The sequence below is a fragment of the Uloborus diversus genome, chromosome 8 (assembly GCF_026930045.1).
Source record: "Uloborus diversus isolate 005 chromosome 8, Udiv.v.3.1, whole genome shotgun sequence".
Lineage (NCBI taxonomy): Eukaryota > Metazoa > Arthropoda > Arachnida > Araneae > Uloboridae > Uloborus > Uloborus diversus.
The window spans coordinates 80,389,074-80,636,796 of NC_072738.1; the positions used below are offsets into that span (position 1 = coordinate 80,389,074).

Below are 247,723 nucleotides of genomic sequence, written 5' to 3' on the forward strand. Positions count from 1 at the left end.
GATAATTAAATGGGTGAATTCTGTCTAAATGACAGTAAAAAACTGCATTCACACCACTCTAGGCTCAAATTTTCAAAAGACTGTAAATAGCACAGAAAGTTGAGCATTTGCAGGAAAAATAGCATCAAGTAAAAACGGAAAAACATGAGGCATGTTATCGCGGTTCTGTCAACGATATTCTTTGGTTCTGCCGTGTCCACTGGCACGTTGCTCGCGGTTGAATCAGACGGGCGGTACATCCAATGTCTTAATGGGCAGAGACAATGATTGTCTTGCATATCTTGTGGGACAACCTTTTGCGTGGTGCTTCGAATACGGAAACCGTTGTGCTGCCTTTGACGGTTTTGTATACCTCAAGACATTAAAGCATGCTATAGTATTTTTCACATACATTTTATTCTGGGAAAAAAAATCTTGGAGTGTTTTCTTAGAAAGAGTCGTGAATAAATTCAATGACTTTTATGAGTTACAAATATATGCAAAATATGTCACCGTTACAATATTTTCAGATATGAAAATCATCCTCAATGGCCCAAAAGCTAAACAGATAATCCACTGTACAGAAAATAAGGAATTCGGTCATTGTTATTAATAGCCGTTAACATTTTGTTTTACGGATAATTGGCGGTGTTTTTACTTTCAAGGATTCACGTGTTAGGTAGACTCGTTTTATAATTTTTTGTAAGTGTTCAGGAATGTAAGCACATTCCGTAGAAAGCGTTCACTTAGTGTAAATAACTTCACAAAATGTGTCTGTTTGCCCTCTCCGTGGCGATTTAGTAGCATTCCATGGAGTAATATTAGATAAGTGTAAATTTCATAAAAAGACGTACGTCAACAACATTTTATTTCCTATATTTATGTCAAATCTCTATTTTCGTAAGTAAAAATGATAGTTAGATATTAATATTGGTGTCTTGCAACGATTCAAAATTTGTCTGGATTAAAATTTTATTTCAAATTTTTAAAACCTCACACTTGCCGTAAATGTTGTGCATGATAACTCAAACTGATGCAGGTAGTAAGATCACTTATTTACGTTTGCTGCTCTTAAGTATTCCTTTGAGAATATCGATATTTTAATTTAAAGAGAAACAGTCGTCATGAGGGGTAGGAATGGTTCCACTGAATAGTTGTTGCCATAGATATAGTTACAGTTATTATCTTAAGTTACATAAAGCATTAAAAATGGAGTACGTGGACGCGAACTTATGAAACGAACTATATAAAATCCGTCAATTGAACTGCCTTATACAAAAAGAAATAGGCGTGCACATTTTGGTCACTATCCGCGTCGTTTTTATTTTTTTTAAATTTTTTTATTTTATTTTTAATTTTATTTTTTATTTTTTTTTTAAAATTATTTGCAGGCCAAGAAATTAAAAGAAAGAAAAAAACCGTCTTGTTTCTACTTACAATTGTATAATAGACAATTCTTTTGTTTATGTTTTACAAAAGCTTGTTGCACATTCTGTTCCCCATATCCGCAGCTTCAAAACGAAGGAAATGTATTTCCACGTTTAGAAACGTAATCCAAGTACTGAAAAGTTAAATTATTCAAAATTTTCTAATTCTTAAATTTAACTCAAATCTTGCTCCTAAATACAATTCTTAGTCCCCCTTCCTGCAGCAAAATGAAATACATTTTTGAATGCACCCATTCTTAAGCATACAACATAAAGTTATCTACATGGGAAATAGGTAATTTTCACATGCATTTAAATTACTTAATCGCCTGCCCTTCTGACTTATTGATCGTGATAACGAACTTAAGTCTCACAGGAAATTTTAATTTCTTGAAGTTAAAAGAATAATGTATCGCAATAAGTGGTTACACGTGGATACAAATATTTTCACCTTATCCCTCCACTGTGAACAGAGTTGCTTCTCTAACACGGATACGTATCCATTTTTATCTTACAGCATTTTTTCAATGACGGTTGAATTACTTAGTGGTAGTTACAAACAGTAATATTTTTCGATTGTTTACAATAAAAGTTATCGAACTGAGAGTCTGGTAACTGGAAATGGAGCTTTGCTCAACTAATTTCACGATGAAGACTAAAACGAAAAAACTTTATAATTTGGAGTAATATTTCATCATGCCCATTTCAGTAGCAATCTCTTCGTGTCAAAAGTTACCTCATACCCGCTAACTGGTTTAAAATTATTGCTAGTCAGCGAAGATGCTCCTTCAGGTGTACTATTGCTTCGAGCGTTAAAGTAATATAAAATTTTAAACGATTAAGAAATTTGTTTACGTAAAAAATGGAGACATTTTATGCATTTTAAAAGTTTAAATGTAAATTAATATTTCTTTACATTTTTCAAACTTTAAACTTTTACCCTTCTAAAACTATGAATTCCGACATATTAAATTTTCGTGTGATTTCGAGTCTAAAAGTGCACAATCTTTTACTCTACCACACATTAGCAATTCTAGTATGATAGTTTATGTACATGTAATGAACCCCATGACTATCCCCCTACCCCTTGAAAGATAAATTCAATCTACGCTACTATGCACAAAAATAATAATTTTGCAATTCATTAGCCATATTAGTATTTTTACCCCTGGTGTCTGATAACCTGGAGCGATTTCTGTGAAACTTAGGTGAACTGAATTTGGTAAATCATGGAGTAGTATAAATCACATATACATATTGATTTGTTTAAGGATAATACAATACTAAATTATATTTCCGATGCAATGATGTTTTAATATAAATTTAGTATTCTAATTGTAAAACTGTTGAAGATTGTACTTCGATAATGCCTATCTCATTTTGTTATTTTCTGTGCTGTTTATGTATAGAAAATACAGATCAAAATTTCGTTTACTGTTACGGTATTATTACTTGAAAACTTTTTAGCGAAATGCGCAAGCAAATTGAAGAAGAAACACCGATGGTGATTTCAATGCATCCCTGTGTCTTTGCAGGGTGCAATTTAAGAACTTCTGAAAGACAGCATTTCATTTTCGTTAGGCTTTTTTGACAGGCATGCTATACGTTTGTCGCTAACGGACATTAACAGCCATTGTTGAGGATACTTTTTGTGTTGATTGCATTTAAAATATCTCCTGGTGGTTATATGTTGTTAACCATTTTCATTTGCTTTGAACCAAGGTTCACAAATACCGATATAGTTGAACCGAATTACTTAAAGATTCGACGTAAATCAAGCAATAGTATAAAGAAAATTTACAAATTGCAAATTGGTTTGATACGGATCATAGAATATTAAATAAAATTTCTGTTGCAAGGATGAAATAGATGTGGTTTTAATAAAAGTAGTCTAATGTTGAAACAATCGAAGATTGTACGTCAATATTATAAGCAATACTATTATCTTACTCATGTTTGTATTTTCTTGCTATTAACGGGATAAACACTGATCAAAAATTACACGAAGCCTTTCTGTTGTGGATTTTATAATTAAACAATATTTAAAAATTATATTTAAAAGGTAGCATTCAAATCAAGTAGCACCATGGGTAGCATCAATAGACCCCTGGGGCCTCGTAGGTCGCAGTAGAGCTCCTTGAAAAGGACAGGCTGACTTATCCGACATTTTGGTTCCAAGACAAAATTGGATTCAACCTCGTTTCTAGTATTTATAAATACGTTATAATATTCGCTGGTTGCTATGTCGTAAAGCAATCGATGATAAGTTGAGTAAAATGTCACTTAAGGTAAATCTAGAAAGATTACTTAGTTCACAAACACAAGAAAAACGTATCAAGAAATGTTTACTGTAATAAACTTCATCTTTTCACCTTATTTGTTTTTCAATTTGTATAAATTAAATCGTCTTCAGCTACAGAATAAAACAATCAAACATCAATCAGGCAACACATCTAAAGCTTTGACACCACTTTTCTGAAATGAGACTTTTGCACAAATACTATTTTTTTCGCCCTACAATTTTGGAACCAAAATGTCGGATAAGTCAGCTCCCCTTATATAGGAGCCTTAGGTCTCAGTATAGGAAACAATGTACAGCATCATTTATTATATCTACGGCTTTCTCGCCAAACATGCTTCAACGCTAATAGTTAAACGACATTGACGGCCATCGTTTAGGATACGTTTTGTGTTGATTGCACTTAAAATAGTTCCTGGTGGTTATATGTTGATAACCGTTTTCATTTGCTTTGAACCAAGGTACACAAATTTAACGATTAAAGTCAATCTTTGAAGAAACTTCATCTATGGCAGTTTTTTACGGGCTTTTCATTTAGACTAAATTCATAACTATACAAAAATTAGTTCGTGCAGAAAAGAGCAATTTTATGACTCAAAATTTGAAATAAGACCTCTTTGGGTGTTTTTAAAATTCCAAAAACCCGCCTATATGAATTTCTGAGCAACAATTTACCTTTGAGCCAAATTTGGAAGAAATCCGACGAAAACTGTGGATTTGTATAAGGGACATACACACATACCCACACACCCACAAACATACATCCATTTTTATATATATAGATATAGAAGAAAGTAAAAATAGAAAGTAAAAGTACTTAAAAACCATCTCAATCCCTGCTTCTTCTAACCATACGGTTATTTGTCACTATAAAAACACATGGATAGCGTAACCGACACTATTATAACAAGTCGCCTAATCAACCTCATTTTTTGTTGTACCGGCTAATACAAAGTGTTAAACCGCATGATTTTAAATGGAATTTCAATTTAAACACGAAGTAAAAATAAAATAAGGCTGGTTTACTTCACATCCAGTTCAACCCAAATTTTTCTATCTGTATACTTTTAGAAAATATTGTTGATTAAAAAAAAAGAAAACAAAAATTAGGGGTACGTCGAATGTTTTTCAAAGGAAAAATATTTATGTTGGAAAAATTGAAGTGAACAGACGTGGACTGTTTCTTGTCTTCTGTAAAATTTTAAAAATGGATTTTTCTGGTTTTGATCCTAAAAGCTTCATTTTGCTGTTCACATTCACTTGTTGTGAAAATTTCTCAAATAATAAAACGATTTAGTAAGAAAGTAAAATGTTTGTTTGTAACTGATAGTTTTTTTAAAGAACATTAGTGTTGTAGCAAGACCTTTCTTTCTTTCTTTTTTTTTAAAAGTATTTTAGTTTTGATTAGAGAAACAGTTCTTATTAGCAGTACGGTATGGGGACTGGAAAACATCATTTGAGGCAGTGAGAAGCAAAGGAATGTAAGTGGACTTTACAAAGTTTCGAGTAATACGCTTTTAAAGATCAGATCCTAGGTAGGTTTTCATTGAAAAGATTTTCTAAATCATGCAGTATAGCAGTACCTACCAAGGCTACTAGTACTATCTCTCGCCCCAAAACATAGGAGTGGACCATCCATTTTTACTGGTTATCTCCAAATTTTTAATTTTGCTACTTGCATCCCTTTGGTTCTCACTGCTTCATTTGGGTATATAGCATTGACAGGAGATAAGATGAGTGGCAAAAGGCAGATATATAAAAGTTATGAGAGCTGATATTTTAAAGCTCTCTCCAAGGTAGGAATGTTCGGCAATAGTTACAGATATTATCAATTGAAGAAAAAAACTTCTTAAGGCGCGTATGATTAAAATGCGTAAGTTTCCTCTCGTTTAATTTGAAAAAAAAAAGTGGCTTTTGAATTTTAATATCAACTCAGAGTCATGTATCTAGCCTCTGAAAGAGCTCGCACAGAGTTTTTCGCCCAAACTATCTTCCTTATCAGCTCTTAAAAACTCAATTTGGTAAAAGAAGATAAGGTCGAAGTTCGTTGTTTTAAAATCTAAAGTAAGATAACATATACACAACAAAGATAAATACATTGTTGTTATTTTTGATTTGATCAAGCTTCATGTTACTTAATCTTGTTTATGCATTTTTTAAAAATACACCAATGCCAAGAAATTATACTCGTTGAAGAAAGAAGAAAAACTTGCAGTCACACATACATACTCGCACGTACCCAAGTACAGAGAGAGAGATATATAGAGAAAAAGAAGAACCAGAATCTTAAAAACAAAACCATTTAGTACGAAAATATTTCATTAGTTTGTTACTGATTGTTTTTGTTTCTGTTTAATTGATCAGAGAAGCCAAATAGCGCAGAAGCCGTCCGAGAGAGCCCTAGCATTGATTGAGTTTTTTGGCGAATAGAGCAGTCAGGGCCGGATTTGGAAGCGTGGAGGCCTCGGGGCAACGAAGGAGTCGAGGCCCCTAATCAGGATTCGAAAACATCATCATATTTTCGAAAATATCCAATACTTTGATATATATCCGAATATTTTTATATATACGTAGATATCCAATATTTTCGATCAGCACTTTAATAGGAAATACATCCTGAAGTTACTGCTATTTATTTTTTTGTGTAGGACATTTTGTAAAAATTTTATTGTGGGGGCCCCTTCGTTGTGGTGGCCCCGAGGCAGTAGTCCCACCTGCCCTCCCCTAAATCCGGCCCTGAGAGCAGTTGATAGTCTGTGGGATCTAGGTCTACTTTTCAGAATTTAGCCAGTACAGAAGACAATTAATAATATGATTTTTGAGATAGTTCACTATCAGGACAGTGAGGAGAAGTATTGTAACTTCCTTGGACCATCGTGGATAGTTTGGTTTCCTTAAGGTGTCTTGTGTGCCTTAAAGAAATCAAGTATATGGCTATGGTTGTTGAAATTACGCGGTTGCAATTCAGTTCTGGGATAGAATACTTCTCAGCTGGTTGGGGGTGAGTTTATGTATGGGGTGCTTCTATATAGGTTCTTCAGTTGGCTTACCAACTGAAGCCAACTTAATATGGTACACAAATGTGTGATTAGAAACAGATATGCCCTTGGTATCAATATATTTTTTTTTAATTTTGGCATTTACACCACTTTGCTTCTATGTGGTTCAATTAACTAATAAATGTGGTACTCAAATGTGTGAATTCACCACTAATGTTCTTGTCGTCTCCAAATTTTAAATTTTTGGCACTTACACCTCTTTGCAATTAAATAATAAATGTGGTATCCAAATGTGTGAATCCACCACTGATATATTCTTGTTACCTCGAAAATTTTACATTTTGGCACTTACACCCCTTTGCTTCCACGTGCTTCAATCAATTAATAAATGTGGTACCCAAATGTGTGAATCCACCACTGATGTTCTTGTTACCTTGAAGTTCTAATTTTGGCACTACCCATTTGGTAATTCTTTGGTCATGACTATGGTTCACATTTAGCAAACCGTTGACATCCTGTGTTTCGGAATTCGTCTTTTTTTTTTCTCTCTTTTTGCATGTGGGAAAGACATTCTATCGAGTCCTCTTGCACCCATTTATTCGATGTGGCCCTTGGGCAAGACATTCATTCACTTCTCCTTTTCTTCTTCGGGATATTTCCACGAGTGGTCCCTCCGACTCGTTTCGTCCCGCGCAAGCGCAAGTCGATGTAGGCCAAACGAAAAAGAAAAGAAAGAAGCGATGCAAGAAGAAACCGAACTTGATTTGTACTTATTAAAACACACGCAAAGCAGATTCCCGTCAGGTAGCTAACGGTACCATCTCTCTTGTGGTGCGTGCACGCGGATGATTTTGGTCGCTCTCTAATCTAGTCGTTGCTCTCTCTCTCTTTCTGTGCTGGCGCAGGTGGACTTGCCTCATTTGGACTACTTGACTCGAAGATTGACCTGAAGGAGGTAAGGAGAAAACATCCTGACCGTTTGATTTTTGACTAAAATTGTGCAGAGTTGCCTGTTCTTGATTTTATACTCAGGTCTCATCCTTTCGTTTACAGTTTACAGTATGAACTTGGTACTAGTGCAGCCCGAATTAACTTTGGGTGGAAAGAGGGAGGGGGGGGGGATTGGACATAACAGTCCTGTCATGAAAACGAACTATTGTATTTGGATTGGTAATATGTTAAAACTAAGAGTTCCCCGGGGGGGGGGGAGATTCCCCCAAACCCTCCAGGATGCTCCATTGAACTCGGTAAAGAGAAAGTGTTCTGAAAAACGGATCGCTTGATCAGTGACGTAGATAGAAAAAAATTCAGAGGAGGATATAGTTTGAATTTCAGGGGGAGGGGAATATGGTTAGTTTTCTATGGCCAAAAAAAAAAAAAAAAAAAAATCTACTTCCCGAGGGGATACATCCTTCATGAAGCTAAAATTATATGCATGAATGCAAGGGCCTGAAATTGCATCTTCGGTCTTCAATTTTGAAAATTTTCGTATGCCCCCCCACCCTCCATGAAAAATTTCTCGTTACCCCACTGGATTTAAATGTCTAGCAGTGTTCTTCATCTTAGCGAAAGAGCGGAAATAGGGTATCAATTAGCGATGGATGATTAATTTGCATCTCAAAAGACTGCTGCTGAATGAATGATTTTCTAAGTTACCATCTATAAAATCAACGAAAACAATACTGATTTGGTAAAGTTGAAATCAAACCCATGTTACAATAATAATAATAATAATAATAATAATAATAATAATAATAATAATAATACTTCGATGCAATCGAATTTCCACGAGTGAAAAGGACTAAGTTGAGCTTGGTATAAAATACTTGTAGTTTTATGAAAAAATATTTATTTGCTTATTTTTTTTAGGAAAAGGGGAATATGGTGGGATATTGGTTCTGTTGTACAGATTTAATGACTGCTTCTGAAAGAAATGTTTATTTTTTAATTTGCTTTTCATGTAACACCTTTTACTATATTAAAAGCATTGGGTCATGGTGGCTTGATCGGTATGGCGCCGGACTCGTAACTGAAGGGGGCCGGGTTTGATGCTATTCGGTCGACAATACTCCGTGCTCGTTAATGATGGCTAGTGCAAGCTTCATCTGTCGTGGTCACTAAGTCCTCCAAGTTCCCTTTCCAAATCAATGCGTCTGAGGGTGATGGTTCAGGGTTTGCTCGGTTCCAGGTCTGGATCAACGAAACAGAGCTGTCTTCAGGGGCCCATCCAGCCAGTTAAATTACGTACAGTGGTAAGTACGGACAGGGGAGTGTACAGGGTGGGGGGGGGGGAGAAGGAGAGAAGGGACACCTGTTAACCCGGCCCTGAGCCTGAAGGGGGCCAGAAATTTTTGAATGAAGGGCGGAACTTATGTAGGGACGTAAGGGTAAACAATCCGGAGGGGGAGGGGGCGTAAAAGTCATTTGTGATGGGCCCCGAAATTTCTGTGCACGCCCTTGGGTACGGAGCAATCTGGACCATAAACGGCTGGTGCACCAAATAAAAAAGGGGGGAAGTTTCAAGAGAAGTGTTTTGGTTAGGGGGCGTGGCCCTTGAAGCTGATTTTTTTTTTTGTAAAATTGAGCTACATTACTGGCTTTTAATATTACTGATTTAATAACTTATTAAAATGTGGAATATGGATATGACATCAAAAATAAGGACGGATGGCCACCGCAGACTTTCTCCTTCCATTCGAAAGTTCTATTCTTATGAAATTAGATAAGAAAAGTTCATTTATTTGAGATTTTTAGTTTCTACTTTCGTAAAATAAATCAATCCACCCTATAAAAATCATTTTTCAATCAATCATTAATTTTTAACGCTGAAAAGTGAGGGAGCAAGGCCTCTTTACGTTTGAAAATGAGGGGGCAGTTGCCCCCCTTGCCCGTCCGTACGAGCCGCCTTTGACCTGAACTGTAGTGTAGGGTAATAAAAGCGCCTAAATTTCTCTCTGCATATTTACCGTTCTTGTTACACTCTTGATTTAGAGAATATAAATTGCATTACGAGTTGAATCGTATACTTTATCAAGATTATCGGGCCTATTCAAAGCTGTTTTGATAGTAAGTAATCTAATTTTTGGCTTTTTGCCGCGTAATTCCGTTGAGAATTCACAACAGTAAGGAGTATTAATGTGAAGTTATTAAGTTATTTTGAGCACACCTAAAAATTTCAATGTGCTTTAATATAATTTTCAAGGGAAAAAAGTATGTTTAAAGTATTACTTTTTACGGTTGTTGAAATTATTAATCAATATAAAATTGAATTTTAATAGGAATATTCTCAGAAGTTGCCAAATTTCGTAAAAATCTTTTTTTCAACCACACATTTTCCCAAAATTATTCATATTCTAAAGTAATTTGCCACTTCTTTTATTTTTGCCTTTTATAGCAATAATCATGACAACAACAACAAAAACAACAATAATAATAATAATAATAATAATAATAATAATTACAACAGCAGGTACATCCACCACTACCAACAATTGTATTATTATTGTTGTTGTTGTTATTATTATTATTGTTATTATTGTTATTCACTTTTAAATTACAACAGGTTTAAACATAACAAAATTGACAAATTATGTAAAAATACCTTACTTGATTTTTGAAAGAAGTTGAAAAATCGGAAAGGTGGCACCATTTCTCCGGAAAAAACTTGTTCTCTTAAATATTTATCAAGAGTGAAAGTCACGATGCTACTTGAGATATTTTTTATACTTTTGTTTCTAGCCTAGATTATTGAGAAAGGAAAATCTCCTCTCTGCTGACGAAATTTCCATACTGCTTCCCATTTCATTTAGCTTCCGGCCCGATAAATGGAGATTTTTCTCTCGGGCAACCGAATATTCAGTCTTGAAGTGGAATGTTGATTTTTTTTTAATATTACTATTTTCTTTCGGATATTTCTTCATTTACTTTGCTTTCGGAGATTTTGAAGAACAAATGTGTGAAACGTTGAATAAATTTGCACGATTTGTCCGTTCACTAGTTCGATGAGAGCGGCAGTTTCGTCATGTTGAGTAGTAAAAAAATTGGGTGCGTTACAACAAAAATGCAAGTATTTGAGGCTTAATGCTAGTCTTAGTGGTAAAATATGGAGCAAAAATTTAGATGATTAGAATTTCCTCTGAAACTAAGCCTTTGTTTAAGCAATAAATAAATACCTTTGTGCCGAGGAATAACAGGAAATATCCAACGTTATTTAGCACAGGAAATATCCAACACTGTAAAAAATTCCGAAACGTTACTGAGTATTTCCGTGTAATGTTTCAGGGTCTCAATAGTTTTTATCCATTTCCTGAAAAAATCAGATATTATAGTCAAAAAATTTCCTGAATTTCTACAAGTTGTACGAATGCAGACTTTTCACTGCTGTGAAAAATATTTTTAGCTCCCAGTTTAAAAATTAACTTTGCGTTTTTATAAAGTGAATCGGCTTCAGGTTACTTACGGCCCGTCCATGCTGATTCAGCTCCCAGAGGAAGCGAAAAAGTATGGACTACACTGCTTTGAAAGAGGTGCAGGCTACTAAAGTTCTCGATACCTGCTTGCAATTCTTACTTAGATGTGGTCATGTTTGCAATACAGTTTATGGAACTTTCTTAAGAAATCAGGAAGGGATCAAGCTATTACATTATTTCTACTAAAGTTAACTCTAAAGTTTCAGTGACACGATTGGCTTCAAACGGGAAGATTTCTGAATTTTTGAGGAGGTTTCCGAGGTAATTTCAGGAAGGTTACTGAATATTAGCGGAAAACGTTCCTGGTTTTTGCAAGATATGTTAATAGTAGAAATTGGGCACATCAGCTGCCCATTATTTTCTAGGAACGTTTCTGAATCGTTTTTACAGTGTAGCATAAATAAATAGATTTTTACTGGGTGTCTTTACATCTAGAAACTCACACCTTTGAATTGAAAGAGGGTTCCTTGAAACCCAAAATACGTGTATTCTGTAATTTGTTTATTTGTGCTAAACAACGTTGGATACTTCCTGTTAAGACTTTGTTCGTTTTTTTTCTTTAAATTTTTTTTCCAACATAAGGGTGAGAGAGGGGGATAGAGAGAGAAATTACCACAAAATTCTTGATGATTACTTTAAATAATGAGGGTCGCCTATGAAATATTTTTGTAAATTTCGAAAATGGAAAAAAAAAAAACCATTTCGAAACATTTTATTCTTATTCAACTTTACAGAAAAATATTTCTAGATTTTTTTTTTTGAAACTATTGAGGTTTTTAATTCCGAGTTCTATTTTTTAAGAATTGCTTAGTTTCCAAAAACAAATAGATTAGTTTATTGTTACTTTAAAAGAGTATACAAATGTTTCTGTTAGTTGAAAACATTCTACACAAGCTTCTAAAACTAGAAACGATGTTCGGAAAAGATTCAAGTTACTGAAAAAGAGATTGAGAAAAATATTGAGGAAATCAAAGAGAGAGATAGAGAGAGTGAGATGAAAAGCAATAATGAAAAATTTATCTCCTATTTTCTATTTTTGAAACGTGGCTTATGCTTCATCGAAAGACATAAGTATTTTGAAAAGAAAACAATATCTATATTTAGTAACAATGTGGTTATGTATTGGGCAGTGATGATGTCAGAAAGGGTTAAAAAAATATTTCATTCCGTGTGGTTATCTATAAAAAAGATTTTGTTTGCATTTCTTTAACAGAAGAGAAGATAATAATTAGGACGAGGAAAATTACTTTTAACGGTTGGTTGATTTCGGTTTCAATGCATTTTTAACTGAGAGACTTTTTAGCTATTAAAGTGTATCGATTTTGAGTCTACATTTCATAAATTAGCGATACGACATAGTATACGACTTTACGGAGCTGTAATAATTCTTATATTGCTATTTAAGGCAATTAATTTTAAGTACATGAGTTGTTGGACGACAACTTCCGAAATAAATAGCAAAAAAGACAAACTTAAAAAAAATATGTAATTCAGTTATGTTGAAAATTTAAGTCAAAGTTCGTGAATGATGACACTTGGAATAGTTTCGGAAAAATATGGAAATAAATCTGAAAACGCATTTTTTTCTTTAATTTTTAGAAGTTTGTTCCACTTTTCACTGCAAACCATTTTTCTTATGTTATTATTATTTTTAGAACATTAGTTATTTATCTTTTCTTAGTGGATAATTTTTGAGGAAATATTTACGGGTTTTTATCTTTCTTTTCTAGAAATACTTCTATTTACGCATTTCTTTGAAGAGTTGAGAAGTCAAGTCGTAGTTTAAACCAATAAAGAGGAATATTATGTACAGTTCATTATAGTTACTAATTAAAATGTAACTTCAATAATTAAAATTCAAAAATAAATAAATGTATATGTAAATAAATATAAATAAATAAATAAAACAGATAAAAATAAAATGTCCAAAAATTAAAATTAATACGCTAAGAGTCTTTTAAATTTTAAAATTGAGTTTTCAAGCATAATCATAATTTTTGAAACAAAATCGTATTTTTAAACTCTGGAGACTGACTGACCCATTGGCTAAAAATAAAAGTAATTAAGGCGGTGAGTACAAAGATAATAGCTTCAGCTCAACAGTACTTTGATAAAAATTTTACAAAAATTTAAGTTAACTAATAAATTATTCGATCAAACCATGACTATTTAGAAGTTTTTACACAAAATGCAAGGGGCTAGTTAAAATTGAATAATTTTCTGATAAACAGTTTTAAAATACATTCTCATATTCTGCTAGAAACTTTTGTGCATAGCTCGACTAATTTAAATCATTGTTTAAATAATGACTGAAAAATGCGCCTTTTAAAATTTAAAAGAAAGTGTTGAGTTTTTTTTGCATTCTTGATTTTTTTTTCGTTTTTTTTTTTATTTTTTATTATCAGTTAACGTTAAGAATCACAAGTAGTTTTTTTTTTTCTCCCCACCTTCTTACTATTAATACAAAACCTAAGTCACATTTGCAATTCAATCAACTTCGGAAATTTGAAAAGTTTAGATACTTTTTAAAAGAAGTGAAGGTTTATTTTCTCCCGAAATTCAGTAATATTTTTTGAATTATAAATTCAGATCAGAAATATGTTTCTATTGCTGATAAATTAAATTTAGATAATTGATTTCTCTGCAGTGAAAAAAATTGTCTCCCCTGAAATTACTCGAACGTATCAAGGGAAAGAAAAAAACTCTGTTTTGTGAAACACTATGTACCTCTTTAATGCATTCGTCATTGAATGCACTATTCCAGAGAACCCTAAAAGACTTGTAAATGACATAACATTCTACAATGCTATATTGAAGTTTGTTCCGTCTTTTTCTTACCTTTTTCTCTTTTTAAAATAGAATTATTTTTCCCCAATAAAGAAATTTCAAGCAGTTCTTCAATTATAATTTCTGTTGATCAAAAGATGCAATGCAGAATTTAGGGCAGGAGTTCAACGAAAAGTTGATGGAACCCTTAATTTTAAGTTATATCGCCAGTGGCTATATATAATTCATTCGGCGTCAAATTTACGCTTCCTTTTTCGATTGCAATCTGATATTCCAAAAGTATGTTTGTTTTCACGCTGTTAGACAAATTAACATCAATTGTAACGTTTTCACAGTGTTAGGCAAAACATTAATTGCAAGTCATTTTACAATCAATTTATTATCTTTTAGGCACATTTTAATCTATGTCTACACTGTAAAAACGATTCAGAAACGTTCTTGGAAAATAATAGGCTGCTGATGTGCCCAATTTCAGTCAGTAACATATCTCGCAAAAGCCAGGAATGTTTTCCGCTAGAATTCAGTAATCTTCCTGAAAAATTCAGATATATGCCCCTTAAAGCCAATATAGTGTCTCTAGAACTTCAGAGTAATCATACGTAGAGATGATATAACAGCTCCATAAGATGTATTACAATCTCGGCCAAAGCTTAGCCAGAACTGCTTGACTGCAAAGCTACGTAGTCCAAAGATTTAGTCGTTTCCTTGGGAAGCTTAATCAGTCAGGACGAGCTGTAATTGCATTAAAGTCAATACACCTTATAAATACTCTCAGTTAATTTTTTTTAACTGGGAGTTAAAAATATTTTTTACAACAGAGATAAGTCTGCATTTGTGCAACGTGTAGCAATTCAGGAAACTTTCTGACGATGATACTTGATATTTCCAAGAAGTGGATAAAAACAATTGAAATCCTTAAACGTTACACGGAAATACTCAGTAACGTTTCGGAATTTTTTTGCAGTGTAGTATTCAGTGAATATTTCGTGCGACTTGGCGTGTGTTGTTGACACTTATACCTAAATACATTTTTATTACTTCATTTTATGAAAGTAAGAAAGTTTTACAATAGCGAAACATTTCGATTTTCAGATTTTAATCCAAAACACACTTTTAGCCCCTAAAAATATAACAAAAAATACAAAAGAAGCACCTCGAATTAAACCAAACATCAGACTTTCAGGACTCGGATTCTGGGACTCTGCTGTGGAGTGTACAAAAGGACTTCTCACACAGATCCTCCCATATCTCACAAGAAAAGATTCTGACCCGTTATAAACAAACCCTCCCCTGTGGAGGGGAAAATCCTGGTTGGACAGGACCCGATTATTACAGCTTGGGTCTCGGGGCAGACATTAAACGGGGTCCTTTATAACTTGTATAATTTTTTGACAATCGGAAAGAATGGAAGAACAACAAAATTAAATTACGAAATTATTATGCAAATATCTGGACAGATATAGGGTAGACCGACCAGTCAATGAACAGTTAAGCATAATTTCATTTTTTAAAAATCCTAGTAATTTTAAATTCTGTACTATACAGATCGTGATAGTTAAAACATCTTAATTTATCTATGTAAATATCTCTAAAAAATCGCGGGAACATAAATGGTACCGCTTCCGACTTTTTTAGGTGTTTGAAGAAAAAATGGCACAACGACCCAGTGAATGAACACGTCGAACCAGCAAATGAACACAAATTGGTCCAGTGAATGAACATGATAAATTTTGATTCAAAAAGAAACTAAGTTTCTTTGAGATCTATCTATCTATCTATATAACTATCTATATCTATTTATATATCTATTTATATATCTATCTATATCTATCTATCTATCTATATGACTATCTATATCTATTTATCTATCTATTTATGTAACTATCTATATCTATCTATCTATTTATCTATATAACTATCTATATCTATTTATCTATCTATATATATCTATCTTTTTATATCTCTATCCATCTATCAATATACCTTTATATCTATTTTTCTATCTATCTATCTACTAATCTACCTATCTTTCCACTTATCTATCTATCTATATATCTATCTATCTACTCATCTGTCTATCTCCATGTCCATTTATATACCTTATCTATCTATCTATCAATTTATCTACTTATCTATCTATCTATATATCTATCTACTTATCTATCCATCTATATATCAATCTATCTATCTATGTATCAATCTACTTATCTATTTTTCTATCTATCTACTTATTTATTTATTTATCTATCTATCTATATATGTATGTACTTATCTATCTATCCACTTATCTATCTATATATCTATATACTTATCTATCTACTTATCTGTCCAATTATCTACTTATCTATATATATATACATATCTACTTATCTATTTATCTACTTATCTATCTATCTATCTATGTATGTATGTATCTATATATCTATCTATCTACTTATCTATCTATTTATCCGATCGATTTGCCTACTTATATATCTACTTTATCTATCTATCTATCTATCTACCTAACTATCTACCTATTCATCTGTCTGTACATCTAAATATCTACCAATCTATTATCCTAATCAATCTATTTATCTATCTATCTACCTGCTTTTTTACCTGTCAATCTATCTAACTATCTCCTTATCAATATATCTACCTATCTATATCTATCCACCTATCTATATCTATCGGTCTACCTGTCTATAGTATATATCTACTATCCATCTCTATATAAGCCTCTCTACCTAGCTATCTATCTCTATCTACCTATCTATTTATCTATCAATAAATCCATCTATCTATCTACCTACCTATAGATTTATCTACCTATGTATCTATTTACCTCTTATTTTTTATATATCTATCTCTATAGCTTCCTCTATCTATTTAGCTATCTATATACAAACATACATACATATCTACCTATCTATTCTCTCTCTTTGTATATATATTTCTATTTCTCTATCTCTGTATCTACCTGTCTATCTGTCAAGAGAGATAAAGATATAGAAAGATAGATGTAGGTAGGTAGGTTAATATACAGATAGAGATATAGATAGATAAAAGATAAAACTCAGTAAAAAATGCATTGTTTGCAAAGACAAAAATAAAGAAATTATAAAATATATAAATAAATAAGCATATAAAACTATCTGCATTACAAAAAAGTACGAAAAAGAAAATATCTCAAAGAAACTTCAAATTTCTTTTTAAATCAAAAGAAGTTTTGCCATTGTTTATTCACTGGGTTTTCGCAATTTTTCGTACCCAGTGATTGAACACCCCTCTACCTGAAAATCTACGCATTCTGCATTGACTGAAACAATTTAAATCCATAGCCTAAATATGTATACTTAATTTTTTTTTTCGTAGAGTTAAAAAATAAAATTTATTGATAAAAATAATACATATCAAAACAATTGCTAGCATGAAACCAGCCTTATTATTTTGAAAGAGAGAAAGAACGATTCACGGCAGTAAAAATTTCAAATTTTTTCCTGGAAAAAAATACGTATCCAAAGTAACCAATCAGGTGTCAGATTGCTTAGAATATCAATAAAGAACGCGTTTGTAGTGAATTTGTTCAGAAAAATATTTTGGAAGCTTATTTTTTATTTTTTTTTTTTTTTAAATGACGCGCTGTTCATTCACTGGGTGGTGTTCACTCACTGGTCGGTCTACCCTATTCTAATACTTTAAAAAGTTTTAAAACAACACAGCATTTACCAAATCGCCGGAAAATAAATATTTTTTCTCGTTTATTTTTTCTATTCAAACATTTTTTTCCCCAGAAATGTTGACTAAAAAGAGTAATCTTGTGCGACCATAATATTTTTCTGTTTTCGTCTCCCTATATCCTTAATCAGTGAAGCAAAGTTATAAAGTTTTCGATTAGAAAATGTTTATAAAAATTTGGGGCTCCCATCTGACAAGGGGCCCTATGCATTTGCACCGCTTGAACTTGCAGTAAGCAGGCACTGGGGGTATAGGTATGGCTGGGAACAAAATAAATAAATAAATAAACAAAATCAAGAATAGAAACTGCAGGTGGTGTACTCTTTTTCCTTTATAAGGCCAACAGTAAGCATTGTATCAGTCTTATATCGAAATACTTAATGATGCTTCTTCCCTTTCGAAAACTTCCAGTACTTTTTAATTGCTTTCTGACTTAGTACAGGAAAAGAAGTTCCGTAATAGAATCACACTATAAGTAAACAAAAATTTTACATCTATAAGACATGATTCAACGTGTAATATGTCGAAAGTTGTAATAGTTATAACAGCAGCTGGAGTTATAAAGCAGTTTTTTTCCTAAACCGTCGTCTTGTTTTTGATGCTCATACTCAAGTAATTATTCCATGTAGTGCAGGAAAAATTAATTATAAAAGCATTGCTAAATCTCTTCTTACACATAATTCTATAAAAATGTTTTTAATGTCTCGTTAGCGTGCTTCTTCAGTAGCTGCTACATTGTTGCGCAACTCTAGCGCAGAACAATGCAGGTTCCCACATCATTGAAACATCCATTACCTCGGCTTCAACTCGCTCGTCCCTGAATACCCTCCAAAAATGGCGCAATTTCCTTGACATCATAAATAAGAAGGCAACGAATATAAGTACCAAGGGAAGCTCTATTCCATCCTGTTAAAAATGCATCATGGAATGAGTGACGATTTCAGGGCGTATCATGGCAATCCTTCTGGTGGTGGAACGCCTGGTCGAGTTTTGATTAGAATGGGTGGACAGCGAAGCGGAACTAACCGCCAATCGCTTCTTTTTATTGCATAAATCTTTGTTTTTATTGCGTGAAAAAAAAGCTAGAATAAATTCTTTTATTTGGACTACATAATCGTAGACCTCCATCTTGAATGGAATCGAATGGTTAAGGTTGCAATCACCCGTCATATGTGTCAACAAACGTGCGTGAATATGTTTTGATTCTACTCTTTTTTTCTTCAAATCTTGGAGGCCAATACGCTTTGTTGAATAGTTGTTTTTGCTTCCTTGAGGCTAGTAACTTCTAAATTACAATATTTAACTCTTGACAATTCTTATTTAAGAATGGCCTGTGAGTTGTACGATCTTTGAAGATGCTTACTCTGAGTCAAGACTTGCAAAGTACGTGTTTGGTAACGCTAGGGTTTAATTTCTATTGAAAAAACGGTGAAGCTCTGTAATCCGCAGAATACGGAAGTAGCCTAAATTCTGTCTAGTATGTAGATATTGACATAAAATTGATAAGTGCAATGCCTAAGTTCTCGTGAGTTTCCAACTTCCACACTGTAAAAACAATTCAGAAACGTTCCTGGAAAATAATGGGCAGCTGATGTGCTCAATTTCTGCCAGTAAAATATCTTGCAAAATCCAGGAACGTTTTCCGCTAAAATTCAGTAACCTTCGTGATATTATCCTGGAAGTCTTCTGAAAAATTCAGAAATCTTCCCGTTAAAAGCCAGTTGTGTCTCTGGAAAATTAGAGTGAACTTAAAGGTATAATATAATAGCTTGGCATCTTCCTGATTTATCAAGGAAGTTCCAAGAGTATTATTGCAAATATGGCCGAAGCTAAACGAGAATTGCAAGAAATTAATGAGTATTATTACTCGCTTGCAATTCTTGCAAAGCAACGTAGTTCATACTTATTCGCTCCCTATGGGAGTTTAATTAGCATGGACAGACCGTAATTTAATTGAAGTCGATACACTTTATAAATACACTCAGTCAATCTTTAAACTGGGAGGTAAAAATATTTTTCACAACAGTGAAATGTCTGCATTCGTGCAACTTGTATCCATTCAGGAAACTTTTTGACAATGATACTTGATTTTTCCAGGAAGTGGATAAAAACCATTAAAATCCCGAAACGTAGCACGGAAATATCCAGTAACGTCTCGGAATTTTTTTACAGTGCATGCAACTACACTAAAAAATTTCTGAAACGTTACTGATCATTTCCGTGGAGCGTTTTGGGATTTCACAGGTTTTCCACATCCTGTGAAAATCAAGTATATTGTCAAAAAGTTTCCCGAATTGCTACAAGTTGCACGAATGCAGACTTCTCACTGTTGTGAAAAGCATTTTTAACTTCCAGTTTTAATTTAGGGTATTTAGTATCGCAATGGCGATAATTAATAAGTTTATCGGCTTCAGTTCGATTACGACCCGTCCAAACCGACTGAGCTCCCAATGAGAAAGAATAATAAGTCTTTAGAATCCGTAACTTGGCGAAAATTGCAGGCGAGTGTTACTTACTCGAAATTCTGTTTAGCTTTGGTTATATATGCAAGAATGGTTTTGGAAATTTCTTGGTAAATCCGGAAGGTGACTAACTATTACATTAAACCTGCCAAAGTTTTCTCTGAAGGTTCCAGAGAAACGATTGACTTTATCCGGGGAGATTTCTAAATTCTTCAGAAAGATTCCAGGATAATTTCATTAATGTTACTGAACTTTAGCGAAAACATTCCGTTTTTTTTTGCAAGATATGTTTTTTGCAGAAATTGGTCACATTAGCTGCTCATTATTTTCCAGGAACGTTTCTGAATAGTTTTGGCAGTGACCTAGGCGATTTTAGTTTCAAGCGTAGTTCTTGTCTGTTACCGAATTTGGTTGGTCAAAATTTATTACATCACTTTTTGTTTTATTATTATCATCTAATTCTACAACTATTCACTAGTCAGATTACGTTACGTTTCAATTTCTTTAGATCAAAGGAAGATATTTCTGCTCAGTTGAAACGAAATTTTGAATCTTTAAAAAAGAATGGGAAACAATGTATTGCAACACACTTTTGTTTCTAAAATGCTTTTCCTCATGGGTATGGTAGTCATTTTGATCTTTATTTTTTTACATCAAGAAAAATGTAATTTGTGTACCATGTGTACTAAATGAACAATTGGAGAAACTTTGAATTGCGAAAATTCATAATAATCTAGAGCATTACTTTTAAGAAAATTCTTGAAAAATTATAAACTATCACAAATTACTTTCAATTATAAAATTCCGTGAAGCAGATTCCAAAAGAAATAGTATTCTAGAATACTTACACTCGCATATTTTTTATTTATTTTTTGCTGCAAAGAAGTTTATTCTGCAAATATTTTCTTCGATTGATGCATTACTAGCAAGCCAGTTACCCCTCAACCTCCTGAAAAAAAGCAGCTCAAAAAATAAATGATTAATAAATAAAAAGAAATAACTAAATGATGTACATAAACAACGAAAATGTCAATTATATTAGTGTCTCAAATGGATTTCACGTGATTAATTTTTTCCGTTTATACAGCAATCATCCAGAAACGTGACAATATGTAACATTATTCTGCAAAATGCGCCATTCACTTTCCCTCCAATTTTTCAATTTGTTGCCAAACAAGTTGTCAATATATCTTAAGTTCAATAGAGGTGTCTAACGCCTTAGCACGTCCTCTATTAAAAAAATGCCTTTCAAAAGTATTTTAACTAAAGGAAAATACACGAATAAGTAAACAATAGGCCGTTTTCATCTTCGATGGTAAACACAGTTTTTTCATTGTACTTCTTAAGCCCTGATGGTCATTTAGGCTTCCATGTGTCTTTAAACGCGCCCACGCTATCAATAAATCGCTCTCTCTTCAGTATTTGTCCGGGGGCGCGTGGCAACAGTGATGCGCATTAATCCGCATTGTCCATGTGAAGTGATGCGTTCTGGGGATTGGTTGGAAAGAATACGAGGTTTCCATTCCTTTTATTTTCATCTTCCCGCAGCGTCAAAGGTTATTGTTTTCAGAACGGTTTCAAGTGATGAGCTAAGAGTTATGGCCTGCGACATTGTTTCCATGAAGGGTGTCTTGAAAGAAAGTTCCAGATCACTAATCGAAACAATCCATCGCACTCCACTTTCTTACTTTTGTTTCAAGCCAGAACATCCAGTCATTTTGCGTCGTCATGCCTTGTATCAATGGAAATGATGCAACAACTTTATTCTGCTCTTTTCAGAAGACACATTAAACTGTGTTTTATTATTGCGAATACTATTGTTTGAAAGTGAAAGAATTCATTTTTATTTTTGACTAGAAAATCGCCCATCAAGGTATGACGGGTGAAAATTGCTTCTACATTTGAACGAAGCCATTGCCTGTTTGTTGATATTTTGATAGTTGAAATTTTAACCCCAACTCTAGTGGATTAACCCTAAACTCTAGTATATAGCGTTCATTGTTGACCACTTTTCGTTTCTTCACTCTTATAAAATGACAGTCTTACCAGTAAAACAGTTACCGGATCCAGTTCAGCCCTTTTGAAAAAAAAGCATTTCTTTGCATGTTAAATAAATTACCAAAAAATATTATCAAATTATCATGCCGTGGCACGAGTTTCGTTGTTGATGACGTCAGCGTTACTCGATTATTCGCTAATATATATATGAGGATGCATTTTTCTCCCGTACTTTGTACGAGCCTCTACTAGATGATAGCTTTAGGTACAACGATGATTATTACGAAGGCTCATTTAAGGTAACCTTAGATTAACTTTGCATAAGGTGGCAACTTATTTTTTCCCACATTTTTTTGTGGGACATTTACCAACTCTAGACTTTTGCGCATGTGCATGCTAAAAGAAAAAGGGGAAACGAGATTTTTTTTATACGACAGACAAACAGAAACGAACACTTAAAAGAGAAGAATTTATGAAACTTTTGGTGATTAAGCATTGTGTTTTACTGGTTGATTTGGATTGAGTAATTTAGTAATAGTAGGAAATTCTCGCAACTGTTTATGATACACTGTCTCCCCCCAAAAAGAAATTTGAATCGAAAGTATTTGGAATCAGAAATGTCCATAAAGAAATTCGTCCTGAATTAAGATTTAAGAATCAAGTTTTCTGACAATAAACATTAATGTTGGATGAATTTTCTGCCAGAAGGGTTTGTTGTGGGTAATTTCGTTTCTGGTAAATTTTAGCTATAAATAATCTGGCGTATGACTCTGTGTCAACTAGAAATGATGTATTTGTTATACGGTCATGAATGAACAGGTGACGTCATTTCTTTTAAAGAAGAGGTCTCCCGCTTTTTAACGAACAGATTTGCTTTAGTACATTTGGCGCCGATTTTAGATAGAATAAAGTAAGTTCTTGGCAGAGTTTCATGTAGTTTGCTTTTAAAATCCATTTTACTTTAAGAACTGCGATTTGAAACTGTGCTTTATCATTAGTAGATAAATTAGTCATAAGTAAAAATGTTCTTTCTATAGGTACATTAGGTACGGGCAAACATATAACGTAACAAATAATCATGCATGATTTAATTAACTGGCATGAAAAAAAAAATGCTTAAACTGATCCACCCAATGCCTTTTGCTTGAATTAGAACCCCTTGATAAGGACATGCCATGCTATCCGACATTTGCTTACAAAACAGTTATGGATCCAACCTCGTTTCTAAGTATTAATAAATACGTTATAATATTCGCTGGTTGAAATGTTGTAAAACACTTGATGATAAGTTCAGTAAAATGTCACTTAAGGTAAATCTAGAAAAATAATTTAGTTTACAAATTCAACAAAAATGTACCGAGAAATGTTTATTGTAATGAACCTCATTTTCACAGTTGTTTTTAATTTATATTAATAAAATCTTCATTTACAGAATAAAATAATCAAATATCAATCAGGCAACACATGTAAAGCTTGGACACCAGGTTTCTGCAACGAGGCTTTTGTACAAAAACTAATTTTGCTCCCCGACAACTTCGGAACCAAAATGTCGGATGAGTGCCCTTATATAGTGGGCTTAATTTCAGCAACTTATACAGTGGCCTTAATTTCAGCAAGTGCGGTGACAACGAGGCAGGATACCTCAAAACCTAGGTATCATGTTAGAGGCTTCATTAAATGTCAAATGAACTAAAAAAGTCAAAAATACATTAAATCTTAGTTTCCAAACGTAAATGAGTCTAACGTTCAAAGTCCTAGTTCCTTAAGTAAGACTTACGTGATTTTTTTTTATCCCTTCAACTATAATACTGCTGTAAAATGCTTGAAATAAGACTTGGGACCGACTGTAAAGAAAACGTTTAACGAAGCGACATTGCTTCCAAAAGTCAAGAACGATGTGGTTCGCAATGCTTAACGAAGCAAGACTTGTAATAAAATGTAGTCGCTAAAGAAATTTCCCACGTGCGGATATGTTAACATGCTCATTCAAATTGCGTGTTTTCTAAGAATAAACAACTCGAATACTTAGCATTTCAGCAGTTTTACAAGCTAGTCTGTACAAAATTAGTAAATGTCCTTGAACATGTTGTGAAAGAAGCTTTGTTTAGTGTGTAGTCATTTAGGGTTGAACTTTGGCCCGCGATATTTTTTATTTATTTCGATTAATGAATTTTCTATATATTAGGCAGACTTTCTATAAAGTTCAAACTATTATAAATACCAAGTGCTTCTGTGCTATTTTGTAAAAAAACAAATCCCGCCATGTGTTTTTCAAATTTTCAAGTCCCTCAGATATCTTGCTATTGACAAAGCCATACGTAAAAGCATAGTTCCGTTTTCATAGATTTCCGAATAGAATATTTTCTTTCAGTACATTCAGCCATTTTGGGTTACTTTGAACCATGTGGCATAACTTTATACCTCTTCATATTTTTAGTACATTTTGTTTCAAAAGAAACTATAGAAAGCCCAATGCTGTTCTATGCAGTGTAGGAAACTACAGAAATCTTGTAATGCCATGCAGGGGTGCCCATCTCCCCCAAGTCCAATGCGCAAATCCCCCCCCCCCTATTTATCTTAACCCTCTTTCCCTTTTATATTTTTAGCTTTTTTTTGTTTTATTTATTTTTTGCATTATATTATTAATTGATTAATTTGTTAATTTATTTTCAATTATATTATTATCATTATTATTATTATTATTATATATATTTGGATTTTTTCTGTAGTGTACAATACTTTTAATAAATAGATAAATAAATAAATAAAATATTATTATTATTATTATATTAGAAAAGTTCTGTGCTACGCCAATGGCGTACACACACACACACACACACACACACACACACACATACAAATTAAATAAATAAATGAAATAAAATACAAACAGAATAAAATAAAATTGAAAATTTTCATTTAATATAAACCAATAAATACAAATAAGTTAAAAAACTACCCCCCCCCCTCAAAAAAAAAACAGTTTTTTTTCTGATGGCGCAATTTGCACTATAATCCCCCCTGGGGAGCCCCTGATGCCGCGGGAGAAAATTTTTTAAAAATGCTTAATAAACATTCAAAGAATTTTATTTTTTAGGTTTGAAGATTTTGCTTTGATTGAAATAATTCACATCACACTTTTGACATGGCTCAAAAATACCCTCAGTGGCAGGATAATTTTCAGCAAGGAAAATAATTCATTTAAGACTTTAAAACCGTTATTAATTTTAGATAACCGTCCGATATTTTAGGTGTTTCTCGTCAATTTAATGATACCTAACATATGCAACAACATTTTTAAAATGCTAGTCAGGCAGTTAAAAATAGAGAAATTCTGGATCAAAGTTTCTCCAAATGACTGTATGACCTTTTATTGGGATAAATTTATTCTTGTAATAAAGGAATTTTTTCCCCAATAGTAGAAATTGTGGATCTAAGTTGCTCTGAATGATTGGATGGTCTTTTGTTGCTAAAGTTTTACTTTTTAAACGAATAACTTTTGCTCCACAATAAGTAAAATTGTGGATCAAAGTTACTCAGAATGATTGCATGCTATTTTATTGAGATAATTTATTTTTGTAGTAAGTAACTTTTCTCCACAATAAGCGAAATTGCGATCAGAGTGTCTCCGAATGGCTATATGATCTTTTATTGGGATAATTTTATCTTTGTAACTATTAACATTTCCCCATAATAAGAGATATTGTGGATCGACGTTTGTCTGAATGACTGTATGGTCTTTTGTCGAGATAGCTTTATTTTTGAAACGAATAACTTTGCTCCACAATAAGAGAAATTGTGGATCAAAGTTACTCTGAATGGTTGTATAATCTTTTATTGAGATAATTTTATTTTTGTGTGGAATATTTTTGCTCCATAATAAGAGAAATTTTAGTTCAGTTTCTCCAAATGACTGTATGATATTTTATTGAGATAATTTTATTTTTGTGATAAATAAATTTTCTCCACAGTAATACAAATTGTGGATCGAAGATAATCTGAATGATTGCATAATCTTTTATTGAGATATCTTTATTTTCGAAACGAATAACTTTGCTTGCACTATGAAAAAATATGAATCAAAGTTACTCCGAATGATTGCATAATCTTTCATTGAGAAATTGAGATAATTTTATTTTTGTGTGATGTATAATTTAGATCCGCAATAAGATTGTGAATCAAAGTTACTCTAAAGAATTGTGTGGTCTTTTGCGGAGATAATTTTGTTTTTGTATAAAATCTGGTCTGTTTGTTCCGTAAAAGTAGAAATATATCGACGAGGGATTTTTTTTTCTGAGAGACATTGAAGTTTGCGTAAATCTTTACTTTAAGTACTGTCTAACTACGGATTGTATGGAAAGGCAAACATCCGTTTTTCAGGCGGAAATGGACGCATCTATTAGTTTTCAGGTATGTCAGCGGGTTTGCAGATGTATGTTAGCCTCTAAATTTAGCCGAGTCTCATTCAAATGAGTTTAACGCGCATCAAATTCTTACTTTTCCCCGTCATTCAGATAGACTCGTCTTGAAGTTGAAGTTGAATAAGAATCTGTATGACTCTAAAATAGTGAGAGGGCTGCGTGGATGACAGCTTTGCCTCTGCTAGTTATTAAAGAGCGATTATTGACTCTAGGAGTTCAACACATCACAAAAGAGACTTTAGACTACTTCTTTGCAAAAATAGGGGTAGTAAAAAGGAGTGCTATCGATTCTCAGTGAATAGTGACTGGAGAAAATTAGTCGTGAATTTTCAAGTGCTTATTTTCTTTACTAATAATAAAGCTGAAACTATCTCTGTCTGTCAGGATCTCTCTCTGTCCGTCAGGATCTCTCTCTGTCCGGATCTCTGTGACGCGCACAGTGCCTAGACCGTTTGGCCAATTTTCATGAAATTTTCCTCAAAGTTAAGTTTGTTGCATGGGGCGACAAAGCGATTTTTCAAAAATTCGATGTGGTTCTTTTTCCATTCCAATTTTAAGAGCAAAAATATCATGAGATGGACGAGTAAATTACGAAATCATCATAACGTGGAACCGTAACATGGGCACAAGCCAATTGGCGAGAAAATTCACCATACATTATTTGTAAATATATAGGCGAACCAAAAGAGCTTTTAATTTTCTATTACGGGCAAAGCCGTGAGGGTACCACTAATAATAAATAAAAGACAATATCAGACTTTTGTATTGAGAAATGTCTAACCGCACGTTTGCCAATTCCATACAATCCGTGATTGGACAGTATCAATCTCGAAGTTTGGAGTCGCTTAAAAAAATTATTTGCTAGTGTTAAAATCTCACTTTGACCCCACCCCCCACCCAATTTTGGTTATTTCATTCTCAATCGCAAGCAATCCGGGACCTCTTTCACTACATTTTAATCGTTTAATCTCTCAAACAATCTTAAATGGAGAAGCTCCCAAACCTTTTCACGGCTGGCTTGTTTTTCTCAAGATAAAAACCACGTGCGTGCTCCACTCTTGAGGACATTTAACTACAACTATTGTCAAGGCCAATCTGTTTTGTCGAGATTCACTGCTGCCGTGCTCTAGTTTTCCTTCATAAAATTAAATCTAACGTCGGAAAACACGTAAATGATCCATCCGCTATTGTCTGAGAAAACAAACTTCACGACGGGCATTGAAGTGAAGTAAATGGATTTCGGTCTTCGCGTTTAGTCTGTTCTGAAGTTTCTCAATTCTTTTTAAATTGGAAAGCTTCAGTTCATTTTCGGCCATTCCTAAACGTTATGGGAGAGTTGGGAGGAATGGGATAGCTGCATTTATGCCGAAATAAAACGGGAAAATTTTTGTCTGCTTGCTAAATGCTGACAGCCTGGGTACTGCAGTTTCGTCCTTGCAATGGATTTATTGGCCTGGAATTAGTCAGTATACCGAGCTGAAGGTAGATGTTCATTAAGACTGAGATTACCAACTAACTGCTAGTTGAAATTAATCTAACACACCGACGAGAATATACTTTTGAACCTTTTTTTTATTTAGTGGTCTTTCTACGCGATGCTGAGAGGTATTGTTTTTATACTTTCATTTGTTTTTAAGTTGAAAAAAAAAATATTTTAAAGCCAAATAAGCTGAGGGGAAACGAAGTTCATACCGTATTACCCCGCATTAGCCGGCATGCCGGAAAAAAGCGATGTTGACCAGCATAACAGGAAATTCGAATTATCCGGCATGCCGGATAATTCGAATTTTATTTTGCAACAAAACAAAGTAAGTGTCCCCACTCAGTTCCAATCAGAAAACAATCCACATAAAGGGAAAAAAAATAATCAATCCCGAAAGTAACCATCTTCCAAAAAAAAAAAAAAAATGTATTGCATATAATATGTGCTTGTTATTCATGGTAGATCATTATTAATGGATTTAACTACATGCCAATTAAGTAATCAATTTAGAATCAATCATTGTTACTGCGATTTGTTCATAATTATTTTAAACAAATTATTTTGTGTTTCTTTTAGAGAGGAAACTCAAATTTTTATTTACTGAATAGCTGTGGTAAATTCTTTAGTACTTGTCTAGGGGCGGTAACTTACTGCTTAAATGTTTGCTTTATTTTAATTTAATTTTTATAAAATTAGTCGTTATTAAATAATATTTTTCTTGTTAAAATAACGAATGACATTGTTAGTACAAACTAAACTCTCTATTAATACTAATAAGATATGTATAGAACTTATATTCATTTTTAAGCTGAACATATATTTTTATAGTATGTGTCTTTTCCTAACCTCGATTTTTCCAGCATGCCGGAAAGGACCAGGCAAGTGTAATTGCAAATCTTGTGACTCCCGAGATTTGCGGCATGCCGGCTAATGCGCGGTAATACGGTTTGAATTGTAGTGCTATTAATGCAGTAAATCTGATGCATGTATAACAAATAAAAACAAATTAATAATAAAAATATTTTGCTAAAAACTTTAATACTATCATAGACTTGGGTATCCGTTTGCTCGCGATCGAACCGGTTTCTCATGTATATGTGTCACGTCAAATATATTTTAAATCAAGAATTAGATATTGTCTACAAGAAAATTCTTTACATGTAATGCAAGTGACTATTTCAGAAAATTAAGTATCAGTTACCAAACAAACAATAAATTGTTGACAAAAAATTGACTAGATAATTAAATTTTCAATTTTGTTTTACGACTGCCAAAAATGTATCGTTGAGATTATGTATTATACTCAGAAAAGCATTTGTGCAAAGAACGACGCCGTTGCACTTCATGTTGGTTCGTTGATACAAACAAAAAGGCCAATAGAGTCAAAAGCAAAATAATAATAATAATAATAATAATAAGCAGTTCCATCAGCTATGAAAAATACAAAAAATGTATGTAATAATTGTTTCGTACGTAATATAATTATTTTACGTAATAGCGCTTCACATTTGAACTGCAACGGGAAAGAAATGGCGCATAAAGCATTCATCTTCCCGTTTTCTCATACTCTGTGACCTTGGAACAGACTAACCTCTTAATTATTCAATAACCTAGTTTCTTGCAAACAATTTAAAAGTCTGCGGGGTAGGGAACTCTATTTAACTATCAAGAGATTCATTATTTCAGGCAATCCTTAGCTTAAAGCTTACACGGCATTTATAATTGGATAACAAGCAAACAGAACACAATGAAAGCGAATCAAAAACATACATTCACCTTTCTTTAAGAAGATTTTTTTGTGTATCAGTACCTTGTTTCGTTTCCGATATGAATGGGTTTTTCATTAAAAGCATATGTAATGAAATAAACTGCCACATGGGAGAAGTTTACTCAAATAATTAAGTGGTTGCGTTGCGAGATGAGTTCAAATTCTAAGATATCCGATTGTTTTTGTTCAAACTACTGCGAAAACAATGCGACCTGTTAATTTATGCTGCACTTAAAAAAATTCCGAAACGTCTCTTGCTATTTCCGTGGAACGTTTCGTGATTACCCAGGTTTTCATCTATTTCCCCGTAAAATCAAGTGTCTTTGCAAAAACGTTTCCCGAATTGCTACGCGTAGCACGAATGCAGACTTTTCACTCTTGTGAAAAATGTTTTCAACTACCAGTTTAAAAGATTGTCTAAGCATGTTTATAAATCGTATCGGCATTCGCTTGAGTATGACCTGCGTAGATTGACTAGGACCCCACTGAGAGCGAATCAGTGATTGAATGGCTGCAGCATTGCACAGCGGGGCATTGAAGGCATGGGATATGCTTGGATCATGCTTGCAATTTTCTCTTAGAAACCATTTCGAATTTAGAAACTGGATTATTTTTGTGCATTTCTATCACTTGTTCTCTTAACTTAACAAGCCACCACCTCCTGTATAGAAAGCCCTATCACTGGTTTCGTCACGTGACCGAAAAAGGCCGAGGGAGAGTAGATTTCCCGATGAAAATCGCTTTATTTTATGTCGCGTAAAATACTAAAGCTATTATTTTGAGAACATTAGTTCACCAAAAATATTAACATAGATCAAAGGATAAATCAAAAGTTTATTTTCTTAGTTAACGCTCTTTCGCTCTTTAAATTGAGCAAATACATACGAAAGAACGTAAGGAATAACAAGATTACAGTAACCAAAAATTTCAATACATTGCATCTGATATCCGCATAATTTTAAAGAATCTTATTAAATTTTAAAAATAATGTCTTAGTTATCAATATTATAACGAATTAAACGAACGAAGTAAACGAAATAAACATAAATGAAAAATTTAAATTTTAAATATCATGGATTCATACTTAAAATGAAACAACGTACTTTAAAATTTCCCATCCGCTATCGTAGAAGTACGTAACGCAATGGCAATCACAATAAAGTATTCTAAAAAAATGTATAATTGAATATGAAATGCGATCTGCATAAAAATGAAAAGATACATGGGAACTAATGTAAACCACGCGTCGCTATCTACAACACAAAGTAGTCAAATGAATATGATGCGAAAAAGGAAGCAATATATTATAAAAATGTCAGTTGTTATTGAAATATTTTCTTTTTGTTTATTTTCCTTGGCGACATCTTTCCCAATCAACTAAAACAAGTTTTTAGCTTTTTCTTACACATTTTCATGAATTTAGTAACTGCATCCTATTAAAATTATTGAAATGACGACAAAAAATTTAGTGATCAGAATTTCTTTTATGCAAAATGTAAAAAATATCTAAAATGTTCTGTAAATATTTCTTTATTAGCAAATATTTAATTTACGAGAAAGGACGAGCCATTGATGGCTTGAAAAAGAAAACAAAATTCTTACCTGTTCTTATGTTGTAAATTATATCCATGATCATACTTGTGCAAATGCTTAAAATTCTTCAAAATACTGTCTTCCTGCCTCAATACCGACACTTGCAAAGACATGCTTGCCAGGCCTTTAAGACACCCTGAAACTCCTCGACGGAAATGTCTTTCAGGAACGTTGTATTATGGTTTTGGAAGTTTTCCACGTTATCCCAATGTTGGCCTTTCAGCACTCTTTTGAAACGGGGAAACAAAAAAGTCTCATGAAGCCAAGTCGGGACTGTAAGGAGATTGGGGGGGATCCCCCGGGTGTTGCTCCGGGCCAGAAAGTTGGTAAGGATGAAGGCCGTGTGCAAAAAGAGAATTCCCAAAGGAAAACATTACACTGTAAAAACGATTTAGAAACGTTCCTGGAAAATAATGGGCAGCTGATGTGCCCAATTTCTTCCAGTACCATATCTTACCAAAACCAGTAACGTTTTCCGCTAAAATTCAGTAATCATCCTGAAATTATCCTGGAAACTTCCTGAAATATTTAGAAATATTCCCGTTTGAAGTCAATCGTGTCTCTAGAACTTGAGTGAGCTTAGATAGGTTTGACATAATAGCTTGACATCTTCCTGCGTTTCCAGGAAAGCTCTAAAAGCAGTATTGCAAACATGGCAAAAGCTAAGACAAAATTGCAAGTAAGTATCAAGAATTTTACTCACCTGATATTCTTGCAAAGCTACAACAGTCCATGGACTTATTCGCATCCTTTGGATGCCTTAGCAGTCTGAACAGGTCGGAAGCAACCGAAGGCCGATACACTTTATGAATACACTCCGTTAATCTTTAAACTGGGAGTTAAAAATATTTTTCACAACAGCAACAAGTCCGTGCAACTTGTAGCAATTCAGGAAACGTTTTGTCAATGATACTTGATTTTTCCAGGAAGTGGATAAAAACCATTGAAATCCCGAAACATAGCACGGAAATATTCAGAAACGTTTCGGAATTTTTTTACAGTGTAGGATACCGTGGAGAACATTCAAAACCATGTTACAACGTTCCTGTGAGGTATTCTGTGTGCCTTTGAGGCTTGGCAAACACACCTCCGCAAGTGTATTAATGCAGGAGGGCTGTAGTTTGAAGAGTTTTAAACCTTTGTTCAAGTACGATCAATAAATCTATTTTTCCCAGAAAATGCGCATTACTTTCATAATGAATCCGGTATTTAGCAAACCATTATTGTGTTATCAATAATGCAGTTAATTGTAATTAATGTGACTTGATTTTAAACATGAATACTTAATGAAGAAATAATTACCTAATACATATCTAATTTACTTTCACATTTGAATGTCTCCAAAATTACCAGCAGTTAAAAAACCAGAATCATTTAGTGTTCAAGAAGTTTACTGGCGTGCTTGGTTAGGGAAGAGAAGATTGATACAAATGCACAAATAATTCGGTTCCTAAGGTAGAAATGGTAGCCTCTGGGGGCCAGGAAGTGAAGTGTTTGCTGACGAAAAAATAAAATTCAAGAAAAGCTTTCTTTATCTAAACAAGGTCTCGGTTAAGAGAATTTCGGATTATCGAAGTTCTATTTTATTTTAAATTGGTAAACCTTTTTCAAGTGCAGCGGGTCAATCGAACTCAGACAAATGAAACTGAACCACTCGCATCCCCCCCCCCAAATTTTTTTTTCAATGCCGGTTAAACTGCAAGCTTAATTCATATATTATTAAATCACATTCAATTAATCATTCCAGAAATCCCTGTACTTACCGCAAAAGCGGTTAACCAGATTGTGGGAAAACCAAATCTTTTTACTGATAGAGCTGAATACATGACCTAGATAAATATTAACAGATTTCTATGATTATGTCATGCCCCAATACTTGATCAGCAAGTATTTCTTCTTCAATTGCGGTAACCTCTCCAACTCCTGTGAACTCCAGCATTTGTTGTAACTCATACTGCTTCAAGACTTCATTCTACTGATCCTTCAATGCGTATTTCCTCTTACTTTATTCTTTGACAAATTTAACAACTCAAAACGTGTTGAAGAAATGAGGGATGTGAAACCGTCGAGCAAGAAGACGATGAGGTTAACAGCACGCCCCGATGAAATTAGAATCTTCTTTTTTGACGAAGTGAAAGCGATTTGGGAGGAAGTGAGAGCATCAAGTGTGGGCTGACATGGGCGCGGAGAAAAGCCTTTTATCCGTTCGTTATTTTTTGCTCACAGATTGGCAACAAAAAGACAAAAGTGTTTCAGTTACACCTTTTGGTTTTCATTACATAACTTCCTACGCCTATGAATAACAATTGACGAGAGTAGAGTGGAAAATGACGCGAGATTTTCTGAAAAGAAAACACGCTGAGAGTGAAAAATGACCCAGAAGGACTTGGAAATGTTTTTTTGAAACTGCAAATTGAAAAACACTAGTGGAAGTTATGTTTTCTTTATATTAAATAGTAAGATTATTTTAGAAATTTTGTTAGAGATAATGACCTATTTGCAGATAAATCAGCGTACACTCTGTTAAAAGTAGGGCAATTGATTTAAAATGGTGATTCTTGAATTTGTTAGGACAAATTCTGAAAAGGTGTTCTTTATGTTTTCGAATTTAATATTTCTTTGGTTCGCTATGTCTATAAACAGAAACATGATACATTGTAAAGAACGTAGAATTATTTAGACCTTTCGTACTTTTTTTTTCTTTTTGTAAAAGAAGCGAATACTGCCGAATGGGTTCCTATGAAGCAGGTCCAAAAGTAGATTGTAGTTACTGCCTGCATACACAGACAGGTTTTTTGTCAATCTTTAGTCCATCGAAACTTATCATATCAGAGCCGAAATGCAGGGTGCGTTTAAAGTCTAGAACTAAAGGAGTTCATTAAAGAAAATTACTTCAGATTTGAACATGATTATTATTATTTTTTTTTTTAGTTTGATCCACATCTCAAAAAGTTTTTCACTCAAGGTGCCCGCGTAAGCACAATTTTACATATGCACCTTCGTAGTTCAGAGTTATTTAAACGATTTTCAACTTTGCGCCAAGCACGAACGTAGCCAGAATTTGCCTTCTGGAGGTGAGGTTCGTAGTAATTCCTTATATTGATACACAGTTTCATACTATAATTGACAATGTGTATTAAAACCAAAGATCTAGGGGAGTCGATCCTCAAAACCCCCTCTCAACGTACCCTTTGGAGTTTTTCCTTCCGTCAATGCCATTTTCAGTACTCGACATTTCCGCCATCTGCTTGCTTTTAGCTAATATTATACCAGTCCGGAAAAGAACGCGATGACGTAAGGATAAAAACTAACAACGATTTGTGAATAGATCTGAAATAATTTTTTTTAGATACATTTTACTCATCCGTGCAAGACTTAATAAACACCCAGTATAATGCCCGCATTTGACAGACGATGGAACCCTCGGTCAGACAGCAAAATCGATGGTCGAAGCCGTCTTCAACCACAATTGAATAGTTCTTTCAAAAATCGTTTATTATTTTGATTACTAGAAAGTCGTCCGTCAAGGTATGACGGGTGAAAATTGCTTCTCTTCCACATTTTAACGAAGCCATTGCCTGTTTGGTGATATTTTGATAGTTGAAATTGTAACCCTAACTCCAGTGGATTAACCCTAAACTCCAGTAGATAGCATTCATAGTTGACCGCTTTTTCGTTTCTTCATTCCTCTGAAATGACACAGTCTTACCAGTAAAACAGTCAAGTCACCAGATCGAGTTCAGCCTTGTCACAATAAAGACTTTCCCTTCATGTTAAACATTACCAAAACATATTATCAAATTATCATGCCGTGGCGCGAGTTTCATTGTTGAAACTCGCGTGTTACTCGATCATCGGCTAGTATTTACACTGTAAAAAAATTCCGAAATGTTACTGGTTATTTTCGTGGAACGTTTCGGGATTTCAGAGGTTTTCCCCTATTTCCCGGCAAAATCAAGTATCTTCGCAAAAAGTTTCCTGAATTGCTAAAAGATGCTCGAATGCAGACTTTTCACTTGTGTGAAAAATGTTTTTTGCTACCAGTTTAAGGGTTGATTGAGCGTGTTAATTAAGTGTATCAACTTTATTTCAATTACGGCCCGTCTGGAGTGACTAAGCTCCCAATGGGTGCAAAAAAAAAAAAAAAAAAACAAGTCATTGGATAGCTGCAGCTTTGCGAGGTAGGAAGTACAGGCAAGGAATATGCTTGGTTCTTGCTTGCAATTATTCGCGTAGCTTTAGCCATGGTTGCGCTAATGCTCCTGGAGCTTTCTTGGTAAACCAGGAAGGTTCTAATCAAATACATTAAACCTATTCATTTCTTGTAGAAGGTTCACGACTGGCTTTAACAGGGGACATTTCCTAGTATTTCAGGAAGGTTACTCACTTTTATCGGAAAACATTCCTGGTTTTTGTAAGATATGTTGCTGGTTGAAATTGGGCATATCAGCTGCCTATTATTTTCCAGGAACGTTTCTGAATCGTTTTTACAGTGTATATGAGGATGTCAGAAAATTCCTAAAAACACGGATGCACTGAAACGCTAGACATTCTAGACACTTTTCTTAAAAAGTTCTTTTAGTGTCAAAATAAAGATGATGTTTTTCGTTAAAACTAGTTCTGCTTCTTTGTCATACTTTTTTTTAAAAAGAATACCATTTCTCATTTTAATAGAAAACAGTCTTTATATCCTATTTAGACGAAATAGAGGAATGTCAGTAATGTTTTTATCTTTGACCGTGTTTTCCCCCATACAGGTTTCTGTTTTTCTAACTAGAACCCTTCAGAGGACAGGTCAACCTTTCCGACATTTTGTTTCCAAGAGATGTTTGGATCCAGCCTTGTTTCAAGTATTTAGAAATACGTTATATTACTCATTGTTTGCTACGTCACAAAAAGAACTCATGAAAGTTTGAGTAAAACGTCACTGTGGACAAATCTAGCAATATATCTGATTTTTTAAATTTGATAATAACTTATACGGAAATATTTCCTGTAAAGATCCCTATTTTCCTACCTCACTTGTCCCAAAAATAAGTCCAAATTAATGAAATCTTCTACTTTTATAGATTGAAATAGTCAAACACATCTAGCAACAAATCTGAAGCCTTGACGCCAGTTTTCTTAAAACGCGGTTTTCGTACTCATAATCGGCTGGAGCTCAAATAAATAAAGGGGGGGGGGGGATAGTGGCTGTGTCCCTTTTGCTGATTTTTCTTCATTTTTCTTTCTCCCCTTGTTTTCTCTTTAAATAAAACTGTCCTTATTATTGAAGTCCATATTATTAAGCCCATATTATTGAATTTTATAATACTCATTAAATGACTTCTAAACACGTGGAATATGGCTAAAAATTATGACAATTGGCCACCGTGGAATCCGTTTTCCACTTCGAAGTTCTATTATTATGAAATAACATGAGAAAAATCCATTTGTTTGGAAATATCAGTTTTTATGTTCGTGGAATAAATCAATCCACTCTGTTAAACATCATTTGCTAATCCATCGTTAATTTTAGCTCTGAGAAGTGAGGGGGGAAAGGACCCTTTGCGTTTGAAAGTGAGGCGGCAGTTGTTCATCCTGCCTCTATGTTCGTATTCGTACACAGTACACGAAGTACTAGTACGCGTACCCTTTCGGAACCAAAATGTCGGAACATTCAGCTCCTTTTATACAGTTATTAGTTCTAACGCTGCTGACACATTTTGAAAAATGCTCTCCCACTCGAAGTCGCTTTTCGAAGACATCCTTGAGTTTCCATCAAATGTCCTTCAAAGATTGCGATCGGAGGAACTTATCCGAGATCTCCACCGAGGCAGTTTCCGCCATCGGATACTCTTCGGTCACTTTCTACTGAGGAACGATTTAGTACAACATTTTCAAAAGCAATTTCAGGTCATCACCCGTTTTGTAACTACTATCCTTTCAATTCTTTTGAAATTATCTATCGATTCTTTGCGGAGTCAACGCCCTCTTCTAAAAATGAGGCATATGATTTTAGCCATTTTATGAGAGTGAAGCCATCGTAATTGTGATGTAAATAAGAGTAGAGTAATGTTATTGTGGTCTTATGGTCACTATTCAGAAATAAACAATTTGTTACAGCAGTTATTACGATGGCTGAGGTCTGGAAAATGAACTGCGTTGTTGTGATCTGTTCTGCCTTTGGGAAGGTAAAACGCAGCATCTGCAAAATTTTCATTTCTCTTTTTTTGAACTTTTGTCGTCTATTGTACTTCAGATTTATTGCACATGCTTGCTTTTGGGGTTTCTGCTGAAAATAAAGCGTGAGGAAAAAAGACTAGTTCCAAAATTTCACCATTGTTAGTATGGAATCCAAAACGAGTTTCTTCAACTACTCTCAATGGCCAATCAATTAGGAACCTTTGAGGTGTGCATTTGAATGAGTGTACTGTGCAAGGGTCTGGAGGGAGTATCATGATATGGAGCATGTGCTGTTGGCATGGAAGTGGTGCCCTGGTGTTTCTCGACGGTAAATCGACAGCCATACGATACCTAGATGTACTGATAGATCAAATGCACCCCGCAGTGTTGCATTTTTATCCTAATGGTGACGGATACTTCATGGACGATTGTGCAGCTACGCATCGTGCCAGAAGTGCTGAAAATTGGTTTGCTGAGCATCATCAATCTGACTTCCAACCCCTTCCCTTACCATCGCATTGCCCGGATTTTGACCCCATAGAAATGTATGGGATTTAGTGGAAAGACGCAGCCGACAGCATCTCTTCCGTCTAACTAGCAATATCTAAAAAGCTACATAGCCAATGCATGGTATTCTCTGAATGTAAATGCACTCCAGAAGCTTGCAGACTCGATGCCCAAACGAATCAGAGCCGTTATTCGTGAAAACGGTGGTTCAATAAAATATGAATCTTGGGTTTCTAATTCATTGGTCAGTGAGTGTATCTCAAATCCTCATTTCTGCAAATACTGCCGTTTACCTGCCCACGGTAGTATAGTGGTCTTATGAGAAGTTTATGTTATTCAAGAGTAAACCATTGTCCAAGGAGTTCAACAGTGATCACGATGGTTCTTCTCACCATGGTTCTTCTTCATGATGATCCTCGAAAACTTCGCGCAGTTATGATCTCTTACGCGCAGGGGCGGATCTAGAAGGGGGCCATGGGGACCATGGCCCCTCCCAAAGCCTTGTGATTGTAGGAATTTTTTTAATGAAAAAAAAGAAAAAAAATATTCTGAAAAGATAACAAAATTTAACCCATGCATTTTACTGAAAAAGAAGTATAGGCCTTAATTGGGAGATAAATTATATATCCCTATCCTCAAAACAAAACTTTTATTTCCAAAAATTTTCTCCATCTTTTACATCATTTCTTGATTCCAACTACAGACACTTGGACAATCTCTAAATGCTGCGATTCTCAGAGTATACCTATTGTTCACAAGACCAAAAAGAGCCTAAATTTTCGTTTTTATGGCTTTAATTTCGAAACTAGGAGGAGAATCCCCTTTTCCCATGCCCTTTCACAAATATCTTAGCATGTAGCAAAAAATTGCATTTTAAGTCTTTTATTTGGAAAAAAATGTCAACGGAAACTAGCTTATCCAGCCCTTATCATTTAACTTGCTTAAAAGCAACTTAAATGATTTTTTTTTGGGACTTTAATTACAAACGAGTTTTGATAGGACCCCTTCCTCCCTAATTTATATCCTGATTATACCTTAAAAAGGAGGTTTTTGGAGGAGCTCACGAATCTTCCACCCCTTTCTAAAATATGTATAAATACAGTCGACTCCCGTTACAACGCGATCCGACTTACGCGAAATGGCTGTAACGCCATTTTTTCCACCAGTAAAGAATTTTAGACCTAACCCGAATTCCTCACCCGCAACGCGAGATGTTAAGTATCGGCTTTGTTGTTATCTACTAAATTTGTTTTTTCGTGAATGAACCTTCATCCCTTTAGCATCCCTGAGAGCGAAAGTTCCCACGCCGTACTAGTGTAAACATCGCTTACACAAATAACTACTCCTCATTTTCCATTTATTTTTTTCATTCTAAATGCGAAAGTTGATGAAATATATACACCTAAGAGAGCTGTTTAATTTTAAGTTTGTGAAGATACAAAGAAAAAGAGAAAGTTTCTGACAATTAAAGAAAAGCTAAAGCTTCTTGAAAAGCTGAAGCTCAACTAAAAATTGCGTCGAAGTTAGCACGACAGTTAGGTATGAATGAATCTTCCATACATACAATCAAATGTCAAGAAAAGGGATTCTGTAAAAGTTCACCCAGTAGTATCTTAGTAAAATGCAAAAAAATATGAAAATAGAAGCTGCTCTTGTATTGTGAATTCAAGAAATCAGGAAGAGGGGTGTTGCTATAGATGGAAACGTTATAAAATAACTGGTGAAGCAAATATATTAGAATAACGGTTTGATTACGCAGCATAAATCATCATCCTCTTCACTTTTTTAAGTTACAAACAAAAGTTTAGTTACAAATTAAAGAAATGGTTTTAACAGTTTAAGGTGGTGTTTACAAGTGTCTAAAATGATTGGTTATGTTTATAAAAGTTTTTACACACACTCTTTTCCACAACGCGATATTTCGACTTACGCGAGGGGTCTTGGAACGCATCCCTCGCGTTAGTCGGGACTCGACTGTATAGTTAAAAATCGAATTTTTAGAGCTTCAAAGGCAAAATATTTCCAGGAAGGAAGGATTCTAAGCATCTTCACACTTCCTTTAATGTAAGCAAACATTACCTAAAGGTGCATTTTTAGGCTGGACAGCTGAAGAGCTAGAGAAGAGCACTTTCCTCTTCTAACTTCTCAATGTATTATGGCAGAATATTTTGGCTTCTAAGCTTTATTTTCAGAAAGTATTTTGGGGCCAGCGCCCGAAACCTGACGAGGGAGATTCCTAAATCCACCCCCTAGCCTAATGTCTCGATACCCCGAAAATTGAGTTTTTAAAACTTCATTTTAATAAAATTTCTGGGGAGTTATCAGGGCCCAATTTCCCAGTTGGCAGAGTGGACAGCTGCCTAAGGCGGCAAACTTTTCAGGGGCGGCAAATTTGCTATTATCATACACATTTTTTGAATTAAATTGTTATTCATGAAAGTAAAATATTAGCATTCTTTCGTTTTCCATAGAGACAATTTTTTCTTGTAATTTAATAATGATTACTTTCACACAACTTATGAAAGTCAAATGTTTTTCAATCATGGTATTTGCCGAATCGTCAGCAAAATTTACCGAATAAAAAAATTTTTGGGAGATCACTGTGATCATTTCATCGGGGTGCTTCAGAATGTAAAACGCCATCATTTCTTCATAAGTTTGACAGTTTGAATCTGGGGAACACTTTTATGCGTTTTTTTGAGTCAAGGATATTTTGCTTCTTTTAGGGGGGGGGGGGGCGGCAGATTTCAAATTTGCCTAGGGGCGGCGTAGAGCTAAATTCGGCCCTGGGGAGTTTGTTCAAAAATTACGGATGGCCCCTCCCAAAACAATCGGCTGGATCCGCCACTGCTTACGCGGAGCTATTTCTTTTCGTATGTTTACTTCCTAACAAAAGATTCAGTCTTAGATATGGGTTGATAAAACACTGAAAGTTAAATGAGATCTACAGATTTAATGTTGACATTCACAATAGGGATTGTTTGCAATATTCCAACTTAGGTTCACTGCTAACAAGGAAAAGGTTTTACTTGATTTTCATTGAAATTTCTGTTTCCTGTTCCTTGCGACATCACAGCCACAATCACATGAGATAGTATTTTCAATACTAAAACTCTTCACTCAAAACACAGTGAGTGTATTTTACTCTTATGCATAAATTATTATTTAATGCTCAAAAATAACTATGACTATATAGACTAAAAATTCTTCGTTTTCTGTCAAGACTTTGAGATTTCAAGTCTTTAGTGGTTAATAAAACTATTGGAAATGAAACATATTTTTAGTTTTTTCTTCTGTTTGTATATTTGAAGAACACACCCATTGTTTTCTCTATAACCACGTAGTTTTTACAGCAGTACCAAAATAAATCAATCCCTGTAACGAAAATTGCGAATTTCGTATACTCGAGTGTTCAGTAAACCGCTTAAAGAGCAGGAAAACATCCTATCTGTTCAAGTATCGTATTGATTGACATGTTATTAATCCTAGAAGCTTAGTAACCAAACCAAAATGCTTAAACTACTGAAGTAGAACCAAGTCTTTCTTTTCATTAATCTTCCTGCAAATTAATTTTTCATCCGGAAAGCATTTGGTAGCTTTTCAAATTGACCTTTCCTAGCATCACATTGACCCTGAAATGTCTTTTGTAATAGTCTAGTAGTGGGGCGAAGTAAACCCACCGTTTTCAAAATGAACGAATTAAATATTTGCTTTAGAAATTCCAATACATAAAGAGAGAACAATGTGTTATTACAATAAGACTTGCATTGAAACATTATTTCTATTTTTGGCGGTAGATTTGTACCTTCAAAATTTAAAAAAAAAAAAGAAAAGGTTGAAAATTTCGCCTTTTTTTTTGTACGAAGTGAAAAGTTAAAATATTTTCGAGCGAAATGTTTTTTTTATCTGATTTTAAAAAATATTTTGATTAAATGAATGACTAAATGAAAGAATGAATGAATAGATATTGAAACATTAAACTCTAATAAGTAAGTAAACTATTTGATTAAGTTTCAAGAATTAATAAATGAGTGAATAAAATTGTGAATAAATAAGGAAATAGCAGAATGAATGAAGAAATAAGTGAATTATTAAATGCAGGAATGAAAATAAATTTATTAGCAAACGTATACATAGGTGATTTAATGAATAACTGAATAAGTAAACGAAATGAACTATTAAATTTGTTTCCGCATGCACTTGACTAATTGGATAAATCATTTAAAATAAATTAACTTAACGTTAAATAAATAAATGCTGCACCGAGTATTAGTATGTCCCAATTAATATTTAAAATGTAAAAAAAAAAAAAAAAAACTTTATTTCATAATAACAAAGTTAAGTTTTGATTTACAACATAATATTACAAAATGGGTATCAATTTTTGAAAATTGTTTGTGTTACCTTTGATCTTCAGATGTAACCTTTTCCTGACTGAAGTAGCCTCCATGTCTTACAACATAGTAAAAATATTACCAGATAGGTGGTGATTATGACAGTGAAAGTACTTCACCATTTCCCTTCGCCCCACACTTCTCGTATTATTTAAAATTTGAAATTTGACCTCTAACACAGAGACAAATTCACAAGTTATTTGTCTTAACTTTTATTTTGATGTTCAGGATTTAACTTTAAAGAAAAATAAAAGGCATAAGAGATCTGGACGATTTCAATGATTTACCAAAGACCAACCACTAAGTTTTTTTTCTACCCATATATCAAAGAGTTGAAATATGTGAAGTATGCGATATTAGAGTCAGTCGAAATGTGTTGAATTTGGGTGTCTAATTTTTGTGAATGTTGACTCAATTTTTAATGATATGCTTTGAGCTTCACCTGCATTTTCATGGACAGGATCCGCGTAGGTTGCTGTTTCTCATCTTGGTTTTTCAAAATTGAAACGAAAGGGGGAAACAAGGAGTAAAAAAAAAAAAAAAAAAAAACCGGCTTCAAATAATTAGGGAAAAGTCTCGCAATATGATGGTACTTTCTAATATGGGGAATCTATGTATTTTGTATGCCTGCATTCGATATCTACGAAGAATGTCGGGACTAGTTGTGTATGAATTGATGATTTGTGTTGTGACCAGAAGCTGGAGTCTGAGCTGTAGTTGTGGAAGTTTTTGCTTATTTTTCGGTTCCCAATTTTTTTGCAACTCTACAGAAATCAGATTGCACCGTTACTATACGTTGAAAGTTTTTACTTTATAAATCATATCTTCTTCTGTATTAACGTGAAGTACGTGTTTATTTAGTATTTATTTGATTTCATTTTGGATACTAAGTCTCTCTCTCTCTACCTTTACATACAGACTTCCTAAAAAACCTTCATTTTTTCAAATTCCTCTAAAATGTGTTAAATGAAAAAGTTGAATCTCTCTTTTTCAAGGAATGTAGGGCTCAATGGTATTTACTAATCAACAGTAAAAAATTAAAATTTTTAAAATTGTCATTTTTGGGAAAAAAAATGATTAATTTTTTTTTTTTTCAAAAGTGCCGAAAGAAAACTTAAACGCATGTCTCAAAATGTTGCATATTTTTTTAAACAATTTTTTTTAAAAATAAATTAAACCGCTACAAAATATGCTGTCATTCTTGAAATAAAGAACTTAAAAGATTTTCTCGCGAATCGTAAGTAATAAAAGATGAAGAGGCTTTTTTCGGTCCAAGAAGTTTTTCGGGCAAAACCAAAAAACACGCTTTTTTTTTTTTAAAGGAATTGTTAAATTCAAAAAAAAAAAAAAAAAAAAAAAAAAAAAAAAAAAAAAAAAAAAAAAAATCAAAGACCACCAAGGTTGGATTGGCATTTGTTCTACTACATACGTTTCGAAAATGAAGCAATAGCCAATTTTCGTTTCTGTTACGATTAAGATGAATTTTAATCTCTCTAAAAAATTGTGCTGAGACATTTCTCATTTCTGTTAGATGACAATTGCAATTTAGGTAGATAAAAGTAAAAACCAACTCTTAGTTTAAAAAAAAATCAATAGCAAATATTTGATTTTAAAAATGCAAGGTTTAAGAAAACATTTTTGGTCATCCATCGTTATAAAAACGACTCTCTTTGCACTTTGCACGGCTGTACTACATTTCAAGTGGCACAAAACTTCCAAAAAATGCCCTAAGAACGTAATAACAGTTCTCATTCTTTCTCTACCAACACTGCAGCTCTCAAATATCAGTTAATTACACCGCACATCAATTATGAGCCCGTTGATGCGTGCAAGACGTTGCACTGGCAGCTTTCACGCACGGTTGGGCATTTTGCGCCAATTCTATGGATTTTTAGCGCGTTTTTAATGCAGGGATGATTGGATTCGCCTCGAGCAATAACCACAGAGCTGATCATAATATATGCTTCCGGATCTTTCAATCGTTGATAACTGTGGTTCAAATATACACGTAAAAAAAAGTTTCTCCTAGGTACCGGGACACCCCTCAATATTTTTAGACTTGTAAATAGTAATATACTGGAAGAATTTTAGCTTCCTATTTCAACTGAAAGAGGGTGCTCAACCCCCTAACCCACTCCCTCAAACTTTATAAGTATGGGGAGGAGGTTTAAAAAATATATTGAATTGAAAAAGCAATGCTACCTGTTATAATATACACGAGTAATATGCATGCACATTGCGGTAAAATAATTGCTTACAAAAAGGAAAAACAGCTGGGGAAATAAAATGTTAGTAAATTTGTGGCGTTTTCTATGCTGCGGCTGTTAAATTAAGAGGTCCCTCTTAAAATTTGAGTAAGAAGCTAAAACTTTTACAGCATAATACTATACTAAAAAGTCTAAAGAAAAAAAAAAAAAAAAGAAAAGAAAAGAAAAAATAGGGGGTTTCTAGGACTCTAGTTGAAAAAAGTTTTTTTGAACCACCCTAGTGTCTAATGATGATCCAACGGATGTAAATTTGTGTTGAAATTTCAAAATTGACTTTATGTTTTTTGGGAAAGTATGAAGATATTTCAAAATTTCTTAGAGCATCTTACTGTTATAAGTAGCAAATTTTGTGACTTAAATCTCAAAATTTACTGTTAGACTGCTGAATCTGAGCAGAACATCTGCGCTCTGCAATGTAAAAATGTTTTCGAGACGTCACTGATTAGTCATGGAATGTTTCGGCATTTCACAGGCTTTCCCTAATTTCATGTGAAAATTAAGTATTTTTGTTAAAAAAGGTTCCTGAATTACTACAAGTTTAACGAATTCACATTTCTCACTGCTGTGAAAAATATTTTTAGCTATCAGTTTAACGATTAACTAAGCGTATTCAGTAAGTGTACTGGCTTCTGTGCTATTACGGTCCGTCTAGATTGATTAAGTTCGCAATGAGAGCGAAAAGTCGGTGGACTTCGCAACTTTGCAAGAATTACGGGCAAGTAAGATGCTTGGTGCATTCTTGCAATTCTGTATTAGCTTTGGCCTTGGTTGCAATAATGCCTTTTTAGTAATTCAAGAAGGCACTAAGGCTTAAAGCCAACTTAAGTTTCCTCTGAAGGTTCTAGAAACATGACTGGCTTTAACTAAGGCCACTATATAAGGGGAGCTGACTTATCCGAAATTTGGTTCTATAGCTGTCGGGGGAGAGGGGGGAGAATATTGGTGCTTGTACAAAAGCCTCGTTTCAAAAAACTGCTGCCCAAGATTTAGATGTAATGCCTGATTGATTTTTGATTATTTTATTCTGCAAATGAAGAAAGTTTAATTGATACATATTTTTAAAGAATGAAGTGTGAAAAATGAAGTTTATTACAGTAACTGTTTCCCGATACACTTTTGTTGAATTTGTGAACTAAGTTATCTTTCCAGATTCACCTTAAAAGTGACATTTTACTCAACTTTTCATCAATTGTTTTACGACATAGCAACCAGTGAATATTATAACGTATTTATAAATACTAAAAACAAGGTTGTATCCAAATCTGTCTTGGAACCAAAATGTCGAATAAGTCAGCCTGTCCTTTTTCAATGGGTTCTAGCTTTAACTTGGGAGATTTTGTATTGTTTAGAAAGATTCAAGGATAATTTCAGAAAAAAATGCTGACTTTTTCCGGAAAACATTCTTGTTGTTTGAAATGTTACTGGCAGAAATTGGTAATATTAGCTGCCCATTGTCTACCAGGAACGTTTCTGAATTGTTTTTAGTGTAAAATTACTTTTTAATTTGAAACTGTTTTGTTTTTTTAAGGAGAAAAAAATCTCCAAAGTTGAAAATTACTTTCAATTTCACACGTTTTTACATTAACGTTACTTTTCCAAGCGAAAATGTGTCGCACCAGTTACGTGATCCCCTCTCCCCCTCGAAAAGAGAACAGAACCATCAGAGATATAGGAGTGACATCCTTTTTCTGAGTGCGAATTACTCACGACAACTCGGCGTGACTTTTCACGTGGAGTTTTGTTTGGCTTACAAGTGCCCCATTCTTTGAATTCAGGTCATTTTATTACTTGGTGAAATAATAAAATCTCATCTCCGTCCATGATTTTACTGTGATTTTCTTACAAATTTTTATTTTAATTCAGCATTTTGTAAAAATGTACCCCTGACTAAATACAACTTATATAAGACATACATGTTCAATTTAAATCGCGTATAAATGATTAGGATTTAGCTCCAACGAATTTTTTAGTGGAAGAGAATGTAGCTGAAGGAGAAAATAATATTTTTCTTTCTCACAGCTCCATTTTCTTGCTCTAGCGTTGGAATTTCTTACAATTAAAAACCTCTATTTTACAATTTTGTTTGAAAAACTCTTTTTTTCTTTTAGATGTATTTCTAAAATTGTGCATTTGGCGGAGAGATAAAAATTAACAGTTTTAAAATGTTTTTAAGCAAAGTCAAAAACAAACTCTATGTAAAATTTTTAAAAATGTACAAAATACTTAAAACTTACTTTAAAAACTACTGACAGACATGTTTCCAGAACTTTTGTTCAAAAAATTCTATTTCACTGCAAAGTTTTATTAACTAAATAAATAAATTAATTAAAACAGCAACCAATTGGTACTCTGATGGACCATATTTTCGGTATAACTTATTGTGAAACTGTCTCTCAAAGCTGGAAGCATGCCATTTTACAGTAACATTAACCTTAAAATTTTCCTGAGTTTTTGAGATTGTGTAGGTAGGTACTTAACACGTTGACTGCCAACTACACCATAACTCGTAGATTGCGTTATTTTCTAGGACGCCAACTACGAGTTATCTCTTACTTGTTTACTTGCCATTTTTTCACAGCTACGATTAAACTCGGAATACATCAGTGCCAGGGCTAATATCGATAGATGGCTTTTGGAAAAAGAACAAAAAATCAGTGCTGGCTTCGACAAACAAAAAATTCATTAAAAAACGAACAAAAAATTTAATTATACAAATTAGTTCAAATTCAAGAAAAAAAATAGCATTTTATTGTTTATGGAACTTCTTAAAACAATTTTCCACACAAAGGGCTGGATTTTCTGTACAGGTTGGAGAGAAATAACGCGTTTCTCGTCGTTTTTTCTTTGCTTGGGTACATATACGACATGGCTTTGTAGGACGTTGTTTTTTTTTTCTTTCTTGGTTGGTAGTTTAATTTTTAAAGCTTTTTGATGATAACTATGCATTAAAATTGGAGTTTTGAACAATATAATGTAATTAAATTAAATTGTCATTTTAGGTCAGATTTCTGAAAATTGCCGTGGAAGTCAACGCGCTAATAAACATTCTATTGATCATTTACTAGGTTTAAGAAAAAAAGCAATTAATTCTAACAATTCTATTTTTATTCATTACATTATTAATTAAAATTCAAATTTATTTCCTTCAAATATTCTGGCCGAGGCAACAGTTCCTTTCAATGTATGTATTTTTGCTTAGTTATTGAAAAGTCTGCGAGCACTAAGGTACTGAAAATTTCTTTTTTCCCAAAGAAAAATTTAGTTAGCTGCATTTTAAATCAACTCCACTTGATGAATTTCGGTACTTTTTATGTAGAACCAGTTCAGTGCTTCCCATAAAAATAAAATGCTTATTTTGTTCCTCACTTACGGCTGTCTTGTTTTTAACTTAATTGTTTTTACGACAGGTTTTTATCATTTATTAGATGTCCCTTTTTATGATAGTTCCAGCTGTCTTTAAATATTGTCTATGCAATTTAATTCTTTTGAGCACCAAATCGAACTATTTTTGTCTGTAACCAAACTTATATTTTCGTACAATTAGTTCAGCTATTTTTAAGTAATCGGAACTTAGCTTTTACTCATAGTTAATTTTACAATTTCTGCATGCCGTCAGTTTAGATGCTTTTTCTTAACCGTAAATTAATTCTATAAAGCAATTTTTTTCTAACGCAAACACAATATAACAGTTTGTTGATTTACAATTAATTTGACTGCTTTGATAGACCGATGATTTAGTGTTTTTTACATGCATCAAATGTATTGGCTTTTTGCATTAACGGCATGGGGAATGAAAGCAACCTCAAAATAACCGCTTGAAATCAATTTGAAAATTTATTCTCAGCATCTTTTAAAAGTTAACTTTTACTTCACTGAGCACCCTAGAGAGGCATTGTTTTCTACGATCCTAAGAAAAATAACTTGAGAATAATCATATCATACGAAGCGTTCCTAGAATTGCCAGATATAAATAACCTATTCCCCTAAATGAAAAAGAAAGAGCAAAATTTCCTTCCCCAATTTAAGATCAATAAAAAACAAAATGGATCAATTGTTTCGTTGGAAAGTAAGATTTAAAATGGAGCGAAAGAAATTGAATCAATGGGAAAAATGTGCGCGTCACCAATTACTGTATTTTACTTTACTTTCCTCTTACCTCTCACTAGAACAATGACAATAGCAACTTTTAATGCGTCCCCCGCCTTTCGTCCCACAAATGTGGCTCTAATGGCCCCACTCGAAGCTGTTCGATTAAGTGAACCCAATAGAGCGCAAACATTCTCTTAATGTCTGTCAATAATGGTGGAAAAGAATATACTGTAAATGTGCGTTCCATTTTCTTTTATTTTCACGGAAGTCGGTTAGCGATGGTGTCTCTCAGTGCGGCTGTGATGCTGTTGAGATTGGTAATTCAACTGTAGTCAACTTGCAGAGCAGCATTCAAAAATTAAAAAATGGCTCAATCCCTTCTTGCTTTTAGACTATTAGCATTAGCTATGTAGCTAAACCCAGCTTAAAATTTTTCTTTAACACTTGAGGACCATTTCATCACTGTAAAAATATTCCGAAACGTTACTGGTCATTTCCGTGGAACGTTTCGGGATTTCAGAGGTTTTCACCTTTTTCCACGTAAAATCAAGTATCTTCGCAAAAATGTTTCTTGAATTGCTAAAAGATGCACGAATGTCGACTTTTCACTGGTGTGAAAAATTTTCTTTGCTTCCAGTTTCAAGATTGACTGAGCGTGTTAATTAAGTGTATCGGCTGTTGCTTGGTTACGCTCCGTCCGGATTGACTAAGCTCCCAATGGGAGCAAATATGCCACTGGATAACTGCAGCTTTGAGAGGCCAGGAATATGCTTGGTTCTTGCTCGCAATTCTCGCGTAGCTTTAGACGTTGTTCTTCTAGAGCTTGCTTGGTAAATCGGGAAGATTCTAATCAATTGCTTTAAACCTATTCAATTTTTTCTAGAATGTTCCCGATACGTGTCTGGCTTTAACAGGGGAGATTTCCCAATATTTCAGAAAGTTTCAAGGATTATTTCAGAAAGGTTGCCGACTTTTGAAGAATTTCTCCCTTCCTAAAAATATTTAGTTCGGAGATCACGAATTAATAAATAAAATCCGAAGTATTACAACTCTCTTTCACACTTAACCTTGAAATATCATCGAAAGCAGAGTTCTAAAGTCTTATTAAGGATAAGTTTACGAGTTATTATGACCTTTGTTTTACTTACGATTGTTTAAATCGTTCAAACAAATTGCGTCTACTAACGTAGAGATATGTGGGGCAAAGTAAAATAGCGGGGCAAAGTAAAATTGCTGGACAAAGTGAAATGGTGAAATATTTACTCTGCTTTTAGTGCCACCTATTTGGTAATATTTTAACCATGTAGTGACACATGTAGTCTATTCGAGTTTCTCGGTCAAGAAAAAAACCCTCTGATAATCAAAGAATATGACAATACAAGACATTTTCAGAAATTGATACTCGTATTGTAATATTTTGTTGTAAGTCAGAAATTATTTTTGTTATTATAAGATAATCAAAGAATGATAATACAAACAATTTTCAAAAATTGGTACTCGTATTGCAATATTTTGTTGTGTCAAAAATTATTTTTGTTATTATAAGATGATAAAGTTCTTGTTATTAACGTTTTAAATATTTATTGATACTAATATTCAGTGCAGTATTTATTTGTTTAATATTAAGCTTATTTCTATGTTAAATGCTTTCTAAAGTTAATCAAGTGCATGCAGGGCAAAGTAGATGGGGCAGAGTGGAATTATTCATTCCATTTACTCATTCTATCATTTAGTAAATCAATTATGTATTCATTTATTATCTAATTTATTTATATTCTTTCATTTCATAATTCTCTTATTAATTCATTCATTCACTATTGCATTCACTCATTTATTTTTCCTCAAGTATTAATTAATTAATTGATTTATTTAGTAGTTTATGGTTCATTATCTTTTCATTTATTCAATAATCCTTTTATTTGCTCATTAATTTGTTAAAAAATATTTTTCACAATCGAATTGAAAATCTTTCATTCGAAAAATATTTCATTTTTCACTTTACCCCATGAAAAAAACATGAGCTTTTTCCACTTTTTTTTAAGGAGCAATTTTACTGCCAAAAATAAAAAAATAATGTTTCAATGCAAATTTTATTATGAAATACAATGTTCTTTCTTTATGTACTGTAAGTTTCAAGACAAATTTCTAATTTGTTCATTTTGAAAAAGTTCAGTCACCTTAACTGTTTCACTTTGCCCCACATTCCTCGAGTTCTATTTTAGAATGGTGCTGTTAAGACATTTCAAAGTTCAGATGATTCCAAGTTCCAATATGATCTTGTTCTCCAGCCTCATTCTCTTTCCACAGCTTTCTCTCTCATTCCATCATCAGTAATTGTTAAGTGTCCGATAAGTTTAAACCTTACATTAGTTGTCTAGTTTCATCGCATCAGAATGTTACAAATGTTTCACCCCAGTTGTAGAGAGAGAAAGAGTCCTAGGAACCCAAAACCACCTTTATAAAATGAGATATAAATTATATAATTTGTTATACTATCAACTTTAAACATATATATGTCTATACACGTGTCTTTTTGTTTCCCTTTTCCGAAATAAATCAACAATTTTCCCTTTCTATCAAAACATTTCCATCAAATATTCCTTCTTTTCCTTCTTAAAACTCGCAAGAAAAAAAAAGCAGAAGATAGCAAATTAAATGAAAGTTGAAGGCAGTTTTGAGAGAATTTCATTTATCAAGAAAAGAGAAATTTTCTTTTAAAGGATTTAGGTCAACGACACATCTCTCAAATGTTTAACAAGCAACCTAATTTAAATAAAGAAGCTCTTTTATCTGATCGTGATGTGAAAATTGATCTCTGATGTACACATATGTCATTTTTTATTAAACATAATGATTGATTGGTTTTTAAGGGCGGCTTCACGCTTTTATCTTCTGAGCATTCGGAATGAGAATCAATGATTCGTTAATACTTGTCAAATCGTTCTCTCGCTTAAGACTGTAATATATGACATTATTTTACCCATAGGCACAAGGAGTAAATCCAACATTGGGTACAAATATCGCTCTTGTACTTGATTGTATTTTGTACTTTTTAACTAGCTTAAAAAATGCTTTGATGCACATCTAGTTAGTTCGCCATTTGAATGACAGTGTGGAACTTTGTCTTTGTGCTTTTTCAGAAACTCACCAGGAAACTACACGAATAGTGTGTATTTATGAAATAAAATAAGTAGTAATAAAAAAAACCCCATTGAAGCATTTTTTCAGCCAAAATCATTTGCCCGCGTGCCTCGTTATCGATATATAAGGTCTTAGTGTGCAAAAATTTTAAAATAACATATTTTTTTGAAAGATACTAAGCATTTTTCGTAATGCACTCACAAGAACAAAATAACTTTTCTGGGCCAGAAAAGACAAATTAAGTATTCCTTCAGTTTTCAGTTATTTCAAGAAAAAAGACTTCACAAACGAAGAAAAGTTCGCTCAAGCCATTTTAAGCCGAACTTTCTCATTAAGAAAAATATCCATGTTTCAACACTCAAATTTATAATTGAAAGCTATAGATAATGATAAGAAATTCTCTACAGGACTTGAGCTGCCTTTTTCTTCGTTTGTGTTTCCTTGTTTGTCGATAAATTTATCAGTTGAACTCAAGACTGTTAACGGTTTTCGTTGAAAGCATCGTTATTTCAAAATTCACCAAATCGGTGTTATAGCATGGAAGTACCAGCGTACAACATTCCTTTTAAAAACTATTCTTACATTTTGGCTCAAATGTAAGATTTTTCACTCTAAACGTAGATTAACGTTCTGATATGAACGAATACCTAAGTACTTTCTAAAACAACAATATTAAGGTTGTCTTAGCATTGATTAACAGTTTTAATAATTGATGCAATTATACAGATTATACTACATAAAAAATTCTGAATAAAATTGATTGCTGATTACTGGGCTTACCCCCAGGCTCTAGCTACTACTTAGAATCAACTGTGGTAGTTACTATCGCGGTAGTCAGCAGCTACTATAAACTTTACCTTGAAGGATTTAAGAAGTACTATGCAAAAACTGCATAATGAATATCAGGTAAATATAAAACTATGCCAGCATCCTGTAGCGCTATTCTTATTTAACTCTAGTATTCATTGTGCAGATTTAAGCATCTTGTACCGCCTTGCATGAAGCAAGTGATGCATTTATTTTATCATTACATAAATCATTGATGTTCTTATATGCTATCGAATATTACGCTACTTCTTGTCAAAACGTAATACCTTTAGTAATCTACTTCAAACAACTCTTATGCGACTTGAATGGAAATTACTTTTGGGAAGGACTTTCTCGTGTTTAACCATTGTTTGTCTTATTTTGTAGAAACCCATACTATATGTTGCTTAACCCCGATGATAAGGCCTTGCAATCATACATACGGCCATGAATCTAATCATGTTCGATTTTCCGTCCCAAGACTTTTCACATGATTTCTTTTGCATCAACTTCATATGTGTTGAGGATTTCACATTTACATAATAACAAATAGTGTTGCCACTGGGAGTAAACAAGCCTTGTACTTTTGTTGGATTGTTTTGAGCTTTCAAAATGCAAAGCTAATGTAAGGATAATGCTTTCTGGAGCTGGCGGTGTATTTCATGTATAAGTATAATACGTTGTACACAGAACAATAAGTCATAAAAAATGTGGAAGTGGAAAAATTGAGACATAAATTATCTTTAACTTATTTTCAAAAAATTTTTAGGCCTTGTTTAACACACTAAAGTTTCTTGTCACTTTTGTCGATATTTCTATTGAACGGAAAGTGCTGTTTAAATTAATTTTCTTCCTTTTTTTTGAAAAAACTCAAACAAATAGAGACTTACGAAATACATGTGCATTATGGTTTTTAAATTGTTTGGGCTCATCCCCTAAAATATTTCGCCGTTACTGGGCTAAAATATATCGTTTAAATATTGCATCAGTAAATCCTCGATGTTGAATTGTTTTTTAATTATTGCTTCTTGAAATCTTCAAAACTGCATTATCGTTTAAGTATTGATTCTGGAAAACTTCAAAATTCCTCTATCGTTTAAATATTTCTTCTGTATATCTTCAAATTCGCATTTTACAGAAGTAGGAGGCCGTGTTTAGCAGGTACTTCATGCAATGAAACAAATTAATGATAAGAACACAGTTTTACCATTACTTTGAGTTTTCACTTCTGTCAGCAGTCCTTATGACTGCCTATGTCCACCCCCCCCCCCCAAAGGTTAAAACATAGAGACCCCAGAGAGAATTATGAATAACCTCATATAGTACACTATTAATATCGACTACAAGTATCAACCAGTTATCAAATGAGAGTAAATGAATAAGAAGTAGTAAACCTTGATTTTCTCCAAACTGTTTCTTTGAGACGTGCCACAATTGAACGACATATGCATAGATAGTGTGCCTTAACTGCTAAAGAATACTCTGCTTGGTTCATGTGTTCGCTATTATTTTCTTCTGATTAAAAACAAAGTGACGTTATCTCTTACGTGAATCTTATCAGTAAAAACAGTAGGAAGATTTTTACAATAGTTTCTATCAAGTCATCATCACTCCTAGGGCTATTATTGATCTCTTTCACTGAGAGTGAGAAGTCAACGAACAACTAAACACGGCAGAACATTAGCTACAATATTATCTCATCATCATTTTCATGGAAATGGATGAACCTGCTGCCACCGGAGAAAAGGGAAATTGTGTCGTTGCTGATTTTGACCTAGAAAGAGTGGGCGAAGGTCAAGCCACAGAAAGGACTGGACTGACTCGAACCTGTTAACATACTTAAAAGATCGTCTGCCGCCTAAATTACGCGGATTTTCCAGGTGAAATGGAATGAAGTGAAGTCAGGGTTGTCTAGGCTTCTCGAGATACTTGTCGAAGATAGTTCAGTGTCGTGATGTTTATGGGTCAGAGGTCACTGTTGAAAAATGTAATTTGCTTACTTCTGATTAGTTATTCTTTTTGTTCTAAAAAGTTTGGAGAAGATAATGGTTATTTTAATTGTTTTCTTATAATGAAGTTTTGTGGAATATAAAATTTGGGAACAAGTCTCTGAAAATATCTCGCAGTATAAGACAATTTTTAGTCATTTAAATTAAAATATGCACTGTAAAAAAATTCCGAAACGTTACTGAATATTTCCGTGTAACGTTACGGGATTTCTATGGTTTTTATCCACTTCCTGGAAAAACCAAGCATCCTTGTCTAAAAATTTCCGGAATTGCTGTAAGTCGCACGAATGCAGACTTCTTTATGTTGTAAAAAATATATTTAACTCCTAGTTTAAAGATTAACTGAGCGTATTTACAAAGTGTATCCGCTACAGCTTAATTGCGGCCCGTATAGACTGATAAGGCGTCCAAAGGGCGCAAATCAGTCTATGGACTACGTAGCTTTGCAAGAATTGCAGGCGAGTAAAATTTTTGATACTTACTTGCAGTTCTTTCTTAGCTGTGGCTATGTTTGTGATACTGCTTTTGGAGCTTTCCTCGAAACGCAGTGTGTTGCCAAACTATTATAGTATGTCGACCTAAGTTTACTCTAAGATTTCCATAGACATGACTCACTTCAAATGGTAAGAGTTCTGAATATCTTAGGAAGCTTCCAGGATAATTTCAGTAAGGTTATTAAATTTTAGCAGAAAACGATCTTGGTTTCTGTAAGATACAGGTATGTTACTGGAAGAAGTTGAGCACATCAGCTGTCCATTATTTTCCAGGAAACGTTTCTGAATCGTTTTTAGAACGTGTGAGGCAGTTTTACTCTGTTTCATATACAGAACCAAAAGAGTTTAAGAATAATTTAACATTGCCCAAAACTGTATTGAGCAGTTAAAAAAAAAAACTTACAGAGAAATAAAATTTGAAAATTATAATTTAAGTTAAAAAAGATCAAAACATCTATAGTAGTGCAACAAAAGTATTTTTGAAATTTTGCCATTGCATAAAAAAGCCATTGTATAACTTTCTGAACTCTTTTTAGAGAAAATTATGAATGAATCTGTACTAAACAAGTTTAATTCAATACTTAAGTTTATTTAGAGCATGTTTGAATGAATTACATTCCGGAAATTCATTGGCAATTCTCATTGAAAAAAATAATGGCAATTATTTCATTCATAATCACAGATGTGTCTACAAAATTAAAATGCAGGCACATAAAACTTTTCTTTATTCCATCACCTTATCTCGTATTGAACGAGATAAGGTGATGGAATAAAGAAAAGAGGCAGATTTTGAACGATTGAGGCAGTGAGAAGCAAAGGGATGTACAGTCTGAGTAAAAACTTTAAGTCCAGTGCACTTTTTTGAGAAATTGGACACACCTTAATCTTAGGATCAAAAAATCGTATCAGTGATAATTATTAACCTTAAATACAAGTAAAAAAGACAAAAAAATTTAATTGTAAGTGTTTCATTACTAGGAAATATTACAGATCGATATTTGAACCTGAGTAAAATCTTTAAGGCCAACATAGAAAAAAGCATATGAGGACAAAAATTCAAATATTTATAAGCTTGTGTGAGAGCCATTCCTTTAAATTACTTCAAATATTCTTGTTTTCATGAATAAAACTAGTTTTTGACAAAATTCGGGATGTATTTTTTACCATTCATCTTCGATGGTAGATTTCAGTTCTATTGATAAAGTAAAATGTCTCTCCTTTGCATAAACTCTTCTTGTTAAGTCACCCAATAAGTTGTCTACTGGGTTAAGATCTGGAGACTTAGTTGGTCATTTCAAAGTTTCAACATTGTTTACTTGGAGCCTATTTTTTACACTGTTACTCGAATAAAGAGATGTATTCTTTTGCTGATATTTTCAATTTTCTCCAGCAATAAATTCAGCATTTGGTAAAAGATGACTTGGGAGGACATTTTGATATGTTTGTGAATTCATTTTACATGAAACAAACGCAACTGCGCGCACACCATTGTAAGCAAAGCACTCTCAAGTTCTGGCAGAGCCTCCATCTAATTGGCGCTAGTAGAATATTTCTTTTTCTTTTCTTAAATCATGCCAATAGTACTTCCGTCCATTTGGCCCATCCAAACTCCACTTCTTTTCGTTAGAAAAAATTATTTGTATTCATTGGTTACCCCAAGTCATGATTTCCTGGTTAAAGTTGAAACACTCTATATTGTGCATTTTCAATAAATGAGGTTTAAGCAATTTTTAAACAATAATAAAATTTCCACACCTTCTAATTGTGTTATATATAGTTTTTGACAAACATTTAAACCTATCATCTGAATAAGTTTCCTGGTTGAGTACTTTTCAGGTAAGGTAATAATTTCCAAACTCTTGTTCCATGACGCGAGAAAAAAGCTTTAAGTTTTCCCGGGTTTTCTTTTTACCCTAATTGTGTTTAAATCAAACAAAACGTTGACTTCAGACTTCGATCTTCCTATTTTTTTGCAATAGTACGCCTACTTATCCTTGTTGAAGAAAAAGCTTCAATCTGTCCTCTTTCTTGAACAGTTAACTTTTTACCTTACGATACCTCACAAGTAGGACAACAATTTTGAAGAAATTAGTCACAAAACTGCAAATTGAAGGGTTTCCACAATCTTGTTAACTGAGGTGACATTTATTACAGTATAAGTACTTGCAGTTTTTTAAAAATACTAGTGGCCTTAAAGTTTTTACTCAAGCTGAAATGCTAACTTTGAATAAACCACTGCTTTTCTGGTTATTGCATGCTTCACAAATCCTGTCTGTTGCGTTATTTCTTACCAATGAACATTAATAATTAATAATACAATAATATTAAAATACCTTTAATTTCATTTTCCTTTTTTCATAGAAAATTATACTGGCCTTAAAGTTTTTACTCAGGCTGTAAATGGACATTTTCAAAGTTTGAGTAAAACGTGTTAAAGAACCACCTTGGAAATAGAGTACCGTTTTAAGAAACAGACTGTAAGAAAATGGAATGTAGCATATCATTCATTACGATGCTTAAAACCAGAATTATCACTAGAGGGCTTTTACTACTTTTTTAAAAGCAAGTAATAAAACTTAAGTCTTTCTGCATGTCGTAGAACTATTAAAATGCTTTTATCTCTATGTAATCACGTTCGGGCTTTACAAAAAGTTTTTGTTTAATTTTTTTATGGTACATAAAAACATAAATGCAGCGGTTCCCTGTTGTCGATCTCTGCGGATGTATTTGATACAGCATAAGAGATCACATATTACATCAATTCTGGGAATCTGTGCGCCCTTTCACTAATTTAAAAAGAAACAAAACCTATATTGCAACTTAAAAGAACCTATGAAAAACATAATTTTTATTATTCTATAATAGCAGCACAAATAATCCTCATATATATCTATATTTAGTGAATGATCGAGTAACGCTCCTGACGTGATCAACAATGAAACTCGTTCCTTGGCATGATAGTTTGATAATACTTTTTGGTAATGTTTGACATGCAGGGAATCTCTTTATTTTGACGAGGTTGTACTGGATCCGGTAACTTAATTGTTTTACTGATCAGACTCATTTTAGGGAAATGAAGAAACGAAAAAGAGGTCAACACACAATGAACGCTATCTAATGGATTTTAGGGTTAATCCACTGGAGTTAGGTTTAAAGTTTCAACCATTAAACTATCACCAAGAAGGCAATTGCTTCGTTCAAATGTAGAAGCAATTTTTACCAGTCATACTTTGACGGACGATTGTCTAGTGTAATCATAAAATGCAATTATTTAGTAATCAAGATTTCTCATTGTTGACATTCTGTTTAAGGTTTGATGTTTCTCAAAACGATTTGTATTTGTGATTGGTGTAGCCGCGTGACACACTGTTTGCTTTTTGATTAGTAGATAGCGATTTATTGCTCTATGTGGTGAGCGGACCTTATGTCTTGTTATTTGCTCTATCATTTTGCAAATCAGCAGTGTATAATTATGTATTTTCTAGACATTTCATTATTTTTCAATCAATGATCTGCTTAGTATTTTGGAAAGAAAAAAAAATGCATTGTCAACAGACTCGTTTTTACAGTGTATCTCTTTCCATTTCGAATTGTAAATACAGAGGACTCTGTCTATCTGAACGAGCTCTAATGTGAACACCCAGATATTCCGAACACATTTTGATGGCCCGGCGAAATTCCATAGACTTAAGATAAGCTGACCTTTCAGTACTCTGAACACAATATAATATGAACACCCCAGTATTATGAACGCTATTTTCAACCCTGTTCAATTTATTTCCTCTCTAATTGTATACTGAACATGTTCACAATCAGTACTCGGGAATTCCTATGAAACAAATTAGAAAGCCGAAAATACATTCACTATTTTATCAGTGATTGAAGGGCATTAAAGGGAAGATGGAGATAGGAAGAAGAAAAATTATTTTCCTGGATATTTCTGCGTTCCATACAATCATTCAGCTGAGCAATATGAGCTTGAAGTTTCTGCTACTAAACTGCATTTTAAGAATCCAACCATTGTATCAAGTAGTATTAGACCTATAAAGTACGATTACATTCAAAAGCAAATTGCGGCTGAGAACCACCTGGAAACATTTTCAATTGGATGATAACATGTACTTCACTAGAGAATACGCAATGGAAAAACATATTAAAATTACTCTTTCTGTTTTCATGTATTTTATCAATAGCTGTACTCAGGGGTGATTGTGTTCCAGTATTTTACCGGATTTCCGGTATTTTCATCTTGATTTCCGGTATCTTCATCTTCGAAAATACCGGAACTTCTATATTTTCAGAAAAACCCACTTTTGTAAAACTTAGGGCGATGTTTAATGAAACACCAAAAGTCCAAATTGAAGAAGTTTTGTTTGGTATAAAGCGTAAGCTACGGTCATATTTTGTAAACTCTATGGTAATTATCGAAGAACAGCTGGGTTGGGGGATGGAATAAAGGCTAGATAAGAAGAATCTTTGAAAAATTGCAAGAAATGAGAAAAATTAAAAGAATTTAACTTCCACCATGCACATGGACGTATTAAGCCCACTTAAAGCTTCGAGTTTTAGCCCCAACAAATAATTATGTATATAAATTAATTATATACATAATATAATGTGTACATACACGTAATATGTATATATATATGCTCATCAAAACACTTTTTCTTCTTGGAAAAAAAAGTTCAGGTATTTTTTCATGGAGTCACAATCACCCCTGGCTGTACTGTAATATTTTATTGTTGAATGTTATGCAAACTTTTTAAATTAAAAACGAAAGAAAGAAATGCAAGAATTTAGGCCCTATTGAGTTGAATTAGGCATTGCACTAGCCACCAATCCATAATTCAGCAGCTCTATCGCAGTAACTGGTATAGCTCACTTCGCAAAGTACTGAACATAGTCCATTAACGTAATCAAATATATATACACAAATTATCTAGTCTCCTTCTATACTGAACACCCCCATAATCTGAACACTTTTATTCGGTTCCATGAGTGCTCAGAATAGAGAGAGTCATCTGTTCTTGTTTTCATTATGAGAACGCTATGACATTTCCCAAAAATAAATAAAAAGTCACTAAAGACAAAGAAGTTTACCAGAAGTGTCTAGTTTCCGATTGCATACGAATCCAAATAAGGGATTTTTTTGAAAAGTATGTTACTGGTTATACATACTCTGGGGCGGATCGGCCAATCAGCCGCCGATGCGCCCTCCCGCCTATGCGCCATTGCGACCTCAAGTCTGAACATCTTTTTTTTTTAATTCATTTTTAATTTTTTTTAAAATTTATTTTATTATTTTTATTTTTGTTTCAACTTCCTTATTAATTGATTTATTTATTTACTAGTGGCACCCGCACGGTTTTGCCCGTAGTAGAAAATTAAAAGTTCTTTTGGTTCGCCTGTATATTTAAATATGTATGATGAATTTATCGCCAATTGGCTTGCCCATGTTACGGTTCCACGTTGTGATAACTTTGTAGTTTACTCGTCCATCTTATGATAATTTTGCTCGGGAAAATGTTCTTAAAATTTTAATAGAAAAAGAACAAAATCGAATTTTCAAAAAATCGCTTCGAAGTGCACACCCCCATGCTACAAACTAATTTTGTGCCAAATTTCATGAAAATCGGCCGAACAGTCTAGGCGCTATGCGCGTCACAGAGATCCTGACAGACAGAGAGAGATCTGGACAGAGAGACTTGCAGCTTTAATATTAGTAAAGATTTATTTTTTGCGCTCACAAACCTGTGCGACTTCACTTCGCTCTTTTTTCTGTTCTTTAAACTCGTAAACGTGTGTACCACCTTTTTTTTTTCTTTTCTGTTTTGCACTTTTTTTTTCACCTTTTTTACTTTCAGCTTCTTTTTTTTTTTTGCTCCCCTTTCGAGGCCAATTTGCGCCCTCTTGCGGGACCACCCATTCCGCCCCTGTACATGCTTCGATGAAAAGCGTTCTGCGGTATATTTTATACAGAACTATGGCAGGTTAAGAAATGTATAGAGTAAGGAGCTGATCAGATTTTGTTTTGGCCCAATCGATTTCCATACACTGTTATAACCAGAGGTTCCAGACGAGTGAATATATTCCCCCTAAGGTGAAAGCATGGTGACCAAGGGTGCCATACTGGCCAGGAAGTAAAGCAGAGGTGCGAAAGTAGCAGACAGTCGTAGACAGGGGTGCCAAAACAGCAAGCAATCGCTAAATGACTTGCTGGCGCATGCGCTTCCGGCATACATTCACCATTCAACCACTTCAATATGGCGGACGAATGATAGGTTGCACTACGCGTGGCTTCTACGTCTTTCACATTGAATGAAGTACACTATTGGATTAAATCTCAACTTTTGTAGGATAATTCTTTAAAATAAAAAGTAAGTACAGCTTTTGATCACTTTGTAGCTTTTAGGGCTTTCAAACATAGTTAAAAGTACGTTTAATACTTTTCAGTTACCGTTAGTCCGTTACGATACCGTAGTACCGTTAGTTGTTTATTTTCAGGTTACCGTTACTATCGTGAAAATTCCATCATTCACACAAAACGCTACTAAATGTATCTATCATTATTTTCTTGAGTACTCGATAAGCAACATTTAATCACCGAAATAGTAACCGCAATGATATTTTCAATAATCAACAAGTGAGAACCTAAATAAAAATGATTCTTGTGCTTCGTGTAGCGAGGGCAAAAAATAAAAAAGAAATCTCTCTCCGCCTATCTTTTTCTTTTGCTTTTTCGTTCAAGTGTTTGAATCATTTCCTGTTAGCGTTATTCGATAGTGTTAGGAGTTTCTTTAAATTTTTAACTGTCGAAAAATTTTATGCGCATTTTATTTTATTGTTATTTTGTTTGAAATGTTGAACGTTTGAGAAACGATTTTGTTTTATCGTAACTTTAATATCCCAGAATATTTTTGGCTGTTCATGTAAATAATTCATAAGTACATCTACACTTTACTTTCGGTGCGGTTATTTCTCACAAATGATCATTAACTTAACTATGATTATTTAAATAATTACTCGTCTTTAACTTTAAATATATTTGTGACAACTCTTTGATACCAAATTTTAATATTACTTTGTAAAAAAAAACAAAAAAAAAAAAAAAAAAAAAACTCATCAGTACGCAGAATTTTTTCACAAGTTTTTTACCGCCCCGAGAGTTATTATAATTATTATTATTAATTTTATTTATTTTTAAGAAAAGAATAAAAATTTCACAGGTCCGCAATGTTTTTCATTTCTTTTTACCGACCCGTGGGTCAAAAGAGGTTGAGAAACACTGATGTAGAGAACGATCAGATGAATTAAAGCAATGAGCACTTCTTAACTATGTTGAAAACTCTGAAATATGGTCAAATGCTGTAATTACAAGTTTTAATCATTTCCAGTACTGAATTCATGCAATGTGAAAAGTGTGCAAAGCGCAGACTATCATGAATCAAAACAAAACTATTAAAAAAAGAAAAATACACAACTGTATTCAAAAACGCACACAATACGGGGGAGGGGGGAGGATCTACAGTAGGGTGGGCCGAAATAAGCCGAAAAATTTTTTTTTTCGAAATCAATTTTTGGATAGCGCGCAAAAGTTGCGTAGTGAGCTAGTTAGCACTCACAAAAAATTTCTTGGATATTAAAAAATATCTAGCCGGCGCTATTTGACATTGAAAAACCGTAAAAAAAGAGAAAAATGAATTTTTGTCGAAATTTTTTTTAAAAAACTAAATTCCAAATATTTTGCTGGAATGCACCGAAAATGTTATATAATGAGCCAGTTCGAGCCCATAAAATGTTTCATTGATTTTAATGAGCAATTAACCGTTCCTTTCCGACATTAAAAATTGGAGAAAAATGAAAAAATATTGACTTTCTTTAAAAACCAATGTGAAAATTATTTTTCAAAATTAAATCATAGACTAATTAATTAAATAGCACTATTAATCATAGTAATTATTATCACGTAATAGTATCATACATTTTCTAGAATTACATATATATAGATAATAAAATTTTAAAAAAGAAATCTTCAAATTTGATTTATAATACCTCATGCATAATGAATATTATTTTTTGGAATAATATTGTCCCTTGTTATCAAATGATGGAAGTTCTTTCCTAGCTTGAAGTTTGGCACGAATGTATCCATCTCGTGCAGTTTCACCACGAACTTTTATTGCAGCTTCGGTTATTAGTTTCACACAACGTTTCACAGCTTGCGTGTAACAGGGAAATTTCTCGAAAGTAAACTCTGTAGAATGTTCTTTGCACATTTCTTTCCATTGTTGGTCTTTTTGATGCATTGTAAGAGTTGGCTCTGTTACAACACAGTTTGCCCAATCAACTAAATCAACGGCTTCAAAATTGAGTTTAGGACGCTCAAAAAATCGTACACCATCCGAGCTCTTCGTCTTCTTATTTCTAGAGTTTAGAATGCGCCTAACAGCTAATTCCCGAATGTATTTTCTTGAGTCAAACAACATTGTCAACAGTAGCTGTTCAGGATAAGCGAAATATGCATTACTTGAGAGAACTTTGAAAATTATCTCCTTAACGTTGTCTGGAAACTGCCTTCCAAGAGAAATCATTTTCCAAACATGTTGGGCGCCGTACTGGCAGTTCGGTTTTATTTTTTATTTCAAACCACATTGGAGCATAAATTAACATTACATACTTTACAAGTATTGTAAGATTTTCTGATGGAATTGGAGTGCTTATATACAAGCCTAACAAATGTTTTGCAGTTGTCAGCCATCGCGCATGACTGACTGAGTTTGCCTCGGCTACTGTCAGCCACGCTTGAAGGACAACTGACCATCTTTTACGGCAAGACAGATTCTATACAAATATTGTTGTTCAATACTTAAATTTTTTATATCTTCCATGTCCAAAACCAGAAGATTGCAGTCAATTTTATCAAATTTGACCACCTGATTTTTTTACAATCTCTAAGAAGTTGTTCGATAGCTCCAGAATATGAATGTGGCCACTTTGTGCAACCGTCCAATTCCAGTATAAGAGGCCTCAGTGGCAACTCATTGTGGACATTGGACGCAAGAGAGGACCCCTTTAATTGCTTAACTCTCAGCTGTGGAGGTATAGAATTACAGCATTTCTTAATGAAGAATACTTGCGTTCAATTCATTAATCAGTTTAAAGGACTTCAGAGGATTCACATTTTTTTAATACTCAAGGGCTCTATTTGTCAAATATATATAAAATAGTTATAAAATAATCTTAGGAATAATAGAAGTAGTTGAGCGCCGTTTATTATCCCGAAGAAACTACTGGAACCAAAGATTAAAAAATTAGCATCTTATGTAACTATTTTTTATTTGAGTGTGTGCATTTTTTAAAATTGGCGTACAAATGTCGCATAAAATTGATTGAATTTTCACTGTTTTTTCTAGGTAACGTATTGCGTAACATTTCAGTACTTACTTATTTCGAAACTACTTTTATTTTTTTTTTTCATTTTGCCAATGTTTCAGTCTTAAAGGAGCGTAGCTAAATATTCTACGAAATGTATAAAAATCTTTGAGGATTTCAACTAATGCACTGACAGATACTTCTAATGCTTGTTGAAACTAGCTCCAAACTTTTATTTTTGCCCCCCCCCCTTTTTTTTTTTTTTGAAAAAAGTGCATTTTTGTCCTTTTTTTCAGTTTTTCAAGGTCAAATAGCGCCGGCTAAATATTAAACAAATTTAGCGAAATTTTTTATGGGTAATAACGGGTCCATATAGCAACTTTTCCGCACTATCCAAAAACAGATTTCCAAAAAAAGTTTTTTCGGCCCACCCTAATCTACAGTAAGGGTGCCATTTCTCTCTCCGAAGGTTCATTCTTTTCACCCCGGCTGCCTACTTTTTGAAAGGTGCCTGTTTTTCACCCTAGTTAGAGGTGCAATTTCGGCTCCGTATTGGGTGCCGCTGGTGAACAAGCGTTTCACCCCTGAAAGGTGCCGAATGCAACCTGTAGTTTTAACAGTGTAGGCAATGCCATTTTCACATCTTTTAACGATATTAAAAATTAGGATTTTTGATTGATATGTTGCAACCGCGTCATTTAGATTTTGACAGGAATTGTATTTTATGCATGGGAATCTAAATTCGAAAGTAGAATGAATTGGCTGAAGAATTTATTGAGGACATTGTTCATTTGTTTGACTGTTGCGACATTCTTCAATTTTTACGATATTTAAAGTTGGCAACAGTATTGTTTGAATTAGCTTTCCTTACCTTATTCCAAATTCCAAATAATCAGGGCTTTTATTTTTAACGGAACAAAGTTAGTGAGACAAAGAATAGAAGACGAAAAAATGAAGAATGTCTTTCTTGGATTTGCTACATTTCCTTAATTGAATTTCGCAAGTGCTGTTTCCGAATAGGTCATTTCTTCATATTTGTATGCCTCATAATTTATTTTGAGAAAGAATTCTAGATGCAAATGGCGAGCATTGGTCTTCCCATCCCGATGCTCCAGCAGATAGAGGGACCTCATTGTTGTATTTCCCTTAATTGAACATTCATAGCACTGAAGGATTTATCGACTTTTGTTTTGAAAGGATGGTATATAACCAAGGTTGGAACACGAAATAGCCCCATTGGGAAAATGGTATTGTGCACTATGAGGTCGTTTCACTGCGGTCATTTTGAAAAATGTTTACTATTTGTTTAGCAGTGATTTACGTAGTATGTCGTTGTTGAAACATGATTTGTTGTTTTAGATAAAAAATGATAAAGATGAATCCTTATTTACATAGTTTATTTCAAAGGCTTGAAAAGCATTAACTCTCCTTTTAGAAACTCTAAAAATGTACAGTCGCGCCCGCTTAGTGAAATAGGCAATTTGCCACGAAAAAGTATTCTAATAAGCGGGATATTCCATTAAACGGGAATAAAATAACACGCATCAACAGTGTGGAACACTGAAATTTTGTTACCTTAAGGGGGTTATTCTTTTATGCGATATTCCAGTAAGTAGTACTGTAGTTACTGTAGTTTATTGTGATTTGGTTGTTTTGCACAGTGCACTAGCCCGCAATTAAGCAGCAACTTTGAAGCAGAGGGGCAACCAGGGGGGATTTTCTCGTGCTAGGGATGGTTCATATACATTATGTTTCGTTTCAACTTGCAAGACCTCTATTTTCGCAACTGTTAGTCCTAGATGCATACTTCCAAATGCAAAAATGTTCAAAATCAGATGCAGGGTTATGATATTGCAAGTTTGAAGCAAAAGTAAAAATGAGTCAAGAAATACAAAATTTAACTTTTTATACGGGCCCTAGGTCCCCTAACATATGTTCACGGAAATAATCTCCATTGAAAAACGATTCCTAGCTAAAAGGTTTGATATTAGTACGACCAATATTCACGGAGATATAAAACTCAGCGTTTTGTGACTTACACCACTTTACATTCGCCGTCAATAACACCTTTTGGGGGAAAATGTAGCAGTTAACAAGAGTTTAAAACTATATGTGTGCATAAAGCGTGGTTTTTCAAATTGATTGAGGTTTTGTAGTGTGCTTTTGCGTATCATGGCATAACTTTTGCATTTTTTTTAAAACAGCAATGAAAAATATAAATGCTTTGTTTTTTTACTTCCAATTCATTTTTTTTAATTCCAATCTCTTCTTCTATATGGTCCCTTAAAACTTTGAACTTTAATATCTCTTAGAGTTTTTTTCGCACAATTGTCAAACTTTTTGTGTTAGTAGCATCTGTCAATGGATATTATTTCTCTAAATATAAGTTAGGGAACATAGGGCCCGAATAAAAAGTTAAATTTTGTACATTTAGACTCATTTTTATTTTTGCTTCAAACTTTCAATATCTTAAATTTGCATCTGAACTACTGGTTGCGATATTAGAGATCTTGCGGAACACCCTGTATAATCCTTATTTGTGTGAATATTCTTTCAGTGGCAGCCAAAAAAAAAAAAAAACTGCACCACTTGTAAAAATTCACATATTTACGAATTTCTGGAGGAATTAGCTATTAATTGTTCAGTAACTTTTGTCACATAAAAGGTAAGCTTCAGCTGACAAGTTTCAATAAAATTTATATCCCTCATGCATTCGAAGGACTATCAACAAAGTGAAGAAACCAAAAACGTTTTTTGATCATCCTTCATCGAAAGGAGCATGGATTACGCTGGAAATTTCAGCAATTAGTTTACTTATGATATACAATAATTTAAAAGATTGTCGTGAAAGTATCATTTGTATTCAGGCAGCTATAAGCATTTCTTTCAAAAATGGCAGTTTTGCTCGTATTGTTTTGGCTCATGCACTGTAAAAACGATTCAAAAACGTTCCTTTAAAATAATAGGCAGCTAATGTGCCCAATTTCTGCCAGTAACATATCTCGCAAAAACCAGGAACGTTTTCCACTAAAATTCAGTAACCTTCCTAAACAATTTAGAAATCTTTCCATTTAAAGCCAGTCGTATCTTCAGAACTTCAGAGTAATCTTAGGTAGTGATAATATAACAGCTTAGCACCTTCCCGATTAAGCAAGATAGTTGCAAAAACGGACAAAGCTAAGCCAGAATTGCGAGTATTAAACACCGCGCTTGATTGCAATTCTTGCCAAGCTACGTAGTCCATACTTATTTGCTCCCTTTGGGAGTTTAATCAGCATGGACGAGCCATAATCAAAAGGAAGCCGATACACCTTATAAATACTGTTAGTTAATCTTTAAACTGGGAGCTAAAAATGTTTTTTTTTATAACAGAGTGAAGTCTGCATTTGGACAACTTGTAGCAATTCAGGAAACTTTTTGACAATGAGACTTGATATTTCCAGGAAGTGGATAAAAACCACTGAAATCCCGAAACGTTGCACGAAAACACTCAGGAACGTTTCGGAATTTTTTTACAGTGTAACACGACGAGTTTTCCATTCCGGCTTACCAAACTTCCCGAAAACTTAACAGCATAAAAGAAAATTATTACACTACAATTTTATGATCTATGAGCATTTGAAGCAATAAATTTCTCACTGCGCATGCACGAAAGTTAGCAATTTATAACTGTCAAAATTTCATTGCCAAATATATTTAGCATCTTATAAAAAAAGTCCAGTTGAATATTAAAAAAGAACTTAGAATGATGTCGATGACCTAATGAATCACATTTCAATTATTCTCGGATAGGCGATGAATGATAAGGGATCGTTCACAAACTCCCTGTTTTTAACACGAATCACACTGAGCACTTGTAGGTAAGTGTTGCAATTTTTCGGATGACCCTCATACGATTCGTTGCTAATACAAGGATAATTGAAATATGGATTATTAAGTCGCGAAAATTTTCATTGGAATTTTTTTTAATAACAAGTCAACTCTATTTGGCTAAGAGATTTTGTAAGTTATAAATTACCATCCTTTGCACTTGCACAGTAAGAAATTGAATTGTTTTAATTGTTGATACTTCATCACATTTCCAAAATTTTAATTTCAAATTTTAGTGTAATGATTCTCTTGTATGATGTCAAGTTTTCTGAATGTTTGGTAAGCCGGAACGGAAAACTCTTAATGATAGGAGCCAAAAACATGCGAATAAAATTGATATTTTCGAAAGAAATGCTTACAACTTCGTGAATATAAATAATACTTTCACGAAAATCTATGAAATTGTTCTAAATACTAAGCAAACTCGTATCTGAAATCTACAGCTTATTCCATGCTATTAATGATGAAGAATGATAAAAAAAATCGTTTTGGTTTCTTCTATATGTTGATGGTACCCAAATGATGCATGGATGATATCATTTTAATTGAAACTTTTCAGCTGAAGCATACCTTTTGTGTGACAAAAGTTTCAGAACAAGTACTGTTAGCTTATTTTTCAAAGAATTCCTAAATAAGTGAATTTTTGTAAGCGATATTATCTTTTTTGTCCGACAGCGCATAAATATAGCTCAAAACTTGCGGATTACTGTTTAAGTTCTGGCATGCAATCAATTCGTTAAGTTTATTCACAAAACTAACTTTATAATCACTAATAATTTTTCATTGTCTTTGGCAACAGTTAAAAAAGTATTTTAACTTTATAATTGCTATTATTTTTCATTGCTTTTGGCAGCAATTAAAAAAGTATTTTAACTTTATAATTACTATTATTTTTCATTGTCTTTGGTAACAATCAAAAAAGTATATTAACTTTATATAATAACTACTATTTTTCATTGTTTTTGGTAACAATTATAAAACAATTACGCCACTTCCATCACACAAAAATTTAGTGGATCAGAATTTCAAAGCCATAGCGTAAAAAGTTTCACTTCAAAAATATGTTTTAAAAATTCACGGGAAATTCTGATTTCCTTCTGTAGCATATCTAAACGCTACAATTTTTCGGCGTTTTGTTTAAGGAAATCGGCCGATTACGCATGCAAAGTGCACCCCCACCATGCACGATTGGCTACGAAAAGTGGCGGCCGATGAACCAGCAAAATGCGTATTCATTCACTATATTCACACACGACTGTTATTGTCTTTTGCCTGCCTGACATTGACCCGGATCGCGCAGACGATCTTGAGGGGGTGACCCAGTGCCGGAGGGAGCCCTTCCCTCTCCTCCTCCGGCTCTATCTTTCGTTTTCAGGCTCTTCCGGAAGAGCATTCCAAGATTCTACTGCTTTTTTTTGACCCTTCTTTAACTACTTTCTATGTGTGTTTCATTAATTGCTGACAAAATGCGGAGACGTGAACTAGAAGATTTTGAGAATGATCTAATTTGCATTTAAATTAAAATAATTACTCTGTGGGAAATGAGCTCGTAGTGTGAATACTACAACTAGGTAAATAGAATAATGAGGTCGTTTCCGAAATTTTAAAAGTATTTTTTTTCAAATGAGCATGCTTAAAAAACACAGGATCTGACCATTTTTTTTAAATAATTTGACTAAGTTTAACATTTTTTAAAAATTACTTTAATCGGTGCTCTTTCATTGTCCGCTTCTGCCGATGACATCACAAATGATGAAATGCCATTCACGGAGCACAATATTTAATTCGCTTCTTTACTCACGTGTACTGGCAGCGACATGGTTAATATAATAGCAAGCGTAGAGCGCAATATTTAATTCGCTTCTTTATGATCACAACGTGGAAACGCGGTAAACAGATGCGCCAAAGTGCATCATTTGTGACGTCATAAAGACCACGCCTCATTTTCAAAATCTTACATTTAAAAAAAATAATTAAAAATTAGGCGTCGGGAAAAATTTAAGCGTTAGGAAAATGAAAGTTTTTCTCGCCCCATGCTTTTTTCTTTTTTCTTTTTGCTTATTCTATCAATTTCAGTGACTAAAACTAGTATTTTTGACTGACGGAAACAACCATATTCTTTTTCTTTTTTCATACGACTTCGAGGAAAACTCAACGGAATCATGTTTTCTTCACGACTTTTGAGGAATTCGAAGATTTTATTTAGATATTATTTAACTATCAGCTCTAAGTTTATTTAGCTGGATGAATTTATGTCTTCCTTTGAAAAAAATCTAATAAAAGGAAACATTCTCTTTTGCAGTTACCTAGTTGTAGTACTCACCAGACGAGTTGTTTTGTTTTTGTACAAACATTAAATTAACGAGAAATTAGGCTAGTTTAAACTTTATAAATAAAATTTATTATTTCGCTATTAATCAAAAGTCATTGAAGCAAACAACATATTTTGTAGATTGTGCATTAAACAACTTAATAGCTTTTTAAATACAAAATTTAGATCATTAAACGATCTATTTGTAGTAAAAAAGTCATTTTGTTTCAAAATAATTACTTTTAATCTTTTAGATATGCACTTTTTTACACGTATAAAAGAAGACTAACCTTTAACGTGTGTAAATGAGTACACTCGTACATTTCTTTTTAGATACTAAAAATTATTTTACGGGCATAAAAGTAAGTTATGTGAACTTTTTTTTAAAAATATATGTAGAATTGCGCTCTTGTGGCTCAATACCGAATAGGATTCTGCATGAAATGCAGTAATAACCTGAAATCGCCATTTTTGAACTTACATTAGTCTGGCCACGAGGTACAGATTTAATGAGTAATGCATAATTTAACCAAAACTAAGTTAAACGTTAGTCTGGCCCTGAGGTACAGAATCAGTGAATGATGAATAGTTTAACCAAAACTAAAATTAAAAGTTAGGCTGTCCCCGAGGTACAAATTTAATGAGTAATGCTTGATTTAACCAAAACTAAAGATAAATGTTATTCTGGCATTGAGGTACGGATACAATGAATAATTTAACCTAAACTAAAGTTAAAGTAAGAAATATCATAGAATACGTTGTATGAAATTAATGATCAAAGAACAAAATCCCAAGCTATGTTAAATGAAAAATGATTAAATAATGTAAAAAAAGAAAAGGAAAAGCGATTAACTACATTAATAGTGGTATTCGCAACACATGAAAAGCAGGCGAGTGAGTACCCCATTATGCTTTGAACCTTTTTTTCTTCGCAGTTTTGTACTAAACATTTTTCTTTTATAATCATAAGGTATGATGCAAATATGTAATTCTTTTAAATTGCATGTAATTTACGTTAGAAATCAATTTGCAATAACCAAGACAGTTATGAGCGACTATTCATTAGCAATCATTTTCTTTCTTTCGTTCTTTTTTTCTTTTCATCCATGCAATTAGTCCTGATACGAACAGCCGTCAAATATCGATTTCTTAGTTCTTTACGTCTTAATTTCTTTCTTTCCCCCTTTTCTTTATTTTTTTGCAATTCGTAATTTCATTTATCAAGTGAGCTGTACTAGATACTATCTTCATTATAACTTTTATTTTTATGTTACATTTTATTATAGCAATCATCAATTGTGATATTGGCCGCTAACAAATACTTATTACATTGCCTTTTTTTCAGTTCTTGTATTTCACGATTGTTTTTAATTTGTTCATTCACTAATTATTATTGGTATTGCTTTGATACACTGTGATGCTAACTTCATTTTTCATTTCTTTTTAACTTTAATCACCCCCCTCCTTTTTTTTCTTTTGTTTTGAGAATTTCTTTTTTTGTGTATTTTATGAAGTCGCGAGCATCGAGTGCAATGTATAAAACTAATTGATGACAATTCTTTCGTTTTCTTTCAGTGAACACAATGGACTGGTGGATAAAACTACTGGCTTGTCTTGGAATTGTATTAGCAGTTTATGCACAGGAACATAATCTCAGTAAGTGATACGCTTTCCTTTTTTTAAATGTGCTAAAATGTTTTTAAGATTACAGATAAAACTATACAACTCAAGCAGAGTGTCAGTTTCATTCAGCTATGAGAATGAATAATTTATTGCAAAATACATAGAAGTTGTGCATGTACTTCACGTACCAGGAACTGTTCCGGTAGGGATCCAGAGAAGGGTCATGGTCTTCTTGACCCCCTTAAAAGACCAAATATATCCTATAACTGTATTCTGGGAACTTACATTTCGAAAAATTTGCCACAGACCCCTAATTGTGCCCGAGTATTGCCCTTTGACCCCTCCGCCCTTTCCGATAGTGCCCCCCTCCAAAACCAGAATGTGGATCTGATCTTGGACGTGTCCAAGGAGAGAGATCTGGGGAATTGTCTCTCTCCAAAACTTCGAAATTTTACCCATTCACGATTGAAAAGGACTAAAACTAACGTTTTCCAATTCGAAATTTAACTACTCTCTACTCTTTTTTTTGGCTACGCCACTGCCACGTACTGTGTATTTTCATCATGAAAGGCTGGGCTACCTACTATTTATGACCATTTCAAATGATAGTTTTAGCTTAAAGTTATCTACGAGTATAAAAATTGAAACATTAAAAGTAACTAAACGCGTCAGATGGGAAAAAAATAGATATTCAGTGTTTTGGCTCTCCTGAAAAGTGCTAATTTTCATATTCGTTGGTTTAGCATGGTACCGACGAAATATAATGCCATTATCAGAAAAAAAAAAAGAGTTTTTCAATTGTATTAGTTGAAATATTTGGTGAAGTGTTATGTGCCGAAATTTAACGTTTAAAACAACAAAAAAATAAAGAAAAAAAAAGAAAAGTTAAGAGCAAAGAAAAACACGCTTTTGCTAAAGTTGGGCAATTGTAGCTGGAAAAAATGTGATCTATTACAATAAGAAGTATAAATAGAATACAGAGGAGAATATTTTTTGTTATTTTTTGAAAATTAAACTAATAATTATGTAACTTATTTGAAATGGATAGCTAAAAAACCTTACAAAGGACAGTTATGATACGTTCTACTTGCAATAACTTTTATGTAAAAGTAAATTTCAGCAATTTCGAGCAGCAAACCCTTTTCATTGTTTTTTTCTAAAATACTTCAGTTAAGTACATTGAAATCTTTCTCTTTCCTTAGCTCTCCCCCCCCCCCCTTTTTTCATTTTCTTTCATTTTTGAACTGCTAATGTGTATATATGAAAGTTGATATGTAATTAGAGTCCAAAAAAAAAAAAAGAAAAAGAAAAAGGAATAAAATTTAGTTTTTAATAAAAATTTCTCAAAGAAAAATTAGTGGAAGTTAAATCAAGATCAAAAATTGTTAATGGGGTTATTTCCTCCAGTCAAAAGAACCTTTTTAGTCACTGAAATTAATAGAATGAACAAAAAAATGACATGGACAAAGAAAATACTTTAATTTTCCCAACAGTTATTTTTTAATTACTTTTTTTATAATGTAAGATTTTTCAAACAAGGTGTGTTTTTCATGACGTCATAAATGGTGTACTTTGGCGCATCTGTCTACATCGTTTCCACGTTATGATATTCAAGGAGCGAATTAAATATTGCGCACTTTCGCTATCAACCATTTAAAAGTGAAACTTTTCTCTCGGTTGATGGTTCAGCTCGACCTTTGCTTGACACCACAGAATCTGTCATGCCCATCCCACTAGTGGTTTTAATGCTACATCTCATGAACTCTAATCCAGACAACACTTAAACAACACATGTTCACACTTTCAATGCAAAAGGAAAGGAAAACTCCTCGCAGAAGATTAAGAAAAACTGATCTTTCTATACCAGGTGGAAAAAGTTTGTATAAGAACGACTAAATAGAAATCAAAACTTTAGAACTGAAGAAAAAGGTATCAGAACTTTTTTCCTGTGAATTCTTGCAAGAGCACCCTGCATTACCAGCACATATAACTGGAGCAAAATCACTTAACCTTGTAAATCTTCGTTGCATGCTTGAAAAAAGTTCGCTGACCACTCATCTTTGACTATAGAAATGGATGGCCCCGAATTTCATAAAACTGGTTCAGCGAGCTGCTTTACATATCTTCTTTCAGCCACTGAATTCTCAAATGGGTAAAGGTCACCGCCAAGTTACTTCATATGTCGTACTTTGATAGGTTTGGCGACCTTGTGGTCGTTGCAAGGTGAGAGGATTGCTTCATTAGTAGCAGTTAAGTACGAACTATTTTTATCGGTGGAATATTGCGCAAACTTCATCATTCCAGATCATCGGGGTGAGACAGTACGGCTAGTGTCAATGCTAAGTCAAGTTATTCGGGGTCTAAATCTTTTTATTTTGCCAAGAAAAAAAGAAAAGTCAAACATGTTTTTCCTAACGTAAAAGTTTTTTTTTAAATATTTTTATTTACTTATTTATTTGTTTTTAATTATTATTATTATTAGTACTTTATTAGAAAAGTTCTGTGCTACGCCAAAAACATATCATACACACACACACACACACAAACTAAATAAATAAATGAAATAATATATAAACAGAATAAAATAAACTAAATAATATTAATTAAAGGTAAAGCGATAAACAAATTTAAATAGATAAATAAAAATAACTAAAAAAATCCCCCCCCCCAAATATTTGGATGGCGCAACTTGCGCCATAACCCCCCCCCCCCCCTCCTGTGGGCACCCCCGTTCCTCTTCGTTTAAAATTTCATATGAATAATAGCCTCTTATGAGTCAAAAACAGAATATACAAAGCAAGTTAGAATAAAATCTACTAATTACCTGTAATTTGCTTTTATTACGGGCAAAATAGACACAGCAATGATTCAGCTTTAGTTTTTGATGTAGAATTAACTTGGTTTGCATTTAAGGCAGTGAGAAGCAAAAGGATGTAAGTGGACGTTTTCAAGTTTTGAGTAAAATGCGTTTAAAGTTGCTGCTTTCTTTGAAATTCTTTTTTTCAATCATGCTGTATAAGCAGCCCCTACGAGGTATCTCTTGTCCCAAGACAGTGGAGAGGTTCACCTACCATTTGAACATGTTGTCTCCAAATTTCGAATTTTGGCGCTTACATCCCTTTGCCTCTCACTGCCTCATTTGGAGTTTAGTTTAACTATGAATTAGGATAAATATGTTAGAAAAGAGCTAGGTTTTTCCCAAGTGAATGTTTTATGTCGGTCATGATGCAAGAAATATTTCATGTGCTGCAAAGTTATTGAAATCTTTTGAAAACAAAACGGAACTCCGGTTTTTGACCTAAAATAATCAGTCTTGTCCTTCACAATTTCCCAGTAAACATTTTGAATAGTTTTGAAGGTCACATCATTATCCTCATTAATAATAGCGAATTCAATGATCGAGTAACGCTTCTGACGTCATCAACAATGAAACTTGCTCCACGGCATGATAATTTGATAATATTTTTTGGTAATGTTTGACGTGCAGATAATTGCTTTATTTTGACAAAGCTGTACTGGATCTGGTCACTTAACTGTTTTACTTGTAGACTGTCAATTCAGGGGAATGAAGAAACGAAAAAGTGATCAACAATGAACGCTACCTACTGGAATTTAGGGTTAATCCACTGGAGTTAGAGTTGAGTTCCAGCCGATTATGAATACGAAAACCGCGTTTTAAAAAAACTGGTGTCAAAGCTTCAGATTTTTTGCTAGATGTGTTAGACTATTTCAATCTATAAAAGTAGAAGATTTCATTAATTTGGACTTATTTTTGGGACAAGTGGGGTAGGAAAATAGGGCTCTTTACTGGAAACATTTCCGTATAAGTCATTATCAAATTAAAAAATTTAAATGTATTACAGGATTTGTTCACAGTGACGTTTTACTCAAATTTTCATGAGTTCTTTTTGTGACGTAGCAAACAACGAGTAATATAACGTATTTCCAAATACTTGAAACAAGGCTGGATCCAAACATCTTTTGGAAGCAAAATGTCGAAAAGGTTGGCCTGAAGGGTTCTAGTTAGAAAGAGAAAAACCTGTATGGGGGAAAACACGGTCAAAGATAAAAACATTACTGACATTCCCCTATTTCGTCTAAATAGGATATAAAGACTGTTTTCTAACAAAATGGGAAATGGTATTCTTTTAAAAAAAATCTATGACGAAGAAGCAGAACTAGTTTTAACGAAAAACATCATCTTTATTTTGACACTAAAAGAACTTTTTAAGAAAAGAGTCTGGAATGTCTAGCTTTTCAGTGCATCCGTGTTTTTAGGAATTTTCTGACATCCTCATATAAATACTAGCCGATGATCGAGTAACACGCGAGTTTCAACAATGCAACTCGCTCCACGGCATGATAATTTTATAATGTGTTCTGGTAATGTTTAACATGAAGGGAAAGTCTTTATTGTGACAAGGCTGAACTCGATCTGGTAACTTGACTGTTTTACTGGTAAGACTGTGTCATTTCAGGGGAATGAAGAAACGAAAAAGCGATCTACTATGAACGCTCTCTACTAGAGTTTAGGGCTAATCCACTGGAGTTAGGGTTAAAATTTCAACTATCCAAATATCACCAAACAGGCCATTGCTTCGTTCAAATGTAGAAATAATTTTCACCCGTTATACCTTGATGGGCGATTTTCTAGTTTTTATTAATCACAATTTCGTTGTTAATATTTAGAAATTTTTGTTACATTGCCTTTTTCTAAATAATGATTAGAAGCTATTTTTTGAAAGATTTTTGTTTTGCTGAACGTCACATTCTCCGTGGAAACAAAAGAAACTAGGAAAAAAAAACTCTTTTTCTTACCCTGCATTCACCTTTGCCGGAGAAAAAAAAATGTATGAATGAAATTTTAGGTTTCGCTACAATATGTCACTGTGAATAGGTAATTTATTCATAAATTTTATTTGTATTCATGATGTATTGAAGAGAGAAGTGATTATTTATCATTTCCTTCCGCTTTTTCGGATATATTAGGCGTTCTTGAACCTGGGTTTTTTAAAAAATAAATTTCGAACTTTGAACCTTTTAAAGACCATTCGATGATCCATAGGGTAGACCAACGAGTGAATGAACATCCCCCAGTGAATAAACAGCTAGTAATCTTTTTGAAAATGCAGCAGCGGCCGCTTGTTTGAATCACGTTTGTTTCAACCAGTTTTGATTCAATAAAGCGGCTGATTCAATAAAGTAAAAAGTGCAATTTATTTTTCAATGTGACATTTTACGTACAATTTAAAAAAAGTTTTACTTATTTCTTCGTCAAAATGCAGTTCTCCCAAAATTTTGATTCTTTGATTATTTCAAGAAATTTGTCGTAGAACAGTATGACAAAGCAACTACAAAATTCAGCTTTTAATTTCTCTGCTTCGAAAACTGTATCTGTTGTTGATTGCTAAAAATAGATAGTAATTAATTTAAGCATTCTTTATTCAACTAACTATATGCATCAGAATTCGCGCCGGCGTTAACGATAATCCGCGGTAAAGCCTAGAGCGCAGAGATCGCATCGACACCATATCTGTCTCCATCTTACTGTTTTTTTCTTCTTTTTTTTACTTTTCCCAAGAAAACTGTCTCGAAGTGTTCAACTGTTACGCTGTTTAAGAAAAAAAAAAAACATTTTATACATTTTTTTATCTGACGGCAAAGGAAAACAAAACCGCTCTGATGCGCCACATGTTAGTAGGAAATGGTTATTCACATATTCTTGATTCATTTAAACGGCTTGCTTTTGTATCATATATCCGGCAGTTTTTCAACGTGAAAGCTGTATTTAGTTCTGTTTTCGAGGATTTGATTTATTAAAGCGGCTGATTCAATTAACCATTGATTCAAATATCCGGCGCTCACTGTATATGATTTTAAAACATTTTTCTTAGATGAATTGGCAGTAGTAACATCCCTCTATCCATTTCTCAAAAAGAAAACGACTAGAAAATGCTGAGTTTACCCACTGGATAGCTAGGGGTGTTCATTTACTGGGTTGGATCACTTTTTTTCATTTTAACCCCCCCCCCCCCTCGAAAATCCTGATGTAGAACCGTAAAAGTTCTCACAGTTTTTTTTCTTTTAATTACACCAGTCATCTAAAATCCTTTGCTGTCATGTATTGAATTCTGCAGTTTGTAACGGTGATATGAACTTTTTAAAATGAAATTACGCGCAAGTGATTATTCACTGGTCGGCCTACTCTATGTCCCCTAATTTCAAATTTGTCTAAAAATTTATCGAACTGGAAAAATTTATAAGTTTTCTTTTTCCTTTCTATTGAGACAGAAAAATTTTAATATTTGCAAAAAAAAAAAAAGACTTTACAAAATCAAGTTTTTGTTTTTAAATTAGCACTCTACTTTTCAATGTTGTGTTCCAAAGCTTATAGTCCTCAAAGAGAAAGTTTTGACCTTACGTAATTTAACCATCAAAGCTGTCACAAGTGCCTGGTACTCAGGGCTTCCATTCTTTCGGTAGAAAAGTGCCTAAATTGGAGAATTAAGGAGTAGTATCTAGACATTACAGATGTTTAATGTTTGTCTTTTAATTTTTTAAAATTTTATTAAGCATAAGATGTATAAGATAATTCTTTTAATTGATTTCGGAGCATTGTTGCCTCCATAACTGGAAGTAATTCATGCCTTAGTTTTATTAAGTTAACTAAGTTACTAAGTACAGTCGAAACGGTTGTAACGAGCCCAGATTTAACGAGAACCCGGATTTAGCAAGGAAATTAGAAATACTTGGTTGGTATAATGTTAAGTCTATAGGAGCATTTCTCACTTTTAATGAGCAAACCTCGCTTAAAGAGAGCAATACCTCGTGATTTATAAAATTTCTGTTGATTTCCAACTCGGCTTTTCCTTTTTTTTGGTAAATTTTCTTTAACATTCTGAAGTCAACCAGACAGTGGTGTTCCCATAGGATATGCTCCATATAACGCCGTATACTCTCAAATATGTTTTTAGATATATAGCGTATACCCTCAAGCTTCAAAAATTTTCATATAATGACAAATTACGTGTATGATCGCATACACATATTTTGCGTAATGGATTACTGGGAGTATACCCTCAGAAAAATAGATGGGAACATCACTGCAACCAAAGGTTAGTAATAAATCATAAATCCTGATAATAAGCGATGACAGAACTTTTTTTTAATTTGTAGAGTAAAGAAGCATTTAAAAATTATGTATGTATGTTTTGTGTATTCTTCAAAAACAGTGACACAAGAATGAGACACATTTGACAGTTCAAAGCGAATTAACCAACTTCTTCGGAACTATGCAATAATTAAAAAGAAGAAAAAAAAAAGAGGCAAATGATGAATTTTTCAGATTTTTTTCCCGAACTTTTTTTTTACGAACACTCGGTTCTAACGAGCAAACATCGAGGGCCCTTCGCGCTCGTTATTAGCAATTTTAACTGTTCAAATTACATGAACACACAAAACGGAGGAAAATCTTTCATTTATACCTCTACCCCCACCCCGCCCAGCTTACAGTGTTAAACCTTATGCAATGTTGACTGAGGTCAAATTTCGGAGGCTTGTGTACTGTTCTAGTTTTTGTTCCAAGTGACTATTACTTGGTTAAAAATGATGCCAGTTTTTTTCTTTATCAGCCTGTCAGTCCATCAAACCTCATCCTGTCAAAATTAATAGTCACGAACAGTGAAATAAGAAATGAAAGGTATTTGTCCATCAGTCGAGACTCTAAAACATAGTTTTCATAGTGAAAAATTGCGTAAGAATGAGTGAAAGAGTTCAAAAGCGATCATATTTTATTATTTTCAAGTGCCAGGTTGTCGACGACGAAGTCATTTGTCATTTTTCCTGATAATACTTCATCTAGTTACAGTTAAATTTCTTAAATGCAGAACACATAATACACATTTGAGTGGCATTCACTGATTTCTCAGAACTACAAACACGATAAGCTGTTGAATTTTTGGTCTAATTCGAAAAGAATGAGCCCCCCCCCCTATACTTATTTTGTTTTGTGAAATAAATTGGCTAATAATTTATATCTAATTACTGTTCATCATATAGGCCTAAGCGAGTCACCCAAAGCGGGTAGCCCTTCGTATGCCCCCGCATGGTGTGTAAGCGGCGATTCATACGTATGTCGTATTTACCCGCACACCCCCGAGTTTTAATCAGTCCCTGCGAAGCAGCAGTGAAGTGACATGGCGCAACCAGGCATAAAATTAAAAAAAAAAAAATGTTACATTTCTTTTAAAAAAATGAAGTTTTGTAACTTGTGATTACTCGAAGACCAGCTTATTTTTTTTTTTTGGTTCTCAATAGTATTACGTTATTCTGACATCATCCACCCATACACTACGATGGTCATTCTGTTTTTTTTTTAAATTATTAATTAAAGGTTATAATTACTGAAATAAAAACATGCTTTTGGGCAAAGCGGGTATAGGATTTAATCATGTAATTATTTATAATTTCTTGTCACATGTGCTGACTTAGATTTTCTATTTCAATAGGTTACGTATAACTTCAAAAAGTTTTTTTTTATGATGGTAATTCATTATTTTGTTAATTTAATTTTTTTATGTTTTATAAACAAATGTTCTGACTTTAAATCGGATAAGTACAACTTTTTTATGTATTGATTTTTCTAATGGTAGGTAGCTAGTCATTATTTTAATCATTTAAAACTTCATATTTGATTGGCAAATGTACCAAATCACAATTAATTAAGCTTACCCGCTTTGGGCCCCCTGGTAGGGCAAAGCAGGTTTTTCAAGTGCTTGTAATGTTTGATAATAAATAAACATTTGGTTTGAAATAATACAAAAATCACTTTTTATTTTGAAATTCAAGAGAACTCTACTAGGAAATAAAACCGAAATTGTTGCGCTAAAAATGCAAAAACTACAATTTCCGAGCGTTTTTCGTTAATCTACCCGCTGTACCTTACTATATCGATTTTTAATAAGGTTCGAGAAAGATACTTCCGGTGTCTAAACTATTTCCCAGCTCTATTAACCAAAAAATAAAGTAATAAAAAAAATCCTATCTTTGAAATTTTTTTTATTTTTATGATTGAGATTAAACTTAGTTCCTGATGGGGATTTCAGAGAGATCGAGTGAATGACAAAGATTTAAAATGCTTATTTAGTATATACTTAACTTTCATAAGTTAGAAAAAATGCAAATGAAATGTTGAACATGGAGATAAGTAAGAATGAAGACCTGATATTGTAGAAAACTTAAAGTAGATTCAAACAGGCAGAACAGACAAACACTGCCTTTTTTTTGAAATTTAACCGCAAGATAATACAAAACAGTTCGGTTGTTGATCTTGTGAAGTGTCATTAAAAATGATGCCAGTTCTCGAACCTGAAAATGTATATGGATATTCTTCAGAACTTTGTTCCTAATGTGGTGAACGTTTCGAGGCAAAGAGGTAGTACACGAGAAATCTATTAACAGATCATGTACAGCTTAATGAGTCACTCCGCTCCACTGAGCTATCACGGGACGCGGGAGCGTCCCGGCCGCCAAGAGAACCAAACGTCAGCAGCCAACAAAAGCAAATCCACCGCCAAGAAAGACGAAAGAAAAAAGCGACTAAGGAACAGTTTACACGACGGAACAAGTTGGGGTTTTCTGGGTTTTTCACGCCTCTGTATCTCATCCCCATGAAGACCTTCGGAGTTGATTTTTGGTATACTAAATCTCTAGTGGCCCCTGACGGCGGGGAAATTTTTACAACAGGGTTGTTTTTGATGAGATATAACTAACATGGAGAGGATAATTATTGAAGTTGCAAATATTCGCGAAAGAATACCATTGCCCACCAAACTGATGGCGTAGATATCTAGTGGGAAAAACATTGCGCTTCATTCACTGAGTGCAATTTTATGACGGACTTAAATTTCAATTATTTTCTGAGTTATAACTGACTAAAAAGTCGCCCGTCAAAGTGTGACGGATGAAAATTGCTTCTACTCTTCTACATTTGAACGAAGTCATTGCTTGTTCGGCGATATTTTGATATTTGAAATTGTAACCCTAACTCCAGTGGATAGCGTTAATTTTTAACCACTTTTTTGATTCTTCATTCTCCAAAAATGACTGTCTTACCAGTAAAACAGTTAAGTTACCGGATCGAGTTCAACCTTGTCACAATAAAGCCTTTCCCTGCATGTTAAACATAACCAAAACATATTATCAAATCACCATGTCGTGGTGCGAGTTTCATTGTTGAAACTCGCGGGTCACTCAATCATTGGCATTTATTTATATGAGGATTGTGAGGAAGTCAAGGTTGCATGCGGTTGCTCAAACCATTTTGTGCGTATGTGAATTACTCCTTGGACAGACGAAAGTTACAAAAATACGAAATTTTGGTATCTGCTTGTATTGAAATATCTTTTGGTATCAAAATTTTTCGGCTTCGCTTTAGTTCCGACTATGAGGTGAAGGAGCTGTATGCTTCGGGTCAGGTCCTAATGCACCTAGAAGCGTTTTTCTCAAAATTTCGAATTTATTGTTTTTTATTCCTATTTTAAGCAGAAATATAATTTTTAATGTGGATGAATCTTATTATTTTTTTTCATCATGTGCGGTGTTTTTAATCAGCGTTAATCAAAAACTTACTGTCGTGACACAAGCCTCAAACTATGTGACAGGAACTGCTTTCTGTTTATGTGGAAGATTTGATAATCTGAAATCTTATATGCGCTAAACGAATCTAATTACCCTTTACTACAGATTTTGCATATAAATTCCTCATTTAAAAATATAGTTTGTGTTAGAAATGTCATAACGAATAGACTATAGTAGGAGGGGCACAAGTTTGTCAAAGGCATCTCATTTTTAAAGCAATTTTCGGAAAACATTTTTCCTGGCTTTACTCCAAACTTTTTCGAAAACGTTTATTATACTTGCTCCATCTTGGGTCAATGTGACAAGCTTTTTAATTGTTGCGAAAACTAAGAATGAAAAATAGTAACAATGAAAACTTTTTTCAATTAAGTTAACAAATGAATTTCAAGTCTGAACTTCAGCGTGTATACGTTTGTGTATTTAAGGCTTTTGAAACTTTTAATTTTAGGTTTTTTATCGTTTGTAAAAGCTTTCTTTTTTTTCTTTTTCTTTTACCACCTAATTGTTTGTTTGTTTATTTATTTCGCTATTATTCCTTTTTTAAGTCAGACGACATAAAAAACGAAATCAATTAAAAACGAAATGACCGAAGGAGTTTCCTTTTCTTTCCTCACTGTAACCGCTCGTTCGTCCTCAATAGCCGTCATTAATTACTCTCTCTGCCACAGTTTGTAGCTCTCGGCTTCTTATTGCTTTCTCCTTTTCTGGGGCATTAATTGTGGCTTTCACTCTCTAATACTTTTTTTTCTTTTTTGTTTCTGATGAATAAATTCTTTCCTATCGAAGAGGATAGCAGGCTCCCACCTAGAAACCTGGTTTCCTTTGCTATGTTTAGCTTGTTCGTCTGGGATTGCCCATAAAAATGAAGTATAAAGTTAGCGATTTTATCATAAAAATAAACAGCTGTTTAAGAACAGGAATTCTTGATAACAGCTCGGAAGATCCGTAAAGTTATGAAAATTTAGAAAATTATTTTTTATAATTAAAAAAATAAGGTTTTGAAATAAAATTGAGTCTTTCTATTTACAACAATGCACTAAAAAGAACACAACGACTAGTCTGGGGTCTACTGGATAAAAAGTTTTAAAAAAGTACATAAAAAAATTTAAAAAACTTTTTAAAAATTAATTTATCAAAAAAAGGATTGAGGGGGGGGGAATCTCCGCGGGTCACAACGTCGAAAAAAATAAATCTATACACCAATTTTTAGGTTTTGGCCTTATCATTTTCCCGGGCACACAACAACCGTTTTCAAACATACAAACATTTATTTTATTTTCTGAAAATAAGATCAAAAGTTCATTAATTCTTTTGTTTGTTCAGGGGTGCTTGCAATCATTGATGCTATTTTCCGGTCACCTTTAGATAAACCGCAAGAATATGTACCATCAGTATTTTTTTTTACACTAACTTAATAAAAGAACTACCTGAATTTTAAATATTATTCTTACTTGTAACCGGGGATGCTCCTTTTAGCTGCAGCCAATTATTACTTCAGTAGGAAGATAAATTAGTCGCCTTTGGAACATACTGGTTCAAAATTTCTTGTCTTCAGGTATCTTATTTTCATTTTATCTACACTAAAAAAATGCTAAAATTTACTGGTAATTTACATGGAACGCTTCGTGATTTCACAGGTTTTCACCCATTTCTTTTGAAAATTAAGTTTTTTTTTGTTAAAATTTTTCCTGAATTACTCCAAGTTTCACGGATTCAGACCTCTCATTGTTAAAAAAAAATATTTTTATCTACCAGTTTAAAGCTTAGATCGACTAAGTTCCCAAAGGGATCGAATAAGCCTCTGAATTCCGCAGCTTTGCACGCAAGGCAGAGGCTTGGTACTTGCAATTCTGTCTTAACGTTGGCTTTAGTTGCAATAATGAATTTGGAACTTTCTTGGCAAATCAGGAAGGCGCCAAGTTACTGCTTAAAATCAACTTATCTCTGAAGGTTCCAGAAACAACACTGGCTTTAACCGGAGATATTTCTGTATTATATTTAGAACGATTTGACGATAATTTCAGGAAGGTTACTGACTTTTAGCGGAAAGCATTCCTGTTTTTTTGCTAGATATATTACTGGCAGAAATTGGGCACATCAACTGCCTATTATTTTCCAGGAACGTTTCTGAACCGTTTTTACAGTGTAGTTTCTGTATTGCTCAAACTACAAAAATTGAAAATTCATACAGGGTTATCTGAACAGTCAATGAAAACTGCAGCCCATTTTCATTCAAACATTAATAATATTTTATAAACCTTTGAAATTTGGTGCACAACATAAATTTTTTTTATTATAGTTTTATTGTTGCAACTCCTTCAATTGCTATTCATTTTGAATATTTTCATCATTGCACTACGACATGAACTTCCTTGCGAAGAGAACAAAAAAAAAAAAAAAAAAAAGCTTTCTTTAAAAATATATGATAAACGCACAGAATGCTTATGAACAAAAATTATGAATTGTGAAATCTATGAGAGTATTCATTTAAGCATTATGTTCATTCTTCTAAATTTAGACAATAAAAAAACGTTTCGCTTTTTACTTGCTAAATACTGTCAGGACGGGAAATGTGTTTGAAATATACTACCTTAATCATATGAAAAAAATATTTTCGCAGCCCGCCCTGCCTAGTGGTCAGAGGAGTTCGACTGTGACAGGGAGGTCCCGGGATCGAATCCGTGCTCGAGTATATGGATGTACTTTCTCTCTCTTGTCCTTCTTTTAAGTGAATGTGTTGTTGTGTTTTGAATGGTTGCCTACCCTATAAACGGGTCCTTATGGCATGTGTGTACTGTGGAAGTCGGAGTTCACATCAAATTACGGTACAGTTGGAAAAGTGAAGCAGCGCACCCCAAATTGCCAGCCTGCACTGTAAAAACGATTCAGAAACGTTCCTGGAACATAATAGGCAGTTATGTGCCCAATTTCTGCCAGTAACATATCTTGAAAAAAACCAGGAACGTTTTCCGCTAAAATTCAATAACCTTCCTGATATTATCCTGGAAGCCTCCTGAAAAATTCAGAAATCTTCCCGTTGAAAGCCAGTCGTGTATCTAGAAGATAAGAGTCAACTTAAGAAGGTATAATATAATAGCTTGGAGTCTTTCTGATTCATCAAGGAAGTTCTAAGAGCATTATTGCAAACATGATCAAAGCTAAGCCACAGTTGCTGGCAAGTAACGAGAATTTTACTCTCCTGCAATTCTTGCAAAGCAACGTAGTCCACACTTTTTCGCTCCCTTTGGGAGCTTAATTAGCATGGACGGGCCGTAATCAAACTGAAGTTGATACACTTTATAAATACGTACAGTTAATCTTTTAACTAGGAGCTAAAAATATTTTTCACTACAGTGAAAAGTCTGCCTTCGTGCGACATTTCAGGAAACTTTTTGACAATGATACTTGATTTTTCCAAGAAGTGGATAAAAATCGTTAAAAGCCCAAAACGTAACACGGAAATACCCAGTAACGTTTCGGATTTTTTTTACAGTATAGCTGGCACAAGACAACAACAGCAACAAAAGTATTTCCTTCTCTTTTAAAAATATTTCTGCTTATTATGACTTGCTCATGATTTTTGCAATCAAAACTCTTCTTGTAGTTTACAATTTAAGTAGATGTAAATTAGGTCATATTAGTTTGTTTTTGTAAGATAAATCTTAAAGGGATTAATAGATTGATTTCGAGCAACAAATGGAGTAATAAAATGAGAAATGCTATTTCTATTAAGAACCAAACTCATTACACTTTCATAAACGCTCGTATTATTTATATAATTAATAGTCCAACTCAATAAGTGTTCCATTAATAAAAATCTCTAGTTTTGGAATAAATATAAAATTGCAATTATGACTCTCTAAAATATTCGCCTGTATACGTAAACGGGAAAATTATCATTTAATCAGAGGTTTTAGTGAGTTTCCTTGATTGGTATTATCAGAGGTCATTTCAGCAAAGAACATAGCGAAGCCTTGATTTTTTTTTATCGTAGGAAGCAACTGTAATTATTTACTAAGGAACTAGTTCAGTTCTTGATGTAATGCCTTGATTTTGACGAACTTGCATCCTAATCATATTTTGTTAGTGTAAGTTGCTTGTGACAATGTAGGAAAAACTTAGTACACTTGAAATGTTTTCAGAACATGAAAACGCTTTAATATTTCCTACAAAACAGGAGATATTTTCGGAGAATTTCGATTGTTTGGAATTGTATTTTTTTCAATTGATGATGAGAAAGCTCAGTTAATGACTAATAGTTGTTGTTCAATTTTCTTAAATTAAATGTGTTGAATGTGTAATGCTGCACTAAACGACATTGCAAATTGAAGTTAAAAAGAAGTGGGATGCTTAGGACTACAATATTCTTATAATATAAGCTGAATTTTTGCAAGTAATCCTTATTAACAATGACGATATGTAATAAAACAATTGCCGTTGTCTGCAAAAGTGGTCCTTTCCTTTTTTTTTTTTTTGTACCGAAAAGCGATTCTTGATTGCAAGTGCAGCTTATGCTCATTTTTCTTCCCCACGAGACATTATCTGTGCCACTGTATCCCATGTTTCTCTGTTTCATCCTGTCACATTTTAGCCAGGGCAGGATGTTCAAAGAGAAAGCAGCATATAAATTACAGTTCAAGTTACTGTTATTTTTACTGAATAACTGATATTGAATATAAAAGAGTATGCTTTAAATGCTGAGTGACAAACCCCAGGATTTTGATCTGAAGATAAACTGGGCAATTACGTACTGATACCGTCCCATAGTTTTAGCTTATCTGTAAAGTGAAACTATTTTCTTGCACTTCCAATTGAAAACGAGTACATTTAAGAAGACATTATGCTGTTGCTGTGAACTCTTCTTTACTAATAATAAAGCTGAAAGTCTCTCTGTCCGGAGGATGTCTGGATGTCTGGATGTCTGTCGGATATCTGTAGGATGTCTGTAGGATGTCTGTGACGCGCATAGCGCCTAGACCGTTCGGCCGATTTTCATGAAATTTGGCACAAAGTTAGTATGTAGCATGGGGGTGTGCACCTCGAAGCGATTTTTCGAAAATTCGATTGTATTCTTTTTCTATTCCAATTTTAAGAACAAAACTTTCATAAGATGGACGAATAAATTACGAAATTATCATAACGTGGAACCGTAACATGGGCACAAGCCAATTGGCGAGATACGAAATTATCATAACGTGGAACCGTAACGTGGGCACAAGCCAATTGGCGAGAAAATTCACTACACATCATTTGTAAATATACAGGCGAACCAAAAGACCTTTTAATTTGCTATTACGGGCGAAGCCGTGCGGGTACCACTAGTTATTAATAATACAACATATCAAACAGTTAATTGTGTAAAGCTTTTGGTTTATGAGGCCTGATTTGAAACGCTGCTCTATGTGCAAAAAGAGATCTTTTTGCAATCGATACTCTTTGCAAGACAGCAAAGTGATACATACAGGTTGTGCTGAAAAAGACTGACTGTTTTTAAAAATTTATAACAGGAAAACGGTAAATGATAAAATAATAATTCTTGCAGAAAATTCATGTGGTGGGTCGCAAATGCCCCCCCCCCTCGAGTTCCACATTTTAGTTGAAAATTTTTTCAATAGATGGCGCTGCAGATAGAAAGCCTGTAAATCACAAACAAATATAGACATTACATCATAATTTTACGAAAATAATGAACAAAAGAACAAGATAATGTCTTCAAACAATCGTCGGCTGTAATCCCATGTCGCAATTTGAGGAAAATCGGTTAATTTCAGTTCTTCTTTTTGGACTTACCGTCTTAATATGTGCAGCGCCATCTATTGAAACATTTTTGAACTAAAATTTGGAACTTTGAGGGAAAAAATTTAGGTCCCACCACATGAATTAGAATTTGTTTTTTATCATTAACCGTTCTCCTGTTATAAATTTTTGAAAACAGTCAGTCTTTTTCAGGACACTCTGTACATGTAAGCTTGGTTATGCTGGCGTCAAGAATGTTTTTTTTTAAAATTAACTTCCATTTTTCATAGTAAAGGTTGTGAAGCTTTGATCACACCATATGCCAGTCGCCTCTCCAAACACCGGAGAGTTCTTTCAGTTCTGTTATCGCCAATGCTTTTTTTTAAATAAAAAAAAACCTTTTTAAAGAACAAAAAAGTTTTTTTTTTCTTTTAGCCACAAAATTAAATGAATTTTACCGAATAAGTATTTTCTCCATCAGAAGTATTGTTCGGAATTATTCAACAAGCGTTCTGAGAAGCCATCGATTATTAGAAATGTTTAACCTTCCTTGTGTTTTACGAACTCTATTGTTGTTCATGGTGCAGAGACCGATAAGCAGTTCAAGGGATCGCCATTGGTAAATTTTAATGAATGATCCTGAAATACGAGAGATATTAATTCTTACAAAAAAATTTGCTACGTAACATCGAAATTTAATGTGAAATACTTCTTTTGAATAGCTCCGATGCGTGAATTAGACTGGTGTAGTGGTAGCACTTCCAATATCTCTTGATGTTTTTAGCATGCATGTCAGCAAGAATGTAAGAACACAATGACTGGTAGACACAAAAAACAACCTAACCTTCATAATAACAACACTTAGGTTATCAAAAAGGTCATTCATACAAAACGTCCTATTTTCAGTTAACGTATAATGACCCACGTTTTGAAGAAAACAAGATCCACGATCAAATAAGATTATGCTAAAGCGATCTGAATATTGTTATGAATTCAAAGTGCGAAATATTCTACAAGAGCGCGAAGATGACACAATCCATTTTCCATATATTTATTTCCACAGTTAACTAAACTCATCTGTTAAGTTCTATGATACCTCATTGTGAATTCCAAAGACATTTCCAAGCTTAAAAACAACATCAACTACATGCCAAAACAATAAACCTCATAACTCGAGACGTGCTCAGTCATTCCATTCTTCCATCCTCCATCCTTTCACTTTACATAGAACTTTCTCCCAGTGGCGTGGAATTCAATTCAACCGTTAGCGGCCGACCCAATTACCCCTGCATCAAATGCCAGCGGGAACGATTTTGGAACATGGAAAGGCCTAACGATGCTTATCGAACAATAACAGGTTTCAGAGAGGATTCGATTTCACTATTTACTGTCAGTCCGAGCGTACGTTTATGCCCGTGGGAATATCTAATGGCAGGATTGGTGAGGAATCACATGGAAATTCCTGCTGGTGCAAAGGACGGAATGAAGGTGTTTTTAATTTTCATTTTTCTTTAGTTTCGCTTAACGGATTCTAGTCACGGAACTATGTTCCAAATTGGTAACGGGTTAAGTACCGTAGAAAGGGACGTTGTTTCTTTTCAAACGATAAGAGCATTATGTCTCAAACAAAATACCATCCAATTTCATAGTATGAAGCCCGAAAAGTTGTAATCATTCATGATCGAATAATATGTTACCACACCATTTATTTCACTTAATTCATCATAATAAATTTGAATCAACACAATATTGAACAATCTATATATATATATATACATATACAGTTGACTCTCTGTTTAACGACGCTCTATTTAACGACGACTTTTCACGGTCCCAGATGGTCCACTACGGTGTTAAAAGCATTCTATTTAAGGACGCTTTCTACTTACGGGAGTTTTTTTGTGGTCCCTTGAAAGTCGTTAAACAGAGAGTCAACTATATATATATATATATCTTATATATATAAAAATCTCGTGTCACGATGTTTGTTCGGGGTAAACTCTGGAACTACTGAACCGATTTTAACCAAATTTCATACCTAGCTGTAATTTGGTCCAACTTAAAAGATAGGATAGTTTTTATAATTTTTTATTGCAAATAAAATGTTAATTATGCATTAATAGTGGGTATTGATTGTTTAGTTTCATGAATTCCTAATAGATGGCGTTGTAAGTTTTTTTTTTTTATCGATGCAACCCTAACGTCGTTTGACGTCTAGGTTGCGCAGATACTATACATTGCGTTGTGTTCCGATTTCTAGAATATTCTATTCCACGTCGTATTTGTTTAAACCGTTCTATTTGACTTAGTTATGCTGTGAATTGTGTTTTTTTTTTCTGTGCAGTATCATTTGTTAGCAGAAATATAATCAATGTACATAAAAACGAGTAAGTATTTTTTGCTTTCATTTTACTTATTTATTGATGTATTACTATGTGTACACATTTGTTATGTTTTTACTTTCTAAAGCATTCTATTACACGTCATAAGTCTTTAAACTGTACTATTTTAATTAGTTATACTATGCATTGCGCTTTGATAATTTCCGTGGAACGTTTCAGGGTTTCACAGGTTTTCATTTGCTTCCAGGGAAAATCAAGTATGTTCGTCAAAAAGTTTACTGACGTTCGTGCTAAAAAAATTGCACGAATGGAGCAGACTGTCGGAAAGAATATTTTTAGCTGCCAGTTAAAAGATTAACTGAACGTATTTATTAAGTTTATCAGTTTCAGTTTGCTCATTGCCTGTCCAGATTGGCTAAGCTCCCAATGAGAGCGAAAACGTTTGTGTATCCGGTAGCTTTGTAGGAATTGCAAGCTACGCAATTGCCTCAGCTTTGGCCGTGTTTGCAATATTGCTTTTGGAGCACTCTTGATAAATCCAGAAGTCTCTGTATCCCGTAGTGTTGTAAGAAATGCAAGCAACAATAAACTCTCGATTAATCCACGGAATTGGGTGGCGCAAGTGGCGCGGATAATATGAACCGCGGATAAATCACTAAAAGGCTGAAATAAGGGAAAATAAGTTGAAATGGTCCTTCCTCAAAACTTTAGCTGTATACATATATACACACATACACATATTCTCTCTGTTTTATTTATTTTTTAAATTTATTTTTTAAATCTAATAATTTTTATTAATCTAATTTATTCCCTTCAGTCTTAATCTTTATTTTACTTTTTTTCAATTTCAGTACAATGACGCGGAAAAAATCTAACCTTAACAATGCGTATAGCAGAGATGCACGCCGTATACGTACTCAGAGAGCTCAGGAGTCGGAAGAGCGAATTGCAGCAAGAAACGCAGTTCAACGATTCAGAACATCAGAAAATCGCACACAAGAATCCCAAGAACAGCGTGATGAACGTCTGCGAAAAAATATTTCGAGAAGAAGAGCGGCGCGGGAACGGCATTTAGCCACATTCAGAGAATGCGACAGAGATAGGCAGCAAACCAGTCGTAAATTAACGCGTGCATCATTCGTTCGCCTTGCGTTTGAATACGCACCAGATGTTGATTACTCTTCTCATCCTAAAATTACTATTGGTGCGATGGACAAAATATGCCAATATTGTCGAGCATTAAAATTCCGCAATGAAACAAGCGGTATGTGCTGTGCATCAGGAAAAGTTGTACTGTCCCCACTTCCTACCCCACCGGAACCTTTAAAATCACTTCTTGCTGTTGAATCGCACTGTTCGAAACTATTTTTACGTAAGACACGTAAATTCAATTCGTGCTTTCAAATGACGTCCTTTGGCGCAACTAAAATTTGCGAACTCGCATCTGATGGACGCAACTTTGAAACTACATTTAAGATTCAAGGCCAAGTGTATCACAAGATTTTGTCACTAATGCCGATGCCTGATGATGATCCAAAATTTCTCCAAATTTATTTTATGGGCAGTTATGAGGAACCTGTGACAACTCGATGCCTGTATAATTTTATCGAACAAGCAGAAGAGAGAGCAATCGTGGAATCGTTGGAAATTTGTTTTGAAAATTGTAATCAACTGATTCAGTTGTTTAAAAGAGTGTCACCACAATTGAGAAGTGATAATTGTCAAATTGTCATCAAAGCCGACAAAGTACCAACTGGAGAACATGCTGGCAGGTTCAACGCGCCAACTGTAGATGAAGTTGCCGTTATTATGGTTGGTGATCCAGCTAGCAGCAGAGACTTAAAAATAACCCGTCGAGACAGAACTGTTAGTATAATTTCAGACCTACATCGTTCGTATGATGCACTACAATACCCTCTAATATTCTGGGAAGGGCAGGATGAATATCACATCAACATCAAACAACGTAATCCAACCACTGGTACGTGTTATAATCGTTTTTTTAATTCCTTATTTTTAGTTTTTCTTTCCATTTAATTGCTTATTTTTTTTAGGTAATGAAATGAATAAAAAAGTTAGCTCAATGAAGTATTATGCGCACAGATTGATGATTAGATTTAATCAAGATAATTATCTCCTCCGATATCGTCAGCTGTACCATCAATACGTTGTGGATATGTACGCTAAGATCGAAAGTGAACGTTTACGATTTATTAGATACAACCAGGCTAAATTACGATCGGAAGAATACATCCATTTACGAGATACTATTATCGGAAACATTGAAGAAAACGTAAACAGCAATGATATCGGAACTGTATTTATTTTACCTTCGAGCTACTTAGGCAGCCCACGGAATATGCAGGAATACATACAAGATGCGATGACTTACGTACGGCATTACGGTAGACCTGATTTGTTTGTTACATTTACATGTAATCCAAAGTGGGAAGAAATACAAATTTTGTTACTACCAGGTCAAGAATCAATACATCGGCATGATATCGTCGCACGTGTCTTCAAACAAAAATTAAAATCTTTGATTGATTTAATTGTAAAACATTCAGTTTTCGGTAACGTGTGCTGCTGGCTATATTGTATTGAATGGCAAAAGCGAGGTTTACCTCATGCTCACATTTTAGTTTGGCTTGAAGATAAAATCCGTCCAGAAGAAATTGATCAAATAATTTCCGCCGAAATTCCGAATCCATTAGCTGACCCAGAGTTGTTTGAGATTGTCACCAATCACATGATCCACGGACCGTGTGGTGCTTTTAACATGACATCACCATGCATGGAAGATGGAAAATGTAAGAAACGTTTCCCAAAACAATTTACAAATGATACTATAACGGATATTGATGGTTATCCATTGTACCGCCGTAGAAACGCTGAGAATGGTGGCCACACATATTCAATGCGGATGTCAATTTTTGCAAATCACGTTGAACTTGATAACCGGTGGGTAGTTCCATACTCACCACTACTTTCAAAAACGTATAAGGCTCATATCAATGTTGAATATTGCAATTCCGTTCGTTCAATTAAGTACATTTGCAAATACGTTAATAAAGGTAGTGATTTAGCCGTATTTGAAGTACGAAATATAAACAAGAATGATGAACTAACACGTTACCAAATGGGTAGATATATCAGTAGCAACGAAGCTATCTGGCATATATTTAGTTTTCCAATTCACGAAAGAGACCCTTCTGTCCAGCATCTTGCAGTACATATCGAAAACGGTCAGCGAGTATATTTTACTGAGGAAAATATTCTCCAAAGAGCACTTGAGCCACCAAAAACAACACTAACTGAATTTTTTACATTGTGTCAAAAATCCGATATGTTCGGTCAATTCGCAAAAACAGTATTATATACCGATATTCCACGCTATTTTACATGGAATAAAATCGGGAAAAAATGGGAACCACGTAAACAAGGAACAAAACATTCATCAATCCCTGGCATATTCAAAGTCAAGACATTGGGGCGACCTTACACTGTGCATCCAAAACAACGCGAATGCTTTTTTTTTTGCGTTTGTTGTTGGTGAATATTCCCTGACCAACATCTTTCGAATTTTTGCGCACAGTTAATGGTCAAGTGTTCAATACATATCAAGATGCATGTCGCGAGTTGCAATTACTGGAGGCAGACAATCATTGGGATTTGACCCTTGCTGATGCGGCGTTGACATCAACGCCAAATAATATTCGCCAACTGTTTGCAATAATTTTGACGACATGTTATCCAACACAATCATTTGCTCTGTGGGAAAAATATAAAAATTATATGACTGAAGACATACTGCATCGAGTTAAACAAATAAAACAATGTCCAAATCTAGAATTTACACCATATATGTATAATGAAGCATTAGTATTGATCGAAGATTTATGTATTTTAATTTCACATTTGCCACTTAGTCATTATGGTATGCCATCACCTGATCGCCTGGCTACCGACTTAGTTAATACTGATTTGCAACGAGAAAAGCAATACAATGCCGTTGACTTAGCTACAATTATTGCGAATAATGAACCATTACTGACAGTTGAACAAAAAAATATTTATAATCAGGTTATGCTGACCGTTGATACTGAACAAGGCGGATTTTTTTTCTTAGACGCACCAGGTGGAACCGGCAAGACATTTTTGATATCATTAATCCTTGCAAAGATACGATCACAACAGAAAATCGCATTGGCAATTGCATCATCAGGCATTGCTGCCACTTTGTTAGATGGTGGGCGAACAGCACATTCTGCTTTGAAGTTGCCATTAGATATTCATAATAAACCGAACGCAATGTGTAACATTAAAAAGAAACGCGGAATGGCTGCAGTGTTGCAGAATTGTGCAATTGTAATTTGGGATGAGTGCACTATGGCTCATAAACATTCACTCGAAGCATTTAATAGGAGCATGCAAGATTTGAAAGGCAACAATAAACTTTTCGGTGGTACTGTCTTGCTTCTGTCTGGGGACTTCCGGCAGACGTTACCAGTCATTCCTCACTCTACTTTTGCCGACGAAATCAATGCATGTTTAAAGCAATCGTTTTTATGGCGAAATGTTAAAATACTGCGTTTAACCATAAACATGCGAGTGCAAAATCAAAACGATCCATCCGCACACGTATTTTCTAAACAACTGTTGGATATTGGAAACGGGGAAATTGAACTGTACCAAAATACACATTACATAAAATTGCCAGATGATTTCTGCACTGCCGTTGAAACGAAAAGTAAACTCATTGAGAGTGTCTTTCCAGACATATTAAATAATTATTTAAATCATAATTGGCTCTGCAATCGTGCTATTTTGGCTGCCAGAAATGTTGATGTAGACGAAATAAACTTTCAGATACAACAGTTGCTGCCGGGTAATCTGATGTCTTTCCACTCAATCGATACAGTTGTTGATGAAAACGAAGCAGTTAACTTTCCAGCCGAATTTTTAAATTCCCTGGATATTCCAGGGATGCCACCGCACAATCTACGTTTGAAAATTGGTTCAGCAATTATACTTCTCCGAAATTTAAACCCTCCTAAATTATGCAACGGCACACGTTTAGTTATCAAAAGAATAACGGGAAATGTTCTTAAAGCTACAATTTTAACAGGAAAGTTTAAAGGTGAAGCTGCTCTACTGCCACGCATTCCATTAATAGCTACAGAATCTCCAATACCATTTCGAAGGCTTCAGTTTCCAGTTCGTTTAGCTTTCGCTATAACCATAAATAAATCACAAGGCCAAACAATGTCAGTTTGCGGACTGGACTTGGAAAACACATGTTTCTCTCATGGGCAACTATACGTCGCCTGCTCACGCGTGGGAATACCATCGAGTTTATTCGTTTTTGCAAAAAACAGATTAACGAAAAATATTGTACACAAATTAGTTCTTATATAACTTTTAATTTTAACAATGTAGAAAACAATAGTTCGAAATCAATTGCATCTCCCTCATTTCTCAAACACTAATTTTTATATGCTATCAGTTCATTTTGTATATTTTTAAAATAAGCTATTGAAAGTTATTGATTACAAACTATAGTTAAGCTGATATGAATAAAATATGCATTCAAAAAGTGTATACTGGTTAGTGCTTAAATTCAACATTTCGATACTTTACTTATCACTTTCAAGTTATTGTTCACGTTTGACAGAAATAAGTACTTGCTAAATTTACAAAGCAGAAGGAGTAAGTACGGCTTTTTTTTTATAGAAAATTCAGAAAAGTACTGAGTAAATTTAAAAGGTACCTACTTCGTTCAAACACGCCCAGTATCAATCTCATATATTTGAGAATCAGGCAAACTATTCTAAGGTTTTTACTAAAAATATTAATTTGATTGTGTTAAAATAAGGAATAAAAGATTATTTTAATCCAACTAATGCGCCACAGCAACGCGTGGCTGGGTCAGCTAGTATATATATATATATATATATATATATATATATATATATATATATATATATATATATATATATATATATATATATATATATATATATATATATATATATATATATATATATATATATATATATATATATATAGTTTCAATCGGATTTCTTCCAAATTTGGCACAGAGTTAAATTGCTGCTCAGGAATTCATATAGGCTGGTTTTTGGAATTTAAAAAAGTTACAAAGAGGTTCAAGTTTAGGGGAGGGTGGCCCAAAGCGAGTAGGTCGCCCAAAAGCCTTCGTATGCCTCTCCAAGGTGTGTTAGCCGCGATGAATACGTATGTCGTGTTTACCCGAACACCCCCAGAGTTATTATCAGTCCCAGCGAAGCAGCAGTGAAGTGGCATGGCGCAACTTGGCTTAAAATAAAAAATATGATACATTCAAAAACAAAATGAAGTTTTGTAACTTGTGATTAGTCGAAGACAAGCTCATTTTTTTTTAATGTCAATAATATTAACTTATTCTAACACTATCCACCTATAAACTACGATGGTCATTTCGTTTTTTTTTTTTTTTTTTTGAATTATTACTTTAAGGTTATAATTATTGAAATAAAAAAGTGCCTTTTGGCAAAGCGGGTGTAGGATTTAATCATATATTTATTTGAAATTTCTTGACTCGTGTGCTGACTTAGATTTTCTCTCTCAATAGGATAAGTATAACTTTAAAAAGTTATTTTTTAGGATGGCACAATTAATTAGTCTATTAATTAACTCAGTTATTTATTTATGTTTTAGAAACAAATGTACTGTCTTTAAATTGGATAGGTACAACTGTTTTATATTTTTTTATATAATGGCAGGTAGCTAGTCAATTATTTTAATCACTTATAACTTCATATTTGATTGGCAAATGTACCAAACCACAATTAGTTAAGCTTACCCGCTTTTGGCTCAATGGTAGGGCAAAGCAGGTTTTTCACATGCTTGTTAAGTTTGATATAATAAATAAATATTGGGTTTGAAATAATACAAAAATCACTTTTTTATTTTGAAGCTCTAGAACTCTGCTAGGAAATAAAACCGAAATTGTTGCGATTAAAATCCAAAAACTACAATTTTCGAGCCTTCTTCGAAAACCTACCCGCTTTGTGCCACCCTCTCCTATATTTTTAATCATAAAATTGCTCTTTTGGACACGAACGAATTATCGTATAGTTATGAGTTTGGTCTGAATGAAAAGCCTGTAAAAAATAACCGAAATAAAATCTCTTCAGATCGTTAAATTTGTGAACCTTGGTTCAAAGCAAATGAAAATTGTTTTCAGCATATAACCACCAGGAGATATTTTAAATGCAATCAACACAAAAAGTATCCTCAACAATGGCCGATAATGTTGATTAGCGACAAGCGTAGAGCATGTTTGGTAAGAAAGTCGAACGAAAAAGAAATACTGTCTTTCAGTGGTTCTTAAATTGCATCCTGCAAAGACACAGGATTGAATTGAAATCACCGTCGGTTCTTCAATTTTTTTGCGCATATCGCTAGTAAGGGTTCAAGTAATAATACCGTAACAAAAAACGAAGTTGTGGTCTATGTTTCCTACATAAACAGCACAGAAAGTACCAAAATGAGATAGGTATTAAAAATGCATTCATTATTCAAGTACAATCTTCAACAGTTTTAGTATTAGAATACTAAAATTATATTAAAACGACATCCTTGCAACGGAAGTTTAATTTAATATTGTATTATCCATAAACAAATCAATATGTATATGTTATTTACACTATTCCATGATTTACCTAATTTGGTTTACCTCAGTTTTACAGAAATCGCTCCAGGTTATCGAAGATCAGGGGTAAAAATACTAATATGGCTAATGAATTGCAAAATAATCATTTTTGTGCATCATAGTAGCGTAGGTTGAATTTATCTTTCAAGGGGGAGGGGAATAGTGATGGACTTCATTACATGTACAATCATAGAAAAAAAAAACGAAACACTCGATCGTATTCAAAGACTATTGGTACTAGAGATAGGTGTAAGGTGTTATTGTTTCAGGAATAAAAAGTTCTACATAATTATGTAAAAAAAATTGTTGTTAAGGGATCGTCTTCATATTTAAACGAGCATCAACTTCAAATATTTCAATTAGAACCCCCTTTTTTTATTACATATTTCTGATCAGCAAACTTTTTAAACTTTGTATACAAAGTTTTGTTTAATTCGATCCAGCCGTTACTTCAGAATCGAGTTTTGAAAAATTCCTCTCGTAATGTTAAAACGTATTTTGATAACATAATAACTAGACACATAACACAAAAACTAGATTAGGCACGGCAAAAATCGTTTTTTATATCAAAATATGAATCGACCCAATAATAAAAACATCATTTACAACACTTAAAATGTAATTTTAGTCTTTTTATGAATTATTTTAATATTTTTTAAAAAAATATATAATCTGATTGAAAAAATGCAAAGAAATATTAACTTAAACTTGTAAAATGCATAAAATGTCTACATTTTTTATGTAAACAAATTTCTTAATCGTTTAAAATTTTATATTATTTTAACGCTCGAAGAAATAGTACACCTGATGGAGCATCTTCGCTGACTAGCAATAATTTTAAACCAGTTAGGGGGTAGGAGGCAACTTTTGACACGAAGAGATTGCTACTGAAAAGGGCATGATGCAATATTACGCCACATTATAAAGTTTTTTCTTTTTAGTCTTCATCTTAAAATTAGTTGAACAAATCTCCATTCCCAGTTACAAGACTCTCAGTTCGATAACTTTTCTTGTAAATAATCGAAAAATATTGGAAGTTTGTAACTATTACTAAGTAATTCAACTGTCTTTGAAAAAATGCTGTAAGATACGAATGGATACGTATCAGTGTAATAGAAGCAACTCTGTTCACAGTGCAGGGATAAGGTGAAACAATTTGTATCCACGTGTAACCACTCATTGTGATACATTATTCTTTTAACTTCAAGAAATTAAAATTTCCTGTGAGACTTAAGTTCTTTATTATCACGATCAATAAATCATAAGGGCAGGCGATTAAGTAATTTAAATGCATGTTAATTTTATTTATTTCCCATATAGATAGCTTTATGTTGCATGCTTAAAGGTTGGGTTCACTCAAAAATGTATTTCTTTCTGCTGCTGGAAGGGGACTAAGAATTGTATTTAGGAGCAAAATTTGAGTCAAATTTACGAATGAGAAAATTTTGAATAATTTAACTTTTTAGTATTTGGATTACGTTTCTAAACGTGGGAATACATTTCGTTCCTTTTTAAGCTGCGGATAAGGTGAACAAAATGTGCAACAAGCTTATGTAAAACATAAACAAAATAATTGTCTATTATACAGTTGTAAGTAGCAACAAGACGGTTTTTTTCCCTTTATTTTAATTTCACGGCCTGCAAATAATTAAAAAAAAAAAAAAAAAATGACGCGGATAGTGACCAAAATGTGCACGCCTATTTCTTTCTCTATAAGGCAGTCCAATTGACGGGTTTTATATAGTTCGTTCCATAAGTTCGCGTCCACGTACTCCATTTTTAATGCTTTATGTAACTTAAAATAATAGCTGTAACTAAATCTATGGCAACTAATATTCAGTGGAACCATCCCTACCCCTCATGATGACTGTGCCTCTGTAAATTAAAATTGCGATATTCTCAAAGGAATACTCTAGAACAGCAAACTTAAATAAGTGCTCTTATACCTGCATCAGTTTGAGTTATCATGTACAACATTTGCTGCAAGAGTGAGGTTTCAAAAATTTGAAATAAAATTTTAATCTAGACAAATTTTAAATCGTTGCAAGACACCAATATTAATGTCTAACTATCATTTTTACCTACGAAAATAGAAATTTGACACAAATATAAGGAAATAAAATGTGGCTGACGTACGTCTTTTTATGTAACTTACACTTATCTAATTTTACTCCATGACATGCCACTAAATCGCTATGGAAAGGGCAAACAGACACATTTTGTGAAGTTATTTATAATAAGTGAACGTGTTCTACGGAATGTGCTTGCATACCTGAACACTTACAAAAACTTAAAAAATGAGTCTACCTTGAAAGTAAAAACACTGCCAGAAAATCCTTAAAACGGAATGTTAACGGATATTAATAACAATGACTGAAAATATTGTAACGGTGTTATATTTTGCATATATTTGTAACTGATAAAAACCATTGAATTTTACTCACGACTTTTTCTAGGAAGACATCCCATGATTTTTTTCCAGAATAAAATGTATGTGAAAAGTACTATAGCATGCTTTAATGTCTTGGAGTAAACAAATCCTTCAAAGGCAGCATTACGATTTTCGTATTCGAAGCATCATGTTAAAGGTTGTCCCACAAGATGTGCAAGACAATCATTTGTCTCGGCCATTAAGACATTGGATGTACCGCCCGTCTGATTCAATCGCAGACAACATGCCAGTGACACGACAGAACCAAAGAATATTGTTGACAGAATCCCGACAACATGCCTTATGCTTTTTCGTTTTTACTTGATGCTATTTTTCCGCAAAAGCTCGACTTTCTGTGCTATTAACAGTCTTTTGAAGATTACAGCCTAGAGTGGTGTGAATGCAGTTTTTTACTATCATTTAGATAGAATTCATCCATTTACTTATCTAAAAGATATGTTGCATTGAGAAGCACCCGAGCAACACCGGGTAGTAAGTTAGTATTTCATAAAAAAATGAACAATGTCCACTTGATGGGGAGAAGTGAAAAATTCAATTTTCATGCCAACTTTGATAATTTTTGTTAAATGATTGAAATACTAAACAGTAATTTGGTAATATTGTACTCTTTAAACGTATATGACGATGAGGATACATATTTTGTTCTCCTTCCCCCTGCATCAGGGGCTGTCCATCAATGAAGTCACACTTTTTTTTCTACATTTTCCCACTTCTGAAACTTGTCACACTTCGTCTTGACTTCCAACCCCCTTTCCTTGTTACACGGCTCGCTATATTAAATAAACATAGTATTATAAAAATATTTTTATTTCACTAAAATGTATGATGTCACTGTTATTGTTATCTTCTCTTTCCCTCGTATCACAAATTGTCAGAGTCATGAACCCCCTACGGTGACTAGGAGCCAAGCTGAGTTTTATGGTGTAACCTATTGATGCTTGTGCTGCTGATTTCGCATCACAGCTGTCAGGGGTCATGATTTACTCCCCCCCCCCCCTAAACTACCGACAACAATATCCGTCCACATTGTGTTCAAACACTGTATGCCTAATCTGTAAACGATTGCAGTATCTTTACAATTCATTAATTACTTTTGAAAGTAAATGTTTGAACTTATTACTTCATTCCATTGCTTATGAAATCAATTTGCAACATTTGTTCCACTTAGGCGTCTTATTCCTGGCCAACTTGGTGTTTTTATTGTCCACCAAGCAGTTTCAGAAATTTTTCATACCCAAAACCGTACACTGTAAAAACGAATCAGAGACATTCCCGGAAAAAAATAGGCAGCTGATGTGCCCAATTTACGTTTTCCGCTTTAATCCAGTAACCTTTCTGATATTATCCTTGAAACCTTCTGAAGCATCGGGACACTTCCTCTGTTAAAGCTAGCCATGCTTCGGTAATTTTCCAGAAAACAAAGTAGGTTTAATATAAGTGAGATACTTCCTGATTTAACAATAAAGCTCCATCAAACCAATCACGGTCCTCGCCTATAATCCCTGCCTCGCTGAGCCAATCACGGTCCTCGCCTATAATCCCTGCCTCGCTGAGCTGCAGCTATCCAATGACTTATTCGCTCTTATTAGGAGCTTAGTCATTCTAGACGGGCCGCTGTGCACGGTTAAGCCGACACACGTAATAAATACGCTCATTCAATGTTTAAACTGGTAGCTAAAAATAATTTTCACAACATTGAAAAGTCTACATTTGTGCCACTTGTAGCAATTCAGAAAACTTTTTTGAAAAAATACTTGATTTTACAGGGAAATAGGTGAAAACCTGTGAAATCCCAAAACGTTTCCACGGAAATAACCCGGAATGTTTCTGAATTTTTTTACAGTGTAGGTTCGTTCATGAAGGGGGAGGGGTTCATTCTTCAGCATGCCCCCATAACCCTAAAATGGTTTTCTGTATCCGCCCCTGTTTGTTGTGTTACCTTGCCGCATGAGGACATACTGGATAGACCTGGTCTGGTGTTGGAGAGATCGAGGGCGATTGAACTCATGGACCTGATCTGATTTTAGATCAGTGTGGAGTAGCAAGAAAAAGACCATATGATTCAACTGACAAAATTCTCGGTGATATTTTGAGGAAATCTGAATTTGAGAACTCTTTCAGTTGTAAGATAACTTTAGTGATTATTACTCCATTTATTTTCTATGCTATAGAAGTTCCACTTTGAGTCAGACATTTCGCACAAATTCAATTCCAAAGCTGTGCTTAAGTTTATACCTGCTAAGCATAACACCTCGACATTAATATTTTATCTTTGTTTATTTTAGATGCGTTGGATGGAAGTCAGCCTCCAGAACCAAAACTTGTCTGCTACTACTCCAACTGGGCTGTGTACAGACCGGGGTTGGCCAAATTCACTCCGGAGAATATCAATCCTTACCTTTGCACACACATCATTTATGCCTTCGCTTCGCTTTCCGAAGATTACCAGATTCAACCGTTTGACCCATACAACGACATCGAACAAGGTAAAAGGAATCTATATAATACTGTAAATGTTGTTGCATGCCAATTACTAGCTCTGAAATCCGTTTTAGTAGCTATTTTTATTGCAATAACCTGGATACTTCAAAATTATTGGTCACATAACAAATAAAAAAGAGCCTGTGATGTTGCAAATGAGTCGTTTCATGTCAACTGGCCTAATTTTTCAAATCGTCCCCGCTCGATCATCTTCAAATTGGATTAAACTTTATAGAGGTGTAGAGACACACAGCATTACTGGCTTTTAGTGGAAACTTACCCGTTTTTTGCCAGATATGTTACTGACAGACGCACTAGCTGCCCATTATTTTCCAGGAACGTTCCTGAATTTTTTTTACACTGTAGCATTGGAAACTTTTCTGAAGGAACGTCAGAAAAGTTTCCCTCCTATTATTGGTAGATTATAAAAACAAAGATTGGGCATATTTTCCAGTCGCCATTCGTAAGTAGAACGAAATTTATTAATCACCACTCTTTTTTTTCGCAGTCGCTCAGTTTTTTTATAAGCCAAAATAGTTACTAAGCAACGAATGAGCTTTCAAGTTGCTTCTGAAACTTAAAAATGACTAGTTTAAATGAAGGTTAAGATAACTATTTAATGACATTAACTTTAATCTATAACGCAGGTGGGGGAATGGGGAAAGTGTAAGACCAGGTGGCGAATGATACTAAATCTTTAGTCGTCTGGGGGCGATTGACGACCACTGATCTTTATTTTTAATACATTATTATTAACAACGACTCGCATTAATGTTGAACTAAAAGATAAAAAAAAAAGTTCTGTGAATTCCGAGTCTGTAGCATACATTATAAGTCTCGACAAAGAACGTATGTTTCTCTTTAATAGATTATTTAGAATCTGAACAAAAATTTAGCCGACGTGTTGTTACTTTAAGATTATGGTGAATATTTTCAACTAGCTGCGCTGCAAGGCTTACTTCGCAAATAAAAGTTGTGTCAAGTGACGCATGCGTAACAATCAGGTTTAAAGGACAGAAAATAAAGTGTATAATTTCCCCTCAACGTGTGGAAAAGAGCAATTTTATCGCTAAAAATAAAAATTTAAACATCTTTGAATTTTTTAAAAATTTCAAAAACTATTAACAGGCGTAAACATTCTAAGCCACTGATTTCCATGCCAAAATCTCCTGTGTAAATTCCTGAGCATGAAAGGATCGCTCTGCCAAATTTGGCAAAGATATGACTTAAACTGCGAATTTGTATAAGGAACACACAGACACATACATACAGCAATTTACATATATATAGAAATAGTCAAGAAGGATAAGAATCTTTTCTGTTTTCAAGACTGAACCACCACGTAAATCATTACATTTATACATCGTGGATTACTCATAATGTGAATGTTTTCGCGAATTTAATATCGTTGAAATAGTTGCTGCAGACGCTTATCATGGTTTAACATGACCTACTGACGGCACCTCTTGGCGGAAAAGATTTTCGTTTCGAACAACCGGGAGAGCATTATCTTCCATCCTGGTTAACTCAAAATGACATGTTGTAAGGATCACTCAGCACAAAATTAGGGAATCTGAGTCAGAGTCTTCATAAATCTTTCGCACTCAGCTGACATTGCTCATTTGATTGCTGTTCTTTCAAGCCACTTATACACTTTCTCGGTGAGAAAAATTTTCTGCTTTTGAATAGATAATAGCGATGCAGTTGTTTTGATTCTCAAATTTGATAGTACTTTTTAAAAGAAGAACAGAAAGCATGATAACTGGTGATTTAAATATCGGACCAAAAACAAAAATCCGGTATTCGTGTTTTGTTTTGTTTTGTTTTTTTACGTGATACCGAAATACCAGTAATAGAATGTTCAACAAACATACTTTTTCAAGTCAATGCAGTAAAGGAACAAAATATTTTCATTAAGAACAGTTAGTAGAACTGAATAGTACAGTAGAACTCCAATTATCCGCATAAACTGGAACCGGACCCCACTCAGATCATTGTATTATTTTTTCCGAAAAATGGGTCGATTTAATTAATTACTGCATGTATTTTGAAAATGGGAGACAAAAAATTACTTTACAGAAAGAGTTTTTAATTAATCAACTGAAAAGGCAACATTTTCACATGTTGAGTGTACTTACAAGGGCTGTACATTAGTACAGTACGTACCGAACTTAAAATTAAAGTCATTGCTTGCTGAATATCTCGCTCGAAGTAAACTGTATTTTTGACTAGCAGTTTGTCGTTTTCGAAATCATATGAATGCTCAAAAATGTCTTTGTCTTATAAAATTAATCCTCATCATTGAGATCATAGGCAAGGGCTGTTTCGACCTAATGTCTGTAAGGGGTATCGAATAAGTTCTGGAAGATTTATGAGTTAAAATTTAAGTATTTCGCCCATAATTTCAAGCAGGAAATGAAATGTCAAATTTTTAATATAAATTTGAATTCAAAAATGCGTTTTATAATAAATATTTGTCGACAAAATCAAGAAATCCTACCTTGTACATTTCCTAAGTCAGAAGATCCTTCAGCTAAGATTTTTTTTGAAGCAAATGCAAGTGTTAGACAAGGATTAATATAAGACTTCAATATACCCCTAGGTTATAATCAGAAGTTAGAATTTAAAAAAATAATAATAATAATAAACAGATATTAATGAGTCCTGTCCATGAGTTAGCAAACATAAAAGTAGTTTGATTCGAATAGGAACCAGGACCGAATTTAGCTTCATGCTGCCTCTATGCAGATTTGAGATTTTCCGCCCCCCATCCACTTACGTGACCTTATCCAAGGTCAATTTAAATACTGAAAAGCACTTTTTTTTTTTCACAAGCCCATCGTAATAGAGAAACAATTTAAGACTCGCGAAATATTAAAACTTAAAATATTATAATCAAATTTTGATTCTTGTTAATAGTAAGTTCACAAAATTTTCAAAACGCGAAATCACCCGATAGCTTTATTTTCGTGTAAAATATATACATATGTATGTACTCTTTAATACTTCTTTATAGTCATGTAGTGCATAGTGCACGCACCCCATGTTTTTCCTTTTAACTATTGCATGTATTTTAATTGCTATAAAAAATTCTCAATCCTAAATTTTTTCTTGCAATCTGTAGGGCATGTTGAATCTCTATGGGGCTTTAAATCTGCACAAGATTTAGAGAGTTTATTTTTTAATTCTTTTTAGTTCGTTTCAAAAGCATTCAATTTTATTCTAAAACTGTTTATTACAATTATACTCTGCCTTTTAGTTTTTGTAAGTCTGAAATTTTGTATTCGATTACGAACTTTCATAAGACAGTGACAACGGCATTTAAATTGACAAAAACAGAATTTAGTTAATTTTTTCGTTAACAAAGTAACCGAACAGAATGAACTGAGCAATAAAAAACACCGTAATTTCAAAATCATTCGGTTTACTTCCTTTTTTTTCAACATTCAAATACGTATATTAAAACAATCAAATTGTGGCGTTTTAAAGCGTCACCTATAGTATGTAAACAATTCATATTAAAAATTTAAAAAATATTTTGATTCGTTCTATAAATAAATGGTTTTCCAAACGGAGTAGCTTTTAATTAACTTACTGAAGAGAAGTAATAATCCCAAATTATTTTCCAATTCTTAATACATTCAAGTAATGTTTCATGATGAACACTCCTAAGGGAGGTTAGGATCAGTTATGTCGCTGTTTTGAGGGGAAAATAAAAAAAGAACTGATGTTTTATTTTCAAGAATAATAATTTAAAAAATGTGATTGAAGCAAAATTTTCCGCCCCTAAAACATTTGCCACCCTAGGCAGCTGCCTACACTGCCTATTGGGATATTGGGCTCTGATAGGATCACTCAATTAAAATTTATTTGACCTTTTATTCAAATTTAAAATGTATATCGAAATACGTACGTAATCAATTTATTGTTAACCACTATTGTTGTATCAACATTTTACAGATGTATCAAACACTTTCTTTCATGCTTTTCAAACACTTTTACCAAAAAAAAAAAAAAGTAAAATGCTAGGATATTCTTGCTTTATTGGAAATAGAAAAAAAAAAAGGAGCTAATGCTTTCGACTACTGGGAAGGGTAACTTCCCCAGTACCCTTCTCCCTGAAACTGCCACTGATCACAGGATTCGTCATTGATTTCTACACATTATGCTGCTTTTTCATCTTTCAGGAAACTACAGGAGCTTCGTCAACCTGAAAATGTTCAATCCGAACCTGAAGACGATGATAGCCGTTGGAGGCTGGAACGAGGGCTCCAAGCGTTTCTCCAAGCTCGTGGAATCAGAAGAACACCGACGGATATTTGTATCGAGCATCATGACGTTCCTTAGGGTACATGGATTCGATGGAATCGACCTCGACTGGGAATACCCGGCCTTCAGGGAAGGCGGGAACTACACCACCGACAAGAATGGATACGCCCTTCTAGTCAAGGTGAGAATCCTGAGTTTGCTGTTGTTTTTGAGTTGGCTGTGTTTTCCGTAGTTCATTTAATACAAAATCCGCACAGAATATGTCTAAGCAAAAATTTATTTTTGTTTCAAAGCAATGTTGCATTTACTTCGCTTTGTCACTGAAAGCATGGCAGAGAGCTCAAAAATGGGGTCATTTCCGAAATTGTAAAATTATTTTTTTTTCTGAAAGAGCATGCTTATAAACACAGGATCTCAATATTTTTTAAATAATTTGACTAAGTTTAATATTTAAAAAAAATTATTTTAATCTGTGCTCTTTTATTGTTTACGCTTCGGCCGATGACATCGCAAATGATGAAATGCCATTCACAAAGCAGAGAGAGAGAATATTTAATTCCTTTTTTTACTCACATATACTGGCAACGATATGGTTGATAGCAAGCGTTAGACCGCACTATTTAATTCTCTTATTGATTATCATAACGAGGAAACGCGATAGACAGAAGGGCCAAGTACATCATTTGTGACGTCACAAATACCACGCCTTATTTTCAAAATCGGACATTTAAAAATTAAGTGTTGGGAAAATGAAAGTTTTTTCTCGCTCCATGCTATTTTTCTTTTTTCTTTTTTTGCTTATTCTATCAATTTTAGTGACTAACAGGAGTACTTTTGAATGAAGGAAGCAACCCCATTGTGGTAAATCATTGAAGCAGATTTTAGACTGTACTCTTCAATTTATTCTTTTCTGTAACCTTTCCTCAACGCTTAAATGCTTAAATCATTCTCAATTTACACTACACACCATAACGGAACAGGGGTCTTCGAGGACTCTTTGAGTTGTGATGTGCAGCGTCACTTGCTTCGTATCCCTGAGGTCGTGAGTTTGATTTCTACCCATGCCCTGGGTGTTCATCTATCTTGTACGTAGTCTGTTCAATTAATACGCAAACTGAGGCCATTAAAAATTTATTTTACAAAATTTAGTTCACTCCGATTTTGTCCCCTTCAAAGTACTCTCCATTCGTTGCTATGTACTTATCCCATCGAATGCAAGTTTCTCACTGGTTATTTAAAATATTTTTAGCTACCAGTTTAAAGATTAACTGAACGTATTTATTAAGTGCGTCGGCTTAAGAACGCTTGAAGCCCAGCTAGACGTATACTCCTAGTAAGAACAATATAAGTCTGTAGATACAGCAGTTTTTTAAGAATTGTAAGCAAGTGAGGTTTTGTGGTGCTTGCCGTTCTGTGTTAGCGTTGGCCCTAGTTGCAGTAATACTTTAGGAGCTTTCTTGGCAAATCAGGAAGGTGCCAAGCTACTACTTAAAGCCTACTTAAGTTTTCTCTCGCGGTTCCAGAAACGTGACTGGCTTTAACCAGAGATATTTCTGTGCTTGCGTTCGACGAGCTCAACCGGTAGCTACCGGTAACCGATCACGTGACAGCTATTGATCACGTGCTTCAATCAACCAATCAACAGCTTAAAATGGTAACCCCGGTGAGGTAACCGATGGATGATAGAACGCTGCGGTTAGTAACCGACCGGTGAGGTTCGTCGAACGCAACCTGTATTATATCTAGAAAGATTTAAGGATGGTTTTAGGAAGGTTACTGATTTTTAATGGAAAACATTCCTGTTTTTTTTTTTTTTTTTTTTTTTTTTTTTTAAAGATATGTTACTGACAGAAATTGGGAACATCAGCTGCCCATTATTTTCCAGGAACGTTTATGAATCGTTTGTACAGTGTTGAGTAACGTATAATCCATGTACATTGAAACTACCAAAGGATAAAATAACTGTATATTTTACAGGAAATTCGAGAAGCCATTGAAGGAGAAATAGCTGCAGGAAAAGAGCCGCTGTTGCTGTCCGTTGCTGTGCCTGCTACAAAAGACTACATCGACCACGGCTTTGACATCCCTCAAATATCAAAGTACGGATTGTTTTTTGTAAAAACAACGTTTTTGTTTAATCAATGTTTTGTTTAATTGCAAAAAATTAAAAACGTATATTGCATGAATATTACATTCTGCTCATTTTCTTATTCGAATGTTAACACTTTCGATTCGCCAACAATTTTCGTCAGAAAAAAATCCTACAGGAAATGCGGTTCTTCGCATTTTCAACATTCTCTTTATCGTCAAAAGAAAGGATTTTGTTGGGAAGATCAATGAAATGTTCAGTGAAGTATTAAGTCAAAATGTTTTCGTCAGTGTGATTGACTCTACATAACGCTCTGTGATTTCAATGTTCACAAATGATCAATCTTGAGTAAAATATTAATTTAAGGTTGGCGCAATAAAGATTGACAGAAGTCGAATCAAATGCCGGCATTTAATTTCGTAACAAAGTATTATTGCTTTGACGTCAAAAAACGCTATCGACTAAAATGTGTTCCAAGTATTTTAAAAATTAAATACTTAACTTAGGTTTATCACGCGTCTGCAATTATATGGACACCTCAGCATTTTCAGGACGATTCAGAGTATCCGCATACTTTTTTTTTTGAAAAACTCGATATTGTCTGCAGTTTCTAGGAATTTTACTAACTTTTTGTTACTTTACATGATAAAAAAGAAGAAACTAGGGAGCGAACAAGTAATTACACCAAGTGCTGTGAAAGTGAGAGCAATACCGGAATTACAGTACGTTTTCATCATTGCAGGACAAACTACTAGTGTTAAAAGAATATTAAAACTGACCCAAGAGAAAGAAATCGAGAAGTGGACTAACCGTTAAATTTATTGATGGGTTTGCAACTGTAAAATTTAGCTGCAGGTACTTTAAAACGCATAACTATGATAATTACTTCTAATGAAAGAAAAATAGTTAAACAAAAACTGTCCCTAGTGATCAATCTGTACGATCTGCTGCAAATGCGAAATAATTTTACTCATGCATCACAATGCCAAAAAAAAAAAAAAAAAAAAAAAGCTCTGAAACTTTGAGATAGTTATAATTACAGTGAACTCCTGCTACAACGCGATTTGACTTATACGAAATGGCTATTACGCGATTTTTTCACCAGTAAATAATTTTAGACCTAACGCGAATTCCTTGTCCGCAACACGACAATTTTCAAAAGGGATTCGCGGTGTGAAAGTATCGGCTTTGTTATTGGCAACTAAAAATATTTTTCCCGTGAATGGATGTTCATCCATTTAGTGCCACTGGCAGAGGAAATTCCACACTGTAATAGTCTGAACATAGCTTTATTTGTGTATATACAAATAACTACTCCGCATTAACCATACTTTTTTCATTCTAAATGCGAAAGTTGATGAAATATAATGATATCAAAGAGCAGTGTTTCATTTAAAGTTTGTGAAGACAGAAAGAAAAAGATCAAGTTTCTGACAATTTAAGGTACGCTAAAAGTTCTCGATGTGTTTGAAGAAATAAAAAATGAGTCGAACGTAGCACGACAATTAGGTATGAGTGAGCCTTCCATATGTGCAATTAAAAGTCAAGAAAGGGATATCTGTATAAGTTCGCTGAGTAGTGTCTAAGCAAAATGCAAAAATTATGAAAATAAAAGCTGCTCTTGTATTGAGAACTAAAGAAACCAGGAAGAGAGGTGTTGCCATAGATGGAGACGTAATTAAAAAAATAGCGAAGCAACTGTATTTAAAAATGTATTAGAATAACGATTTGATTACGCAGTTTATATCCATCAACATCTTTTTTTTTTTTTTTTTTTCGAGTTACAAATATCATTACTAGATCTACTGCACATTGCATCATTTTAGATATTTTTATTTTTATATAGAACATCATTTTATTGTTACTACATACTTTACGTACTGTACTGGTTTATTTTATGTCTTGCTTTCCCGCTGATCACTGATTTTGTGCATCGTAAGTGTTTTATGTTGATTAAAACAGCTTTTTTAAAACACAAATAAAAATTCAGTTCTTTATGTAAGAAACAGTAACATATAGTTAAGGAATGGTTTAAAACAGTCTGAGGTGGTGTTAACAAGTGTCTAAAATAATTAGGTATATTTATAAAAAAAAATTACACATACCCTTTTCCACAAAGCGAAATTCCGCCCTACGCGAGGAGTCTTGGAACGCATCCCTCGCGTAAGTCGGGATTCGACTGTAACTACTTTTATCACTTTATATTTTTGCTTCTACTTTATATTCTACTTTACTTGTAATGTATACCTGTGCAATAGTAATTTAAAAAAGAAAATGCAAAATATATATTTCTCTTCTTTTTCACACCTCAGTGATATTTTTCCAGGATTAAATAGGTGGAAATTTCGGTTTTTTTTTTCTCTTTCTCTAATATGTTTAATGTGTTCCTGTCTTGAAAAATGTGATTGAGAATTTCCTATGGAAGTATCCACCTTTTTGCATTTCGGAGCATGGTGACCTTAAGTATTTGAGATTAAAGCCAAGTGCTGTTTAACTAAAATATTTTTAAAGAAGAAAACTACTTTTGATAGGGTTGATCATCACTAAACTAGTTTTAGCTTTAAGTTTCTGGAATATGACTATGTTAACCCATATCAAAATATTTTCAGACACAAGTTCTACTTTATTTGAAATTCATAAAATAGTAACTATAAAAAGTTTGGAAACTCTTCAAAAGAAATTTAATTTAAACGTGAAATCTTATTTTATTCCTGAATATAAATATTTAGGTTAACAGAAAGCAATGTTCAAACTATTGCTGTGATCGACTGAAAATGGGCTCGATATCGACATGTCGATCGCGATCGCTTACTGCATTAAAGTATAGACATGGCCTAACAGTTTTTTTTAGCCAAAATGAGAGAGAATGCTGTTCATTTTAGCTGTCTATTTTGATATGCGACAGCTACGAATCTAAGTTAACTTCAGTTAATCAGTTAACTTCAGTTCCTGTTATTAGTAAACTTCTCTCCAATACGTAATTCAATTCAAATGTTTGAATTTCAGGTACGCAGACTTTCTGAATCTGTTGACTTATGATTACCACTCCGCATATGAGCCGGAAACCCATCACCACGCTCCACTTTATCCACCTGTCGGAATCGATCCACTGGACGACATCAGTCAACTCAATGTGGTAAGTTTTAAGAAAATGATGCTGTAACAGAATTTTATGTTACGTTACTTGATTTCCTATATACTTTGAATTTTTAATTCTTTAGATGAAAAAAACATATAGAATACTCCTTCCATTTTCATTGATGCATTTTTTTTTCTTTTTTCTATTGTCATCTTTTTATCTTTACGTTCTTGAACCTGATTCCAGTCAATGGGTTTTCAAGATACAAAAATTTGACAGCGTGCATGTGGTATGATTATGCGAGACAAAAAATGTTCCTTGAGTATTGCTTAACGTTGAACACCCTGGGTAAAATTAAACTCCTGGAACACTTTGGCATTAAAAAGGTTCCGTCAAAGATCTCGTGGGAATGACTATCCGCCGATAGAAGTGTCACTTGAAAGAATGGATGCGAAGCTCTTGGAGAGTGCACTAGGTCTGCAAATGATGAAAATCCAACACAGTTTGGCAGTTACGCCAATATACAACGTTTTTCGTTATTGTAAAATGCTGAAGAGTATTAGGAAAGTTTTAAAAAAATGTTATGCTGCACCGCTAATTTTGTGTTGCACCATTGTATGAAAAAATTTTGTATTATAAGGGAACTTCCTTACACGTGCTTGACGAAATGGAGAATCCACGAAAATTTAGTGTTTGATGAGGAACATTCATATCACTTTCAGCGCCGACGCGACGATGATATCTTTTTAGAGGCAAGAAAATTAATTCAGCAGTATTGGCAACGAATTATCGATGCTGTACAGCATCGTTATCAAACCTTCTATTTTCTCTTGCGCCGTATACAAATGACAGCTACTTCACACGGGTAGCAGCAACACAGAAACTGATGAAAATGTGCTTTGTTTTAATAATGTTGCCAAATTCATCCAACAAAGGATCTCTTTACGGACTAAACCAAAAGCAAATACTTGCTTAAAAAAGTTTTTTTAAGGTTATCTGTAGTAAAACAAGTTTATATCACATGGCTTGTGACGTAATACTGCCTATGTCGGGTCACTCGAAAATGCTGGACTGCAATATATCTTTTGACTAAAATTGTGTGGTATATTACATAACTTATCCAATAACTAATATGGAAGTATAGAATATGTACTGTACTACTCAAGTATTATATGGCTCGCACACTACAGACGCTTGCCTCGTTGAGAGGGTTAAGCTGCTATACAATAAAGATTACTGATCACTTGTTAAACAGCAAAAAATGCTCTGTGTCCTCTAATAAGCTGTATGAAACTGGTATTGCGATGTATAAGGCCCGGTGTCTCAAAGTTACTACCCGCGGGCCACATCTAGCAAACGAAGACTTTGTACGGCCCGCGAGAAGATATATAAAGTGGAAAAAAAACATTTTTATTTGATAATATGCATTTTTTAAGCATTTTTTTAAGAAAACTAAGCTCAGAAAATCTCCAAAACTACCACTGAGCGCTTATAAAAAAAAAAAAAAAAAAAAAAAACATTCGTCAGTGTATGACATATACTCACGAATGGCTTGTATGATGAGTCTAGCGCTAACTACACTACCTGAACTGAAATACTGTTTGATATTTGGCCCTCTTCACCTCAAAAAATTTACAGTGTGGTCCTCTAGTATAAAAGCTAGATGCCCCTGACTTAGACTGTAAACCAGCCCTCCTGGTAACCTTGTATAACATACTGTTAAAAAAACAATTCCCTCCCCTTAACTTGGTTATTATTTCAAGCTGCATCAGTAGGGAAAACAACGAGTACCTCCAAATATTGCCTACAAATGCAGAAATTACCCTCTAATTGCATAACGTGCAATAAACCTTACATTCTTTTATTGCCTCCTGAAAAGTTAACTATCATAGAGTTATCTGATTTACAGAAGCCCATTAATTGAAAAAAAAATTCTCCCTCAATATATTCTTCTTGAAATGTCTTTCTCTTGAAGAATAATAACCATGCAAATCCACTTTTATCCTTATTAGGCATGGACTGTGGACTATTATTTGACACAAGGTGCTCCCTCCAACAAGCTAGTAGTAGGCATTCCCATGTACGGCCGATCATATGCGCTGGAAAATCCTCAACTAGCTTATGGATACGATGCCCCGGCTAAATCTCCTGGAGAAGAAGGTTTAGCAACCAGAGAGAAAGGTTACCTCGCCTTTTACGAAGTAAGTAGCATTTCATTGAATTTCAATAATAAAAATAATAATTAAATCAAAACAAAAACTCGACTACGTAAAAACTAGAAAACTAAAAAGAAAAATACGGAATGACTACGCCATTGAAATAGTTTTATAAACGATGCACACTTAAGACAATTCATAAATTCAAAAGCAGAATAGAAGGATCAACAGTCGGGGCCCATTTTTTTTTTGACCAATCAAGGAACCCCGTAAAATTTGTAACATTTGCTTAGTGTTTAGAAATATGTAAAGTTTTTTCTTATTTTATAAAAGTGATTGGGTTCTTCCTGATCCTTGCTCGTATGAAAACCGATGGTGCTCCCTGCACTTTGGTTTTGTCTGCAATGATTGTGTTGCGGTAAGAAAACGTATTTTCCGTTGGCGCGAAAATCGGTAGAGGACGTTTCATGCATTCCGATTTCAGTTTTTAAGTAGAGAAATATGGGAATATGGGGTAAAGTGAAATGGTGAAATATTCACTCTGGTTTTAGCGCCAACGATCTGGTAACATTTTAACTATGTAGTAGCACATGTATTCTATTCCAGTAAGTAAAAAAAAAAAACGCCGATGATTAAAGCGTGTGATAATACAGGCAGTTTTTAAAAATTGGTACCCACATTGTAATATTTTGTTGTAAGTCAAAAAGTATTTTTGTTATTATAAAATGATAAAGTTCTAATTATTAACATTTTAAATGTTAATTGAGACCCTAGTAATCAGTGCAGTATTTATTTAGTTAATATTAAGCTAATTTGTATTTTAAGTATTTTGTTCACTTAGTCAAGAACATGCGGGGGGGGGGGGAGTGAAATAGTTTATTTTGTTTACTCACTCAATCATTTACTAAATCACTTACGTATTCATTTATTAATTAATTCATTTGAATTCCTTATTTTAGTAATCTACTTGTTTATTCATTCATTCATTTATTTTCTTATTCATTCACTCTTTTGCTCATTCAATTATTTTTCTTCACACATTAACTAATTTATTTATTTAATTATTCGTTTATTGTTTCAGTATCTTTTCACTTATTCATTCAATCTTTTAATTAGTGATTCATTTGATAAAAAATATTTTTTTTTATAATCGAATTAAAAATATTTCGTTGGAAAAATATTTTATTTTTCATTTCGCCCCGTGGAAAAAAAAGGGGGAAACATTTTCTTTTCTTTTTCTTTTTTTTGAAATCGCAAATTTACTGCCAAAAGTAAAAAGTATTGTTTCAATGCAGGTTTTGTCATAAAATACAATGTTTTTTTTCTTTATATGCTGTAATTTTTAAAACAAATTTCCAATTCGTTCATTTTGGAAAATCTCAGTAATTTTAACTATTTCAATTTGCCCCAAATTCCCCTCCCTCACTGACATTGGCATCATTCTTAAATAGTGTCACGTGACGCTTAATTAAGAATTTATTCACTGCGGCTATTTACCCGTGAAGCGATGAAAAAAAATCTCTTCGCTTTTGATTTTATTTTCTGGAATTCTTTGATTACCTCTTCCGGGGAAGCTCAAACAGATACCGTTGATCTGCATCATCAAATGCTACAAAACTTTGATATTTTAGTTTTTAGCTACCAGTTTTCGACATTAGTTCGCTTGCGGTTCATCCAGATTGACTAAGTCCCCAATGAGAGCGACAAGTCTCTGGATAGTTGCAGCTTTGCCAGGAGAGGGAGTTGCTTGGGTATTACTTGCAATTTTGGCTTAGTTGTGGCTATGATGGCGTTAATGCTTCTGGAGCTTGGTAAATCAAGATATTTCTAGTCATTAACATTAAACCTAACTGATTGTCCTTAAAAGTGCCAGGGACGTGACTCACTTTAACCGGGAGAATTTGCAAATTCTGAAGAAATATTCAAGAATAATTTCAGGGAGATTATATACTGACTTTGAGCAAAAAACGTACCTGTTTTTTGCAAGATATGTTACTAGCAGAAATAGGGCACATCAATTGTCCATTATTTTCCAGGAATGTTTCTGAATTGTTTTAACAGTTTAGTATTCATCCAATTTGTCCGTATTCTTAATTTTGGTTCCTAATATAGCTTATCATGATGCTATACTCATCATATGCAGTTTTCAGCGTTTTTTCAGTTTTATGAACTCTTGATTTTACGAACTTTTTTTTCGTTCCCAAGGAGTTCGTGAAATTGTGCGTCGTGTGTATTAATATTTGATATAATTTAACAACATTCAACTAGTGTTGAAATTTATCACTTTCTGTGGTAAACATTTTCTGTACAGAAAAAAAGTGACATTTTTTCAATAATTACACAAGTGCTCTGAATTTCGTTCTAGAGGTACCTTTTTTACGATTTCTTAAGAACACTGTGAAGAACATTCTGATTTATCTTAGGCAAACTAATACAAACTTTTTCCTTGTTATTCGTACGCTATAAGTGTAGTCATATGTATGAAAGTTAGTGTTTAATTGTTAGACATGTTGTTTGCGCTTTGAAATGTTATTAAAAATGCATCCGTAAATTTTGTTTCATATTTTTAAACTGTAGAAGTGAGCTTCAAATTTAAATATCGTATTGATATTAATTTATAAAAAAAACATGTTTTTGTTTCAAAAGATTTACTAAGGAAAATTATTGATTAGCATCCTTTTTTTTTAATTTCAAAGCATGAAAAAGAGTAACTAAGGGATACTTTGGGAAAAATCAGTTATTACCAATCAAACACCCTTATCATAGTTTTCTTGCTTGAGCAAAGGTATTACTGATGAAGTAGATTTTTTTACGTGTTCAACCATTTACTTATTCAAAAATGACTCACATTGTCTTTGATCCCCTCCCCCCCCCTTTTTTTTTTTTTTTTTTTTTGATATTGCATCAGATGTTTAATTTTGACCTCTACAATTTCTTAGTTTTTTGCCAATGGTTCTTTTGATCTTTGTATTTTTCGACTTGTCTTTAAAGGTCTGTATTTTTCCGTTCTACTGCAATAAATCTCTTTTTTCTCCTTCGACTGATTTTTATCTGAAAAACCATCATTCTTTCGATTTGGGTTTTTAGTCTTTATAAATATTCCACTCCGTAAAATTCCTAGAATTTTACTTTTATTTCAGTATGAACATTGCGTTATAATTTGAAAATGATCGTTCATCCTTCAAGACTTAGTCTGAAACAGTCAAGTAAATCAAAGAGTTGGAATGAAAGCTATACATTACACGCGTCTAAGAGCTACGATGCAATCTTCTTCAGTGATTAAAAAAAATAACTAAAATAAATCGTTATTATTCATGCATCTCCTCTTCAAAAAACGAAAGGATGTTTTCAATTTTTTAATTCCAATGTTCCGTTGTTTTAAAGAACCTATTCTATAGTGCTTTGTAGAGAGTTGGTCCAAATAATTTACATTTCGGAGTTGATGTAAGCAATCTTGACGATGCAAATTTGTCATATTGCATCATGAACCTACAGTTAGAAGTGTCAAGACAGTTTATAGAAATTATTTTCAACAATGACAAAGTAGAGCAATTTTCAATCTGATGTTTTTCTTTATAATTCCTTTGAAAGCAACCACCGTTTCTGATTAATGTTTGAAACAAACATGTGCATGAATAAAGTTATCCACCGTCGAGGAAAGCTCATGGGAGGAGAAAGTTTTGAAGAGACATACATCATTGCTGCCGCAGTTGCTACAACGCCCTGATAATAGAGCCTTTTACTAATGGGGATGTTTAGTGTGTGGGATGGGTAAAACTGAATTTAAACAAAAAAAAATCTAATTTTTCAATTTAATCACTTTTTCCAATGGCAGAAGATCTTTGCAACTAATAGGAATATCGTACTAGTTTTTTTTTTTTTTTTTCATTTGGCGCCTTATGTTTTATTTTATTTATTTATTTTTATTTTTTTGAAAGTGCAAAAATGAAATTAAAATAAGTATTATTTTGTAAAGACATTTTAAAAATCCTATTCTGCCCTAATTTAATTTTTTTTCAACTTCAACCGACTCCTGATGGAAAAATTCCTTCAATACTAATTTTCTTAAAGATGAGAAACATATTTTTTTAGAGCATTTGAAATAATATCAATTACAATACTGAAAACAGCATTCAGTGTAAGCAAATGTTTGCTTTTTTTGCACGAACCTCATAAAGCTACAAAAACATTCGTAATTTGAAAGAAGAAAAAAACATTGACAATTGATCAAATTCTTTTCACTCATTTATTGGAACTTTCGTTGTTAATTTTGTGTTCATAAAAATATCCGGTTGAAAAAGTTTTCTTCCATCAAACAATGTTTTCAATGTTTGGAAAATTGCTTCATACTTCTTGGTTTGAATTTGAGTGAAAATTTTCAGTCTTTGGAAAAAGCTTTTGAATTTCATAATTTATTTTCAAGCGTCAGCCGATGTCTTCTGTTTTGAGATAAAAGATTGAAAGAATTAACTGCTTAAAATTAGGGTTTTATATCACACAAATCGTCGAAAATTTCTTTGTGTCATTATTATTGTTTATCTATTTGTGTTATGATTCTAATTAGTAAACTGCTGTTTCAGCCCAAAATTTATGAAATTTAAAGCACAGTGATGATGAGCGTCGTGAATTTTTCAGTTTCAAATAGTTTTGGTCGATTTTTTTTCGGCTAATCATTTTGTTGCAGTAAATGAATCAGCCAATGTGTTTGGGATTAAATAATAGAAATATTTACATGCATAAATGAAAACATTTCCTTCAAAATCAACCGAAATTTGAACCATTTTCAAAAAAATCGTTAGTAGTAAAATAACATAAAATCGGAAATAGCAAGGAAGTGAATATCCAATACAACATTGAGAAAATAAGAATAACATGGTGCAGTAATTTAAGCATTTCAAGATATTATTTATATAATAATAAGTACCAATAACTTTTTTATTATTTTCAAAATTGGTAAGACGTATAATTTGTTAATTAATTATTAAGTTATTCCGATTGTAAGATTTTGTGTAGTTAACGCGTACTCAAATTCTCAAACCCCAATATCTTGTAGCGTATCGGGTGAAAATTGAACTCTCGTTTAATTTTATTATGATATCCTCATATATATATATATATATATATATATATATATATATATATATATATATATATATATATATATATATATATATATATATATATATATATATATAATAGCCAATTCACTGATCGAGTAACGCTCTGATGTCATCAACAATGAAACTCGCGCCACAGCATTCCGTGACGATATTATTTCTTTTGTTGAAGCTCCAAAAATTCAGTAAGTTATTTATAATTTGATAATATTTTTTGACAGCGTTTGACATGCAGGGAAGTGCTTGACAAGGTTGAACTGGATCCAGTAGCTTAACTGTTTTACTGGTAAGACAGTAGTTTTAGGAAAAGGAAGAAACGAAAAAGAGCTCAACCATTAATGCTATCTCCTGCAGTTAGGGTTAAAATTTAACTATCAAAATATCACCAAACGCTTCGTTCAAATGCAGAAGCAATTTTCACCCGTCATACCTTGACGAGCGATTTTCTAGTTTGATAATAATTAAGAGATCTTAACTTATAATTTTTGTTTTCACCACAGCAAAGAGAAGATTTTTTACGCCCGTCTAAAAGCTTCTGATTCCCACATGCTTGTTTATTTGTCTTACAGGTATGTCAAAAAGTGAAGGAAGACGAATGGGAAGTGGAAGCCCCTTCTCCTGACCTCGTGGGACCCTACGCCTACAAAGGAGACCAATGGGTTGGATTTGATGACGAGGAAATGGTTCTGACAAAGGTAGAAACTCTTTTTCTTTCTTTCTCTTTTTGCAAATTCACGCTTGGTACAAATATAACACAGAGTAAATTTGTTAAAATGAAAATTTCGAGGGAAACTATAGCTGTTCGCACGCAAAGTTTTTTGGCAAGGACGTCACGATGCGCGGAAGCAAAACCGAGTTAACAAATAAAACGTCACACTTTCTAGCAGCTTACTTGGCGAATTAGAGGAGATCGCCTACTGTATGTGAGTTGTTTTCGGTTGGCACGTTCGATTCAAATGGATGTAATAATCCACGTTGCGCCGCTCGTACGGAAGAAAATACTTAACACTTGACAGAAATTGTGACACACAAAAAAAAAAAAGGTTGCATATGCTTAGGTTTAACAAACTAATCCGATTTCTAAAGCAAAATGCCGAATTTCACCTAAAATTTAGACATCGCTCTGGGGACTGCTTCCCTCGCTTGGTCACAGCTCATTTCTCCATTGCCAAGAAAGGTTGCAGCCAAGTATAGATACTTTAATTTTGCCTTTAACTGAGATTTAAGGAACCCTTTCTTTGGTGTGTAGTAATCAAGCGAAGAAAACAATTTTTTTTTATAACAGTACACTGAATGAAGGACATTTTAACTCCGGAATTCTCTTCTAATATTTATTTCAAAAGTTTGGAGGGTAAATAATTTATTGCTAATCAAAACCAGCCCTTTGAAGATAACGCAAAAAAATACAAAAAACACAGAGTTGGCAAAATATTGTTCATTCACTAATTAATGGTTCGGTTAATAAAGAATGCGTGAGTTAATTTATTCTAATGTTAATCCAATAGGTTCGTGCACATGTACCTTGCTTTATGAAAGCATGATGTAAGTTATTACTCAATGTACAATAACCAATGATCCAGTGACGCTCCTGACGTCATCTGCAATGAAACTCGCTCCATGATAATTTGATAATATATTTCGGTAACGTTTGACCTTCAGGAAAATGCTTTATTTTGACGAGGCGGAATTGGACTCGGTATCTTAACTGTTTTACTGGTAAGACTGTCATTTTAGGATAATGAAGAAACGAAAAACTGGTCATCAATGAACGCTATCCACTGGAATTTAAGGTTAATCCACTGGAGTTAGGGTTAAAATTTCAACTATCAAAATATCACCAAATCGGCAATTGCTTCGTTCCAATCTAGAAGCAATTTTCACCCGTCATATCTTGACGGGAGATTTTCTAGTTTCTCAATAGCGTCTATTTTATTCTTTTTTAGGCTCGCTATATCTTGGAAAAGGGACTTGGTGGTGCAATGGTGTGGACTCTGGACAACGACGACTTCCGAGGACTCTGCACAGGCGAGCAAAACCCTCTTGTGAACACTTTACGCGACGTTTTGTTGAGCTCTCCGCTAGTCGAGGGAGGGTCAAACCAGAGGTCGATTGCCAGGTCGGCCGGACCAGAACCTAGATCCGCCGTTGTACGTTTCGATGATGAAGGAGTTCTAGAAGAGGATTCGCCAACTGAAGCACCGAGGAGAAGAAATACCCTTCGACGTCTCGTTGCTAATCGACAATCCGCTCGAAACAGGTGAATTATTTTTAAATAATCATACAAAAATTGAATCAGGGAGAAGCAAAAGGATGTGAGGGAATATTTTCAAGTTTTGAGTAAAATGTGTCTAAAGGTAACTTCCAAGGTAGGCATTCATTGATTTTTTTTTAAAAAAAATCATGCTATACAGCAGCACCTATCACGGCTACTAGTGCTATCTCTTGCTTGCCCCAAGACAGAAGAGAGATTCAGCTACAATTTGTACTGGTTATCTCCAAATTTTTAATTTTGCCACTTGCATGCCTTTGCTTCCCACTGCTTCAGTTGTGGAAATAATATGAAAGTTCATATAAGTTTTAGATCGAGGGTGGATTTTTTTTTCTTGCATGGACACTATACTGACAGAGAAACAAATTTTACAGAATTTTATTTTTTCCTACTGAGATATATCACTGTAAAAATGATTCAGAAACGTTCCTGGAAAATAATAATGGGCAGCTGATGTGCCAAATTTCTGTCAGTTATATATTTTGAAAAAGTCAGAAATGTTTTCCGCTGAAATTCAGTAACCTTTCTGAAAAATTATCCTGGAAGCCTCCTGAAAAATTCAGAAATTTTCCCGTTTAAAGCCAGTCGTGTCTTTAGAACTTTAGAGTAAACTTTAGAAAGTACAATATAATTGCTTCGCATCTTCATGATTAATCAAGGAAGTTCCAAGAGCAATATTGCAAACATGGCCAAAGCTAAGCCAGAATTGCAAGTAAGTGATGAGAATTTTACCCACCTACAAAAAGGAGTCCACACTTATTCGCTCCTTTTGGGAGCTTAAGTACGAGCCGTAATTGAACCTAAGCCAATGCACTTTATAAATACGCTCAGTTAATCTTTAAACTGGGAGCTAAAAATAGTTTTCACAACAGTGAGGAGTCTGCATTCATGCAACTTGTAGCAATTCAGGAATCTTTTTGACCGTGATACTTGATTTTTCTTGGAAATGAATAAAGACCATTCAAATCCCGAAACATTACACGGAAATATTCAGTAACGTTTCGGAATTTTTTTACAGTGATCATACAAAGTAACAGTTAAACTGTTAGTACTACAGTTTTTTAAGTAGTAGTATCTTTATATCAATTTTGTAACTAACTTGGGGCAATATGTTGGTGTGTAATTCGTCATTGTAAATATCTTGCAAATATTGTTCAAAAAAAATAAATAAATAAATAGAAAACATACATCTTAATATATTGAAATTTAGACTTGGCTCACCGTTGAAGCGATGACACAATAGCTTTATTTAAGTTAAAGAGAGAAAAAAACAGGTGTTAGTTTGATTCAACGACTATTTAACTAACGGTTTATGTTTTTTTAATTGATTGTTCTGCTAACAGTAAAAGTACAAGTACAATGGAAGATATGAGAAGTAACTACTGCTTCTCATCTCAAATAATTGGCTTGACACCACTAATTTGTTTTATTGCCCCACCAACTTTGTTACGCATTTTGTATAAGCTTAGCGTGTATCCGCTAGGAATACGTGTACTCCACTTTGAGAAATGAGGGCACCACAACAAAAATAGTTCTCTCACTGTTATTTCATTGAAAATCGCCTTCACTATTGCATGCTTGCTGATAGGTATGATTCATTCAGCTTGTGGTTTTCGAAGGATACAGCAATATATTTTCCTGGTAGGCTGCTGTGCGACAGTAGAATCAAGATGCAGTAATAAAAAGGCGAAGGTTATTTGTGGCAAGGAAGGGCGATGGTAACTTAAATCCATGATATCAGAAGAATGACACATAAGGTTATCCTTAATGTCAATAAGGGAGGAATCTCATGAGCACATGTGGGTATGTATGTATATATGTATGTATAATGTTTTCAATGAACCGCATGCAAGGGTGAAGTTCTTAAGGTTCATACCCCCTCTGAAAATTTTTAAAACTATTAGCAAAGAAAAAAATTATTATTCCTATTTTTAATGTTATTTGAAAAATAAAAGTATTGTAATTGAAAAAATTGCACAAATTTTGCTGTCTCTGCATCTTCTTTTAAAGAAATGTCGGTTGTTTCACCTGCCATCACTGCAGCGTTTACTTCTTTCAGTTTTGTCCTTAATGGCATTTTGAAATATAAATTAAATTATCTTGTAATTAACAGGTTTAGATTTGCATATTGTGCTTTTTCTGATGTGGCGTTTATATGTTTTTAGTAACTGAATTGTCGTAAAAATTCCAAATTTTTATAAAGCTCAAAATTTTTCATCGTTGGCATTCTTGTTACTGTCACTCTCATTGAACATTTTTCCGAAATAAGGAGTCTCTCTGAAGGCGATTTCTAAAATTCTGCAAAGTATATTTGTTTCTATATTCATTAAATGCGTAGAGCATTTGCTACATTTGCGCATGTTTATGCCCACAAAGCAGAAATAAATTTCCTTTAAATAATTTATTAAAAGAAATAAAATATTCGACAGAAACTAAATTTGATTGATAGTATGGATTTCCAGAGAAATGTGTTCGGTAAAACCTTCCCCAAAGCAAAATTCAGGTTACGGCCGTAAGCAGTGATATGTATCGTATGTCTGTTAGTAGTTCGTATGTCTGTATGTATGTATGTGTGTATCTATGTTCGTATCTCTGTATGTATGTATGTATGTGTATCTATGTTCGTATCTCTGTAATGTTCGTATGTATGTATGTATGTATGTGCGCATGTCCGTATGCATGTGTATACGTCTCTGTGTTCATACAAAACTACATTTTATGTTTATTTGTTCTGAGGGCTTCCAACTGGTGCCTATTTTTCTCTAAAAGTCCCTTTTTCAATTTAGAGTGCCTAAAAGTATGTTTTTCTAAAATCTGATCCTTTTTTTTCCTTACCCTTTCCTTCATTTTCAATCCTCCCTGTAACTTCGTTCATCTATTTGTATTTTTTTTTTCTAATCTCAAAACTCGGTCGGTGTAATAAGTTCACTCAGTATAGTTTGTTGTTCGAGGCAAAAGTAATTTTAATTAGAAAATAATTTTTCAGCCGATTAATCGGTTAAATTTGACAGATTATAAATAGTCGGCAAAATGGCCTTTTTCTGCTTACTGCGGATTAATCGGTGTATACGTAATTTTAACGTTTAAAAGTTTAGATAAAAACCCTTTTCGGTCCCTTTGTTTAGAATATAAGTCCCTTTTCTCCCTACGGACGAACTAAAAATATGTTTGGAGTCCTGCATTCGCAACTTCAATATGGAGGTATTTTATTCATTAATTCTCAAGTGCTTTTACCTTTAAACATTTTAAAGTTTTCTTTTGAAACTTTAAAATAGGTAATGTCCACACGAATGGAGTTTTGTACCGTTTCGATTTTCATGCCGTTTTAAAACGCAAAAAGGCTTTGCAAGAGGAAAATCATTTGAAATTTGTACGATAGTTCAAACGCTTGGAGCAACTCGTCAACAGAATTTGAAATCTGAATACGATGGAGAAGAGCAAGTGCAAAATGAGTGCAAGCATAAAGTAAAATATTTTAGTTAAGGATTAAAATTCAATCAATTATTTATCATAAGTTAGAATTAAATATTAAACATTTTGAACGTAATGGACAATTTTCTTCGCCCATAGCTCTGGGCTATCAGCTTATTATTACATATAATTACGTATTAATGAGTACACGTTAATGCATAAGTAGATATTTACTGCAAACACGCTAATGAACATAGGTACATATTTATGCATATACATTAATGAACATAGGTACAGTCATAGGAAAAAAAACGAAACACTTTTAATTATTCGGCCATTATACATGCTAGAAAGAAAAGAAAGGTGTCATCAGACTTGGTTTAAAGTCTTCTTTAAAACTACGAAGGTAAAATTTTGATAAGGGACCATATACAAAGCAAAATAAGCACCAACTCTTGATTTTCAAATAGGAACCCTTATTTTTTGCTACACAATTATGTTAAGACAGCAAAATACAGCCAGGGTACGAAATTTCACTGCATTCCGTGCAGTAGAACAGGAGTCATTAACGAAAAACGTTTTAGGGACCGTCACCACATTGAAAACGCTTCTTTCAAGGTCACGGCTTATCAAGTAACGGAATGTAAACAAAGAAAATATCGAGATTATCCAGCTCAATTCATAGTTTTTTTGAAGTTCTCTTCTTTTTTTCCGTAATTCGATACTTTTTGGCCGATAATGTTGCGCCAAAAAGCGATTACGGTCGAAAACTTTTTTTTTGAAAAAAAAGTTAAAATATTTAATGATTTTTGTCTATCTGGATTAACCTAAGAAAGACGAATGGGGTTTGGCTGGTCCATCGTAAAGATCGTTGTTTAATAAATCGAATAATAGTAAATTAAAAGTAATGGAACTTTTTGCCTTTTGTAATATGAACCTATTGGATTGCTTATATAATCATTCAGCAAATTAGCCTTATATAAATGTAAATATCCAATCTTATACCTAGAATTATGATGTGAATGTGTTTGATAAATGTATTGCACCTATGTTACAGGTTTATTTTGGAATGAATAGAAAGTCTTTTCATGTAAAATGGAATTGCGCATTTTTAATTTCGCAGAACATCGGCAGAAGTTTGGGCCATCGCACACAAAAATATAAAAAATTATGTCGCACAACGTGGGAAGACGCAGCATTAAATAGATTGGAGACTTGAGCAAAGCAAGGTCCAATTATTCCGTGAAAATTTGCTCTAAATACATAAAATGATCGAAGTATCAATCAAAAAAATAAAACAGAATCAAGAGAACATAAATACCCGTTAATGAGCAAACCGTTCATATTCGAACTTTATTTGGGAAAAATTTAGATATTTGAATTAACACAGTGGACAAACACAGTAATTGTTCTAGCAGCTTTTTTGTAATCAAAAGAAGAGTCATCATGCGTGGTATTATTAAAAAAGCATAACACAATCGGCGGTTTTAGTTAAACATGTAATGGCTCTTAAAAACAATTTAAGAAAGTAATTTCCCCAATGCTGTTTCTAGCAACGAGATTCGAGATGGTCCAACCCATAATTTAAAAAGACAAAAGTTATTTTAGCTTAAACCAAGGTGAACTAAAATCAGACTTCTTCTCATTTCTTCGATTTTGTAACTTTGCACTTGCAAACAATGCGTAGCATTATTTGATTCTGTTTCGCGCACTATATACTTGAAAGCGGACATTTTCTAAAGTATCAGGCTACATGCCCGCCAGTGGGGTTACTCTATCCAGGGCTACAATTACGTCTCTGCTGTGAATTTCGCAGAAGAATCGGAACTAATCGTGCTGAAAGCAGAAGTCACCTCATTGAAGCTGAGAGTGCTAATAAACTGGTAGGTAAAGTAATTTTATCAGCTGTATGTTTGAGACATCTCACTGATGAGATAAATTTTCTTCATCCACCAGTTTTTAAGCACTCTCAGCTTCAATGACATGACACCTGCTTCGTTGTTCGGTTAAACCTCGTTCAAGGCTGTTGTGCTAAATATCAGAACCCACAGCAGCCACCGAAGCGGATAACCAAACCGAACTTACATCGTAGTAAAGGACGCGGGCCACATTCAGCCTGCGAAGCTGGTCAATGTGGACCGTTGTTTGCTTAACGAATAAGATCAGAAAACTAATTTATCTACAGTGTCATAAAGTTGTAGTCGAATATTCAGGTATTGGATTCTGAAAAACATGCATTTAATAAGATAGGCATTTAGTAGTTGATAACAATAATTTATTATAACTTTCTTTCTTTGTTGATATTTTCCCGTGATATTCAAAAAAGGAGAAAATAATTTGAAATTTTATCTTTGTCTTGCGAGAATGATTTTAATGTGATATGCACGAACAATAACAGAGAAAGTAAGTAGAAAAATAGCATTTAAATTATAATTAAGAATAGACAAAAACTCAACTTAATCTAACACCCAAATTAATGTTTTGTTAAATCTTTGACGAAGTCAAAAAAAAAAAGTTCACAATTAGCCACAACTATTACTTTAGTGCAGAATACGGGCTGAAAACACGCTACCGACTACTGCGACTGACGTTTCCTCTCCTAGATCTTAACACATGAAAATTATTTTTTACACTTTACAAAAATAATAATAATAATAATAATTCCTAAAAACCAGCAAAGTTATCTAAGAGCAAATATTACCTATTGACCCATCTGGATACTGATAAAAAGGAAATTTCACGCTGTCGGCTATTTTTCCTGTGCTTTTTCCCGATTTAGACAAAGCAATAGTTTTTCTTTTAGCAAATTATCACCGGGAAAAACCATTAATTCTACACTGCCAATTGCAACATGACTGGCAAGACAATGAGGTTTTATTGTATATTTCAATGAAAAAGTTGTGGATGTTAATTTTTTTATTTTATTTATTTATTTATTAATAATTTATTTATTTATTATTATTATTTTTATTTTGAGTTTTTATTTTACAAAAGGCAATGGTTAAACGCAGAAAGAAAAAAAAAACAGATGTATTTTAAGTGTAGCTTTTAATTTTAAAAGTTCTATAAAATATTTTTTTATTGGACAATGAAGTAGTGTTTCGCATATTGACGTTTGAACGATATCTAGAAAAAACTAACGGTTGCAATATTGTGTTATTCTTCTGCAGAGACAACGAGTACTATTATACATGTAAAAAAATCATAGACGTAACTCTAATGTAAGAAAACCACCTTATAATTGGTTTGCTTATTTTGTTGAACATTTTTTTTTCTTTTTTTACGAAGAAACTAACTTTCATGATTTCTGTTTTAAAAACGTATACGGTCCCCTTAAGTAGGAAAAAATGAATTTTTAAGCATAGCGCGAAAACTACTCAATATTTTGAGCTCAAATTTTGGATTCCCTCATAAGAGCTCTTCTAGATTGTGTCTCGGTTAAAATTTTATATAGTTTCAGATCATATTTTTTTCAAAAAATATTATAATTCATAAAAAAATTAAATTCACATTTTTGGTGTTGTAAATGATGTTTTTATTATTGGTTCAATTCATATTTTGATATAAAAAAATAATCTTTGCCGTGCCTAATCTAGTTTTTGTGTTATGAGCAAAAATATCAAAATACGTTTTAACATTACGAGAGGAAATTTTCAAAACTCGATTCTGAAGTAACGGCTCTATCGAATTCAACAAAATTTTGTATGCAAAGTTAAAAAAGAATGCTAATCACAAATATGTGATAAAAAACGGGGGTTCTCATTGAAAAATTTGAAGTTGATGCTCGTTTTAATGTGAAGACGACCCCTTAACAACAATTTTTTAATATATTTATGTAGAACTTTTTATTTTTGAAAGAACTCTTACACGTGTCTCTAGTGTCAATAGTCTTTGAATACGATCGAGTGTTTCTTTTTTTTTTCTATGACTGTACATATTTACGCATACATATCAATGAATATACACTGTAAAATCGATTCAGAAACGCTCCAGGAAAATAATAGGCAGCTGATGTGCCCAATTTCTTCCAGTAACTTATCTTGGGAAAATCCAGGAACGTTTTCCACTAAAAGTCAGTTACCTTTCTGAAATTAACCTTGAAACTTTCTGAAGAAGTGCAAAATCCCCTCTCTTAAATTCAGCCATGTCTCTAGGACCTTCCAGAAATATTAAGTAGGTTTAGTGTTATTGATTAGAACCATCCTGATTTACCACGAAGGCTTCATAAAAATCAGAGCGCCCACGGCCAAAGCTATGCAAGAAGGAACCAACCATATCTCTTGCCTGCAATTCCTACCTTGCAAAGCTGTAGCTATCCATTGACTTTTTTTTCCCTCTCAATAGGAACTTAGTCAACCTGGACAGGTCGTAAGCAACCTTAGGCCGATACACTTAATAAACACGCTCATTCAATCATTAAACTGGTTGCTAAAAATATTTTCCACAACAGTGAAAAGTCTGCACGCGTGCAACTTGTAGCGATTCAGGAAACTTTTTTGTGAAAATACTTGTTTTTACGGGGAAATACGTGAAAACGTGTGCAACCCCGAGACGTTCCGCGGAAATAACCAGTAACGTTTCGGAAATTTTTTACAGTGTAGGTACGTATTTATGCATACACAATAATGCTATAATTACACATTAATACATATGAGTGCATATTAATGCATATATATATATATGTATATATATATATGTATATATATATATATATATATATATATATATATGTATATATATATATATATATATATATATATATATATATATATATATATATATATATATATATATATATATATATATATATATATATATATATGTATATATATATATATATATATATATATATATATATATATATATATATATATATATATATATATATATATATATATATATATATATATATATATATATATATATATATATTGATGCACCTTTAATGAACAAAGTACAATTAGGAAATAGTTATTTGCCATACGTTTTTACCAAATTGTTTCTCCTTCTGTTTCTTCAACTTTCGTGTGCAGTCATCATCACAAAGCATCTGTAGGATGTTTACTGCAATTATCATTCATAGAAGAGAAAGAAAACTTTAAATATCTTTTATGATAGTTAAAAGGTATATTTCTTAGCGCATGAAAGTATGTTTATATTGTAAAGCAAATGAAAAGAAAATATATTTGAAAGAATATATATATATATATATATTCAAAGATTAGATATTTTTATAAAAAGATTATATCGTCGCATCAGAACATCAGTAAGGCTTCTAATCCTAGAAATAACAATAAAAGATCCTACTATAGTTCTGAAGCGACGATATGTTTAAAAAATGTTCTTAGATGCCTTTAAAAATATAAAAATTATTCTTTATGTTCTTGAACTTAACTGCGTACAAATCGTGTTTGCACATTCTCATAATAATATCAGAAACAGTGGAGGAGTGGGAGGGGGGATGACATAATTTGAAAAATAAGAAGCACATCGAAAAAAGTTTTCTAATAATAAAGACACTTTCAGATTCGTCGTTTATCCGGATTTAATAGTAAGAATAAAAATATCCATAGCTATGAAAAATAACAGGAATTTACGTTTACTTTAACTTTATAACGCACCTTAAACATAAATCGTTTCGTTTTGCATCGTAAAAAGAGCAAAGAATTTCCCATTAAACATTTAACTTCCCATGCTCTATCACTTTATTCGAATCAAAATTATGGCGATTAAAAATATATTTTGTTGAGAATAAGATACAAATGTCTGAACAAACATCATTACACGAAACGATTTTCTAATACGAAGCAGCACCAAAATGCCGGTTTTGTTTAAACAGCTGAAAATTTATCAGGAGGCATTAAACAGTGTAGTTAATAGCATTTGCAGAATGGAATGAGGAACGAGCGCAGTCACTCAGAGTACAGTTACTCACCCCAATTTTAGCCTGTATATTTGTGTTGCCCGGCGTTGCACGGTCTACCTCGAAGGTAAAAGTTGTGTCGAGTGACGCATGTTTTAGCAATTTTGTTTAAATGAAAGAAAAAAAAATATAGTGCGCAATTTCCCGTCAACGTGTCAAAAAGAGCAGCTTCATGACGAAGCATTTAAATTTAGTCCCCTTCAGTTTTTTTTTTTAATTCCAATAATTCAGTCATTATTATATAAAAGCGCAAACATTCCGTTTTATGGATTTTCCGACTTGATAATTAGTTGCAATTCTGTCTTGCCTCTGGCCATGTTTGCAATAATGCTTTTGGAGCTTTCTTGGAAAATCAGGAGGGTGCCAAGTTATTATATTAAACTTACTTAAGTTTTCTCGGAAGGTTCCAGCGACACGCCTGGCTTTAACCGGTGAGATTTCTGAATTCTTCAGGAAGGATTCCAGAATAATTTCTGGAAGGTTACTGAGTTCTATTGGAAAATATTCCTGCTTTTTTCAAGACGTGTTACTTCAGAAATCAGGCAAATCAGCTGCCCCTTATTTCCTAGGAAGGTTTCTGAATTGTTTTTACATTTTAGGTGTACAAGTGGGCCTGAAGTGTAGTATAGTGTATAAAAAATATAGCCTTATAAAATTAATACGTCGCAGACCTACACTGTAACAAAATTCCGAAACGTTACTGATTAATTCCATGTAACGTTTCGAGATTTCAATTGTGTTTATCCACTTCCTGGAAAAATCAAGTATTTGTCAAAAAGTTTCCTGAATTGCCACAAGTTGCACGAATGCAGATTTCTCACTGTTTATGAAAAATACTTTTAGCTCCCAGTTTACAGATTAACTAAGCGTATTTATAAAGTGTATGGGCAATGGACTTTAACTCGATTACGGTGCGTCCAGATGATTAAGCTTTTAAAGGGAGCGAGTAAGTCGATGGACAGCGAAGCTTTGCAAGAATTACAGGCGAGTAAAATTCTTGATACTTTCTTGCAATTCTGTCTTAGCATTAGCCAGGTATCCAATGCTAATTTTGGAACTTTCTTGATAAATTAGGACGGTGCGAAGCCATTATATTATGCCTACCTAAGTTTACTCTAAAGTTCCAGAGACACGACTGGCTTTAAACGGGAAGGTTTCTGAATTTTTCAGGAGACTTCCAGGATAGTTTCAGGGAGGTTACTAAATTTTAGCGGAAAGCATTCCTAGCTTTTTCAAGATATGTTGCTGGCAGAGATTGGGCATATCAGCTGCCCATTATTTTCCAGGAAAGTTTCTGAATCGTTTTTACAGTGTACATTTCATTGACGCAATATACAATTTATAGATGATGTATACGAATTTTGATGACAATATCTGTACTGTGTACATATAGCGTCCACTGGTTTTAAATATGATTTTTCACCTTTTATGGTCATATTATCAATTCTCTTCTTCAATATTTGTTTAAATTTTGAAGTTTAATGAAAATTAAGTATTATATGAATTGTTTCAATTGTTTGAATTTTTGTTCACATACACCAAAAAAAAAAACCATCATCCGGTTGGTTGTCATAAATAGGTTATCAAAATCATATTTTACTCATACTACAGTATTGATCTATTTATTATTCATGTTTTGCAGGCAAGCATCTGGTCGTCGTCTGAATACTGACGCCGATGAAAATGCTCTAGTGAGTCCCTCTTCAACCACCCCTGCACCTCCTCCCACTCCCGATCCTGGAGTCACTGCTTTTGAATGCGAAGATGAAGGTTTCTTCAACAACCCCAAAGACTGCAGAAAGTACTACTGGTGCTTGGATAGCGGACCGGCCAATTTGGGAGTTGTTGCCCATGCCTTCACCTGTCCTTCAGGTAGGTCCTTCATATTGTCCTTGGTGTAACTAAGTTTTTAGTGGCGGATTAACTTTAAAGCAGTGCTGTAGCCCTCACCTGAAAATAAAATCAAAAACCTTCTTAAATTAACCCCTAAAAACTTTTAAGGCGCAATATACCTCATTTAGATACACCTCTTCCCCCGTACTGTAGTATGATGGGAACTGAATGAAACTTGAATATGATTTCGAACATATTTTTTACAACTCCTTAAATGTATTGATATAGTTTAGTAGAATCATGTTATTCTTTGGCGATTTTCAAATCCCTTCAGATCTAAGGTTATTTTCTTATAATTTTGACCCCTTGAGGTCTCGTTATAATTTATTTAATTAATGCGATTTCACCCTTTTGATGATGTAACTTTAAGTTAAAAACTTCTCAAAGTCTTGTCTAATTGTACTTTTATGACGCTGACTCCATGAAACTACGTTGTGATCTGTGTCACTACTTGCTTATAAATTCTCGAATAATTAATCATACACTGTAAAAACGATTCAGAAACGTTCCTGGAAAATAATGGGCAGCTGATGTGCCCAATTTCAACCAGTAACATATCTTACAAAAACCAAGAACGTTTTCCAATAAAAGTGAGTAACCTTCCTGATATACTGGGAAATCTCCCCTGTTAAAGCCAGTCGTGAAACTTCTACAAAAATTGAATAGGTTTAATATATTTGATTAGAACCTTCCTTTTTTGCCAAGAAAGCTCCAGAAGCATTAGCGCAACCATGGCCAAGGCTACGCGAATAATTGCAAGCAAGAACCAATCATATTCCTTGCCTGTCCTCGCAAAGCTGCAGCTATCCAGTGACTTATTTGCTCCCATTGGGAGCTTAGTCAATCCAGACGGGCCGTAATTAAACAAAAGCCGATACACTTAATAAACACAATCAGTCAACCTTTAAACTGGTAGCAAAAAAACATTTTTGACGCCAGTGAAAAGTCTGCATTCCTGCATCTTTCAGCAATTCAGGAAACTTTTTTGCGAAGATACTTGATTTTGCCAGGAATTAGGTGAAAACCTCTGAAATCCCGAAACGTTCCACGGAAATAACCAGTAACGTTTCGGAATTTTTTTACAGTGTAGGCTCTGTTAAAACTCGCTTATTCATTTCCATAATTTTCTTTGAGTATATCTTTGAGTATGTCTTTGTGCATATAGTTGCAAATAGATAAATAAACCGTAGAAGGAATTCATAAGGGATAATGTTTTAAGAATCTAATTATTTGATGACATATTTGACAAGATTTAAAGAATTTCTTAATCCGTAAAAGATAGCATTGCACAGTTTTGAAAAGATAAACGTTATTATATGAAAAGTCAGATTGCTCTTCACAATGTTGTGACTTGTTTCCACACCTAAAAGTAATATAGAAAGAGCATCTACGATTCCTAGGTACAGCTAATACAGATTCAAAATTAAAAAAAAAGAACTCATCAGATTTTTTAAAATCATTACTTCACGAAAGTACTGGCCCTGATCTCTTATTAATGTAAATCCAGAGAATTGTTTACTGCAGGGGTTCCCAAACTTTTCAATTCACCGCAATCTTTGAAGAATAAATTTTTTTTCACGGCATCCTAGTTCATGTCTAGTTTGTACTTTCACATTGAAATCATAGACACTTCGTGACACCCCTAGCCTAGGATGGTTCAAAAAAACCTTTTATACGCTAGAGGACACCGCCTATTTTTTTAGACTTACTAATAGTATTATGCTGTAAAAGATTTGGCTTCTTACTCAAATTTTAAAAGAGTGCTCAATGACTCCTTAATTTAAAATTAGCCGTAGCATAGAAAATGCCCTAAATTTAGAAACATTTCATTTCCATAGCTGTTTTTTTTTTTTTTTTTTAAATAATTATTTTATTGCAAAGTATATGCATATTACTAGAGTATATTATAATATGTAGCATTGTTTTTACAGTTCAATGTATTTTTTAACCCTCCTTCACATGCTGATGAAGTTTGGGGGAGGGGGTTGAGTATCCTCTTTCAGTTGAAATAGGAAGCTGAAATTCTTTCAGTTTATTACTATTCACAAGTCTAAAAATATTGAGGGGTGTTCTGTTATCTAGGAGAAAGTTTTTTTTTTACATGTATTTTTGAACCACTATGCTCTAGCCTCTCCCTACGGCGCCATAGGGTGCTGCAGCAGTCATTTCGGTAACCTCGGGTTTATAATATTCAACGCTTCATGTTATTGCCTCGTATTACGATTCAGTCTTACTGCATTCGTAATTATTGGCCAGTTGATGATACACAAAGTAATGGAACAAGGGGATGAGTTTTCTCTAAGTAAAAAACTATAGTTTTCATTATTTATATAAATTTTGAAGCTTTAACTTTCCAATGAAAAAAAAATGTAGAGGAAGAAAAATAGCTGACAAATTTAAGTCTTCTGCTAAATGTCAACTGCCAATAAAAACACATGTATATCTGAATTAAAATTATTTATGTTTTAGGATTGCATTTTAATTCCGGATCTGAATCATGTGATTACCCGGAAAATGTGGTATGTCCCGTTGGATCAGCAGGAGTATCGAAACCTACCGCTAGAGCACCAAAACCGAGAGCGAAGAGCACGACGACCACCACTACTACAACTACCACAACGACTGAGCCTCCAACAACGACCACAGAAGAACCAGGTGGGGAAAATATTATTTTCTTGCTAATGCGAGATAAATGTTTTAACATCATTTCAGACTATCGACTTTTTGGTCTTTTTATTGAAATGCTGGTACAGATGTGATATACCCCCCATTTGGCGACATTCGATTTTTTTGCACAAAATTAAAATATTTTTCTCGCCAATGAGGCGATAATTTTTTATGCATAGCATCCCTGGCCAAACTAACCTGTGTTTAGCAACCCGAAGGCAATCTTACAGATCTGTTTAAACTTGTTTACTTGGGTTGTTTGGGTTTCACGCAGGAGAGATACGTGGTGTTGTTTCGTGCAATATACCTTACAGGAATGCTTATTTTGTGTTAGTTTAAATTCAGTAGTTGTGTTTTGAAGTAAAAACATTAGAAAATGCCAGTTTCTTCAAACTTGAAGGTTAATTAAAAGTTAACTCCAACGTGGTGTGTATCTGTAACGTGCCATTGTCATATGGTGTATTGTTTTAGACTGAGTGTGAATATTTATACCATATAAAAAGGTAAGTTCTTTATTTTAGAATTCAAAAAAACCTCTCACTTCCAAAATTCTTTGTTTTTACAAATCCTTGAGGGGTTCTTGTAGTTTTTAACTTTATTTTTACTGTATGTAAATTAATTTTACAGAAATAGTACGGTTATTTTGTTCTAAAAGTTAATTCTTATCGATGCCACGAATTATTTAGACATTAACGTGCCTCCTTTAGGTACTGAATTTTATGTTAACAATTGAAAGTTCTTTCGGTTGTACTCTTAAAAATGCTGAATTTTATTAATAAATCTGCACAATAATGGTGCATATTTCACACTTAAAACTGTGTCATTATTGTACACTGAACGGAAGGAGCCACCCTTGGGTGTACATACACATAAATATGCATAATATACATAAATATACATAATTGTGACCATACTCCGACTGTAATGTATATTAACAGTCGGAGGGATAACGAACTGAGCGGAGCGAGGTCCTGGCGAGCCAGAGGTCTCATAGTACTTTCGTAATGAGACCGAGGCAGGGTCGGCTCGCCGGCCCTGCCTCGGTCTCATTACGAAAGTACTATGAGACCGAGGGCTCGTATCCCGGAGAAATGATGAAAAAAAAATTAATGCATTAATTTCGACTTGTAATTAATACAATAATTTATTTCATTGTATTTTAATATGTTTACAAAAAACCCCGGCCCTATGCATTTTTGAAGCATATATTCGTGATGTTTTTTGTTGTGCTTTTATGTTGTTTTTATATATATTGTGTTCTGAAGTGCTTTGATCATGTTTTTTTATCTGATTTTTCCCTGTTGGCGCTAAAAAAGCATCGCTAAGAACGATGTATAACATATGTCGTCATACATCGTTTTCTTGGCGACGCTTTCTTGGCGCCAACAGGAAAAAGTCGCCAAGGGTGGGGTATATCACATCAGTTCCGAAATGCTTTCGACAAAATTTTAAGAAAAGAGCCTTGTATTATACTATAGTGGTAAACTTAGGTAGGTATAATATAACAGCTTGGATCCTTCCTGAGGTTCCATAAGCAGTATTGCAAACATGGCCAAAGCTAAGCAAGATTTGCAAGTAAGAAACGAGTATTTTACTAGCTTGCAATTCTTGCAAAGCAACGTAGTCCATACTTATTCGCTCCCTTAGGGAGCTTAACCAGCATGGACAGACCGTAACTGAGCTAATGCCGATACACTTTATAAATACGCTCTGTTAATCTTTAAACTGGGAGCTAAAAATATTTTTTAAAACAGTGAGAAGTCTGCTTTCGGGAAACGTGTAGCAATTCAGGAACCTTTTTGACAATGATACTTGATTTTTCCAGGAAGTGGGTAAAAACCATTGAAATCCCGAAACGTTACCCGGAAATACTCAGTAACGTTTCGGAAATTTTTTACAGTGTGTAGCATGAAACCAAATGATATCCCCACTGTAAAAACGATACAGAAACGTTCCTGGAAAATAATAGGCAGATGATGTGGTCAATTTTTGCCAGTAACATATCTTGTAAGAACAAAGAACGTTTTCCACTAAGAGTCAGTAACCTTTCTGAAAGTATCCTTGAAACTTTCTGAAGGATTGGGAAATCTCCCCTATTCAAGCCATTCATGTCTCGGGAACCTTCGAGAAAAATAAGGTAGGTTTATTGTTATTGATTAAAACCTTCCCGGTTTACCAAGGAAGCTCCAGATGCGTAAGATTCACCTAAGACCGCTCAAAAGGCGGCAATTTCAGAAAACTGGTTGCCAAGCAATAGATGTATTGTTTAAAAAGATTTTGATTATTTTTTTTGTCTTAATAAAAAGAAGATGTTTTAATTCATATTTAAAACCAAGTGCAGCATAAAACTGAGTTCCATTACAGGAAACATCTCCTGATAAACTGTTATTTAATTTGAGAAAAAATGTTTCTTCAAGATTTACCTATAGGAACGTTTTACTCAACTTATCATTACTTATTTTACGGCTTTTCAACCAGCAACTGTAATAACTTATTACCAAATACTCGAAACAGGACTGGATTCAAATTGTGGGATAGATCGGCCTGTTCTCTAAAGGGATTCCAGATCAACCATAGCCTAAGTTGAGAGAGGATTACAAGCACGAACCAAGTATACAGCTAGCCTGAAATTCTTGCCTTGTATAGCTGAAGCTATCCAATCACATATCCGCTCACATTGGGCGCTAAGACAACATAGATGGGCCGTGCTCGAATTGAAGCCGATACACTTAATAAACACTCAGTCAATCTTTAAACTTAAGCTAAAAATATTTTGCACAACAGTGAAAAGTCTGCATTCATGCAACTTCTGGCAATTCAGTAACCTTTTTTGCAAAGATGCTTGAGGTTTTGTGGGGAAATCGATGGAAACCTATGAATCCTGAAACGTTCTACTGAAATAACAAGTGATTTTTCAGAATTGTTTTGCAATGCTGTAGCAGTCCCAGATGACATTTCGGATAAAAATTTCAATGGCACAAATTTAGATTAATTTATCCTGCACTTAAAATCCTAAAAGAATGTGGTAAGGCAGAATCCATTCATCTGATAACCCGAATCCAATGGTGTCTCTATCAAAACCTGGAAAGAATAAAGGACATAAGAGATAGGATTACACAGACAAACAGACGCACACTAATTTCAATATATTGTTATAAATGAAATCAAGAACGATGATTTTATAACGAAAAGTGACTTGACATGCAATAGTACCTTTGTAGTTGCCGTAATAAAACATACACAATGTCTTCATTTACGATTTTATTTTCTTTTTCACTGGCAAAATGTATTACCTATTTTTGCGCAATTACTGAAATGAATTTTGTTTCAGAAGAAGAAGATGAACCAAGCACAACACGGTCCACTCCAGATTCTGCTGAAAATGTAGCAGAACTTCTGCGACTCTTGCAAGCCATCGGAGGGGTTGAACGACTCCAAAGTCTTCTGGGAGCTCAAGAACAGGCGTCCAGCGTCAGGACACAAGAGACGGCTCCCCGGTATGTTCAGCCCAAAAGGTAAGAGGACAACCAAAACGCAATTCTGCCTGCAATGAACATGCGTATGTGTGTGATTTGTTTTTGAAATAGAAAATTTGGTACTTCTGACAGTAATTAATTACAAATCGTCACCGTATGAAGAATTTTCAAAAAATTACAGAAGGTTATCGTATCCGTCTTTTTTTTTATGTATCGACCTATAAATAAAATTTAACAACACGATAGAATAGCAAGATTAAAGTAAATTTCTATTGCGATTTTCTTTTCCACATTTTTGATCAACATTCCATTCCCAAGCTGGTTCCATTCAGCATTCTTCGAAGCAAGAACTCTCCATACACGTTCTTGACGCTACCAAACTGACATCCTAAGAGAAAGCGGTCAAAAAAAGTTTAGTAGAATGTATGCAAGTTGGAGCTAAAATTCAATACCTCCAAGCCTCCACTTTTTTTGTCGAGTTTTGCCTTAACCCACTGAACTAAGTAACAATGGAGCTGCCAAACTGCACAAGTACAATTAATCTCTGAAAACTTGCCATTACATGACTTTACACTAGACAACATGTAATTTCCATACCTAAAAGGCTGAAGAGGCCTCTGTGGCTCCTACGCTTTTTTTTTTTTTTGTGAATTCTTTTAAAAATTCTTCCTGAGTGAATTCACATACCCTATGAATCTTGAGTCGTCAAAGATGACGACTAAATAAAAACTTAGTACATAATTGTTTTCAGTTTTTCTACCTTTATCCGCAAAAAAGTAAAATTATTTTCTCTTTCGAAGAGCAATGGCTATCGTTTTGCTGGTTAACAGTAGGCACGGTTTATAGCATTTGGAAAACTGCTTGGCTGCATAAAGAGGAGGTTACAGGTGAAACTGAAGTGTGAGAATAGCAATTAATTTGGAACCTAAGAATCCGAAGATGGAAAAAATAACTTTTTTTACTTCCTTTAACCAAAAAAGGAAGTATTGTATTCGCGAAAAAAATTTCACTCACAAAACGACCTTAATTTCCGTTTTGCTCACCCCCGAATGAATATTGAGTTTTGTTTTCGAATCGACCACACGTGGATAAGTGCCTAAGAACGTATAGACATGCGAAATAACCATTTTGACGATTTCTGAGTTAATTACAACGAGTTTTCTCGTGACGTCTGTATGTACGTATGTATGTGCGTATGTGCGTACGTGCGTATGTATGTAGAACTCAAGAACGGAATGTCCTAGAAAGTTGAAATTTGGTACGTAGACTCCTAGTGGAGTCTAGTTGTGCATCTCCGCTTTTGGTTGCATTCGGGTGTTTCTAAAAGGGACTTTTGCTACTTTTTGGGGGAAATCATTGTTAATTTCGATGTAAACTCAGGTGATGTTATCATTTGGCAGACACTTGGCGATATATTGCCAATCTTTTGGTCGCCAAGTTTTTTCACCAACTTGGCGACAAATTTCGCGATTTTTTTTTTAAAATCTGGTTTCAATTTGGCCACTGTTGGTGATATTTAGAGAGCAAACTATTGAATCACATTAAAACTGCCAATAATGAGAAAATGACATTAAATTGGAGTAAAAGGAAGTCATGTGTGTGATTTTTTTTTTTTTTTTTTTGAATTAAAAGACCACATAAAATCTCTGAATGTTCTTACGTTATTTATTGTACAGAAACGGATCCAAAAGACCTCCTACTTCTGTAAAGGGAAAATGTGATCTAAACTGGACAATGCCGAAAGAAGAATAATTAAAAAAGAAGATTTTTTTTTTTTTTTTTTTGGAGTATTTCTTTGTCCTTGGTGGTGAAGTCGAAACAGCTGAAAACTGCGTTAATATTAAAAATAAAATAGTCTCTGCTATTCATACTGTTTTACAAAAGTTTTTTTTCTGTTTTACAAACATTGTCATTACCTTATTATTAAATCATAAGTCTTTGCTGTTAAATATGTTCTAAATTTCGTTTCTATTTAGGACAAGAGAAGACACATATTCTCGTCCAAGTTACCCACATGCGATCGAATCGCCTGCTCGACAACCCCAACCATCCATAGATCCATACGACTTTGAACTCCCTGGCAAAGTTACGGAGGACGAAGTGGTAGGACGTACTGTTCCTGAGAGCGTAGAGGTGGTTGAAGAGCCTTTCTCATTCCAGTATAATACACCTTCTAGGGTAGCCAACGTCCAGCCAGAGGTTTGGTTTGATTCAGATACTGCCTTTTGGCTGTCTCGACTTTTTGAATCTTTAATTTAGTGTCCATCCTTGCTACACTGTAAAAAAAAATCCGAAACGTTACTGATTATTTCCGCAGAACGTTTCGGGATTTCACAGCTTTATATCCACTTAATGAGATAATCAAGTAATTTTGTCTTTATTTTTATTGTTTAGTTTTTATTGATTTTTCAAATGTATCATTCATTTTTGGAACACCCTGTATATTCGACTAACAAAACATTTTGTTAGTTTCCAATACAGCAAGCTCAAACACAACTACCCATGCTTAAAACACAAATACACAATACAAAACACAGAAGTAAAAGTTAAGACACAAGTTCTCTAGCTTCTTAATAACGGGGAAAAAAAAAAGAAAAAAAAAAACAGACTAACCATGAAGTTTTGAACCCTTAAGCAGATATTTAGCTAGCAAAACATGCATGAAGTATTTCGTAAAACTATCATATACATCCACAAATTACTGTTTATTAAAATGTCTCTTCTGTATTTATTGTTTTTTCATGTTTTAACACTCAAGCTTAAAATGATAATATACTTGATATTCTGCTTTGCAGTAAATAGTAAAACCACGAAGTTATGATATGGAATTATGAATTTAAAATTGCCAATAATTTGTTTTAAAAAAAGAGAGAGAATAAATATGAAAATACTTGAATGAAAATGTATTAATAATAAATTAATTTTCTGAAAATTTTCCTCCTCGATTTTTAGTTTTAAAAAAATTCAAATTGTAAGTGCCGTATAAAGATTTTTAGTCAGTTTTCGACTACGAAAAGCAACCATTAATCAGAATTTAGTATAGAAACGAAAAAGGCTTTTTGTTTTTATGCCATTTCTTCTTGCTATTTTCATCTCGAAGAAACGGCTAAAATTTTTTTACTGTTTTTTAGTAATGATGACATTTAAAAAAAATTACATGTCCACAGCAGATTATTCGAATCTTAGGTAATCGAACTGTCCAATTATCCGAACATTACATCCTTCCCCTTTTTGCACGGCTGAACATGCAAAATCAAAAACATTTCCCCAATGTATAAAAAAAAAATAAGGTTTTCTGTGAAGGAGGTTGAATCAAAGCGAAGAAAACAGAATTCTAGCTGAGATATGTCCTAAACTGGATGATGTTGTGGAGGAAAATTGTTCACGTACAATATTTTTGCAATCTACTTAGTTCAAAATTTCATTGAAACATACACCTTTCCTATTGCAACTTTAAACCATTTTAAATAAATCAGAAACACTCCTAAAGTTGCCCTAGTCCAGTCATTCAATTTTTTTTTTTTTAATTTCAAAGTAGTTTGATCAAAACAATGTTTAGGTATAATCAGTGTTCTACTATAATGCTTGAAAATTTAAACAAAGTTTAGGTAAGCTTTCAGCAATGCAGACGCACTAGCGTGTAAACGAAAAATGTTCATTCCGTAAGGTATTGTCCGTTTTTCACTAGAAGGCACTTCGCCACATCTCCTCGAACGCAGAGTTCCATTTTTCGCAGGGGGGATTGGTAAGCAATACACGCGCTTTTAAAGTCAAAAACAGACATTCTTAACTTGGGCGTGCATTTTAAAGTGCAAAATGTATCTTTTACATCACTTGCTTCACTTGTCAGTTGTCATTTTAGTTACTCTTGCATTTTAAAAACTGCTGCTTTTACAACAAAATGCTGTGATCCGAATATACCTTGTGCCGAAAACAGCGAAATAGAATCATCGGATACCACGTGACGAGGGAGAAGTCAAGTGCCTTCTCTTAGAAAACGCACAATAAATAAAATAATAATAAATTTCAGAGTATCACTCATCCGGCTGTTAAAAACAGTTATCATTGTCAATGTTGTAATTTTTTGCATAAATTAAATTTAATTTTTTTAATCATTACTTCCCTATGTCTGCTCATTACCATAATTATTAATAGGTTGTGTACGTTGACGAAGAAACACATCTTACACCCGAGGTTCCTGCTTATGAAGCTCCTCTTAGGCTTTCCCCTACATCTGCCCCTTTGCCAACAACGACAACACAAAAGGGCCCCTACAAGACCCCCATCAGAGTCCAAGTTGGACGCGTAGTCAGGGTTCAAAACGGAGCACCTCAAACTACAGGTAAATATCTATCTGTTATGAAGTCCTGCATTTTAGGAAGCGTGCTAGTAATATATTATCTTATACATTTCCTTCATATAGAAACTGGACAAATATACATCATAAGGAGTTTTCTTGCTAAGCTTTCAGATGTTCATTTAACAACGGAACATTAGTGAAAGTGTCTGGAATAATAACAATGTCTTTCATCACTTAGAAAGCAGAAGTGTATGAAATCAGAATCTAGTTTTTATATTTTTGGAAAATATTGCATTGTGGAATCATGCTTTCTTAAAGTACTTTGAACAGAAAATCTATAAACATATTCGTACGATCATATACAAATACAAATACAAATACAAAAGTGACGACCAGCAACAGGCTCTGGGCCCACCTAGACTGGTCCTAGTCAATTTACAATCCCCAGTGAAGATCAATGGCCCTCTTAAAACTATCTACTCCCTTGCTCATTACCACCTCTTCCGGTAAGCTGTTCCAAGGTTCCCCTACCCTGCTAAAATAATAATTTTTCCTAATATCCATGTTAGCCTCAGATTTAAATAGCTTAAAACAATGACCCCTTGTCCTGTTTTCAGTGCTAAACTTCAGCCCCGTAACATCTTTCATTTTAATAAATTTAAACAACTGAATCATGTCCCCTCGTTTTCTTCTTTGCTCAAAATTGTACATTTTTAGCCTTCTAAGCCTGGAATCATAGTCTAAGTGAGAAAGTCCATTTTTTAGCCTTGTAGCCCGCCTTTGAAACCTTTCCAATACATTAATATCTTTCTTAAGATAAGGAGACCAAAACTGAACAGCATACTCCAAATGAGGTCTTACCAAACTTCTATATAAGGGCAGAAGAACTTTAGAGTTGTTTGAAATAGATCTATTGATAAACCGAAGCATCTTATTGGCTTTGTTACTAGCAATGCTGCACTGTTGGCTAAACTTTAAATCCTGACTTATTAAGACCCCCAGATCAGTAACTTTGTCTGCCTGATTAATGACTAAACCTTGCAAATAATAACTTGTACACTTATTTCCATGCCCTAAATGTAGCTCTTGACATTTCCCAACATTAACAGCCATACCCCATTTATCAGTCCACTGCGTAATATGATCTAGATCCTCTTGCAGCTGATTTGTTTGTTCTTCATTTTCTACAGCCCCATAACTTTGACATCATCAGCAAAACAATTCATGTTCCCAGAAATATTTTTGTGAATATCGTTCATAAAAACAATAAACAAAACAGCCCCTAAAACTGATCCTTTAGGAACCCCGCTTAAAACCTCACTCCAATTAAAATAATTTCCCCTTACAACTACCCTTAGTTTCCTTCCAGTCAGCCAGTTTTTTACCCAAATGAAAGTTTTCCCTCCTATTCCTATATCAGCTAATTTGCTAAGTAGAGCAACATGCGGTACCTTATCGAAAGCTTTTTGAAAATCAATGTAAACAACATCTACAGGCTTCTTATGGTCCAAAGCCATGGTAACTTTGTCATAGAAATGTAATAAATTAGTTGCACAAGATTTGCCTTTCCTGAAACCGTACTGAAAACTAGTCAATAGATTATTAGTCTCTAGAAAATTTACTATCTTAATTTTTATCAATGTTCCAAAAATTTTGCAAACCACCGAAGTTAGACTCACAGGTCTATAATTTCCCGCACTCCCTTTAGATCCTTTCTTGAAGAGCGGTGTAATGTTAGCCAGCTTCCAGTGCGATATAAGAGGCGACTTGGCATACTCTTTTAAAGTTATCTCTAAACTTTACCTTAATTATACGGTTATTTTTAACAAACGCATGGCAATCATACCTCTTAGTCCAGTATCTCTATTACAAAAAGAATTTTTGACAACAGCAACTTTTTTTTTTAATTGATTCTGTGATCACCTATTTCCAAAGCAACCATTATGCGACAACAGCAGTTTATTCTAATGAAATTCGTCAGATCAAAGTTTAAAGACACAAAATAACTTCATTCCTTAAACTGATCTTTATGGAACTTAAACTAACGCTCATTCTCACAGTTTAATTTAGAAGAAATTGCTTTCATTACATACTTGTGGACAACCACTAATATAGTTCCCCATTTCTGTACTAATACTTTTTCAATTTAGATGTGTATTTTAAATTACACAAATATTTAAAATAGATTCAAATAGAAAAAAAAACGGAAGACGGTAAATGTACTCCCCCCCCCTCCCCGATGAATGAACAGCTCGCAATGTTTTTGAAAAAATAAGATTTTGAAACATTTTTTAAAGATGAATTGGCAGAAGTAACTTCCTCCTACACATTTCCAGAAAGAAGACAACTTGAAAACAGTGTGTTTATCCGCTCGTAGGGGTGTTCATTTACTGCGTCGGGGCACCTTTTTTTTTATTTCATCCTCCCCTCCCCCCCCCCCCCCCCCCCCCCCAAAAAACTGATGCTGAACTATAAAATGTCTGCCAATTTTTAAAAAGTAAATACTACATCATTTAAAATGATTTTACTGTAACAATGCTACATTTTTTACAATGCTATGAATTGCCTCGTCACGTAAACCTTTTCTATCCCGGAATAAACTTGCTTTAAACCGCATTCTGGTTATTTCTTGGGTAAAAATGGACATTTCTTCCTCCTGCTTCCAACTAAGTAATACGGAATAAATAACTTCCAACGGAGTAAATATGGGTTTTACCCAGAACGCACTACCCGAAACACGATTGTTTACTTTCTGGGTATACTGCTAAGGGACTGCTGAATTTTATAACCTTTTGTTTTTTAGTTTGAACGGAGATTTGCGAAGCGCAAAAGTCTCATGTGAAGGAGGCTAATTTTTGGACATGAAATTGGGCTTAAGTGTTCATTTATTGATCGGTTTACTTTATGTTTTTACATTCCACCAAAAAGATTAAATAAAAGAGAAAAACATTTTTTAAGCTCTCATGCATTGCTTATTGTACTTGACCGTTTTAGGCGTCCGTTTTTTTATTTTTGGAAGGACTCCACGTCGACCGTCCCCTCCCAATGCTGCTCCTCCAGTGAGCACCGTCTCCACTTGCGCCCATGTCCTACACACACACAGATGCCTGCATATACACACACACGCCTGCACACGCCTACACGCACACACGACCCACCTACACACACACATACATACACTCCTACACGCTTACACACACGCCTGCACACACACATACACGTGATAGTGGAAAACATAATTTAAATTCATTCCTTTTTTGAACTCAACTGTTTTTTCTTCTTGCCTGTTATTTTGACTCAGTCAATTATATACGCGTATACTCAGTGCAAAATAACTCCTCGAAGTCATTATTTTGTCACAGAATTGATTTCATTTTGCCTCAGTCAACAATGGACATATTTGATGAATGCGGAAGTCTTTCATTTTGAGGACAATGTTGCGATATCCATGGGTATACTCAGGGAATAGTACCCCATTAAAGTCATTCCTTTTAAGGATGATGTTTCATTGGTGTATCACAGTGTTTATTCCGTTTTGCCGCCACATTCAACTGCGCATACTGTGTTGAAAAATACTTCACCAAATCACCCATTGATGGAGAGTGTTTCAACAGTGTGTCACGGTGCTAATTCCATTTGTTTGTAGGTACTAACACCGTCGTCGACACAGCAGGTCGCCGGCGCATGCTAGTCAGAGTCCGCCCCGGAACTCGCGCCCCTGCTGAGGAAGATGAGCCCCAGCAACCGACCATGGAAGAACCTAGAACGACAGGAAGGGCAGTGGGTCGAGATGACAAACGACTCTCTGGATCCACATTGCTTGCTACCAGAGGTAAAAGATATTACTTTCTGATTTTGGTTTAGGCGGCGAAACATTCGGTCGTAGTGATGTGCCGGATCGTTAAAAAAATAGATCCGCGGATACGGATCCGGATCATTAGTATCAAGATCTACGGATACGGATCTCATTTTTTTTTTTTTTTTTTTTTTTTACTCAATCCAACTATCCAAGTGTAAAATTTGTTACGGAAGGTATTTCCGTCAGAATGATGGCAGTTTCTTCAAAAAATGTCAACTGCGGCAAAAATATAATCAAGACTATGATTTACACTTTAAAGAAATCTCCGGTAAAATTGAGGGAGAGTTGGAAGGAATGGGTCAGCGCTGCATCAAAGCTTAGATGGAATGTGAAAAATTATTTCTAGCTTACTCGGTAGATGTAGGATACAGGAGTAAGAGTGTAAAGCTGCTACTGGACAGGCCAGAAATAATTTTTCCCATTTTATTTCAGCATAAATGCAGCGCTGACCCATTCCTAATATGAGGTCGGCTCTCTGGGACATGTTTTGTTTTTTTAATTTTTAATTTAATATTAGTTTTTGTTATTGATTTAGGGTTTCTGTTATTCTTCAATTTTTGTTTTTCTCGGCATTCTTTAAAAAAAGTGAGACTAAATTCTCTATTTACTGTTTGTAAAGGTGTTCCCGGCTCTGTATTTCGGCGGTCGGAGAAGTTCGGTGGAATGGGTCAGCGCTGCATCAAAGCTTAGATCGAATGTGAAAAATTATTTCTAGCTTACTCGGTAGATGTAGGATACAGGAGTAAGAGTGTAAAGCTGCTTCTGGACAGGCTAGAAATAATTTTTCCCATTTTATTTCAGCATAAATGCAGCGCTGACCAATTCCACCAAACTTCTCCGACTGACGAAATACAGAGCCGGGTACACTTTACAAACAGTAAATAGAAAATTTAGTCTCACTTTTTTTAAAGGATGCCGAGAAAAACAAAAATTAAAGAATAACAGAAACCCCAAATCAATAACAAAAACTAATATTAAATTAAAAATTAAAAAAACAAAACATGTCCCAGAGAGCCGACCTCATATTAAGATGAATTTCGCGGGTAGGAACAAACATTTGTTAACAAATATGAACTGACAGCAGGTAAAAATTTTAAATCATTGAGCTTTTTCTCCTTATCTTCCGACTATGAAATCGCTACCAATCACGGATATAAAGGCTTAGAATTGCATTTAAAATTTACTTAACAAGATTATGGCTCTTACTGTATATAATTTGGAAGTTTCAAATAAATATCAAACGCAGAAAACTTCGTTCTTCCAATTAGGGCCAACATTTTTAACGTAGGGGTAAATTTTTACTACCATAATTGTGAAAAACGTTAAATCGGTACACCCATAGAGTCCAAGCAACCTTTCGGATAAGCTTACTTCAGCTTAAGCCCTAGATCGTAGCTTAAGTAGCGACACGTCCACCATCTTGGGGCTAAATGCGTTTTCTGCCAATATCTTCTATAATGAAGTAGCGTGTTTTGTTTCTTGATTGCGGATAAACATGGAGTTATTAAGGAACCAAGATCAACAAGAACAACACGCTACTTCACCATAGCAGACATAGGAAGAAAGCATCGTTTAGACCCCAGATGGTTGACATGTCGCTTCTAATTCTACAATTCAAGGATTTATCTTCAGCTGCTCCAGTTGAACCTCGCTGAAGTCTATGTGACTTCAGAAATCAGTAATGACCATTACCAATGTTTTATATTCTTTTCAGCAAATCCCATGCCTGGAGTAGGTGCCAACAACGATAACCTAGTCGCAGTGCGCCGTCGTCCTATTTACAACGTTGACCGAACTGCAGAAGAACAGAGGGTCGGACAAGGGGTGCGACTGGTGGCAAGGAGACCTAATGCTATCCCCGAAGCGGACAGGAACTACGTCACCGTCAGGAGGCGACCGACGACACCAGAGGTAATCACTTCCATTAAGCTTCCTGCCCGTGTACGTTAATGGAAACAAGCGTATGTTACTTCTGCCATGATAACAATGTCATCTAAGTTCTCAAATTGATCAATACCTTTGGGAACACTACAGTGCTGGCCAAATTGTTAGACTAAAGAGTTTTTTTGCTTTTTGTACACTATTTGTACTAATACAATATTTTACTGTTAAAGTACAGTACATACTGTACACTGATTATTACGTTATTTTAGCATAATTTAATGTTTGCAGGTGGCAGCATTGTCTGCTTTGCTTATGTTCTTTGCTTATCTGCCTACCAGGAATATAACCTCAATGAGCTTAAACAGTTCACTAGTTCTTTTTATTAGTGTGTTCTGTTATATTTAAAGTTGGTTTTATGTAATTAGTGAGTATGTGTATGTGAGTATATATAATAGTGAGTATAAACAATTTTTTACCTCCTTTTTAAAAAAGTTGAGAAATGGTGTAAACCTTGTGAAAAGTATGCCAAAAAGACTTAAAATGCTCATCAAGAACAAGGTAATGCATACTAAATATTACATAATTATTTCACTGTACGTTAATGTGTCTATAGTTATGTAATCAATAAAGAATTTGCTTTTAAAACAGTCTTAGTCTAATAATTTGGCCAGCACTATAGATTAGGAGTTCTTAGGATCCTGCACTGTAAAAACGATTCAGAAACGTTTTTGGAAAAGAATGGGTTGATGCGTCCAATTTCTGCCAGTATCATATACCTTGCAAAAAACAGGAACGTTTTCCACTAAAAGTCAGTAACCTTCCTGAAATCTTCCTAAATAATAGAGAAATCATTCCGGTTAAAGCCAGTCATGTTTCTGGAACCTTCAGAGAAAACTTTAATAGGTTTTAAGTAGCAACTTGTCGCTGTTTGGAATCGCCAAGAAAGCTCCAAAAGCATTATTGTAACTAGAACCAGCACTATGACAGAATTGCAAGCACCACGCATCTCACTCTCCTGTGATTCTTGCAAAATTCATAAACTTATTCGCTCGCATTGGAAGCTTAGTCAGGAAACTTATTAACTCGCATTGGGAGCTTAATCAATCTAGATTAGTCGTAACCGCTATTAAGCCTTTCACACTTAATAAATACGTTCAGTTAATCTTTAAACTGGTAGCTAAAAATAATTTTCCCAACTGTGAGAAGTCTGCATTCGAGCAACTGGGAGTAATTCGGGAAACTTTTTAAAGAAAATACTTAATTTTGATATAAAATTGCTGAAAAACCTGTGAAACTCCGAAATGTTTCCAGGAAATTACCAGTTACGTTTTGGAATGTTTTTTACAATGTGGTCTAGATTTGAAAAATATCGAAATGTTTGTTTGCACGTCTTATTTGGGAACTCGAACTTTCACCCTTGTGGTGCTCATAAAATGGAAGTCTGCCTTGAATCGAGTATTATTGTTTTCTCAGGCTCAGCTTTCTCAGTAACTTCATATACTAATAACAAAAAAACATTCTCTATAGAAAATAAAATATAGTTGTATAAAAAGGGAGAAAGAAAAAAAAAGTTATGGGTCCATTTTTTCATTACATCAAAAATTAAATGAAACTTGAAAGGTGGTATTGCGGTGAGGTTATCAATGTTTTAAAGTAAATCAGCAACGAAATCTTACATACATAAATTAACTCCCACTGTAACTAATATTAAATCTGTATAAAGTTAAGGCATGTAGGCCTCAAGATTTTATCGAATGAGCTATCTGTTACTGAAAATATCTGTTAAATCCATTATAGTTAAAATTTTAGTCACTTAAAGTAATTGACGTTCAATGGAATAATCGAAGACTTAGCAGTGGCATTTACCAAGCAGTTTCGAAACGATTCTTTTTAACATTTTAAGATTCAACGACGGCATCATAGAAATATTTAATTACGGCTTAACTGCTGATCATATGGGTTTTAGGGGGAAGTACATGTTTCAAGAATTCAAAAAATCCCTTCACCTAAGGAATGTTAGTCGCTAGTTCTCCACTAATAGGTCAGTGGCACAAAGGATTTTGGAGAAATGGATCCAGAAAATGTAATAACATTCTAATTTAAAAAAATCAAAAGGTCTTTTGGTTAGCCTGTATATTTAAAAAATAATGTATGGTGAATTTTCGCGCCAATTGGCTTGTACCAATGTTACGGTTCCACCTTATGATAATTTAGTATCTCGCCTATTGGCTCGTGCCCATGTTACGGTTCCACGTTAAGATAATTTCGTAATTTACTCGTCTATCTTATGATAATTTTGTTCTTAAAATTGGAATAGAAAAAGAACCACATCGAATTTTCAAAAAATCGCTTCAAGGTGCACAGCCCCATGCTAAAAACTAACTTTGTGCCAAATTTCATGAAAATCGGCCTAACAGTCTAGGCGCTTGCGCGTCATAGAGATCCTGACAGACAGAGATCCTGAGAGACAGAGAGAGATCCGGACAGAGAGACTTTCAGCTTTATTATTAGTAATTCATATGAAGGGATCATCCCTGCCGCAATGTTCAGCTCAACCTTTGTTATTCCATGAAATTTTCTCCAGAAGAGCTGCACTTATTAACATCTCCTGGAAGCAACCACCATCCCATCCTTGGTAGAGCTGAAGACTGAAGGGGACCGGTAAAGCCCTAAAGCTTAACTTAAGTGGCGACAAGTCCAGCATCTTGGGGCTAAACGTCGCTTTTCTTCCTATGTCTACTATAACGAAGTAGCGTGTTTTACTTGTTGATTGTGGTTTTTTGTAAAGTCTATGCTATTCTTTACTAATAATAAACCTGAAAGTCTGTGTCTCTAGATGTCTGTGTGTCTGGATGTCTGTATCTCTGGATGTCTGTGCCTCTGGATCTCTGTATGTCTGTTACGCGCATAGCGCGCGCCTAGACCGTTCGGCCGATTTTCATGAAATTTGACACAGTATAGCATAGGGTTGAGCATCTCGAAGCGATTTTGTTCTTTTTCCATTCCAATTTTAAGAACATTTTCCCGAGCAAAATTATCATAAGATGGACAAGTAAATTACCAAGTTATAAGAACGTGGAACCGTAACATTTGGGAGTAAATAAACATAGCAAATTGGCGAGAAATTCATCATCCATTATTTGTAAATATACAGGCGAACCAAATGAGCTTTTAATTTTATACTAGGGGCAAAGCCGTGTGGATACCACTAGTTCACAATAACGAAGTACCACAATCAAGAAGCAAAACACGCTACTTCACCATAGTCATAGTATACGGAGGAAAAAAGCATCGTTTAGCCCCAAGATGGAGGACGTGTCGCTACTTATTCCACGATTCAGGTCTTTAGGGACCGGCAGGGCGAGACAGCTTTGTCTCGACTGGCTTCTGGTCACCTTAGATCACTAAGATTCTACAATGGTATTAAGACTTTTTCGAGATGTGCCAAGTGCGATGAAAGGGAGGCCACCGTGGAACACTAACTCTGTTGTGTTCTCTTGCCGCGTGATTACATACTGAGCAGACCTGGTCTGGTGAAGGAGAGATTTCGGTCAAATGGACTTATGTACCTGATCTGGCTTCAGATCAGTGAATATTAAAAGATCATATATTAAAAGAGTTAACTATTGAATCACATTAAAATTACCAATAATGGGGAAATAACTTTTAATTGGTGTAGAAGGAAATCATGTGATGCAGACATCAGCTCGTTTTTGTATGTTCTCCCAATTCTTCTGTTGCTGTGGCATAGACTTGTAAACACAGTTTCAAGTTGACACGTAAGCATTCATGTATATTTAATTTTTCCTTGGTCTTTTTAGCTTACATCTACCACTACTCCTCAGCCAACAACAACTACTAGTGAACCTGTTCCTTTAGAGCCAGAAGATTACCCTCTTCCCACCTACAATCAGTTTGACAATTCTTCGGAAAGTTCGCTTTCAGATGAATATGAGGATGAATATGAATATGAGGAATACGAAGACGATACAACAACTACGACGACTACGACTACGACCACAACGAAGAAGCCAATTCTCAAGAAGAAACTAACGACTGAGGCTACGGTCCGAACAACTTCACGACAGTAAGTGTTATTAAATCTTGTGAAATTGTAAAGTAATTAAACCTTCTGATTATAAAACGTTTTTAATGTAACATTCTGGAAAGAATGTTAATTGTTGGATGAACCTGCCTTCTCCTTCCTCACTGGAATTTAGATGGCTACAATGGTACACTGGAATTTAGATGGCTACCCAACAAATTTCAAGTTATTTTGATATTTTCATACTTTTATGGCGTAAAATTATTTAGGATAGCGTCCTCTTGATTCATAACCTCTGGTGAGGAAAACCCTAACCTATTGAGACTTTTCACTTAGGGAGATAAGTGAAAGGGGAATTTTTTCATTATGTTAAATTGAATTGTATTCGCAACGGAAACTACCTTCAACTAAATAAAAATGTCTAATCTGACAAATTTTTACAAAAAGAAATTAGCTCTCTCAAGGTCAGGGTTCTTCTCGGCAGAGATGAATAATAATTTCTAATGCTAAACTAAGGGTGCTGTTGGAACATACTTAAGGTAAAAATAATGACATTATTTGAGGCAAATTTTAATGATACGTTTCGAAGTTAGGTTGATACTTTAAGTGGGCAGTCAGTGAAGCAGCATTGCGTTCAAGTTCTTAAATCGTCAATGACAGAGATGAAGAGAAAGGGACTAAGTGTGCATGCTCTGAAAAATGACGACAGAGATATCATCGCCGCCGCAATCACTGGAATTCACCATGATTCTTTTTTCGTCATATTTAATGTTTTAAAAGACGGTTTAAGTTGTTTTTTACTTGTAAAAAGTGTAATACTCATTAAAATTGCACTTCAAAATACGTTTTAATGTTCCTTCATTTGACCGTAAGTGGTAAAATTTTAACGTAATAATTTAATTACGTCATGTAATAATGCTATTTGACCATTCTTTATTACTAATAATGAGTAATTATTTTAAGCTGTAATTAAAGTAAGTAAAAAAATTATATTGCATCATTATTATAAGTACATATTATAACAATAATTTTATGTGCATAAAGAATCATTGATCGTTAGGAATAAAGTAATAATCATAATTAATAATTTTTAAACGCTGCAAGTTACAATAAATATTCTACGCAAAACATATTATATTCAATTATAAGCAATAAATACTTCTGACATGCTAAAATTCGACCTGTGTTTGAAAGTTGTGTGACAGTTACAGAACACATTACTGTAAAGTCATCCACTGGTCGCAGCAACGTACGAATGTCAATCAGTAGCGATGTCATGACGTGGAAGTGATGTCTTCATAATGTCACCAAGTGACCTGTCACGATTTGTTGCAACGACGTGGCAGCAAAACCAAAGGACACAATTCACATATTTGTCACAGCGTGACTCCTGTACGACGCCATAATTCTGTCACTTCATGTCTATGATCATTGTGACTCCGAGACCTTAAGACTGTAGTGACATATTATGCTGTTAGGGTTTTACAGGTCAACAGTTCGATGCCAGCCGCTCGAAGATCCTCCGTGTTCGTTAATGGTGAATGGGACACGTTAAATATGTCGTGGTCAGAAAGTCCTCCAAGTGAATCAATACCTCTGGAGATTGCTGGACCAGTGATTACTCGACTTCTGGTCTGGATCTAAAAACAGAGCTGTCTTCAAGCCCGCTCCCCCATCCAAAAGGGGTTGAACCAGAAATAGTGGTAGGCACGGGGGACCTTGGAGGGTAATGATAATACGGTTAGGGATTTGCATAAAAATCAATTACACGTAATAAATTACGTTTCATTCAGGAACAATTGCTCATGGATTTAGAAGAGTTTTTCTAACTATCCACCTTACCTCTGTTACGTATAGACAATGCTATGGTAACAGACGTATCAAACCACCCTACGTAATGCACAAACCACCCTACAAAGACTCCAAATATATTAGGTTTTTGTCTCATTGCATGAACTGGATGAAGAACACGGACTCGACTCCTGCAGTGGCTCCCAAAAGTGTTCGTACACTTTGAAATTTTTTAGTAAAACCAAAACAACTCGAAACTGAATTCGAATTACAGTCCAATATTTTTTCACATCATTCATATCTCATTCTAAACACAACCCATTGGTTTTTTCAAAATATTGACGGATCTTCTTTTTGAAATGAATCAAAAAACGAAGAGACAGAGAAATAACGCGCCACAAAAGTCATCGTACATCGAATATTTTCGAATAAATTCATGATTAAAATTATCATATGCCGTTTTATTAATATTTTTGCATTGTGTTGACCCTCATAAGTCATTTGGCTTTAATTTTTTGTTTATTTATTCCTTAATATTGTACTTATAACTATAAAATCGCTAGTATTCGTAAAAAACCGCAAACACCATTCAAAATTTGAATTTTTTTCCCACAGTAGCGATAAATTGGTTTGAAACGTCTCTAAATTAGTTAATTTATTTTTTTGCATAGTAAAGTGCGTGATAAAATGCTTTAAAGAAAGGAATCGGACCGAAAACAAGGTAAGAAAAGGTCATCCGGCAAAGTTGACAAAACGTGATCGGAGATTTAAAGTTAAAAAAATTATGAAAAATACACATTTGAGTGCTGTAAAAGTTTCTACGGAGTTAAAAAAAAATTACGTTTAATTTTCACCTAAAATTTTTTGCCAAGTTCTCTGATTAGCTGGATTAAATGGGGCCTCTTCCCGCAGAAATTTCTTGGTTGTGCGAAAAACAGAAAGCTTACGCTTTTCGTCGCAAAATCAATGATAAATAAGCTAAAAACGTTTTAGAATCTCGTCTTACTTACAGATGAAAATTAATTCAACATTTTTGGTTAAATTGTTATGTAATTGTAAGTAGAAGAAAAAATTAGGAGCTTAATCTTAAGAACTTAGTTGGATCAGTTAATCAGGACGTTAGAAGTGTTCTAGTGTGAGGGTGCATATCAGCATCAGGACTTGGTAGTTTGGAATTTTTTGATTGAATAATGAATCATGCTGCTCCTTTAAATATTTTAAAAACCAATTTTGAACTCTTAACCAAAAATTTGGTTACTGGAAACAACTTTGTTTTTTATCAAAATAATGATAAGAAGCACACGGTTTTCAACGTTTGCGACTAGTGCCTCGAAAATTGTCCTAAAGTTTAGAAAATACCCCCTCAATCTCCAGATTTGAACTTAAAGTAACGTATTTAGAGATATCTGGAGGCTAAATTACGAAAATACGGCTTTAAATCTAAAATAGAGCTAGAAACAGTAAGATTCGAAGTGTGATTGAACACTTACTCACAGAAATTACGCAAAAAAAAAAAGAAAAAAAAGAAAATAAAAAGAAAAAAGAAAAGAATGGAATCATTTCCCAGACGTTTAAAAGGTGTTATGAATACTGTATGATATTCTACTAATTAATAACTTAATAAAAATTTAGATTATTCAATAAGATATAGATATTTTATAAAGTGTACGAAGACTTTTGTGAGATAACATTTCCAGCACTTTTTGGTTTTTGATTTTTTAAAAATTAAGTTTTAATACTTTTTAAAAACTTTTCGTGTAGTTTTGTTAAAAATTGATCATAGATCTAATAATTAAATACCTATTCCGAAATATTAATTCTAACCAATGGATTGGGGCCTATTTCATTGAAAGTCGTAGGTGTACGAAGACTTTTGGGAGCTACTGTATGTAATCCAATTAGACTTTGAAGATTTCCGTGAATAATATTTAAATATTTGATTTTACTCAGTATTGGTCGTTTCTCAGAAAGTACCTATCTCCTTAGATATGTCCATTACTGAGACAAAGTTTATTATTTCAACATTGTTCCCGGAATTTTTCACAAATTAATCGACAGATTTGCAGTTTTGCAGGATGTTTTATACTGCAATTGATACGTTAATTAACATGAAATCGCCTATTATGTAACAACAACGGCAGTTTTGTTGATTCAGTTTTCATATTTTATGCATTTTTTAATGATTATTCGGTTTATTTAATGCACAGCTTCAAACAGACAAATATTTTTAATAATTAAAAACTTTCAGTTCAATTCATATGCATTAGTTAATGTTCTAATTCATTTCAAAACAGGTCTAGCAGTACCCGTGGGGACACCAACAGAAGAGGCTCCTCCCCTCCCCGGACCACCACGACGAGTCGTCCCCAGTCAGCAGCTGACGACGGACGCTCAGTAGAGGTCCGCTCAGACAGTGATGTGGCCTGCTTCAAACGGGGCGTCTTCAGGCACCCCTCAGAATGCAGCAAATTCGTCGTCTGCGCCCCTGTCTCCCGCAACGGCGACCAGGGACTGAAGGGGCGGGTCCTCAACTGCCCCGCGAACCAGATCTATCTGGTTGATATCGGAAGGTGCATGAAGGGAGACAGGAACAAGTGCCAGAAACTCGAATGAAAGGGAGGCTGTGGTTCGTCAGCACAAACTACGTCATTGTGAAGACTCGGCAATCTAAAGCGAAGTATGGCTCATCTTTTTGAAATGATCGATAAATTTGTTTTTTCTTCACATTCGAGTGAAAGAAAGTGATTGGCATGAACTTCATAATCATCATACGTGATTGACAGTCCAGGTGTAAGATACTGCTGTTGATGGCCACTTTCGAATGCAATGGTTGAACGCAGGTTTAAATCAATCTTTCACAACTGATTATGGAGAGGAATCGCCTTTCAGGCGGAAATCCTGAAAATCATATTAAGAAGTAAAAATTTATTAGCGAAAAACAGGGTGTTTCAAATAGTATCCCACTTTGAAAAGATGTAACAGCGAAATCGTGAGAGATTGAGAGGTGAAGCAAGTGCTATGTTGGAATTTAAGTCAAGAATTTTCGGATAAGTCTGGAACTTTTTATACACATGTTTTCAAAAATGATTCAAAAATTGGACATTAGAGGGCACTGTAGTCAAATGTCTTTTTGATACATGAAAATGTGCAGGTCGAATTCCATTGCAATGGGTTCGATATGGTCACCTTTCACAGCTGTAACATTATGCAATTGGAAGGTCACATTGCTGCTGTAAAAGGGTAGCCATATCGAACCCTTTGCAATGTGATTTGACCTCTGCTCAATAAGCACACTTTCATATACCAATTAAAAAATATTTACCAATAGCGCTCTCTGATGTCCAATTATTGAACTATTTTTGAAAACCGGTGTAGTGTAAGAAATTCCAGACCTGCTTGTGACACATACCACTTGTTTCACCTTTCTGTCTCTCACGGTTTTGCTGTTAGGTCATTTCAAACTAGGAACATATAGTAATTGCATATAGTGCTTATCCCTGGCAGCAATAGAGCTTTTAATTTCTGCTTTTCGTAGCTGTTTTAATTTGATTGATGAACATATGTTAAAAGAAAAGAACAACTGAAAGAAGCATAATTGAAACAATGGTTTTAAAGAGAAATGTTCTTTCCTTTGCTTTAGGATTTGTCGAGCTATCGTGACTTGACTTTTTACAATGCAGCAGTTTTAAGAATTCTGCCTAGAATTCCTTAGACGAACAATTTCATGGGTCGTGGCTGTGAATCAACTCCATGCCATGACTTGCAATTGCTTCCACTGGATGTCAGATGATGGGATGTGTCATCGAACTGTTTTAGTGGTTGCTCTTGCGTTATTCTAGTGACTTGTTGCGATATTGCGATTAGAGAAAAAAGTTGCCAAAATAATAGCACTCGTTTGAATGGAAACGTTTGGACAATTGCTACCACTTGAAGCCATGCAGAAGAGGACATTTCCTGCTTTCAACAAATGGCAGATGCAAAAGAAGAATAGGGAAAATTGTATGAAATAATTTGTTATAAAACATGGTTTTAAATATTTTTTTTTATTGAACATGAAAAGGATAAATGGGTTTAAATATTATTTTTACGAAAAATAGTTCACAATTGAATGTTTTATGGATTGATGTAAAAAGCGTTATACAGTTGAACACTGAAACTACAGTGAGCACCGAGGGAACGATGAATGAGCTCACCATGAACGTTTCACTCCAGAGAGACTCGACTGCACATTGATATTAATGCGAACTCTATCAACTTTCCTTGTTTTGGAAAGCCACTAAAATTCACTGAGAATTCCGAAAGCGATACAATGTCTCCGGGTCAATTTATATTTGAAAAAGAAAATCACATAACGCTGCAAAAGTTAACTGATTATTATTAAATTTTGAAAAGAGCTAGGAACGTCGACTAGTGAGTGAATTCTTAAGCGCAATTTCATTTTCGAAAATTAATAACACAGTTTAAAACTAGTATTCAACATTGACATTAAAATCATTTTAACAATATATCTAATTATCTTTAAAAATTAGAACAACCAGTAAGTTATCACTCTTAAGCCAAGGCTAAGGCAGAACTACTTGCAATATACCTACATCCCGGTTATAACTTCCAGAGACTGCAGTTTTATCCCTGATGGGGACTCATCAGTCTGGAGTAGATATTTAACCAACTAAGCTGGAGGCAGATATTTAACCAACCTATATCTAATAATAATTTTTATTTGTATTAACAGCGTTCTGTGTTGTAACTGTTAAAACGTACTTTTTTTTTCTGCAACAACTTTCTACTTAATACAGGCTTTTATCTACTTAACCATCGTATTGTGAAGTTTAAACACAGTAAATAAAATTTTTTGTTTGAAACTTACCATTTACACGCGCACTTGTTAAATATGCTTCTTCATCATTTACATTCTACTCGAATACATTACATAAAGCACTAATTTAAAATGTTATCTTTTCTATGTTAATATGTATTGTATTGATTGTGAAAAATGTAACCAATTTGTTGTAAATGGTTTCAGGTATGCATTGTCAAAATAAATTGTTTTATTTCAAATTCAGATCTCATTTTATTCCATTTGCTTATGGCTCTCAGCTTTATGGCCCTTGCATCATGTAGAAGCGTGGAAATTTACAGTAAAGTCGATTAACGCAGCATGTAAAAAGTCATGTCCTCAAATCAATCAGTGATTACACCTTCTGAAGCGAAATAAATTAATAGTTTTACAGGACTAGTACAGAGCGATTTAAAAAGATATATACAATTTCAAATTGTTGTATTTCCTGCACAATGCATTGTTCTTGAATTCGATAAATTACATGTCATTGATTATATTGACATGGAAGTTTGCACTGTCCAACATGCCACCTCCCCCCCCCCTCCGACTGCTCGGATAGCATCTAGACCGACGGTTCCCAAAGCGGATGCCGTGGTACCACAGTAAGAGGTGATAGATACCACGAAGAATCCCACAGTATCAATATACACTCATGTTTGTGAAAATTGCAACACCAAGAAGGAATTATGCAAATTAATCAAAATTCACAGGAAATGTATAGCATGATAAGATATGCAAATTATTAGAATTACAGAGACGTTGCGCATGTGTGGGCCGAGAAACGCTCTCTGAACAGCGGTATAAACTCGGTATTTAAAGGGCTGTAAAGGTTTTTCGAAATCTGTGTATGATCTTTTGCCGATGGTAGGTGTTTCTTTAGTACTCGATGTGCCTCGCCCTAAACGCAGAGCGTCATAAGAACAAGTAACGGTGTTTGAAAGCAGCCTCATGATTGGCATGCGTGAGGATGGACTTACCTATAGAGAAATCAGTGCCCGCACGAGGCGCAATGCTGTGATGCGTATTTGGAAAAGATGTGCAGAGGATAATAAAATTTGCCGAAGGACTGGCACTGGTCCGCGCAATCGCACGACGCCACGGGACAATCGACACTACACCCGCTTAGCTGTGACAGATCGTACAGCGTCCTCTCGCACGCTGGCACATCGTTGGAGCACAGCTATAGTCTCCCACTTGCTGCATCCACGGTTCGTTGACGTCTGCTGTGTCAGGGCCCCTGCATGCAAGGATTCCCTTAACCCTCAAGCATCGTCACCTCCGGCTTCAATGGGCCCACCAACATGCCCAATGGCGTGCAGACTGGAAACAGGGTCGTCTTCTCGGATGACTTCAGATTTAGTCTGCACTATAACGATGGACGCCTACGCGTCAGACGGTACACAGGGAAACGTCACCTCCCAGAGTGTGTAATCCGCCGTCATATCGGCATAGTGCCAAGCGTAATGGTCTGGGGCTCCATTGTATATCAAAAGGGCGATCCCATCTACTCCGAATTACGGGTAACCTCAATAGCGAGCGCTACATCAGGGACGTTGTGACGAGGGAGGAACTACCCTTTATTCAGGGCATTCCTGGTGCGGTGTTTCAGCAGGACAATGCACGTCCACATGTTGCACGTAACGTACGAGCGTTCTTCGCTGCACGACAGGTGACGCTACTTCCTTGGCCTGCCCGTTCTCCGGGCCTGCCCGTTACCCCATCGAACATTTCTGGGATTTCGTTGGTCGGAGACTCGCCCATATGTCTCGTCCAGCAGTGGGTACGGATGAACTTTGGCACCAGATTGAAGCCATATGGAATGCTCTTTCCCAGCGTGACATTCAGAACCTCTATGACTCGATGGCAACACGTGTATAGGCTCTTATAGTTGCGCGGGGTAGCTATACTCGATATTAATTTGCGCTTCTTATTTTCATTTCATTGATCTGAAATTTTGATAGTTTATTTGTAGCACTATAATTAATATGTGCAATAAATTTTATTCCTTTCCAATGATTCCTTCATGTTGCTGCAATTTTCACAAACATGAGTGTATGTACATAAAAGAGGTGGCGTAGGGTGCCGGAAAAAATTCTAATTTTTCGAACAGTGCCGCGAATCACAAAATTTAGGATCCTCTGCGAAGTTTCGTATGTCATTCAAATCTGTGGGAAGTGGTGATACATAACCAGCATCTTTCACGAACTCCCACAAGAAAAAAACACAGAGTGTCATATCAGGAGACCTCAGTGGCCAGAACTGAAGTGACCAGCTCACCTGCGCAGTAAGGTTTTGAGCGCTCATGTGGTTACTATTCAAAACTTTGCAGCATCCTGTTTCAAATATACCTGACAGAATTCAAGTACAACTTATACTGAAGGAAATACAGCATTTTGAATTGCACTGTACTTTACACAGACGAAAATAAACAAGTGTGTTGTGAAAAAATGGTTTGGAAAACCCTTTTTAAATTGATGACTTGAATCTAGGTACGATTCCAAAAATATGTACCATTTAAAAAGTTTAAAAAGCGAAAAATATAAAAAAAAAACTATGTTTGCTTGGATTGTGGACTTCTTTTTTCTTTTTCTTTTTTTTTAAGCTTGAAAATTATTTAATACTTCTATCTTTATCTTTACTAATAACAAAGCTCAAAGTTCGTCTGGATATCTGGATCTCTGTCGGAATATCTATCCGGATCTCAGTCTGGATCTCTGGCCTAAACCGTTCGGCCGATTTTCAGGAAATTTAGTATAAAATTAGTTTGTAGCATGAGGGTGTGCACCTCGAAGCGATTTTTTGAAAATTCGATTTTATTCTTTTTCTATTCCAATTTTAAGAACACTTTCCTGAGCAAATTATTATAACATGAACGAGTAAATTACCATAACGTGGACGAGCAAATTACCATATCAAGGGAGAGCAAATTAGCATAGCAAATTGACGAGAAATTCATCATCCATTATTTGTACAGGCGAAGAAAATGACCTTTTAATTTTCTACTGCGGGCAAAGCCGCGCGGGTACCGCTAATAAACAAATAAATTTTCAATAAATAGTATTTAGTTTTGTTTTTTGGCAACGATATCCCACCATAAGAGAGAGTAAATATAGTAATAGTCAGATCTGCGAAGAGACTGGAGTCGATAGTCGGAGATCTGATTTTGGGGTAAAGGATTTGGAGTCAGAGTTGAAGGTTTGGAATTCCAATAGTCGGAGTAAAAATCGGACTGATTTTGGGATAAAGGAGCCGGAATAGGGAGAATGTTTTAAAACTCCAAGAGTCGGAGTCGGAGTTAGACTGAATTTGGAGTAAAGGTGTCAAACTCAAACTGATTTAGGGTTAAAGTAGGATTCGGAGTCGGAGTTGAAGGTTTGAAGTTCCAATCGTCGGAGTCGAAATCGGACTGATTTTGGGGTAAAGCAGCCCGAATCGGGAGTCAATGGTTCGAAACTCCAAGAGTCGGAGTCAGACTGATTTTGGAGTAAAGGAATCGAAGTCGAAGGTTCCGAAATTCCCGGGATCGATTATTTTCCCACCGACTCCGCAGCCCAAATAAAAGTTCAAAAAGAAGTACGAGGTTTGACCAAGATACAGAATCGTCTATTGCCAGTTCACCTGAATAAACATTATTATAATGAGTCGTTTTCTCACACGTAATGACTAGGAGGAGAACAATTACAGCTGGATTTTAATGACGATAAAAAGCTGCTGTCTTGTGGAATCATCCGATCCAATAACAAATAGAAAGAGTTTTTAACAAAAACAGGCAAACTGTGTCAAACAGAAGTATCTGCAAAGGTAAAAGAGAAAAAAAATTCACCTTTATAAAATTATGTATGATTTAATAGAAATTACTTGTGTAGAGAGAGTAAATTTTTATTTAGGCGATTTTTCTTGATCTTGTAATGACCGATTTTTAAGTCAGCTCTAGTTAAGTTCTTTTAATTTTCTTCGTTTTAATAATGGACAACAATGGCTGGAACACTGCGCATTTTATATTTTCGAAGCTTTTTCAAGAATAAAAAAATATCGTTTTTTGCTTCTAACTCTGCATTTAATTAATAAAATTCCTAGTAATTGAAAACGCAATATCCACACAATAGGATCTTTTCAGTTTCGAATCATGTAGTTCGAAGCATTGGCAATTTCGAACAAATCAGGTTTATTTTATTTTATTTTATTTATTTATTTATTTTTGAATTGAGTAAACATTTTATTTTTAATTTGAATCTTTCCATTTTTTTTTTTTTTACTTTATTTTGAAGCCTATTTTTCTCGTTTCTTTGAAAAGTTATATCTCAATCTTGATTGTGCAAAATGCAAATTGAATTTGTCAGAAGTGAATTCAAGTTATTAAATTAATTAATTTATTTATTATTGTTATCATTACTCGGAAATAAATATTTTAAATATTAATACAGCACTAAATGTATTACCCAAACTTATATGTTTTGTAGTAAATTTATTACGTCAAATATGATCTCTAATATTTGTGTTGGTCACAAGTAAAAAAATCATACATAGTTACATATTTATTAGTTTAATGTAGGGATTTATCGATATTACGTAGTGAATTTATCGTGTCGAAATTATCACCAATTTTCTCGTAGTTAGATAAAGAAAAGTTGTCGTCAAATTTTTATTGCTAACTTATGAGTAAATTTATCTGCGTGGTCTATATAGTTAGGGCAAACCTAATCTCCCAGCGTCATAATGCTGTGATAAGGATAGTAACCTTCACAGGGTAACTAGGTTAGGTTTGCCCCATCTATGGTAAATTTATCGTATTCATACTTGGAACCCGATTTAGAAGTTTTAGGACAGTAGACTAGGCGCACCTGCAGGTATTCTTGAACAGTACAATTGGCGAGAGTGTTATAGTATTGAATAACACACCTGTTTTGTTATTGCATACGCTACAGACTTAGGGTACATTGAGAATGCAAATTACCTAAAGAAAGTATAAGTAAGAAGATTATCTCTTTCAATATTGAAAGCCTCATTGTTACACACTTTATATATTGTTCTTGGTTTCAAACATCATAACTCATCTTTATCTTTCTTTACTAATAATGAAGTTGAATGTCTGGATCTCTATATGTCTGTTACGCGCATAGCGCCCAGACCGTTCTGCCGATTTTCATGATATTTGACACAAAATTAGCTCGTAGCATAGGGGTGGGCACCTCGAAGCGACTTTTCGAAAATTCGATTTTATTCTTTCTTTATTCCAATTTTAAGAACATTTTTACCGAGGAAATTATCATAACGTGAACGAGCAAATTACCATAACGTAGATGAGCCATACAGCAAATTGCCGAGAAATTCATCATCCACTATTTGTAAATATACAGGCGAACCAAATGACCTTTTAATTTTCTACTACGGGCAAAGCTGTGCGGGTACCGCTATTAACAAATAAATTACAGACATATTTCGGTACAATTTTCTATACAGTCTAATTTTGGGACCCACTAGAGTTAGGGGAGCTCTTGGCCGGTTTTCATGGGCCTTATGTTAAATCATGCCAAGTTTATACTACACTATAGGTTTTTTTTTTTTTTTTCTTTTTTAATTCAGACTAGGAACGAAAGCAACCACTGATCCAGCATCCCAAGAGTTATTCATTTAGAATGGGAACTTGGTTGACTCCCTCATTACGATAGACCTATCAGTCACCTCCTCAAACTTCAGGACTCGAACCCGCAACTGCTCCAGTTACGAGTCCAAAGCTTTACCGATCAGGCCACCATAGCTAACAGCAAGGCTTGCCAAACTTTATTGCCAGCGGACACTTTTCATAGACCAATATTAAGTGAAAATCCCTGTCATTGGAGTGAATAGATACTTGAATGTACTATTACATTATTATTGTAAAACAATCAACATCGGTACTTTTTGAAAATATTGCTATAAGGTGTATTTTGGTGTATACGTTACCGTGAAATATCGAAATTGGAGAATGTGCTCTTTTACCGGAACTATTCGTTCTTTCGCCTATGCATTTGGAATGTGAATGTCGATGTTCAATTCGAGAATTTTTCGCAATCCGGTTAAAACAAAGTGTTTATCTGCGTTTCATACATTTCCAAAACCAATATTGCTGAAATTTAATACTAGATGCGTACCTTTCTTGACGAAAATAGCCATTCAAGAAGTTTAAAATAGAAAATAATCCACAAAGTAATGAAATTTAGCTATTGGAATGTAAAATAATTTACCAAATGAATATAATACGTCATTAAAATGCAATAAGAGTTTCATTAAAATGAAAATTTTAAGCATGCGGAGCAATAAATGGCAGCAGTAATTTCAATTGAGGGGATTTTTGTCACCAATTTAGCACTTTCCATGTTATTATAATTCCTTCAAAAATATTAATAAGAACATCAGGAATTATATTTCATTCACAAATTTTTATTTCTTTACTTTTAGAAGTTATGTAAATACGATTAGAAAAGATGCTACACTTTTTGCCTGCAAAGTATTCCTAGAATTTAATCATCTTGAGCAATAAAAGTTAGAGGGCTGAGCAACATGAATTAGTTTTCTTGGCAGTTCTGTAAAATGCTTTCGCTTGCGTGCTTAGATTCTCTGCTTTAATCACTAAATCATCTAATTTCTCACCCCTCTGGAGAACTGACTGCAACGTATGATGCAAAACTATTTTCGTTTCGTCTAATTCAGACTGAGTAATGGCCAGTGCTGTGGTTTCGGTGGGCTGTTTGAATTTTTCAAGGAAAGCATTGATGTTCTGGTATTCAGCGTCGGCAGACCGACCAGTTCTTCGTATAAAATCGCTAAGAAGATCATATAGGCAGATATGTGCCAGTTTAGCTGGGTATTCGTTGTCAGTCACAGCAGCAGCAGCAAGGTTATCAGACCGCAGCAAAGCATGGCAGATGTAAGTTTGCTCTTGGACGCTGATCATCACTTCTGGTGTTGTTCTTTCAACCAACGTTTGGCAGCAAAAACGCATAAATTCTTTTGCACTCCCCTTACGGAAAAAGTTGAAATCGCTCAAATCACTAGCAGTGCATATAATGTCCGCTTTGTCTTCCCGTTTATGCAGCAAAGCCAAATAATACAATCGCACCATTCTCACTTCAAACTAAACGTTTTTCATTGCAAATCGTCTGCGGAATACAGCATCACGTTACAAAAATATATCCTTTCACATAAAAATATCAGATAATAAATTCCTACAGCAAATTTTTAGTCTTTTTGACATTGTTATCAAAATTGCAATGTTTGAAATTTGGGGCAGTTGTGTTGCCCTTTCGATTGAAACGTGATACGTATAACCGTACGGAATTATAGTTTGGAAATCTCAAAAATGGAGGCTCTTCTAAATTCATCCATGTCTTTCTTCTCAATGTAACCAACTGGCGTAGTACCAACACTAGTCTAATCTCTAGTGTGGTGTTGATTCAAATCCATTAGAGATGCAAATAAAAATAGAGGTTTCGGCAGATGTCAGGCGAATCGCACACTTGTTGAGCACTGAACTATTTAACTTTAAGTTGATATTTTTTTTCACCGTAATATTTTCCTTTTGCATACAGTGTGATCCAAAAATAGACTTTTTAAAAGTATGTAATTTTTGAACTACTATTTACAATAGAACGATGTGGGTTTCATAGAAATGCTCAGAAATACGAGGGTTTTTGCTTGCAATGAATTTTTTTTTTTTTTTTTTTTTTTTTTTATCAGTTACATTTTTGATCAAAAGGAGTGGAACTAATGGAATAATAGTGTAATGCAGATAGGTTACAGCTGTTTAATGTGTTTTTCGTCATTGTGAATTGCAGTCATCAGGCGATAAAAACCACCCTCCACAGAGTTAAAAACTTTTCAGAGGGCGCACACATGCTGGAATATAGCTTCTTTAAATTGGGTCAAAGAAGTAGGTCAATCTCTCTACGTACACGACTTCAAATAGACCCACAGTTGGAAGTCACAAGGTGCAAGATCAGGAGACCTTGAGCAGGGGTGTTCCTAACTTAAATTTTAGGAATGGCAGAAATTTTAAATTTGCAGAATGGAACTGCATAATGATCATAATTTTGCCGAATTAAACTCCAAATTTTTCCAAATCGTCAGACAAAATTTCCCGGATAAGGAAATATTTGGAAGGTCACAGTGAGCCATTCAAGTGGGGCCATTCCAGCGGATTCTTCATTTTTATAATAAAAGCTTTACGAATAAAGACCTTTCTTATTGTTGCTTTAATAAAGTTAGTTTTTTTTTTTCGCACAAAAAAAATGCCAAAAATCATCCCCGTTAAAGCGATTGACCTACGCCTGTTTACGCGTAGGTTCAAATTTATTTTACATTTCATCTAAAACGTAGCACTACCACTCGCAATGAACAAGAAAGAACGTTCGATTGCGCCACCCTCTTGCCGCCAGCCCACCTATTGACCCTGAAATAGAATCAGGTGTTGTACCATCTAAAGTCCACCTGTCAATAAATTTTGTTTGATTCTGTTGTTTATTTCTTGGGATATAGCAATCACAAGAATAGCAGGCACGCATAACTGAAGAAACGTTCAATTGCCCCCCCCCCCCTTGGAGGAATTCGCGCAAAAAGCTAATGGGCACTTGTTCACGTAGGGGCACATATGTGTACCGAAGTAGAGCGGCCATAAAAATCCTATCACACACACACACACAGACATTTTCCGAAAATGGACGAAATGGAGTAAGCACACCTCAAAACGTTCAAACCTGTCAAAATTCGAAAATGTGTACGAAACCAATACTTTCTCAAATATATTAGATATAGAAGAATGTAATAAAATGTTGCGAAATCATGCTCAGGTGGTCGAACCATATTCTGTTTCGACAAAGCCACGCAGTGTCAAAATAAATGTTTGGTGGACGTAACTTCTGACTGCAACTTAAAACCTGCCTTCTAGGGTGATTAACGCAATCCTCCTCCCGGCTTCGGTTGAAAACCCAGAAACAGCAACTGCTCCTCTGATGTAAATACTTTACATTTTGCCTATACTTATTTTCCATCTATGCAACTACTAACACTAAATACCGAAGAGTCTTGACGCTAAATTGACATTAGACTACAGATAATAAATATTAAACCTGATGTATTAAAATTGTCGAGTTAAAACAATGTGTCACTCTTCCAATTAACTAATCGAAAATGTTTAATTTTGAATTTTAATAGTTTACCTATTGATTTCTATTTCTTCATTATTTTCTGTACTGCGCAAATTTTAAATAAAGTTAAGCTCTGCAAACTACTTACCGAGTGCCTTTTTAAATGGTAAATTTCCCCTCTGATTCGTTGAGTTGAATTTAATTAAATTCAATTAACGAAATATTACAAAGTATCTATTCATTCTAATGACCGGGGTCCGTCGTGAATATTGGTCTATGAAGGGGGTCCGCTGCTTATAAAGTTTGGGAAGCTCAGGCTTGTCGTTTTTTATGCAGTGGCAGCTAGTGGCTAAAAAAAGAGTGAAGGGCCAGAACCTGGACCGTTGAGAGATCAAACCTTTCACCAAAACTGTATTGGTGTGAGGAGAATTAGTAATTTTTGATCCTGTTCAGGTGTAGTATTCGAGCAAAAATACTTTCCACCAGAAATTTTCAAAACTGAAGTCCAAAATTAAAATTTTAGACGACCTTTAAAGGGGGGGGGGATATCTGAAGGTTCTTCCTAAAAAACTTTTAAAGTTTGAAGTCTAAAAAATGCGATAGAACAGAGCGTGGGAGGGAGATTGAAAGGAAAATATTTGAAATTTAAGTCTTAAAAACGCAAATGTAGATCATAGGCGGCTGGTGCACCAAAAAAAAAATGGGAAGGGGTGAAAGGAAATACGATAGTGGGCTAGGTTAGGTGGGCAGCGCCCCTTAAACTTACTTTTTTTAAAAAAATATGGCAATAGAATTTTAACGTCATTATTTTTTCACTGGTATGTCGTTGTTTCAAAGCAACAGTAGGATATCTTACTGTTATTCCTGGGATTTGCTGTCGTATGTTGCTCTAAGTTGACGATGTGCTAGAGCCGCCGATGGGCCGATGGGCCTTAATGTGCCATCTTCAATTACCGATGCTGCGTCAAACTACTATAAAAGACCGCTAAATGAACTTTTCAGAACCAAATGGAGAAAATTTGCACCCCTTGCCCCCAAAAGTGCAGTTGCAGTATAATAGCCGATTAGCAAGCGAAACGAGCAGCGAGAAGTAGGCTGTGCTGTATACCCCTAGTACCAAAATAAATACGGGCCCTTTTTGCTGATGACCTGGATTTTTTAAATATATCTTCATCATACTTCATTTTCAAAGCTTTCACAAGGGGCAAACGAGAGGTTGCTTGTGTTAGTGCACCATCGCAACGCGTCTTTCCAAAATGCGGGCATCTGAGTAACGCGCGGTCGCCAAACAGCATTTGGGCTACGCCTGTAGTGCTTTTCCCGGCAGCTGGAAAACCCGTTCAAGGGTTGCACTGCAACTCTGCCAAGTAAGAATATTCGCGACTCTTAATATTGCATTCGTTTCCCGTGAACGAAAACTTGAAGAAATCAAGAAATGTTGACTCTGTCGACGAAGTTGGAAGTAAATTCGTGGTATATTTTGTTTCTTTATTCAACAGAACTTACATATACTATTTTTATTTATATAATTATGTATATTTATAAAAAAAATTTACGTATACACCAAGGTTTCAGCTTCTTTTAAAGGGCAGTTTTCTTATCATAATCTCATGCAAAATCGTATTAATTGTTTGAGAATCAAGCCAAAAAATGCCTATCTTTAAATGGAGATTGAAATCGCTACCTGCATAAAAGTTACCTATTTGTAATGAAGTAATTATTCAGAGGTTTACTTGTAAGAGTAAATCTCTTGGTGTTCAAATATAGTATATTTGAACATTCAGGGCGGGGGGTCACAAAGTAAATTTTGAAAGATTTGTATATTAACATATTAAAAGTAAATATTAAATATTTGTAATGAAACAACTAATAATATTAATTAATTGTTATAATAGTGATAATTAAACATACGTAAGAGACAAAAAAAAGATCCGAAAAAATTTAACCGATCTAAAAAAAAATTAACCGAACAAAATCGCCAGTAAAAGGCTTACCTACCTCAAGCTTATCATTGTAAAAGTCTCACCTCACCTAGCCTCATGCAAGTAGTGTCAGTACAAGAGGTAAATATAAATATGTCATTCCCGGGAATCGAACCCGAGTCCAACAAAAGATGTTCTAGGGATTTATTTCCGATGCGCTAACCACGTGACCAATAATATCTACTCATTCATTTGTAAAAATGAATCTGATCTTTTAGATGGATACTCGATGTACGTAGGACAGTGTGGTGATGACTGGGACTGGTATCTTTGGGACTGGTATCCTATCTGACGGAGTTCTTTTGGGTTTTCTGGAACATTTAACTGTTTATATGTTTGTACTTATCTTTCGGAATGTTGGGTTTTCTGGCATATTTAACTGTTTATATGTTTATACTTATCTTTCGGTATATTGGGTTTTCTGGAACATTTAACTGTTTATATGTTTATACTTATGTCGTTGATCTTTCAGAATGTTGGGTTTTCTGGCATATTTAACTGTTTATATGTTTATACTTATCTTTCGGTATGTTGGGTTTTCTGGAACATTTAACTGTTTATATGTTTATACTTATGTCGTTGATCTGTCGGAATGTTGTTTTTTCGTCGTCTTCGTTTATACTTATGTTTTTATAGTATAAAGTCCTGTGGACCAGTGTATACAATGCTTTGTGAATGCGAAATAAAGGGAGATATACTGATGACCGGTGGAATGTAGATTGCCTAGATATTTATCTAGCTTTCTTTTCTGTCGGTTTTCAGGTCTCCTAACTATCTACAAGCTCTTTACAATCAACAATTCGTTATTTTGAAAGAAGACAAGAAATAAGACTAGGTATGTATACATTTGCTTTGCGGTAAGCCGCTGCGTTTATTTTGGAACATTGAAGTTAAAAAATTAAATTTCCAGGAAAACACTTCTTGATCCTTTAATGAGTTCTGTAATTTGAAATTGTTTCTTATAACTTGGTGTTCAGCATTTAGTTCATGCCGGAGCTGTGTCCATTTGCAATCAAAAAGATATAATGCAGGTGCTGTTTTTACTTGGGTTCTGCGATAAAATTCGAATACTTGTCTGTCTTTACTTTGCATAGTGCATCTGAGGGAGCTGTAGATCATTTCTGGATTCAGATGCCCCTTGACTTACATGTAACAATGTCATCTGAAAAGAAAAAAGTATTCACTCAGGTGAATTGTCCATTTCTGGTGTACTGTTCACTTCTGTTGAATCGTCTATCTCAGGGGCCGGGCTATCATCAAACATGTTAGGGTCATCCAGGTGTGGTAGATTATTTCTAGTTGTAGTTTTGGAGTTCAACACTCTGCTTCGAGTTTGTCTAGGGGTACCCTGGTCAATAGGCTGTTTCGGAGCATTGTTTTCGGGTCATTATTCTACTTTGACAACTGTTTCAATTATTTCCTGCACGCGAATCCAAGTTACATTATATTGAAAGTCAGTTTTAATTTATACGTCTCCAAAACCAGCCGATGCGGCAAAATGTTTAAGAAAATACATTAATGCTGACACTGGAGGTACACATTCCTAGGTAAATGTTAAAATTCTATATTTTCATAATTCTTCCTCCAATTTATTGCTGCAAATACTTTTAAGAGTAATGCAACTTAAACTACAATTAATCTTTAAAAGCATACCATCATTAGTCTTTTCAATTTTTATAACGAAAAAAAAAGAAAACTAAGTGGTTTATTGACCTGTGCGCCCCCCCCCTTTTTTTTGCACCCTTAAACCTGTGCACCTTTTGTTTCCCCGACCTCAAAACTTGTGTGCTCCCACTTTCTTTTATGCCTTCGAACCAGTACACCCTTGAGAGTCAAGGTTGACACCCTCAAGGAACCCAGTCGGCCCCTGCAAATACCAGAACACCAATTGAAACAGTGAGAAGCAAAAGTAACAAGTTGCAAAATTAAAAAGTTGGATCCCCAGGCAGTGAGATTGATTCCCGTCCTGGATGCAACTTCCTTCCCGGTGCTGTAAATTGTCCTTCACAGTGCATCAAAAACAGAATGTATCTCTCTTGAAGGGCACGAGTTCATAAACCGTCTTGTGAGACCTAGTACATGCAAGTAAAAGTGTTTTAAATAGCCGCACGTCTGTTGACAATGATCCTAATTCCGGTCAACATTGGACTGCAAACAATTATTTCCAATTATTGTACTTTCTTTTATATGGTGATGCGAACTTTCTTTTTCAAAACGTCTAAAATACGCTGTCAATCAAGAGCAGCATCAGGCTCGGCAATGCAGGCAACTGCTTAGGGTCCTGCTATGTATCATTCAAAAAAAACCTATTTTGAGAAATGTAAATACATAGTCGTATAATATGCTAGGTTTATCTTCTTAAGATAAAATTAACAATAAAAAATTATTAAATTAAAACAAAAAACCCGACTGCGTAAAAACCGAAAAAACTAAAAAGAAAAATGTATAAGCCCAGTAGTTTTGAATGTTATTAAGTATTACTGAATAACTACACCGTTGAAATAGTTTTATAACCGTACACAGATGAGACAAATCATAAATTTGAAAGCAGAATAGAAGGATCAACAGTCGGGGCTTATTCGAATTTTACGGGCTTCCTTGAATCAGAAAGGAATGGGCCCAGACTGTTGATCCTTCTACTCTGCTTTTGAATTTATGATTTGTCTTATCTATGTACGGTTATTAAACTATTTAAATGGTGTAGTTATTCAGTAGTACTTAATAACATTCTAAACTACTAGCCTTATACATTTTTCTTTCTAGTTTTTTCGGTTTTTACACAGTCGGGTTTTTTTTGTTTTTATTTATTTTTATTTATTTATTTTTTTATTTATTTTTTTTTTTTGACACTTTTTAGTTAATTTTCATTGACTTAGTTATTATGATACGGTACATTTCGCAATCTTGTCATTTCATTGAGAGAGTTTGTATCGTGAGGTCTATTAAATAAATTGTGGTGGTCTAAACTACTGATAATTAGTCCCTCTAGGGACTTAACTCCCCTTAAAGGTACATGTGCTTGACTTTCGGCAAAAATGCGCGAACTTAAGTCAACCACAGCACAATACATTACTTAAAACTGCCTGTATAACTCATGATGACCCAAAATCGGAAATGTCGTCAATCAAATCTTTCTCGCAAAACTAAAAAAGCCTGTTGAGTAAGTATTTGTCCTGAAACTCAGTCCCCTGAATCACGACAAAAACAAATGCAACATCTTAGAGATTGATTTTGAAAAAGAGAAAGAAAAAACTAATTAACAAACCTAAACTGCATTAAATATAGTGATGAATTTGGAAATTTATTGATCTAACTAATCTCTAAAGCTTTGCAGATTAGTTTGCATTAATTCAGTTTTACATTTTCCAACAATTTGTAAAATTTTTGAAAACATTTTGGCCAAACAACCCTGGTTAGGAAAGTGGAGATTTTAAACACTAAAATTTAAGACTGCAATAATAAAGAAAAAATAAAGCACATTTATTTTGTGAAATGCATACAAATATCAATACATATTCATAATATAACTCACCTTGTGGGATTTGTAGTCTTGCTAAAAGTAATGTATTCTGTGTTAGTTATGTTTTGAAATTTTTTCAAGAATGATTTTTTTTTTCCACAATTTATCGATGATCATAAACAAATTTCTGGACCTCCTGACACGAACACAAACTCTTCATCAATTTCTTTTAGTTTCGGAATAGTTTTCCAGGGCCGATCCTAGCAGGTGTGCAGAGTGTGCGCCGCACAAGGGCGGCCAAAGCAAGGGGCGGCCGCAGGCCGCATCATATAGTTCTTATAATCAAGCAAAATTCCTCCAGAATTTCTCACAAGATAACTTATAATAAGTAGAATAAATATGCTGATTTTTAAATGTTCAATTGTCAAAGTATTTGTCGATTTCCCTACAGCATAGCATAGTTTAAGAAAAATAGAATGTTAGGGAACATTGTGTTGGTTTATTGTCCATTAACATCTACTCTTAACACACATGCTTCATTTGGTTGCAAAGTTTGTGACAGAACCGGTAATCAGGCATGGATACAGGGGAGGGGAAAGGCCCCATTCTGAAGCATGAAATGGTGCCGTCTAAAAGGAGCACCGAGGGCGGCCACTAATGTTTACCCCCCAAGCTTTTATAGACCTAAACAATGAAGACGTACTTTATTTAAAAAAAAAAAAAAACAGCTATACGGATTAGATACTCTCGCAAGCATTTCAAACAACAAACTATGTAACAAACTCTGTGTTTAACAATCGTGGATGCGAGGAGAGAAAGTGGAAAATTACAACTCCTTCTTGAGAGTGACATATATGAATGACGAACTAAAATGTTGTACTTTTCCCCTTTTACGACATTTTTTTTTTTTTGATTAAAATCTTGAAGGAACTGCCTTGTTTCAGATCATGTAGGAGGACAGGGCCCTTGCCCCGGGAAGCAAATTTAAATGTAGCTCCAAAACGAAGATCCAAAAGGATGCCATGACCTCCTTGACGAAACTAAAGAAGGCTTAAAATTGCGTTTCTAGGACTTTACTTTCGGAACATTTCGCTGGTTGAACCATCGATCTTAAGGACCGAATTAAGTCTCTGATTCACCTCTTCCACCTTAACTTAATCAAACATAGCCTAAAAATGTTGGCTCCAAAATCCAAAACGTGTTTTTAGACGACAGCCCTTCCTATCATCAAACGTCATATAAAATTGCTTTGGCATTTTTCGAAATTTTTGCAATGGAGGACCCCGAAATCCATTCGCAAACATTACTACCAAAGACAGTCTCAATTATCGTCTTTAGAGAAATCCCTAATTCCACCTCCTCTCACTTAACGTATTGAAAAACAAACTAAAATTGCGTTTTTCAAACATCAGTTTCAAGAACTTCTGGGGAAAGACCCCGGATCCCCCTTTTCTCCAACGCAATCACCATACCTAAAAATTTCGTTTTTAGACGGTTCGTAGAACCACAGCTTCCTGCATAAACTAGCCTGAAATTGACTTCAGGTTCAAAACACAGTTCGTGAGGGCACATTGAACCCCGCCCGCTCTTAGTCCCGTCGTCATCAAACAATGCTTAAAATACGATTTTGGGACTTATGTTTCTAAAGAATTCCGGAGGAGAACTGCCAGGCTTATAGGTGAGGTGGACAAAAGTCGATTGTTATATTTTTCAGATATTAATGTTGAAAAATATCCGAAAGATCCGTAGAAGCTTCCCAGTTTTGTTAACGTCACCAAAGATAATATAAAATTGCGATTTTAGAAATATCCGCTTTAGAGCCCCAAAATCCTTCCTTCCCAAAAATAGCCTATAAGGGATTTCAGTTCTGAAAAATATTTTGGTTCGGAATATTTTCACGTTTCCCCTATTGTTTTCAAATCTAGCCAAAAACGGGTTTTTTAAAAACATAGTGCCAAGAAATTACCGGAGGATAGCCGCCAGATCTCCTACCGTCACCAAAGACGGCCTAAATTTGCATTTCATACTTATATTTCGAAATCTTTCGATGGGAGACGATTGAATCTCCCTCCCTCTTGCAATGTCAAGAAAGGTAACTCAAAATTGCGGGTTTAAAATTTCAGTTTCGGAGATTTTTCGGGAAGAACGCCGATCCTTCCTAAGCTACGGTCTTAAAAAATAGCTTCAATTAGATTTCAATTTTGAAAGAATTTTAGGAAAGAACTGCAGCATTACTTTCACCTAAAGTCTCGAAAAAGTTCCTAAAATTGCGATATTTGACGTCAATTTCGAAAATTTCTCCATGCACCTTGAATATACTTGACTCTTTTGTCCTTGCAACCAAACACAACTAAAGATGAACTAAAAATATTTTTCATACGCCAATTTCGATAATTTTCTTGGAGCAAAATTCTCCTTCCCTGAACCCCTGACACCTCCCCCCACGCTTCCCCTTCCTCCGTCTCTTCTCTGATGTCACCGAAGAAAGCCTATAGAATGCGTTTTTACGACTAGTAAATTTTGGTATCTATTACTTTCTTCAAAGATATAAATTGTACCTAAGGAGTTTTTTTACTATAAAAAATTTCTTCCTTTTTATAAGATCATTCTTCTGTCCCCCCCCCCCCCTTTTTAAATTTGAACATGTCATAGAAATTTAAAGAAAAATTTATATAGACGTTAAAGATTAGTCAAAATATGCAAATTACTCTTGAGGGGCGGCACATTAGGTCTTTGCACACGGGCGGCCGACACCCCAGGATCGGCTCTGTAGTTTTCTCATTGAAATATTGCGCATCCATAGTCACGTTTTATTAGCAACTACCAACTACACGCACTTTCGGAAAGAAAAACTATGAAGTGCGTATTCTGCGCTCGCACTGCGCATGCTTCAGTACGTCAATAACTTTTTTCGCCAAACGCGTTTCTCCTTTACAATGTAGCCAGTTGGCGACCGCGCGTTACTCAGATGCCCGCATTTTGGAAAGACGCCATCGCAACAGAATCTAGCAACACTTCATGAGCCTGCTTATTCTGTCGTCATAGGTCACATGCACATATCGACCGTTCCCAAGCGGTAATTCTGTAAGCCACGCTATGTTATGTAAGACGGCTTGGTTTCTTCCGTGCTCGATAGATGGCGTCACTACTTTTTCATCATTTTTTGCGCTCTTTTTAAAAATGTCTTATGTCTTTTGAAGTTTCAACCATGGATAGCTTACCATCCGCCTTTACTTATTCAAATATTAATAATACAAACGATCAAAATGAAAATTTAACTTTCAGAGTAAAAGAAATCACTGATAAAAGTGCTGCAAATGTAAGTTTTAATTTTTTTTTCTTAATTTAATGGCGGATAATCCCGAAAAAAATTTTATTAAAGGGACAGAACAGCCGATTTAAATTATTGGAATTTTTAAAAAAATGTGGCAATCTATGTGCCTATAGATTTAACGTTGTAATTAATAATTTAATCAACGGTCTAATTGCTACAACTATATCAATTAGATAACATTATATGCAGTATTGGGGGGAAGTATACATATATATAGTGTGAAAATGTAAGTCAGAACAGCTCTTTTACAAAAGTACTCCAATAGGCTTTCTAGTTTATTTATTTATTTTGCAAAACACACACACACACACACACACACACACCCAGTAAGCAAAATATCTTGCCTCAGTATTGCATAAAGGTTGACATGCAAGAAAAATCATCTTGCATTAATACTGCCTCAATGTTGTTATGTTACTCCCTTTATGCTGTCAGCAGGCTGCCACAATATTGACTGACAAGGTGTATGCAGCATAATATCAGGAAAATATCAAGGTAGGCTGCTTTTGTAACATTGCATACGTATTGATATGACAGGATAATATCAAGATGTTGTCATGACAGCATAAAATCAAGGTCTAGGCAAGATGATCTTGCTTTTGTAATCTTGCATACGTATTGATATGACAGGATAATATCAAGATGTTGTCATGACAGCATGAAATCAAGGTCTAGGCAAGATGATCTTGCTTTTGTAATATTGCATACGTATTGATATGACAGGAAAATGTCAGGATACATTGACATGACAGTATGAAATCAGCATGTTTGCAAGGTGTTTTATCCATTTATTTATTTGTATTATTTTCACTTCAAACTCGAGAATTAAATTTCATTCTTTAATTATTTCTGTTATTCTTCAAGATAGTTTTCTAGCCTGAGAATATTTTCTTAAAGCTGACATCTGATCGGAAATTCATATAAAGATATTAATAGTACTCGCGATTTAATTTAAAAAATGAAAGTTTCTTCGTTTTGCGTAATACTTGACTTATTTTTTAAATTCATGCTTCTAATTGTATTATAAAGACATAAAATGCTTAGTTAGGAATAATTGCGGAAGTTTTTATAGCACTAAAGGTAGCAAAATAATAAATAAATAAATAAATACAATAAATAAGTACATTTTCAAATGGATGTCAGCATTGAAAATATCCCATGAACAAAACATATGAATTTATCTTAAAGAATAACATAAATACCATTGAATAAAATTAATCTTACGTGAGATTGAAGTGATAATACGAAATTCTGGGCTTCATGTCCTTTGTTTCAAAGTCTAGGGACGAAAAAAGTTATTTTCGCCATTTCTAACATTGATCGCACATCGTCTGCGATATGACTTGTTTAGTACTATATTAATAAACAAATATAGTTATCAGTCATTCATAAGTTTTTCCTAAAACAATACTATTCCAGACTAATAACTAAGCAACCAACTTAACGAAGCCTAAAAGAATGCAACGCCACGTGCAGCACCTCTGAACCGATTGAGGTCGAAGCAGGAAGAATGTGCCAGTAATGCGAGGGATGCTGGGTAGAAAGAACTGTGCGCATGCGCAAGTATCAACGAAGGTCCACCTGTTCTATTGTGTACTAATTACCTTGACGGCGACAGCATGAAATCAATATCATCTTGACGGCGACAACATGTATGCAATGTTGTTATTGTAAGGTAATATCAATATTGATATTTTAAGATGAATGCAATGTTGCATACGTGTTGTTATTGTAATATTGCTTTTTAATCTTTATGCAAGCTTTATGCAGTATGAAACACATCAATATTGACGCCGTCAGTATAATATCAAGATCTGTCAAGGTTGATGCAAGAAATTTTGCTAGTAGGGCACATATATATATATATATATATATATATATATATATATATATATATATATATATATATATATATATATTGGTGATGGGGGTGTGATCGCTTCCTTTTGGGGGGAGAGGGGAGCATATTCTCCCTTAGTTTTATTTTCCCATGTTTTGCAGCATTTTTTAAAATTAATTTTCTGTTCAGTTTGTTTCAGTTTGTTCTTTAAGTTTTGTTGTTTTTTTCACCAGTACTTACATGTTCTTTACTTAATTGCTATGTTGGGCCTTTTTAGGTTAAATATTTTTTAGATTGTATTTGTGTTTTAATAGAAATTGAATTAATTTCTCTTTTGAATGGCTTATACAGATTTAACTTAAATATGCTTGTTAATTTTATGCACAAACTGGTTACAGCAATACAGTGAAGATACAAAAAGTATTAGCGTGTTGCAACAACATATCGGAAATAAGGGAGACTTAATAAATACAAAATCAGCTATCGCTGTGTGCATAAGACAGACAGAAGAGTTCCTGGGGATGGTCCTTCAAAGCATACAGGATCAGAGCCTGATTACCGCAGGGGCATGCGGGGCACAGGCCCCTCCTCCTCTTAAATTTCAGGGGGATCCAAAATCCCCTTTATTTATCATACTAATTCAAAATAAATAATAATTTCCCTCAGAATCTAGAGTACAATGATGTCATTAATATTTTTGCAAATGCTAAGACAAGGAAAAAAATCTCTTATTTGTTGATAAAAATACCCCTTAAAAACCTGATCTCTGTGCAAATTTTAAAACCACTCGAAGTTTAGTCTGTATTTACTATTAAAAGTTATATCATAGATAACTTGAATATTTACGGTTTACTGCAACGGGCAAAGTGTATCTACATCTTTAATAATTATTGTATCCTATATCACTTCTACTTTTTAAATATGTAGTACTATATTTTGATATGAGGTACCACCAAATTTAGCATGGCTGTGCTAATACGCAAGTATCGAAATCTTTTATAGCTTCATTACATAGAATAGGCAGAAATGGGAGGGGTGGAGCACAGAATGAATTTCATGCCCAGTGTTCTCAAAAACCTTTGTCAGGCCCTAAGGGGGCCCTGAAATAGAATTGTGCCCCATGTCCAATATCAGAATGATCAGGCTCTGTGCAGGATGCACTGCTAAATTGACAATTACAATACAAAGGCAAGTTACTTTCAATTAAATGTATATATAATATGTTTATTAATATATGTTTATGAAATCCTTCAGCAGCTTTCATTAAAAAAAAATCTCGAAAGACAAAGAGTGCTACATGCATTATACCAACAGCCCAGTTATCTCATCCAGAGACTGCGGTGTTGTCCAGTACTGGACAGAGGAGTGGCAATTTAATGAGAGAATTTGTATTACATTTCTATACAATAAAAAATTTTTAAATAATCTTTCTTGGCGAATTACGACTGTGGTGGTTTTTCGAGGGGCGGTTTAGCAAGAGGTTTTAGCAACTGTAGTTCTGCCTTAGCTCTGGCTTAAGGCAGTAACTTACTCCTTAATACCCAAGAACACCATTGCTGGTGTTTCTGGCTGGGTTTCTTAGTTTAATTTAACTGCCAGTCTGTTGGTTGAGCACCAATAAGAGGATATTTGCCTCCAGCATGGTTATTGACTGTTCCAAACTGATGAGTTCATAACAAGGACAAAACAGCCGCCTCTGGGTGGGATAACCAGGCTGTCTGGCAGATATGCATGCAGATTGCGAGAATAAGACCAGCCTGGTTAGTAGTTTACAATCCAATACCAGTTTCTGGTTCTCAATTTGCCTTTTTATTTATTTATATTAAGTTGATAAGGGTAATGATGATCTTTTCTTGAAATTATTTTTGAGCTCATAATAAGAAACATTGAACCATAATTTGTTTTTTAATTTTGATAATATAAGAACTGAGGGGGAGAAGGCGGGACAGAATTAAAAGCATGATTATTTGAATGAAATAGAACAGAATTTTTTTTCAAAACAATAATCATTTTCATTTTGTGTTAAATTCCCCATTATATATATATATATATATATAAAAAGAGCCAATGTAATTTTTAACATAAAAAGTAAACTTTTGAGCATTAAATAAATATATGTTATACACCGTCATAAAACCTATCGACACATGATAAGGTATCATAGATCATTTTCTCTTGAATTTCTACATTAAGATTTTCATTTTTTAATTTAAGAAAAAGATAGTAATTATATTAGCTATGAAGTTTTAAGGTATTTTATTTCTTAATTAATTGGTTAATTACACGTCAATAGGTGCACTGACTGATTACTTTTAACATCTTCTTCTGTCTTCTCACACACCCCTAAAAACAAAGCTAAACTGAATTTCTCAACAAAAATACAAGTTTTATTTTATGAAATAAACAATAAAATAGTGGTGCCATCTAGTGTTCACGAAAGAATTAGCACGTCTGCAGAATTACCGCTTGGGAACGGTCAATATACGTCACATTCCACCAGCTAGCCGGTAGCGTAGACACTTGAGTTTGTAAACAATTTTAAATAGATTGGAAATTGTTGTTAAAAATTAATACATTTTAATTTTCGTTTCGATCGACGTCAAATGGAAGAAAACATATTTGGTTCCGGTGTAAAGTTCGTAAATTTTCTATTTGATTCGTTGGCTTATAAAGATATTCCTGATGCATTTTTAAAACCGAATTGCAATTGCACATTTTCTTGATTTTTATTGTTGATTGCATTAAAACTTTTTTTTATAGACTTCCAAGTTTACCAGGTTTACAGTCTGGATTAGAAGATGAAATTCTTTTCCTGATAAGAGAAGTTGACTTAGAATTCCAGAGCAAACACAAAGAGCTCTTGACTGAATTGACTAGGTTACGGAAATTATGTGTAACTCAAAGCGCTCAGATTGAGAACTTGAGAACTGCTCTTGTATCCGATAAAGATGTAAGTACATGCAATCAGTAAGTAGTTTGTGTACTTGTATTTTCTGTTGACATTTTTGTTACTCCTTTTCAATTTCAATTGGGAAATCCAGTGTTGCATTAAGGATGACGAGCTGAGGTTCATTCTGTGGGTAAAAAAATCAAGTTTCTAAAGCATACAGGATAAAGATTATTTGAAGTCCTCTTGACAAGACCAAAAGAGCTTGAAATTTAGTGTAAGGCCTTTAAGTTTGGAAAATTTCTAAAGGAGAGGCTTTGATCCCCACAGTAAGATAGTCTGAAATTCACTTTTAAATAAAGATTTCAAGAGTGTAGATCCCTCTCCCCCTTGTTTTTCTATAATTTTTAAACAAAGCTAAAGTTTTCAGGAGGTGGGTGAAATATTTATTTGCTATATGTGTTCTTCAACGTGTGTGGAATCATGATACAAAATAAGACGTGAACGTCTAACTGTTTTTATTAATTACCGCATAGAATGGATTCCCCGCCAGAGCATTGGCAACCGCGCATGCGCTACAAGTCGACGCTCATTGGTATATACATTATGTTACATGTCCTTTTTTGAAATAACAACCGTGTTTTTGAAAATTTCCATTTCGAAAAAATGGACGGAGAAGAGTCCTGAACCTTTCCCCATAACATTACCAAGGATAGTTTAAAATGCATTTTTAAAACTATAATCATGAAATATTCTTGGGGAAGAACCCCAGCCCAATTTCTGAGTGAATATTTTATTTACAATTAGGTTCATACTTCTAATACTCATATCTAGTTTTGACTTCCTGACACTATATTAAACCAGAAGCTAAATGCTCTCTCTCTCTTTATTTAAGATACTTTTGAAAATATTCAAATGCCACCAGTTTCATACACTTACCTTACTTTTTGACCTTGCCACGGCCCTGCTCCCTCCCCCCTGGTGGTTTTCTTAACCTCAGGCTTCCTGGTATAGTGTGGTACCCCCATTACTGCAGTTCTGCGCACGCCCCTGGCCCATGCGATAGTTAATACCTGAGGTGAGGTCTTTACTTAGTCACCAATCGACGATAATCATTAAAAATTTGTTCTTTGAGGCCCCATTACCCATTTCCCTTTCTTCTGACCGGTTGGAAATGGATACAGTCAGTATGGCCATTTTTTTCAGATGTTAACTGAACAGATAGTTTAACTTTTTCCCTAAAATTTTATTTCACACAGGTATTTTTGGAAATATATTTTGCTAACTATAACTTCTGATGCTTTTGGGCAGTTCAAAATTAGCTAAATGATTCAAAAACCTCCTTTACCCCATCAATTGAACTAAAAGTAGCTCCACCCTCTCAGAAGCCTGCAGGGCCCGATTGGACTCTTTTGCTCTTATCAGCCTAAGGCCGGCCCTAAGTACATGTTTCTCAAACTTCGAAACCATAGTTTGACGCTAATGGGGGAAATTATTTAACTGGCCAGCCAGGAGCCCTGATCTAAATCAAATGAGAAATATACAAGTTATACTGTTACTCAAAGTTTGCAAAAATCTTTCCAATATCAAAGCAAGCATGCATCAACTCATCCAGAAAGATTCTACACAAATTTCCAAGAACTCCACTCATTGTGATTCAGACCCATGATTGACGTGAAGTTATTTTTACATCATTTATATAATTTATAAGTAATTTCAAAATACAACCAGTTTTGTCTTTGTAAAAAGTCCTTTGCTTCTATATATTTTACTATTTTTTTTAAACTATCCCACAGGAAATATGCAGCAATTCAGCAAATGAAGAGTTTTTTTTTTTAATGTTCTGATTTAGTTAGTTTAATTCATTGAAAATGTCTCCTTGATTGCTCATTTTGATACCTAAAAGCTTAGGAGTCTTCATTGTGATGCCAAAAATTTAAATTTTTATTTCTAACACTGAAAAAAACTCTGAAAAAAAATTCCAATTTCATGACATCCAGATTGGTAAAAGAGGTTTAAAGGGAAAAAATTAGTAATTAATAGCAATTTCAGTTGGCTCACTGTTTAACGACGCTCTATTTGTTCCACTATAGTGTTAAAAGCATTCTATTTAAGGATGCTTTCTATTTAAAGACGATTTTTTGTGGTCCCTTGAAAGGCATTAAACAGAGAGCCAGCTGTACTTCAGGATTCAAGTTTTCCTGTGCAATTTTCAACAGTCCTAATTGTTCTGACCACTACTGTATTACAAAAATTTCATTGTATTATAGTTTGCTTCCCAAAACCCCTGGTACTGTATTCCTGTCTGCAGTGCATAATTTGGATCATAGTAGCTTATCATAACTTATTGTCTAATGTTATATCATACCTTTTTATTATTTAACTATTGCAACATCAATTGTAGTTTACATTTGTTTTTCATTTAAATGTATAACTGAATCAAAGTAATCAAGTTTTACATCTTTCTGATATTACTAGGGTATTTTTTGTCTATTTTAGGAAAGCAGAATCAAAGATTTAGAAGAACAGCTAAAATCATCAGCAAAATATGTAGAAAAGTTGCAAAATGAAGTAAGTTGTTTGAAAAAGCTATTTGAATTAAGCAGTTACTTTTTACTATACATAAAAAATTTCTTTTTTAGGTACAGTAAAACTTCAAGTATATGAATCAACTGGAACCTGATTGTCATCGGATGATCAAAAATTCGGATAGTTGGATTTAGAGATGCGCTGAATATTCAGTTGGTATTAGGTATACTGCATATTCAGCAGCAAGCAAACCAAATATTCGGTTCGGCCATATACTTCAGTATTCAAAACCAAATTTAATTTTTCGATAATTGGTAAACGAGCAAATTTTATTATACATTGCATGAAAGTTACAATATAGTTCCACAGTACAAAGTTAATTCAAATTGTTACTTATTACTTTTATCTTGTTGAAAGTAATTTTAATGTAAAAAAAAAACTCAGATGTTAAATTTAAATTTTGTTGCTTTTGAATTTCTCTTTCATTTTACGACAGAGAATTGACTTATAATTTTACAAATAGCCAGTCAAATGTAAGAGTAATTACATTTGACTTACTATTACGAACTCATTTAAATATGACACAGTAACCAGAAAAAGAAGAACCCCATAATGTTAAGTAGTAATAAATACGTAAAAAATTCCGTTTGTTACTACTTTAAATTAACTTAAAAAAAAATATATATATATATATATATATATATATATATATATATATATGGATCTAAATATCTATATATATATATATATAAATGGATGTATGTTTGTGGGTGTGTGGGTATGTGTGTATGTTCCTTATACAAATCCACATTTTTCGACGGATTTCTTCCAAATTTGGCACAAAGGTAAATTGTTGCTCAGGAATTCATATAGGCGGGGTTTTGGAATTTTAAAAAGACCCAAAGAGGTCTAATTTCATATTTTGAGTCATAAAACTCTCTTTTCTGCATGAACGAATTTTTGTATAGTTATGAATTTAGTCTAAATGAAAAGCCCGTAAAAAACTGCCCTAGATAAAGTTTCTTCAAAGATTAACTTTAATCGTGAAATTTGTGAAACTTGGTTCAAAGCAAATGAAAACGGTTATCAACATATTACCACCAGGAGCTATTTTAAATGCAATCAACACAAAACGTATCCTGAACGCTGGGCGTCAATGCCGTTTAGCGATGAGCGTTAAAGCATGTTTGGCGAGAAAGCTGTAGGTATAAAAAATGATGCTGTACATCGTTTCTTAAACTGCGACCTACGAAGCCCCAGGGGTTCATTGATGCTGCTCATGTTGCTACTTAATTTGAATGCTACCGTTAAATCATAAGTTTTAAATATTGTTTAATTATAAAATCCACAACAGTAAGGGTTGCGTGTAATTTTTGATCAGTGTTTTTCCCGTTAATAGCAGAGAAAATACGAACATGAGTAAGGTAATAATATTGCATTCAATATTGACGTACAATCTTCAACTGTTTCAGCATTAGACTACTTTTATTAAAGCTACATCTATTTCATCCTTGCAGCAAAATTTAACTTAATGTTCTATGATCCTTATGACCTTATGAAACCAATTTTCAATATGTAAATTTTCTTTATACTATTCCTTGATTTACGTAGAATCTTTAAGTAATTCGGTTCAACTATAACCGATAACCTAATTCGGTTTAATAGAAGTCGCTTCAGGCTGTCAAAAAAAAAGGGGTATAAGTACTAATAAAGCAAATAAATTGCAAAATAGTAATCATAGTAATGCATAATAGCGCATTCGGAATTTATCTTTCAAAGGGGAGGGATGTAGTCAAGGCTTTCTTTACATGTATCTATAAATATAAAAATGGATGTATGTTTGCAGGGTGGCGACAGATCAGGGAAATCAGGGAGATCAGGGAAAAGTAAGGGAACTTTATTAATCAGGGAAAAGTCAGGGAAATATCAGGGAATTTTGAAAAAATAACAAAAAATCAGGGAAAATTAATTTTTGGAGGAAAAAAATTTTTTTTTTGCTTTACAAAATTAAGTAATCTTAATTCCCTACGCATTTTCCACCAATTATCTGTTGAAAAAAAAGTGAAATTAATGAGGTGCGATTATACACTGCCGTATATTTGTGCATTTTTTTCCCTCAACGTTAAAGTGTTGAATCTTACTTATAAACCACAGGATGAACTCCTAAGATTGTTTTTGTGTCTGTTAGGTTGTTTATTTTACCTAGCTTGAAATTTCCTTTTACGCTTTCGATTTTACGTAAAATAAACAACTATACAGGCAAAGAGGAAGCCTTCAATTATGCCTTAGCTCCTTTGCCTTTATTCCATTGTCTTGAAGTAATTAGCGTACTCTAATCACGATTTCCATTTAACAGATTAGACAAATTAAATTTGCGCAATAAAATTATTAGGATATCACCTTTTATTTTAGAAGCATAAAGAGAAGAACCCTATTAAAGAAATTCCCCCAGTTGCCCAATTTTTTTTTTTTGGTAAAAGTACAGAGTCTTTCTGGAGGATATATCCAAAGTAGTTTAAATGTGAAATGGTCAGTTTTTATATCTCTAAATAAAGTCCCAGCAGTTCCTTAAAAAAACATCGCAGAAACCTGTTAGTTGATTTTTGATAGAGATTGAATTTTTTTTTCCAGTTTCACCAGGTATACGATCAACATTAATTTACGTTCCTGGTTTTCATGTAATATTCAGGTTTTAATAGAATTTTTTCGTTGCTTCTCTGCCGCGGTGGCAAACAAGAGTTAAGTGTCCCTGTTAAGTGTCCACTTCATTCACAAATTTTGCCTTTACCGTAAAATCCCAAAAGTAAAGCCCCCATTTTCAAAACAAAACTTGTTAATTCTAGAAGAAGGTTATAATCGAGATTCTTTTGAAAAAATAGCCGAAATAATTTTTTTAGTAGTATTAATTTTAGAGTACAGAAAAGAAATAATAAGTAAATAGCAGTTAATATTAATGGAGGGTGAGAAATTATTTAAATCCTTTTATAATTTTCTTGTAATAAATTGCACATGGGCGCCGTTCTTTTTTAAAGAAAGTGATTTTGCACCTTAAGTTGGAAAAACCGGTATAACTTATCGCTTGAAAATTCATCATGTGCTGAATGTAATAAAGTTACAGTAAAAGAAGCAAAATCTGAATGTTCTTGTTTGAAAATAGAAGCAAAAATCACAATCACGACCGCAAATTCGTTATGAAAATCGTAGTTTTGAAAACTGTGCTTTACAAAATCCACGAACGTAAAAACAGACAAATCTCTTGCTCGATTTAATAATATATACATTTCTGATGATCCTAAACTTGTTCAAGTACTTTATATCTGCTTTAAAAAAGGTGTTTTTTTTTTAAAAGTTTTGCACTACTTTTTAAGTAACGCATTTTCAAAATGGCGTCGTGTTGGAGATTGTTTTTTTTTCAGAAGTCAGAACAAAAATGCTCCTTCCAAAACGAATAAAAAGCAGTAAATTGCAATAAATTTCTTTTGTAATACAAATGAACAAAAAAAGGAAAAAAGGCGTCCTTGGATCAAAAGGAGTCTAGACATTTCGGAAGGAATACACCGTGGAGACCGTTTTTTTGTTTTTTGTTTAAATCATTGTGTTTTCTTTTTATTCTTCTTTTTAGAAAAGAAAAGCTGCACATGGAGGGGGAAGCTAAACCTCTGTAAAGGCTTTCTAAGTAAAGCAGAAAATGTTTTCCCTTTTTATTTTTGGAGGGAGTGGCAAATTAAGATAATCTTGGAAAATGTTTAGTGAAGGGAGAGGGGGGGAGGGTAAATTGGGGATTATAAAATGATTTCAGTTTTCTCAAGAAAAGGGGGGGGGCTATAATCGATAGGGGGGATACTTTCGGGATTTTACAGTAATTTTTATATTGCTTGCCATTAAAGGCCAATCATAGTATTTCTGCTGACACTCTCCGTGCAATATGTCATCAAAGAGATCTTTTTTAAATGTTTGCCATAAAATAATTAGGTTTAAAAGTTGACATAAAAGTTAAAATAGTTGTAAACAATTATCTGAGTTTAGGAGCGGGGTCAGCAAGTTGCATGTATAGACTAAGGTTATTTTCTCAAGATATGTGGCCGTCTATTAGACCAAGTTCTTTATATGCTGCTTGATAGATTGGCAGGATCTTTAAATATTATCCGACTTTGTAAATATGTAGGACCACGAAAATATTCCAAATGAATTCTTATGTGATCGAATTCAAATTAGCTATTAGAAGCTAAGAAGTGAGTCTTTCTTAATCTCGGGATGCCTTTTAATGTGTTGTACTCGTTTTCTTCGGGAAACTTGCTTTTTTTATATGCCTCCAATTTTTTTTTCTGCAATTTCCTTCTGATAGGATATTTGTGATTTTTAAATGCTTAAATTATGGCCATCATGAAGAATAGTTCCGCGAATAATTTATTTATTTTTTCTTCTTTGTCCAATTCTTTCCTATCCACTGTTTTTTGTTCGTTGTTGTTTTAACTCTTAAATTTGAAAGTACCGTAATTGTGCGCAATTACTCATTCAGTTAATAATTTTCTAAGTTAAATCTACTTTTGAATGCATGCAAAATTACAACTTTCAAAAACACGGATTATTTTCATCTATTACACTACTTGAATTCCAAAAAAAAATTCCCAAAGCAAATCGCAGTTATATTTCAGTTAATTAAATTTTAAAGCTTAAACATTGTCACTCCTAACAGTTTTCAATGTCCTAGGCTAATAGAATATCTTCTGCAGCCTCCAATTCAAGAAAAAGTTTTGGTGGTTCTCCTGCTGGCATCGTGATATTTTTGTCTTTCACATGGGCCCATCCCTCAGCCTTCTGTTTAAAAGAGGACCGTTAATCATTCTGACATTGCGGATGCAGAGCAATTGGAGTTCGTTTTTATGTATATAAGAACAAAACAGTACGAATCATAAACTGGTAGCTATGAGAATTTATTAGTTTTAAATCAAAGTTTAATAATCCTTTGCAATGCTTGAATTTTATTCCCGATTTATTAAAAAATGTTCATACAATTATTTATCCGTTATAAGAAGAGATTAAGGTAGCAGAAAACCACTTGAATAATTTACTAGTATTCTGAGCAACTTAGTTTGGATTTGTATCTAAGGTAAATGCAAGGTTCTTTATATATGATATAGCATGATTTACCATGATGATAAATTTTCAAATTATCTCTCAGGAATTATGCTATCTATTAGGAAGAAATTATTTATCTATTTATGATGAATTTCAGACAAACACAAACCAAATTACTATAGTAACCACGTACAGTGAAGCACTGTTTATACAATTTTGAAGGGACTATGAAAAAAGCATATAAAGGAAGAAACGTATTATAGGTATTCATTAATATGTATTTGACTCTGCAGGGATCAATTTAAAAATGTATAGATGATAAAACATATGAAAGAGAAACATACAAACAGTGCTGCTCTGTATATTAATGTTTTTTTTTTTTTTTTTGCTTTTTTAAGTATTTACTTTAAATTAATAACTATATATAGTTTTTATAGTATTTTAAGGATTAAGTTTTCTAAATTTCTATTATCTTATTTTTTTTTCTAACGTTCTAGTAAATATGACAAATATTGTCAATAACTGAGTTATGTATATTACTACTTTCAGAATTTTCATCTTAAACAAGAAAATAATAACTTAAAAAAGAAAATCCGGAATGGAAATGAAAATGAAGTTCATTCCAGCTTAATGAAGAGTTTAAAAATTGAACAGGTACTTTTTTCCTTTTTGTTTATTTTAAACTGAAATAAATTGGGCCTGTTGCATGCATGCTTACTACTGCATTTTGAATGTGGTTTTTAAATTTTCACTTTCGAGCAGTGCTGTAGTTAGGGGGGAGGGGAGGCTATGCTCTAAAATATTTGGTTTTTTAATTGTAAAGACTGGTATGTTGTGGCCATCACAATCCTCTTTTTCTATCTTATGAATTCTTGAATCTAGTAATTGCTATTGCAAAATTCTGTTATTGGCAGAAACAGGAGGTTTTTCCGATAATTGACAAGTTGACGATCTCATTTCATTGGCATTAATTTTTTGGCACTGATGCCACTGCAAGGAATATTTTTCTTTTTCATACCTAGGCGAAGAGTCGGGAAATATCTATTTTCATAGGGTTACCATACCATAAAACAACAGAGTTATCGAAATAAAATTACTCATCCAAAAATTTAACAACAGCACCAAATTCTCAACTATCAAAGTATCCCCACAAAAGCAGAACCAAAAAACAAAAATTGAAAATTATTTTAAAAGCCTTGTTTAGTTTAATTTAAAACATATTATTCGTTAATGAATAGAAAATGGTAAGAAATAAAAGTTTTAAATTGTTTAGATGTGTCCAATTGTCTGTAGCAATTGAATCATGTATTGAATCAGCGCCTGTTTTCATCTAGGTTCTTGTTTATTCCAAATTTTATTTAAATCATAGCATTACTTCTGGAGATTTGCAATAACACAAGAAAGAACAATCAATTACACCAACCCTCTTGAGGCCATTGACAACAAAATCCAGTCAGCTGTTATTTCCCACTAAGCTCTATCAGTGGATCAATTTTTGCATGATTCCATTTATTACATCTTCAGATTTTGCTGTCACAAGTAATCAGAAAAATGTTCAATTGCCCCCCCCCCCCCCTTGAGATATTGGCACTAAAATTGAATCAGCACCTGTACCCTTTAAGATCTACCTGTAGACCAAATTTTTTTTATTCTTGCTCTTACTTCCTGAGAGATAGCAGTCATGCATAACAGAGAAAACATTCAATTGTTCCCCCACCCCCTTGGAGGAATTGGCGCCAAAATCGAATGGGCACCAACTCATATGGGGATAAAGTTGTGCCACTTTTTTTCCATAACTATTAAATTTACTGTTTGATTTGCAAATTATTTTAATTTGAGTTTGTGTGTTGTCAGGACAAACTCGAAACTATGTGCTAATCAAACAATAAATTCAAAAGATATGGGTAAAAAAAGTGTTATCTACACCCTGCGTAATTGTCCAAAACACCGTGAAATAAACTGTGTTCCAAATTTTGTTTGATTTCATGCAGTAGTTTTTTCTTTAGAGCTGCCATAAAAAAACGATCACACACATGCACCAACAGATATTCTCCAAAAATAGTCAAAATGGACTCAGCACTTCTCAAAACGTGCAAATCCCTCCAAATTCAAAAATTTTCTTGAATCCAATACTTTCTTCTATATACAGTCATCCCTCGCTACTTAACGCTTCCACTTTCCTGGCTTCACGACATCACGGTTTCCCCCCCCCCCCCCCCACCAAATACCGTAATTAGTCTTTTTTTTATGCGCTCGTATAAACTTTTTCCTACAAAAGAATAACAAAGTATGTCTTTTAAGTAAGGTGAGCTCTTCTGAGGGACTGTAATTGTACTAGTTAAGGAAGTGGAGGATAAAATTACTGAAGAAAGTGTAGGGAATTGCTACCTTATTTTAACCGTTAAACACTAACTGGAAGGTATAGATCACTGTATTGTAGGGGATAAATACATCTGTAAATTGTGTTCAGCAATGTACTAGCATTTTAAGTTGTATACGTAATTCTTTTGATTAGGATAATGTAGAGGATAAACTGGGGCTCATTACGGTCACTAACTGACAATTAAATCATCATTGAACAAGTTGAGCTATTTTCATAGATTAGTAGTAGTGTGTAAGAACTGCAGGTGTGTACGTAGTTTATTTCCCAATAATTAATAGTGTGATATCTATTTTGTCTAATATATCTCATTTTCTCATATTTTGTGTAATAATACAGGGTGTCCCAAAAGGTCGTTTACAAACTTAACATGCTGGCCTGTCATATCATGATGAACAAGATTAACATAGTAACATACATTCGCAAACACAATGCTGGCGCACTAAATGCACACAAAGTCAGACACTAACGGATGCACAACATGTCGCATATTTATCACACAAAGCCGATTTTACACAACATTTTAGTTTTGAAGGAAGGTTTATAGCTGTTGTTGAAATTTGCTGCCTTTAGCTGTCATACATGCGTCGCAACGACTAAATACCGACCGTCGTAATAACGATCCATTCTGACAAGATTTCACCGATGCTGCGTTGTCGTTGCAACGTGGTTATGAGAGCTGGCGAGCCGCAAATTTTAGCAACTGTTTTAAGCTTTGCATAAATTCTAAAATGTTGTGTATAAAACCGTCTTATGTAATAGATATGCAACATGTTGTGCATCCGTTAGTGTCTGACTTTGTGTGCATGTAGTGCGCCAGCATTGCGTTTGCGAATACATGTTCCTATGTAAATCTTGTTCATCATAATATGACAGACCGGCATGTTAAGTTTGTAAACGACCTTTTGGGACACCCTGTATACAGTAGGCTCTCTGTTTAACGACGCTCTATTTAATGACTTTCTCTATTTAAAGATTACTTTTCATGATCCCAGATGGTCCACTGTAGTGTTAAAAGCATTCTATTTAAGGACGCTTTCTACTTAAGGACGATTTTTTGTGGTCCCTTGGAAGTCGTTAAAAAGAGTCAACTGTATTAAGTAATAAAAATGTAAGGGTGGCTTAGGGTGCTGTTTTATGTCTAGGGGGCTCTAAATATGTTAAAAACCCATTTAAATTGTCATAAGTTTTATGCGCTCTAATTAGAAAAATATTCGGTTTATAAATACAGAATCCTACTTCGTGGAAATTCAGTTATTGCGGTAAAACCTGGAATGAATTAGCCCTGATAAACGAGGTATGACTGGATTAGCTATAGAAGAAAGTAATTGTGCAAATGTAAGGTTAATTGATCCCAAAGTAATGAGACCACTTGCCGATACCACTATCTGTTTGGTGCTGGGATGGTAAAAACAATGTCAATCAGGTAAACGAAGTGTTCATGGATAAAATGGTCAATCTAACGCGTAACCAATGAAGGTAGCAAATGTTGGAGCCAAACAGCAACCCTCTTTCTTTACTTCTGCTATCATTTCTCCCTGAATTCACTATAAGCTCATTTGTTAAATTTTGTTTAAGAAAAACATTTTATGATGAGGTGTAAAAAGGATCCATTGCATAGAAATCAGTTCATTTTGAAAATGTAGTACTTTATTTTTTTAATCTTGATAAGAATTTTAGTTAAGTTATTTGATATTTAATAACAAAAAATTTAAATTATGATGTGTTTAACCATACTTGAAAGTATTTAAATTAACTGTGAAGTATCAAAGCAAAATATAAAAGTAGATGAAAAAAATTAATGTTTGTATTTAAAATTATGAAGTATTTCAGAAACATTGTGCTTGTTGATTCTGCAAAGCAATAGGTAAAATCTAAATGCCTAATTTATGTTAATATGCAATGTCAAGTTTTTCCTCTCTAATATATCTTATCGCTATCTTACTTGAGGTGATCTTAATTAGCAATCTGACAATACCAAGGTTTTCGCTTTTCAGTTGCAAAGTTAATGCCAGTAAAAAGTAAAAAGAATCCCCATTTGAATTACCATAGTTTTTTAACAGACACTATTTTCAGGATGCTCATTCAAGGGATCTTTGGGTTTGATTGCATTATTGAAATTTTTAGAAGGGTTAATTTGGGAGGGATTTTGATCTCATTTTGGAGTGGGGGGATGCACTATCCCCCTCAGGAGAGATGGCCAGTGGGCACCCCTGCTACACTACACTACTTATCTTGCTTAATAGGGCTCATGTTATAAGATACTTTGAATATTCATGGCTGAATAACATCTAATATTTTTACAGTTAAGTCTTTTCAAGGTTACTTGTATGCCTTGTTACATGGCTGTACAGTCTGACCACCAATAATATAGACAGACAAGCAGCCGGTTTATAGGCAAAATTGGATGCATCTATTAGTTTACAGAATAATAGTTGTTTGTTACAGATATGTGCTTTTGCTTCTTAATTATTTAGACATAGTTTTGTACAAAAGACAATTTGCTCACATTGAACTATACTAAAACAGGAATGCGTGCTGCGGGCGAAAAGTGTGCTGATTTCTCCCCTCCACTTGACAGGAGCGAAGACGGAAAAGTAGTCTACTCAAATTTATCGTTATCCTCGTAGGCCACGGAATCTGTCAAATGCTCTGGTTCGGAAAATCTGCTTTGCTCACTCAGGATACAAGAGTAAATCGCATTAATTGAAACAAGAACCTTCTTAAATTCACACAAAAATGCATCATGACTCCATAACAACCTATTTTTATAATAAATGGATGAATTCCGCTCTTTACTTTATCATTATTTAAACGTATTAAATAAACAATCAAAGTGAAGGAATATTAAGAGTTTCTTTTTTAAGTTTTAAGAATATTTTACTTTTAAATCTTCACAGAATGTGTCTGTCAAGAAATGCACTTGGAAAATCTTAATCCTTGATAGAAAGAATCCACAGAAAATATTGCAAAAGAGTTATGTAAAACTGATTATATTATTATAATGAAAATTATTTATAATGGCAATGACAAAATGAAATGTATGCACACAACAAAGCACATAACACATAGAAAAATGAATTATTTTTTATTTTATCACATGAAACATTATACAATCATTATTATGTGATCACTGCTAACAATTTTTGAACAAAATCAATTTATTTAGATTTTGCCGCACTGTTGTGGTGATACTATGACAATTATGAAGCGTTAAATATTTAGCATGAGAATGCAGTCTTAAATTAATGTAAGTTTCAATTATTTTTGTAACCATTTGAGATTCATGAAGATGCTCACATCCAATTTCTTCTGTTATGGGGTGAGCAAATTTTAAACCTTTGTTTAGAATATATTCATTTGCTATTGTTCTAACTGCTATGTTTGTATTATTTTTAAAGAAATTCTGTTTTGATTTTAATATTTGAAAGGCTTTTTCGGAAGCACAAATAATTTTAAATACTATATCTGAGCCCATAAACAAGTTACCCTTCGAGACATGAGACAAGAATGCTTTGGGATTTTTGGAAGTTAAATTATTATTGTACAGCTGTTTGTCAAGTAACATGTCAATATACATAATGCAAGTACAATTTTGTATAATTTTAGAGATCACAAAGCCCCCTATGTAATATAATATATTATTTTGATAATTAGTAAGGGCGGTACTCTCTAAACATTCCGAATACATAGACAAAAGCATGCTTTCATCATCAGAAAAGTTAGCCTTATCAATAACAGCACGCTTTTTACTACGATATTCATACATATGTCATACATTGTGTCATACAACGAGTTATTGTTATAACTAAAAGTAATTTTGACAAAATTCTTGTACGTCTTCCTATGTCTCCAATGCTTAGAACGTTGTCTTTTGCCGTCTTCTCTCCTGTCAGCTACTTAGAACCAGTTTGAAAGCGAGCACAATTCTTTAACACAGGGGGGAATAGGGAGCAGTCTTTCCAGTTACTTATAGTTCAATGTTTGTTCACAGCTATAATTTTTCAAACCTAAACTATGTTCAGTCTATGTTCTCGCAACAAAAATTGGTGTATATTGTTTATAACATAATTTTGAGCTTTTACATTTCTGGGCGAAATGAAAACATTTTATTTTGTTTTTGTTGTTTCCATAGAAACTCTATTTGTTTCCCCTCACTTAGAGAATGCAATAAATTAATAAGGTACTAGCGATATTATGAAACACGTGCATCAGTATCCCATCGCTGTTTTCCTTTCTCCCCTGCTAGATTTATTCAGATGAAATTGTCTTAACTTGGCCGATTGCCCATTTCATACATTTTGTGTAATTGTGTTAGATTTTTCTAGACATTCAGTAACTTGCACACATATTAACTTCTGACATTATATGTTGGAGTGAAAATTTAAAAAAAAAAAAGTTGATATTTTGAGAATTATAAATCTTTTGATCTTGTTTTAATACTGACTCATTAAAAAGTCTACTATTATTCTCATTCTTGATTTCAATTTTGATCAAAATTATCAGGTCTATTTAAAAGAAATGAATTTAAAAAATAATAAAAAAAGATTATTTTTAAAGAACTATGAGAACCCTGTGGCAGGGAAAATCTCATGCTCTAGCTCTGGGGAAAACAGCTTTGGAGCTCTTTGGCTCCGTAAAACATCCCTGTATCATTACCTCAAATGTTGGTGTGATTGGTAGTTGCTCAGGTAGCTAAATTGCTATTCTGCCATTAAATTTCTTTTGAAACTTAGAGTTTCTATTTGTAATTAAATGCTGAGTATTATTTTACAAAAAATATTAATTATACAAATTAATAAATGTTTAAAATTTATTTTAAGTATGTTGAAAGTAAATGATCCTAAGTGTATCTGCCACAGAAAGCATTTTCTTTCTGTATAGTTTGAAGCCTAATTCAAACTTTGTAATATCCTGTTTATTCATTAAATTCCAAAGCTTAAGAACATGATTTCGATTTATTGCATTTCGTTTTACAGGAAGAAAATAAAGCTCTTAGAGAAAAATTGTTGACGTTGAATCAGCATTGTGAGAAACTGCAGTCCAGTGCTCAAACTATTTCAAAAAGCTCAAGACTTCGAGAAAGTGACGCATTGGAACAAAGACAAGTGTAGGTCTTTAAAATATATATAATTTACTTAGACATACAGTATAACTTCGATTTAACGATTTCCTCAATTAATGATGCATTTCAGTGGTCCGGATTTAACTGCATTGAATGTATATGCTCTTCAGTTTAACAATATCCTTGATTTCATTATAAATTTTTCCTTTTCCCGGTATTTAAATCACATGTATAAAGTCAAATTCTATTACTAAATAGTTGTGAAATCTATGACAGTAATTTTAACCTCGCTTTTAATCATATGTGTTTATTACTTATCTTGCAAAAATATTTGAAAACCTTGACAAATGCCGGAATTTTTTCTTTTTTTAATTGATCATGTAATCTAAAAGTTAAAAGGCTTCTGTTTTTGCATCTACCTTCTATGTTATGCTGGCAATGTGAGTTACACAGAACTGTGCTATCAGGCTTGGAGTCATTTGCAAGCGAATGAAATCGATTATGATTATTATTATAAGCCTCTGACAAAACATAATTATGATTACAGCAACGATTCGATTCTGTAGAAAATGTAATCGATTACAATTTTAATATGCCGATTGTGATTTTGATTATGATTACAGACTCGTAATATATGGTAGATCAGGGTTCACCAATTTATATCAGTTGATATATATCATGATATATATCACGATATATATCCGATATTTATTTTGAAAATATGATATTTTGATATTTTCAATATTTATTTTTTCATATATAGTATTTTCAATATAAAAAGTATATTGATCATAGTAATATTGTTCACTTATTATTAAAAATAACCAAAAAGTTATGCACTGTATTTTTATGATGTATAATACATCATTAATATAACAAAGTAATTTAATATTCCTTTTTTACTTGTATTTTATTTTCATAAAATTATTAGTAATGTAGCGATTTTAATTCTTATTAAAAGTGTCTAATTAAATATTAAACTTTGCTCAGGAAAAAAGAAAATGTCTTATGATTGTGCACTGACTAATGCAGGGCTCTCCAACCTACAGCCCGTGGGCCGGATCCGGCCCGCGAACTGATTTTGTCCGGCCCGCGAGAAGCTTAGAAACCATTTTCCGGGACCAGAGAGAGTCAGTTTCGTTGGAAATATAATTGAGACATTATTTTTAATTACAAATAATCATTTAAAATCTTTTTATGGTTAATTTTAATCATTTTTTTTACCGTTAACTACGGGTGCAGCTGCAGCATCCATCTCTCTTTTTTTCTCTGCACCACATTCTCCCGTTAGTCTCCTGGCATTGGATGTTTCCTGGCCCCAAGGAAAACATGTGCTCACTCCTGTCTTCCCCTCCATTTAATTGGTGGTCAGCTGAGCCTGAGAGAGGGGCTGATACCAGATTTAAATGTTCATTATCAAACTTTGATGCTAGATTCTGAATTTTGCGAAAAAACTTGATAACAGAAATCGAAAGTCTCCAATAGCGTTTTAAGCAGAACATCAACCATTGTAGATTTATCTCTTCGTTTTTCATTTACATAATTTTGTTCCTTCATGCATGTGTGACTTATTTAGCTTAGAAACATGGGAAAGGGGATTCCCAACACCTTTAAGAATCTATCTAGAAGAGCGGATTGTTTTCGCTCAGGTTGGCTTTTTTTTTTTTGCTAATATCACGAAGCGGTTTGGCTAAATTTTTGTATGTCAACCTTGGTGTAGGTATGTAGATTGATGTTTCACTCGCCTCACAAAGTGAACAGCTATTGTGGACAGTGTCTTTTATTTTTATAGTGTTATTTAGTATTACAATGACTTCTTTTAAAAAAACAGAAATCTGATTTTGAGTGCCGTACTTTTAATAAACAGTGGAAACACGATTATTTTATGATCGACAATAATAATAAAGCATTCTGTCTTATTTGCAAAGAGACTGTCGCTGTTGTGAAAGAATTTAATGTCTGTAGACACTATAATACAAAACACGAGCAAATTTCACAATTTAACTGGTAAACTACGGCAGGATAAAATTGCTTCTTTGAAAAAAATTCCCTTTTTTAACTCAGAAACAAATCTTTATGAAGAAATCTCAACAAAACGAAACTGCTATCAAAGTCGGTTTCAAAGTCAGCCATATTTCTGGCTAAAGCTGGAAAAAACCTTTTACGGAAAGTCAATTGGTGAAAGATTGCATCTTGGTAACTGTGGAAGAAATCTGCCGATAAACTTTCATTGTTCAATGGTATAAATTTGTCGGTGAACACAGTAGCACGCCGTATGGAAGATATTGGAAATAATGTTGTCCATCAGCTGAAAGACGCTTGCAAATATTTTGAATGGTTCTCAATCGCTCTGGATGAATCAACTGATGTTCTTTTATTTGTTCGTAGTGTGAAGGGTGAATTTAAAACCACAGAAGAACTGGCTGATGTTCACTGGAGAGTAATGTGAACCGAGACAACATTTTTAGAAAAATACGTGAAACCATTTCTAATCTTAGGCTTGATTTCAAACACCTGAAAGGTGTTACTACAGATGGTGGAAAAAATATGTGTGGTCCCTAAATCAGAGTTGCTCAACCCATGTATTTTCACTGCATTATCCATCAAGAAGCCTTCTCTGGGAAACATTTGAAAGTAGCTGAAGTAATGAACGTACTTGTCAAAATATTTAACTTCTTTAGATCAAGTTCCATCAAACACCATCAATTCAAAAAATTTTGTGCTGAAATTGACAGTGTTTACCTAGATGTTCCGTACCACTGTGAAGTTCACTGGTTGAGCAGAGGCAAAGTATTGCTGCGCTTTTTTTGAACTTTGAGAAGCGATTGACATTTTTATGACTGAACAGCGTCGTCCTGTACCTGAACTTTCTGACAGTGTATTTGTGAGGAAATTGGCTTACATTGTTGATCTTACGCCACACATTTATTTTCCAAATTTAAAGCTGCAAGGTGAAAACTCTTCACTTTGTGAGTCATACTACCATGTCAAAGCTTTCACACAAAAACTCATACTTTTTGAAAAGCATGAGGATCTATGAACTTTTATTTTGACCATGTAAGAACGTACGTGTCCTAAGCACTGCTACCTTTCCTAAGGATTACATATTGAAAGTCATGTCTCAGCTACGATATGAGTTAGAAAACCACTTTGAAGACTGACGGTGTATCACACAAACTTCAACTCTTTCAAAACCCTTTAGAAATGCAAGTGACAGCTTTCCATGAATGCCACAAGGAAGGTAACCTACTTCCATTTTAGTTCCTTACTAGAAAAAGGCTTTGTGAACTTAAAAATTCATGCTAGAGCTATGTTTCCTCTTTTTGCATCCACTTACAAATGTGAACAGACGTTTTCAAAATTGAAGCATATCAAATCTAAGTAAAGATCTTCTTTATCAGACGAACATTTAAAATCCCTCTCAATGATCAGAACTACAAAGTTTGTCTCTGAATGGACTGAAATTTTAAGCGGTAAACAAATGCAATCTTCTCATCAATTTTTTAACTTTTTAAAATATTTTAAAAGCTTTACACATGTTGTGTTCTCATTTATTTCCAAGTTTTTAATCATCATAGTTCAATAAAATTAATTTGTAGTACATTGCAATAATTTTGTCTTGTAACCCTCACTCATTAGCCTTTTCTTTTTGAAAAACACGCTTTATTTTGTGACAAATAATACTTTTTATTTCAGTTTTCTGTACTATTCTAAATTTTACAAGACTCTCCATCGTTATTTTATTAGAGATTTACGGGCACTTAAAATATAATTTAATTTAGATAACAGCAAATATGTATAAGGAAATATAGCAATTTAGAAGCAAGTCCAGAAGGTTTCAAAAACTACCAGCATTTAATTAAAAAAAAAAAAAAATATATATATATATATATATATATATATATATATATATATATATATATATATATATATATATATATATACACACACGCACATATATATTCGCGATGTATGGGTGGAGGGGGTGGGGCTAGCGCTAAATAGACCATCTGAGCTAAAATATTGTTGGACCAGCCCGCCTCGTCTTCAAAAATTTACAATGTGGCCTGCGAGTGAGAAAGGTTGGAGACCCCTGGACTAATGCATATTATTTATTTTTGAACCATAAAACTATAAAAGTAGCTAACAGAAGAAAAATAAGTAAAAAAACAGAGGCTAATGCTAAATTAACTCCATTAAATTGATAGAAATGTAAAATGAAACATTAGATATGAATAATGAAAGAAACACTAATTTTAAATCTACATATTGTAATTATAATGTAAGAAAATAAAGAGTGATTTGAGGATGCATTAACTATTTTGAAGACTTTGTGCTAATTGAAAATATTGGATATATATCAAAATATCCGATATATATCAAAATATCGAATATTTTTGAAATTATCATGATATTTTCGAATCCTGAGTAGATATATATCACTCATTTACATCAACAGGGTGATTGTTAATTTAATGTTATAGAGGTAAGTCCATCTATATCGTGTAGTATTAACTAAAAGATTATTTATTAATTTATTTATTTTGAATTATGGCACTGTTACTAGAAAGGAGCAACATATGAAAATATTAAAAACATCTAGATAATTTAAAGTGCGTACATTACACAACGCTACAATGACTGTACATTTTATACAGGTGTAGGCACACCCTTTTTCAAATGTATACAAAATGCATATTGTTTTTGACTCAATTGTTCATTATTATTTTGCCATTGCAGTAGTTCTGCCTTACCCCTGGCGTAAGGTTAGTAATTTACTACTAAACTGCTCAACATTATTGATCCTTCCTGAGTTGATAATTTCTGAAAATTGTGTCATATACTTCAGCATCGTATTCTCAACTATTTAGTATAACATCAGTTAATTTAATATGCTGTTATTAAAAAAAAGAAAGAAAGAAAAAGAACCTTGTATGGTTCCCCTGTGGCAGAATTTTATTTTACTTTCTGCGACAAATTTTCTGGACCTAATTTCTTTCTACAAGAATGCTCCATGAAGTGAAAAAAGAACTAAGGGACAAACTTAAGTGCAATTCATTTCAAAAGTTAAAAAGTTATTTATTTATTAACAAATTTTGCACACCTTTTTGTTTAAATGAATTCATTTATACGAAAACAAAAAGCATTAAAGCTCAGTATCGGGGCTTCCAACAGATTTTCAGTTTTCGCTAGAGAAAAAAAGGGACCTTGAGCTAAATCTATATGGTTAAAAATATTAACACCATAGTAACAGCAATTGGTAAGTGGAGAAAAAAACCTAATCTAACCAAAAATTATTATGCTAATTTATGTAATGCTAATGTAAATTATTAAGTTACGTGTTATAGTAGGGGTTGATTGCTCAAACAGAGATGCCACTCTCATATTTAAGTTTTCAGTCTTAATCTCTTGGCACTTATCAGTAGTTCTCAATACCAGAAAAATACAGATGCAACATCTATTCAATATTCCATGAAAGAAGATCCAAAGCAAAAACAATTTTAAATTAAAATATACAGTCCCGGGGGGGGGGGGAACCCTTCCCCAAAGAAAAAAAAACTAAAATATGTATGTAATTTGAAAGAATAAATAAGGATTGCCCCTCCTCCTCCCATAAAAAAAAATAAATTAAAATATGCATTGCACAATTATAACGAAGTATCCCCTCACCCCCAAAAGGAAAAAGAAATTTTATTAAAATATGCATTACAGTTTGAAAAAAAAAAAAAAACTAAAACAGGCATGTGATTTGGGAGGGAAAAATTAATAAAAAAAAAGTTTACCCTCCCATAAAAAAACTCAATTAATATATGCAATACACGATATTACAAACAAAGTATCCCCCTCCCCCCAAAAGGAAAATAAATTTAATTCAAATACACATTTTAGTTAGAACAAATTGAAAATTCAACCACCGGTCAGAAAAAAAAGAATTTTATTTAAACACTCGATGCATGAAAAGCAAAAAAGAAATCCCACCCTGCACCCTCCCTCATGTGAAAAAAATTAATTTAAATCAAGTACTGGAACAAATAAAAGTTCCTTCTCCATACAATGAAAAAATAATTTAATTAGAATATGCATTAAGAAAAAAAATCTATAGCTCTTTAAATGAGAAAATATTTTCATTCATATAAGCACCCCTATCTGAATAACGATTGGTCAGCCCAATTACCATACAATTACCGTAACCATACATACCATACAATTTATCAAGTACCATACCATACAATTTATCATAGTAATACCATACAATTACCAATACAATACAATACCATACAATTTATCAAGTGTTCCATCTGTTGCTGCAACCTACAACACCGCAAATAAGCCTTATTTTTTTAGGGCTTAAATTTTTCAACATAGGTGAAAAAAGCTTGATTATATGTCGGCACAAGTTTTTCAAACAAACAAATACTAACATGTGCATTGTGAAGCACAGGGCTCTCCAACCTACAGCCCGCAGGAAGCCTACAAATTTTTTTTTTCCCCTTTTGAAGCAGAGACAGTCTCGTTGGAAATATAATTGAGACATTATTTTCATTTTCCAATAATTATTTAAAATCTTTTTACTGTTTATTTTAATTGTTTTTTAATCAGTTTTTATCTTTAACTACGAGTGCAGCATTAATTTTCTGAGTTTGAAATTGCAAGGTGAAAAATCTTCAGTATCAGTTTGTGACTTGTACTACCATGTCAAAGCTTTCAGACAAAAACTCATACTTTTCGAAAAGCATTTAGGATCTATAAAATTTGATTACTTTGAAACATGTAAGAACTTAAGTGCACTACGCACTGCTACCTTTCCCAAGGATTACGTTTTGAAAGTCATCTCTCAGCTACGACATGAGTTTGAAACCCGCTTTGAAGAAATTCAATTCTTTCAAAACCCTTTTAAGTGTGATATTGACAAGATGCCTTCTGATATGCAACTGGAAATCATCGAGTTAGCAACTAAGGACTTACTCAAGAAAGCTTTGTAAGAATGCCACAAGAAAGGTAACCTTCTTCCATTTTACAGTTCTCTACCAGAAAAATATTTTAAGATCTGAAAAAATCATGCTAGAGCTATGTTTTTTTCTATTTGTATCCACTTACAAATATGAACAGACATTTTCAAAATTAAAGTATACTAAATCTAAGTAAGAGCTTTTCTATCAGACGAACATTTATTATCCCTTTTAGTCTTAATGATCGGAGCTACGAAGTTTGTCCCTGAAATAGACTGAAATTTTAAGCGGTAATCAAATGCAATCTTCTCATTATTTTTTTAACTTTTAAAAATATTTTAAAAGCTTTACACACGTGTTGAGTTCTCATTTATTTCCAAGTTTTTAATCTCCATTAATTCAACAAAATAATCTTGTATTACATTGCAATAATTTTGTCTTGAATCACTCACTCCTTAGCTTTATTAAAAAAATAAATAAATAAAAAATTCACTCTATTTTGCGACAAAGAATACTTTTTGTTTCAGTTTTCTGTACTATTCTAAATTTTACAAGACCCCCTATCGTTATATTATTAGAGATTTACGGGCACTCAAAATATAATTTAATTTAGCGAACAGCAAATTTGAATGAGGATATATAGCAACTTAGAAGCAAGCCCAGAAATGTTCAAAAATCACCACTGAGCGCTTAATTAAAAAAAAGAAAATCTATGTATATTTGCAATGTAAGGGTGGGGGGGGGGGGTAGTGCTAAATAGACCATCTGAGCAAAAATACTGTTGGACCCACCCTCTTCGACTCCAAAAATTTACATTGTGACCCTCGAGTGAAAAAGGTTGGAGAGCCCTGGTGAAGCGAATGCGAAACCACTGTTCTTTGATCAACACAAGGGTTGCGTTCGTTGATTGACCGGTAGCTTACCGGCAGGTTGATCACATGACAAATAATGACATGTGAGCTCCAATGCTTTAGCATGCGCTGACGTCATTAGCTGTCATGTGATCAACCGACAGGTCCTTACCGAATAAGCTCGTCGAACACAAGCTAGGTTGCTTCGAAATCGCTCCATGTAGGAAGAAGTTCTGGTTAAAACCGGTTTTTATCCATGCTATATCTCTCGATCTCCGATGTTGCCGACTACCACAGTCATCAATAATCGCTTGATTTGGCGCTCACCAAAGTTTTTTTTTTTTTTTTTGTAAAGTAATATCGCAATTATTTTATTTTTCGCAGAAAATCAAGCCTTTTCCTTAATTCGTAGTCGAGATACATTTTTTACTGCGAAACAGCTGTCCTTAGGTATTGTTCTGCGGAATGATTTTATTGCTGACTTTTTTTTTCCCTTTCCCTTTTTTCCTCCCTTAGTGTAAAATCTTTCTGCAGCTTTCTGCCACGGGGTACGGTTCTTTATACAGAAAAACCACAGTGTAATAAAATATACAGAAAGTGAAAATAAAAGATACGTAACTAAACAATTGAAAATCAAAAAAGAAAAAAAAAGGAATTTACTGTATTTAAGTAATTAATGTTTTCAAGATATGTGTTTTCTTTCTCATTCTTTGAGAAGTGAAAAAAATTCCAGCAATGCTAAACAGTCGAACTGGAGCAGATAACGCAGAAATTGAAAAATACTTCTGGTAATGTTCTTTTTAGCAAAAGGGTACAGATGAGTGTTACTACCCTTTTGCTGATAATAACCTATCATGTAGATCCCTACAACTCTACAGGATCGATTTTATGATCATTTGATAAGCTAGTTGCGTATGCTTTGATTTCATTTTTGAATCAATTGCTTACTGAAGAAATTGCACTTTTACAAGTGCTAAATAGTTTCAACTTAAATCCTCATAAAAAATAAGATTGGGTATAATACGTTTTGTTACTATTTTCACTTTTTATTCATAAAGCTTTTTTTTTTTTTTGCTTAAATGAGCACATTATAATAATGTTTATACATCACAGTTTTAATGCAGCAGTGAAGTGCAATTATTCTCACTTTAAAAAAGTGGCATAAAAAGATAAATTTAATTTCAAAATTTGCATTCAAATAATTCATTGATACAACAAATTTTATAAAATATATCAATGCAAACTTTTTTCTTTTATATTTCATATTCTTAATAACTAAAGAAAATATCAGCTATAAAAATATGAAACATCAATTTAAGATAAAACTATGCGAGAAATTATTTTGAAAACGTACAAAAAAAAATCTTATTTACCAGGGATTAGACCAGATTATACCAGGACCAGATTAGATGTCATGCAGCAAAAAATAAAGGCAATACATATATTAGTGTTTAAAGAATCACTGAAACACAAATGTAAATTTGCATTTCTTTGGCAAAATCTCAGTCATTCACTACTTTCTCATAAAAATGTAAAAAAACCAAAAGCTTTTTGTCGTGCAAAACTTTTGTACTTTTGATATCATTGTACTTTTTCTGCTAAAATATGGTTTTGAGGCGACAATGGTACTTTGTTTGTTTGCCTAACATTGCAGATGAAAAGGCAAATTGATGAATGACCAAGTAATTGCAAGGGATTTCGAAGATGTTCCCAAGAGGCCCTGAGACATTCCTGTCAAGGGAACCCACAGGGAAGACTCTGCCCACAGTGGCAGAGTCTTCCCTGTGGGGAATAACTACTTTAAAGATAGGTCTCGATTTATGACTCTCATTTGCAAACAAGGAGGAGCACTGAATAGCTTGAAGTCGTAAAGTACTTCCAGAAATGACAATTTTCAGATTATTACAGCATTATGTTGTAGAATCCTATTCCGCATTGAGCCATAACAATTTAGTTCAAAAATAATAATAATAATAATAATAATAATAAAAATTCTTTCATCATTATTTACTATTTCATACAGTGTTAATAGAGTACAAGTTTAACCTTTGTTATGCACCATACAGACGTTTTTACACTTTCCTGCAAAGTAGTGATAACATAGACGGCTAGTGCGCCGAAATATTGAGGGTCAAAAGAAGTGTGAGTTTTAGGAATAGGCCTCTAAAGCTGATTATTTTAAGTATTACTATTACTGTTATGATTCTTTGGTAAAATTGAGTTATGTTGTTAAGTTTGACATTACTGATTAAATGACCTCTAAAAAAGCTGGAATATAGGCTCAAAAATTGGACACATGATCACTGTGTACTCTCACCTTCCAGTTCAAAATTGAATTCTGTTCAAATGACATGAAAAAATTCATTTATTTAAAATTTTTAGTTCTTAATTTTGTTAAATACACCAGTGCACCCTGTAAAAAAACATTTTTCAATCAATCGTTATTTTTTAACAATGAAAAGTGATGGGGCAAGTCCCCTCTCCTTTTAAAAGTGAGAAATCAGTTGACTTCCCCCCCCCCCCCCCAGTCCCCCTGTACAGGTCACCTATAAGTGATAACGTGACTTACATTAGTCTGGTTATAAAGTACAGATATTAAGTTTTCTTGGTGATGAAATTGGAGCAAAAGTATGTCAAAAGTGCCATGCTGAAAGAAATAAAATCACCATCACATATACGAGTATCTTACTATGAGAAGCAAACATTTTTTGTAACACTTAAATAATAGATTTAGCCTGTCTCCTGTCGACAACATGGGTATTACATAAAGCCCCTGTCAAAAAAAGGCGATTTTCAAGGTTTAATTGTGGCTCAGGGTGCACCATGCAGAGATAGGTCTGCAATGCACTCCAAGCACACCTAACACTTAAAAAAAAAACCTCTTCCTTTTAAAGATATAGTAGCAACAGCTATGATAAAATAAAAACTTGTTTTTCTAAATACATTAAGTACAAGCATTCCAAAAGTGCTACATTGATTTAAACACTTTCTTTTTTAAGAGATGAATAATAAATTTTGTATTCCAATAGGGAAGTTTTCGATTTTTTAATTTTATTTTTATATGATAGAGTAACATGTATGAACATCATAGGTGAAAAAATTTTTGCGATACGATAAGTAGTTTTTTTTAAATTAAATTTTAAAGTTCAAGCCCTTGTGACATCAAATGGCATAGGAAGTGACGTCATACGCTCTTCCGATAGGAGAGAAATGCTAGCGAACTGGTTCCCATGTCATGGGAGAAACCGAAGAACATGCATTCGACTTCGAAGACGAAACGTAAAAGGCTTATCTCCTCGCATTAAACTCCTCGCGTTTCTGGAACATTAAACCTCTCATCCTCTCGGAAATATTCGAATATCATCATTGATATTATTTGAGGAAGATTATTTAGATTGTGCTTTAACGAATCCGACCTCCATAGTGTGTTCAAAAGGATTATTGAATTTCTAAAAAATAAAAATATCAGCGCGCTCAAAATGTCCCTAGCGAAAACAAGGGATCTTCGGCGGAAGGCTGCCCATTCGCGCCCTGTGACGTAGGCTCGTGACGTTTCAGAAGAGCGCACTTTTGCGCGTGGATTTTTAAAAATTCATTAAAAATCAACCACAGTGTTTTAAAATTCGGCGATGGTGAATTTTTTAGTTTTGAGGGTCAATTAACAGTATCCAATAGCCAAAATATGAACATTTAATAGGTTGCAACTTCCCTATTCAATGTATAATCAATTTTACTTCTAATACAAACAAGTAAACTTTCAATGAAATCTAATCCGAAATCCATTTTATGCTTTCTCTTATTGACTTAATTTTGTTACTTTAAAGTTTAGTTTCTGCTTTAATTCAAGTAAAATGAATACTATTGTATGTATTTTACCTTTTTGTCTAGGCAATTTCTGATTCTGTAAAAAAAGCAGTCGGAAACTTTGTCCAATGAAATGAGTTAAAGTACGAACAATATGTATACATGTACAAATAAAATTAACTAAAAAGAGTTTAAAACCTCTACAAGCAGCTGTTTTGAGGTTATTACAACAAACCCCTTCACCAGTGCATAAAAGAAAAAATGGTACACAAAATGCAAAAATGGACAAGTAAACGAGAAATGTAAGAGGAGAATTTCTCGTCAGCGTTCGAAGCGATTGTAGGTCCACCGTCTTCATTGACTGGGGTACGTTAAATATGCTTGTGGTCACAAAGTTCTCCAAGTGAAACAATACCTTGGGGGCACTGGGGATTGCTCGGCTTCTGGTCTGGATTAGAGCTGTCTTCAGGGTCCCATCCAACTGCTTAAACCACAAATTGTGGTAGGTATGGGGGAACTAGGAGTGAAAACTGAAAACTACAAGTAATAATATAGGAAGCTGAAACTAGTTTGTTAATTATTAAGTAAAAAATCTAGATAATTTCATGCACAAAATATTTGGTGCACAAAACTTTTGTTTTAAATTTATTGTCGAGAAATTAATACATTTATTTTTTGAAGTAAATCTAGGATTTACTTGAGGTTAGCATGCACAATTGGTCACTTTCACAGAATTGAAAAAGTTAATACTGTTATTCAACATTCACTCGCTACCACAAATTAATTTTTTTTTTTTATTTTTCAATTTTATACTCTCATGCCTCCCTTGAAATTCTAAAAACCCCTAGGTTGGGAACCACTGATATGAGGAGGGACCCAAAAGAAACCGGACTAATGGCACTCTGATGATCCTAGATGTAGTGGAGAGTTCTCCAGCTTAATGGCTCAAGTAGAGATCTTCATAAAACAGCTGTGCAAGTTGATAAAGTCTGATCGTAGTGTTGGTTTTCTCAAGTGTTATTGCTTTCCGCCTGCGAACTCATTATGGCAGATGTAAAAAACAAAGAGTTTGCTTAAAATTTTGCTTCCTGCGTGGAAACGGAATAGCTTACCCAATGCTTCAACAAGCTTTTAAGAGCGAAGCTATGAGCCATACACAACTTTTCAAGTCGTTTGGGCAACTGAAACGAGATCAGATGAGTGTTGAAGATCATACTTGTTCTGGGCGCCCTTCAGAGTCTCAAAATGATGAAATAGTGGAAATAATCCGCCAAGAAAAAAACAAAAATCGTCCTGATACAATTGACAAAATTTCAGGAGAAACAGAAGTGAGTTGGAACTCATGCAGGCGATTAGGTGAATGGTTCCTTCGCCACAATAATGTTCCCACTCACTCAGCCTTCACTATTAACCACTACTTGGCCTCTCGGAGGTGACCAGTCGTTCCTCAAAACCCCGTATTCAGCAGACCTAGCTCCCTGTGATCTTTCTCTGTTCCCGAGGATGAAAATAAATCTAAAATTGAAGCGTTTTGATGATGTAGTGGCTGTCAAAACTGCTTCACAGAAGACACTAAATATGATCAAAGTTGAAGAGCTCCGGAGGAGCTTCGAACAGTGGAAAAAAAAATTGACTAGTGTATTGCGTCTATTGGCAAATACTTTGAAGGAGACTAATGAAATTTTGTCAATAAATTGATAAATAAATGTTTTAGAACAAAAATCCGTTTTTTTTGGGTCTCCCTCATATATATTGTCCGACAAAGTTTATTTAACACAAGAGAGATCGCGCGGGGGACACAGTCACCCACTCTTATCCAAACACCTGTGGCAGGGTAAATATGTATCTGTAATCAATAACCCTTTAAGTATCATCCTATCTAATAGTCCCCTTGGTAGGCGAAATGTAATTTTTACTTTTCATTTATTTTCTGCGGATTATGTAAAAATAGAAAATGATGATTTATAGAAAATTTTAGATAAAACCTAAAATTTTGGTAAATCAGTCACCTTGTGCGATCTCTTTCCTCACTGTTAGGTGCGCGATCTCTCTCTCTCTCAAAAAAAAAAAAAAAAAACTGATTTTTTTTTTTTTTTTTTTCCAGTAATGCTTCTAATGTGTTACAAACGGAAATTGCTTCCATAGCTGAAAAGTTTATGAAAGAAGAAGCTGAACAGTGCAAGAATCTCGAGTTACAGATGAGTGAGGAAATCTCTTCCTTGGGAAAAAAATATTCTGAAGTATCATAGATACCTTGAGTTTGTAATTACCATGTATATTTTGTACATTGAATGCTTAATAAATTATTTAAAATGAAATTTTATTTTGATACATAAAACTTGATTTTAATATATATATATATATATATATATATATATATATATTTTTTTTTTTCAAACACATTGCACATTTCAGAAGGAAACCAACTGCAGTTGGAGATAAAAACATTGAATGCAAAATACGCATTGTGTAAAAACATCTTTTCCCTGTGATATTGTATTTTATGTTAAAGGTGCATTGTCGCAGAACCAAATGGAAATAGCGCAGTAGGCAGGTTTATTCTGCCGTGTGCAGGTAAATGGCAGTATCTGCAGAAATGAGTTTTCGAGATACAGTAGAGAACCAATTATCCGGGAAGTTCGGGACCATAGCTATCCCGGATATCTGAATTTCCCGGTATTCTGGTTCCGGAAAAAGAGCTTTTGGCCGATTGTTTATAATACTTAATTACTATAATAAATAGTAACACGTATTAAAATAAGATGAAAACAGTTCAGATATGCTTATCAATATCGAAACATTAAAAACTACTCCTGAGAGAATAATTTAAACACCAAAAACCTTAAGTTATTTAATAAGACCCGAGACCCTCACACTCATTTTGAAATGGAAAGAAAAACACCAATTTTCGATGTTTTTAAATAAAAGAGAATGAAGGAAGGGCACGAAACAAGTTTTTGAACGTAAATGAGCGATTCTTCTACTATAGTGTATGAGGAGACTTTGTTTTCATGAACGCGTTTTTTTTTTTTTTTTTGCCCTTTTTTTGTAAAGGTTTGGCGTTAGCGAATACTGATAACTATTGCTTTTACATTAAGTTAATACCAATTGAAATTTAATTTATGAGTTCCTGCAGCCTTATTACAGTCTTGTGTTTAACGATTTATAGTTTCCACCATCAACTATCCGGAAAATTCGAGAATCGCGGCGTTTCACGCTGTTTTGCGACGTCACTTCTGCTCTAAACGGTTTTAATTAAAGACCATTCAATAAAATATTGCATTATAATGTGACAATATTCATTTCTTTAGTTTTTCAGTTGGAATAAAACACAAAAATTTCAGACTTACGTGTGTACTTTTTAGTTCAAGAAAATATTCCGGAAATTTTCCCCCTGCGTTAATGACAACCCTTTGAAGCTCATTTTTGTAAACATTTTCCCGAGTTATAGATGAGTAATATGGTATTTATTAAGAAACCGCTCATTTTCTTTTAGGTATTTCAAAAAAAAATGCTTAGTTTTTCAAAAATTGCCAAAAATGCGTATTTTTAAAAAATGGCGGGAAAGTCGGCAAAAGGTTGCCGGTTTTCTGGTTTCCCGGTTTTTTGGTTCCCGGATAAAAGGTTCTGCACTGTATTTGAAGAAATATGTGGTGGATTTAATACTGACAATGGGAAAATGCTGGAACAAGACATTTTCTTCATTTTTTTTTTCAGAGGAAACCAAATAAGTGAGCCTGTACAGTAAAGATAACAAACAATAGATGACAAAAATGCAGAAAAATGAAAAATGAAAAATTTGCAGCTATTTCCCTTTACCTGCACACGGCAGTATTGTTATGACACAGGTTTTACTGTAGTTCTTATTTTATGAAAATTTAAGACACAATTTTTACTTTTACATAAATTTCGTAACATGGGGGTGAAAAAATTCATCAACCCAATTTAGTATTTCAAGATGGGATCCAGAATTTGTTTCAGGGGGGGGGGGGCGCTGGCTTCGTACTTTGCGCATTGCCCAAATATAAAAATATATATAACATATATAATGCTTGTCTGCAGCAAAGACCTAATGTGTCGCCCTTTTCTACAGAATTTGCATATTTTGACTTTTACTAATACTTAATAATCCTTATTCACACTGTTAAGATCTGATGTTAAAAAAGGATAACTTTATAAGAAGTAAGAAAAATTTAATGGTTACAAATTTATTAAAGTTTAAAACTGAGATGAGCACAGTAGGCCTTGTCCCTCATTGACTGTTGCGCTACTGGTTTTGGTTTAAGAAAAGTTTTATTGTGAGAAACTCCTTACATAAAAATGCTTTGAAGAAAGTAATAAATACCAGAAATTACAAGTCCTAAAATCTCATTTTACTCTGTCTTTGGTGACATCAGAGAGAGGATCGAACAGTGTCCCCTTCAAATTTTCGAAATTGACTTATGAAAGATTTAATCAATCTTTGGTTATGTTAGGAGTCTGTTAGTTTCAAGGTCCTTCCAAGGAGAAACTTCCTAAATTGACGTCAAAAATGACAATTTTAGGAACTTTTTGGAAACTTTAGTAGAAATGTAATGTTCTGGTTCCCCCCTCCTTCAATTCTTAAATTCTTTCCGAATTGAAGTCAGTTTTAAGCTATTGTTGATGATCATAGCTTAAGAAGGGGATCAGAACATTTTCCGAAACTGAAGTTTTGAACAATCAATTTTGGGTTTTCTTTGTTAACATTTAAAGAAAAGAGAAGGTTCGGGACTCTGCCTGGAAATGTTTCGACATCTTTGGTGGCGTTACGGGAAAGTGAAAGAGATTCAGTCATTCTCCTATCGAAAGTTTACAAAATCAAGTCCAAGACGCAAATTTAGACTGCTTTTCATGACGAAAGGCGGCTTTCCTCCGACACTAATTTTAAAAACTTTTTTTTTGGCTATGATTTGTTGATAAAGGAAAGGTAAGAGAATTTTATTTTATTTATTTATACAAAAGCTAAACAACTTCCTATACATAGAGGACTGGGTACAAAGCGCCTTGCTTCCGGATACACACAAGAGACGGAAATAACACCCAGGACCTCCGGCTTAGAAGACGAAGCATCTACCACAAAAGCCCCAGGTGATTTCCCAACCGATTTTTTTTTTTTTTTTGAAACAGAAGTCAAAGTTAGGCTTTTCAGGTGGTGAAAGGGTTTATGAGCTTCCAGGCGGATAGTTCCAAAATGCAATTTTAGAGTATTATATCATTTTTGACATTAAGGAAACTGGTAAGTTTTAGTGGGTCTTTCTGGAAATTTTCTACATTAAAATCAGAAAAATACAATTGTATAGACTTTCTTTGGTGATTTCGGGGGATGCCCTAATGTTACAAAAATGTACTTACGCCAGGTGGTTTTTCACTGGAAATTTTTAGAAATTAAATCCCAGGAACGCGATTTTAGTCGTGTAATAAATACGAGGGGAGACCCAAAATAAACCGGACTAATGGTGCGATGCCAATCCTAGATGTAGTAGAGTGTTCTCCAGCTAGATGGCTCAAGTAGAGACCTTCACAAACCAGCTGTAGAAGTGGCGTCAGTTTAGTTGATAACGTTGGATCTTAGTGTTGATTTTCTCAGGTGTTGTTGCTTTCCGCCTGCGAACTCATTATGGCAGATTTCAAAGAACCAACTGTAAGCTTGAAATTTTGCTTCCTGCTTGAAAAGTCGGCTACGGAATAGTTAACTAAAAGCTTCAACAAGCTTTCAACAACGATTCTATGAGCTGTACGCAAGTTTTCGAGTGGTTTGGGCGCTTTAAACGTGGTATCACGAATGTTGAAGATCATGCTCGCTCTGAGCGCCCTTCAACGTCTCGAAATGATGAAAACGTTGAAAAAATCAACGAGAGTTGTCGTTTTACAACTGACAAAACTTTAGAAGAAACAAGAGTGAGTTGGGTCTCGCGCGGGCGATCAAAAGAATTTTTCCTTCACCACGATAACGCTCCCGTACACACAGCCTTCATTATTAACCGCTACTTGGCCTCTAGGGGTGGCCAGTCGTTCAGCGACCCCCGTATTCGACAGGCCTAGCCCCCTGTGATATTGTTCTGTCCCCGAGGATGAAAAAAAAATCGGAAAGTGAAGCGTTTTGATGATGTAGAGGCTTATAAAAACTGCTTCGCAACGGGCACTGGACATGGTCAAAGTTAAAGAGTTCCAGAGGAGCTTCTAGCAGTGGAGAAAAAGAATTAAAAAGTGTATTGCATCTTAGGGGGAAAACTTTGAAGGAGACTAAAGAAATTTTGTGAATAAACTAATAAATAAATATTTTAGAACAAATATCTGGTTACTTTTGGGTCCCTCCTCGTACAGGAGAAAAAGTTTTGAGGTGTCTTCATCAACTGCTTTTTGAAACTGAAGTCAATTTCAGGTTAGTTTTGGGAAGGAGCGGTTTGGTAGCTCCGCAGAATTGTCTAAAAACAAAATTTTAAGCAGTCCGTAATTACGTTGGGGAAAGAGGAGATCCAGAGACCCTTCCCCGAAAATCTTCAAAACTAATTTTTCAAAAACGCAAACTTAGTCTGTTTTAAAAGACATGAAGGAAGGGAGAGGGGGATTTGGGACCTAATTTAGAAATGTTGTGAAGTTCAAATATCAAAGACGTTTATTCAGACTATATTTTGCTGCAAAAAAAAAAAAAAAAAGTTGCGGAATGGTTTTGGGCGCAGTGGTGGATTTACTAGGGGGTGGTGGGGGGGGGGGACCGCTCCCTGCATGACCGTCGTTTTCTAAAACCAATAATATAGAATTGAAGGATTTACTAGCAATTGCTACTAATTTCAATCAAGTACATTCCACAAATTTGCTTTAAATTAAGTTTATACAGTTAGTGCAGTCGAGGATGGACAGCGTTACCTACTTTTTAATTTGAACCTAAGCTTGGCTCATCCCCCTTTTTTAAACTTCAGTAATTTTTATATTTCTACATGTGCCTTCCAACCTTTTTTTCCCATAGACTACACAATACTGGTATAATAACACATTGCTATGACTTAGAACAGTGGTTTCCAACCCTGGGGGTGAAACCCCTAAATGAGAGATTTGACACTTCAAGGGGGCGATAAGTTCGTGAGGGGCGGTAGATTATTAGGTATTTAAAATATGGGATAAAGGGTGCCCCTACAAAACTCCCTGCCAACTACATAATGGGTTTGGGGGGGGAGAAATGGCTTTTACGGTTTTCAACCGCCACCCCCTTGAACAGACTGTGCGGGAAATTATAGACCTGTGAGTCTAACTTCGGTGGTTTGCAAAATTTTTGAAACATTGATAAAAATCAAGATAGTAAATTTTCTAGAGACTAATAATCTATTGACTAGTTTTCAGTACGGTTTCAGGAAAGGTAAATCTTGCGCAACTAATTTATTACATTTCTATGACAAAGTTACCATGGCTTTGAACAGTAAGAAGCCTGTAGATGTCGTTTACATTGATTTTCAAAAAGCTTTCGATAAGGTACCGCATGTTGCTCTACTTAGCAAATTAGCTGATATAGGAATAGGAGGGAAAACTTTCATTTGGGTAAAAAACTGGCTGACCGGAAGGAAACAAAGGGTAGTTGTGAGGGAAATTATTCTAATTGGAGTGAGGTTTTAAGCGGGGTTCCTCAAGGATGAGTGTTAGGGTCTGTTTTGTTCATTGTTTTTATGAACGATATTCACAAAAATATTTCTGGGAACATGAATTGTTTTGCTGATGATGTCAAAGCTATGGGGACTGTAGAAAATAAAGAACAAGCAAAACAGCTGCAAGAGAATCTAGATCATATTAAGGAGTGGGCTGATAAATGGGGTATGGATGTTAATGTTGGGAAATGTCAAGTGTTACATTTAGGGCATGGAAATAAGTGTACAAGTTATTATTTGCTAGGTTCAGTCATTAGTCAGGTAGACAAAGTTGCTGATCTGGGGGTCTTAATAAGTCAGGATTTAAAGTTTAGCCAACAGTGCAGCATTGCTAGTAACAAAGCCAACAAGATGCTTGGGTTTATCAATAGATCTATTTCAAACAAATCTAAAGAAGTTCTTCTGCCCTTATATAGAAGTTTGGTAAGACCTCATTTGGAATATTCTGTTCAGTTTTGGTCTCCTTATCTTAAGAAAGACATTAATGTATTGTAAAGGGTTCAAAGACGAGCTATAAGGCTAATAAATGGACTTTCTCACTTAGACTATGATTCCAGGCTTAGAAGGCTAAAAATGTACAGTCTTGAGCAAAGAAGAGACCGAGGGGACATGATTCAGTTGTTTAAATTTATAAAAATGAAAGATGTTACGGGGCTGAAGTTTAGCACTGAAAACAGGACAAGGGGTCATTTTTTAAGCTATTTAAATCTCAGGCTAATATGGATGTTAGGAAAAATTATTATTTTAGCAGGGTAGTGGAACCTTGGAACAGTTTACCGGAAGAGGTGGTAATGAATAAGGGAGTAGATAGTTTTAAGAGGGCCATTGATCTTCACTGGGGATTGTAAATTGACTAGGACCAGTGTAGCTGGGCCCAGAGCCTGTTGCTGGTCGTCACTTATGTATTTTGTAAATCCGCCCCGTACTGGGGTCCTCCACTGCAAATTTTTCGAAGTCCTAAAAATGCCTTCTGGCAATCTTTGGTGACTTTAGAAGGATCAGGGTTTGAGATTATTATCAGAAATCACAATTTAGAGCCATCTTGAAGGACTTCAGACGTGAGGGTACAATAAATTGAAAGAAATTCAAATTTTACAAGAAAGAAAAAAAAATTATTTTAGGCTATGTTTGGTGAAGTAAAGGCAGAAAGAGTGGGTGAGAAGAGACTATGATCGGGTCCTAACGATTGGTTCACCCAATGAAATTTTCCGAAATTAAAGGCAAAAAAACATAATTTTGCCATAACTTAATCTTAACCTTATAAGTTTCTTTATTTCTTTTTTTTTTCTCTCCCTCCTTTGCTGACATTAGTTTTATGAAGTCATTCTATGTTCGAGTACCGGGAGATAGTTATATATATGTTATGAGTAGCTAGAAAATCTGTGAAACGGAATGTTTACGTCTACAAATAATGGCTGAATTTTTAGAGTTTCAAAAAATACAAGAGGTCCAAATTTAAGTTTTGAGTCATAAAACTGTTTTTTTCTAAAGGTAACGAGAAATATCACACTATTTTTCTTTTTTCTTTTTTTTTTTCCAAGCCGCATTGTTGAACACGCGTCACTAGACGCAACTTTTATTTTACAGGTAGACCGTATAACGTGGGACAACACAACTAGAATTACACAGGACGAGCAAAAGCTTAATCTAAGCCCAAAATCGGTCAATAATTTAAATTCTTTTTAATTTTGTATAACCGTAAATTACTACAATCGTTGTAAGTAGGGTAAGGTGGAGCACATTGTTACCCGGGGTTCCTTGTTAGAATGCGCATATCTTCGTCTCTGTCTTTTCTTTTTATGATGTTGGTACACCTGTTTGTTAACATCACAAGCAGCCATCTTTTAAGCAGTTGTCTATGTGTCTATGCCGCAGTTTGTACCGGGTTCAAAAAAAATCGGGGGGGGGGGGGGCGATCAAACGGTCAAAAATAATTTTAAAGTTTTTAATTTCTTTCCGATCGTATTATATTTAGGTAACTGATGTGGGTTTTCCTCTTTTTTCTGTATATTTAGTCACAAATTACCACTAAGTAGTTTTTTGTAAACAATCTTTCAATTTTGAATTCTGTTTTTCTCTCCGGGACACTGCGTGACACTGTACGGAAAAATTACTAACAAACATTGAGGATAATAAATATGACCTTAGCTATTTATGTTGAAGTGGCAAAGCAAGGAATCGTTATTGGGTCAAAACTTCGCCGGACAAAACGTCGCCTGGATAAAACTTTGCACGTTCAAAACTTAGCCAGGAAAGAATTTCTCGCGTTCAAAACTTCGCGTGGACAAAACTTCGCACGGTGAACACTTCGCGTGGTCAAAACTTTGCTGGGACAAAATTTCGCACTGTCAAAACCTCGAGAAGACATAACTTCGTGCGTACAAAACTTTGCAAGGATAAAGCATTGTACATGTCGCGCGAATAAAATAAAACTTTTTGAAAATAATTTATTTTAATTTAATGTAAAAAAATTTGAAATTGTATTTACTTTTTAGCTTTACAGTTGCAATTTAAAAAAAAATTTAAAAGCTCTATTTTGAAATTATTATAATGGTAAATTAAGTTATTTAAACTCCTAACCCAAGAACATTTCTTAAAATGGGAGGAGAGCGGGATTGTCAATTAATATAAGTTTCAGTTGCAATTTTTTAACTTTTGATTCTGCAGTAGAAACACACGATTATGCTTCATCTACTAAAACAAACATTCTTGATATTATAGGAATAAATGATAAAAAAATATTATGAGAAAATGTTCTTAAAAATTAAAAATATCAAAATTGTTTAGTCATCTTTTTTTTTTTTTTTTTTTTTTGGTCAATTAGTTAGCTATAGAGCATTAAAATTATTATCATATAACCAAAAAAGTTCTCTATTCTTCTATCGTTTTTCAAAAATTAATTGATTTTAATTTAATTCTATCTAAAATTATAGGCACTTATTTATTTGCTTAACTTGATATATTTTAATTCACAGAAGAATTTATTTGCTCTCAAGTAATTTATTAATAAAAATTAGTTGTTTGTACAGTGTGTACCTAATGTGTTCCTCGAAATCAAACAATAACAGCACTCCCTCACCCCCCCCCCCCCAAAAAATAAAAACCACAAACACATACACATAACTTTTTACTTGCTTGCTAAGCGTTAGGATTGCAAAGGTTGACGTTTTGCATCTGCGAAGTTTTGACCACGTGAAGTTTATCCCGGCGAAGTTTTGACCACGCGACGTTTTGTCCTGGCGAAGTTTCGTCCGGCGAAGTTCCGGTCGCGTTGTTTTGATCCCAAACCTTGATACTTGATAAACATTTCTACTTTCCTACTGAACCCGATATATGGCAATGGTATCGTTAGAGGATATTAAAATTGTGCTTCCCCTCTGGTAAATGTTACAGCAAGAAAGACCAAACGACAGGCAGATGTCTATACGTGCCTAAAGAATATTATAAACCAATTTAAAATTTTATAAAAATGTTTTCTTTTCTCTTATTGTTATTTTTTCGATTGTTTTTTATGATGTAACATTGTGCCCCTTACCTGTAACAGAGTACCCCAGATACGGGCTAAGTGTTACGATCGACTGATTTAACTAAAATGCTATTTAAATTAAGTAGTTGCTAATAATGTTCATATTTAAATAATTTTAACTAAAGAGAGGTCGTTTTAGTTTATATCCATGCCAAAACTAAGCTGATTAAAACAATATTTTCACGCTACACCCTATATATATATATATATATATATATATATATATATATATATATATATATATATATATATATATATATATATATATATATATATATATATATATATATATATATATATATATATATATATATATATATATATTGTAGCGCTGCATCTCACCATACCGTTTGGAAGTTCAAAACTTTCCTTTACATCAATAGGCCGAATTTTTACTTTTCCCGATCGAAGTTTAATGTTATGAAAGTCCTTCATATTCTAGACATTTTTTTTTCTAATTTAATACTTTCATTTGTATTGTTGAGAATAATTTCTTCTCTTACTCGTTTGATGTGTTAACGTTATCATTTTAACCATCACATAATTTGAAATTTCTTCTAATTGTTACAAATGAGAAAAGGTCCTTACACAATTGAATATATTTCCATTCCATTTTCGCGGAATTCCCTATAGGTAATAAAAATCCAAGTTCAATTTATGTGAACTGATGAAAAGAATTTATCTGTTGATCCAATATTTCGAGCAAGATGCTTTATATTAGAGCCCTAAAAATGAAATTAAAGAATATTTCCGAGACTCTTCAAAGAGCGATTTTAAATTGACTGAGAAAAATCTCATTAAAACTGATTTTAACGAAACCCCTCAGCCCAGCGCTTGTTGTAGGAAGAATACAATGCTTCCTTTTCCTATTATCCTTTGTTACCGCTTCTTTTATATATTTTTTACAAATCCCTCTCTCTCTCTTTCTCTGTTTAGTATTTCAGTAGTTTCAATTCATAGAAAAAGATATCTATTTAAATTGAGTGGAATATATTTCTATACGTTCTTTTGAAAAAGGGATGACTTTCACTTTGCGAACACTCGACAATGATGAGCAGACGATGGAAAAGATACACCCCTCAGTCAATTTTCAATCCCCGTAAGGTCGACATTTCCCCCCTTTTCCCTTCGTGGCTTATACCGGGTTGCTTGGGAAGTATTCCGTCGGTTTCGCCAATTTCGCCAAATTTTGGACTCGTAAGTTGTTTTGTACCAAAAAACTATGAAATTATTTTACAAAGTTAATAGCAAATGGAATATCATTTGTGTATTTTTTATTTATATAGAAGCTATTGCTTCGCATTCATTTAGGACTGCGTACAGAGCGCCTTACCTGCGGATATTCACAGGAAATATTTACGCTCCAAGAGAAGGAAATAACACCCAGGGCACCGGCGGGAAACGAACCCGCAACCTTCGGCTTAGAAGACGAAGCTTGCCCCCTAATTGAATATTGTCCTTAAAAAAAATATGTTCAATTCTAATTACAATTAAAGAAAATAATGGAATGGTTTACACCTGTCCAGTGGTGCAGCCAGGGGTAGATTTGGGTGTCAAAAATTCCTCCCAGCGATCTTGGTTTTGACGCATATTTCCAATTTAGTGCGGTAGTTTATATTCATGTGAGAGAGGTTGTGCTTAAAACCTCACCCAGAAGGTAATTTCTGGCTGCGCTACATCATCTATCCTTCCACTTGCGCTAAGCTTCCTGATTTACTAAGAAAGTCCCGGAAGTATCAATGCAACCGTGTTCAAAGCTAAGGCAGAATTGAAGGTAAGAAGCAAACTTCTCCCGTGCCTGCCAATTCTTGCCTTGCAAGGGCTGTAGCTATCCAAATTATTTCGCTCGCTCTCGTTGGGAGCTTAGTCAACCAGGACGGGCCGTAATCGGATCAAAGCATAATATATATTACTAGTCGACCCGTGCGGAACTCCGCACTGTGCTTCGAATCGTTTCATAAGGTATTTCGCTTTTAAGAATTTCAAAGGAAGAACATTATGAAGAAGAACCAAAAAAAAAAAAAAAAAAAGTAAGCGCAGAAGGGAAGGCATGTAATTTAATCACAACAGTAACAAAACCTCGTTAAATACAACGTTGTGATAATTTGATCATTGCTCACCTTTCGGTCGTACATATTTTCAATTCAAACATAAATATCATTAAAAGTGTGGCTGAGTAGTGACTCGTGAAAAAGCAATAATTGTGCACGTAAAAAAAACAGGGTGTGGCAAATACAGTCCTGCCCATGTGAGCATCTGACGGGGAAAAAAAAGAAACATTAAAGAGATATTTATTAGCACGGATTCGAATTGGCGCCATTCTGATTAACAGCCCGACACCCCAACAAACCTAGCAATTGCGCCTTCCTTTTCGAAAGCTATTCATTGAAGGAATGCGTAGTAAAAAACAGCAAAAAAGCTTTTTGCCAAAAAAAAAAAAAAAAAATAGTAATAATAAAGATCATGCTTCTATGTTTTGTCATTAAACAGCATGATACGATTTAAAATTATTCGAAAAGCATGAAATTTGATTAAAGATTGACGAAGATCTCACGTAGCGATTGAAACAAACATTCTAGAGAAGTAATAAATTAGATTGAAATTAAGTGTTTTTATCTTTGAATATTGAACTATTTCACATAGAAGGTTGCTTTAACCGTTACGGCTTAAATGCCCTCAGATGTTTCTCTTTTAATCGAACACTTAAAATTCAAAACCAAAACCAGTTGAACTGAGTCCGTTCTTAAGTGTAATTTTTCGAACGTAGACAAAATGTATTTTTTTTTTCAGCAGAAAGCAGAGGAGTAGAAAATAATTTCTTGCTAAATACTTTTAATGCTTTATATCGTATTCGCGCGAATAAAAAAATTAAAGGTTTACTGAGTGAAACTCGTAGTTTTAATCGGGCGTAGTATTTTTTCATTTGTAGAAAAGGTCGAACACTGCTATTAGAAACATCTACATTTTAGCATACAATAAAAATGTTTTTCTGCACAAAAAGAGATTTCTTTAGGTAAATCTAATACTTTTTTATGCTTACATTATGTTGAGTGGTCTGGATGTAGTCAAAGAACACAGTTCGATTAACAATCAACTTATCCGAATGATAACTGTAGCCTGCATAAAGGAGTCGAAACACCAAGTAGCATTCCCACTGCATTTATTTTATTAGGTGTGTATGTTATGAGCACATGTAATGCGTAATACTAATATAAATTTGATATTATGTCGGACAGCCCAAGCTTGCCCGAAGTTCAGATAGTTTATAGCCGAACGCTCTACCGAAAAAAACCTATCAATTAAACCGAACAACTAAGTCCAGTGCTGTTAAGCTTTATTAAAATATGAACACACACAAAGGCTATTTTTTTTTTTTTTTTTTTTTTTTTTTTTTTTTTTTTTTTTTTTTGCCGAAAGCGACGTAAAAAATGGAAAAATGCATAAGAACTACAGGCATCATCAAGGTTTTGAAACAGCAAGAGGCGATTTCGAAAACTTGAATTGTCGACCGTAAGTCTTTTTTTCGTCATTCGCCAGACTGATAAGTTTTAAAATGAGAGGGGATTAATATATAAGATAAGATATTGAAGAAAAATGTTTTTATTTTTGAAAATTTTTACAATTTGTTATCGCAGGCTGCTTAAACCGTTATAACTTAGATGGCAGCACGTGTTCATCATTTAACAGCACGGTTAAAATACAAAATAAATTGAACTATGCTCTTTTTTAAGCGTAGCTTTTCGAATGCAGTAAAAATGTGATATGCTATTTGTTTTTTAGCAAAAAGAAGACAAAATATATATTTTACCCTTCAAATTGAGGTAGTATTTTATTTATTTGTACGAAGAATCAAAAACTCATTAGAAGAATATATATTTCAACATACGATTTATTATTTTTTTTCTGAACAAAAAACAATTCTATTGTAGTCTGAAATCTTAAACCTGTTACTTATATTTTCGCTTACATTATGCTTTAATTTTCTTTCCAGAGCCAAAGCTTCAAAAAAAAAAAAAAAAAACACGTGCAATTTCGAAGTAATTTAGCACAAAATCACTGAATGTTTTCATATCAGCAAGGAGCATTTTCTTCTCATTTATTCTATTCTCTCATAGTTGTTATTCATTTAATTCAGTGTTTATGTAATGCGCGATATTTGTCTAATTTTTTTTGTTGCAGATTGTCCGGACGTGGGCCCGAACACGTAATCTCCTGGTTACGAAGAGAACGCTCTGCCGATCAAGCTACTCAGCTCTGTCGGTCAAAACGCAAATTAAAGTTATAAGTTTGACCGAAAACCTTATTCTGGTTCTTTAAAACAGGTTTTTCGGCTAAAAGAAACAATTTTTAGACCTTGGGTCTATTTTTCGTCAGTAGCCAGCACCATAAGCTATAAAATTAGCCGTAAATCAAAGAAATCGATCAAGAATTGAGGGAAATTTGGCGTAGAAACCAAAAACAGGCTACAGAAATAATATATAAGGATATATATATATATATATATATATATATATATATATATATATATATATATATATATATATATATATATATATACTCAAGAGCCAAAACATTATGACCACCCCTACATTTTGCAATGAACTCGCCTGGATGACGTGGAATGCACGTGATCAGGTGGAAGTGGTATTTAACTGCTGCTGGAGAGTCTGAAGAATCATTCTTTCACTCACTTATGTGTGTGATGGGAAAGGCTGCGGATCCAAGCGTTTTTAATAGTGTAGATTGTAATGTGGCTCGAAGGCTCGGAACAAGTATTTCAGAAACTGCACGACTCGTCGGTTGTTCGCAACCTACAGTTGTTGTACTTATGCAAAGTGGATGAATGACGGTGGGACCAGCAGTAGACGACATAGTATTGGACGTCCACACGCTACCGAGGAAAAAGGTTGTCGGAGACTGTCTCGCATGGTGAAGCAAAACCGGAGCCAGACAGTGGCTCAGCTGACAGCCCAATACAATGCAGGGCCAAGTAGAATAGTATCGAAGCACACTGTTCAGCGGACACTGTTGGAAATGGGGCTACACAGCAAACGTCCCACTCGTGTGCCTTTGCTGACCAAGCGTCACTGCCAACTGCACCTGCACTGGGCCCGGGAACATCGCGACTGGTCCATGGATCAGTGGGAGATATTTGCCTGGTCAGATGAATCACGTTTTGTCATGCATCACGGCGATGGCCGTGTCAGGATACGCCGTCTTCCGGGTGAACAGTTGCTCCCTCAATGTACAGTAGGTCATTCACAGGCCGATGGTGGCGGTATTATGCTTTGGGGGGCGTTCCCTTGGGTGTCTCTGGGACCCATGGTTGTAGTACAGCAGACTCTGAATGCTACAGGGTATCTGAACATCATTGCGGACCAGTTGCACCCTTACATGGCCTCTGTTTTTCCAGCTGGAAATGTAATGTTCCAACAGGACAACGCCCCGTGTCACAAGGCTAAAATTGTGTTGCAGTGGTTCGAAGAACATAAGGCTGAATTCCAGTTAATGTCCTGGCCGCCTAACTCACCGGATCTCAATCCGATAGAACACATTTCGGGTGTCATTGGACGGCAGCTCAGAGTTCAAGGACCACCAATTCGCAATATCTCGGATTTGCGTGACAATTGCTTCAACATCTGGTACAATCTATCTCCGGCCATCTACCAAGGACTTGTGGCATCCATGCCAAGGCGGGTTGAAGCTGTGTTGCGCGCCACAGGTGGGCCAACTCGTTATTGACAGATGGTCATAATGTTTTGGCTCTTGAGTGTATATATATATCAGAGTTGCGCAAATTTTAATTGCATTGACAATTAAAGATTAACAATTGATTAATTGATAAACGTAACCACAACAACTAACAGTTGATCAATTGTAATTGTGGAAAATTACAATTAACAATTAATTAATTGTTAGTTGTAGTTTACTACATTTGACAATTGTCGATTGTTCTGTGAATTTTAATTAAAACTAACTCATAAAGAAAATAACAGGTTTTGTACTATATATTCTACAGACGTCAGGTCTACCTGGGACGTGGACGCTAAACGGGTACCATATTACTATCTAACTATTTAAATACACATGTTAGCAACAAATAAAATATGAGTAACTTTCAGTAAATTACCGCCCAATAGCCAGGGCTAAAGCAGAAATATATGAAATACTCGAGTTGAACCGAACCATTGCTTCGGTTACTCGTCTGGTCTGCGCTAATTCTATATTAGCTACCACTCTTGGCTTCCTTAAGACGTTTTCCATCTCCAGTTCATTCACTTTCCTACTGCCGGGCAGATGAATGCCAATAAGCACGAAACTGCAGTCCTCGGCTGGAAATGACTAAGTTGGCGATGTATTTCATGTATCAGTGACTTTATTACGAGCGATGAATTATTTACTGCAGCATATGACTTTTCTCAAAAAATCTTATGGCTCCAGCAAAATATCCTCAAAAAAGGTACATTTCAATTTAAAATTATTTTTTTTTTTCCGTACTAGGAAAAGTCCGAAGAACATCTGCGGGAAATTACAGAAATGCATCTTAATTACACGATTTAAAAAAAAAAATAAATAAACAGAGCGGTCTCTATGATCTTACGTCCACTGTTAGTTCCTTCTTTCTCATTTCCCCTGTTACAGGTTAAACTATAAAACAATGATTTGCACAATTTTAAAACATTTAATTAAAACACAAACATTTACGTGTGGAAAAAACTTGCCAAGATGAGAATAGTTCACGCGGCGAGCGAGCAGTCAACACTGAACGAAAATACGAATTCGAATAATACTTTGAACTCTGTGCGCTGCGCTGTACCTATTGATACATTAAGTTAATTGTTAGTTTTAATTGTTTCATAAAACAATTTAAAAATTAATTTCAATTATTTTAATTGTGAAAAGCGATTAACGTACATTAATCTAATTAAATTAATTGCAAAGTACAATTAATAGTTTAATTGCAATATATTAAATTGCAATTACTTTTTTAATCAATTAACAAGGCTATTGAAAAAATAATTGATTAATGCCCAACATTGATATATATATATATATATATATATATATATATATATATATATATATATATATATATATATATATATATATATATATATATATATATATATATATATATATATATATATATATATATATATATATATATATATATATATATTAAACACGCTCAGTCAATCTTTAAACTGGTTGCAAAAAATATTTTTCACAGTAGTGAAAAGTCTGCATTCGCGCAACGTGTAGCGATTCAGGAATCCTTTTTGCAAGAACATTTGGTTTTACCGGGAAATAGATAAGAACCCGTGAAGTCCCGAAATGTTATACGGAAATAATCAGTAACGTTTCGGGATGTTTTTACAGAGTGTATAATGCTACGGTAGAAAACTTGATCGAACCATAACTAAAGGGCTCTATTCAGAGAAATTCAAAAGTTATTGACCCTCTATACACTGTTAAAAATTTTCCGGAAAATTTACGGTAATTGTTACTGGCATCCATGTTGCCAGTAACTATTGCCGTAAAAATCAAATGTTACTGTAAAATTTTACGGTTTCCTCGGAAGGCCACAGCAAACAATTGGAGATGGGATCGCTTATTTTTCCGGTATAAATTACCGTAAAAATCAGCGATGCGTTAAGTCCGCCATTTTACAGTAACAATTACCAGAAAATCTTCTTGAATTTTTAACAGTGTAGTGGCATAGCCGGTAAACCAAAGATTCTCACTTCAAGGACCCAAATTTGAATTTTAGCAAGGGACGGATGGCATCGATAGGCCCAGTTCTTCTAATCAAGCCGTGATGGTTTGCATTCTATTGTATATGCTGTAGGGGATAAAATGCCGTGGGCAGGTAGGTAAAAGGCAGAAACTGCACGTTTTTCCTTTTTTTTTTTTTTTTTTTTTTTTGCAATTTTGTCCTCCATTGTTCATTAGCTTTATTGTACAAGCTTGCTTTTTGATTTCCACTGAAAAAAAGTCCGGGAACAAAAAACGTTTAATTCCAACATTCCCCTATGGTTAGTATTGAATCCCAAACGTGTTTCTTCAAGTGCCTTGGAAGCTCATTTCTGCAGATACTACCGTTTACACCTGCACACGGCAGTGATCCTTGGGTGCACTCTTGGATTACCAAAGGCAAGTGCATCAGGTGATTCGCCTACAACCAATAATCGAAACGTCATTGAGAGTGAAGGGGGAGGAGTAAGAATTGATCGCTATGAAAATGTACAAAATTATCCAAATACTACTTTCCATTTCTTTTTGTCCCATTTTCTCTCTCTCTCTTTCTCTCTACGCATATACATACATATCAGTTTTCTCATCATTCCATTGATGGTTGAATATTTCTCTAAGATTCTTTTGAATAATACGTTTTGCTGTCTGATTTTTGTACATACTGTGACTGAGGTTGTCAGAATATACAAATATAAATGTGACGACCAGCAACAGGCTCTGGGCCCAGCTAGGCACCTTTTAGTCAGTTTATAAATCCCCAATGAAGATCAATGGCCCTCTAAAAGCTATCCACCCCTTCCTCATTATCGCCTCTTCCGACAAAATGTTTCAAGTGCACATGACGCTACTAAAGTAGTAATTTTTCCAGGTTAGCCTGAGATTTGAATAACTTAACACAATGACCCTCCGTCCTGCTTTCCGTGCAAAAATTTAACCCATTAACATCTTTTATTTTTATAAATTTAAACTACTGAATCATGTCCCCTCTGATTCTCCTTTGCTCCAGGCTATACAGATAGGGTTCCGTATGAAAGTAATGCGCATTTTCTGGAGGAAAAATTGTTATCGTACTTGTACAAAGGTTAAAATTCTTCAAAATATTGTCCTCCTGCCTCAATACACTTGTGGAGACGTGTTTGCCATGCCTCAAAGGCACCCTGAAACTCCTCGACAGGAATGTCTCTCAGGAACGTTGTAACATGGTTTTGATGTTTTCCACGTTATTCCAATGTTTTCCTTTCAGCACTCTCTTGAGTCGGAGAAACAAAAAAAAGTTGCATGGAGCCAAATCGGGACTGTAAAAGGTTGGTGGACCACCGGGGTGTTTCTTCGAGCCAGGAAATTGGTTTTCCGTCAACTCTTTCGGCACAAGCTTCGCGAAAAGCTTGCACATTTGCAGATCTTCGGTCACTATCCCATGTTACCGCGAATGGGGACATTTGTAGGGTGTCAGCAATATGCTGGATTCTCAATTGATGGTCGGAACGCAAAACTTCCCTTACACGATCCACATTCTCGTCGGTTCTGACCGTTGTTTGGCGTCCAGAGCAGGATTCGTTGGCGACCTCCTCCCGGCCCTCCTTGAACGCCTTGTGCCACCTCCCAGACTGTGACCTTGGAATGAAATCGTCCTTGAAAGTCTCTTGAAGCATGTGGAATGTTTCTTGCCTTCTTTCGAAGCTTCACGCTAAACTTTATGCCGTATCGTTGTTCGTGCGAACGCTCCATCGCGCGCCATGTTACAATAGTCGAAAACAAACTTCACGCAGAGGCGTGTCTTTCACTCACACTGCTCGGAGCAAACTGTCGACCAGCTTCGTGCAAAGAGCAGATCCCTCAACACATCCCCCCCCTATTTTACCGCGCTGCCATTGATCGTCGCGTCACAATAAAATCACACGCTCTACTTTCATAATGAACCCTGTATTAAGACTTATAAGTCTGGTACCATAATCTAAATCTGAAAGCCCCCTTACTATTCTAGTAACCCATCTTTGAACTTTTTCTCAATAAAGAAATTTTGGAAAGAGTTCAAAGAAGGACTACCATCGGTATATGGGACGATGGGCTATAGGACATCATCACTATACGACAATGGACTTATGTTTAATGCAAAGGCAGTGCTACAGTACTACAATAACGTGGAGCAAAATCACTCAGACTGAAGCCGTAGATTGCCTCAATACTTTCATCAAAAGCAAACTAAACCGCACCACAATTTCATCTATTTTTTTTCTTCCAATTTCTTGAAACTTGCTTTTATACACGACGCTGAGTAGCAGGGAAAAAACTCAGGTTAAGGGGGTCCGGTACACAAAATTGTCAAATTTTACAATTTTTTTTAATCATTGAAAAACTTTTCCGTTTTTTTTCTGCTTAAAATGAATTTTGAACCTTGTTTCTATCTTAATTAGAACGAAAGATATAATTATTTTTGTTGCATGAATTTAACTAATATTATATTTAACTTTAAGACATTAAACGCGTTTTTCTTCATGATGCAATTTTTCCCGATTTTTTGCATTCAAACTCTAAAAAATCAAGAACTGAAACAGATAAAGTAATGAAATTTAGAACACATCTTTTTCAAACAGTTTACTTTAATTTTTATTCGTCAAATTAAAAAAAAAAACGTTTGCTGCAAAAAATGTGATTATTTTTAAAAAAGTATTTTTAAATTTTTCTTCAGATATTTTCTATTTTTTATTGAATTAATATTTTTAAGTCTCCCAATAAAAATTGAAGCTTAGATATTTGTGAACAATTTTTCGAAAAAAATTTGAAAATTGATCGACAATATTTTGAGTTTTAGCAACTTAAAGCAATTTTTTTAATAATTTAAATTTAAATAATTTTTTTTTAGTATTTATGTTATGATTTTGCTTATTAAATAGATGGTGAATCAATGCAAAAAACTTCAAACTCTAAACTGTTTATTTATTTATTTTTTTTTCAAAATGTGTCTCGGACCCCCTTAAGAAGTGTACAAAGACTTCTCTTTTCTAAGCATATTTTTATCCCTCAATATACCCAAGTAACCAACTTGGCAACCAGTTTTGTCAAGAAATCACTTGTACATAAATTCTCACAAAAAAGTAAAACGTTCCGGCTACGATGCTCCTGAAGATTATTATGTCTAGATCCCTTATTGTTGAAATAGAACGTTTACTAATAAGTGAAATTCATTCAAACAGTTATTTTGCAATATATATATATATATATATATATATATATATATATATATATATATATAATAGGGTTCTTCTTATTCCAGTCAACAAAGCATATGCGATGTCCCTTACATTAGGATTTGAATAGTGAAGCGAGGACAAGTTGTTTTTTCTGCACTGTGGGTGCACTAACTGAAAAACAACTTTTACAGATTTTTTCCTTTCCCTTTTTTTTATGCGAATTTATATACATTCAACCTAAACAAAGAATGTAAAAAAATTCTCACAAAAAAGAAAAAAAAAAAAAGAAAAGAAAGAAAAAATAAATGAAAAAAATCTGTAAAAGCTGTTTTTCAATTAGTGCATCCTGAGTGCAGGAAAAACAACCTGTCCTCGCGTCACCATCCAAATCCTAATGTAATAGACGATGCATGCTTTGCTGGACTGGATTCGGAAGTTCCTTATTGCATTGCAAAATAACTGTTTAATTCAACTTCACTGATTAATGAACGTTCTTTCTCAACGATTAAGGAGTAAGAGTAGGATTGGGCGATATCAGAATTTTAATACCGCGATATATCGCTCTCCAAACATCGATATTCTCGATATATCGATATATTCTTGGGGAGGGGGGTGCAAAGAATCGAAAAACAACACAAAACATTTCCAAATATAATATTATTTCTCTAATTCAAAACTTTCCTGGAGGGGGTGGGGGAGGAAGGCGTGCTCAGTGGTATAGCTCAATGCATGACAAAAATGCTTCGCAACGAAAAAGTTTTAAATATTCAATTCAATATTTTGTTTAAATCTTTCAATTTGAGCAGTCTCAATAATTTAAATGTACTTTGAACTTTATTTCGTATTAATGTCTTAAATTGTTTGTTTTTAGTCACTTAATAGCTTTTGCTTTAAGACTTTTAACTTTTTAGTTGAGTAAGATTAAGTAAAATACTAATTATAAATCTTTAAAGAATGCAGCTATAAATGCACTGTTATTTGATATGTAACTTAAATATTTTCGGGGGGAAAAATTAAAATTTAAAAGTGTATTTCTTTCTTTCTTTATTTTATTTTTATTTTTTTGAAAAAATCTGCATATTATCAAAATTAATGCAGTAAACTTCTTTTTTTTTTTTTTTGGCGTTTTTAAATACATTTTAAAACATTTTTTATTTCAATGAAATTTTCATAATTTTTAAAATCCACGAATTATGTATATTATTCATTTGTGCTACATTAGTAAATTTAAAAAATGCTTAAAAATTGTACTTACTTTTTATCTTCATCTGACAGTCTTAGAGAATCTTGGTTAACCATCCAATAAATATCATCAATCGACAAACTCAGCTTTTTCAATCATGGTACTTGTTACTCGTCCGAAAATGCATAGAAGTTTCACAAAGAACTTATGCCCATGAATGGAAAAACTCAATTCCATCTTCGTTATTGCGTACAACTTTCAGAAAAAACACTATGTCCGCGCATTAACAGTAATGTCTGGTGAGAAGTTCAAATCAGGGTTGCCGGCGATAACGTTTTAAAATTGGATTACCGTGTTATGATCGGAATAAAAAAAAATCCCTCTTATCATGATATCAAAGATAAAGCTACTATTTTCATTTAATAATGAGTTGCGCTCTTTTTGATACGACAACTCGGGTGAAAATGATTGAGCTGGCGGCGTATTTTATTTAATCTGATATGGTTTTCTCGTTTTTTATTTCTTTTTTAATACAAACATTTCTGTTCAGTATATTTCGCAAACCTTTTATTCAGCGTAATATCAATGGTTTACGTTTAATTAGAATTATTAACCGTGTTGATACCTCCATTGGTTAATTTTTAATTTTTGCATTAAGATGCTTTTTTAACCAACACGCATTCACTTTTCAGACCCCACGAGAGGCCTTATCAGCCTTGTCAGAAACTAGGGGCGCGGTCTTTAGAAGGTCCCCGCTCTTGATAACTTTTTAGGGGGATGGGATCCGAAGACCAATCTAACAATGGATCCACCTTGACCTTCGGCGGCCCTGTAGTTAATTTTTCCTTGTATTATAATTAAAAATAAAATAACTGATTGAAGAATGCATTTAATTTCTTGAAATTTCAAGCCCTCATCCATCATACAGAACTATAAAAAGTTATGCATTTTTGAGTCAGTATTTCAATTTCTCCGTAATTATGTCCCGTCTTTCTGTTTCAACCGATATATCGGACGGATAGAAATCTAAATATCGTTACCGTGGTAATAGTTATATATCGATATATGACGATGTATCGGTATATTGCCCAGCCTTAGTCAAGAGTTAGTTTCCAAAAGGCGGCGTTGAGTCAAAATTTTTAAAAATGAACTTGTCGATGAAAAAGATAGCAACACATTTCTAACAACGTAATTTAAATATAAATAAAAGTTCCAGGTATAGTTTAGTCGTATTTAAAGGATTTAATCCCCCCCCCTCCCTTTTTTATGAGCGTTAAGTTCAATTAAGTTTTGCCGAAAAGGATTAAGTAAAGTTTAGCCAATTGCAGTGTGCTTAAAATCATGCTGTTTATCCCACCTCGAGCACATGAGAAAAAGATGTCCCGTTCGTCCCTAAAATAAAACCTATAAAACAATAAGACACGAGCACAAAAAAAAAGTTTCGAAATAACTAGAAGATTTTTTTAATTAACAAATTACACTAATGCTTTTATTTTTTAATAAACAATCTTGCAACGGTACACTTCTTTTTGATACACACACACATTAGTAAAAACACTGAAAAGACAATGAAGAAATGTACTTTTTAAATTAAGATTTGCGCAATCTATTATCCAAAGCTGTGTATTTAAAATTTATGCTGTATTTGCATGAAAAAGAATATTTGGCGTACTTTCAAATTAAAGTAATCATATCATTTCGTTATTTGTTTGGGTCAAAAAGACGTAAGTCATACAATTCTATTCCAAAAGGGGTTAAATAAGTTTTTCTTTTTCATTTCAAAAGATCTTTCCTGTCAGGATTTGCTCAACGATATAATTTAGTGTTATTATCATTCATAGTGTTATTATCATACATATAATTTAGTGTTATTATCATACATTACTGAAGAAAATTATATTTTCCTTTAGACCTCATATATATAATAAGGAATGATCGAGTAACACTCTTGACGTCATCAACAATGAAACTCGTGCCACGGCATGATAATTTGATAATATGTTTGGGTAATGTTTAACTAGCAGAGAAAGGTCTTATTGTGACAAGGCTGAGCAGGATCCTGTAAACTTAACTGTTTTACTGGTAAGACTCATTTCAGGGGAATAAAGAAACGAAAAAGTGTTCAGCAATGAACGCTATCTACTGAAGTTTAGGGTTAATCCACTGGAGTTAGGGTTAACATTTCAATTATCAAAATGTCACTAACAGGCAATTGCTTCGTTTAAATGTAGAAACAATTTTCACCTTAACGGGCGATTTTCTAGTTTAATAATAAATGCTTGCATAACAAAATCTCGTTTTTTCAAGGATGGAAAAAATTACTTTACCCCATTTGGAATCAAGTTGTTTGTATATTTCAAAAACAACATAACCGGAACAGATAAAAACGTGAAATTAAAGAGGCAGAGATATGGACCCCGATACTCCACGGAATCCTGGTAAATAACAAATTCACATCCAAGAAAAACTTCTCCGCCGATCCAAAGCGGCGCTAAAGTTTCCACCCTAGCTCTCGCAGCGTCAGTGACAGTGGACAATTTATTGTGAGCTTGTGCTCGATAGAAAGTCGAGAGTTTTAACATGCAAATACCCAACCCAATGCAATGAATACGAAGAACCGATTCTATGGCAAGTCCTTCTATTATTCGCCGACTAATACGCTTATCGGCACACCGCAGCGACCGACGATTCCTATGCTTCAACCATTGTCTCCCGAAAACCTCAAGCGGTGGAAGTAGCTGCTCTCCATATTATCTTCACTCCTTTTTTCTCTTCTATTTAATTCACTCCCCCTACGACAGGGTATATTTTATTTATTTAGAACGCTCCTTTTTGTTCTTTAATATGAGTCATCTGTGTCGATTTTTTTTTTCATTGTATTTGAGAGTCAAAGAATAGCGAATTTTGGGATCGTTTCGTAGCGAACCGATTTTTTCAATTTTTGATCTCTACGTGCTGTGGCACTAGCGATTACCTTAGTCTTTGCTAAAAAAAGAAGTTTTTAACAGAAAAAAATGTATAACAACACAAGGGTTCCCAAACTTATCCGAATCCTTTGAAGAAATAGAATTTTCTCACGGCACCTTAGTCAACATCTATTATGTTAGTCATAATATTAATATTGTGGATGCTTCTTTGCACCCCTCACCTCTCTCCGTGGAACCTTAGAGTACCTCGGCACCCACTTTTGCAACCTCTATAAGAACGTTATAACTGTAACACATATAACTAAGTTGTGCTCAAAAAGTTAAGTTTTGAGTAAAACCCTGTCAGAGTTTTCCATTCTGTTTAAACTAATGCGATATGGATTTTATATTCTTTGACTCGTGTACAGGTATTCTAAGTTAAATTTTATTAGCGACATTAGTGAACTTTTAAATGTTTGTAAAAATCAAATTTAGGAACAAAAATATTATTTTAATATAACTGAATGTGGGCAAAGTAAAATGGTGAAATATTTACTCTGTTTATATAATAGTTCCACCAATCTGGTAATGTTTTAACAAAGCACATGTATTCCATTCTAGTCAGGAAAAAAAATGCAGCCGAAAATTAAAGCATGTGACAATATATATATATAAGCTTTTTTCAAAAATTGATACTCTTATAGTGTTGTAAGTCAAAATGTTTGTTGTAAGTCAAAAATTAGTTTCGTTATCATAAAATGATAATTTTTTTGTTATTAATATTTTAAACATTTATTGGATACCTCAATTCCCAAATCGATTAACGCCATTTAAAAAAAAATCCTCATTTCTGCTTTAATATTGCTTCATCAATGCTTAGCATGTGAATTTATATTAAAGTTTTGATTCTGTTCATTTCTGACCATGTGATGGCAGGAAATGTAACACGAGAACCTATTCACTCCTATGGATAACAGTATCTTCGTCATAACCTTTCTCGACTTTTTGTTCTATGGAGTTAATCGATTTGGCAAGTGAGGCATCCTATTGAGACCTTCTAATACACGAATTGTATTTATTTAGTTAATATTAAGCTAATTCGTATTTTAAATATTTTGTACAATAAACCAATTACATGCGGGGCAAAGTGAAGTAATTTATTTCGTTTACTCTCGTAATCATTTACTAAATCACGTATGTATTCATTCATTAAGTAATTCATTTACAATTACTTATTTAGTAATTCACTTATTTATTCATTTATTTTCTAATGATTCACTCGTTTTTTCACTCATTTATTTTTCTTCGTGTGTTAATTATTCGTTGTATTTACGCATTAAATAATTGAGATTTACGCATTTCAAGATATTTTTCAACATTTTATTTTTTTCTTCTGAAAATTAAAGCATTTTTTTCTTTAAACTATCAAAAAGGGCTAGAATTCTAGAATACATTAAATTTACAAATGTTTTTATTTTTATTTTATTTTATTTTATTTATTTATTTATTTACTTATTTGTTGTGAAGTATGCATGCTTGGAAATGTTTCACAAAAGTACTAACTATGTATATCACTTTACTAAATTCTTACAGAAGTGAAAGACGAATATGTAAAGTTAAATTTCAGTAAAAAAAACACTATTGACTATTTAAAATTTTAAAACTTTACGCTTCCCAAAATCGCTGAGAAAACTTCAAAACTAAACAAGAAAAATCCTTAAATTCAAAATTAAGACTGCATAAAATATAGGTAGTAACGAGATATTTTATGCAGTCAAGTTTTGACGTCATCTTTATTGTGTTTCATGTCAAAATGAATATCAAACGCGTCTACGTAATCGCAAACGTTTTCATCGAAAAAACAATGTTTCTTTCAATCTGAAATTCTTGAGGGATTTGAAGTTATTAACCTAGAAACGGAAATAGGTTTAACATCAGGTCCAGAAGCATTAAAAGCTGAAGTAAAAATTAATTATTAATGAGATATTAATGAAATTTTTCTTACTTATTTCTTTGGGGGCACGGTGGGATAGAAATTTCGTGTAGGCGAAAAGCAGGGCAGGTTTGACTCCCATGCTTAGAAAGCATTTTAAACAAACACTCAAACACACGCACAAACTGACTATTCATTTTTTGACAGTGAGTAGCTTACGATTAAAATGCCTACTGGATAGAGTTAAAAAATTAGACATATATATAATACACAATCCTTTTATAACTATGAAAAATCAACCTTTTGAATTGGTTGTTACTGAAACCAACTGTTTGAAACAGTCACATGTACGAATAGACTCTTAAGAACCCTCCCAAGAACCGCACCTTGGGTAGAAAAGAGCTGCTTCTTGCTTTGCATAAGCCCCCCATTTATTTCACTCCCGTCCTTATTCAATTTCATCTTCAAAGATGACATTCGGAGGCAACAAGCCGTCTTCTGTGCCACCAATCATTTACGGATATCCGCTTTTCTCTGCCCTCCGCAGACTGCGAGAAATAAGTCACGTATTACACACACACGGATGAACGGATAGCCCCGACTTCTCATTGATAAACGAAAATGGCGCATTGAAAATAGCCATGAATGTGATTTTTGAATCGGTTTTTGGATAACGACTTCTCCGGAGGATTCCGGATTTGAGCTCACAGAACTCCGTGCTGTCTTAAGTCTCGTTTGCTCTGTCGCAACAAGGTTTTTGCGACTCATGCGGGTGCATTATTTTGTGTAAATAACTCTGACATATTTTCATGCGTGGTGTTCGCGAGATGCCTTGAATTTTCTGCGAATGAATAATGAATGGCGTGTGTTCTGTGTATTTCGAGCAGAGGACACTTTATTTTCTCAAAGCGTTGTCTACTGTAAAAAAGTTGATGCAACCTGAATCCTGAATCAACAAAGGTTTTAATAACTTCGGCAGATTTTCTGTGAGTTATGACTGAATATATGAATGAACATTTCGTCGCTTGAAAAAAATAGTGACACACTCAAAAAATGCCGAAAATAAGATTTTTAATTGATAATACGTTCAAAAAATTACCTTTTATCTTCTTTACTAATAGCAAGAGGTCCGTCTTGAACTTGTTCGGGTTGAAGTCTTAAATAAAATATTATGCAGTTTTTTTTTTTTTTTTTTAATATCATGTATACAACATTTTTTGTTCCGTTTTTATGAGGCTGTAAAAGAAATTAATTCATTTCATTTCCTAACCAAGAGAGACCAACCTTTTCTCTTCCCCGGGAACACTATAATCTTCCTAAATGTACCGTCGTACTGTGCATAATTGTACATTTGACTTTCAGTTTTGATGATGGAGATGACATAAGAAATGTTCATTGAAAATTGCAATTACTTATATTGGAAATGAAAATTTGCAAGGACCATGGGAATTTGAGGAATATGAGCTGACTGACCTGCTGCTGGTCCAGTAAGAATAATACTTTAAATCATATAAGTCCTTATTAATTTTACTTGTGGGTCCATTCAGTAGCGTAACTAGGGGTTGGCAGGAGTGGCTCTTGCCAGGGGATTAGCAGCCAGGAGGCGGCATTTCAACTGATAAAAAAAAAATTTTAAGAGTTTTTTTTTTTTTTTTTTTTTTTGATCATAGAATCTGAAAAAATGCTTCAAAAAAAGAAAAAAAAACCTTTCAAGAAAAAGAGCTAGAGACACATGCATAACATCCCTGAGAAGGAACATTGGGCATCATAGAAAACAATTCTAAAAAATAAAATAAGAAAAAAAAATTACAATGTTGTCTCCTTTTTGTCAAATCAACAAATCAAAATGTTCCAAAAACAAAAAATTTTTTTTTATAGGTCACAATGACTTTCGGTGGGGGGAGGGCGCAATTTCTTTTGTTCGCCAGGGGCGCTAGACTCCACAATTACGCTACTGGGTCTATTTCCATTGAAAACATAGAACAAAAGTTTCGCAACGAAGTTATTGGAATACCGCCTTTAATTTTAATAGAACAAATATGGAATTTTAAAAGCGTTCTTAAGATAGGTATCGTACAGAGTTCCTAAAAGGAGATGACTTTACACAGTCTTGAATTATATATTACTAGCGCCTCGTCCCGACTTTGTTCGGGTTAAAAAGCGATCTATCTTTAAATATATTATGAAAGTACTTTTAATTTAAAATTTAACAGTAAGCTACATTTTTTGTTTCGTTTTAATGAGGTTTGAAACACATTGATTTACCTCATTTCCTGATCAAGTGGGACCATCACCTCATTCCCACTGAACAAACATAAACCAACTGATCTGCTGCAAGTGATGTAAAAACAACGCTCTAAGTCTAAATCATATTATTCCGCAGTGATTTTAATTGGGGTTGAACTCCATTGCATAGGTTAGGCAAATTAAAGTTGTGCAATGAAATTATTGTGATATTGCTTCTAATTTTAAAAGCATGAAGTCCTGGGGAGTTTAGGCAAGTAAGGAATTCCTTTAAATGATACACAGCGTTGGTGGCAAGAACTATAGCCCTCTCGCATATCCAATGTAATTTTTTTGAATCTTGATTTCAGGATATATCTTCTTGAAGGAGATTTTCAAAGCAATTAAATGTGGAATCATCAGTTTTCCCACCAAAGTAAAGTCCTGGCAGTTCCGTAAAAACTATCGCAAAAGCTTATTGATCGAGCTTTGGCTAGCGTTGAATTTATTAAGTTTTTCCTTTTCCTCCGGAAATGCCAATAAACATTAATTTGCGTTTCTGATTCTCATGTAACGTTTTTTTTAAATTGTTTTCGTTGATTCCCTGCGGTGGTTGCAAACAAAAGTCTCATACTGAGTTTCCGCTTCATTGGCAAATTTTGCTTTTTATTTATATTAGGCTTTGGTTTATATCGTTTGACATTAAACGACAATCATAATATTTCTGCTGACGCTCTCCTTGCTATATGTTGTGTCTTAGAGATATTTTTCAAATGTTTGCCATAAAGCAATAGATTCTAAAAGTTGACATAAAAGTTTAAATACATAGTTACAAACAATTCTCTGTGTTTTGGAGCAGAGTCAGAAAGTTACATGCATCAGATAAGGTAAATTTCCAAGGTTGTCATCTTCCATGAACCCGAGTTTTATATGCTGCTTGATAAGTTGCCAGTACCTTTAAATGTCAAATAAGACTTTGGAAATATATTAGACCAGAAAATTTTTCTAAATATCCCGTGACGCCTTGCAACCTCTTGTACTCGTTTTCTTCGGTCTCTACTGCACATTCCTCTCCTTTTTTTCCTTGGCAATTTCTTTCCGATAGGATGTTTGTGACCAATATTGTTTAACTATATCGTTTTAAATGCTTAAATGCAGTCATTCTGAAGAATAGTTCTCCAAATAATTTTAATATATTTTTTTCTCTTCTTGTTCAATTTCTTTCCTATCGAATGTTTTTTTGTTAGTTATTATTTGAACTCATAACTTTGAATGTACGGTAATTATGTGCAATTTTTCCTTGAGTTGATAATTTTCTAAACTAAATGCACTTAAGTAAATTCATTAGCAGATGCTACTCATTTCAACTTCAGTATGAATAAAAACCTTAAAGAATAGCCCGCAATGCATGCAAAATTACAACGTTAAGAAAAACACGGATTATTATCGTCTATCGACACTACTTGAATTCAAGAACTAATTTGTCCGAAGCTAATCTCAATTATTATTCGTTAGAATAAATTTAGTAGCATAAACATTCTTTCACTCTAAATGGTTTGCAATGTTCAAGGCTTATAGAACGCTATGCACCGTATCCTCTTCGGTACATGGGATTTCTTTTTAGTTCAAGGAGAACCTCCAACCACTTTTTTGTTGCCGGTGCGGGACAATCGGTGGCAGTTTTTACGTGTATAAGAATAAAAGAGTACGAAACATAAACTGATAGCGAAGAGAAACTACTGGTTTAAAAAATTAGTATAAATACATATATGGATAAATTATAGCCTATGTCGCTCAGTAAGAATGCACCTTTCATATAGTGAAAGAATTTTTCAAATAGCTGCAATGGTTCCGGAGATTACCTCGAACATATAAACATACAAAAATCTGCCCTCTCTCTTTATAATATTAGTATAAATTCCTAAGTAAATGAAAGTTCAGTTTTAAATATTTTGAACCATAAGTAAAAAATAATTCAGTACTCTGAACGTTTGGATGTTGATTTCATTATTTTTGCAAGGCCGTCGCTTAAGGTCTGTGGTTTTTATTTGCAGAAATCATGTATAAAAGTAATTGTCTTTCTATGAAACAAGTTTTTCTATCGCTAAAACTACAAGTTCAAAAAAAGAAAGAAAACCCAGAGGAATTTTTTTGTTACATTTATTTGTCTTCTGTGATTTATTGTAGTTTCATAAATAAGAGTTATCTCATTTATTTGCGAAATGATGTTCGAAAAACAATTTCCCTTTTCACAACTTAGCAGTACAGAAAAGGGAAAAAAAGCTAAATAAATGAGAACGGGACATTCTTTCCGTCGATATATCACGTCCAAAGAAAATGGACTGAACACCGCCGCGAATAGACAACACGAAAAATGTTACAACTAAACTCTCATTGATTGCGATGCTTTATCACAGAATGGATGCTTCGGACATAGAACCCAAAAATGTGCGTCGTCAAAAAATAAATAAAAACAACTCACCTGCTAAAAAAAAGCGCTCGTGACAGTTTCAACCTTAGACCAGATATATAATGGCAACCATAATGGACATTGATAAAAAAATATCTTAGAACGCTAATCCCCTAAAACATCGTGTTAAAAAGCCATCTCACCCCCCCCCCCCCCCTGCCTGTGCACAAAAGGAAGACGTCTCGTAATAGAGGAGGTTTGTGTTGTCGCATGATTAAAAGTCTTCCCTGACAGGAACCGGCACCATTTATATGAAACCCCGTCTGCCGAGATCTTTTGTTTGATCGCAGATGATGAATTGATTTCTTTTCTGACGCTTCTACCCTGAGAGATAATCGTAGGTGATGTCTGGCTACCGCGAATGGAGAGAAAAAAAAATGTGAAGGATGTTCTGGAGCAATTGGTGACTACTGGATGCGTTGTTCTGATAGTACACCCTTGTGAAAATTAATGGAATGAAGTCAATTTTTTTTAAAACAAAATCACCTTTATTTACATCATTAAATTATAAAATCAAAATCATCACTTCGTCTGTCCCCCCCCCCCCCCTCCTTTTTTTTGTCCAGCACCATTTTCACTCCACTGAGCATAGAGTCAACTATAGTTTTGCACTTTTCTTTGAATTCTTGATCTCCATAAACCATGCTTTTACAAAGCGCAAATAATTTTTTATTTTGTTGTGCAATCAGATTTTCGCGCAATGTCACAATGCCTGCCTCTTCCGTGGAATAATATCCATGGCTGACAAAACGATAAAAATTGGCCGGATTGAGAAAAAACAGCAAAAATATGTAGAAATGTATAACACTTAAACAAAACACAATATTTATGACAAAAAAACGTGAGGCCTAATCAACTGTTAAGCTAAACAGCTGTTATAAATAAAGATTGAACAACCTAAAAAATTCAAAAATTAAAAATTCCCAACTTGATTCCATTAATTCGCATAAGGGTGTAAATGAACGTCTTTGTACAGATATGCACTTGAACAATTGATTCAGCAAAAGGAAAATATTTTATCGATCAGAAGGTATGGCTTGTATTACATCTAAACTAGGGGGCTCCGAGCCCTGCTCGTTTCGCTCGTTAACTTTCGTTCACCATCTGCGGTGTCGGTGTCTCAATGCTACCTTCGGCGGGTGACAATTGGATGAGTCTCTAGAAGAAGGGCTTATCATGCAGTGGAAGAAGGGCATATGTTACACTTAATCTTCATTAATATTTAGTCCTTCCTGTCCGAGAAAGATGGCATATGTTACATTCATGAGAATGGCGTATATTACATTAAAAATAAAATTTTTAATTTAACATATGCCCTTCATCTAGGCAGAGGTGCCCACTAAGAGGGGATTATGGCGCTTTGGAGAGGGGATTTTTTTAATTTTATTTATTTCAATTTTTTTATTGATTTATTTTAATTTAAATTATTCATTTTATTTTCTGTTTACATTTTATTTCATTTATTTATTTAGTTTTTATGTGTGTGTATGTGTATATGACATTGGCGAATTGGCGTAGAACAGAACTTTTCTAATATAATAATAATGGTAATAATAATAGTAATAATGATAACAATAATTTAAAATAAACAAATAAATCAACAAGTAAATAATAATTTCGGAAAATAAATAAAATAAAAAAAAAGCTAAAAGCTAAAAAAAGGGGCTAATATTTTTTGGGGGGTGGAAGGGGGACGGAATTTGCGCCATCGAACTTGTTGGAGATGTGCACCCCTGCTTCTAGGGACTCATTCAATTAATGATTTTCATACTTTTACTCCTTGATGTGGGGTGTCAGGACATTCCTATATTTCCTTAAGATATCCTCATGGATGGCCATCCCCTTATCTCTGCCCTTTTAAGGTTTAATGGGGTGAGACATGGTGGAATGGCTTTCCCAGGATATCCCAAATCCAGTGATACCCGATTGACATTGTCTACCAGGTAAATTGGTAGACAATGTCAATCGGGAGGAGGAAGTGTTACTGGCATACACACACACACATATAGACAGACATGCACAGGTTTTAATATTCTTTAGATATAGCATGCCCAAGAAATATCTTTATTATTCAAAACATTACATTGAAAGAAAATTCTGAAACAACGCAGATTATTTCCGAGCAACGATCCGGGATTTCACAGGCTTCCCCCATTTTCCGTTACCAGTTTTGAGTGAAATAGTATTCAATTTTGGGGAAGAGAGGTATGCCACGACGTTGTAAGAAGCAAAGGGTTTCGTTTTTCCTCTTGCTTTTTCTTTCTCCCCCCCCCACCTTTGATGCTCTTTTTGAAGACTGCAAGTGAAAGGAATCGTGAAAATCAAAGTGTAAGAGAACAAAGTAAAAAGGATCAATTTCGCGAAAATGGTACAAATCATGTAGTCGGAAAACGAGGAATTTTGTTTAATCAATTTTAATTCCTACTACCAATTAATCACATTTTTTAATTTCCATTTAATTGTATCTAATCAAGTATCAATTTTTTAAACGTAAGTAATTTATAAAGAGTTCAAAAATATTTTCTTTTGATTAGGAATTAGGATACTACGTTTCCCATCTTCAGATCATGATTTAAAATGTGATTTAAGATAGAAATGTGACCCCTAGCTAAGTTGCCCGTAAAAATTACATTCCGATTTTTTGGCGGGCGACCGAGTTACAGAAAAAGTCTTATTATTTTTATTTTTAGAAGACGTTATTCGCTTCTGGCGTATATCCACTATAGGTGCACTTACCTTACATTGAATCGGGGAACATTTAAAAATTAGTAGAATAAGTAATACATAGGGGAAGGTTGCCTTCAATGAACCACATAACACTTTTCATCTTTTTTAGGAAATAGTTCAGACTCAAACTTTATATTGACGACAGTAATTATTTCTCAGTATATTTCTCCTTTAATAAAAATATTCGCTTTTATGTTAACTGTATTCAATAAGGAATAAAAATTGAAAAGAAATATTTTAGCATGTGGTCATTCATGGGAACCAGTTGCTATGGATGGACCATTGAGTTTCCATCGATGGACCACATTCTCAAATAAGAAAATCAAACCGTAAAATATAAATAGTTGTTACAAGAGATAAACATACACTGCAAATAATAGTAAGTTACTCAAAAAGAGAATTTCTTTTTTTTTTTTTCATTACAGAAGAAATATAAAAACACCTCAGGGCTCACACAACACAGCTGTTTTCACCACACCTCGCTAACCACTTGTTATTTTCTAACATGTGACTTACTCTTCTTAGCTAAAATTTCATGGAGCCTTTTTTGAACAAATAGGGAGTCCTGTTTCATCCAAGCTCAAAAATTTTGATCCTCAAAGATTTTACTTGACGACAAGGATTTTGCTATAGCACGTTGCATGCCCTAAGTTATCAACGGGCTTTATTTCACTTATTTTGATATTTTTCTCGAACAATAAACGTGCTTGAAACTGCATTAAAATTTACTTTAACAAATACTGAATCAACTAAAATAGTTTTTAAGTTGAAAATATGATGACTGAGGGTAGTGTCCAAAACTTATTTTAAAAATATTTTTTCCTCATTATCACACTTATTTAAAAAGATTGATCAATATCAAAGATAATTTAGCTGACACTTTACTAATATTTGTAAAATTCCTTGAATGAACCACTTTTGTTCGCTGGTTCATTCATAGAAACACCTAGTGGTTCAATGTAAGCAACTGCATCATTTTGAATGTTCTCACAGTTGTCACTGCTGTGACGATTCATGATGAAACTTTAAATATGGGGCATTGTAGTTGAAAATGCAGTCTTTCACGTTAATTTTTTCATTTAGTTGTTCAGTAATATTCAAAGCATGTAAAAACAAAATGTAAATGTCTATCGATTCTGCATTGGACAGTTTTGAGACAAAAGAAGACACTAAAACTGATTTCGTGCTTGAGAAAACTCTGGTGGGGTAAATATCTTCGAAGTCCAGTCATGGAACCGGTTCATTGACGGCAACCTTCACTTATAGCATAGTACATATGCATAGTAGTACACTCAAAACTGTTTTTGTGCTGTGGATTGCACCGCATTAAAAAAAAAATCGCTCAAACCATAGATAGTAGTTATAAAAAAACAATTATTTTTACAACACAATTATTGTTTTTTTCTTTTATGCGATAGATAGGGTGCGCACTGAAAACGTCTTGCGTATGGAAAGTGACTCTAAACCTTACAATGAAACCAGGAATCGTTTTTAAAACGACTTCATAAGACACGGCAGCTACTTTGAAATCTCTGCAAAACTTTTGTAATCTGATTTTCAAATTCACAAATAAAAACATTTTTTAAAAAATTGTATTTACCTGTGCTCTTATTTTACACGTACAAAACTATTCAAAGCGTTTAACCATTATCCTTCGTAGTGTGACCACATGCGAGCTTTCTTGTGGTAAACTGGTTCAAAATCATTTTCGTCACTTGATGAATACTACCTTCCATTCGTTTTATAGATAATTTTGGCAATTATTTCCCAATTTGATTGAAATTTTAAAACATCACACACACGAAAAAAAAAAGAAGAAAGGAAGGAAGAAAGAAAGAAAGAAAGAAATCGCAGAAAAAAAAAGACCGCACAAAAACAGTTTTGAGTGTTGTACATATGCTTAGTTAACTAACTAGTCTACAAGAGAGGTGAGTCTTCTTTTTTCTGATAGTTAATTTGAACTGTTGAATGTCCACTCTGTTA

At 34.0% G+C, this 247,723-nt stretch overlaps 2 protein-coding genes across 2 annotated transcripts; both read left to right on the forward strand.

Annotated features, from left to right (window-relative positions):
- Nucleotides 1-7,552: 7,552 nt before the first annotated feature.
- On the forward strand, nt 7,553-161,084 carry LOC129227267 (probable chitinase 10). The gene is made up of 18 exons (XM_054861785.1): nt 7,553-7,659; nt 72,407-72,487; nt 103,622-103,822; nt 108,005-108,267; nt 110,064-110,185; nt 113,182-113,311; nt 115,267-115,455; nt 121,097-121,222; nt 122,471-122,784; nt 133,773-134,002; nt 136,493-136,678; nt 140,022-140,205; nt 142,143-142,365; nt 144,322-144,508; nt 148,113-148,298; nt 150,040-150,236; nt 154,031-154,296; nt 158,340-161,084. The coding sequence occupies exons 2-18, from the start codon at nt 72,415-72,417 to the stop codon at nt 158,656-158,658; spliced, it is 3,396 nt and encodes a 1,131-aa protein (XP_054717760.1). The 5' UTR covers nt 7,553-7,659; nt 72,407-72,414; the 3' UTR covers nt 158,659-161,084.
- A 22,104-nt stretch (nt 161,085-183,188) lies between these two features.
- Nucleotides 183,189-212,473, forward strand: LOC129227653 (uncharacterized). The gene is made up of 6 exons (XM_054862243.1): nt 183,189-183,258; nt 183,384-183,573; nt 186,010-186,081; nt 191,668-191,772; nt 198,478-198,608; nt 212,273-212,473. The coding sequence occupies exons 1-6, from the start codon at nt 183,227-183,229 to the stop codon at nt 212,415-212,417; spliced, it is 675 nt and encodes a 224-aa protein (XP_054718218.1). The 5' UTR covers nt 183,189-183,226; the 3' UTR covers nt 212,418-212,473.
- The last annotated feature ends 35,250 nt before the right edge of the window (nt 212,474-247,723 follow it).

Bases quoted from the DNA above. Each gene is read 5' to 3' on its own strand.
- LOC129227267 (XM_054861785.1), top strand. From the start codon at position 72,415: ATGGACTGGTGGATAAAACTACTGGCTTGTCTTGGAATTGTATTAGCA. The intron at 134,003-136,492 runs GTAGGTCCTTCA...TTTATGTTTTAG, and splicing joins TGCCTTCACCTGTCCTTCAG to GATTGCATTTTAATTCCGGA. The intron at 148,299-150,039 runs GTAAAAGATATT...TATTCTTTTCAG, and splicing joins CACATTGCTTGCTACCAGAG to CAAATCCCATGCCTGGAGTA.
- LOC129227653 (XM_054862243.1), top strand. From the start codon at position 183,227: ATGGAAGAAAACATATTTGGTTCCGGTGTAAA. The intron at 191,773-198,477 runs GTACTTTTTTCC...TTCGTTTTACAG, and splicing joins AGAGTTTAAAAATTGAACAG to GAAGAAAATAAAGCTCTTAG. The intron at 198,609-212,272 runs GTAGGTCTTTAA...TTTTTTTTCCAG, and splicing joins GCATTGGAACAAAGACAAGT to TAATGCTTCTAATGTGTTAC.